The 251441-nt window shown below is 43.9% G+C and overlaps 2 protein-coding genes across 7 annotated transcripts; both read right to left on the reverse strand.

Annotated features, from left to right (window-relative positions):
- Positions 1 to 33184: 33184 nt before the first annotated feature.
- On the reverse strand, positions 33185 to 165883 carry DENND5A (DENN domain containing 5A). 5 transcript variants are annotated; one of them, XM_030828841.1, is made up of 23 exons: positions 165459 to 165883; positions 109842 to 109913; positions 108954 to 109063; positions 105941 to 106598; positions 92700 to 92887; positions 75942 to 76259; positions 74046 to 74261; positions 73302 to 73536; positions 65821 to 65971; positions 65052 to 65145; positions 60785 to 60916; positions 55657 to 55809; positions 47006 to 47090; positions 45016 to 45100; positions 44415 to 44543; positions 41362 to 41483; positions 40019 to 40164; positions 39340 to 39458; positions 38448 to 38629; positions 37754 to 37836; positions 37074 to 37197; positions 36296 to 36464; positions 33185 to 34205 (listed from the first exon to the last, which is right to left on the reverse strand). In XM_030828841.1, the coding sequence occupies exons 1-23, from the start codon at positions 165562 to 165564 to the stop codon at positions 34022 to 34024; spliced, it is 3861 nt and encodes a 1286-aa protein (XP_030684701.1). In that variant the 5' UTR covers positions 165565 to 165883; the 3' UTR covers positions 33185 to 34021. The 5 variants fall into 5 exon arrangements, 3 of the variants coding, with proteins under 3 accessions (XP_030684701.1, XP_030684702.1, XP_030684703.1); XM_030828843.1 differs by having other exon boundaries at positions 33191 to 34205; positions 36330 to 36464; positions 165459 to 165849; XR_004033591.1 differs by lacking the exon at positions 37754 to 37836 and having other exon boundaries at positions 36330 to 36464.
- A 16476-nt stretch (positions 165884 to 182359) lies between these two features.
- On the reverse strand, positions 182360 to 218872 carry TMEM41B (transmembrane protein 41B). 2 transcript variants are annotated; one of them, XM_003254924.4, is made up of 7 exons: positions 218434 to 218872; positions 203483 to 203600; positions 199173 to 199301; positions 190757 to 190850; positions 190021 to 190125; positions 188761 to 188899; positions 182360 to 185267 (listed from the first exon to the last, which is right to left on the reverse strand). In XM_003254924.4, exons 1-7 carry the CDS (start codon positions 218552 to 218554, stop codon positions 185098 to 185100), a joined length of 876 nt encoding a protein of 291 aa, XP_003254972.1. In that variant the 5' UTR covers positions 218555 to 218872; the 3' UTR covers positions 182360 to 185097. The 2 variants fall into 2 exon arrangements, with proteins under 2 accessions (XP_003254972.1, XP_030685245.1); XM_030829385.1 differs by having other exon boundaries at positions 184633 to 185267; positions 190757 to 190857; positions 218434 to 218809.
- Between the last annotated feature and the right edge of the window lie 32569 nt (positions 218873 to 251441).

Genomic DNA, 251441 nt, shown 5'->3' on the forward strand with positions numbered 1-251441 from the left:
AGAAGTTCAACGATACCAAAACGAAAAACTACCTGCATGTTTAAAAAACACTGAAAGTAAAGTTGAAGAATAAATATTAAACAAGGGAAAAGTTTTCATATCAAATCACAAAGAAGTAATCTCCCTAATATATAACAGGAGTCACTAGCAGTCAATAAGACTTCTAAGTAACCCAATAGAAAATGGGCAAAGAACATGGGTAGACAAGAAATACAAATAAATTTTAAACACATGAAAATATTCTTAGCCTCATTCATAATGAATAAAATACAAAATAAAACACTAAGATAGAAATGTTTACTTACTGAGTACATTGACAAAAACCCAAAGTTTGATAACACTCTCACAGAGAGACTGGGAAAACAGGCATTTCAAACATTGGTGGTGAGAGTGTATATTGACATAAGTTGTATAAAGATAAATCTCAAATTATCTATTTAAATTTTAAAAGTATTTATCTTTTCGGCCGGGCACGGTGGCTCACACCTGTAATCCCAGCACTTTGGAAGGCTGAGGCGGGTGGATCACATGAGGTCAGGAGTTCGAGACCAGCCTGACCAATATGGTGAAACCCTGTCTCTACTAAAAATACAAAAATTAGCCAGGTGTGGAGGCGGACACCTGTAGTCCAGCTACTCGGGAGGCTGAGACAGAAGAATTGCTTGAACCTAGGAGATGGATGTTGCAGTGAGCCAAGATTGTGCCGCTGCACTCCAGCCTGGGCAACAGAGTGAGACTCCGTCTCAAAAAAGAAAAAAAAAGGATTTATCTTTTCACCCAACAATTTTACTTTTGGCAATTTATTCTACTGATAGACTCTTATGTGCAAAATGACGTATGTACAATGCTATTCACCACAGCATTGTTTGTAGTAGCAAAATATTAGAAAAATTCAAATGGCCATCAAGTTGACTAGGGAACTAGAAATATAAATTACGTGACATTCATAAAATAGAACATTAAGTATGTTCTATAAAAATGAATGAAGGTGCTGTATATGTTCTAATATGGAAAGATCTCCAAGATACAGTTTTAATGGGAAAGAAGTACAGAACAGTGCATATATTTTGCTACTTTTTGTGTAAAGAAGGAAGAAAAACAAGAATATGTACTTGTATTTGCTTGTATATACATAAAGAATCTCTAGAAAGATACAAAAGAAAAAGAAGATGGTTACCAAAGGCACGGATGGGAATGGATAGATGGGAGTCAAGGATGGGAGGGGGACTTTCTCTTTATACTTTGAGTTGTTGACATTGTGACTATATTATCATGAGAGGAGGAGAAGCAGGAGGAGGAGGAGGAGAACTGGAGTAGAGGTGATTTTTATTGTCATAACTACCAAAGTACTTAAAATTGAATGAAGTCCAGATCACAGTCACTTTTGAGAATCTCAATGCTCATCACGTGGGATTTTTCATTGTGACATTTGCTCATAGTTCATTTTCAGCCACAGAGTACAGCACTGACTTTCAACTGCTGCCTTAGAATTGTTGACATGATTATGGTGAATTACACTCCTGACCAATTTGGGCTAAATAGGCAACAGATAACATCTTTTAAATTTTTGTGGCAACATTGGTAACTATTGCCTACAGCCTGTGAGAAAAGAATAGGCAATCAAAACTCACACACACACACACACACACACACACACAACTTTGGCCAGTGTGATTCTATATGGTTAAAATCATCATATAAGACTGCTGATATTGGCTAGGCATGGTGTCTCAGGCCTGTAATCCCAGCACTTTGCGAGACTGAGGTGGGTGGATCATGAGGTCAGGAGTTCGAGACCAGCCTGACCAACGTGGTGAAACCCCGCCTCTACTAAAAATACAAAAATTAGCCAGGCAAGGCGGCGGGCGCCTGTAGTCCCAGATACTTGCGAGGCTGAGGCAGGAGAATGGCTTGAACCCAGGAGGCGAAGGTTGCAGTGAGCCGAGATTACGCCACTGCACTCCAGCCTAGGTGACAGAGCAAGACTCTGTCTCAAAAAAATAAAAAAGATTACTGATATTAGGAATGCCATAATCCTTTTAAATTAGCTCACAGAGCCTATTAATGAGATAATGAGTTAAGATGTGACCTGTGAGTCCTTATAATTATCTACAATTCAGTTATTGCAGGTAATTGTCTACCCTTTCACTTATTAATAGGTCAACACAAAGTCAGCTTGTTAATTAGCTATTTCTGAAATATTGTTCATACCAGTGATCAAGGGAAAAGACAAGGAAGAGAAAAAGAAAAAGAAAGAAAATAGAGTTTGATATGGTTTGGCTGTGTCCCCCCTCAATCTCATCTTGAATTGTAATCCCCATGATCCCCTCATGGGAGGGACCCAGTGGGAGGTAACTGAATCATGGGAGCAGTTTCCCCCATGTTGTTCTTGTGATAGTGAGTGAGTTCTCACAAAATCTGACAGTTTTATAAGCATCTGGCATTTTCCCTGCTGGTACTCATTCTCTCTCCTGCCGCCCTGTGAAGAGCTACCTTTCACCATGATTGTAAGTTTCCTGAGGTCTCCCTAGCCATGTGGAACTGTGAGTCAATTAAACCTCTTTTCTTTATAAGTTACCCAGTCTCGGGTATTTTTTTCATAGCAGCATGAGAATGGACTAATACAGAGTTCATATATCTTGTATCAAAAACTAGGCATCATATGTGACAAAAGCAGCAAGGACTTTATATAAATATATTTGTAGAAAAAATAGCCCCTGTTTTTATCTTGCTATCATGACTCCAAAGGGGTGAAGCCAAAGTTTCTACAATGAACATGCATTACCTTTATAATTAATAAAAGAGGCCAGGCATGGTGGCTCATGCCTATAATCTCAAAGATTTGGGAAGCCAAGGCAGGAGGATTGCTTTAGCCCAGGAGTTTGAGATTAGCCTGGGCAACATAATGAGATCCTGTCTCAACTAACTAACTAACTAGCTAACTAACTAACTAACTAACTAAATAAATAAATGAAGCTAGGCACAGTGGTGTGCACCTGTAGTCCTAGCTACTCATGAGGCTGAGGCAGGAGTATTGCTTGAGCCCAGGAGTTCAAGAAACAGTAAGCTATGATCATACCACTGCACTCCAGACTGGGTGACAGAGCAAGACAAGAAAAAAAAGAAAGAAAAGAAAAGAGATTTTAAAATGTAAACAAGTATAGGCTGAGCATGCAGACAGGCCTGATGTTAACTCTGATTCTGTCATTTATTTTCTACAGAATCTTGGGCAGGTTGCTTTAACCTCTCTGAGTCTCAGTTTTCCCACATGTAAACTGAGGATAATCACACCTGCTTTCCAAGGCTGTAGTGAGCTGTGGATGGACGATGTTTGTGAAGCACTGAGTGCAGGCTGTGGCACAGACTAGGCACACAGTAAAAAGGACTCCCACCCCCCACCCACCCAGTGGAGGCAAGACCCATGTAAGTCAAGCCCAACCTGGACCACAGTTCCTGAGTTTCTCCATTCAGGCTATTCTGTGGCCGTGTAAAAGAACAGGTACTTGTCCCTGCTTGTTGGAAGAAACCTGGTTATTAATCCGTACCCATCCCATGATTGTAATTAGGACACCTGGAATTTTTGGAAATAAACTAGTTCTGTCCAGATCCCAGAGGGGTGTTTTCCTTATTATGCTAGTGAAAAGGTTTCAGTGCAGGAGATGGAAATGGCTGTAGATATTGTAAGCAGAAAGGTCTACAACAGAGAGAACTAAGAGCTTACAAAATGATTGGAAGAGCTGGAGGGGTGAGCTCTAGACTGACCTTCAGGAAGGATTTTTAGGAGACAACAGAACTGACCCAGCTGGGAAGCCACTACTTCTCAGCAACCACGGGACAAACTTCAAGAACTCACTAAGTAATTCAGACATCTGAGCTTGAACTCTGTCACTTGTTATCCATGTAACCTTGAACACATTGTTTGAATTCTCAAGAATCAAGACAAGGAAGTTGGCATCATAGCCACTGCTTCTCTGTACCTATAATCTGGTTAATAGATTCATCACCACAATCTTTTTTAATCAAAAACAAACAAAGCTAAAACCAATTGGGAAACAGCCTCTACCTCATCTAAACTTTTCAAATCTCACATGAGTACATTTCACTAGTAGAAAGTCATGTCCAGAACCCTAGCTGCAACGGGGCTTAGAAATGCCATTTTTTAGCTTGTCAGGCTCTCAGTGCAGAAAGGCATATGAGAAACAAATTTATCACAGAAAGTCATTTTCTTGGAAATTGGGGCAACCTCAGCTAACACCTATGTGTCTGCATAGGCTCCAAGAGTAGTCATGAGTTTATGCTCATTATGCTCACTGGAAGATGTAGTAGGCATTTGGCTACCTTGTAAGTATACATCACTCCTTCTCTCTAACAATGCCTAGCTTTTAATTTATTAATTTCATTCGGATATCTACCTCTCCTCTAAGCAACACATGCCTTTGGAAAACTGACCCCAATTCCAACTCCAGGGGTGGAACCTAATTAAATTAGCACATTCCATCTTTCTGGCCACAGACATTGGTCTAAAGGCAGGCATGTTAACAAAGCCAGAAGAATCATGATGAGAAGCAAGAATTCAAGAATTTTGCTTGAATTGCTGTCACAAAAGCACTCTCATGTCTGCTTTATGTAATCAAGTAAACAAGTAGTCCTTGCTTCTGTCTTGCTCCCATGGATGAAGCCAACCTGAGAACAAAGCTCATACACAGAAGAGGGAGGAGCCTGGAATCTCAGAGAAATAGAATTGGGCCCTGCTCAAACCTTACCTGAACTCTATATTAGAGTTATATAGAAAGAAATTGATTAATGGGTTTAGCAGCAGCTAAAGTGAATTGGAAAACAGATTGGAAGAAAATATCCACAATGAATAACCAGATTCATGGAGAGGCAAATATGTAAAAAAAATTTATTTACATATTTATTATGTAAATAAATATTTATTTACATTTATCTGTAAATAAAGAAAATACAGATATGAACATAAAAGACATACAGAATACAGTGCTAAGGTCTAACATATGTGTAAATGGAATCCTGGAAGGACAGGAGAGAAAATTTGAAAAAGCAGTATCTAAATTGATAGTGGATGAAAAATTTCTAAAACTGACAAAAGACAAAGCCCCAGATTCCGGACACACTGTGAAACCCACGCTGAATAAATACCACATTCAGACAAATCATAGTAAATTATTTTTTAAAAATGACAAAGAAACAATATCAAAAACAGTAACGAATCGAGAGATTACCTTGACTGGAACAACAATGAGGCTGCCAGGTAACTTCTCAGTGGAAACTGTAGAAGCCAGAGACAATGGAATATCTTCAAAGTTCTGAAAGAAAATAAGCACTAACCCAGAATTTCATACCCAGCTAACATGTCCTTCTAAAGGATGAGATGATTTAACTCCAGCAAACCCCTGTTAAAAGGAAAATACTAAAGGGTGTTCTTCAAGCAGAAGAACAGAGGTATTCTAGACACAGGCATTAATGAAGAACATCAAAAAAGGGGGAAGGCTAGATAACTATTATATTTTTAAAATAATAACAATAATGTAATAACATCAATGGGTTTAAATATATACATTTAATATTCAATATATTTTTATTACATATATTTATTGTTGTACATAATATATAAAAATATATGTGTATATATATATATATAGAGAGAGAGAGAGAGAATTAAAATATATAACAACAGTAACATGTAAGTCCAGACAAGAAATGAAGTTATTCTAAAGGTCCTTACATTGTCTGGAAAGAGAAAGAGTAATAATTTAGATTAGACCTTGATAAGCCAGGGCATATTATAATTTCATGGGTCACTGCTAAAAGAAGAGTAAAGGAATAGAATTACCAAGCTAACAGAAGGGGAAAATAAAATAATTGAAGAATTCAAAGAATTGAAATTATACAGATTGTATAAGTGTGTCTTGGACACAGCTTAAGCTAAAACTAATAAGAAAAAGAACAGCAAATTAAACCCAAGGAAACAACCCAAGTAATTAATCACACTGGTTTATTAAATTATGCTACATAATTATCTCAATAGGGGCACAAAAATCTTCTGATAAAAGTCAACATCCAGCCGGGTGCAGCAGCTCAGGCCTATAATCCCAGCACTTTGGGAGGCCGAGGCGGGCGGATCACGAGGTCAGGAGATTGAGACCAGCCTGACTAACATGGTGAAACCCCATCTCTACTAAAAATACAAAATTAGCCAAGCGTGGTGGTGGGTGCCTGTAATCCCAGCTACTTGGGAGGCTGAAGCAGGAGAATCACTTGAACCTGGAAGGTAGAGGTTGCAGTGAGCCGAGATTATGCCAGCCTGGGTGACAGAGCGAGACTCCTTCTCAAAAAAAAAGTCAACGTCCACTTATGATAATAATGCCTAGCAATCTAAGAGTAGAAGGGAATTCTCTTAATCTGATAAAGAATATCTACCCCAAACCTAGAGCAAACTCACATTTAATGGTGAAAACTTAAAAGCTTCTCTGCAACAGGGAACACAGTAGAATGCCAGCTATCATCACTTCAACATTGTACTAGGAATCCTAGGTAAGTCATTAAGACAAGAAAAAGAAATTGAGTCTAATGGTTGGAAAGGGATAAAAATGAATTATTCACAAACAATATCAATGTGGATTTAGAAACTTTTTAAAGGTACAGGCATACCTCAGAGATATTATGGGTTCAATTCCAGACCACCACAATAAAGCAAATATTACAATAAAGTGAGTCACACAAATTTTTTTGTTTCCCATTGCATATAAAAGTTATGATTGGGCAGGAATGGTGGCTCACACCTGTAATCCCAGCACTTTGGGAGGCCAAGGTAGGTGGATTGCTTGAACTCAGGAGTTCAAGGCTAGCTTGGGCAACATGGCAAAACCGTCTCTACAAAAATTACAAACATTAGCTGGGCATGGTGGCACAAGCCTGTGGTCCCAGCTACTTAGGAGGCTGACAGGTGGAAGGATCACTGGAGCCTAATAAGTCAAGGCTGCAGTGAGCTGAGATCATGCCACTGTACGCCAGCCTGGGTAATAGAATGAGACCCTGTCTCAAAAAAAAAAAAAGGTACGTTTACACTACACTATAGTCTATTGTACAATAGCATCATGTCTAAAAATGTATATTCTTTAATTTAAAAATACTTTATTGCTGAAAATGGTAACAATCATCTGAGTCTTCAGCGAGTTGTAATCCTTTTGCTGGTGGAGGGGTTGCCTCAATATTGATGGCTGCTGACTGTTCAGGGTGGTGGGTGGTTGCTGAAGGCTAGGGTAACTGTGACGATTTCTGAAAACAAGACAACAGTGAAGTCTGCCACATAATTGACTCTTTCTTTCACAAAAGATTTCTCTATAGCATGCAATGCTGTTTGATGGGATTTTTACCCACAGTAAAACTTCTTTCAAAATTGGAGCCAATCCTCTCAAACCCTGCCACTGCTTAATCAGCTAAGTTTACATAATTTTGTAAATCTTCGGTTGTCATTTCAACAGTGTTCACAGCATCTTCACCAGTAGATTCCATTTCAAGAAACCACTTTCTTGTTTATCCATAAGAAGCAACTTCAAGTTTAATCATAAGATTACAGCAATTCAGTCACATCTTGACGCTCCACTTTTAATCCTAGTTCTCTTGCTGTTTCTGTCACATCAGTAATTACTCCCTCCACTGAAGTCTTGAACCTGTCAGAGTCATGCATGAGGGCTGGAATCAACCTCTCCCAAACTCCCATTAATGTTGATATTTTGACTTCCTTCTATTAATCATAAATGTTCTTAATAGCATCTAGAACGGTGAATCCTTTACAGAATATTTTCGTTTTGCCCAGATCCATCAGAGGAATCACTATGTGTGGCAGCTATAGCCTTATGAAATGTATTTCTTAAATAAGACATGGAAGTCACACCTACTCCTTGATCCATGGGCTGCAGAATAAATGCTGTGTTAGCAAGCATGAAAACAACATGAATCTCCCAGTACATCTCCATCAGAGAGCTCTTGAGTGACTAGGTGCATTGTCAATCAGCAGTAATATTTTGAAAGGAGTCTTTTTTTTTTTTTTTTTTTGAGCAGTAGATCTCAACAGTGGGCTTAAGAGATTCAGTAAATCATGCTGTAAACAGATGTGCTGTCATCCCAGATTTGTTGTTCCATTTATAGAGCACAGGCTGAGTAAATGAGCACTGGCTTCAACTTAAAGTCACTAGCTGTATTCGTGCCTAACAAGAGAGTCGGCCTGTCCTTCGAAGCTTCAAAGCCAGGCACTGACTTCCCCTCTCGAGCCATGAAAGTCCTAAATGGCATCTCCTTCCAAGAGAAGGCTGTTTCATCTACATTGAAAGTCTGCCGTTTAGAGTGGCCACGTTCATCAGTGATCTTAGCTAGATCTGGATAACTTGCTGTAGCTTCTCCATCAGCACTTGCTGCTTCACCTTGCCCTTTTACACTGTGAAGATGGCTTCTTTCCTTAAACCTCATGAACCAACCTCTCCTAGCTTCTGACATTTCTTCTGCAGCTTCCTCACCTATCTCAGCCTTCGCAGAGCTGAAGAGAGTTAGGGCCTTGCTCTGGATTAGTCTTTGGTTTAAGGGGATGTTGTGGCTGGTTTGATCTTCCATCCAGACCACTAAAACTTTCTCCATATCAGCAATAAGGCTATTTGACTTTCTTATCATTCATATGTTCACTAAAATAGCACTTTTAATTTCCTTCAAGAACTTTTCCTTTGCTTTCCCAACCTGGCTAACTGTTTGGGGCAAGAGGCCTAGTCTTCAGCCTATCTCAGCTTTTGACATGCCTTCCTCACTAAGCTTAATCATTTCTAGCTTTGAATTTAAAGTGAGAGACTTGCAACTCTTCCTTTCACTTGAACACACAGAGGCTACTGTAGGATTATAATTTCAATATTGTTTTGTCTCAGGGAACAGGGAGGCCTGAGGAGAGGGGGAGAGATGGGAGACGGGCCAGTCAGTGGAGTAGTGAGAATATACACAACATTTATTAAATTTGCAAGCTTACATGGGTATGGTTTGTGGTACCCCAAAACAATGACAATAGTAACATCAAAGATAACTGATTACAGATCACCCTAACTGATATAATAATTAAAAGGCGTGAAATACTGCAAGAATTACCAAAATGTGACACACAGACATGAAGTGAACACAAGCTGTTGGAAAAATGGTACCAACAGACTTGCTCATTGCAAGATTGCCACAAACCTTCAATTTGTAAAAAAAAAAAAAAATGCAGTATCTGTGAAGGACAGCAAGGCAAAGTACAGTAAAACAAGCTATGCTTGTCCAGATGAAGTCATTATAATTAATATGGCTAACTGTACTATTGTTCACAAATATTCTACGTGCCTCCCTGCGTTGCTAAACTTAAACATACCTATGTGATTTACTTTGGCTAAGTGGTATGTGTATCTTCTGGGAAGAAGCTTTAGGAGCCAGCTCATGGTTAACCATGTTCTCTGTTTTCTGTACCCATGAGAATCTTGAAGCATATGCTGAGACAGATCCTCTATCAGTCTGGGTCCATGAGTGACTTCAAAGGGCAGGGCTTCCATGCAGATCTGTAGTGGATTTATAGTGTAAGTGAAAGGCAAATGCTGTTTAAAGAAGTGAAAGTTTTTGTTTTTTACTGTAGCATAACCTAGCTTATCCTGATGGATACACTTGAGGTTTCTGGATGCGAGAAACATCAAATGTATTTCTATAAAGTAACAGCAACAAATAGGAAGTTAAAAAAAAATTTTTTTTTTGAGGGACAGGATCTTGCTTTTTTACCCAGGCTAGAGTGCAGTGGCATGATCACCACTTACTGCAGTCTCAAACTCCTAGGCTCAAGTGATCCTCCTGCCTCAGCCTCTCGAGCAGCTGGGATTATAGGTGCATGCCACCATACTCAGCTAATCAAAAAAAAAAATTTGTAGCGACAGGTTCTTGCTATGTTGCCTAGGCTGGTCTCAAACTCCTGGGCTCAAGTGATCCTCCCACCTTGGCCTCCAAAGGGCTGTAACTACAGGCATGTGCCACTGCACCCAGCTGAAAGTAAAAATTTAAAGGTACTGTTTGTAATAGCATAAAAAATAGTGAGTACCTTTGGGACACATATAATAAAAATATGTGAAAGACCTCTACCCAGGAAACAATAAGACATTAGAGAATTAAAGAAGATCTAAATTAATGAATATAACATATTCATGGATTCAAAGACTTAATATTATGAAGATGCCAACATTTCTCACATTGATCTACAGATTAAATGCAATCTCAATAAAAAATATTAGCAATGTTGTTCATGGAAATTGACAAGCTGATTCTACAATATATGGAAATGCAAAGAATAAAAAATAGTCAAGACATTCTTAAAAAGAAGAACAAGATGGAAACACTATTAAGTATCAAGACTTATTATAAAGCTACAGCAATTAACTTTGATATTGGCACATAGGTAAACAAATAGACCAATCCCCTTTCTGTGGGTCCAGAAAGGGACCCACATATGTAGAACCTTCTTTTTTTGTTGTTGTTTTTTGTTTTTGAGACGAAGTCTCACTCTGTCACCTAGGCTGGAGTGCAGTAGCACGATCTCGGCTCACTGCAAACTCCATCTCCCAGGTTCAAGTGATTCTCCTGCCTCAGCCTCCCGAGTAGCTGGGATTACAGGCACGCACCACCACACCCAGCTAGTTTTTGTATTTTTAGTAGAGATGGGGTTTCACCATGTTGGCCAGGCTGGTCTTGAACTCCTGACCCCAGGTCATCTGCCTGCCTCAGCCTCCCAAAATGCTGGGATTACAGGCATGAGCCACCACATCCAGCCTGGACCCTTCATTTTTGAAAAAGGTAGTGCTTCAGAGTAGTGTAGAAAGGGTAATCCTTTCAATAAACAGTATTGGGTCCTTTTTTCTTTAAGTTTTTCTTCTCTTTACCTACTGTCTATTTCTTCCAATGTTTTAGCCATTGGAAATACATATTTTTTAAAAAAACTTAAAAATAAAACAACAAAACACCATATACATTAAAAAAAAAATCAATCCAGGTGGATCATGGATCAAAATGTGAAGGGTAGAACAACTAATCCTCTAAAGATAATATAGGAAAATATCTTTATGACCTTTTCTATGGTAAGGAAAGATTTCTTAAATAGGATTCAAAAAACACTAAACATAGAAGAAAAGATTGGATTACATCAAAATTTAAAACTTCTATTCATCAAAATTCACCACTAACAGAGTACAGGCAAACCACAGAGTGAAAGATACCGTGATATGTATTACCAACTAATAGTTATATCCAGAATATATAAAAAACTATTATAAGCCAAGAAGAAAAGATCTGAAAAACTAATCGAAAAATGGGCAAGAAACTTGAACGGGGACTTCATCAGAAAGGATATCCAAGTAGCCAATACACATACGAAAAAACATTTGACATCATTAGTCATCATGGAAATGCAAATTAAAACCACAACAAGATACCACTGGATTCCCACCAGAATGGCTAAAAATAAGAAGATTGATGATATCAAGTGTTGTCCAGGATGCAGCACAAGAAGAACACTCATCTCATGCTGGTGGGAGTGAAAATTGATATAACCACTCTGGAAAAGAGTTTGACACATGCTACCTGCCAGCAATTCCTCTCCTATGTATACATGCCCAGCAGAAATGTATGTACACTTGCACAAAAGACTCTCAAAGAATGTTCTTAGCACCATTATTCATAATAACCAAAGACTAGTCATAACCCAAATACCCATCAACAGCAAAAAATAATAATAATAATAACTTCATATTACATGGTATAGTCATACTATTCAGCAATTAAAATTAATGAACTTCAGCCGGGCATGGTGGCACATGCCTGTAATCTCAGCAATTTGGGAGGCTAAGGCAGGAGGATTGCCTGAGCTCAGGAATTTGAGACTAGCCTGGGCAACATGGTGAAACCCCATCTCTACAAATACAAAAATTAGCCAAGCACAATGGTGCATGCCTGTAGTCCCAGCTACTTGGGAAACTGAGGTGGGAGGGTCACTTGAGAGGCTGCAGTGAGCCAAGATCATGGCACTGCACTCCAGCCTGGGCAACAGAGTGAGACCCTGTCTCAAAAATTTTAAAAAATAAAATTAATGAATGTCGGCTACATTTTAATAAATGGACGAATTTGACGAAGTTAATGTTGAGCAAAAGAATACACACCATATGATTCCATTTGTAATAAGTTCAAGAATAGGTCATTAGCTCTCAAAGTGTTGTCCCGGGCCAGCAGCATCAGCATCACCTGGTAACATGTTAGAAATGAACATTCTCAGGCAGGGTACAGTGGCTCACATCTGTAATCCCAGCACTTTGGGAGGCTGAGGCAGGCAGATCATGAGGTCAGGAGTCTGAGACCAGCCTGGCCAACAGTGAAACTCCGTCTCTACTAAAAATACAAAACATTAGCCAGCCATGGTGGCGGGCGCCTATAATCCTAGCTACTTGGGAGGCTGAGGCACGAGAATCACTTGAACTTGGGAGGCAGAGGTTGCAGTGAGCCGAGATCACACCACTGCACACCAGCCCAGGCAACAGCGTGAGACTCCATCTCAAAAAAAAACAAAAGAAAGGAATGAACATTCTTGGGTTCTACCCCAGACCTACTGAACCAGAAACTTTGAGAGTGTGTCCCAGAAATATGTTTTAACAAATCTTCCAGGTGATTCTGTTATACACTTAAATTTGAAAAATCACTGGAAACAACAAAATTAATTTATGGTGTTAGAAGTTGGGATAGTAATGGTCTGGGGTTTAGGAAAATGGGGAAGTAGAGCTCGAGGGCACGAGAGGGTTGTAGGGTCCCAGTGCTGTTCTGTTCCTTGGCCTGGTTGGGAAGTATTCCCAGCCTGTGATGATAGTTCACCAACCTACAAGTACACTTGGGATTTGTGCACTTCGTTGTTTATGTCTTATGTTTCATTTACTTATTTATTTATTTATTATTTTTATTTTTTATTTTAATTTTTATTTTTATTTATTTATTTATTTATTTGGAGACGGAGTTTCGCTCTTTCGCCCAGGCCGGAGTGCAGTGGTGTGACCTCGGCTTACTGCAAGCTCCGCCTCCCGGGTTCACGCCATTCTCCTGCCTCAGCCTCCCGAGTAGCTGGGACTACAGGTGCCCACCACTGCGCCTGGATAATTTTTTGTATTTTTAGTAGAGACGGGGTTTCACCGTGTTAACCAGGATGGCCTCAATCTCCTGACCTTGTGATCTGCCATTTTTAAAAACTAAAACGCTTACTAGAAAGTGCTAGATAATAAGACTGAGGAAATCTTCCAAAAACAAAGCAAAAACAAAAAACAGAGATGGAAAAAATGAGTGAACAAAGAGACGCAGAACATATAATTTCTCAATAATAGATGTTCCAGAAAGAGAAACAGAGAAAAAGAAGGGAAGGAAAACATCCAAGGGATAACTTACGAAAAACTCTTAGAACTAAAGCCCATGAATTTCCAAATAAATTGAAAGGGCCTGTTTCTCCATGGTGGTCAGGCTGGTCTCAAACTCCTGACCTCAGGTGATTCACCTGCCTCGGCCTCCCAAAGTGCTTGGATTATACGCGTGAACCACTGCACCTGGCCCAGGATTGCTATTTTTTGTAGCAAATTTTATAGAACTGACTCTTTATGAGCATTCCAACTTTCATAACAACACAGCTAAAAGCAAAACATGATGCTTTGACTGTGTGATCAGGTGGGTCGATTAAGGTATCTCCACCTCCCCAGAAATGATGCCAAAGATAAGCATTTATTAAAAATGAAGGGATGCTCACAATACCATGTTAAATGGAAAAAGCAGACTAACAAATGATGTGCATATTAATTCTGCTTTAAAAATTAGATGTAGAAGTGTATGTGTGCACAGAAGAAAGTCTGAAGGATACACACCAAAATGTTTGGAGTTACTCTCTCTTCTTGATGGGTGGAGAGGGGGCATTTTCTTCCATTTGTTTATGTTTGTAGCCCATATTTCTGCCACCTCATTATCCCCAAATCTTCCAGATTAACGGGATCACGCTTTAAGATTGAAATAAAAATGGCTGAAATCTTCATCCTATGTCTTGTGCAAAGTCCATGGCCCTCCCCCAACATTACTGCAAATTTCCTGGTGCTTAGCTGTCATGTTCACTCCAGTTTCCTCTTCCTGCTGCTCTCGATTTCCCTGGCATCCTGCTTTCTGCAGCTGTTCCCTTCTCTCTGCCCTAATTAACCCAAATATGGAACACTGCCCCTTTTCTTTGATTTCCCCCAAGGAGTATCTTACATGAGGCACTGCTAAGGGGCTACAGCCCTACATGGTACTATAGACAACTTAAAATCTACAGGAACATCTCTGTTCCGACGTGTCCTGGCTAACCCTTCTCCTGGGAGATTTTCACTGGACACTCACCAGGGGAGAGGGATGGCCTCACTTCTGCCCCCTCCAGGCTCCACTCTGTGCCTTCGGGATACTCACCTGCCACCAAGAGGACACTACCAAATCCTCAGGTTCTTTGTTTTCATATGCAGAGTGTGAGGCCTCCCTCACAAAATCCGCTTCTTCCAGCAATAAGATCTTGTCTTTTGTGTTGGAAATTTCATCAAGAAACCTTTTGAGAGTCATCTCCTCCAACTTGAACAAGCAGCAGGAGTCGGTTCTGGTTGTCTTCCCACTCCGTGCATAATAATTGCGCATTTTCTATCATGACTGTGCATTGCTTTTGTAATTCAACTATTTTCAGCAAGAGAAGTACCAAAAGAAATCAGGAGTGGTTATTGAAGCAGCATCCACCTGTGAGCAGGTGTAAACATCAAGTCCCAAGGGTCCAGCAACTACCCAAAACCTCCTGCTTTGTGCCAGGCTGAGGGAATGTTCACAAAGACAGTGTGGCAGGTGGAGGCCAGGGCAGGCCCAGAGTTCCCTGGGGCTGCTGAGCCCAGTGTGGGCAGATTGGCAACAGGACTCCAAAGAAACATGTAGCCAGTACAAACCACGCCCCGGCTAATCATGATGCCTTCCCCTTTCTTCCACATTGATATCACCTGCCCCAGGCCTGGCACAGGTGCAGCGCCTTCCCCAGAAGCCTTCCCTGACAGCCTCCTTTTTCACCAGCTCTACTATTTATCAGCTGTGTGGCAAGTTAGTTCACCTCCCCCATGCCTTGATTTCCCCACCTATAAAATGAGGATAAGAATGTTTGTAAGAATCAGATGAGTAATACTTGTAAAGTACTTGTAACAGTGCTTGGCTTAGAGTTAGTAGTCTATAATGTTAGTCATCATCACCATCACCATTATGATTTCCACTATGCCCATGGAATCTGCCCTTGACCAAGACATCCACTTGGTCTTGCGTGGGAGGCTGCCTAGGGGAAGGAGGGCCTGATATTATTTATTTCTGTTCACATCCCAGCCAGCAAAGGTGCCAGCACTGAATCTGTGCTCAGTACCTACTTGGCTGATTAAACTTTGGAAAGAAGCGGCAGGCCAGTTAAGAAACCACATGCAAGCATAACTGTCCTGAAACCCTACTTAGTTCTGTGACGTCCCTTCTTAGAAATTCTGAGTTTTCTTGCCCTAGACATGGTCACTATTTCTACCTAGATTCTTTCATAACCCACTCACATCAGAGAAATGTAAGAACCGAAGTGAAAGTAAGACCTCTATAAGGAAAACTATAAAACACTGATGAAAGAAATCCAAGAGGATACAAACAAATGGAAAGCTATCCTATGCTCATAGATTGGAAGAATATTGCTAAAATGACCATACTGCACAAAGCAATCTACAGATTCAATGCAATCCCTATCAAAATATCAATGTCATTTTTCAAAGAAATAGAAAAAAAATCCTAAAATTCATATGGATCCAAAAAAGAGCCAGAATAGCCGAAATGATCCTAAGCAAAAAGAATGAAGTTGGCAAGCCAGGCATGGTGGCTCACGCCTGTAGCCCTGGCACTTTGGAAGGCCAAGGTGGGCAGATTGCTTGAGCTCAGGAGTTCAAGACAAGCCTGGGCAACATGGCAAAACCCCGTCTTTACCAAAATTACAAAAATTAGCCGGGCATGGTGGTGCATACCTGTAGTCCCAGCTACTCAGGAGGCTGAAGCAGGAGGATCACTCGAACCTGGGAGGCAGAGCAGAGGTTGCAGTGAGCCATGATCATGCCACCACACTCCAGCGTGGGCAGCAAAGCCAGACCCTGTCTCAAAAAAAAGAAAAAGAATAAAGCTGGAAGCATCATACTACCTGACTTCAAAATATATTACAAGGCGGGCCGGGCGCGGTGGCTCACGCTTGTAATCCCAGCACTTTGGGAAGCCGAGGCGGGCGAATCACGAGGTCAGGAGATCGAGACCACGGTGAAACCCCGTCTCTAATAAAAATATAAAAAATTAGCCGGGCGTGGTGGCGGGCGCCTGTAGTCCCAGCTACTCAGAGAGGCTGAGGCAGGAGAATGGCGTGAACCCGGGAGGCGGAGCTTGCAGTGAGCCGAGATTGCGCCACTGCACTCCAGCCTGGGCGACAGAGCGAGACTCCGACTCAAAAAAAAAAAAAAAAAAAAAAATATATATATATATATATATATATATATATTACAAGGCTATAAGTAACGGAAACAGCATAGTATTAGTATAAACATAGACGTGGACCAATGGAACAGAATAGAGAGCCCAGAAATAAAGCTACATATTTATAGCCAACTGATTCTCAACAAAGGCACCAAGAACATACACTGGGGAAAGGACACCCTCTTTAATAAGTGGTGCTGGAAAAATTGGATATTTATATGCAAAAGAATGAAACTAGGCCCCTATTTCTCACCATATACAAAATCCATCTTGAGTTCAAGATGGATTAAATACTTAAAAGATCTGAAGCTATAAATTACTAGAACAAAACAGGGAAAACACTTCAGAGCATTGTTCTAGGCAAAGATTTTATGGCTAAGACCTCAAAAGCATAGAGAACTAAAACAAAAATAGACAAATATGACCATATTAAACCAAAAAGCTTCTACAAAGCAAAGGAAGCAATCAACAGAGTGAAGGGGCAGCCAGCTGAACAGGAGAAAGTATTTGCAAACTATTTATCTGACAAGGGACTAATATCCAGAATATGTGAGGAACTCAAACAACTTAACGGAAAAAATAATCACATTAAAAATGGGCAATGGACACAAACACAATTCTCAAGAAAAGACAAACAAAAAAAAGAAAAAAAAACAAATCAAGAAAAGACAAACAAATGGCCAATCCTGTTAAAAAAAAAATACTCAACATCATGTAATAAACCTGCACGTTCTGCACATGTACCCCAGAACTTAAAGTATAATAAAAAAAAATACTCAACATCACTAGTCATCAGGGAAGTGCAAATAAAACCACAATGAGGTATCCTCTTAACACCAGTTAAAATGGTTATTATTAAAAAGACAAAATATACAAATGCAAGTGAGAATGTGGAGAAAAGGGAACTCTTACACACTCTTGGTGGGGAATGTAAATTAGTACAACCACTATGGAAAACAGTATGAAGATTTCTCAAAAAACTAAAAATAGAACTACCATGTGATCCAGCAACCCCACTAATGGTTATCTCTGCAAAGCAGATCCTCACCAGATACCAAATCTGTTGGTGCCTTGATCTTGGACTTCCTAGCCTCCAGAACTGTGAAAATAAATGTTTGTAGTTTATTGTATTTTGTTATAGCAGCCTAAGGTGACTAAGACATCTATTTCTAAACACTTAAATCCTCTTTTGTAGGACAAAGTTTTGCCAGCACAATGAGTGTATTAGGTAATCAGTCGGGAAGTGAAGGCTCAACCAGAGATACAAAAGGGCTTTGAGCAACGGCAGAATTATTGGAATAAGTGTGTGCTCCCAAGCCAACTATCTTGAGAGGAATATTGCATTTGCTACGAAACCAACCTAGTTGTTTCCAGTCAGTTCTCTGCAGAAAAGCTACACGACCATGAAGACTGAGGAGCAGCAGTTGAGCAGTGGGTGCCTTAACTTTGTCTAAAAACAAAAACAAAAGTGAACACAAAGTCTGAGCTACCTAGTAAGTAGGGATTTGAATGAGGTGAAGTGTTAAGTTCCAAATGTGTCCTATGTCAAAGCAGCCTTGGAATCGCATATTTATCTTTATCACCAGGGCTCAGAGTTTGTGTTGGAAATAGAAGAAAACACCCAGATACATGTTTTCCACCTAAGCGCTGTAACTGAGGGAATATAGTGTGGCTCCAGTGGGCTCACAGCTCAGAGGCACCCAGGTCCTTCCCAGGAGAGTCAGTGATTTCTTGCTGTTCTAGTTGCCCTGGCCTTGAGTACAGCCCTCTGATCACAGCCCTGGGGATTCCCTCCATCTGGTCACCCTGAGCCAAAGCTGGAGGAGGTTGGTGAATGGCAGTTCTCAGGCCACATCTCCTGATGCCTGGCAAGAAACACATCACGTGAGGCCAGAGGACAGAGATGACTGCCCCATGCCAGGCAGTGGCCACGTGGCCTTCTGTACCAGTTAGGGTCTAAGCAGGGTAGCAGAAGCACAGTGAGTGATTCAGAAAAGGGGGTTTGTCTAGCCAGGCATGGTGGTGGGCGCCTGTAATCCCAGCTACTCAGGTGGCTGAGGCAGGAGAATTGCTTGAACCCAGGAGGAGGTTGCAGTGAGCTGAGATCGTGCCACTGCACTCCAGCCTGGGTGACAGAGCAAGGCTCCGTCTCAAAAAAAAAAAAAAAAATTCTATAGTTTTTTACAAGATGAGACTTAGCCTTGGGTATTTCCTGCTGAAGCTTTAATGCTTTGTAAATAAAATCGGATGTTTATTAGAAAAGGGGGTTTGTCATAAGGATTATGGGTGCTGGTGAAGAATTCTAGGGGAGACTGTTGCCTTTTACATAGTGCTGGCCCTGGAGTCTCTGCTGATCAGCAGGGCTGGAGGTTGGGAAGAAAGCTGCGTAGAAGTAGGGAAAAGGGAGGACAAACTGGAACCTGTAAGGACAAACCAGAGCCTGTGCCTGTTTCTGCCTGACCAGAAATAGTCACATGGCCCTGCCCAACTATAAGAGCACTGGGAATATTGTGGGGAAATATATGTATATTCAGTAAGCAGAAATGCCTCTCCATCAAATATTAGTTATGTGATAATATAATTGAGGAGGAAATGGAATCCATGCTTGAAAGATTCTCTGAAAGGTATCCTTTCCAGGTTTTTTTTTTTTAATCATATGATATGTTTTATTGCCTGAAGGAGATTTAGAGAGAATGTTTCTTTTCAGTACTCTGGACTTCCCCAAGAACAGTGTTGAGAACAGGAAATTCCCTTCAACTTCCTTCTTCAAGGTCAAGCAAACCTTATGGCCGATCCCTAAGAAATGTCTCCTGGAGGTAGGGTGACCAACTCACCCTGATTTGCTCAGGACTTCCCAGGTTTTAGCACTGAATGTCCTGCATCTTGGAGAATGCATTAGTCTCAGTTGGATACCCTACTGAAAGAACATGAAATAGATCTAAGGACTTTGGAATAACTGCAATAATTTGAATCTATTAATTGCTGACATTTTTATAACAGCTTTATTGAGATATAATTCACATACCATCAGCTGGGGATGGTGGCTCACGCCTGTAATCTCAGTACTTTGGGAGGCTGAGGTGGGCAGATCACTTGAGGTCAGAAGTTCCAGACTAGCCTGGCCAACATGGTGAAACCCTGTCTCTACTAAAAATACAAAAATTAGCTAGGCATGGTGGCGCACGCCTGTAATCCCAGCTACTGGGGAGGCTGAGGTACGAGAATTGCTTGAACTTGGGAGGTGGAGGTTGCAGTGAGCTGAGATCGTGCCACTTCACTCCAGCCTGGGCAATAGGGCGAGACTCTGTCTCAAAATAATAATAGTGATAATAATAATTCACATACCATAGAATTAACCAATTTAAAGCATACAATTCAATGGTTTTTATTATATTTACAGAGTTGTGCAAACCATCACCATGGCTGTCTTTGGAACATTTTTATCAGCCCAAAAAGAAATCCCACATTCACTGCAGTTACTCTTCATTTGTTCCCCAGCCCAACACAACCCCTATTCTCTTTCTGCCTCTACAGATTTGCCTCTTCTGAACATTTTGTATAAGTGGAATCATACCATATATGGTCTTTTCAAGGGTAATCCACGTTGCAGAATGTATTGGTACTTTAATTCTTTATCTGGCCGAATAACATCTCATTTTGTTAATCCATTCATCATTTGATAGACATTTGTGTTGTTCCTACCTTTCGACTATTATGAATAATGCTGCTATGAACTTTCATGTACAAGGGTTTGTGTAAACATGTGTTTTCATTTCCTGTGGGCTGATTCCTAGAACTGCTGAGTTATAAACTAACTTTTATGTTTAACCTTTTGAGGAACTGCCAGACTATTTTCCAAAGTGGCTGCACTCGTTTACATTTCCACTAGCAATGCATGAGAATTCCTGTTTCTCCACATTCTTACCAACACTTATATCTGTCTTTCTGCTTATAGCCATTCTAGTGGGTATAAAGTGGTATCTCATTGTGGCTTTGATTTACATTTCCCTGGTGGCTAACAATGTTGAGCTTCTTTTCACATGCTTATCAGTCATTTGCACATTTTCTTTGAAGAAATGTCTCTTCAGATTCTTTGCCCATTCTTAAATTGTGTTGTCTTCTTATTACTGAGTTCTAAGAGTTCTTTATGTTTTTTGGATACTGGTCCCTTGTCAGATATATGAGTTACACATATTTTGTCTCATTCTATGGGTTCCTTGAAACAAAAAGTTTTTAAATTTATGGAAGTCTAGTTTTGTTTGTTGCTCATGCTTTTTTTTTTTTGTTTTGTAGAGCCAACTGATCTTAGACAAAGCAAACAAAAACAAAAAGTGGGGGAAGGACACCCTTTTCAACTAATGGTGCTGGGATAATTGGCTAGCCACATATAGAAGAATGAAACTGGATCCTCATCTCTCACCTTATACAAAAATCAACTCAAGATGGATTAAGGACTTAAATCTAAGACATGAAACTATAAAAATTCTAGAAGATAACATTGGAAAAACCCTTCTAGACATTGGCTGAGGCAAGGATTTCATGACCAAGAACCCAAAAGCAAATGCAATAAAAACAAAGATGAATAGCTCGGACTTAAACTAAAGAGCTTTTGCATGGCAAAAGGAACAGTCAACAGAGTAAACAACTCACAGAGTAGGAGAAAATCTTCACAATCTATTCATCTAACGAACCACTAATATCCACAATCTACAATGAACTCAAACAAATCACCAAGAAAAAAACAAACAATCCTATCAAAAAGTGGGCTAAGGACATGAATAGACAATTCTCAAAAGAAGATATACAAATGGCCAACAAATGTATGAAAAAAACGCTCAACATCACTAATTATCAGGGAAATGCAAATCCAAACCACAATGTGATACCACCTTACTCCTCCAAGAATGGCCATAATCAAAAACAGTGGATGTTGGCGTGAATGCAGTGATCAAGGAACACTTCTACACAGCTGGTGGGAATGTAAACTAGTGCAACCACTATGGAAAACAGTGTGGAGATTCCTTAAAAAACTTACTACTAGGTTTCTACCCAGAAGAAAAGAAGTCATTGTACGAAAAAGATACTTGCACACGCACATTTATGGCAGTACAATTTGCGATTGCAAAATTGTGGAACCAACTCAAATGCCCATCAATCAACGAGTGGATAAAGAAACTGTAGTATGTATACATGATGGAACACTACTCAGACATATAAAGGAATGAATTAATGGCATTTGCAGTGACCTGGATGAGATTGAAGACTATTATTCTAAGTGAAGTAACTCAGGAATGGAAAACCAAACATCGTATGTTCTCACTGATATGTAGGGATTAAGCTATGAGGATGCAAAGGCGTAGGAATGATACAATGGACTTTGGAGACTTGGGGGGAAGGGGGGGCACCAAAATCTCACAAATCACCACTAAAGAACTTACTCATGTAACCAAACACCACTTGTACACCAATAACCTATGGAAAAATAAAACATAAATAAAAATAAAATAAACATAAATTTATAGAAGTCCAGTTTTGTTTGTTGCTTTTTTTTTTTTTTTTTTTTTTTTTTTTGTAGAGACAAGGTTTCACTATGTTGGCAAGGCTGTTCTCAAACTCCTGGCCTCAAGTGATCCACCCACCTCAGCCTCCCAAAATGCTGGGATTACAGGTGGGAGCCACTGGGCCTGGCCTAATTTGTTATTTTTTTTGTAGAGATTGGGGTCTCACCATATTTCCCAGGCTGGTCTTGAACTCCTGACCTCAAGTAATCCTCCTGCTTTGGCCTCCCAAAGTACTGGGATTACAGGTATGAGCCACTGTGCCCAGCTTGTTGCTTGTGCTTTGAATGTCATAGCTAAGAAACCATTGCCTAATCTAAGGTCATAAAGATGTATGCCTATATATAGCTTTAGCTCTTACATTTAGATCATCAATCCATTTTGAGTTAATTTTTGCATGTAATGTGAAGTACGGTCCACCTTTATTCTTTTGCATGTGGATATCCAGTTGTCCTGGCATCATTTGTTGAAAAGACTATTATTTCTCTCATTGAATTGTCTTGGCATCCTTGCCAAAAGTTCTTTGACCATAAATGTGAGGATTTATTTATGTGCTCAATTCTATTCCATTGATCTATATGTCTATCCTTATGCCAATACTCTACCATCTTGATTACTGTAGTAAGCTTTGAAATAGGTTAAGTACAAATCGTCCAACTTTGTTCTTTTTCAAGCTTGCTGTGGCTATTCTGGGTCCCTTGAATTTCCATATGAATTTTAGGATCAGCTTGTCAATTTCTGCAAATAAGTCAGATGGGATTTTGATAGGGATTACACTGAATCTATTGATCAGTCTAAAGAGTATTACCAGCTTTCCAAAGACCCATGAACAATGATGTCTCTCTGTTTATTTAGGTCTTCTTTCATTTCCTTCAATTATGTTTTGTAGTTTTCAGAGCATACATTCTGCACTTTTTTTGTTAAACATTCCTAAGTATTCTATTTATTTTGATGCTATGATAAATGGAGTTTTCTTAATTTTCAGTTTATTGCTATTGCAGTAAGTTTTATTTTTGTATATTGATACAAAAATACAACTTATTTTTGTGTATTGATCTTGTATCCTGAAATCTTCTAAGTTGTTGTTTTTTGTTTGTTTGTTTTTTGTTTTTTGGTTTTTTTTTGAGATGAGGTCTCACTATGTTGCCCAGGCTGGTTGCAAACTCCTGGGTTCATATAATCTTCCCACCTCAGCCCCCCAACTAGCTAGGATTACAAGCATGTGCCACTGCACCCAGCTCTTCTGAGCTTTTTTATTAATTCTAATAGTTATTTGGTAGATTCCTTCGGATTTTCTATATACAAGATCATGTCATCTGCAAATACAGTTTTACTTCTTCCTTTCCAATCTGGATGACTCTTATTTAATTTTCTTGCCTAATTATTACTGACTTATTTTTGAGAATCATTTATTTGTTAGGTCTTTTGTCTTTAGCACACACCAATAACTTGGTGCTTACTTTATTTATAAAAAAACTGAGGAACAGAAAGGCACACTACCTGGATGTATGGGTCCTACAACATTCTAAGACTAAAACCTAGCTGTCTCAGTGTCCCAGATTAATGTCCTCCTTGAAGTTCCACAGCATTATTCTAAATAAAGAACTCCCCCAAGAGAATCAACTACAATTGTAAATTCAGTAAATTGAAATTTGTTGCAAACAAAACCAAGCACCAATTTTAATTCAACCTTCAGATTGATTTTTGCTACAAAGTTGTACAAATCTACATGGTCTCAATTATGCTAGAGACTGAGCTTAGTAAATTACACCACCAAGTGAGCCTCAGTGGTAGGCTGAGGTCACACATTTCTAGCTCTCACCAGAGGTACCTCCAAACCCCAAAACTGCATAAAGAGGCACAAGTCCAAGGCCAGAAAGAATAGCTTTTACAAAGATTTGCACACGCTTTTGGCTAAAGGTTTATTTATCAGAAGGCCTGTCCCTAATGTGTTCTGTTTTTGGTTCTCAGTTTTTTTTTTTTTTTTTTTTTTTTTTTTTTGAGACGGAGTCTCGCTCTGTCGCCCAGGCTGGAGTGCGGTGGCGCAATCTTGGCTCACTGCAAGCTCCGCCTCCCGGGTTCACGCCATTCTCCTGCCTCAGCCTCTCCGAGTAGCTGGGACTACAGGCGCCCGCCACCACGCCCGGCTAATTTTTTTGTATTTTTAGTAGAGACGGGGTTTCACCGTGGTCTCGATCTCCTGACCTCGTGATCCGCCCGCCTCGGCCTCCCAAAGTGCTGGGATTACAAGAGTGAGCCACCGCGCCCGGCCTGGTTCTCAGTTTTAACATCAGTGAGAGCATCAACATTTTGGGGAAGTGGAGCTTAAGCGTTCAAAGAGCTGCCAGGCCTGTGACAGCCTGTAGGGGTAGGGAAGCTAATACTTGTCCTTAAGGCCAGAGCTTACCAAGGACAAGAAGATCAGGAACCAAGATGGCAAGTAATGTACAGTTTGGTCCAGTGATGCCCTTGGCCCAGCTCTGGAGCAGCCTAGAGCTCTGGCTGAGAAACTCAAGCAATTGAAACCAGACTCTAGGCAATTAATCCCGCAGTTCTGAGGTTGCTATAACTATCCCACCTGTTTAGCTGGAGTTAAAGTTCAGACCCTATAATAAACCTCCTTTCAGAAGTTGAGATCACCACGACCCCAGCCTAAGGGCCAAGGCAGAAGTGTTCAGGTCCTACCCCTCCCTGGAGCCAATAGTAGGCTTTATTTTCAGGGTCAGAGAAAGGCAGGAAGGAACCTTGAGTTCCAGGGCTTCTTTTAAGTGTGCCAGCCAGCCCCAGTTCCCTCAGAATTAGTATGAGAAAAGGAAGTTCAAAATAGCTCGAGAGTATAAACACAGGTGACTGTAAGCCTGTGAGCATGGACGTACACACCACCTCCCAAATCTTAGTTTGACTAACATCACAAGTCTGTGTTGTGAACTAAAGTGTAGACCAAGTATCCCTAAGGCCTATACAACATCCTTAATACCTCTTCTTCCTTACCCCAGAAGCAATGCATCACCAGATCCTCCCAGTCTTTCCTCTGAAGCAATCTAGAATCCATTCCCTTCCCTCCAGCTCTACCACCACTCCTAAGCCAAGCTGTGCTCATCTCCCCTGTGGCTATTCACTAGGATGCTCACATCTCTTCCTCAAAATGCAAATCCGAACATATCACCCACCTCCAGAAAACCCCTCCATGACTTCTCAGGTCTCTAATGGTAAAGATAAAACTCCCCAGGTTATCTCCATGGCCCAGCACAGTTGGTCTCCAGCCACAGAGCAGGTCCCTGAGTTTTCACAGGGTTTATCATCTGCCTTCTGGAGCACACTAGCCACCTCTTGCTTATCCTGCCCAGTTGCTATGATGCAGTTGATTTAATGCATCTGTGTGCTATTCTGTGGGATGTTCAGATTGTCCATCTCTCTCTGCATGATGAATGAAGGCAAGAGAGTTAATATAACTCTGGAGGAAAACTGCAGATGAGTATTTTTGTCTGTTCCACGTGAATGCCAACTGTTCTGATCCTCTTGTTCCCTTGGAATAGAAAAGAACACATGTGAAGTTTTTAGGTATTCAGTGGTCATGGTGTGCCAGGACATTCCCTTCAAAGTAAAATGCAAGTTGATGCCCATTTCATCCTTCCTACCACAAAGAAGGAAGCACAGAATGTGGCAGGGCTCTTTGGATTCTGGAGGCCACACATTCCACACCTAGAAATTCTTCTCTGGTGGTACCAAAAGTTGCCAGCTTTACACGGAGCCTGGAACAGAAAAGGGCTCTACAGGAGGTCGAGGCAGCTAGGCAAATAGCTTATCTTTTGGATCATATGATCCAGCAGACCCTATGGCATTGGAAGTGTCAGTGATGGTAAGATGCAATACAGATCTCTTTGAAAGCCCCAGTGAAATAATCACAAAGCAGGCCCCTGGGTTTCTGGGGCATGACATCTGCATATATCTTTTGAGGAACAGTTCCTGGCATGTGACTAGGCTCCAATTTAGATACAATGCTTGACCATCAAGTGACAATATGTCTAGAACTGCCCATGATGGACTGGGTTCTGTTAAGTCAGCCAAGTCCTAGTTAGGTAGGGCCTGTAGTACTTCACTGCAAGATAGAAATGGTAACCAAGCTTGGTTTACTGGTGGGTCAACTCAGCATGTGGGTGGAAGCCAAAAATGGAAAGTGTCTGCATGACAGCCACAGTCAGGGGTTTTCTTGAAAGACAGAGGCAAGGGAAAATCTCCCCAATAAGCAGAACTGCAGTGCTGCAGCTGCTTGTGGAAGGAGAACTCTACACAGGAGACACGTTCCTGGGCAGCAACCAAGGATCTAGCTGCCTAGTCAGAGGCTGGAAGAAAAAGTCTGGAAGATTGACGACAAGGAAGCATGTGGGTGGACATTTAGAAATAGGCACAAAATGTGAAGATTTTGTATCACACATTAACACCCACCAGAAAGCATACACCACAAAAGAAAACTAACAACTGAGTAGATTAAATGACTCAGCCACTTCATCACTGGCCATCCTGGAACTGGCACAACAGTCTCACGAATGGAATTGGTCACAGTGGCAGAGATGAAGGCTACTATGTATGGGCCTAAAAGCATGGACTCCCACATACCAAAGCTGATCTAGCTATTGCTGCCTCTGAGTGTCCAATCTGCCAGCAACAGAGATCCATGCTGAGTCCCAGATATAGTACTATTCCTCAAGGAGACCAGCCAGCCACCTGGTGGCAAGTCAATTGCATGAGGCCCCTTCCATCCTGGAAAGGCCAGCAGTTTATCCTCACAGGGATAGGGACCTATCCTGGGAATCAGCTTGCCTTTTCTGCCTACAGAACCTTAGCCGGCACCAGTATCCTCAGAAGTTTACAGAGTAACTGATCCACAGGTATGGAATTCCATCCAGCATAGCATCTAACCAGGGACCCACTTCACAATGGAGGTAAGCAAGTGAGCCTATGACAATAGGATCTACTGGTCATATATATATACTGCACCATCCAGAAGCTGCCAACCTGAAAGAGCATCAGAATGGCTTACTGAAGGCACAACTAGGGCACTCACCTGGAGGCAATAATCTGCAAGGACTGGATGCCATCCTTCAGGACCCAGCACATGCATTAAATCAGAGAGCTATAATCACAGCTAAATTACAGCTTCCTGCTATGTCCCCTACAGGAAAAATGCATGGGTCCAGGAACCTAGGGGCAGAAGCAAGAGTGGCTACACTTACCATCACTTCCAAGGACCCACTGGGGAATGTTGTGCTTCCTGTCCCTGAACTCTAGGTTCTGTAGGGTTGGAAACACTAATCCCCAAAGGCGGCATATTCTTGCCTGGGACACAACTACACCCGTTAAGTCCCACTGAACTACAGAACTCTGGCTGCCACCAGGGTACTTTGGACTCCTTGTATCTAAGAATGAGTAGACAAGAAAACTGTCACCATCATGGCAGAGATGACTGAGCTTGAATAGCGCTGTTTTTATACGTCGGTAGGGGGTAAAATAATGTGAAGCCCAAATGATCCATTTGGGTATCTCTTGGTACTCCCTTGTCCAGTTGTAACTGTAAGTGGACATTTGCAGCAACCCTGGTCAAGAAGAGTATGACGACCAAGGGCTTGGACCTCTCAGGAATGAAGGTTGGGGTTATACCACTAAGCAAGCCAAGCCCCACTGAGGTGATAGCTGAAGGTGATGGGAACTTAGGATAGCGCAGAAGGGAGAAGGTAAGTCCCAAGCGTGGCCCCATGACTAACTTCATAAATGGGGATTGTAATTTGTTCCCCAAAGCTCCCTTTTCTAGGTTTCCCCTCGGGAAACCATGGAAAGAAACATGGGTGCATTGTGGAAAAGAGGATCTGTGCAGTATAAGGGGCAGACTGTGCAGGTTGTGGAGCTGCATCACTCAAATCTCCTTCAAGAAAACCTGACAAAGTGCCCAGAGGAGTCATAATTAATGGCAGCCTCCAGCTGCTTCCCCTGTGAATGCAGAAGCCACACTTCCTCTAGGCTCTGCTCCTAGACAACTGAGCACAAAAGGATTACTGGTGTGCCCAGTTCTGCCCAAAGTGGACTCCTCTCGTGAGCAGCTTTTTGCTCAGGGACTTCCCATCAACTTGACTGAGATTATTCTCAGAGCTGGTCTATGGTCTAAGACTTCCTTCTCAGTCCTTCCTCCCTCTGTCCTCTCCCAGGGGTCAGCCTGGCCTCTGAATCTAAAGCCTCTCCCTGCCTACTCTTGCTCCCTTGCTCTTCAGCCCTCACAGGTGTTTCCTTTGTCTTGGCATCTGCTGCTCAAAAAAACCCAAGTTGACAGAAATAATATATGATCTCTCAAAGATAGAGTACATCTACTAAAACATAGGGGCTGGCCGGGCGCAGTGGCTCACGCCTGTAATCTCAACACTTTGGGAGGCCAAGGCGGGTGGATCACGAGGTCAGGAGATTGAGACTGTCCTGGCTAACATGGTGAAACCCTGTCTCTACTAAAAATACAAAAAATTAGCCGGGAGTAGTGGCACACGCCTGTAGTCTCAGCTACTCAAGAGGCTGAGGCAGGAGAATTCTTTGAACCTGGGAGGTGGAGGTTGCAGCGAGCCACAAATAAATAAATAAAAATAAAACATAAGGGCTTGTCCAGGTGCAGTGGCTAACGCCTGTAGTCCCAGCACTTTGGGAGACTGAGGTGGGCAGATTGCTTGAGTCCAAGAGTCAAGACCAGCCTGGGCAACATGGCAAAACCCCGTCTCTACAAAAAATACAAAAATTAGCTGTGCGTGGTGGTGTGCACCTGTAGTCTCAGCTACTCAGAGTGAGGTGGGAGGATTGCTTGAGCCTGGGAAGTTGAGGCTGCAGTGAGCCAAGACTGTGCCACTGCACTCCAGCCTGGGTGACATAGTGAGACCATGTCTCAAATAAAAGGGTGGGGCAGGGGGGTGGGCCCGGCTTGAGGGAGAAGGATGGGAATAACATACCAAAAAAAGTTTAACTGTTTTCCACAATCATAATTGGTAGTAGAAGCATTAGTATTGTTATTCTGAGATGGCTGTGTTTATAACGTGGGATAAAGCAAATGGTTAATTAGGGGATCTTCTTATTCTACCAATTTCTCTGCCCTTCAGACCTAGGGTTCTTATTATGGAAAAAAGAGATACAGATGTAATATATAAGAAGTTAAGCCAGGCATGGTGGCTCATGCCTGTAATCCCAACACTTTGGGAAGCCAGGCAGGAGGACTGCTTGAGCCTAGGAGTTCAAGACCAGCCTGGGCAATGTAGCGAGACTGTCTCTACAAAAAATTTAAAAATTAGTTGGGTGTGGTGGTGCACACCTGTAGTCCCAGCTACTCAGGAGGCTGAGGCAGGATCACTTGGGCCTGGGAAGTTGAGGCTGCAGTGAGCCATGATCGTGCCACTGCGCTTCCGCCTGGCCAACAGAGTGAGACCCTGTTTCCAAAAAAAAAAGTAAAAGTACGTTATAGTTTGGTTTGATCCCTCCAAATCTCATAGTGAAATGTAATCCCTGTTGTTGCAAGTGGGGCCTAATAGGAGGTGTTTGGGTCATGGGCGGACATGTGGGGACACCACTCATGAGTGTTCTGGTGTCATTCTTATACTCATGGTAATGAATGAATTCTTGCTCTATGAGTTATTTTGAGAGCTGGAAGGAGCTTAGCACCTCCTTCCCCTCTTTTTTTTTTTTTTTTTTTGAGAAGGAGTTTTGCCCTTTTCGCCCAGACTGGAGTACAATGGCACAATCTCAGCTCACTGAAGCCTCTGCCTCCTGGGTTCAAGTGATTCTCCTGCCTCAGCCTCTCGAGTAGCTAGAATTACAGGCGCCCACCACCACACCCAGCTAATTTTTGTATTTTTAGTAGAGAAGGGGTTTTACCACGTTGGCCAGGCTGATCTTGAAGTCCTGACCTCAAGTGATCCACCCACCTCATAAAGTGCTGAGAATACAGGTGTAAGCCACTGAGCCCAGCCTCCTTCATCTCTCTCACCCCTCTCTTGCTATGTGATTCTGCACACCCTTCCTCTTCCACCACGTGTGGAAGCAGCTTGAGGCCCTCACTAGATGCAGGTACTGGCATCATGCTTCCTGTAAAGCCTGCAGAACCATGAGCCAACTAAGCCTCTTTTCTTTATGAATTACTCAGCCTCAGGTATTCCTTTGTAGCCGCATTAAACGGACTAAGGCACCCTATAATCCTGAATTGGAATCAGAAATAACACTGTAAAATCATGGGGTATCATAGATGCATGTGTGTATACACACTCATGTATACATACGTATTTATATATGCATTTAATATATATAATTCCAAGACCTTCACTATCTTTAAAAATACATATTTACTATATATCTTTATTTCTAGATGTCTATATTAAATGTATAAAAATGTTATATTTAAATATAATCAAAGCTCTGTCTACTGAATAGGCCTAGAACCAATGATCTACCAGTAACAATGAGAATTTCTAGTGTCCAATTATGGTCTTGCAATACCATTTCCCACTTAAGGAAACCAGGGCTTTTTGGAGAAATGGCTGATTCCAAGTCTAGGACAGAAAATGAATAAAGTGAGCCTAGAACATCTTGCAATACCAGAAAACAAAGCAGATATCAAAGACAACTAGAGTTGTGTCAAAACAACTCAAGAACCAACTTAAAGAGGCTCCCAAAGGCCAAAGGTAGGACAATAAAGATAATAACTGCAATGAGATGAAGCCTATCAAATACATTTAAACTCATGAGTTCATAATATTGTTTAAAAAATAGTCACCTTCTGAGGATAACAAAGAACCAGTTCATATCTTAAAAGTTGGGTAAATAAAAGGAAAGAATTAAGCACTTAACTGCCTTTCCCATACAAACTCCACTGGGAAATCAAACAGTAGATCAGAGACAATGTCTCCTTATAAAATTATTCCATCTAATAAATGAAGACAAAATGATAGATTAGAATATCCCCATGCTGCAATCCCCAGTGAATTACTTGCTGGATGTAGGCATTGAGCATCAGTGGCTGCTAACATAACAAAAGTGAAAAACAGATGTTACGTGCTTCTTGCTAAATGAGCACACCACTACCTAGAATCTTATCAAAGGGATCAACCTGAGGCAAATTGTCTAGATCTAGCTGCTGATCTGCAGGAAATGCTGAGGATAAAGGAGTATATTGAACTGCACCACAGGCATGAAATTAGCAAAAACCCAGACTGTGAAAAACTACAGATCAAACGGCTTAAAATCTTCAACAATTTGTAAGAAAAGAAAAGGGGTGGAGGGGACCCTTTAGATTAAAAGAGACTTAAAAGATGTATCAAGTTTTTTTAAAAGGACAGTAAAACTATAGCATGTAGGGATGCACATTTGGGTGACAAAACAATAAAGAAACTCAACAAAATTATTACTTATAGAAGTCAAGAAGAAGGAAGAAGGGAGGTGCTGGGACTGTGATGGGGAAGGGGGAACATGGAGGACCCTGGGGGGGCTGGCAAAGTTCTATTCTTGACCTGAGTGGTGATTACAAGGGTGCTTGCTTTATAGTAATTCATGCAGTTCCTTTGCTTGCTTGTTTATTTACCAGTCCCTGAAATCTCAGAGTCTGGAAAGCCCTGAAGTAGAGCAGGTGCAGAAGCTGAGGCAGGCAGGGCTGCTTGCTAAGTGAACCAAACACACCTGATTTACCCAGGGCCACTGGAGAGGCCTGGCTGGGCCCTACACAGAAGAATGCAGTTGACTCAAGTGTCCTTGAAATCTTGAGCTACTAAACAGGTCTGTTCTCTTATATCACACATCATTCCAAAACGGATCTGCAGAAGATTACAAAACAAAACAGTAGAAAGTGAGTAGGATCAGCTGTTAGAGCAAGGAAACAGTTGGTCCCAGGCACCTGGCTTAACGTAAGCTCAGGCCTAGGCCCACAATATAAACACATACAGCTGAGTTCCATGCTGCTCTTCATGCCCAGCCAAGAATCCCACTTCCTGCTCCGGAGGTACTGCCTACCTTCCTTCCCCTTTCCTCGGCCATCTCCAAAAGAACTAAAGCTGTGTCCGTGGGCTCCAGGCAGACGGCGGCAGTGCGGCCTCTCACCCCCTCTGCAGGCAGGACGCTGCGCTGCAGCTCTCTAGGCCCTTTTCCTCATCTCTTCAGAAGCATTTACCACCTGCCAGGCCCAGGGGATGGAGACAGACAAGAGATCCCCGTCTTCCCTCTGGGAGCTCACGGTGCAGGGGCTGAGCCTGATGCAAAAGCAATCCAGAGAGGAGACGCCAGCATCTAAGAAAAGGAAGGAGCACAAGGATGGAATGATTAACTGCCTAGGGAGATTGGGGAACACTTCACAGCAGGTGACTGCCAAAGTAAACCCTGAACAACAAACACGAAGTGAGTGAAGGGGAGGCATTCCAGGCAAAGGGAAAGTGCATGCAAACCAGGGAAGCATGAAAGAGGGCACTGATTGGTCTGAGGTACCTGACTTGATCACACTATACTTCTTCTGGAGCTTCCTGCCAAAGCAGCCTGAAGAATAAAAATGAAGGAAGCCGGACCTCTCATAAAGGTCTCTCACCTGCCATCCCCAGGAAAGCAAACCTTTCTTTCAAGAACTTCCCCCGACCCCCAGCTTCCCACACCTGGTCTTCCTTACCCTCTCAAGAAAGGGCCCATCCTGTCTCAGTCAAGTGACAACCTCTGCACCCCTGGCCAGGTCTTTTCCCTCCTGTGTCTCAGTCTCCTCCTCTGTGGAGTGGGGAAAGAACCCTGTCTGCATCCCTGTGAATCAGCCACATAACAGCTAGGAAAGCTCCTAGCACTGCAGGCAGAAGGACCCAGAAGACCCCAGGCCCTCAAAGGCATCCTGGGCAGGCCACAACCCCGAGCCTGCTGGTAGAGAGAGGTGATGCCACAAGACCATCCTCACAGATGGACCCAACTGCACCCACAGCCACCCACTGCTCACAAACCTCCATAAAAATCAGTGATCCATGCAGTTTTGTTTCAGGTGTTTTATTAAGTGGGCCATACTGTAGCTGGTTTCTAAGTTGCAAAACATAAATTTAATAATAATAACATAGCCAGTTAGATTGTGACAAGCTTTTCCTTTCCTTAAAAAAAGAAAATACTTAAAAACACACAATGGCGGGTTAAATAAATAGAACATTTTAAAAAAGAAAAGAAAAACCTGTTAAAACATGCTTATGTTTACTTCTGTGAAACTGTGCCAACAGGAAATGTGATATTTGGCACGATGACACATCCCGGCATGTCTCCTTCCCAAATAATACTGACAAAAAAGAAAAGATGTGGGACTGACTCATCAGTGCTTGCTTAGAGGCACTACTAAAAATCCCTTTGATTGGAGCATGGGGCTTCCCGCTCAGCACACCTGTGTGTGGCCTACGAAAGCCAAATATCCATAATAATGTTAATATAGAAAACATTAGTTTAAAAATGATGTGGAAGGGCCTCATTAATGCGACGGGGCAAGGAAACATAACTGTCCCGCACGCAGTGCCACAGGCTCAGTCCAGGGAGGCCTCAGGCTTCCAGCATGTGGCCACGGCGAGGGAGGGCACCAGCTTCAAAATAAGCGGCACCAGCCTCGCTCCCTCTCCCTATCACTCTTTCACATGAAAGTGTGTAAAAAGCAAATCAGCAAATAAACTCTAAAATAGATTATTTATTCCAAAAATCCTCTAGTTTTCTTTTTACAGTGAGTGTACATTTTGTCTCCTCCTCCTGCACAATCGCTTAAGTCCCTTTGGGAAGAAAGGTCAGAGCTGCAGGGTGAGTCTTTCTCAGTCCTGCAGCTGGCTGGTGCTGGGAGGTCAGATGTCGATGCCCTTGACAAGGGACGTCTCCAGCGTGATGTTGAACTCCTGCAATGTCTGCAGCACACGAATCAAGGAATTGACAAGTGTATGGTCTTTGATCAGTGCCACATCCTCATACATGTGTGCAGTGATGGGGCAGTCAGCCAGCAGGGCAATCCAGTGGTGTAGGAGGTGATCTCTGGCAGAGCGGGAGCAGTCCAGGCAGGTCAGAGGGGCAAAGGAAAAGGAAGAGAGACAGTTAGTGCAAGGCCAAGGGGGAAACCATGAACTAACTCTAAAGCTGGAGAAGCTGACAGCTCCCCACAGCCCCCTTTCCCAAACAGGGACTGGCAAAGAGGTCTTTCAGCTCCAGGACACCAAACAAACCTGACCCAAATCAGCCCTGTCACGAGTCCCCAGGCCTCCTCCTCCCCTGCCTCCCTCACCCTGCCTAGACAGCCCCACCACTGTGTCTCCCAGAGCTTCTCTCCTCCCACAGCTACCACCACCAGGAATAATAATAAGCACTAACCTCACACAGCACTCAGCATGTGCTGGCACTGACATAAGAGATTTAATCTTCATGATAACCCTATGATATGAGGTAGGTACTATTATCATCCCCACTTTATAGGTGAAGAAAGTGGGGTAGATGGAAGTTCAGTAGCTTGTCCAAGATCACATGGCTAGTAAATGGATAACTTGAGCTCTGAACCGAGTGAATGCGGTTCTGGAGTCTGTTTTTAACCACTATGCCAATTCTCTCCCTTTATGCAGCCTGAATAAACTGCCTTAAGTTTGAGCTTCATGCTCTCTCACCTGACCTACAGGAATAGCCCCTAACAATCTTGTCCACTCTAATGCATACCACCCATAATATCAGATTAATATTACTTCAGTCCCCTGATGAAACAACTTTGTACTAATATGAAAAGAATCTTTCTCTGTCCCAGCTCAGGGGCCCTATCCTCCTTTCAACTGTGTTTCCTATTACCGCCCTTGCCACGTTCTGTTATTTCCTTCCATTAAAGGCTCACTTAAATACCAACTCCTCCCTGAAGTCTTCTCTGATCTTTCTCCTCTACCTTTTCAGCACATTGTATGAATGTACACTTCATTTCTGGACCCTCAAAACCTTCTTCCATGCTCTGTATTTAATTAGGACAAGTAAGCTTCTAAATGGTGGCCGGGCATGGTGGCTCACGCCTGTAATTTCAGCACCTTGGGAGGCCGAGGCAGGCAGATCACCTGAGGTCGGGAGTTCAAGACCAGCCTGACCAACATGGAGAAACCCCGTCTCTACTAACAATACAAAATTAGCCAGACGTGATGGCACATGCCTGTAATCCCAGCTACTCGGGAGGCTGAGGCAGGAGACTCACTTGAACCCAGGAGGCAGAGGTTGTGGTGAGCCGAGATCGCACCATTGCACTCCAGCCTGGGCAACAAGAGTGAAACTCCATCTCAAAATAAATAAATAATAAATAAATAAATGGTAAGGGGCCATGTTTTATTCAGCTCTCTTCCTACCAACTTCCATAAGGCCATTTAAATGTCTAATGAAGGAATAACTAGATATACTCTGCTTCAAACTTTCCCAGTGGTGTGATTTTGATCTTTCCTTTCAAAATGGGGCCCCTCCACCCCGAGTTACATACACGCTCTCATCCCTACCCCGACAGATCACCACACACATAAGTCACGTGTTGCTTAATGACAGGGATACAGTCTGAGAAATGTGTCATTAGACAGTTTCATCACCATGTGAACTTTATAGGGTTCTCATACAAACCTAGATGGTAGAGCCTACTATACGTCTAGCCTGTTGCTCCTAAACTACAGATCGGTACAGCCCTGTCACCAGCCCCCAGGCCTGCTCTTCTACACTTCTTCTGGAGCTTCCTGCCAAAGCAGCCTGAAGAATAAAAATGAAGGAATACTGTGCTGAATACTGTAGGCAACTAAAACACAATGGTAAGTATTTGGGTATCTAAACATATCTAAACATATCTCAACCTATAAGAGGTACAGTAAAAATAGAGTATTATAATCTTATAGGACCATCATACCATAAACAGTCCGTCACTGACAAATGTTGTTATGCAGCACATTTTATGCAGTGTGTGACCATACACGATACACAAAGGAAATTCAGGGCTTCTAGGAAACCTAGGCCTCATCTCCCCAAGGGCACCTGATGAGTCATTCCTCACCCCTGCACCACACCAGGCCTCCAACACCACCACCAAGGTTAACCACTGTGCACTCTGGGTCCTAGGTCTGCAGTACCTGGCTCCCAAGCACACCAGCATCTGAAACTTGCCATCCTTGCCGATGTTCCGGGGAGTATTGTTGATTGCAGTGACAAATCGGCAGAAGTTCCGGGCTCTTGTATGCCAGTTTTCCTCAGGGACTACTACATTCTGCTCTAATGTCTCATAATAGGTTTGTGCTTTTTCTGTGAAGAGTAGAAAAGCTTGCCAGTGAAAAGGCTCTCAACACCAACCTGATGGTCCTACAGGCCACTTGCCATGAGCCTCTCCAAGTCCACGCAGGTAACTTAATGAGAATAGCCAAGTGTTCTGATGTCACTGGTCATGTTTCAAAATGATCCTTAGCTTCCCTATCCTTATTTTTTAAATTTATTTATGTGGCCCTTGATATAAAGATGTTCTTTTCCCTAGTCTGAAGACACAAAAAATTCTGAGGATGGTTTCTTGCATGAAAATTCTCCATATGGGTGCAACATAGGGCTTGGGGCTCCGATACGCTCAACTGGACTTTGGGATCTATAAGGAGAAAGTGTGAGGACTCAGGACTAAGTCCATACTAAATAACAGATGTCTAGAAGAATCTTTTCTGTCCAATTCTCAAGAGGTAAGCATTTACCAAGGGGGGAGGAGAGCTCTTGTCATTCCCTTCAAGAAAAACCAGAGCAAACAAATGAGATCTGAGAGTCATCTCATTTGGGTTCTGCCTCTCAGAGTGGTCAGCACCCATGCTATGTTGGTGAGTCCCCTTATATCTCTACATGCTTCTCCCACCCTCATACTCCAGCTCAACTCACCCAGGAAATCCCAAATGAAGACATTTTTGAAGAGCCGGGGCGATTTAAATCCATGCTGGAAAGCCTGTTCCAGGGCCGAGACAAGGCCACACTCTCCACAGAGCAACAGCGTCAGACTGCCTCGCTACGTAAGGAAACGGGAGGGTGCCAGGCTTGTCTCAGCCGAGCTGCCCTCCCACCATCGCATCCCTAAACCCACAGCCCAGAGTTGGGAGGGCTGCAAAAGGCAGGCCAGGACTTTGTCTGTTCCCCGAACACCTGGCACAGTGCCTGGCTCAGAGCAGCTCCCAGTGAAGAGCTGTTGAATAAATGGATGAAAGAAGAGATGATGGATCTGGGTCACACACAAGGAGATTCTCCACTGGAGGACAAAGCCAGTGTGGCCACTATTCAAGGAGACCCAGGCAAATCTAGAAGAGGACAGGAATAGGCACTGTTCACTAGGGGCCCAGGGACTCTACTGGGTCATCAGTATGGAGGGAAAACACGGTAACCTGAGGCAAAGGCCCCCAGAGGAAGGAGTCTGCTCCATCTCCAACTAGCTGAGGCACACACTCTACAAGACTCTAGGGTGTCCACAGCACATGGGCCTGGAAGAGCATAACAAGATAATTGGAAAAACAAAATTGTTCTCTCTTATTCAATGTTAAGGCCCTCAATTGGAGGGCAGGAAGGCTCACCTCTTTCTCAGGCTTATGGAAGTGCTTCACAATGCCATTGACTGCCTCCCCGATGGACTCCTGGATCTGCCCAGTGTTCAGCTCTAATAAAAATCAAGCAGACATCCCTAACCAATCTCAGAGGCTAACAGTGCTTAGCTGCCTGAGCAGGAGACTGAGGACATGGGGAGGGCCCATAGGAGAGGCAGGGCAGCTGGACCCTAGGAAGCAGAGGCTCTTGCCCACCCAGCTTTGCTGATTTAGCTCTTCCGCAAATCTTGGGGGAAAAACACAAAAGCTAACACCTTAGATTTCTATCTCTAAGAAATGCTGGTAAAGTTCATTTTCCATTTTACCTTGGAATTGTGGGCAACCAAAAGAGAGCCATGCCTTGGCTGTGAAGCCCAGGAATCAGGAAGGGGAAGGCCAGAAAGTAGACTCCTCTCCTTTAATGGATCATGCATGAATATATACAGCTCCCAGGTTTGGCGGCATGAATTCTCTCCTCTCCTGCCAGCCCTCTAAGGAGAGTGCCAAATGCTCTCAGTGATTCATAAGAGGAGGGTGCCATATGCATGAGGTGGCTTTGTTAGCAGAAGTGTTTCCTGAGGCAACTGCACAGGCTGGGATCCAGGTTCCCATTATCAGGGCTCACAGAGATCTACCCATTCCCTAGACTGTATGGTATGAGGGCCCAACCCCTCCTCCCACTTACTGGGCTTGTTGTTGGGTGAGATGGTAACAAGCCTCCGGATGACACTGGGGGACTGCTGCAGCGGCGGGGTCCGGCATGGCCTCTCATCCACCTCAGGCTGGGATGTGAGCAGCTCCCCAACTAGGATCCGCTCCAGGCTTCCATCATCCATGCCCTTCCCTAACCACCGGCCACATGGGAACCTGAAGGTCAGACAATGGACTATCAGAGCAGCCAGCTCCTCCCTGCTGCTCATAGCAAGAGCCATCAACAAAGCCAATCCCTGGAAATAGGCTCTGAAACCAGGATAGAGACTCCTTCAACACTCTGCTGGTTCCACCATGTATCATCAGAGAAGCCCCCTGAGTGACATAAGTGGCCTGGGATCTGGGCACAGCAATTCCACACATCTTCACCTAGAAACCCTCCTTCTGGCTGGGCCTGATGGCTCATGCCTGTAATCCCAGCACTTTGGGAGGCCAAGGCGGCCGGATCACCTGAGGTCAGGAGTTCAAGACCAGCCTGGTCAACACGGCGATACCTGTCTCTACTAAAACACAAAATTAGCTGGGCATGGTGGCACATGCCTATAATCCCAGCTACTCAGGGAGCTTAGGCAGGAGAATCGCCTCAGCCCAGGAGGCAGAGGCTGCAGTGAGCCAAGATCACACCACTGCACTCCAGCCTAGGTGACAGAGCAAGACTCTGTGTCAAAAAAAAAAAAAAAAAAAAACAGAAGAAACCCTCCTTCTACTTACTTTCAAGTGTAGTGTATGAGGCAGAGCCAAACAAGAAGTTGCCTCAGGTTATCATAACCTAAAGGGTCTCCTCGGGAACTCCACATACCCAAGCATCAAAGAGCTCCTGTAAACACACCTTGCCCCTCTACCTTACAGCCTGAGGGAACACTTACTTGTAGGTATGTCCTGTGATCTCATTCCTGACCATCACATACTCCACCAGCCATTTGGCATACAGCCCAGAGTTATCATGGCCAATCTGGACAGTAGTAAGCTTCCCCAAGTTCTGGCACTATTAGAGAATAGAGAAGATGAGGTAGGTCAGGAAAATCAGAGAAAAGAACAGCAGTTCTCGGAGACACAGATCTGACTGGCTGCCTGCAACCTGACCCCTCAGCATACGCAGGCTTAGAGGTCATGGCTCTACATACCGCCAGAACTACGGTACAGCACTATCTCATGGGGGTGCCCAAGGCTGAGAAAGAAAACACTCTACCTAGAAGAATAGGGTCTGGGAGCAAGAGGTTCTGGAAGTGGGTTCTGAGGGCTCCGGGAACAGGTGGGCTGAGTAGCTGAAAGAACTCTTGGGGACTTCTCAACACACTATGCATGGAGAGATGTGCAAGTCCAGACAAGTAAGTGCCTTCCAAACAGACATTGTTTAGACAGGGTGGGGTCCCCCTCCTCAGGGTCAGTCTTTGGCTCCAGCCTCAGATCATCTCAGGAAGGTCAGCTATGCTGACACATTACACTGTACATAGCAAGCCCTCTGAAAAACCCTGCAGAAAACTCCCCAAAGCAGCTGTTGCAAACTCAGATCCCCACAGAGCTGTGGCCCCAAATAACACATACCTCGAAGGTCATCTCTAGCACATTCCTGGGAATCTGCAGGATCTGTGTCTCACCCAGTTCTCCTGATATACAGATCCATGGGTTCGCAGTGAACATGGAGCCCCCCAGCTTCTTGCTTGGTACGATCAGAATGTGGTACGGGATCACTGTTTAGGGGAAGCCACAAAAGTATTGAGGAGAATCAGGAATCCTTCCCATATCAGATGAGACTCTGACCTGCTCCAGGCAAGCTGGCACAACTGTGGCTCAAGCAGAGCCCTGGAACAACAGGATCCCAGGACCTAGTCCCTGGCTGATATAGAATATTAGCCAACTACCCACAGCCCCTCCTCAATTTCACTCCTCTCAGGCTTACCACCCAAACATCAAAGATCCAAGCCTACCTGTAGGCTCAGAGCTAAATGAACCTGTTCGTTAAACAATATCCCCAACTCCTAACATGGTACTGAACCGCTTTTTAGAGCACTCTTCAATCTATCATCTCATGAACGCTAATAACAATCATAACAATCTTTGGAGAGGAAGTATTGCAATCCTTTTTCCAAGGCACAGAAAAAGAAATAGTTTGCCTCGGGTCTTCTAAAGTCCAGTACAGGGCTACTTCTATTAAGCCCATAGCCCTAGTCTCTAAAAGGGAAGACGCAGCATCAGATAGAAACAAGAGTCCATGCTGCTGAGTAACTGGCCAAAGAACTAGCCATGTGGCAAACTCAGAGACTACCCTCCACCCAGTACAGAATCCTGGTATCAGGGAAAGAAGAGGCTCAAAGGGAATTAGACCATATTGAACCCTCTTCCCTATTCTGTAGAGACTGGGACTCACAGCAGGATAGACTCTGCTCACAGACACATAATGAGTTAGCCAAAGCTGAGCCCAGACTCAAATCTCCCACTGGCATCTGGAGTTCTTTCTGCTACCTCAGGAAAGAGCTCTTTTTCCCTTCAGCCTGGTCTGAAACATTCTGTGGTGCCAAGTGACCCTCTCAGGCAAAAACAAAAGGGAGATTCTTTGTGGGTATGCAGGGAGGGAGGTAAACTGCATCAGCTCAACTGACCCCACTCCACCTTCATCAGCTTAGGCTCCCAGAGCAGTGCCTAGGACAACAACGACAACACAATGGCAAAAAAGACTGAGCTCTCCAGCTCAGAACAAGAATGAGAAACTTCAGAGAAAACACAACCTCCAAGGAGGGCAAGTGCACCTCTCTCCCCACAGAGGCAAAAGACAAATAGAAAGTACAAGGGATAATCTTCTTTCTTTAAAAAGGGGACAATGAGTGAGTCTCAGGCAGGTTCATAAAGACTGCCTTGAGAAGGCCAGCTGGGAGCACAGGGCTACTCACGGATAGTTGTGAAGACATTGGTGAAGCAAAAGTAGTCGACGGCATTGAAAGACAGGAGGTGATAGAGGAACTGCTCCTTCTCGTCATCACAGCGCAGGAAGGCATAGCGCTTATATAACTTTCTGTTGGAGAGGAGGCAACACATCAGTCTCTGACCAAAAGGAAGGGAAAGAAACTAGAATTTTCAGTTCTGGAAGGAGACAGCTAAGGGAAGCATAAGATGTCGAGCCTCAAGTTCCTTAGGTTCACCTATAAAGGAACAAAGCTAGCTACTCTAACTAAGGGACAGAGGGAGAACGGTTTAAGCTACAGCAGGAACAACAAAAATCAAATACTGCCTGTGTCCAAGGTATGTTGATGTTACTATAATGTCAAGTGTCAGAAGTCATGAAATCTCCTTTTCTAAACTGAGGGCTGGAATGAAATTCCATCAAGGATGACACAGGTCTTCTCAGGCTTCTAGCTAGGCTGTCAGCTAGTGTAGGGTGTGTGAGTGGCAGTGGATGAAGGTCTGCAGTCATCATTCATCACCAGGCCTAGTTTCGAACCCTGAGTAGATCTGAGAGCCACGAGTCAGAACACTGCTCTGAATGGGGGTGTAAGCCCAGGACAGCTTCAGAGGCGATAAAGGGCAGGCTTCTGCTCCTGCCTCTGATCCAGGTCACAGGCAAGGAAGAGCCATACAGATCATATCCTTCCCCTTTTTTCAAACTTTCTCCCTTCATTTTCACTGCCTATTCATCAGAGGTCAACTCCTTTGCCTGGCATTCCAGGCCCTCTGCAGCTTCAAAGCAATGATATCTTCCCCCAAATAGAGGAGACACCCAGAGCCAAATGTGCAGGCCTTCAACACAAAGAACAAAAGAAGACAACTGTCCTGGTTGCCCAAGCTGCAATCACCATGGCCAGAGAGGTATAGAATTCACAACTCTGAGGTTCTACCTAGACAGGTTTCTAAGGCACTTTCAACAGATAATTTATCAACCCAGGCCTGTTATGTCCAGGTGCTGGAGAGGAAAGCACTTATCCTCAAATGCAGTCTAAGTGAATAAATCAGGTAAAGGCCATGGTATAGGACCGCTCACAATGAATAATCAAACAAAAGGCTGTTTCTGGGAATTTAAAGAGCCATATGCTTCAGTGGTCCTGGAAGGCCTTCTAGAACAAGAGGGACCTGAAGGGCAGCAGAAATTTAGACAACTGTTGTACAGACAGGTTTGGAAACCAGTTTGGCTGGAGTTGAGGGTTCAGGGAAGTGGTCAGTTAGCAATGAGACTAAGAAGTTAGGCTATTGTACCAAAGGTGTCAAATGAAAAAAAAAAAAAAAAAAGCCTATTCAAATGAAGGAAGGTCCTAAAATTTTAAACTAAGGAGTTTGCAATCTGCCCAGTAAGTAAGGGGTTTCTGCAATTTGCCCTAGAAAAAGAGACAGCCATGACCAACTTCAGGAAATTTAAATTTAGTGCAGGTGAGAAGTGAAAGGGAAATGAGGATTAAACTAAGTCTGTGCAGTAAAAATGGTAAGGAGACAGGTGGGACAGAGGTGAAGAACCTGAGATCTGTATGTGGGAGATAAAGCAAAGCAAGGAGTCACAACTGACTCCAAATTTTCAGTGTAGGTACAGAGAAGAAGTGGGGGTAAGCTTTTCAGAGAGCACAGCGGTGACATTAACAAAAAATCTGAGAGTAAAGTAGTTATGGTGAAGACTCTGTGAAGCTTGCTTTTGTTCTCTCTGAGCTAAAGGTAGAATATCAGAATGTAAATAAATGCAGGAGTGGAGTTCAAAAGACATGTCAGGGCTAGAACTTCAGATGTGGGCATCTCCTGCTTAGAGGTGAGAGAAGTCATGAGAACGGGTGAGATCACCAAGTAAGAGAGCAAGCGAGAAAGCAACAAAGAAAGTGTGTGCATGCAAAGAACTGAAGATGGTGAAAGCCAACACTGTGCAAAGAGTAAGGGGAGAAAGAGAACAAGATGGTATAAGGTCATGGCAGCCACATAAAGTGAGTTTCAAGGTAAAGGGGGCACTACATGGTATTAGTCACTGCAGACAAGTTAAGGAGAAAGAGTTTAGGCTCCCTATATGGGAGCTAACTCATTTCTTCCTTTGGAATTTAGAATTCAATGGGTCCCATGAATATATAGCCCCCATGAATATGCAACCCTGCCTCCGCCTTATCCCATCTCCAAGCTACAAACAGTATTGGGGGCTAGCTGGAAATCCCAGAGACTGAGGGATATTCTATCAAGATATACTCTTCATAGGCTGTCCACCTCCTGTCTGTGCAGCTATGCACACCTTTTATGTGGGCTGGCTGAATCCCTAGTGGATGCTAAGCAACATGCTCAGCCTTGGGAAAGGGACAGGTTTATGCCTTCAATGAAAGCAAACTTCAGTAAGTAGCAAGCAAATAGACAATGATAATACAACACATCATGGTGAAAAGGGGATGAACAAATATTCTAACAAATGTTATGCATGCCTGGAGGAGGGATGAACCACATTTCTGGGGAGTCCAGGAAAATTCTGGGAAAGAAAACTGGGCCCTGAAGAAGTTTACCAGGTAGAGTGCGGACAGGGACTAGGGTCATGCAGAAGTACAAACAAGAAAAGGCTACAGACATCCTGAGAGGGGTGAGGGGTATGATGTGTTGAACAAGAGAGAGAAGAGGACATCTCAGAAGTTTCCTTTTAATTCTCCAATCCTTTGCTCCCCAGAACAGGAAAGAGATAAAGGAAATGCCTTATGTCCAAGAGGTATACATGTCACCTGAATACAGGAAGGAGAGGAAGACCTCAATCTTCTCACTACCTCTCTAAGAAAGCTAGTTTTGGGCATGCAGGTTGAGAAGACAGGGAGAACCAATATAGCGGAAGTATTCTTCTACTGATAAAAAGGGAGAAGAGGAAATACTGCAAAACCTTCATAAGCAGAGGTTAGCTGAATGCTGTAGCAATGTCACACTGAATACTCCCCTTTCCCACACAAGTTTCCAATCTCTTCCCTCCATTCCTGGGAGCCTGCTTCTACTCCTGGCGGAGCAGCCTTACTTGGTGAGCTCATGGTCTGAGAGGAGCTGCTTCAGGTGTGTGGAAAGTAACTTTTTTTCCATGGACAGTCGCACCCATGCTCTGGCCTTTCCCACATCAGTCTTGATTTCCCCGATGTTCTGGATGTGCCTAGAGGAAGAATGTAAAAAGGAAGTGGAGGGTGGGATGGGAGATGAACTCACTGCCAATGACTTACCTGTAAAGCCAAAGGGGACCTGCTGAGACAGCCCTATCCCACCCTGGGAGAGCCTATCTCTATATTCTCCAAATACTGGGCTTCCATGTAGCTTTACCAGATAGGCTCACCATATTTTGGGAGGAAAAAAGACAGTACAGCCCTTAAAAAGTCAGGCCACCACTCTGAGCTCTTAGGGCCTGAGATACTCTCCTATGCTCCCTCACCTCCAAAAATGCCAGGAAACCCAACTATTTGTACAGCTTTACAAATGTATTATGAAACACAAGGCTTTGTGATTAGGAGGGCTTCCATGTTAGCTGAGATGCTGTAGCAGCCACTGAGACCTTGTTACTTGAAGTGGACACCTAAGCAGCAACTGAAAACAGGATTTTAGTGGCTTATTACATGTGAGCCCATACTGACCTCATATCCTGAATCAGGGAGATCCTCAGGGGAGGCATGAGTGAGCCGGCATCAGACTTCCTACGTTCTGAATCAAGAAGTATTCCTAGAATAAACAAGTTGGTCATGTCCAAAGAGATCTGAATATCCAAATAGCTGACTACTCTTCCCTTATCTTAAATCACAAATTGCTATGGGAAACAGTTGGTTACACTGGTAACACTTTAATTGATCGTTTCATAAATATTTATGAAATTCCTACTAGAGATCAAATTTTACATTTTTATGGATATTATCTCATTTAATTCTCTAACAATTTATAAGGTAGCCAAAAAAGATATCACAATTTCCCCCACTTAACAGAGAAGGAAAATGACATTCAGAGAGGTTAGCTGCTTTGCCTACGTCACCAAGTAGCAAAGTCAGTACTGGAACACAGATCTCCTGGCTCCTAGTCTATCATGCTCTCATCATGATCCATAGAAGCAGTGCTTCCACTTGGAGCCACTACTCACATCCTGTTCTGGCTTCACAGCAGCCTACAAAAGCCCAAGAGAAAGTATAAAGAACAAGAATGTTCTGGTTCTGTTTCAGAATGATAGGACCTCCAGGAGAAGAGAAGATATAATACCTTTATATCCTCGTGTCTGGCCTAATGTTTAAAACTTAGTATTTTCATCATCAAGCTGTTGAGAATTATTGGCTACAGTTTATTCCTCAGCAATGACTTCTATAGCATTCTTAGTAAGAACCTGCTTTTACACATCCAGAAAGCGGGCCAAAAAAATTCCTCATAAGCCTACCTGGAGAACTCTTGTCCCTAGTTTTCAGCCAATTATCTCCCCAGGTTCAGTGCTAGTTAAGGTCAACTAGTTCAAGGGCAATGAGTTCATGCCCATCTTTTTACCCCATTTAACTCGCCTTTACCATTAAGATAAAAACATCCAAGAAAGGTAAACAAATGTTCTGGCAGAGAGTAGAGAACAAAGGATGATGTGAAGGGGAGATGCACCCAAGAAGTAAAAGAAGGAGGGAGACTACCCTGGAAAGGACACTGTAGGATGGTCTAAACATCAGAGCAGGAGATAAGATGACTGGCTCTTGTCTGGCCTCTTCCATGAGCTCACTTTGTGATCTTAAGTAAATTCAATTCCTCTCCAGACTCGTTTCCTCCTCTTGTAAAATAAAGAGCCTGGACTAGATGACCTTTGGAGTTGCCACAAACTCTGACATTTTTATTAGATTAGAAACAGAAAGGAAGTGGCCGCGCACGGTGGCTCACGCCTGTAATCCCAGCACTTTGGGAGGCCGAGGCAGGCAGATCACGAGGTCAGGAGATTGAGACCATACTGGCTAACACAGTGAAACCCCGTCTCTACTAAAAAAAAAATACAAAAAATTGGCCGGGCGAGGTGGCGGGCGCCTGTAGTCCCAGCTACTCGGGAGGCTGAGGCAGGAAAATGGCGTGAACCCTGGGGGGCAGAGCCTGCAGTGAGCCGAGATCGCGCCATTGCACTCCAGCCTGGGCGAGAGAGAGACTCTGTCTCAAAAAAAAGAAACAGAAAGGAAGTATAAGGGATCATTCACACCAGGACTTGACTTTGAGGAGGTCCAAGGAAGGACACTGACCAACAGCCCTCTTGACTGACGGGATAGATAATCATAATGCCCATTTCAGAGAAATAAAACAAAAGACTCTGAAAACAGCCTGCTCCAAACCCAGGACACCAGTACCACAGTAAAACCCATACTCATTCTGAGACTGGCCTCTTGCCCATATAAATTTTCTATCTTGCCAATAAAAAGGGTATAGAAATATAGAATGAAAGCAAATGCCATGGTTTTGGTATGCTCTGTGGTTCAGAGAGTCTGGTGGCTCCATATTTAAAAGAGAAAGCATTCCATAGCAAAGGCTTCTTTGACCTGGAATAGTTTGCTTCAAAGTGATCACTCCAGTGGGTGATGGAAAAGTGGAGAGAGGGCAGACTCTCCAATGCAGAGACTATCTTACCTGAGGTACTGAGGCTTCCTGATGTGAGTTTTCTCTGCCGGTTGTCCTGATAATGTAACAAGTGGGACCATAAGGCTGATTTCCCCTGGAACCAATACAAGGGAGAAACACCTATCAGTTTAGATTTCAGGGGTCAAGGCTTTCAACACACAGAAGCTTTTGCTAAAAAAAAATATGTACTGTTTCTTGTTTCAATGTACATCCAGGATACAGTGTATGCAAATATATCAATTTACTAAAATCCAGAAGAATTATAAACAATGGAAGGTAACAGAAAAAGGAAAGGGTCCCCTACTAGGAATAGGAAGGAGATGCGAAAGAGAGCCTGGGAAGGGACCAGTGGATAAGAAAGAAAAAAGCAGCTGGGCGCGGTGGCTCACACCTGTAATCCCAACACTTCGGGAGGCCAAGGCGGGCAGATCACTTGAGGTCAGGAGTTCGATTCCAGCCTGGCCAACATGGTGAAACCCCGTCTCCACTAAAAATACAAAAATTAGCAGGATGTGGTGGTGCGTGGCTATAATCCCAGCTACTCAGAAGGCAGGAGAATCGCTTGAACCCAGGAGACGGAGGTTGCAGTGAGCCAAGATCGCGCCATTGCACTCCAGCCCGGGTGACAGGGTGAGACACTGTCTCAAAAAAAAAAAAAAAAAAAAAAAAAAAAAAGAAAAAAGCAGGCTAGGCACAGTGTCTCACACCTGTAATCCCAACCCCAACACTGGGAGGCCAAGGCGGGCGGATCACTTGAGGTCAGAAGTTCGAGACCAGCCTAGCCAACATAGCAAAACCCTTATTAGAAATACAAAAATTAGCCGGGAGTGGTGGCACACGCCTGCTGTCCCAGCTACTCGGGAGGCTGAGGCAAGAGGATCACTTGAACCTGGGAGGTGGAGGCAGTTGAACCTGGGAGGCAGAGGTTGCAGTGAGCCAGGATCATGCTGCTGCACTCCAGCCTGGGTGACAGAGTGAGGCTCCCTCTCACAAAAAAAAAAAAAAAAAAAAAAGAAGCAAATGACCTATCATCCTCTAAATGGTCTGTTGGTTTTATGTCAGCTTGATGGCTTTTGCACAGAGGAGTGGATATCCAGCCTGTAAGCTTCCATCTTAGCTCCTGAATTTCCTAAAATATTTAAAGTTATTCCTTTAAATATTGTTCTAGTCCTGATTTTGCTACTTGGTGAACTAGGCAAAGCAGTTTGGTGAACTTCTCTGAATGTCAGTTTTCTTCTCTATTAAGTGGGGGAAACTGTGGTATCTTTGGCTACCTTATAAGTTGTTAGTGCAGGCCGGGGAGAGTAAGTCATCACTATAACAAGGATTTACTATTGAAGGTATAGTTGAAGAAATGTGCAGAAAGGTAGGCTAGTACTTAACTGCATGGCTGAAATAAACTACAGTCAATATAATAGAACCTTGGCGTTTGGAAAGGTAAGAACTGCACTTTAAACCATTTGAGACATGTGGCAATTTGTCATTTTGCCAAGGCACATATCTGAATAGTATTTGCAAGCCTGATGTGAGGGAGCAATTCACCTGGGTAATGAGTGAGGCCAGCTGGTCACTCAGCAACTGCTTTGTCTCTTTCTAATCATCATTCAGTACAGCATAACCCTTGTTAAGTGATAACTTTATTTCAGATTCATGGTAAATGTTCCCATGTAGATAATAAAATAATATAAAGGTGGTATGTTTGTTTTAGTAAGATTACAATAATTTTACAAATGACTTTGGTTCTATAATAATGATAGAAGCTACCAGGTCTTGAGGCTTACTATGAACTAAGCACTATGTCAGATGTTCAAAATACAGTATTTTAATTAATGCTCCCAACAGTCTAACAAGGTAGAGATCTCTATCCCTGTTTTCTGTAGAGAAGAAGAAGTTGAGGATCGGAAAGGTGAAGTAACTTGTAAGAGGTCACACCATTAGTAAGCAGAGTGTTGGGATTCAAGCTAAAGTCTATCTAATGTCAAAACCATTGCTCTTAATAACTATGCTACACGAGATGCTTCTGAAAAGATCATTTAACTTTTTAAGTTATACTTTCTGAGGAAAATTTTGTGCTATGGAATGAATGTGAAGATTTAAGGTCTTAAGATTTATCCCATGAGAATATTGAGGGTCTATTTTGTTTCTATTCACAAACTTGATCTACTCTGGGGAAAAAAAATCAAACATCTGAATGGTCGGAAACCCTCGCTATAGATCAGCAAGCAGTCAAAACAAGCTTGCTGTATGTTTGTATTTCCTACAAAATTCATAAACTTAAAACCCAACAACTTCAAAGACAATTTTTAAAATATATAAAAACTAAAATTAGAAAATACCAGGTTTTATTCATCCAAATAACAAATATTTGAAAAAAAAATGTCTAACAACATTAATGAGACTTACAAATCCTATACACTGCTTCTAAGAAGGTCTATTGTTTCCTGTTGGGAGCCAAAAAGAAAAAAAATTTTTAATTTAAAAAACTTTAAAAAAAAAAAAAAAAAAGGTTGGCTGGGCGCAGTGGCTCACATCTGTAACCCTAGCACTTTGGGAGGCCGAGGTGGGTGGACCACCTGAAGTCAGGAGTTCGAGACCAGCCTGGCCAACAGGAGGAAACCCCATCTCTACTAAAATAAAAAATTAGGCATGCATGGTGACAGGCACCTGTAATCCCAGCTACTCAGGAGGCTGAGGCAGGAGAATTGCTTGAACCCAGGAGGCAGAGATTGCAGTGAGTCAAGATGGCACTACTGCACTCCAGCCTGGGCAACAGGGTGAGACTCCATTTAAAAAAAAAAAAAAAGGTCTATTAATGTATCTAACAGATAATACAAGAGCTTAAAATATTTATGGTCTTTGACTTAGTAATTCAACTTCTAGAAATCCATTCATCCTTCCATCTACCACAACCATTAGAAAGTAGGCTCCCCAGCATCTAGGCAGACTAGGAAAGCAGCCTAAGAGAAATTAATAGAACTGTCTGAATGTGGCACACATTTAAGTACAGCTGGTGACCAGATAGCCTGACATGCAATAACACCAAAGAGCCAAGGACAAGGGCAAAATCAGGCCACTATACCAGAAGAAGGAAGCCCCTGGCTCACAATGACTACAGAGGTGAAGAGAAAGAGCAAGGGCAGGAGTGGAAGAGTACCAACTGGGCTGCTGTTTGGTCTTTCTAGTTCAAGAGACATAGCCTACTCTTTTTCCTCTTTTGCAAAAGGTCTGATTGGGATTGCAAGGTTCAATACAGCCTGACTATCCATTTATGGACATGGACACACAATAAACTGCATCAGATTCTACAAGAATGTCATAAGCAAGAAAGATAAGTAACAACTCCTTTTCATGTGTCAACCCTAAATGGCAGCAGTTACAAAACAAGTATGAAAAACCAAACCTCTATCTGATAGAAAAACATACTATAGGTGGAAGCCCATCTCCTCGGAAGACGTCACTGAAAGCCAAAGAGAGTGGTGAGGATAACAGAGGTTCTTATGAAGACTTGCTGCAGGCAGCCTTACATCCAAGCAGTCAAGGCTAGTAACAAAATTTAAGAGGCCAGCAGCAAAAATGCTGTTGGGGTTCTCTCTACTTTCTAAGCAGATAATAATGGGTGGTTATTCAGGAAGGTACCCCCACAGGGGCATAATAAAATCACCCTCTGAGAGCAAATTTAGTCACAATCAGGCCGGGCGCAGTGGCTCAAGCCTGTAATCCCAGCACTTTGGGAGGCCGAGGCTGGCGGATCACGAGGTCAGGAGATCGAGACCATCCTGGCTAACATGGTGAAACCCTGTCTCTACTAAAAATACAAAAAATTAGCCGGACGTGTTGGCAGGCGTCTGTAGTTCCAGCTACTCGGAGAGGCTGAGGCAGGAGAATGGCGTGAACCCGGGAGGCGGAGCTTGCAGTGAGCTGAGATCGCGCCATTGCACTCCAGCCTGGGGGACAGAGCAAGACTCCGTCTCAAAAAAAAAAAAATTTAGTCACAATCTGGGTGTATGATAAAGGACAGCAGGTAACCAGGGTGTGACCGCTGGATTGGAAGATAACTGAAGAATGTCTCAGCAGGATAAAGAAGCCAGCAAAACGGAGGCCTAGGGAGAACATGGTGTTAGGAACACAACATAGATCATCAGGGTCAATCTCCAGCTGAACATGTATCCCTAAGGGCATTAAAGCCACACCAGCAAGAACAGATCCTCACTCTCCTCTGGTGACATTGTCACTGCTTCACTTCCAGAGCTCCTCAGAACAAAATGGAACCTCAACTAAAAAGCCCCCATTATTTTGCACTGGTTTCTCACCAAACAAGCAGCCTATCTCTCCAAAATAAGAGGGAGCTCAAATGAACTCTAAAAGAAATTCCAGTCTGGCCAACATGGTGAAACCCCACTTCTACTAAAAATACAAAAAAATTAGCCGGACGTGGTGGCCTGAGCCTGTAATCCCAGCTACTCGTGAGGCTGAGGCAGGAGAACTGCTTGAACCAGGGAGGTGGAGGTTGCAGTGAGCCAAGATCGCGCCACTGCACTCCAGCCTGGGCAACAGAGCGAGACTCCATCTCAAAAAAAAAGATAAAAAAATTAGCCAGGCATTGTGGTGCGGAGCTATAGTCCCAGCTACTTGGCAGGCTGAGGTGGAAGAATCACTTGAACCCAGGATGTGGAGATTGCAGTGAGCTGAGATCATACCACTGCACTCCAGGCTGTGTGACAGAGCAAGACTGTCAAAGGAAAGAGGGAAGGGGAGGGGAGGGAAAGGGGAAGGAGGGAAGGAGGGACGGAAGGAAGGAAGGAAGGAAGGAAGGAAGGAAGGAAGGAAGGAAGGAAGGAAGGAAGGAAGGAAGGAAGGTCTTACTGTGAGAATTCCTGCAGAATAATAAATTCCTCCTATGGTGAGAATTACTGCAGAATACAGTAGAACACAGACTTAGAACATATAATGATATGGTACTATTTTTCAAAATGCAGAAAGAAGCTTCATTAACTCCCTAGAAATTTTTGCAGTAAATATTTAAAAGTTTTCGGCATATATGTTTTACCTCAAAGCTAAAAGAGCTCAACTATAGTGCCAGGCTTGCTAAATGTTACAGAAAACGATAAAAGGATTATATGTATTCTACTCACTTGTTACAGAGAAAAAGAAACAAACCATTCCATACAGAACCCAGCATAATAATAGCTGTCATATGTTGGATACTCATCACACGCCAGATATTTCCTTTCATTACCTCTAATGATCACAGCTGAAAGGTATTTATTTAATTCTTTTAACTTATTTTAGGTTCGGGGACACACATGCAAGTTTGTTATATAGGTAAACTGCGTATCACAGGGGTCTGGTGTACAGATTATTTCATTATTCATGTAATAAGCCTTGTACCCCACAGGTAGTTTTTCAATCCTCTCCCTCCTCCCACTCTACACTCTCAAGTAGGCCTTGGTGCCTGTTGTTCCCTTCCTTGTGTCCATGTGTACTCAATGTTTAGCTCCCACTTATAAGTGAGAACAAGCAGTATTTGGTTTTCTGTTCCTATATGAGTTCACTTAGGACTATGGTCTCCAGCTGCATCCATGTTGTTGCAAAGGCCATGATCTAGTTCTTTTTTATGGCTGTGTAGTGTTGCATAGTGTGTATGTATCACCTTTTCTTTATCTGGTCTACCGTTGATGGCCATTTAGGTTGATCATAACTTTGCCATTGTGAATAGTGCTAAAATGAACATACACGTGCATATGTCTTTATGGTATAACAATTAATATTCTGAAAGATAGGTTTTTATTAACTATCTATCTTTCATGGATTTGGATTTCAGAAAGTGCAAGTTGCTTATTTAAAGTCATCCAGTGGAGCCAGGATTCAAACCCAAGTCTTTCTAACTCACAGTTCATAGTGTTGCTACTACACCAGTCTCAAAATTTTAGGGATGCAATACACAATTTTTAACATTTAAAAAACTCTATAAATGCAGTGTTGTTTACAATACTGAAAAATCAGAATTAACCTAAATGATAATAATAAGAGACTAATAATAAGAGATTGATTAAAGTATGGCACATCTATACAACAGATGTAGTCATTAAAACTGAGATTTTACAATAACCACAAACATTCAGAGAGCCAGAAACCAGGCTCTGAGCTTAGTTCTTTACATTAATTATTGAATCCACACAGGGACCCAATGGATGTGGGTACTTTTAAAATTCCATCAGGCAGGGAACAGTGGCTTATGCCTGTGATCCCAGCAGTTTGGGGTGCTGAGGCGGGAGGATCACTTGAGCCCAGGAGTTCAAGACCAGCCAGGACAACATACGGAGGCCTCATCTCTACAAAAAAAAAAAAATTAGCTGGGCATGGTGCCACACGCCTGTAGTCTCAGTCTCCAAGAGTCTCCAAGCTGAGGTGGGAGGCTCAGTTGAGCCCAGGAGGTGAAGGCTGCAGTGAGCAGTGATCATGCTAGTGCACTCCAGTCTGGGCAACAAAGCAAGACTCTGTCTCAAAAATTAAATTAAATTAATATAAAATAAAATAAAATTCCATCATACATATAAGGAAACAGGCTTAGAGAAGCTAGGTAACTTGCTCAGTTTCATAAAGTTATTAAGTGGAAATCATACTTCAAACCCAGATCTGTCTGTTTTACAGTCAAGCTCTTAAACACTTACTATACTATCATCTAAAAATTAGTTAAGGACATAGAAAAGATATGAGATAAAAACAAAGCAAGTTGCAAAGCATTACATACAGTATTAACTCATTTGGATTTTTTAAAAAACCACTTCATTGAGATATAATTCATATTACCATAAAATTCACACTTTTAAAGTATGCAATTTTCTGAACAAAAAAATCTGGTTTTTAGTATAGAGTTGTGCAATCATCACCACTATCTAATTCTAGAACATTTTCATCACCCCCAAAAGACACTCCATATGCATTAGTAGTCACTTCCCATTGCTCCCTTCCTCTAGCCTCTGGCAACCCTTAATCTACTTTCTGTCTATGGATTTGCCTATTTTAGACATTTTGTATAAATGAGATCATACAGTCTGTGGCCTTTTGTGTCTGGCTTCTTTCACTTAGTATGTTTTCAGAGTTCATCCATGTTGTACCACATGTAGGTACTTTATTCCCTTTATTGCTCAATAATATTCCAATGTATGGATATACCAAATATAGGTCACCCACTCATCAGCTGATAAATATGTGAGTCATAATAGCCTCATATGATGACGCTATTATGACTAATGCTGCTATGAACTTTTTCGTTGTTGTTGTTGTTGAGACAGAGTTTCACTCTTTTTGCCTAGGCTGGAGTGCAACGGTGCAGTCTTGGCTCACTGCAACCTCTGCCTCTCGGGTTCAAGCAATTCTCCTGCCTCAGCCTCCCAAGTAGCTGGGATTACAGGCATGCACCACCACCTGGCTAATTTTGTATTTTTGGTAGAGACGGGGTTTCACCATGTTGATCAGGCTGGTCTCAAACTCCTGACCTCAAGTGATCCACCTGTCTTGGCCTCCCAAAATGCTGGGATTACAGGTGTGAGCCACTACGCTAGGCCTGCTATGAACATTTGTATACAAGTTTTTCTGTAGACATATGTTTTCACTTATCTTGAGTATGTATCTAGAAGTGGGCTTGCTAAGGTCATATAAGAACTGTTTAACATTTTGAGGAACTGCCAGACTGTTTTCCAAAGTGGCTGCACCATTTTACATTCCCATCGGCAATGTATGAAAGTTCCCATTTCTCCACATCCTTAACACTTGTTACTTATTTTAACTACTCCAGTGGATGTGAAATAGTATCTCATTGTGTTTCCATTGGGTTTTTAAATATATAGCTATATACGCATGGGCATATGTACACAGAAGAATGCTCTGAAGAACATGTGTGGAAGATTGTTGCTATACCCATTAGAATGACACAGGAAGTCAAGAGATCTTGGTCTTTTTTGTTCACTGAGGTATTTCTAGTGCCTACAACAGTACCTGACATAGTAGGCCCTTGAGAAATACTAATGGATACTAATATGTATTTTCTAAATTTTCCATGATAAAACTTCTTTTCAAAATATTTCAAGTTATTTTCAAATTTAAAAATACATAAAAATAAAAGGTATCTATCTTGACTACCAATTGAAAACAGAGTATTTTGAAATAAGGAAATTCTCTGGGTATTAAGTGGAAAAATCAAACTTATTCAACTTCCTGAGGCCTTCTCTCAAATGTTTAGTTAAACTATCTGCATACAAAAGAAATGTTAATGACAGACTTTTTTCCCACTGTGAATATATGATTAGTGAAGAACCTTTAGTGTATGATTGGTACTTCCTGAGCTCCAACTTCTCTCTTTCTGGTCTATCTCTAGACTAGGGCCAGCTGCCAAACAGGACCTATCAGGTTGGCCTTCAGCTCTACCCCCAGGAAGAAAGATGCCTCTTTTTAAAAGTCTGACAAACACACAGATTTATAAAGCTTATCTTTAAGGAAAATAGTTTGGATCACATTTATTTATTTATTTCAAATCTCACTCCAGAGCACTGTGCACCATTCTTCAAAGCCAGTCAGCTGGACAAAAAGAGTGTGAGAAAGCTAGTAACTGAAAACAGGAAGACAATTTGCTCAGCAATGAGAGGCAAGACATCCATTACCTGTTTCACTTGTAGTCCATGACTCCAGATCCTTTCCAGGAGATCACAAAGGCTGGCAATCAGGGTGTTCTCTTCCACCCCTGTGATGTTCACCTCCCCATGCCCTAGCTCCACAGCTTCTCGGCCCATCTTTTCCACCAGCATCCTCTTGGTCTACAAGGAAGCAGTCAACAGGATTAAATAACCATAGTGAGCAGGATTACATACAACCGGAGAGGGTTCGGACAGCCTGCACAGTACATCTGTTGGGCTGGGAAGGACAGGATGAATTAGCCCCAAGGACACAGAATATATTTATACCCACATAGGTCAGGTTACAAGGGAGTGCATGCTTTAAAAATGTAGTTAAGAAAGGCCGGGTGTGGTAGCTCACACCTGTAATCCCAGCACTCTGGGAGGCCTAGGCAGGCGGATCACGAGGTCAGGAGATCGAGACCATCCTGGCTAACACGGTGAAACCCCGTCTCTACTAAAAATACAAAAAAATTAGCCGGGTGTGGTGGCGGGCGCCTGTAGTCCCAGCTACTCAGGAGGCTGAAACAGGAGAATGGCGTCAACCAAGGAGACGTAGCTTGCAGCAAGGTGAGATCGCGCCACTGCACTCCAGCCTGGGCGACAGAGCGACACTCCGTCTCAAAAAAAAAAAAAAATGTAGTTAAGGACAGGATAAGAACACAGCAATCTTTATGACTCCTGGCCAGTGATTTCATCACTCTGTATTCAGTTTTTGCATTTATGAAAGAAACAAATAAACCCTTCAGTCATGCTCACCTCTGACATTCTCTGATTCCCACCTGCTTAAATGACCCTACTAAACAAACCTTTGAGCATACATACAAATTAGAAACATATCTGAAATAACTGTCAAGGGGACAAAAATTGAGGAGGTAATTTATTTTACATAAAAATTTCCAACTGCTTATTGTAAGATCATAACCAAGAAAACACACACTGCATAATGATAATCACAGTTTTTATTAAGTACTGTGTCAGGCATTCTACTTAGCATTTCATTATCTCATTTAAGCCTCCTAACAATCTATGAGGTAACTATTATTATTGTTCCCAATTTACCAATAAGGAAATTGAGAAATATAGTAATCAATATACTAAATTTAAACGTAGTATAAAACAATATAGTATATTTATAGTCTGTTTAAGTATAGTATAATTCTCTTAAGTAACTTGCCCAAAATCTATACTTAATATAGCACTATATTAAATTTTATATATATATATATACATATATATATATCCCAAAATGTAACAGCAAAGTAGCAATAGATCTGGCCTTTGAATCCATATCTGCCTGAACTTTGAGTCCAAGTTCGAAAGTAAGATTTAACTATGCTATAAATTTGTGATATATAAAAATCTAAGAAAAGGAAAACAAATCACCCCAATCCTACTTTTCAGAAGCAACAACTCTTAATATTTTGGCATATTTCTTTCCACTGTTACTGTTTTTAACCTTTTTATTGTGAAATATATAATATATATATGCTATTACATCATTATGACCAGTGCCAGGCCAGTACCTTTTTTTTTTTTTTTTTTTGAGATGGAGTTTCGCTCTTGTTGCCCAGGCTGGAGTGCAATGGCACGATCTCGGCTCACTGCAACCTCCGCCTCCCCAGTTCAAGCAATTCTCCAGCCTCAGCCTCCCGAGTAGCTGGGATTACAGGCATGCAACACCACGCCTGGCTAATCTTGTATTTTTAGTAGAGACGGGGTTTCTCCATGTTGGTCAGGCTGGTCTCAAACTCCCGACCTCAAGTGATCTGCCCACCTCAGCCTCCCAAAGTGCTGGGATTACAGGCATGAGCCACTGTGCCTGGCCAGTATTTTATTTATAAATACTGTCTGTTTATACCTTTGAAGCACCCTACGCGCCCTCTTCCATTCACTTTCCCACTCTAGAAGCTATCACTTACACAACGAAACTACAGAAAAGCAAGAAAATTATTACCTATATTTTTAACCCTAAAATATATGGTTTGGTTTGCCTGTATGTATTTTTTTTTTTTTTAAGACAGGGTCTCTCTCTATTGCCTAGACTGGAGTGCAGTGGCTCGATCATGGTTCACGTAGCCTCAACCTCCCAGACTCAACTGATCCTCCCACCTCAGCCCCCACAGTAGCTGGGACTATAGGCGTGCATGTTTCTTTTGTGATTTTTTTTTTTTTTTTTCTTTAAGAGACTGGATCTTAGCATGTTGCCCTGGCTGGGCCTGAACTCCCAGGCTCAAGCAATCCGCCCACCTCAGCCTCCCAAGTAGCTGGGATTACAGGTGTGTGCTGATACTCCTGGCTTGTGATTTGCTTTTTCACTCATGTTTATATTTGTGAAATTCATCCACACTGATGTGTATAACTGTTACCCATTTCCATTGTTGTATAGCATTCCACCATATGAATATACCACAATATATTTATTAATTGTCTTACTGATTGGCTTTCTCAACTGATTGGTTGTTTCCAGTTTGGGGCTATTAAAAGAATGCTGCTGTAAACTTCTTGTACATATCTCTTGGGACATGCTCCAAAAGTTTCTCTAGGGAATATACCTAGGAGAAGAATTACTAAACAATGCTGTTTTCCAAAATCACCATACCAATTTATACTTTCAACAGCCTGTTGCCCCATGTGCAAGCCAATACTTTGTGATGTTACACTGATTACTATATTTCTTCAATTCTAGATGTACATTTTCCCACATATTAACATGTCTAAAATTGATATGTATTTCACAGTCATCATTGGCTAGGAATAGGAAGTTGTCACAGCCAGGTCATGCATCTCATGACTTAAGAATTTTGACAGTCCAGGTCGGTTGTGGTGGCTCAAACCTGTAATCCCAGCACTTTGGAGGCCGAGGCAGACAGATCACTTGAGGTCAGAAGTTCACTACCAGCCTGGTCAATATGATGAAACCCTGTCTCTACTAAAAATACAAAAATTAGCCAAGCATGGTGGTGCACTCCTGTAATCCCAGCCACTCGGGAGGCTGAGGCACAAGAATTGCTTGAACCTGGGAGGCAGAGGTTGCAGTGAGCCGAGATTGTGTCACTACACTCCAGCCTGGGTGACACAGTGAGACTCCATCTAAAAAAAAAAAAAAAAAAAAATTAAAGAATGATAGTCCAGCAGCTTAGAAAAAAAAATGCAGAAATGCAGCATCACGCATGTTCTTCATAGTAGAAAGGCAGAAGAGACAAAATTGCATGGAAAAAAAATCACAGATATTAATTACTCAGAGTGAACTGACATAAGTTTTACACACACACACACACACACACACACACATTGGCCACAATGCCTGGCCAGAGTTTTTTTTTAACCTGAATTTAAAATATCAGTACTGATATATTAATCAGCTTTTTTTTTTTTTTTTTTTTTTGAGAAAGGGTCTCATTCTGCAGCCTTGACCTCCAGGGCTCAAATGATCCTCCTACCTCAGCCACCAAAGTAGCTGGGACCAAACGTGTGCACCACTATGCCTTTTTTTTTTTTTTTTTTTTTTTTTTTTTTAGTAGAGATGAGGTTTTGCCATGTTGCTTAGCCTGGCCTCAAACTTCTGGGCTCGAGTGATTCACCCACCTCAATCTCCCAAAGTGCCGGGATTACAGGCATGAGCCACTGTGCCCTGCCAATCTAGCTTTAAACAGTAATAATTTCTTCTGCAAGAGACAGCATATTTTATTTCGTCCTATAAATGAATATCACTTCAAATGGGCACCACTTAGAACTGAAAGCGCAGGAGACTATTTTTATTCCATTGATAAATAAATAGGATGTAGTAGAGACTGAGTTAGTTGAACTGCCCTAAAATTATGGTATGCTGACTTGGTTGAAAGATTCTTTTTATTAGAAAAGACATTTAAATTCATAATTAAAACATTAAAAATTAAGAATGAATGTCTTTGTAGAACAGAGAAAAACATCCAAACAATCTAAGCTTAAACTGAATGACACATTTTAGCCTGGCACATAGTATGTACCCAGTAAATTTCTGTTTCTAGATATATCATTGCTATGAGATTAAAATAAAGGGGCAAAAATATTTGCATATACGTAAGACTAATCTGTTGAAGTAAGTTAGAGTGAAGACTAGTCTGATTTAAAGTACTGTCAAATGTCAAAAATTTAAAACTATGCCTGTAACCCCAGCTACTCAGGAAGCTGAGGTAGAAGGATCACTTAAGCCCAGGAGTTCAAGACGAGCCTGGGCAATATAGTGAGATCCTGTCTTAAAAAAAGTTTTTTATTAAATTAAAAACTACATCTCTCTGTTGTTCTTTTTTTGTTTTGAGATGGAGTCTTGCCCTGTCGCCCAGGCTGGAGTGCAATGGCGCGACCTCGGCTCAATGCAACCTCCGCCTCCCGGGTTCAAGAGATTCTCCTGCCTCAGTCTCCCAAGTAGCTGGGATTACAGGTGCATGCCACCACGCCTGGCTAAATTTTTTGTGTCTTTAGTAGAGACGGGGTTTCACCATGTTGGCCAGGCTGGTCTTGAACTCCTGACCTCATGATCTGCCTGCCTCAGCCTCCCAAAGTGCTGGGATTACAGGCGTGAGCCCCTGCGCCCGGCTTGTTGTTCATTTTTATAGCATATACATTAAGTTTTTATCAAGCAAAGCATGCATACTCTCAATTAATGGTATATTTTATTTAAAACAAATACACCCAATTTCAAATTAACAGGATTTTAAAATTAGTACTGTCTCATTATATTAACGATTTTTTTTTTAAGACAGAGTCTCACTCTGTTGCCCAGGCAGGAGTGCAATGGTGCCATCATAGCTCACTGTAGCCTTGACTTCCCAGGTTCAAGCAATCCTCCCACTTCAACCTCCCAAGTATCTGGGGCTACAGGTGTGTGCCACCATGCCCATCTTAATACTTTTGTAAAGACAGGGGCTCACTACATTCTCCAAGTTGGTCTTGAACTCCTGGGCTCAAGCAATCCTCCTGCCATGGTCTCCCAAGGTGTTGGGATTACAGGCATGAGCCATCACGCCCAGCCAACAGTATTTTTAAAATCCAGAGGGAGTGGTCAGAGCCAATCCTTGGTCTTACCTTGGCTGCTAACAGAAATAGCACACATACAGAGATGTCCACAGCTTACCTTATTGCGGCATTCCTTCAGCAGGCCCTCTACAAACTTCCAATTGGTCTGGGCAATCACTGATGGAGAGAGGTTGGACAGTTTGGGCTGGCGGATAGTGCTGCCCATAGTCCTGGCTTCCTGGATGTACTTCTATATCAAACAGAAAAATAAAGACCCTTTGTGTCCATGTACATAAACCAAAGGTCAGCAGTACTGAAGGGTGCCTGAAGAGGGCATTATTTTCTCACTTTTTTTTTTTTTTTTTTTTTGAGACGAATCTTGCTCTGTCGCCAGGCTGGAGTGCAGTGGCGCGATCTCAGCTCGCTGCAACCTCCACCTCCCAGGCTCAAGCAATCCTCCTGCCTCAGCCTCCTGAGTGGCTGGGACTACAGGCGCGCGCCACCACACCCAGCTAATTTTTTGTATTTTAGTAGAGACAGGGTTTCACCATGTTGGCCAGAATGGTCTTTATCTCCTGACCTGGTGATCCATCTGCCTCAGTCTCCCAAAGTACTGAGATTACAGGCATGAGCCACTGTGCCCAGCTTATTTTCTCACACTTTCGTAGCTGCCTCCTTCTAGGCTCAGATAGTTTAATTTAAATTTTTAATTTAATTCTTGTATTAAAGGGAAAAACTGAGATGATGGTTTCTGTTTTAGCTGATGTAAAGCACTCCCTGAATGGTATAATTACCTTTGATTTAAAGATACAACAATCAGGCAGGGCACAGTGGCTCACGCCTGTAATCCCAGCACTTTGGGAGGCTGAGGTGGGCGGATCACAAGGTCAGGAGTTCAAGACCAGCCTGGCCAACATAGTGAAACTCCATCTTTGCCAAAAATATAAAAATTAGCCAGGTGTGGTGGTGCATGCCCGTAATCCCAGCTACTCGGGAGGCTGAGGCAGGAGAATCGCTTGAACTCGGGAGGTGGAGGTTGTGGTGAGCTGGTGAGCTGAGATCGCACCACTGCACTCCTGAGCAACAGAGCGAGACTCCATCGCAAAAATAAATAAATTAATTAATTAATTAAATTAAATTTAAAAAAGATACAAGAGTCAAAAACACATGACTACAGCAAATCTCAAATCTCTGAGTAACATTGAGAAAATAATTTCCCCCACCAAGCTAAGAGGAATTTAACTCCTCGGCTCATATCAAAGATAGCTACCCTTTCTATCATAAAGTATAAAATTAAGGCCTGGAAAATAAGATTGCACACTCAAAACAACAACTGCAATTATTTTGTATAATGTGCTGTGATTCTTCTTCATATGTTGTTTAACCCAGAACCCACATCAATGCAGTAAAATGCACTCTGATATCCTCTCAGTAGGTTCATAACCAACATTTTTACCTTAAACTTCTCCCTTCCCCCCATATTTATTCCAGTGGCATAACTCTGTCCATTCTATCTTATGGCCCCTTAATCTGTCTCTACTACCAACGCCCCAAGGTTAGGGTCCAGTTACTATTACTTGGACTGCTGTTACTTGTCTCCTAACTTGCTAGCTATCTCCATACCACCCTCCTCCAAAATATTCTGCCCACAGCCTCCTTTACACATTTACACACCAAACTTTAGATCCTGCCATGTCCTCTACTTGAAATGCTCTTCTTATAGCTCCAGGGAGATGAAAAATTAAAAAAAAAGAAAAAGAAAAACAGCCAGGAGCAGTGGCTCACGCCTGTAATCCCAGCACTTTGGGGGGCTGATCACTTGAGCTCAGAAGTTTGAGACCATCCTGGGCAACATGAAGAAACCCTGTCTCTACCAAAAATACAAAAAAACAAAACAAAACAAAAAAATTAGCCGGGAATGGTGGCGTGTGTCTGTGGTCCCAGCTACTAGAGAGGCTGAGGTGGGAGGATCACCTGAGCCTGGGAGGCAGAGGTTGCAGTGAGCCAAGATTACACCATTGCACCCCAACCTGGGTGACAGAGTAAGACCCCATTTCAAAATAAAATAAAAGCTCTTCTAACAATCCCATCATTCTCTAAGGCTTAAAGAGATGCTTGCTCCTCTTCCAAATCATCTTGCTTGATGATGACCCCAAGCAGAAGTAACCTCTGCTTTCTCTAATCAGTAATCAAACATTGGTTTGCTCCTCACATGGTCATTTCAAAAGCTTATTCTCTTGAAGTTATCTTTCTATCTGACTTTGCTCCCTTATATCAACTGGTATTCCCTGAGGACAAGACTAACCTCTTTTGTCACCTTTGTATTTCAAAGTGTTTACCTCAGTGATTTTTCTTTTTTTTTGCTTTAGCAAAGAATTCCTTGATACCTCAGTGATATGGTTTGGCTGTGACCCCATTCAAATCTCATCTTGAATTGTAGCTCCTACAATTCCCACATGTTGTGGGAGGGACCCAGTGGGAGGTAATTGAGTCATGGGGTAGATCTTTCCCGAGCTGTTCTCTTGACAGTGCATGTCTCATGAGATCTGATGGTTTTATAAGGGGGAATTTCCCTGCACAAGCTCTCTCTTTGTCCACTGCCATCCACGTAAGATGTGACTTGCTCCTCCTTGCTGTCCACCATGATTGTGAAGCCTCCCCAGCCATGTGGAACTGTGAGTCCATTAAATCTTTCTTTTGTAAATTGCCCAGTCTTGTGTATGTCTTTATCAGCAACATGAAAACGGACTAATACACTCAGTGATTCTGACCAAGAAAATGTGACCAATAAACACTGCTGAAAATAGTAATGAGGAGGTTAGGTGGAAGACAGACTTTTAAAATAACACAAATAACCAATATTTCTTATGCTACTCTCACAAAAAAAAAATCTCAGTGCAACTGTATCCTATAAATCAGCAGTTGAAAATTCATAACCATATCTTACAATTTTAATTTATTCATTAAAAACATAGCAAAGGGAGAATATGTTATTTATTTTCCAATTCACTGAGCTGCCAGACACATGAAAACAGTATGCCTTCTTGGGTTCTCTCTGTGCAAGATGAAAATTACACGGTCTTTTCTCAAAGATAAGTTACTGAAATAGGTTTCTGAAGTTAACACTCATTTTCACAACTTCTTTGCAACTAAGTAAGGCAGGGTCTACAATCTGAAGTTTATAACTAGAAACTTAAGAAGCAAGTTACAGTAGAGCTGAGAAACTCAGCTTACAAGCAATGAAGATTCAGGAGGCAAATTCAAGAGTCTTGGGTTTCCAGGTACCTAATAATAATGTTCCTCTCCTTTAGTCTTTTGAAGAAGAAGAAAAAAAAAATCAAGATTATCTATTTTAATTTAAGGTAAGAAACAGTAGGAAAAAAACTCTAACAAAATTAACTTCTTTCTGGGCTGGGCACAGTGGCTCACACCTATAATCCCAGCACTTTGGGAGGCTGAGGCAGGCAGATTACCCGAGGTCAGGTGTTTGAGACCAGCCTGGCCAACGTGGTGAAACCCCGTCTCTACTAAAAATACAGAAATTGGCCGAGCGCGGTGGCTCATGCCTGTAATCCCAGCACTTTGGGAGGCCGAGGCAGGCGGATCACAAGGTCAGGAGATCGAGACCATCCTGGCTAACACAGTGAAACCCCATCTCTACTAAAAATACAAAAAATTAGCCGGGCGAGATGGCGGGCACCTGTAGTCCCAGCTACTCGGGAGGCTGAGGCAGGAGAATGGCGTGAACCCCCGGGGGGCGGAGCCTGCAGTGAGCCGAAATCGCGCCACTGCACTCCAGCCTGGGCGACAGCGAGACTCTGTCTCAAAAAAAAAAAAAAAAATACAGACATTAGCTGGGCGTGGTGGTGGTGCCTGTAATTCCAGCTACTCAAGAGGCTGAGGCAGAGGAATCTCTTGAACCCAGGAGGTGGAGGCTGCAGTGAGCTGAGATGGCTCCACTGCACTCCAGCCTGGGCGATAAAAGCGAGACTCTGTCTCAAACAAAAAAAGAATTTAAAAAAATTAACTTTTTTCCTATATACACACGCACACAAAAAAGACTCACACCAATTTTTAAAGGATTTCTCCCAAGTTTCAGACTCTTAACTTCTGAGGTTCCTATCGAACTCCCCAGGGAGCATCATGCATGAGAAATTACAACACGGTTAGTAGCCAGCTGGAATTTGCAAAACATCCTACATTCTGATTTGTGATAACCCAGGCCCAGCATTAGATATCAGGAACTAGACCTATTATTAACCCTTCTTTACGTGGTAAGGTCATTGCTGAGACATTTGAATCAGACCAGAGAACAGGAAATGAGAAAGAGAAGGAGTGCATAGCATGACAGCAAGGTCATCCTTGTCATTCTTAAGGTATCTTACCTCCCTCTGGTCATTATCTAAACGCAGGTGTTCTGTGTGCTGCTTCTGCCGATCTTTCCGCCTCCACTGGGCAGGGGCATTCCTTTTCGTCCACCTAACACAATCAGAACCAAAGTAAGCAATTAATAATGTCTCACTTAAAAAGCAATGTCAACTAACAGGAGAGAACATGAACGACTAAGAGTCAATGCTGGACACAGGAAATGACCAAGAAGTCACCAGAGACAGCTCAGAGACCTCGAGGAAGAGCAGATTAAAGATGAGTGACTGGACATGAGAGAGATACCTCCTCATGGAACATGTCTCTCTTGAAACATCTACAAACACTTGACATAGATCTAAAACTATGTTCACTTAACTCTATCTGGGCTTTGATACAGTCATCTTCAAAAGTAACTAATGAGTAATTCTGCTAACTTAACTACTTTTCAGTTCAGGCTCTGATTATTTCAACTGCCATTTATTAAATACAATGCTAGCTTGCTGTTGAATGGGATCCAGGCATGAGATTATTTTAACCCATCTGCAGCTTTTTGCAGGTCCTAGACATATGGAGCTATCCCAATCTGCATAGTGGAGGCAGAACTGAAAGATATTCTGTCACATACTTTCTTGTTCAAACAAGCAAACAACCTAGATAGTCTGGGTCTTCTCCATATCTGCTTTAGAAAATTACAAGGTCTTCTGGGGGTAACAGCTCTAGCCCAGATACAAGATGACCCTATTACAGCTAGGGAGTTGGATTAGTGAATCCCTGGGGTTGACTCACTTGTTGCTGGCTGGCCCAGTGGAAAGTACATCAGACTGCAGCTTAGGGAAGAAGCCCGGCTCATATTTCCCTTGTCCAATCTTCATGTCAAGTAAATGTGGGTGAAGTGCAGTATGGTCAATTTTTGCCAGACGCAGCTCAATTGCTTTCTCTGGATGAGAACACACACACACACAAATAAATCAAGTCAAACATTCTTTAAGAATCTAGCTACTCTTCCATTTCCAGCCAAGTTAGAGTAAAAGGGACTGATTTTCCTGCCTAATAGGAAAAAACCCATGCAAAATATATAAAATGATAAACTTCAGAATACTGGACATCAGGCAATGAAGGACAGGACCCTGAGAAACAGGTAACAAATGAGGTAACCCCTAGAACTATCCCAGCTAACTGCTTAGAGAAAGCTTCCAGGCTGTGGCTCAGGGAGGGCAGTTCTAGGCAGACTGGTAGACTCCCTGAGTTAAGGAGACCAAGGTGGCTAGAGTTCACATGAATGGTACCAGAGAAGAGAGAGAATCCAGGGGATCTGCAGGGCATTCAGCAGGGTAATGGGTCAGTTCACGCAAGTAAAGAAACTACTCAAGGCTGGAGAAAGAATCACCGGAAAGGATTAGAAGAAACAATACAAAATGCTCACACAGGGCTGGGAATAATGCCTGTCCCCACCTGCCAGACTAGAAAACCTAATCACTCATGGGGCACTGAGTAAAGTACTCAGAGGGTCTTGCCTCAGTAGTGGAGAATTAATCACAGCCTAAAGGATGCTCTGGTCCTGCCAGAGGAAAACACAAAGGAAAATGGAAAACACAAAGAAATCAAATTATTTCTAAGTAACTTAACTACATCCCAGAACAAAGATTGAGAATATTTATAGGAATATAGAAGTGTCCAGGACTCATATAGTAAAATTCACAGTGTCTGGCATCTAATCAAAGATTACCAGGGCCTGGTAGCTTGCGCCTGTAATACCAGCACTTTGGGAGGCCAAAGAGAGGGTATCATTTAAGGCCAGGACTTCAAGACCAGCCTGGGCAACATAGTGAGACCTCGTCTCTTCAAAAAATAAAAAAAAAATGAGCCAGACTTGGTGGCATACACCTTTATTCCTAGCTATTCAGGAGGCCGAGGCCAGAAGATCACTTGAGCCCAGGAGTTTAAGGTTACGGTGAGCTATAATTACACTAACTCCAGCCTGGGCAACAAAGCAGAACCTCTTAAAAACAAACAAACAAATAACAACAACAAAAAAAAAACTAGAAACATGGAACTCAAACTTCTGAAGATGAAAGCTGTAATATCTGAGATGAAAAATACATGGGCTGGGTTAAAAGCACACTCAACAATGCAGGAGAAAAAATGAGTGAGCTTGAAGCCACAGCAACAGAAATGATCCCAAAGAAGTCACAAAGAGAGAGAAAAAACTGTTGCCATTAAAAGAGTATCAGTGGTGCTGGGATAACTTTATGCAATCCCAGATATTACACGTATGTGTAACTGCAGTCCCTAAGGTAGGGATAGGGAGAACAGAAAAATTACTAGAAGAAATACTGGCCAGAATTTTTACAAATTTGATGTAAACAAAAAATCCACAGATCTAAAAAGCACAATGCGCTGCAAGCACAAGAATCATGAAGGAAACTACACCAAAGCCACATCATACTCAAATTGCTCAAAATCAGTGATAAAAAGAAAATCTTAAAATCTGCTAGAGAAAGTAGACATTTTGTATACAGAAAAGATCAAAATTAAGGATGACAGCAGATTTCTTATCAGAAAACAATGGAAGTGTAATATGGTTTGGCTCCATGTCCACACCCAAATCTCACCTTGAACTGTAATAATCCCCATGTGTTGTGGGAGGGACCCGGTGGGAGATAATTGAATCACAGGGGCGGTTTCCCTCATGCTGTTCTCACGATAGTAAGTGAGTTCTCATAGATAATGATGGTTTTATAAGCATCTAGCATTTGCCCTCCTGGCACTCATTCTTTCTCCTGCTGTGCTGTGAAGAGGTGCCTTCCACCATGCTTGGAAGTTTCTTGAGGCATTCCCAGCCATGCGGAACTGAGTCAATTAAACCTCTTTCCTTTATAAATTACCCAGTCTTGGGTATTTCTTCATAGCAGCATGAGAACAAACTAATTACAAAGTGAGAAGACAGAGGAGCGACATCTTTTTTTTATTTTATTTTTTTTGAGACAGGGTCTCATTCTGTCGCCCAGGCAAGAGTGCAGTGGTGCAATCTTGGCTCACTACAACCTCCACCTTCCGGGTTCAAGCGATTCTTGTGCCTCAGCCTCTTGAGTAGCTTGGACTACAAGCACGTACTATCATGCCTGGCTAATGTTTTTTTTTTTTTTGTATGTTTAGTAGCAACGGGGTTTCACCATGTTAACCAGGCTGGTCTCAAACTCCTGACCTCAAGTGTTCTGCCCACCTCAGACTCCCAAAGTGCTGGGATTACAGGCATGAGCCACCGCGCCTGGCCTGGAGCAACAACTTTAGAGTACAGAAAGAAAAAACTATTAACCTATACTCAGGGAAAATACCTTTCAAAGACAAAAGAATTACAAAAGCTGAAAGAATTCATCACCAGCAGATCTACACTACAAGAAATGTTAAAGGAAGTCTTTCTGGCAGTAGGAAAATAATACCAGATGGAAGTATGGATCTACAGAAAAGAAAGAAGAGCACCAAAAATGCTAACTACACAGTTAATGTATTAGATTTTGTACTTATTATTCAAATCTCTTTAAAAGGTAATTGACTGTTTAAACAAAAATGAAACAAAAATGACCATGTAGTGTTAGGTTTACGATATATGTAAAAGTAAAATAAATGACAATAGCACGTAGGCTAGGAAGAGAGAAATGGAAATAGAGTTTTGTGAAGTTCTTTTTTGCTGTTGTTTAGAGACAGGGTCTCATCATGTGATCCAAGTTGGACTCAAACTCCTGGGCTCAGGCAACCCTCCCCCTTCAGCCTCCCAAGCAGCTGGGACTACGGGTGCACATGACTGTGCCTGGCAGTTCTGTACAGTTCTTATACTATGTGGAAAGTCATATTGTACCACCTAAAAGTAGACTGTGATAAGTTAAATGTGTACTATAAATCCTAAAGCAACTGCTAAAATAACACAAGTTATAGCTAGTAAACCAACAAAGTAGATAAAATGAAATCATAAAAAAAATTGAAAGGCCGGGCACGGTGGCTCACGCCTGTAATCCCAACGCTTTGGGAGGCCAAGGCGGGCGGATCACAAGGTCAGGAGATCGAGACCACGGTGAAACCCCGTCTCTACTAAAAATACAAAAAACTAGCTGGGCGCAGCGGCGGGCACCTATAGTCCCAGCTACTCGGGAGGCTGAGGCAAGAGAATGGCATGAACGGAAGGCGGAGGTTGCAGTGAGCCTAGATCCCGCCACTGCACTCCAGCCTGGGCAAAAGGGCAAGACTCCATCTCAAAAAAAAAAAAAAAAAGAAAAAAAATTGAAAATATTCAATTAGTACACAAGAGGGCAGAAAAAGAAGAAAAGGGAACAAAGAACAGATGGGACAAATAGAAAACAAACAGCAAAATGACAGGCTTAAACCCAGCAATATCAATAATCACATTAAATGTACATGGTCTAAAGACCTCAATTAAAAATCTGAAACTGTCAAATTCAATAAAAATGCAAAACCCAATTACATGCTGCCTACAATAAATACCCTTTAAATATAAAGACACAAATAGATTAAAAGTAAAATAATGAAAAAGATATGCCCTGTTAGCACTAGTCAAAAGAAAGCTGGAGTAGTTATTAATAACAGACAAAATAGATTTCACAGTAAAGAATATTACTCTGAATAAAGAAGGTTATTTTTTTTTTTTTTTAGAAAAAAATTAAAAATTAGCCAGGCATGGCGGCACACATCTATTGTCCTAGCTACTCGGGAAGCTAAGACGAGAGGATCCCTTCAGCCCACTAGTTCAAAGTTACAGAAAACCATGGCCACACCACTGCACTCTAGCCTGAGCAACAGAGCGAGACCCCATCACCATTAAAACAACAAAAAAAGAAAAAATCAATATAATTCACCATATTAACAAACTAAAGCTAAAAACCATATAATTACCTCGGTAGATACAGAAAAAGCATTTGACAAAATTCAACATCCACCTCAGATAAAAACTCTGAACAAACTAGTAAGATCCTTAACTGCTAAAGGTTATCTATGAAAAACTTATAGGAATAAGATGCCCACTCTCACCACTTCTATTTGACTTCGTACTAGAGGTTCTAGCCAGTGTAACACAGAAAAAAAAAAAAAATAAGAGGAAGAAAAAGAAAAGGAAAAGAAATAAAAGGCATCCAAGGGTGGTGGAAAGGAAAAGTAAAACTATCATTATTCACAGGTTATGTGACTGTCTATGTGGAAAATCTGATGGATGTACAAAAAAGCTATTAAAAGTTAGTTTAGTATGGTTGCAGGACACAATTTAAACATACAAAATACTATTATAGTTCTATATACTAGCAATGAACAATCAGAAATTAAAATTAAGAAAGCAATACAATAGCACCAAATTTACATAACACAAAACAATTTAAAATAACACCAAAAAATATGAACTACTTAGGGAAAAATCTGATAAGACATATAAAACCTGTACCCTGAAAAGTACATAATGCTATTGAGAAAAATTAAAGATGACCTAAATAAATGGAAAGATATGCCATGTTAATGGATCAGAATACTTGGTACTGTTAGGATGTCAAATATCAATCAAAATCTTAGGTTTCTTTGCAGAAGTTGGCAAGTTGACTCTAAATATGTATGGAAATACAAAGAACCCAAAATAGCCAAAAAAACTTTGAAAAGAAGAACAAAGTTAGAAGATTAACACTACTTGATTTCAAGATTTATATTAAGCTACAGTAATCATTTAATGTAAGCTACAGTAATCAAGACAGTGTGGTATTGGTATAAATGTAGACCAACAGATCAATGAAACAGAACAGAGAATCCGAAGCAGACAAACACATATACAGACTAATAACATTTTGACAAAAACAAAAAGGCAATTCATTAGAGAAAGGATGGTCTTTTCAATAGATGAATATCTATATGAAAAAAAATGGACCCATAACTTATACTACTTACAAAATTAACTTGAAATGGATCAGAGACCTGAACGTAAAACCTAAAACTCTAAAACTTCTACAGTGAAATACAGGAGAAAATCTCTATGTGACCTTGGTAGGGCAAAAATGTCTTAGATACAATAAAAGCATAATCCAACTGATAAATTGGGCCTCATCAAAATAAAAGATTTTGTTCTCAAAAACACACTGTTAAGAGAAATTAGGCACACACAAATCAAAATCACGTCTCCCTTACATTTTCTAGTCTTCTCTCTTTACCTTTCACTCCTGTTCCAGGACCCTCATTAAGATGACAGTCCTTTTGGCAAAGGCTTGAGGACAAGTTCTCCATGCAATTAGACTACTTTAACTCAGTTAGAACATAGGTTCCTGAACTAGAAAATGTAAGACTTTGAACTAGAAAATGCAAGACTTTGTCTAAACTGTCAGCAGTTATATCTTCAAAGCCTAGAAACAAGCCTGGCACATTTATTCAATTGGCAAATATTTCTTGAAGACTTGCCATACGTTCGGCATCTGGTAGGTAGTTATAAAATGCAGCAAATGAATGACCAAAATATACAAAAATGCGTTAACAAGGACACTGAACATCCTGCAGGAAGTGAACACACTACTTAATCTAGTACTTCAAGCTAAAACCATTCTCTAGCTAAACTGATGTAGATGAGTCCTCTAAACAAAAGGACATGTTCAATCATTTGTGTAGATTATAACACCCCTACGTGCTGGGTACAATGCCAGAAGAACGGGGGTAAGAAAATGAGTAAATACAATCTCTGTCCTTAAGCTGTTCCCTAATAATGATAGCTAGAAAAAGTAGAGATTATTGAGTAAAAGCATGCACAAAACACCACAGGAACACAGAGGAAGATCAACTGACTCAGTCTGGGGGCATCAGAGAAGGCTTCATAGAGAAGGAAACATATCTGCTAGGTTTGTGTGGCAAATACCATCAACTGCTTACTCATAATTCATTCACCCCTTCTTTCTTGCTTATAGACCTTCATACTGTTCAGCGTAACATTATACCCAGTTCAATGTTTACTTTCACAGCTTCCCATGCACTTGAGGGTGACCATATAATATGATTTTGGCCTATGAGACAATGAAAGTTGTTAGAAATTTCTGGGAAAGCTTTTGCTTTCTGATAAAAGTGGGAAAAATAGGCTGGGCACAGTGGCTCACGCCTATAATCCTAGCACTTTGGAATGCAGAGGTGGGAGGACTGCTTGAGCCCAAGAGTTTGAGGCCAGCCTGGGCAACATGGTGAGACTCTGTCTCTACGAAATATAAAAAATTAGCCGGGTATGGTGGTATGCGCCTGCAGTCCTAGCTACATGGGAGGCTGAGGTGAGAGCATTGCTTGAGCCTAGGAAGTCAAGGCTGTGATGAGCCATAATCGCACCGCTACCCTCTAGCCTAGGCAACTGAGTGAGACCCTGTCTCAAAAAAAAATAATAATAAAATAAAGAAAAAAAAAGGTGGAATGGCAAATATAGCTGGCATCAACCTTCCCCTCTTCTTGCCTCAAATGTGAATATGAAAAGCTTCTGGGGCTGGGGCTGGGTGTGGTGGTTCATGTGAGTAATGCCAACACTTTGGGAGGCCAAGACAGGAGGATTACTTGAACGCAAAAATTCAAGACCAGATGGAGCATAGCAAAACCCTGTCTCTACAAAAAAAAATTTTTTTTTAATTAGCCAGGCGTGGGAGCACATGCCTGTAGTCCTAGTTGCTTGGGAGGCTGAGGCAAGAGAAACACTTGAGCCCAAGAGTTCAAAGTTGCAGTGAGCTATGTTCACACCACTGCATTTTAGCCTGGGTGACAGAGAGAGACTCTGTCACACACGCAGAAAAAAGGGCAGAAAAGAAAGAGCTTCTGTAACCATGAGGCTTTCATTGACATCCTTTAAAAAAAAAAAAAAAATGAGGCAACAGTATGACCATAAAAGCCAACAACAAGGATTCACTGAATAAAAAGACAGAATCTCAGTTCTTGATTACATCGTTGAGCAGCTGAGCCAACACCAGCAACCACCAATTGTGTACTTCTTGCTAATATAAGAAAAATAACCCCCTATTTGTTTAACCCACTGCTGATTAGGGTCTCTACTACATACAATGAGATCCATTCCTAACTAACAGTGTTAAAGGATGAGAAGAAGATAACCAGGCAAAAAAAGAAAAAAAAAAAACAACGAAGAAGACTGCAGGCAATGGGAACCACATACACAAAGGCAGAAACATAAAGAGGCTGGCATATTTAGGAAAAGGGACATGTTAATGACATAATCCAAGAGGCTAGAATGTACAGTTCCAAGGAGGCCTTACCTGCTTCATCCACAGTGGTACACTTCTGGTACATGGATGTACGGAGAGTAGGTGTCCGGACATTCAACAGCCTGATCTTGTCAACTCGGGAATCAAATACCCGGAGCACAGGGTCTTTATCATCATCATCATGACACATTATTTTGTTGTCAATAAAAGATGCAAACATCTGAGTCTCTAGGAATCTTGAGAGGAAGGGCAGGTAGGGCTCAGGCTGATCTGACAGAAAAGATGCCTGGTGGGACCAAAAAGAAGCAGTAATTGACAAGGAAAAGGGTAATGTCAATGTGCCCAAGGGATCCAGTAGGTTAATTATTCTCTGAAGCTGCCTAGGTCTTTAAGAAAACCAAGCTGCAAAATCTCTACATTTAAAAAAAAAACAAAAACCACTCATGTAAGTTCAGATATCTTGAAACTCTGACACTGGAACAAACTCACTTGGGTAACCTACTGAGTCAACCAATCTTCCCAGAATCCTGATGTTCACTCTACATGTATATCTTTGCCTTAAGAGATCCCTTTGGCTGAAGGTAAATCATCTGATAATAATAATCAACACATCTATTCATAAGCAACAAGACCTATTTTATCAACATCAAATGGACCAACATCAAATGGACCATAAACTTGTTTCCAGCGTATAATAATCTTCCATTACTTCTTCGAGTAATTTTCCATTATTTCTTCAAGACATAACTGACAAGTTCTCATTTCTCACCACCTCCCAAGCAGGATTACACTCACTTTATCAAAGTTTTGCATTTGCTCCCTGTTGGTAAACCAGGATTCCTTATCCTGGCTGGGTTGGATGACAAACACCTCATAATCTGCAAACATCTGAGTGAAACGATTTGCAAAAACTTCCCGGATCTGAATGTTTAGCTGGTAAATCCTGAGTTCTTCTTCATCACACTGAACTTTGAGATCCTTATTGCTGCTGGGGTCTTCACGTACTTCCAACTACAAAAAAAGAAAAAGCAGTTGAGAACACATACACTTTTTCCTTTTAACCCAAGGAATGCAATTCCTGATGTTTTTATCTGATTTTTTTTTACAGTGCTCATTTACTTAGCAGCAAATGATGAGAACAAAAGAGGAAAAACTGGAAAAAATAAACAAATAAAAGGAAAGGGACTCAGACACGGAGGAGAGAAAAGTCAAAGAGTTTCACTTAAAGATATCCAACAATTCAATGAAAGTGGAGATAAGATCTTTATGGGCAGAGAGAGATTCTGCCATGAAAGAAAAGGTGCTAATTATCTCAAAGGTCAGGGAGAAAGGAAGGAATGTGGGAGGTCAATTTAACAAAGCAACAAGGTTAAATTCTGGCTCTCTTGATTTTTTGTTTTCCCTCATATCACTTTCCTTCTTTCTGCAAAAAAAACCTTTCTTTTTTTTTTTGAGACAGAGTTTCACTCTTGTTGCCTAGGCTGGAGTGCAATGGCACCACCTCGGCTCACCGCCTCCCAGGTTCAAGTGATTCTCCTACCTCACCCTCCCCAGTAGCTGGGATTACAGGCATGCGCCACCATGCCCGGCTAATTTTGTATTTTTAGTAGAGATGGGGTTTCACCATGTTGGTCAGACTGGTCTCGAACTCCTAACCTCAGGTGATCCTCCCACCTCAGCCTCCCAAAGTGCTGGGATTACAGGCGTGAGCCACCGCATCCAGCCCAAAAAACCTTTTTAATCTCACCAAATATTTCTGTTCCTCTTTAACTGCCCATGGTTTTTGAAAAATATCTACTCTACTAAGCAAAAAAAAATCTGCTCCACTAAAGCAGAAAAAATGAAATACTTCACTAAAAAACAGCCCAACAAGATTATTACATTGGCCCATTGGTTTATAAGTAACTTATGAAAGTAATTTAACAGTGAGAATTCAAGAGGACTAGATTCTAGACTCAGCTCAGCTACGTATTAGGCATTTAATCCTAGGCAGAACACTTAGGCTCTCTAAACCTTGGTTTCTTTGGCTATAAAACCTGTTCTATCTGCTTTAGGTTGCTGTGAAACTCAAAGGGCAATGGATCTAAAAGAGATCTGGGCCTGGCACGGTGGCTCACACTTATAATCCCACCACTTTGGGAGGCCATGGCTGGAGGACTGCTTGAGCCCAGAAGTTTGAGACTAGCTGAGCAACATAGTGAGACCCTGTCTCTACAAAAAAAAAAAAATTAATTGGCTGTGGTGGCATGCACGTGTGGTCCCAGCTACTTGAGAGGCTGAGGCAGGAGGATCACCTGAGCCCAGGAGATTGAGGCTACAGTGAGCCGTGACCATGCCACCACACTCCAGCCTGAGTGACAGAGTAAGAACCTGTCTCAAAAAAAAAAAGAGGTCTGAACACTAAGATTACTATCATGCTCTCTCCAATCACTGTGCTGTAGTGTTCACATAAAATGATGGCAGACTCTCCCTGATGTTCAAAGGGGAAGCTACCCAGATTTAGATTAAAGTAACATTTACTAGGATAACATCCGCCAGATGGAATTCAGAGTCCCCCATACAGAACATTCTTTCACTGCTCACAAATATGAGTTGTCCAGAACTGGGTGCTTTCTCATCCCATACCTTACTTCACCAGGACAGCACCCTAGCACAGATCACACGTGTCACAGACTCATATACACATCTTACCTTTTCCAGGCTCACCCCAGTCCTCTTGACCAAGGCTTGCAGCCGGGCAATAGTTTCATTCTCCTTAAGAAGCTCGTAGGAATGCAAAGGGGAGCCAGCAATGTTCCCATTTCTCTTGTCTGAGACAAGCTCAGAGGCCCGAAGCCTCTTCAGCTTGGAGGCACTCTCACTGCAATGAAGATTCCCTTCAGGGGGAATTCCAAATGCCATGAGAATCTCAGAGACTTCCTGGACAAACTCCAATTTGTTGGGAAACTGTGGCAAGTCCTCTGGCAACTCAATGAAGTGGTTGTCAATGTCCACAAAGCAGAGGTTAGCCTGGAAGTCAAAACAGGATGAGGAGTATGAATAACTCCAGAGCATTACGGGAAGAAGTTTTAGAAAGGTTAGTGAACAAGAGGGCAAAAACAAAACACCTGAAATGGCTATATTTGAGATATGGTATAAGGAAGATAGGGCTCAGAAATGAGACAGACTTGAGTTCCAATTTTACCCTGCCACATTCTCGTTGTGTGACCTTAGGAAAGTTACTTAACCTTTCTGATTCTATTTCCTTAGCTGTAAAATGGAGATAAAGAGATAAACAATTTATGTTAGATGGTGAAGATTTTATTATATCACAGATGTTTAGCATCAAACACAAAGTCTCATACATGGTAAACACTCATTAAGTGTTTGGTAAAGGCCAGGCGCAGTGGCTCACATCTGCAATGCCAACACTCTGGGAGGCTGAGATGGGCGGATCACTTGAACCCAGACTGTTATCCAGACTGGTCTGGGCAACATGGAGAAACTCAGTCTCTACAAAAAAATTCAAAAATTAGCCAGGGATGGTGGCATGCACCTACAGTCTCAGCTAGTTGAGAGGCTGAGGTAGGAGGGATCACCTGAGCCCAAGAAGCTGAGGCTGCAGTGAGCCATGATCACACCATTGCACTCCAGCCTGGGCAACAGAGTGAGACTCTGTCTCAAAAAAATAAAAAATAAATGCCGGGTGAATTTGTGAATTCTATACTCAGTGAAAAGAACCCTAGGAGTGAGTTCAAAAAGTCTAGGTTCCAGATTTGACTCTGTTATGATCTCCCTCTATGACCCTGGATATACCATTCTCTCTTTCTGAGCCTCAGTCTTAATTTGTAAGGTTTAGTGGCTGATCTTTGTTCTTTCTGTGCTTCCTTCTGGATTTAAAATTGCTTCTGAGAGAATGTAAAGAGATAGTGCTCATACACTGCTGATGAGGTAGATAATCAGGATTAACAAACAATTTAGGGGCCAGGAGCAGTGGTTCATGCCTGTAATCCCAGCACTTTGGGAGGCCGAGGCAGATCACCTGAGGTCAGAGGTTTGAGACCAGACTGGCCAACATGGTGAAACCCCATCTCTGCTAAAAGTACAAAAAGCAACCAGGTGTAGTGATGGGCACTTGTAATCCCAGCTACTCAGGAGGCTGAGGCAGAACAATTGCTTGAACCCGGGAGGCAGAGGTTGCAGTAAGCTGAGATTGTGCCACTGCACTCCAGCCTGGGCAACAGAGTGAGACTCCTTCTCAAAAAACAAACTAACAAAAAAACCCCACAGTAATGCGGCAGTATCTAGCTATCCCTATTTTACAGACAAAAACTGACACAGAGAGGTTAAGTAACATGCCAAAAGTCACACAGCTATTAACTAGTACAGCTGTGACTTGAACTCAGCTACCCTGACTTTAGTCATGTGCTTAAGCTCTTAACCATCTACTCTTCTCCTCTTTAGCGGTCTTGTACATTTAATTTAAATACTTTGTAGTTTAACAATGGTATACTATTCCACCATAAAAATGAATGAAATCCTGTCATTCATGGCAATATGGATGCGCCTGGAGGATATCATGTTAAGTGAAATAAGCTAGGCACAGAAAGATAAATACCACATGTTCTCACTTGTATGTGGGAGCTAAATATGTTGATCTCACTGAAGTAGAGAATAGAAGAGTGGTTACCAGAGACTGGGAAGGGTGGCAAAGAGGAGGAATAGAAAGAGACTGATTATCCAATACAAAATTATAGCTAGATAGGAGGAATGCAGTCTTCTACAGCACTGTACGGTGACTACATTTAACAAAAATTTGTTGTATTTTTTCAAGTAGCTAGAAGAGAGGATTTTGAATGTTACCAATACAAATAAATAAAAAAGGCTTGAGATGATGGATAGCTAATTACCATTTGATCATTACATACACCCCCATTTGATCATTACATACATGTACTGAAATATACATACCCTGTAAATATGTATAATTGTGTGTCAATAAAAATGTGTGTGTACATATATATTTAAATACTTTGTTATTCTTGTCCCTGTTGAAATGTTCTTGCAGGTATAAATTACAAAAGCCTTTCATTTTTGTATATTTATCTTATACTCATGAATCTGTTCTAGCCAAGACAACATTGCCTTCATTGCAGTACATTATTAAATGCTTAAGGGTACTTCTGTTCCATTCATGTAACAGAGATAATAATATTACCAATGTCATAGATTTGAGGATTATATGACAATAAATGTCAAGGATTTAGCACAGTGCCAGGCACATAGTACATAATAAATGTTAATCAACATTGTTATAATCATCATGGAATATACAGTCTGAATGGACATATATACAATATTAATGGATAGAAAAAAATCCATGAGAAAATGCTAATAATCCCAAATTTACTTGTTAATTGAATGTAATATTTCCAAAATCTCAGCAAGATTTTTTTCTGAAGGGTGTTGTCTCCTAACTAATTCTGAATTTTGTCTGGAAGAATAAAAGAAAAAAATAGCCAAGACCATTGAAGGCAGACTTGCCTTACTAGATTCTAAAATAGACAAAAACAATAATCCACTAGAAAAGGTCTTGAATAGACCTGAATATAGCCTGAATATTTGTCCCCGCTCAAATCTCATATTGAATTATGATCTCCAGTGCTGGAGGTGGAGCCGGGTGAGAGGTGTTTTGGTCCTGGGCTGGATCCCTCATGGCTTGGTGCTATCTTTGTGACAGTGAGTTCTCAAAAGATCTGATAATTTAAAAGTGTGTGGCACCTTCCAACCACTCTCTCTCATGCTCCTGCTCTGGCCATGTGACATCCCTGCTCCCCATTCACCTTCAACTATGATTGTAAGCTTCCTGAGGCCTCCCCAGAAGCCAAGTAGATGCCAGCACCATGCTTTCTATAAAGTCTGCAGTACAATAAGCTAATTAAACCTCTTTTCTTTAAAAATTATCCAGTCTTGCTACTGTAGTCCCAGCTACTTGGGAGGCTGAGACAGGGGAATCGCTTGAACCTGGGAGGCGGAGGTTGCAGTGAGCCAAGACTGCGCCACTGCACTCCAGCCTGGCGACAGAGAGAGACCTCATCTCAAAAAAATACATATATATATATATATATATCTATCTCCAGTCTCAGGTATTTCTTTATAGCAATACAAGAATGGCATATATATATATGTATCTCCAGTCTCAGGTATTTCTTTATAGCAATACAAGAATGGCCTAATGCAAGACCCATGCATTGTAGGTGAATTTTTCAACAAATGTTTTGGGGACAAATGCTGTCCATTTAAAAAGGTTAACATAGGCCGGGCGCGGTGGCTCACGCCTGTAATCCCAGCGCTTTGGGAGACCAAGGCAGGTGGATCACCTGAGGTCAGGAGATCAAGACCAGCCTGACCAACATGGAGAAACCCTGTCTCTACTAAAAATACAAAATTAGCCAGGCATGTTGGCACATGCCTGTGATCCCAGCTACTCGGGAGGCTGAGGTAAGAGAATCACTTGAACCCAGGAGGCGAAGGTTGCAGTGAGCCAAGTTGGCGTCATTACACTCCAGCCTGGAAACGAGAGCGAAACTCCATCTCTAAATAAATAAATAAATAGGTTAACATAATACTATACTCAAAAATAAAATTTGAGGCTGGGCACAGCGGTTCACGCCTGCAATCCCAGCACTTTGGGAGGCTGAGGTGGGCGGATCGCTTGAGGCCAGGAGTTCAAGCCCCAGCCTGGTCAACATGCCAAAACCCCGTCTCTACTAAAAACACAAAAATTAGCCAGGCATGATAGCGCACACCTGTAATCTCAGCTACATGGGAGGCTGAGGCACGAGAATCATTTGAACCCAGGAGGCAGAGGTTGCAGTGAGCTGAGATCATGCTACTGTACTCCAGCCTGGGTGACAGACCAAGACTCTGTTTCAAATAAATAAAAATTGAGAGATGTTGAAAATTTAAATTTTTTTAAAAGCCACTTTTATGTCTTTAAAATAGTCCTATGGGCCGAGCACGGTAGCTCACACCTGTAATTTCAGCACTGTGGGAGCCTGAGGTAGGAGAATGGCTTGAGTCCAGGAGCTCAAGACCAGCCTATGCAACATAGCGAGACCTCGTCTCTACTAAAAATTTTAAAAGTAGCTGAGTATGGTGGCACACGCTTGTAATTCTAGCTAATAAATTCAGCCTTGGAAGGCTGAAGAGGACTGCTTAAGCCCAGGAGTTCAAGGTTGCAATGAGCTATAATTGTGCCACTGCACTCCAGTCTGGGCAATAAAGTGAGACCCTGTCTCAAAAAAAAAGCAAACAGGAAAAAATCTTTTAGAGGTACATACTGAATATATCTGGATGGCAAAATAATGCTGTATAGGATTTGCTTTAAAATAATCCACTGGGTGGAGTGGAGAGGAGTATATACACAGAAGAGTAGCCATGAGTTGATGATAGTTGAATAATAATGGATGTGGCCCAGTGTGCTGGCTCACGCCTGTAATGCCAGCACTTTGGGAGGCCGAGGCAGGCAGATCGCTAGAGGTCAGGAGTTCGAGACCAGCCTGGACAACATGGCGAAACCCTGTCTCTACTAAAAATACAAAACTTGGCCAGGTGTGTTGGCACGCACCTGCGGTCCCAGCTACTCAGGAGGCTGAGGCAGGGGAATCACTTGAACCTGGGAGGTGGAGGTTTCAGTGAGCTGAGATCATGCCACTGCACTCCAGCCTGGGCGACACAGCAAGACTCTGTCTCAAAAAAAAAAAAAAAAAGATGCTAATCTCTTTACCCTTACATCCATCTGATATTTTCCATAAAAAAAGTAAAAAAATAAAATCAACCCCCAAAAGTATTAAAAGAAAATATATGCCAAGCATGGTGGCTCACACCTATAATCCCAGCACTTCGGGAGGCAAAGGTAGGCAGATCACTTGAGGTCAGGAGTTTGAGACCAGCCTGTCCCAGCTACTCAGGAGGCTAAGGCAGGAAAATTCCTTGATTCTCCTGCCTCCTGAGAGGCAGAGGTTATAGTGAGCTGACATCGGACCACTGCACTCCAGCCTGGGCGACAGAGCAAGACTCTCTCAAAATAAATAAATAAAATTAAAATATAAAAGATGATTATATTATCTTAGGGTGGAGTTAGGCTTTCTAAACTTTACACAAGGCTAGAACCATAAAGATAAATACTGCCATAAAAAAAAAGTTAAAAGATATTCTAGGTATGTTGGCTTGCACCTGTAATACCAGAGTTTTGGGAAGCTGAGTTGGGAGGATCACTTGAGTTTGAGACCAACCTGGGGAAGACAGCAAGACCCCATTTCTTAAAAAAAAAATTAAAAGATAAAACAATCTAGGAAACAATAATTTTTACACATAACATGTAAAAAGTTCATAACCAAATAAATCATTAAGACAATTAGTCCAACTTAAAAATGAAAATAGGATATGAAAGGCAAACAGAAGATTAACTTCAAATATATGAGATGATGTTCAATTTCAATTGAACCAGGAAATGCAAACAAAATATTTTTCACCTTATTAGACTGGCAAAAATTTTAAAGATTTATAATGTCCAGTGCTGACTTACTAGGAAACAAAAATTCCATATGTTGTTATTGGGAATATAAACTGGTAATTTTCTGGGGAGAAACTTAGGTAGTTTTTTTCCAGCCCAACCCAAGAATCAGAATATTGCCAGTACTTTTACCTAACTATGTGCTCCACCCCAATCTGATCCCCCAACCTACATATTCCTTTTTTTTTTTTTTTTTTGAGATGGAGTCTTACTGAGGTGTCCAGGCTGGAATGCAATGGCTCACCGCAACCTCTGATTCCCAGATTCAGGCAATTTTCCTGCCCCAGCCTCCTGAGTGGCTGGGCCTACAGGTGCACACCACCACGCCTACCTAATTTTTGTATTTTTAGTAGAGACGGGGTTTCACCACATTGGCCAGGCTGCTCTTAAACTCCTAACCTCAAGTGATCCACCGGCCTCAGCCTCCCGAAGTGCTGGGATTACAGGCATGAGCCACCATGCCCAGCCCAACCTACACATCCCTGGTCCCAGGTAATCACTATCCTGAATTCTACGTTTATTATCTTTTTGCCTTTTGATTTTTAATTTATTGTATATGTATATTTAAATTTTTACATATTTTTAAATTTCACATAGGTTTTTAACTTTTTTTTTTTTTTTTGAGACAGAGTTTTGCTCTATTGCCCAGTCTGGAGTGCAGTGGCACAATCACAGCTCACTGCAGCCTTGACTTCCTGGGCTGCCAAGTAGCTTGAACTATAGGCACACACCATCACACCTGGCTAATTGTTGTTGTTAAGACAGAGTGTCGCTGTGTTGCCCAGGCTGGTCTTGAACTCCTGGCCTCAGGCAATCCTCCCACCTCAGCCTCCCAAAATACTGGGTGGGATCAGGTGTGAGCCACCACGCCCAGCCAGGTTTTTAAATTTTATACAAGGATTATCATTCCTTAAGCAGTCTTTTGGTAGTAACTTCAATCAACATTAGGTTGAGATTCAACCATTTTGTTGTGTGTAGCCATACTTCATTCATTTTCACTCTTCTATAATATTCCACCATGTGAATATAACATAATGTATTGATCAGTTTTCCTATTAAAAGACATTTGAGGCTGGGCACCGTGGCTCACGCCTGTAATCCCAGCTACTAAGGAGGCTGAGGCAGGAGAATCACTTGAACCTGGGAGGCAGAGGTTGCAGTGAGCCGAGATCACGCCATTGCACTCCAGCGAAACTCCATCTCAAAAAAAAAAGACATTCGGGCCGGGCACAGTGGCTCACGCCTGTAATCCCAGCACTTTGGGAGGCTGAGGTGGGCGCATCACAAGTTCAGGAGATCGAGACCATCCTAGCCAACATAGTGAAACCCCGTCTCTACTAAAAATGCAAAAAATTAGCCGGGCGTGATGGCAGGTGCCTATAGTCCCAGCTACTTGGAAGGCTGAGGCAGGAGAATGTCGTGAACCTGGGAGGCGGAGCTTGCAGTGAGCCGAGATCGCGCCATTGCACTCCAGCCTGGGCGACAGAGCAAGACTCCGTCTCAAAAAAAAAAAAGGATATTTGAGTTGTTTTTTGTTTACTGTATTTACACTGATTGTTATTACATGTTTTCTTGGACTCCTGCAAGATTTTATATATGGGTACATCCTAGGAGTAGAACCACAGTGTTGTAAGGTATGCAAATATCCCATTTTAGAAAATGACGCCTAGCTGTATTCCAAAGTGGTTGCAACAATTTACATTTTTAACGGGCAAACTAAAGTGATCCTACTTATCCAAATCCCTCCCAAAACTTGGTATTATCACACTTGAAATCTGCCAACAAAATGAGCATAAAATGGCATTGTATCGTGTATTTGATTTCACTTCCCTGATTAAGAAATTAAGAAAAATTAAGAAATGTGCATTTTTTACGAAATGCCTGTTCATATCTTATGCCATGTTTCTATTGAGTTGCTTATCACCTTCTTATCCACTTGCAGTTCTTTATATTCTCTTGATATTAACTCTTTGTAGGTTATATGTTATATATTTCTTCAGTTTTTATCTTTAAGGTGTCTTTTTCTTCATTTAGAAAATCCAATTTATCAGGCTGGGCACAGTGCCTCACGCCTGTAATCCCAGCACTTTGGGAGGCCAGGTGGGTGGATCACCTGAGGTCAGGAGTTCGAGACCAGCCTGACCAACATGGTGAAACCTCATCTCTACTAAAAATACAAAAATTAGCCGGGCATTGTGGCACACACCTGTAATCCCAGCTAATTGGGAGGCTGAGGCAGGAGAATCATTTGAACCCAGCAGTCGGAGTCTGCAGTGAGTCGAGATCGCACCACTGCACTCCAGCCTGGGCGACAGTGTGAGACTCTGGACCAATTAAAAAAAAATCCAATGATCAATCTTTTATTTTCTTTGATGGATAGTGCTTTTTATAACTTGTTTACAAAACTCCCTAGCCAGAAGTCAGAAAGGTATTTATTAATATTTTCTTCCACAAGATTTAAACTTGTGCTTTTGACATTTAACTTCTTAATCCATCTGAAGTTGATTTTGTTATGGTTTACTTTTTTCCCCCATAGATAAGCAATTTTTCCAGCTCAATTATTAAATAGCTCTTCCTTGAGCATGTATCCCTATTATATATCTAAATGTTGTTTCACTGATCTGTTTCTCCCTGTGCCAACAAGTCATATTCTAAAAGAAGACATTGCAGGGGCTAGGGGAGGGATAGCATTAGGACAAATACCTAATGTAGATAACAGGTTGATGGATGCAGCAAACCACCATGGCACGTGTATACCTATGTTATAACCCTGCACGTTCTGCACATGTATCCCAGAACTTAAGATGTATGTGTGTCTGTGTGTGCTTGTATATTTGTGTATCTGTGTGTCTCTGTACATGTCTGTGTCTACATGTGTGTTGTCCCTGTATGTGTGGTCTGCATCTGTGTGTGTGGCTGTGTATGTTGTCTGTGTCTTTGTGCCTCTGTGTGAGTTGTCTATGTATTTGTGTGTGTGTCTGTGTTGTCTGTGTGTGTGTGTTTTCTGGATGTTTATGTGTCTGTGCATGTGTGTCTATTGTATCTCTGTGTGTTGTCTCTGTGTCTGTGATAATAAAAAAGAAAATAGAAAAAAGAAGACACTGAAGGGTAGGCGTAGGTCCAGCTTAGTATAACTATTCCATAAACTCTCAATCTATTAAAACTGCATGTTTAACAAGTCCATGTGTGTATCATTCAATAAACATTTGCTGAGTGCATAAATTACTCTGTCTACCAATCTATAACTAAGAAAGAGAGCTTTCCCATGTCAAAAATTCAAAGACTGTAAGAATCACTTTAAATTTCACTTTCTAGAGCTCCTCCACTGGATAACAACTTTGAACCCCACCTAGTTAAAAGGCCAATAAATGTTTAACTTAACACCTAAAAATAGGCTACATTTTCCTTATTCCTTTAAGATTTTTTTTTTTTTTTTTTTTTTTTTTTTTGAGACGGAGTCTTTCTCTGTCCCCCAGGCTGGAGTGCAGTGGCGCGATCTCGGCTCACTGCAAGCTCCGCCTCCCGGGTTCACGCCATTCTCCTGCCTCAGCCTCCCGAGTAGCTGGGACTACAGGCGCCCACCAACACACCCAGCTAATTTTTTGTATTTTTAGTAGAGACGGGGTTTCACCGTGTTAGCCAGGATGGTCTCGATCTCCTGACCTTGTGATCCGCCCGCCTCGGCCTCCCAAAGTGCTGGGATTACAGGCTTGAGCCACCGCGCCCGGCTCCTTTAAGATTTTAAAATTATGTCATCAGGCTGCGCCACTACAAGAAATAAAGACAGAATTAAATCATCTAGTCATGAAGATCACCTGCCTCATAAGCCCTGTCCATACACCTAACAAAACAAGGCACTGTGACCCACGAAAGGCACACAATGCAATCATTTACCTCCTCAGTTACCCTCTCCTCAGAAGAAAAAAGCAGTTTCTCCAATAGGAAACACAGAAACAGCTAGAAATAACTACATCTACTAAACAATGCTTGGTTGGCTTTTCTCCCACTACTGTGAACCAAATATAGAGTCTGTAAAGAATCTTTAAAACTCCAATGCTGTGTCCACATTTGTGGAAACCTTTGGTCAGAGGTGGGTAGAGAAGAAATATGCCCATGCACATTTCAGAGATGAATTAGATTAAGATAAGATAGGAGCCTCTGAGTAGGCACCACTAGCCATTCTTTGCAAAAATTGGTTGAAGTTAATATACCCCTAGAGACTGAGTTTTAAAAGAGCCAGGTGCGGTGGCTCACGCCTGTAATCCCAGTACTTTGGGAGGCTGAGGCGGGCGGATCACTTGAAGTCAGGAGTTCAAGACCAGTCTGGCCAACATGGTGAAACCCCGTCTCTACTAAAAATACAAAAAAAATTAGCCGGGCTTTGTGGTATGTGCCTGTAATCCCAGCTACTCGGGAGGCTGAGGCAGGAAAATTGCTTGATCCCGTGAGGCAGAGGTTGCAGTGAGCTGAGATGGCACCACTGTACTCCAGCCTAGGCAACAGAGCAAGACTCCATCTCAAACAAAAAAAAAGAAGAAAGAATTGGGCTAAAGGAGGGAGTGGTAAAAAAGCAAATTACTACACTCATACAATAGTAAATTACTAGACTCATACAATAGCCTCATGCTGTTTCCTCCCACCATACAGAGGGGCTCTAGCACACAGAAGCACTTACAAAATACTAGGAACTCCTCATATACCCTCCTTCCTCAGCTGACGAGGGGTTACTTCTTACATAACAGCTTTGGGGAGAGTAGCCTGGAAGAGGTGCTGAATGCCAAGTGATCAGTTTTCCTCCATTAACCTCCTGCCTTGTTGAGAGGGATTATGGGTAGACTTAGCTGCTCTGAGGTAGTGATCACATGGATCCCCCAAATCCCAAGAAGTCTCCCAAATATCTTCCGCTCAAGGTCACAATGATCTTTCCCAATGCTCAATTCCTAATACCAAAAAAACAGCCAGCCTGTTTCTCCAGTCCATCCTCATGTTATTCATTGAAAAGGAGTTCAACACACAGATGACTGGGAAAAAGCTATTGAAGGAGTGTCCTGAGAAAATGGGGGAAAAGTAGGAAAGAGGGGTCCAAGATAGAAAAAAATGGTACCCCTTTCTTTACTCTAATATCCTTTGCTTAATTCTGTAATATAGCTGTGGATGAAATGCCTCCTTCCCGAACTCAGACAACGAAGCTCCAAAGAGAAGCATTAAGACAAAGGATGCCTCACAAAGGCAGCTCAGCACTTTCACTTGCTCAGGGCCAACTGAGCTCATGTGTTGGTGCAAAAAGGAACAAAAAGCTTTTTACAGACTTCTGATGCCCAAAGACAGCAGTAACTGATGAATTCTGATTTGGTGGGGGGTGGGGGGGGTGGCTAGGAAATGTACACTCTCTGTCCCTCTGGAGAAAGTCCTTTTTATAAACCAAGCTTGCCCCACTTCACTACCCTGATGATGCCCCCTCACACAGTCCCAGGTGAATTTCCCCAGCCCTGCCGGATATGGTTTGGCTGTGTCCCCACCCAAATCTCATCTTAAATTCTCACATGTTGTGGGAGAGACCCGGTGGGGGCTAGTTGAATCATGGGGGCAGGTCTTTCCCATACTGTTCTTGTGACAGTGAGTAAGTCCCAAGAGATCTGATGGTTTTATAAGGGGGAGTTTCCCTGCAGAAGCTCTCTCTTTGCCTGTTGCCATCCATGTAAACATGACTTGCTCCTCCTTGCCTTCCACCATGATTGTGAGGCTTCCCCAGCCACGAGGAACTGTTAAGTCCATTAAACCTCTTTTGCTTCCCACTCTCAGGTATGTCTTTATCAGCAGCATGATAAAAGACTAATACAGTTAATTGGTACCAGTAGAGTGGGGCGCTGCTTAAAAGATACCCAAAAATGCATAAGCAACTTTGAAACTGGGTATCAGGCAGAGGTTGGAACAGTTTGGAGGGACCAGGAGAAAACAGGAAAATGTGGGAAAGTTTGGAACTCCCTAGAGACTTGTTGAATGGCTTTGACCAAAATGCTGATAATGATATGGACAATGAAATCCAGGCTGAGGTGGTCTCAGATGAAGATAAGGAACTTGCTGGGAACTGGAGCAAAGGTGACTCTTGTTGTGTTTTACCGAAGGGACTGGCGGCATTTTGCCCCTATTCTAGAGATTTGTGTGACTTTGAACTTAGGAGAGATGATCTAGGGTATCTGGCAGAAGAAATTTCTAAGCAGCAAAGCATTCAAGAGGTCTCTTGGGTGCTGTTAAAGACATTCAGTTTTAAAAGGGAAACAGAGCATAAACGTTTGGAAAATTTGCAGCCTGACAATGCGATAGAAAAGGAAATCCCACTTTCTGAGGAAAAAAGTCAAGCTGGCTACAGAAATTTACATAAGTAACAAGGAGCCAAATGTTAATCCCCAAGACAATGGGGGTAAATGTCTCCAGGGCATATCAGAGGTCTTCACGGCAGCCCCTCCCTTTACAGGCCTGGAGGCCTAGGAGGAAAAAGTGGTTTTGTGGGCCAGACACAGGGTCCCCATGCTGTGTGCAGCCTAGGGACTTGGTGCCCTGCATCCCAGCTGCTCCAGCTGTGGCTGAAAGGGGCTATCATAGAGCTCAGGCTGTGGCTTCAGAGGGTGCAAGCCCCAAGCCTTGGCAGCTTCTATGTGGTGTTGAGCCTGCAAGTACATAGAAGTCAAGAATTGGGGTTTGGGAACCTCTGCCTAGATTTTTGCAGAGGTATGGAAATACCTGGATGCCCAGAGGGAAGTTTGCTGCAGGGACAGGGCCCTCATGGTGAACTTCTGCTAGAGTAGTGTGGAAGGGAAATGTAGGGTCAGAGCCCCTACACAGAGTCCCTACTGAGACACTGCCTAATGGAGCTGTGAGAAGACAGCCACCATCCTTCAGACCCCAGAATGGTAGATCCACTGACAGCTTGCACCGTGTGCCTGGAAAAGCCGCAGACACTCAATGCCAGCCCATAAAAGCAGCCAAGAGGGAGGCTGTACCCTGCAAAGCCACAGGGGTGGGGCAGCCCAAGACTGTGGGAACCCACCTCTTTTTTTGTTGCTGTTGTTTGGATTTTTGGGGGTTTTTTTTGAGACGGAGTTTCGCTACCGTTGCCCAGGCTAGAGTGCAATGGCACAGTCTCGGCTCACTGCAACCTCCACCTCCCAGGTTGAAGCAATTCTCCTGCCTCAGCCTCTCGAGTAGGTGGGATAACAGTCTTGCGCCACCATGCCCAGCCAATTTTGTGTTTTAAGTAGAGATGGGGTATCTCCATGTTGATCAGCCTGGTCTTGAACTCCCGACCTCAGGTGATCCACCTGCCTCAGCCTCCCAAAGTGCTGGGATTACAGGGGTGAGCCACTGCGCCCAGCCAGGGACCTTGCATCAGTGTGACCTGGATGTGAGACACAGAGTCAAAGGAGGTCATTTTGGAACTTTAAGATTTGACTGCACCGCTGGATTTCAGACTTGCATGGGGCCTGCAGCCCTTTGTTTTTGGCCAATTTCTCCCATTTGGAATGGCTGTATTTATCTAATGCCTGTACCCTCATTGTATCTAGGAAGTAACTAACTTGCTTTTGATTTTACAGGCTTATAAGGAAAGGACTTGCCTTGTCTCAGATGAGACTATGGACTTTTGAGTTAATGCTGAAATAAGACTTTGAGGGACTGTTGGGAGGCATGATTGGTTATGAAATGTGAGGGCATAAGATTTGGGAGGGGCCAGGGCAGAGTGATATGGTTTGGCTGTGTCCCCACCCAAATCTCATCTTAAATTCCCATGTGTTGTGGTAGGGCCCCAGTGGGGGGTAGTTGAATCATGGGGGCAGGTCTTTCCCATGCTGTTCTCATGCTAGTAAATAAGTCTCACAAGATCTGATGGTTTTATAAGGGGGAGTTTCCCTGCACAAGCTCTCTCTTTGCCTGCTGACATTCATGTAAGATGTGACTTGCTCCTCCTTGCCTTCCACCATGATTGTGAGGCTTTCCCAGCCACATGGAACTCTAAGTCCATTAAACCTCTTTCTTTTGTAAACTGCCTGGTCTCAGGTATGTCTTTATCAGCAGTGTAAAAATGGACTAATACACTGCCCCAAAGCTTCCTTCTAAGACTGTAGTTAAAAGATACCACATACTTTAAAGATGTGCATCAAAATATCAAAAGTAGTTATCTCTGGGTGGTAAAATTTGAGGTAATTTTAATTTTACTGTTTATGTTTTTGTGCACTGTTAGCATTTTTTACTATGAACATGTCATTTCTGAGATACCCCAAAGTTGTCTTTCAAAGCCAGCTCTTTTCCCCCAGTCTAAGGTTTTCCACGGGAACTACACAGGCTCAGATACCCCAGAGCTTATCTGCTAAAAAATCAAGGTAGAAAATATCCAGCTATATAACTGCTCCCACAGATGTGTGACCTTCAGAAGAAAAGTGTGGATAAACTAGGACTCTGAAACCCAAGAACCACTTATGAAGCACACACAGGTAATTCTACTGTTCCACTGTCACCACTCCTTCCCAAGCAGACTACAGGGGAGGCCAGAAGCTCAGATGCAAAGTTTGCAGCAGGGATGGGGAATACAGCAACATGGGGGCTCCAATAGCCCAGAATACAGAGAACTTTTGGGTTTCTTTTTTGTTTTTTTTTTGAGGTGGAGTCTCACACTGTCACCCAGGCTGGAGTGCAGTGGCACGATCCACCCAGGCTGGAGTGCAGTGGCGTGATCTCAGCTCACTGCAATCTCTGGCTCCGGGGTTCAACAATTCTCCTGCCTCAGCCTCCCAAGTACCTGGGACTACAGGCGTGCACCACCGTGCCTGGCTAATATTTTTGTATTTTCAGTAGAGATGGAGTTTCATTATGTTGACCAGACTGGTCTCGAACTCCTGACCTCAGGTGATCCACCCGCCTCGGCCTCCCAAAGTGATGGGATTACAGGCATGAGCCACCACACCCGGCCAACTTTTGGGTTTCTTAAACAACCCACAGTTTCTTAAACAGTCCCATTAAGAAACCTGTTGATCCCTCAGAGGTCCCTTTGTATAGCCGTATACATGAAGCACATAGGGAACAACGTTGAAAAATCCTAGAAGGATCAGAATTTGCCCAAGTATAAAGAAAGCTGATGCCAAAGAGGAAAATAAAACAGAAATCTGGCTTCTTGCTTAGTGGCCTATTTATTAAATTATGCACATAGCTCACCTCTTTGGCCTTCCACCTTCAACAATTTTTTGTTATTGTTCTTTTTGTGACTTTACAGAATTATAATTAGGTTGACTAAGTTGTATCAATATTAAATAGACATTTGTTTAAAGCAAACAACAAAAAGCTCTTCTTTCTCCAGTCCACTCTTCAGGTATACAGTAAGCAAGTATACAAAAAACCCCAATATTATCTCAACTGAATGATTTTATCCATCATTTAGATCTTTTTTTCCTTAATTAATCTTGTTCCACCCCAAAGAGCACAATGCTCTATAAAGTCAAAGAAGAAAAAGGGCAGAAATGGAAGAAGCTACAAAGAAGACAAGGAAGACATTTTGATTCTAAAACTAAAGAAGAGAGAAAAGAGCAAAGAGATGCATTTGACTATAATTTAAATATCACAGACATGGTCTAATTATCAGGGTATTCATCAAAGATGCTGCCCAGTCATGACCAATGACACAGTGCTGCCCAGATCCAGTTCCATGAGAGTGCTCTCTTCTTGGGGGCCCTCACTTATATTCCTCACTTATATACAAAAATCTCTACTCCCTGCCGGACGCAGTAGCTCACGCCTATAATCCCAGCACCTTGGGAGGCCGAGGTGGGTGGATCATGAGGTCAGGCGTTCGAGACCAGCCTGGCCAACATAGTGAAACCCCGTCTCTACTAAAAATACAAAAAATTAGCCAGGCGTGGTGGTGGGCGCCTGTAATCCCAGCTACTTGGGAGGCTGAAGCAGGAGAATCACTTGAACCTGGAAGGCGGAGGTTGCAGTGAGCCAAGAATGAGCCACTGCACTCCAGCCTGGGTGACAGTGCGAGACTTCGTCCAAAAAAAAAAAAAAAATCTCTACCCTCCAAAAAATGGTGGTGGAGGGAGGAAACAAAGAGTCATGGTGACACCAGTGTATGTATACTCCAAAGTCTTGTTCCCAGGCCTTTCTAATGACTAAGAAATTCAAAGTAGGAAAGCACTTCCCTGTAGGTAGTTTCACAACAGCCACAAAGTAACATACCAGTTCTGCTGGTAATTCTAAAAAAATTAAAAATAAAACAATCTTATTTATAATCATGCTTTAAATCTACTTCAGAATGGAATAGGAAATACATATTTTTAAATCAATTCTTTTCTTAGCCAGGCACAGTGGCTCATGCCTATAATCCCAACACTTTGGGAAGCCAAGGCAGGAGGATTACTTGAGCCCAGGAGTTCGAGACCAACCTGGGCAACATGGTGAGACCCTGCAGCTAAAAAACATAAAAAAACAATTAGTTGGGCGTCATGGCACACTCCTTTAGTCCCAACTACTCAGAAGGCTGAGTCAGGAGGCTCACTTGAGCCCAGGAGTTCAAGGCTACAGTAAGCTACGATCATGCTACTGCACCCAGCCTGGGTAACACAGCAAGACCTTGTCTCTTAAAAAGCAAAATAAAACAAAAACAATAGCATAAATACAGAAATTACAATGTACGTATGTCAGTTGATAAAGATAATAAGTGTCTCTGGGATGATATAAATTGAACTAAATGTTCATTGTTTTTACTTTTTTCCTGAAAAGTTATTCATACTCACCAAAATAAAAGAAAATAAACTTGGTAACATCATGCATGCTGGGTTCATCCCAAAGCCCTTCTCTCTCCAATCCTGGATTGGGGCCAGAGGCACCAACACTCAAGATCTCACCTCTTGAGGCAGCTCCAGCTTTGACCGGTCATCCAGGCCATTGGAATGCAAACCCATCAGGTATGGAACAGGAGCATCTAAGAAATGCAGGAGAGAAGCCGGGAGAATAGGGACATAGACATGCTGCCACTGGAAAGGAAACATGAGAGCTGTAATCGTCTCCGCCACAGTCATCAGTCTCTGGTAATCTGGGTCAACAACAACAAAAAAAGCACACACACAAATCAGTCAAAAACAAGGCACTTGCTTTCCAAACAGTAAGTTAAAACTTTCAATACAATTTCTTATTTAGAAACGATCACGATAAACTTCAGCAAGGGTATGCTCAATGTGATTCCCTTGAGGGTGTCCGAGAGACAACCAAGAGACCCTTGTGGACCACAAATTGAAATAAACCTACACACACAGGTCCTTGCTCATAATAAAATCTAATATGGAAATACAACAAAAATAATTAATGACATCTTGCTCCAAATACTACCACAGAATGTTAAGTAGATCCTCTTAAGAAAGGGGGTAGGAGAACTGAACAAAACGAAAGACAGTGGTTCTGGGTCTCCATTCAGCATGGAAGCAAAAACAGGCTCAGTTCTCACTAAGATACATCTGCAGAACATCCTATAAGGAGCTTATGTGAGCTTTGCCTGCGAAGTCAAGCACAAAGAACCACCAAGCATGCAGAAGCTGGTTTTCCACACTAGCCAAGTCTGCCCTACACCTGGCAACCTTTCCTGAATGAGAACAGCATAAAAATGTTGTTTTAACGTTTCAATAAAAAGCTTCCCTAGAGGCTGGGCATGGTGGCTCACGCCTGTAATCCCAGCACTTTGGGAGGCCGAGGCAGGTGAATCACCTGAGGTCAGGAGTTCGAGACCAGACTGGCCAACCAACATGGTGAAACCCCGTCTCTACTAAAAATACAAAAATTAGCTGGGCGTGGTGGCATGCGCCTGTAATCCCAGCTACTCGGGAGGCTGAGACGTAAGAATTGCTTGAAACTGGGAGGCAGAGGTTGCAGTGAGCCGAGACTGCACAGCTGCACACGCCAGCCTAAGTGACAGAGCTAGAGTCCTTCTTAAAAAAAAAAAAAAAAAAAAAAAAGGCTTCCCTAGAACTTGAAAGACCCAGAGGATTGACTTTAGTGACTCAAAACTCTTGTTATAGGTCAGAGATCATAGCCTAAAGGGAAGGCTCGTGATCAATATTTGGCTTCTCTTCAGAATGTAATTTCTAGGCCTTTTTTTTTTTTCAGATGGGGTCTTGCTCTGTTGCCCAGGCAAGAGTGCAGTGGCGCCATCTCAGCTCACTGCAACCTCCGCCTCCCGGGTTCAAGTGATTCTCCTGCCTCAGCCTCCCGAGTGCCCACCACCGCACCTGGCTAATTTTGTATTTTTGGTACAGACGAGGTTTCACCATCTTGGCCAGGCTGGTCTCGAACTCCTGACCTTGTGATCCACCCGCCTCGGCCTCCCAAAGTGCTGGGATTACAGGTGTGAACCACCGCACCCAGCCAGCCTTTTTTTTTTTTAAATGACTAATAAATACATGGGTACAGACAATAAAATTGATTAGTTAAAACCTTTTTTTTTTTTTTTTTTTGATGGAGTTTCACTGTTGTTGCCCAGGCTGGAGTGCAATGGCGCGATCTCGGCTCCACAACCTCTGCCTCCGGGGTTTAAGCGATTCTCCTGCCTCAGCCTCCTGAGTAGCTGGGATCACAGGCATGCGCCACCACCCCGGCTAATTTTGTATTTTTTAGTAGAGACAGGGTTTCTCCATGTCAGGCTAGTTGCAAACTCCCGACCTCAGGTGATCCGACTGCCTCGGCCTCCCAAAGTGCTGGGATTACAGGCATGAGCCACTGCGCCTGGCCTAAAACTTAAATTTTACAAATTACTATTCACAAATGATATGATGGTTTCAGGCATTTAAGGACAAAGCAGAAATATACGTTTTTAAATCATGAGTAAAATCCTTCTGGAATGGCTGGTTTCAAATGAGCTGTCATAGGAATTAAAATGATGTTATGCACTAAAAACCCATTCCACCATTTAAATCACAGCTTGGTTCATAAAGTAGTTCTAAGTAACAAAAAGCTTTCTAGGAAATGAGGAAGTCTCAGTACAAAGGGAACAGAAGCTGAAAAGTATTAAGGTAGAAGTTTAGCAAAACATCCTACATTTGCTCACTAATAAAGCTTTGAAAGTTGCTATCACCTTGCTCCTAGCTAATCAAAGAAGAGCATAACCTGTAGATAACTTTACTAGTGTAATAAATATATATATATTTGGTCTTTTCCCTGGTTCCTGAAACACACAGCTCCTAAAACCCTTGGAATCTACTGGGCATTAATATCTTTTAAGTGAGATTGTCTCAAAAAACAAAAAAAAAAGGGATGTCTTTTAAACCGGGTGTAATGGCTCAAACCTGTAATCCCAGCACTTTTTTTGTTTTTTGAGACAAAGTCTCGCTCTGTAGCCCAGGTTGGAGTGCAGTGGCACAATCTCGGCTCACTGCAACCTATGCTTCCCAGGTTCAAGCGATTCTCTTGCCTCAGCCTCCCCAGTAGCTGGGATTATAGGCACAAGCCACCACGCCTGGATAATTTTTGTATTTTTAGTAAAGAAGGAGTTTCATTATGTTGGCAAGGGTGGTCTCGAACTCCTGACCTCAAATGATCCACCCACCTTGGCCTCCCAAACTGCTGGGATTACAGGTGTGAGCCACCGTGCCCGGCCCATTTTTATGACTTGTATGTGCAGATAAAGACATCAGATTTGGAATCACTCTATAAATAAGCCCCCTCTAAACAAACTACAGGGCAGCTCCTATGTATTTACGAACAATTATAAACTATCCTGGGAAGTTGCAAAACAATGATTAGTATGCTCCCATTTGTGTTCTTTTTAAAAAGTATATATATAGTATATACACGGCTATATCTACAAGTAAGCAGAAAACAGTGGTAACCTCCCTGAAGGAGAACCAGGGTGCAGAGGTAGAAGTCGCACACTTCGCTGTACACTCTTCTAATGCTGTAAATTTCTACCCTTCATTTTACACTCTTGAAATGCCTTTTTTTCAAGTTTTATTTTATTTATTTATTATTTTATTGGAGACAGGGTCTTGCTCTGTCGCCCAGGCTAGAGTGCAGTGGTGTGATCTCTGCTCACTGCAACCTCTGCCTCCTCGGTTCAAGTGATTCTCTTGCCTCAACCTCTTGAGTAGCTGAGATTACAAGTGTGCACCATCACGCCCAGCTAATTTTTGTATTTTTAGTAGAGATGGGGTTTTATCATGTTGGTCAGGCTGGTCTTAAGCTTCTGATCTCAAGTGATCTCTCCTCCTCGGCCTCCCAAAGTGCTGGGATTACAGGCGTGAGCCACCACACCTGGCCTCAAGTTTTATTTTAATATACCATACAGATTTCACAGTGTATATGTATAATTTAAAGAATATTAAAATTAATACATGTATATTCAACACCTAACATAAAAAATAGTAGATTAGGCCAGGCGTGGTGGCTCATGCCTGTCATCCCAGCACCTTGGCAGGCCAAGGTAGGTGGATCGCTTGAAGTCAGGAGTTCAAGACCAACCTGGCGAGCATAGCAAAACCCCGTCTCTACTAAAAACACAAAAATTAGCTGGGTGTGGTGGCACGAGCCTGTAATCCCAGCTACTAGGGAGGCTGAGGCAGAAGAATCATTTGAACCCGGGAGGCAGAGGTTGCAGTGAGCCAAGATCACGACACTGCACTCCAACTCTGGGCAACAGAGTGAAACTCCATCTCAAAAAAAAATATATATATAGTGTATTATTAAAAATACTGGAAAAGAGGGAATTTTTAAAAATTAAGAGGTTACTTCTCAGGGATAGAATACTAGATCAAAGAAAAAGGGGCTGAGTGCAGCGGCTCACACCTGTAATCCCAACACTTTGGGAGGCCAAGGTGGCCAGTTCACTTGAGGTCAGGAGTTTGAGACCAGGCTGGCCAACATGGCAAATCCCATCTCTGCTAAAAACACAAAAATTAGCCAGGTATGGTGGCACTCACCTGTAGTCCCAGCTACTCGGGAGGCTAAGGCACAAGAACTGCTTGAACCTGGGAGGTGGAGGCTATAGGGGGCTGAGATCGCGCCACTGCACTCCAGCCTGGGCGACAGAGCGAGACCCCATCTTAAAAAAAAGGGAGTTGGAGAGAACTTTGAACTTTCTCTGCATTATTTGTGCACATATTATTTATTTGTTTTTAAAAACTATTATTTTCTTTAAGGATACACAGAAAATTTGATATCCAGCTACTATAGGAAGAGAGGAAAATATTTGATTCCCTTTGGAGTTGTTTTAATTACATGCCTTAAGCAATCATTATTTTTACAGTAAAAGACTACTTTAGATAGTGAAATATCATTGAAGATTTCTTACCAGCCTCCACTTAGCCAACTTACTTTACCGATTGATTTTCCCCACTCTGAGTAAAGCATACATTGCTCCCACTCATTTGTTCCCAAACCTGTGCTAGTTGAACTTACTACTGGATTATATAACGTAACCAAATATTGTGTAAATAAATGGTAAAATCTGAGGGCAAAAAGAAAGAATGCCTGTTTCTCTGGAAACAAAATTAAATGTTTTTAAAAGATTCAGTAACACAAAGTCATTAAAAAAACACTGTAATTGAATTAGGCATACCATGAAGCAATTAAGAATAAAAAACTAGGGAACACTACAAAAATCTAGAAGTAGTCTCTGCTCATGTTCTTTTGCAAGGTTCTTTAAGTTATCACTCCACTTTAAAAAAAAAAAAAAAAGTAACCAGGGCTGGGCGCGGTGGCTCACACCTGTAATCCCAGCACTTTGGGAGGCCGAGGCAGGCGGATCACGAGGTCAAGAAATCGAGACCATCCTGGCCAGCAGGCAGATCACGAGGTCAAGAAATTGAGACCATCCTGGCCAACATGGTGAAACCTCATCTCTACAAAAGATACAAAAATTAGGTGGGCATGGTGGTGCACGCCTGTAGTCCCAGCTACTCAGGAGGCTGAGGCAGAATTGCTTGAACTCGGGAGGCGGCGGTTGCAGTGAGCCGAGATTGCGCCACTGCACTCCAGCCTGGCAACTGAGCAAGACTCCACCTCAAAAAAAAAAAAAAAGTAAAGTAACTAGGAAATCTAGTCAATGTATTATGGGTGTGGTTTATGCAAGAAGTGCAGATATCTGATTTGTGAATTCATAATCATGAGAAATGCCTGGACCCTTCATCAAAGATTAGTGACTATATGGTTATATGTTTTAAGTTAAATAATTTAGGCCGGGTGCGGTGGCTCACTCCTGTAATCCCAGCACTTTGGGAGGCTGAGGCTGGTGGATCACCTGAGATCAGGAGTTCGAGACCAGCCCAGCCAACATGGTGAAACCTCATCTCTACTAAAAATACAAAAATTAGCCAGGCGTGGTGTCCTAGCTACTCGGGAGGCTGAGGCAGGAAAATCACTTGATCCCAGGAGGCGGAGATTGCAATGAGCCGAGATCGTGCCACTGCATTCTAGCCTAGGAGACAAGAGCAAACTCTGTCTCAAAAATAATAAAAAATAATAAATAGTTTAACAATGAAATTAATTGTACATATCATTTTTAGGATTCTGTGACTTAATTGACTTTTTTGGTTTCCAATCAACTACTCTAGCAGGCCACTTCAGATAAAGAGCTTCTGTTCTGCATATAATTTTTAAATAAGGCTGGGTGCAGTGGCTCATGCCTGTAATCCCAGCACTTTGGGAGGCCAAGGAAAGCAGATTGCTTAAGCCCAGAGTTCAAGATCAGCCTGGGCAACATGGCAAAGCCTCATCTCTACAAAAAATACAAAAACTAGCCAGACATGGCAGTACATGCCTGTAGTCCCAGCTACCCAGGAGGCTGAGGTGGGAGGATCATCTAAGTCTGGGGAGGTCAAGGCTGCAGTGAGTCATGACTGTGCCACTGCACTCTAGTGTAGGTGACAGAATGAGACCCTGTTTCAAAAAAAGTAATAATAATTTTTCAACAACCAATTAAAAATTATGCTATTAAAAAAACACTAATTCTATATGGACTAAAGAATAAATATTATCTAGAAGTAATGAAAATGACCTATACCAAAAAGAAAACACTGCTTAAAACTGCCAATTCAGCGTTCCAAAGGGTTACACTTTCAGAATCTTACAATTCAGCCTGCATTCCTTTTCCCTAAGTAACACCTCTTTTCTATTCAGAGGGCAGGACATGCAGCAGGCAAAATCAACTGCAGTGGTGATAGCTTGTTTTTGGCCAGAGTGATTTTTATCCATACAAGGAAGATGTCTTTGGATCATTAATAAAAACTACTTCAAGAAAACCAACCTAAATTGTTGAAAGCACTCTATTAACAACAAAAAGCATAATTTACATCCAGTGAAAAGTAATCCACTCCACTGTGACCTCAGCCAGGCTCAGCAATATCCAGGAATTTTTGAAAAAAGCTTTCTCTTGTCCATGCTGAGCATGACTTTAGGTCCTAAGTTAAATTCAATTCTACATACTAACCATCTCAATTACATTCAAACCTCTTAAAATTCTTATTATGGATACAAGAACCCATATTCTAGGAAACACAGAAGAAACTCAGATGGAAGAATGCTATTTTTCCATTGTGTTCATCATATTTGTTTCAATCCTCCTTTCCTTGCCTCTAAACACCCCCACTGCCTAAAAGCCTACTGCATCTTCTAACACTCTATATAGTTTGGTTTCCTACTCTCTGTTCTGTTCTAAACCAGACAAGTTCCTCCCTATTCAACTAAGTATCCATTTCAAAGTATTTTTATGAAGCTCCAGCTAAGAAACAGCTAGGAAAGCAATATGATTTGTCCAAGTCTATATTTCACACAGAGACAGGAGGCTGTAACTTCGTATCTTAAACTAGAAGTTGCAAAGTGAAGCCTCAGGAACTACATTCAGCCAGCTGATGCTTTTTGTTTGGCCTGCAGTGTTTAAAAAGAACATTATTGCCAATATTTAAAAATCAGAGCCCCTCCTTCCTTCCTTCCTTGCCTCCCTCCCTGCCTGCCTCCCTCCCTCCCTCCCTCCCTTCCTTCCTTCCTCTCTTTCTTTCTTTTCTTCCCTCTGTTGCCCAGCTGGAGTGTACTCTGCTCGCTGCAGACTCCCTGCCTCCGGCTCCCGTGATTCTCCTGCCTCGGCCTGCAGCCTGCCTGGGATTGCAGGCGCGCGCCACCACCCCTCCCTGGTTTTTCTCCTTTGGCTGGAGGCGCGGTTTCGCCATGTTGCCCAGGCTGGTTTCCAGCTCCTGACCTTGAGTGGTCTGCCCGCCATGGCCTCCCGAGGTGCTGGAACTGCAGACGGGGTCTCGCTCACTCCACGCTCGGTGTTGCCCAGGCTGGAGTGCGGTGGCGTGGTCTTGGCTTGCTGCAGTCTCCGCCTCCCAGCCACCTGCCTTGGCCTCCCAGGGTGCTGGGATTGCAGCCTCTGCCCGGCCGGGGCCCGGTCAGGGAGGTGGGGAGGGTCTCTGCCTGGCCGCCCATCGTCTGGGATGTGAGGAGCGCCTCTGCCCGGCCGCCCCGTCCGGGATGTGAGGAGCACCTCTGCCCGGCCGCCCCGTCTGGGATGTGAGGAGCGCCTCTACCCGGCCGCCCCGTCTGGGAGTTGAGGAGCGCCTCTGCCCGGCCGCCCCGTCGGGGAAGTGAGGAGCGCCTCTGCCCAGCCGCCCCATCTGGGAAGAAGTGAGAGGCGCCTCTGCCCAGCCACCCCGTCTGGGAAGAAGTGAGGGGCGCCTCTGCCCGGCCGCCCCGTCGGGGAAGTGAGGAGCGCCTCTGCCCGGCCGCCCCATCTGGGAATAAGTGAGGGGTGCCTCTGCCCGGCCACCCCGTCTGGGAAGTGAGGAGCGCCTCTGCCCGGCCGCCCCGTCTGGGAAGTGAGGGGCACCTCTGCCCGGCCACCCATCGTCTGGGATGTGAGGAGCGCCTCTGCCAGGCCGCCCCGTCTGGGAAGTGAGGAGTGCCTCTGCCCGGCCGCCCCGTCTGGGATGTGAGGAGCGCCTCTGCCCGGCCGCCCCGTCTGGGAAGAAGTGAGGAGCGCCTCTGCCCGGCCGCCCCGTCTGGGAAGAAGTGAGGGGCGCCTCTGCCCGGCCGCCCCGTCTGGGAAGAAGTGAGGGGCGCCTCTGCCCGGCCGCCCATTGTGTGGGAAGTGAGGAGCGCCTCTGCCCGGCCGCCCATCATCTGGGATGTGAGGAGCGCCTCTGCCCGGCCGCCTCCTCTGGGAAGTGAGGAGCGCCTCTGCCCGGCCGCCCCTTCTGGGAAGTGAGGAGAGCCTCTGCCCGGCCGCCCATCATCTGGGATGTGAGGAGCGCCTCTGCCCGGCCGCCTCGTCTGGGAAGTGAGGAGCGCCTCTGCCCGGCCGCCCCTTCTGGGAAGTGAGGAGCACCTCTGCCCGGCCGCCCCGTCTGGGAAGAAGTGAGGGGCGCCTCTGCCCGGCCGCCCCGTCTGGGAAGAAGTGAGGAGCGCCTCTGCCCAGCCACCCCGTCTGGGAAGTGAGAAGCGCCTCTGCCCGGCCGCCCCGTCTGGGAAGTGAGAAGCGCCTCTGCCTGGCCGCCTCATCAGGGAAGAAGTGAGCATCTCTGCCCGGCTGCCCCGTCTGGGAAGTGAGGAGCGCCTCTGCCCGCCCCCGTCAGGAGGAGCCCTCCCCCCCCGTCTGGAGGAGCGCCTCTGCCCGGCCGCCCCGTCTGGGAAGTGAGAGCGCCTCTGCCCGGCCGCCCCGTCTGGGAAGTGAGAGCGCCTCTGCCCGGCCGCCCCGTCTGGGAAGAAGTGAGGAGCGCCTCTGCCCGGCCGCCCCGTCTGGGAAGAAGTGAGGGGCGCCTCTGCCCGGCCGCCCCGTCTGGGAAGAAGTGAGGGCGCCTCTGCCCGGCCGCCCATTGTGTGGGAGTGAGGAGCGCCTCTGCCCGCCGCCCATCATCTGGGAGTGAGGAGCGCCTCTGCCGGCCGCCTCCTCTGGGAAGTGAGGAGCGCCTCTGCCCGGCCGCCCCTTCTGGGAAGTGAGGAGAGCCTCTGCCCGGCCGCCCATCATCTGGGATGTGAGGAGCGCCTCTGCCCGGCTGCCCCGTCCGGGAAGTTAGGAGCGCCTCTGCCTGGCCGGCCCCGTCTGGGAAGTGAGGAGTGCCTCTGCCGGGCCGCCACCCCTTCTAGGAAGTGAGGAGCGTCTCTGCCCCGCCGCCCCATCTGGGATGTGAGGAGCACCTCTGCCCGGCCGCCCCGTCTGGGAGGTCTACCACGGAGGCCAGAAGCAATGTGGGGGGCTGGACGTGGTGGCTAACGCCTGTGGTCCCAGCACTCTGGGAGGCCGAGGCGGGTTGATCACTTGAGGCTAGGAGTTCAACACCAGCCTGGCCAACATGGCGAAACATATGAAAAATACAACAGACAGACCAACCAACCAACCCAGTGACAACAAAACAGGCCTACCCTGGAGTCATACTCTAATTTTTTCTATTTTCCTCCCTTTCTGATCCTTTATCCCACTTTCTTTTTCTTCCTCTTCCTTCTCCTTCTTCCTTGTCAAATAGAGGATTGAGTTATTATCATTGATCCATACAAAGTCCCTCTTTCATTTATTTTCTTTAATTCCCACCCCCCATTTCTATTCCCCATCTTCCCATGTGCAACCTTCCTAATATGTTTGATATGCATCTTTTTGTTTGTATGTATTTTTAGAAAATGTTTGTTTTGTGTGCAAAAAAAATTAATAATAAAAAAATAAAATAAAAAATAAATAAAAAAATAAAAGAGATTTCATGTAAAAAATCTGGGTCCTCATGAATTATTGGAATATTTAGTAACATCAGGCCAGTATACCCACAAGGAATTAACTGGAGCTAATTAGTGGCTATCCACTTTATATGAGGTATGCACTCTTCAGTTCAACATAGTTTCCATTACTTTACCTTCAAACTATATCAAGAACCCAACCATTTCACACCACTTCACTGTTACCTCCTTAGTTCTAACCGACATCACCTCTCACCTGGATTATTACAAATTACCTCTTAACGGAACTCTTTGCTTTCTTCCATTCTCCCTTTGGGGATATACTCTTAATATAATGGCCAGAGTGATCCTGTTAAAAGCCTAAGTTATTCATTCATTTAACAACATTTATTGAGCACCCTTATATACCAGCCACAGTTTTAGTGCTTGGAATCTATCAATGAGCAAAAGGCAAAAGCCCTGCCATTGTGGAGGTCCATTCCTTTGCCCGTGGACCAAATCTGGGAAATTTGAGCATCAAAATAAATAATTATAGTGAATTATAACCTGAGTAAAATAAAAATCTATGAATCCACACAATAATAAACAAAGGAGAAAGAAACATTCTTCATTATGGTATAATGCCAATTAATACAGATAAAGTTTAAAAACCACTATTTTGCCAGCCTGGGCAATAAAGCAAGACCCTAGTTCTAAAAAAAAAAAAAAAAAAATTTTTTTTAATTAGCCAGGCACGGTGGTGGGCACCTGTAGTCCCAGCTACTCAGGCGGCTGAGATGGGAATATCACTTGAGTCCAGGATATCAAGACTGCAGTGAGCCATTATTGTGCCACTACACTCTAGCCTGGCAATAGAATAAGACTCTATTTCTTTAAAAAAAAGAAATTTTAAGGCTGGGCACAGTGGCGCCTATAATCCCAGCACTTTGGGAAACCAGGCAGAAGGTTCAGCCCAGGAGTTTGAGACCAGCCTGGGCAATGCAGCGAGACCCCACGTCTAAAAAAAATAAAAAATTAGCCAGGCATGGTGGTGCGTGCCTGTAGTTCTAGCTACACAGGAAGCTGAGGTGGGAGGATCACTTGAGCATGGGAGGACGAGGCTACAGTGAGCCATGATGGCACCACTTAACTCCAGCCTGGCAGCAGAGTGAGATCCTGTCTCAAAAGGAAAAAGAAAAGAAAAAGAAAATCACCTTTTTGCTACCATCCTTGAAATAACTGATTCAGAACAGAATCATCAATAGATGCTAAACTATTAGGCATCCATAAACTGCAAATACAAAAAATAAAAACTAAAAAAAAAATGAATGGTTATGCAAAACTTTAAAGAAGAACAGAATAATTAGTTTCAAAGTATCTCCCCACGACTTACATGTTAATTACCAAGGGAAAAATTATAACTTTCCAGTTAAGAAATCACAGACACCATCTTAACCAAGTGAACAGATTAGTATCACCAAAAATGAGACAAAATGACATCATATGCCTGCCTCCTGTAATCATGAAAACTGACAGTATGTGCCTCCTAATATAATGCACTGAGAGAAGCATAACATCACTTCTATGGTATTTTAGGCAAAAATTTATAATCTGAATCTAATCATGAAAACATCAGACAAAACCAAATTAAGGGACAGTCTATAAAATAACTTGCTTGTACTCTTCAAAAATGTCTATGTCATGAAAGACAGAGGCTGAGAAACTCACAACTAAAAGCAATGCATGATATGGCACTAGATCCTGAATAAGGAATTTTTTTTAATTATCATAACACATTATCGGGTACTAGAGAAACTTTAATATAGTATTGTCTCAATGTTAGGTTTTCTGAATTTGATCAGTGATATTTAAGAGAATGTTTTTATTCTTAGGAAATAAACACAGGAGAATTTAGGAGTCACAACTCTCAATGGTTCAGTTATGTTCACACACAGAGATCGTAATAAAGTAAATGTGGCAAAATGTTAACAATTGGTGAATTTGGGATAGGGTATACAAGAGTCCTTTGAACACTCCTTGCAACTCTTCCGTAAGCTAGAAATTATTTTAAAATAAAAAGTAAAAAAAAATTGACAACTCTGATGGCTATCTAAGAGCCATCTAAGAGTAAAAGCCAAAGTCCTTACAATGGCCTACAAGATTCTATACAATCTGGCCTCCAGTTAAGTCTCTAACACCATCTCCTACTATACTCCTGCTTATTCACTCCATTTCATCCACCCAGCTTCTGGTTCTTGAATACATGAAGCACATTCTTGTTTTAAACCGTTTATACTTCCTGTGCCCTTTGCCTGGAATACTTTCCCTACAGATATTAACAGGTCATGCAGGGATGCCTACCTAACCACCCTATTATAAACTGGAACTTCTCTTCCCCAAATACTATCCCTTTCCCTGTTTTATTTTTCTTTATAACCCTTATTAAGTACCTTACAAACTACATATTTTATGTATTTATTTAATCACCTCTCTTCTCCCACTAAACTTTAAGTTCCACTATAGCAATAATTTTTCTGTCTTGTCCACCACTACCCTTGAAACAACGCCTGGCATATAGTGCACTCTCAGTAAATATGTACTGAATGAATGAATTTCATGTTACTAGCCTGGCTCATTAAGTAAGCATCTGTTTCTTTCTAATCCACTTTACTATTTTGTCCAAATATGCTGCTTACACTCAACCTTGCATTTATAAAAACAATTCAGTTAAGCAAACAACAAAAAGAAGCAACACATCCACATTTCCTCAATATATAAAGGATTATCCTTTGTGAGTCTTCAATTTTACTAGGCTGAGGGAAAGGCAGAAATAACTCTGCAGAATGACAGAACAGAATTGATGGAAAGTCAGCTTCCTGTGACCATCACCTCCTACCCACCCCTCTTTTCACTTCAATCAGAAGGGACATAGGAAGCAGTGTTCCCCTACAAGACTGGAATGCCCAGCAAAAGGCCATGAAGATAGTTAATCAGAAATACTGGCCCTCTCATGTCTATCAATTTGCCATCCACCACCTACCTGCAAAAGATCTGGGTTTTGCTCAAACTGTAATAGCTCTTTTTTTTTTGAGACGGAGTCTCGCTGTCACCCAGGCTGGAGTGCAATGGCACGATCTCGGCTCACTGCAGGCTCTGCCCCCTGGGGTTCACGCCATTCTCCTGCCTCAGCCTCCCGAGTAGCTGAGACTACAGGCGCCCGCCACCTCGCCCGGCTAATTTTTTGTATTTTTAGTAGAGACGGGGTTTCACCGTGTTAACCAGGATGGTCTCGATCTCCTGACCTCGTGATCCACCCGCTTCAGCCTCCCAAAGTGCTGGGATTACAGGCGTAAGCCACTGCGCTCGGTCTGTAATAGCTCTTAACCTTTACAGTCAGCCCCACTGTATCTGAACATGGAAAGCAAAGAAGCCTGAGGCAGGCAGAAGGCTCTAGTAAGCACTGACTTACGCTGTGAGTAGAGCAGGATTTGAAACTCCAGAAGGGCACAAGTAAAAAGCTGAAACACATTCTCCACCCCGAGCAGTTCAAAAACCTCTTTGACAGGAAAGTCAAATAGGGGAAGCTCATTGGTACTTGGTCTCTGGCAGATTATTGGCCCATAGACCCCAGAAAACTTCAAGGACCGGCCAGGAGGTGGGAGTGGCACCTCGTAGAGTACGTTGTATATGTAGCTCTCAAGGGGCAGTGGAGGGGGCTGAGGTGAAGTGACTGCCTGGTGGAGTTGCTCCAGCACGCTCCGACATGCCTTCATGAAAGACATGGGTGTGATGAGGCAGATGCACTTAGAGACGTAGAGAGTGTCCCGGCTAATGTCATAGGAGTTGAAGCGCTGCAGTTTGGTCACAGGAGTGTCTTCACCATCCTCCATGCTGCTCTGGTCTCTGCCATCAGCAGGGGGAGCATGTAGGACATCATACTCAGCATTGTGCATGTGGTAGAGGGTCTGCATTGCACTGCAGATCTGCTTGCTAGTCACCTCTTCATAAAATGTGAGGGCAAACCCAAATGTCCGAGAGCCATCCTCCCTTGTGATAATAAAGGCATGGAACTGGGGCTCCCTGGGATCAGCCTGGGTCTTGAATGCCAGCCCTTTGGGCATACATAGCTGCAAAAGACAATAAGGCAACAAGCAGTGAGAACACTCACTGGCGATCCTCTTTCAGAACACCATCACTATTTATTTATTTATAGAGCACCTACTAAGCTGAGCGTGTATCTGGCTTAAAGCTCTCTCTTTCTAATGCAAGACATGCAAGTAAATAAAATCATAATGCAGTCATCAGGGATATACAAAAGTAAACGCAAAGTACTATAGGAACACAAAACAGACAACTCAGCCTGGGAATATCAGAAAAAGCTACAAAAATGGGCCAGGTGCAGTGGCTCACACCTGTAATCCCAGCACTTTGGGAGGCCAAGGCAGGTGGATCACTTGAGGCCAGCAGTTCAAGACCAGCCTGGGCAACATGGCGAAACCCTGTCTCTACTAAAAACACAAAAATTAACCAGGTGTGCTGGTGCACGCCTATAATCCCAGCCACTGGGGAGGCCGAGGCATAAGAATCACTTGACCCAGGAGACAGAGGTTGCAGTGAGCCAAGATCATGCACTGCACTCCAGCCTGAGCAACAGAGCAAGACTGTCACCAAAAAAAGGTAATGTTAGAGTTCATCAAGTACACAAGGGATAGAAGGGTATTTTGGGGACAAGAAGAAAATGCACAAACACATGGAGATAAAAGAAAACTTGGAAAATTTAGGAAATGGTAGGTGGTTAAGCATGACAGCATGACAGAGAGTAAGATATGTATATTAGGAGATGATGCTGGAAATATATCTAAAAACCAGATAGATGCAACTTTATACCTAAAAATAAAACAAACTTGTAAATAGTATTGAACTATCACCTCACAAAATTCTGTCATTGGTAAAACTTCTTTTCACATGAAAAAGTATGTTCATTTCATATAAACCAAGGAGATGACATAATCAGGATAAAGATGTACTGTTTTCACTCTAATTCAGACGGGTTATATAAAGAAACTTGGATAGTTAATCGAACTGACCTGAATCAATCAGTTCCCATTTGCCAGTTTTACATGAACCTGGCTATACAAATAAAATATGATATCCTCGGTTAACAAATACAAGGACCTATATTATATTATATCTATCAGCCTTAAACTTGACTTCTCAAAGGCTAGGTATTTCTAAAATATAGCATGTTAAAATGAAATAAATGCCAGACTAGGAGTCAAAAAACTTGAGGCTCTCAAAGACAGCTTCTTCATCTGTGAAATAATAATATAGTTTTCTCTCCCTACTTCACAGGGTTTTGGTGTGCATCAAACAAGACCATTCTCTAAAAACTACAGAATGCTATTAAAAATATAATAGAAGGCCAGGTGCAGTGGCTCACGCCTATAGTCGCAGCATTTTGGGAGGTCAAGGTGGGCGGACTGTTTGAGCCCAGGAATTTGAGAACAGCCTGGACAATATAGCAAAACCCTGTTTCTATAAGAAAATATATACAAAAAAGTAGCCAGGCATAGTGTCATGCACCAGTAGTCCCAGCTACTCAGGTGGCTGAGGTGTGAGGATCACTTGAGCTCAGGAGGATGAGGCTGCAGTGAGGCAAGATCACACCACTGCTCTCCAACAGCCTGGGCGACAGAGTGAGACCCTGTCTCAATAACAAATGCAATAGAGGCAGTACAAAGATAAGGTTAAGAGCAGAGGTCTGGAACCAGACTACAGTGCTCAAACTCCAACTCAACTACTTACTGGCCATGCGAGCTTGAATACATTACCTAACCTCTTTGGATCTTAATTTCTTCATCTGTAAAATATGTACGTGTGTGTTTATTTAATACTACCCATGTAAAGAGTATTGTGAGGATTAAATAAGTTAATTCATATAAAATGCTTATTAGAGTGCCTAGCACAAGGTGAATATTCAATAAAGGTTAGCTTACTCATAGTGGTAATATTCTTCCACATGAGATTTTTAAATGCTGTCCTATCTAAAATTATGATGAAACAAAAAAATGAAAATAAAATTATGATGAAACAAAAATACCCACTTCTGTCATATTACTCAGATATATACAGTGCAGAATGAGAGAAAACCATTTTAAACTAGTGATGTTTAAAATTAACTCATCATATAATCTCAATGCAATAAATAATCAACAGATCAGGACCACAAAATAAGTTCACTGACACAATACTATGTATTTCTCTGACACAACAGAAACACATTATAACTTTTAGCATATTTAATATATTCTGAATATTTGGTATTTTGACCAAAATGCAGAATAATAAACAATATGCATTATAATCCTTTCTTCAAAAGTTATTGGTATTTGGTGGGACCACTGCTACCACAACCTGAACTCACAATCCTATTATAAATTACTCTGTAAATTATCTCATACTTGTGGCTAACAAATACCAACCATTCCTACTGCATCTTGGTCAAAGGGATTCCATTCTACGTTCTCAGGATATCGTGCAAGGACCTTAGATTTGAATGTTCGTCTCAATGGTGTCTGCTCAAAATTTTCTCCTGTAAGAAAAAGAATGAAGCAAATCATCTCTACAAAATCCCTTTAAGTCACAGGGTTATAAATGTCTGAGCTTGGTAGTCCAGCAAGGTACAGAAATGAAGGCAAGGGGGTTAGTATGCCAACCATCTAAGAATAAGAATAGAAAAGGCATCAAAGTTATTAGGTCAGTAAAGAAGCTGAAAAAGTACAGCATGGTTAATGTTAGACATCACTAGCTGTCAGTTCTTCTTCAAAATGAAATTATTACTAAAACCCAGGGGTTAATTTTCTTGGGAGAGGGTGAGAAAGCACAAGGAATGACAAGGATTGTATCTATCTTTTTTTTTTCCCTGAAAGCCACATTTAATTTGCTTAAAGTCAACTAAAAACATCACAGAAGTATATTTTACTTAAAATTCAGAATAAACTACGCATTTCAATGATCTCTGGGAAAAATACAAAGAAATGAAAAGATATAAGAACATTAACAAAGCAGATTTCAGGGTAAATCTAATGAGATATTCTGTCAATTCAGAATTACTTGAAATTTCCGGAATTGTCCTTTGTTTTCCCATTCTCCCTCCTAAAAACACTAAAGTATATTGAAATAAGAACATTAAAGTGAAGAGAGAAAGAACCAAAGAACCCACCACCTGGAGGGATACAAATCTGAAATATCTAGTGGTCACAAAAGGCACAAGAAAGTTAGAAGGTCAAAGGTTACGAAATGCCACTGGAGAGACATATGTAAGAACCATTAGAAAGCTTTGGGTGTTCTCAATTTTGTTTTGTTTTTACCTTCAGTCGTACTTGAAATGAAAGGGCTGGCGCCATCCCTGGCTTTAGAAGCCTGTATGTACTGGCATAATGCTATATGATAAATGAAATAACAGAGTATTACAATAAAGCAGTCTTATTCAAACTTTTCTGACCATTATTCCAGTACAAATTACATTTTACATTATGAAGCAATAAACACATACATGTATGTGTATATATAAATTTACCTAAAGCAAAAATTTCACAAAACAATACTTACCTTTACTGTATATATAATGTCCTCTCATATTTCCTACTCTATATCATTAAAACAAAAAATGCTGACTGCAGGCCTACTAATGATCACAATTCAGTTTGAAAAACATTATAATACGGTATAGTAGAATGAAGAGCTCAACTGATACCAAATTACTGTAAAGTCACTAGTGCTTTATCTAAAAGTATACTATCCCAAATATTGCTTTTCCTAAGGAATTAGGGAGTGTGGGACAAATTAAATGCATATAAACAGTTCAAACAAATAAATTTTAGGTGTCGGGGAAACATAATCAAGGACAATTCAAGTGAATTCTATACCTTTTACTGAGTAATCAAGGGACTTAGATATTGTGAGGAATAGAGATGAACCAGACAAAGCACATACCCTCAATGATCTCAATGTCAAATATACAGGAAAAAGAACATACATATACAATAACCATTTCACAGGAAGGCTATTATCTGGGAGGCTCCAGATCTTTGACCTACGTGGCCTAACCATTCAGAGTACACTTGCACAGGGTCCTGTTTGCGTGTGCTAGTTGATAGAATAAATTCTGTTACAAATATAGTTTTTCTAAGTTGGTCTGGAACCTAAAGGGACTTGTGATTATTAAGGAAAATACATTCTCCACCATCACAGGATGAGATGCACCTAAGTCAGAAAGTCCTTTACCCTAAATCAATCCCAAAGGCACCTCAAAAGTTTCTAAAAGAGACAAGTTTATAATAACTCTAAGGCACCTGTTCCAGAAACTAATAATAATTCCAGTCAGAAAGTTATTGCTTTTATAACTACAATCTCTCCTCTATTTTCTCTGAGGTTTTGTCCATCATCAGAAGCAGCAGCTCACTTACTCACAATTTTCAAATTCTGATAGGACCCAACCTTCTTTCTGTTATTAAAAGCAAGTGCCACAATTTCATTCCTCTTATTTCCTGATCCTTCTTCCAAACAAATTCTTCTGAAACTTTCTTTTTGAGCAAATTTCATCCCTCAAAATACATTTGGTAATCTTCACTAAAGAAGATTGGCAAAAATCAGCAGGCAGCTGGTAATAGCTGCAGCAACAAAGGCCTACAGCTTATGTAGAGCTAGGCTCAGAGCTTTCTGTAACACCTGCAGAACCCACCCATGGTAAGCCTGCACTTACTGTACAAAGTAATTAAGCAGCAAGCAGCTGACATAATGATCTCGTCTACAGTATGAAATTCTTGGAATGTATTTTTAAACTGCATTCATGTCTGAAAGAAGATAACTGTTTCTTCCTCCTAAGCTTCTTCACTTTCAGTTATCAGTTTGCTCGTTTCTTCCTAACTAGCCAGAAAATCCCCTCAGTAAAAACCACGAAATATCACAACAGAGAGAGGAATCAGGACAACTATCACTGTCCTCTGTAAAGGAAAGACGCCTTCCTAAAATGGCTCTAGGCGTCTATGGCCATAACCACCCTAAATGCGCCTGATCTCATCTAAAATGGCTGTAAGGAGCTCCCTAAGACATGACATGCAAGTGTGAGAAGATAGGAAAGCTGAGTGATTAAGGGGAGAACTTTTAAAAAGTGAAATGAAGAATGGAGCCAAAGATGAGCATGACCAGCTGATCTGAAGTGTGGTCAAAAGGGAGACAAGGCCGGGCACAGTGGCTCACGCTTGTAATCCCAGCACTTTGGGAGGCCGAGGCAGGCAGATCACGAGGTCAGCAGATCGAGACCACGGTGAAACCCCATCTCTACTAAAAATACAAAAAATTAGCCGGGCGTGGTGGTGGGCGCCTGTAGTCCCAGCTACTCGGAGAGGCTGAGGCAGGAGAATGGCGTGAACCCAGGAGGCGGAGCTTGCAGTGAGCCGAGATCGCGCCACTGCACTCCAGTCTGGGTGACAGAGCGAGATTCCGTCTCAAAAAAAAAAAGGGGAGAGAAAGGCTATGAATCACTGGAGAAGTGATTGTTAGAGCCTCTGTCCCCACCACCACCTCTCCACATTTGCCCCTTCTTTAAATTAGCTAAGGGAAGAAGTCTTGTTAAAGAGTCCGGTTCTGAATAAAGGACTATACGGGGTGCCAAAGTTAGACAAACGTCTTTCTGTGAATTAGACTGGACCAGTAGCAAGAGCAAAGTATTTTCTCCATAAGGGGAAAGGAGATGTATAAAGAAGTATAAGGGCCCCGAAAACAAATCACATTCATTTCAGCCGCTCTACAAAGAGTGCCAGAAAAGGTAAGAGAAGGGGATTCCCAAACCTAAGATTTTTTTTACTGAAATGATTCACTCATCATTTACTTAGGGCTGAGTTTTAAGAATAAACAGTAAGGGGCTGGGCACGGTGGCTCATACCTGTAATCCCAGCACTTTGGGAGGCTAAGGTGGGCGGATCACTTGAGGTCAGGAGTTACAAACCAGCCTGGCCAACATGGTGAAACCCCATCTCTACTAAAAAACACAAAAATTAGCCGGGCGTAGTGGCAGACACCTGTAATCCCAGCCAATCGGGAGGCTGAGGCAGGAGAATCACTTGAACCCGGGGGATGGAGGTTGAAGTGAGCTGAGATCACACCACGACACTCCAGCTTGGGTGACACAGCAAGACTCCATCTCAAAAAAAAAAAAAAAGAAGACACAGTAGGAAAACTTAATCCTCAGAAACACCTACATAGGCCCACCTCCTGAAACCTGTGTATCACAGGTACCTTAAATTCTCAATTATTTAGACCCTTGGAAATTCAAACAATACTAGGAATATGACATCACCACCATAACTGTCCTATTGTCCTAGAAACAACAACTAATTATTTGTCCAACACATATAGATTATACAAACATCAGCAGATCTGGATATAAGATCTAAAGCCCATTTCCAAGAACAATTTCAAAATTAGTCAACTACGTGTGAGTCTATCTTTGTGAATCTGCTTCCAAGGAAGTACAGTTCAAATCAATCATAACAGATTTTTTTTAAAGCATACATGCCTTACAAGAACTTCTAATAGGTTTTTTATCTGTTCTGCTTTGACCAAGCCAGAAATAAACCGACATTTGTTGTTGTTGTTTTGAGATAAGGTCTCACTCTGTTGCCCAGGCTGGGGTGCAGTGGCGCAATCACGGCTCACTGCAGCCTCAACCTCCTGAGCTCAGGCTATCCTCGCACCTCAGCCTCCAGAGTAGCTGGGACCACCACGCCCAGCTAATTGTTTAAACTTTTTTCGTAGAGTCAGGGTCTAGCTAGGTTGCCCAGGCTGCTCTCAAATTCCTGGGCTCATGCAATCCTCTGACTTCAGCCTCCTTTGCAGGCATGCTCCACCACACCCAGTTTAAAGACATTTTTATATCTGGCCTCTTGAAGGTGATAGGGAGGATAATATAAAGATCTGTGAAACTACAATGGGAAAAAATTGATTTTATCAACAGAATATTTTATGTCTAGTTCATACAGATTCTGCTTCCAGTCATGGCAGAGTAGCTCCCTTCAGACCAACCTTCCTGCAGACAAGTATGAGCTTGTCTGGAGAATTAAAAAGCAAGAAGATTCTCAAGTAGGGAAAAAGGTCAGCATTTCAAAGAAGGTAATGATACTGGGTGAGTTTCCCTTTTTTATGGCTTCCAGTCAGGCAAGTACCTGTCTGTCATAAGAGGTGGGTAAAACTCAAAAACTCATAATCTTACTAGCTTAAGAAACCAGAGGGCAAATTTTAAGGCAAACCACAGCAGCTGGGAAGTGAAAGAGGGAAATTCCAGAGAGAACCACAGAAGGGAAGACCCAAAAATCTGTGTACAAACTCTGCCTACAAACCTGGCTGATCCCTGAACCACACATGCACGGAGCAGACCCCAAGCAGCCAAGTTAGGGTAAAAGAACTGAACTGAAATTTAAGTTGCCACTCACTACAGGGAAACAGTTAACTTAAAAATAAAAACAATAATAATAATAAAATAAAAAAAGAATGCTCTCTGGAGGGAGGTAACAGAATCTAGTTCTTTACAATCCAGAATTGTTCAGCACATAAAGAAACAGGAAAATATGACCCATTCTCAAGAGAAGAGTCAATCAACAGAAACCAACCCTGAGTTTACTCAAATACTGGAATTAGCAAACAGGAATTTTAAAGCAGCTATGATCATAATGAATGAAAAAATAGATCTCAGGCCAGACGTGGTGGCTCACTCCTGTAATCCCAGCACTTTGGGAGGCCGAGGCGGGCGGATCACGAGGTCAGGAGTTCGAGACAAGCCTGGCCAATATGGTGAAACCCCGTCTCTACTAAAAATGTAAAAATCAGGTGGGCATGGTGGCGTGCGCCTGTAGTCCCAGTTACTGGGGAGGCTGAGGCAGAAGAATCTCTTGAGGTTGAGGCGGAGTTTGCAGTGAGCCAAGATCGTGCCACTGCACTCCAGTCTGGGCAACAGAGCAAGACTCTGTCTCAAAAAAAAAAAAAAAAAAAAAATCTGAACAGAGAAACAGACATTACAATGCAGTGGGCTGGCTTAAAAGCAGATTGGAAATGACAGAAGAGTTACTGACCTTGAAAAAAGAACAACAAAAATTATCCAATCAGAAACACAGAGAGAAAAAAGGATTAGAGAAAGAAAGAGCTGGCTGGGCATGGTAGCTCACACTTGTAACCTCAGCACTTTGGGAGGCCAAGGTTGAGAGGACTGCTTGAGGCCAGGCGTTCAAGACCAGCCTAGGTAACACAGCAAGACCCCATCTCTACAAAATAAAATGTATACATTAAAAAAGAAAAGGGCAGTAGGAGAGAGGACCTCAGAGACGTGTAGGGCAACAAGTCTAACATAATATAATTGGAGTTCCAGAAGGAAAATAGGAAGAATGAGGCAGAAAACAATATTTGAAGAAGTAATAATCAAAATTTTCCCAAATTTGGTAAAAGACAAAAATTTACAGATTCAAAAAGCTCAATGTACTCCAAGCAGTATAAATGCCAATAAAATAGTACACAAGTACATCACAGACAAACTTCTGGAAACCAATGATAAGCGAGAACCTTGAAAAGAGCTAGAAAGAAAGGATGCACATTATATTCAAGGGGAAGAAACTGAAATTACTACTGCCTTCTCATCAGAAACAATGAAGGCTAGAAAACATGGAACAACACAAGTACTAAAAAAAAAACAAATAAATAAAAATCTGTCAAACCCAGAATTTTATGAACAGAAAAAATATCCTTCAAAAATGAAGGCAAACTAAAAACATTTTCAGGCAAAACAGAGAGAATTCACCACCAGTAGACCTGTACAGGAATGAGAAAAGCCAATCACAACAGGTTACATATTGTATGATTCCATTTATATAATATTCTTTTTTTTTTTTTTTTTGAGACGGAGTCTCGCTCTGTCACCCAGGCTGGAGTGCAGTGGCGCAGTCTCGGCTCACTGCAAGCTCCGCCTCCCGGGTTCACGCCATTCTCCCGCCTCAGCCTCTCCGAGTAGCTGGGACTACAGGCGCCCGCCACCACGCCCGGCTAATTTTTTTGTATTTTTAGTAGAGACGGGGTTTCACCGTGGTCTCGATCTCCTGACCTCGTGATCCGCCCGCCTCGGCCTCCCAAAGTGCTGGGATTACAAGCGTGAGCCACGGCGTCCGGCCTTATATAATATTCTTGAAACGATAAAATTAGAGAAACAATGATGGGGAAGGGGGAGAGTTGGGTGGTTGTGAGGAGAGGAAGGTAGATGGGTGTGGCTATAAAAGGGCAACCCCAAGAATTCTTATGGTGATGGAATTCTTTGATACCTTGACTATATCAAGTTCCTTGTTCTGATTTTTTTTTTTTTTTGAGACAGAGTTTCACTCTTGTTGCCCAGGCTGAAGTGCAATGGTACAATCTTGACTCACTGCAACATCCACCTCCCAAGTTCAAGCGATTCTCCTTCCTCAGCCTCCCGAGTAGCTGGGACTACAGGTGCCCGCCACCATATCCAGCTAATTCTTTTGTATTTTTAATAGAGATGGGGTTTCACCATGTTGGCCAGGCTGGTCTCGAACTCCTGACCGCAGGCAATCCACCCACCTCAGCCTCCCAAAGTGCTGGGATTACAGGCCTGAGTTTCTGATAATGTCTATATAGTTCTGCAAGATGTCATCAATAAGGGAAGCCGAGTAGAGTGCACAGGAGATCTCTCTGTATTATTTCTTACAATTGCAAATAAATCTATAATTACCTCAAATTTAAAGTTTAACTTAAAAAAAAAAACCTTTTTTTTAATGGTTCTAACAACCTCTCAGGGTTTTTAAAACAGAGGCTGCAGGCAATACATTTCAAGCATTCAAAACTATACTGTGGACAGGGTGCAGTGGCTCACACCTGTAATCCCAGCACTTTGGGAGGCCGAGGCGGGTGCATCAGCTGAGGTCAGGAGTTCAAGACCAGCTGGGCCAACATGGTGAAACCCTGTCTCTACTAAAACACAAAAATTAGCCAGGCATGGTGGCGGGTGCCTGTAATCCCAGCTACCCAGGAGGCTGAGACGGCACAATCTCTTGAACCCTGGAGACTGTGGTTGCAGTGAGCCTAGACTGCACCACTGCACTCCAGCCTGGGTGGCTGAGCGAGACTCCATCTCAAAAAAAAAAAAAAAAAAGAGGAAGAAGCAGCGAGCCAGGGAGAGGACAAGGGAACCTCTCCTGTTTCAGTATCACATGGACTGCCTCAACTTACCATATCAACAGCAATCCTATAAGGTCTATTTCACATTATATGTAGATTATCTGCAGCAAGAGTGATGAAATTCTTTCCTCTGCGAATGCATACATCTAAGTTAATATGCTATCCTTTGCATACTGGCATTCTGGGATATCCTAAAATTGATACTATTGGTGACCATGGTCATCAACTGAGTGTCATCCATGCTATAATCAGTTTATTTCCCACACTGAAAGATGGCACTGTATCTTTCCTGTTATAAACACTTGTGAAATAGACTGCCCAACAGCACAGTACTGCTACGAACTCACACTTCTATTTTTTGTGCATGTTGAAAGCCAGGTTGTTTTGTCTTCAACTCTCTGGCTGCTCCAGCATTTCAATTCTCCCTATCTTCCACATAATTTCTGAACCCCTATACAAATCAGACAGCATCACCTGTCTGATGGTGGGGCACAATGTAGGAAGGGAAGAGATTACACATTTCTAATTAAATGAGAATTAACCTTATGATTACTTTTATTAATAGATGACTTTCATTACTATCAGCACTTTTTAAATAGAGACACCTTAAATACAGGCACACATACACAATAAGGACTGCAGAGTTTTAGAAGCTATCACTCTTCCTTATCTCTTCTTCACATGAAATTAAAGTAATTTTACAACTCCTACACCATAAAGAAGGTAACTGTTCCTTGAAGAGACAGGCTGTACCTTGGCCCACATCACCAGCTGACTGTGGTGCTCAGGAGTCAGACATTCACAAATAACTACACAGAATACAAGCAGTGAACTGTCCACTACCCCCAACCCCCACCCACAGGACTTTTCTGTTTTGTTTTGTTTTGTTTTGTTGTTTTGTTTTGTTTTGTTTTGTTTTGTTTGAGATGGAGTCTCGCTCTGTCACCCAGGCTGGAGTGCAGTGGCACAATCTTGGCTCACTGCAACCTCTGCCTCCCAGGTTCAACTGATTCTCCTGCCTTGGCCTCCCAGGTAGCTGGGATTACAGGCGCCTCCCATCACGCTCAGCTAATCTTTCTATTTTTAGTAGGGACGGGGTTTTGCCACATTAGCCAGACTGGTCTCGAACTCCTGACCTCAAGTGGTCCGTCGCCCACCTTGGCCTCCCAAAGTGCTGGGATTACAGGCATGAGTCACCGCACGGGCCCCGCAGGCCACTTCTAAGTCCTCTTCCAAGGCACTAACCCAGGAAAGCTGCTTACCAGGCTTTTCAATGTAAATTTAAGAGAAACCCTGTTACTCCTGTTTTCTCAAGGCAGATTTGTTCACTCTCTTTCTCAATACATTTACTTTATCAGATAGTTTTAGGTTTGTATATACGGCCATTATTTTTATTGATGTTTTGCCTCCTGCTTAACATCTTCCAGGCACCACATGTGATCCAACTCATCTACCTAGTATTTCTAAAACGGCTGAACTTCTTACGTGACCAGTTTTAGAGAGACTAGGTTTGAGAGCCTATCCAGTCTGGACTGTTCCAAACTGCATCTAGGACAAACTGAAAGCACTTTTGTTCACATTGCCTTCCTTTTAGCCCAGCTGAATGCGCTGCAGAGCACACATCTGTCAGGTAACATCTGGAACTCACATATTTCCTGTTTAGTGGGTGATGCAACCAGCTGTCCAATTCACGGTCTTTTAGACCAGTCTAAGAAACCCAATCCTGTGTTCTTTTCTTTTTTTTTTTTTTTTTTTGAGATGGAGTCTCACTCTGTCGCCCAGACTATAGTACAGTGGCATGATCTCAGCTCACTGCAACCTCCACCTCCCAAGTTCAGGTAATTCTCCTGCCTCAGCCTCCCTAGTAGCTGGGATTACAGGCACACACCACCATGCCCAGCTAATTGTTTTTGTGTTTTTAGTAGAGATAGGGTTTCGCCATGTTGGCCAGGCTGATCTCCAACCCCTGACCTCAGAAGATCTGCCCGCCTCAGCCTCCCAAAGTGCTGGGATTACAAGCGTGAGCCACCACCCCTGGCCGTTCTTTTACATAATTAATAAATTAGTTAGATGTATACGCACACTCTTCCAAATATAGTGAGCTCCCAGAGGCTACACAGGTAGGTACACATGCACCTTTCTCTAAAAGCTAGCACCTCCAGAAAATTGGGCTTAAGCAAATCCATTTCTGTAACTAAAAAGTGGTAGAGGCCAAATCTGAACACGGGTCCCCATGCTCTCCTCAATACCAAATTTTAAACTAATCAGCCTAAATTAGGTCTGAGCAACTAGTCAAGAAGGCAGGACACAGGATTAAGGACCTAACTTGGCTACTTATTAATTGTATGACATTAAACAATTTACTGAGTCTTGTGAGTCTCATTTTCTTGACCTGAAAGATGAAGTACATGACTAGCTGCTCATCTCTAAAGGTTTTTCCAGCTTGGTCATTCCATGACTATTGGGCCTATAGCCTGATACAGCATGGGAATCCCACCTTTCAAACTTTCAGTGAAAGACTGAGGGCTGAAGGTATGCATTAGCTCTTCCTCAGCTACCTCTCTCTTTCCAAAACCTTGCTAAAACAATGGGGGATGGGGAGTGGCATAAACCCACAAAATCAGAGCGAAGGTAATAGTAACAACATTTTAGAAGCTGAAAAGCTGATAGATGAGTGGTTACTAACAGTAGGCTTGAGAAAGGCTGAGATACACAACATAACCTCCAAAAAGCTCAGGAACTTGTAGCATTAGGCATTTTCAAAGTGGGGATAAAGATGGAGCTAAAAACAGGAGGACTAACCGAAAGCCTATTTAAGAACCAGCAGGGCAGGGGACTGTGGCTGGTGCCTCTAATCCCACCTAATCAGGAGGATGGCTTGGGGCCAGGAGCTCAGAACCAACCTGGACAAAGTAACGAGATCCTGTCTCTACAAAAAATTTAATAATTACTAGTCTGGAGGCTGAGGTGGAGGGATTGCTTGAGCCTGGGAGATTGAGCTGCAGTGAGCTGTGATGGTGCTACTGCACTCCAGCCTGGGTGACAGAACAAGAGCCTATCTCAAAATAATAATAAAAATAATAATAATAATAATAAGCCAGGCATGGTGGTATGCATCTGTAGTACCAGCTACTCAGGAGGCTGTGGTGGGAGGATCATTAAGCCCAGGAGTTCGAGGCTGCAGTGAGCTATGATCACACTACTGCACTACAGTCTGGGCAACAGAGCAAGATCCCATCTCAAAAAAATAAATACAAAAGAATCAGCAGGCATCAGCTGATGAACAGATGAATGAAATGTATAATAATACAATGGAACATTATTCAGCCATAAAAAGGAATGGTGTACTGTTACATGCTACAACACAGATGAATCTTGAAAACATGCCAAGTGGCTTAAGATCACATACAGTATCATTCCATTTATATAAAATGTCCTGGCCGGGCGCGATGGCTCATGCCTGTAATTCCAGCACTTTGGGAGGCTGAGGCGGGTGACCACCTGAGGTCAGGAGTTTGAGACCAGCCTGGCCAACATGGTGAAACCCCATCTCTACTAAAAATCCAAAAATTAGCCAGGCATGGTGGGGCACACCTGTAGCTCCAGCTACTCGAGAGGCTGAGGCAGGAGAACAGCTAGAACCCAGGAGGCGGAGGTTGCAGTGAGCCGAGATCTCACCATTGCACTCCAGCCTGGGCAATAAGAGCAAAAATTCCGTCTCAAATAAATTAATTAATTAATTGCCCAGAAAAGGCCTATGTATGGAGACAGAAAGTAGATTAGTGTTTACCTGGGATGAGGGGATACAGAGTGACTGCTAATTAGGACAAAGTTTCTTTTTAAAGTGATTAAAATGTTCTAAAATTAAATTATGGTAATAATTACACAACTCTGCAAATACACTAAAAAACAGAAATTGTATACTGTAAGCAGGTAAACTAGGCTATGTAAATAATATCTTCATAAAGTGATTTAAAAAATAAAAAGACAAACAACAATAGAAATTTGGCATGTTAGTAAAACACAGTCTCCTACTGTCAAAGCATGTGTCATTTCCAACAAAGTATCTTTCCCTACACAAAAAAAATTATTATCACAGATAAAAGATATGCAGAGATAAAAGATGATACTGTATACATAAAACAAGAATAGACTGTTGTTTTAAAAGAATATTCAGAAAATAAAACAAGGCTGGGCAGTGGCTCATGCCTGTAATCTCACCACCAAGGTGGGTGGAGATTGCTTGAGTCCAGGAGTTCAAGACCAACCTGGGCAACATGGCAAGACCCCATCTCTACAAAATAATAATTAAAAGATTAGCCAGGCATGGTGGTACCCACCAGTAGTCTCAGCTACTCGGGAGGCTGAGGCAGGAGGACTGCATGAGCCCAGGAGGCAGAGGCTGCGGTGAGCTGAGATAGCACCACTGCACTCCAGCCTGGGTGACAGAGCAAGACCCTGTCTCAAAAAAATAAACAAAAATAAAAACAAGCTTGTGGAAATTAAAATGGTGTCAGAAAAATTTAAAACTCAAGAGTTAGAAAATAGATTTGAGGAAATATCCTCATAAGTAGGACAAAATAAATAAAATTAGAGAAAAAATAGTAATAAAATTAGGCTGGGTACAGTGGCTCATGCTTAGGCTCAGCTCATGCTTAGGCGGGGTGCAGTGGCTCCCAGCTCTTTGGGAGGCCGAGGCAAGTGGATCACTTAAGCCCAGGAGTTTGAGACCAATCTGTGCAACATGGCGAAATCCTGTCTCTACTAAAAATACAAAAATTAGCTGGGTGTGGTGGAGTGTGCCTGTAGTAGGCTGAGGTGGGAAGATCGCTAGAGCCTGAGAGATGGAGGTTAGAGTGAGATGTCATCATGTCACTGCACTCCAGCTGGGTGACAGAGTGAAACTTTGTCTCAAAAATAAATGTACTGGGCCGGCGCGGTGGCTCACGCCTGTAATCCCAGCACTTTAGGAGGCTGAGACAGATGGATCACCTGAGATCAGGAGTTCAAGACCAACCTAGCCAACATGGTGAAACCCCACCTCTACTAAAAAAATAAAAATTAGCCAGGCGTAGTGGCACATGCCTGTAATCCCAGCTACTTGGGAGGCTGAGGCAGGAAAATCGCTTGAACCCAGGAGGCGGAGGTTGCAGTAAGCTGAGATTGCGCCACTGGACTCCAGCCTGGGCAACAAGAATGAAACTCCATCTCAAAAAAATTAAATAAATAAATAAATAAATAAATAAATAAATAAAATTTATTTAAGAAATAATAAAATTAGAGTCCATCCAAGAGGTCTAAAACCCAAATAAAAGTATACCATAAATAGGGAAGAGAAAAAATAAAGGGGAGGAAATTATCAACAAAATAATAAAGTTTCCCAGAAATGAAAGGCATGAATTTCCAAACTGAAAGTGCTCTTCAAGGATCTAGCACAATGGATGAAAACAGACCCACACCAAGACACGTCATGATGTAATTTCAGAATGCCAGGGACTATGAGAAAATTCTAGATGTTTCCAGGAAGAAACAAATTTACCAAGGAAAGATATCTGAATAGCACTGGATTTCTCAACAGCAACATTGGAATCTAGCAGACAATGAGGCAATGTCCTCAAAATTCTGTGGGAAAATTATTTCCAGTTAGAATTATATACTCAGCCAAATAATAAGAGAGTAAAAGAAAGAAATTTCAAACATGTAATCTCAAAAAAAATGTATTTTCTATGAATCCTTTCTCAGGAAGCATATGCTGTGCCAAAACGAGAATTAACAAAAAGAACGACTTACATATGGGATAGAGGAAACTGGAGCCATCACAAGAGAGTGACAAAGGATAACTCCAAGATAAAGTGAGGGGACATCTCAAGATTTTAGTGCAATAGGCCTGGCAGGCCAACACCTCAAACAATCCAGACTGATGGGGCTCAGGCAAGAATCCACAGCTTGCATCATATTTTCCAAGGGATCTGTGAGCCAAAAAATACTTTAAGCCACTGCTTTAAGGTGTCCATTACAGGTCTTGCACAAGGGACAAACCACAACAGACTTCTATAACAAAAAGAAACTTTTCAGATGTTGCAAATCTCAGAGACAAAGAATGTGGAGTAATGCAGTAGATTAACACATTTTTTCTGATTGGATATCATCATTTAGAAAGAAAGGAAAGGGGCTCAGTAAAAGCACTCTAGAAGCCCAGGGAATTTGATTCAAATTAAGCTTAATACCTTACTCAAAACATTCTGAAGAGAGACTGGTTTTGTTTTGTTTTTTTTCAATTTGTGATTTATGTCCCACCTACATACCTACCTCAAAAAACAAGGTGGTATATAAGAAAAATCATATAAAAAAATTAAAGCAGGACAAAGAACACTAACAACAAAAAAAATAGATGTGCTTAAACGCCTGTGGCATAACTTTCTTATAAATTGCAAAAAATGATAGTTTGCTTGCAATGTATGATATTTAAAAATAATTCGGGCCAGGCACAGCGGCTCACACCTGTAATCCCAACACTTTGGGAGGCCGACGCGGGCAGATCACCTGAGGTCAGGAGTTCAAGACCAGTCTAACCAACATGGAGAAACCGTGTCTCTACTAAAAATACAAAATTAGCCGGGCGTGGTGGCACATGCCTGTAATCCCAGCTACTTGGGAAGCTGAGGCAGGAGAATCACTTGAACCCAGGAGGTGGAGGTTGCAGTGAGCCAAGATCACACCATTGCACTCCAGTATGGGCAACAAGGACAAAACTGTGTCTCAAAAATAATACTTATTATTATTCAACACGGAAAAAAATATGAATGAAAATACCGGCCAGGCACAGGTGGCTCACGCCTATAATCCCAGCACTTTGGGAGGCTGAGGGGGTTAGATTACCTGAGGTCAGGAGTTCCAGACCAGCCTGGCTAACATGGCAAAACCCAGTCTCTTCTAAAAATAAAAAAATTAGCCAGGCATGGCGGCAGGTACCTGTAATCCCAGCTACTCCGGAGGCTGAGGTAAGAGAATTGCTCAAACCTGGGAGGCAGAGGTTGCAGTGAGCTGAGATCGCACCACTGCACTCCAGCCTGGGCGACAGAGCGAGACTCTGTCTCAAAATATATATATATACATAAATTAGCCAGGCATGGTGGCGGGTGCCTGTAGTCCCATCTACTTGGGAGGCTGAGGTGGGAGGACTGCTTGAGCCCAGGATGCAAAGGTTGCCGTGAGCCGAGATGGCGCCATTGAGCTCCAACCTGGATGACGGAGCAAGATGCTGTCTAAAAAAAGAATACAAACCCAAAAAACAAAAAACTTTGGTATCAGAATCAGAGATTAAAACATTGAATCAGCCGGACACAGTGGCTCATGCCTGTAATCCTAGCACTTTGGGAGGCAAAGGCGGCTGGATCACCTGAAGTCAGGAGTTCAAGACCAGCCTGGCCAACATGGTGAAACATTTATTCTAACATTTTATCATAAAAAGTACAATGAACTGCCATGTATCTATCACCTAGCTTTAGCAATTATCAATGCATGGCTAATCTTGCTTTACTTGTATATCCTCATGCCAGATTATTTTAAAGCAAATCCAAACATATCATTTTATTTATAATATTTCAGCATGTCTCTCTAAAAAACAGTATCTCTTTTTTAACATAACCTCAATACTATTATTATACCTAGAAAAATTTGACCAAAAAAATCCTAATGCCAAAAATCCAGTCAGTGTTCAAATTTCTTTAGTTGATTCATAAATGTTTTGAAACCTTTTAGATCACTAAGTAGACTTAAAATACTGTATAATGGCCTATAATAGTAAAAGAAAAACTTAATGTTTCCAGGAACTTTTTTATATGAAGTTGCTTAAGACCATTAGAAGGAAAAAAGGCAATTTTTCCCTATAAATACACTACAGAAAAATTAGAGGAACTTCAGGTCTGACATAAGATCAGAGAATAGGGATGAATAAGATCAGAGAATGCAGATGAATAGAACCAGATATAATTTTCAAAATATTTAGCAATCTCTGCAGTGTGAGCACCAACCAATCAGAACAAACACTAGCCATACACACACATATAGGCTAGATATCAACCCTGGATACAGCCTTGACTGAGGAAAAGCGAAGAGGCCTCAAGAACGTGATTTCCATGCTGAAATTCAACCCTGCCTGCAGTGGAGCAATAAGCTGCAACTACATCAGTTACAAGCAAAGTTGCCACAAGGTCTTGATATAGCATACCTTCTACCAGACATAGCTATTAACTGCTAAATCACTATAGCTGCAACTGATCATCCCTGCATCTATCATTTGAACTAGTCAAAGAAAGAATCCTTTCTGAAGCAATTAGCATGGTAAAGTACAAAGAGTTCTTGATTGTAGCATGATCTAGAATACAAGCTGCTTGTCTCTGAAAGTCAAAACTATAATAGCTGGCTGGGCGCGGTGGCTCATGCCTGTAATCCCAGCACTTTGGGAGCTGAGGCAAGAAGATCGCTTGAGCTGAGGAGCTCAAGACCAGCTGAAGCAACATACCAAGACATCATCTTTACCAAAAGGAAAAAAAAATTAAGGCTGGGTGCGGTGGCTCACACCTGTAATCCCAGCACTTTGGGAGGCTGAGGTGGGTAGAATAGGCCAAGGCAGGTGGAGGTCAGGAGTTTAAGACCAGCCTGGCCAACGTGGTGAAACCCCATCTCTACTAAAAATACAAAAATTAGCTGGGCATGATGGCAGGTGCCTGTAATCCCAGCTACTCAGGAGGCTGAGGCAAGAGAAACACTTGAACCTGGGAGGTGGAGGTTGCATTGAGCCAAGATCTCACCACTGCACTCCAGCCTGGGCAACAGAGCAAGACTCCATCTCAAAAAAATTAATTAATTGGGCCAGGCGCGGTGGCTCACACTTGTAATCCCAGCACTTTGGGAGGCCGAGGCAGGCGGATCACGAGGTCAGAAGATCGAGACCATGGTGAAACCCCGTCTCTACTAAAAATACAAAAAAATTAGCCGGGCATAGTGGCGGGCACCTGTAGTCCCAGCTACTCGGAGAGGCTGAGGCAGGAGAATGGCGTGAACCCGGGAGGCGGAGCTTGCAGTGAGCCAAGATTGCGCCACTGCACTCCAGTCTGGGCGACAGAGCGAGACACCATCTCCAAAAAAAAAAAAAATTAATTAATTAATTAATTAAAAAAATTAAATTAGCAGGGTGTGATGGCACCACACCTGAGGTCCCAGCTACTTGGGAGGCTGAGGTGGGAGGACTGCTCGAGCCGGGGAGATTGAGGCTGTGGTGTGCCATGATCACACCACTGCACTCCAGTCTGGGCAACAGAGCAAGCAAGAGAGAAAAAAAGCGTAACATCTGACACTGGTACCTAGGAATGTTAATATCCTTCAACCTATTGCCTGTAGGTTACAGCTTTTCCAATAAATTTAGCTTGCTAAAGAATATAAAAGATAGTCCTCTGTGATTGTTATTTAGAATCATTTCATAAACAGAGGGCAAGCCCTGACCATTTAAAAATAAACCTAAAACGGTCAGGTGCGGTGGCTCATGCCTATAATCCCAGCACTTTGGGAGGCCGCGGTGGGTGGATCACCTGAGGTCAGGAGTTCAAGACCAGCCTGGCCAACATGGCAAAACCCCGTCTCTACTAAAAAAAATACAAAAGTTAGCCAGGTGTGGTGGCGCATGCCTGCAATCCCAACTACTAGGGAGGCTGAGGCAGGAGAATCGCTTGCACCTGGTAGGCAGAGGTTGCAGTGAGCCGAGATCACGCCATTCACTCCAACCTGGGCAACAGAGCAAGACTCCATCTCAAAAAATAAAATAAAATAAAAGCCTAAAACAACATGCCTAAAGGAAGGGAAGAAGGAGAGAACTCTTGAAGGGAAATGAGAAAGCTTAGGGGTCTAGCATGGTTCAACATATCTCAAGCCTTACACAAATCACTTTATCTTCCTGGGCTCCAGTTTCTCCACCTGCATATAAGGCACCTGCCAACATCCCTAGTCTCACCTCCCACCACCTGCTCTCTCCCTCTAATACACTGATTCAATTGAGTTCCCCAAACAGGGCATGCTTTTTCCTGCTTTCATTCTTTGTTACATGTTATTCTCTGCTTAGAATAATCTTTATACTCTTCTTTGCCTGATTAGCCAATCTACTTTTATTCAAGTGAGTGCTATCAAAATCCATGGTGCCCAGCACGGTGGCTCACACCTATAATCCCAGCACTTTGGGAGGCTGAGGCAGGCAGATCACGAGGTCAGGAGATCGAGACCAGCCTGACTGACATGGTGAAAACCCGTCTCTACTAAAAATACAAAAACAGCCGGGCATGGTGGCACGCGCCTGTAATCCCAGCCACTCAGGAGGCTGAGGCAAGAAAATCGCTTGAACCTGGGAGGTGGAGGTTGCAGTGAGCCAAGATCACGCCACTGCACTCCAGCCTGGGCAACAAGGCGAGACTCCGTCTAAAAAAAAAAAAAAATCCACAGTATCCCAACGATGTTTTCATTTTCCCATCCCCAAGTTCTTCTGGAAATTTTCTGTGACAGCTAGGGTCAGAGCCATTTACTGGTTATAAAACAAATCTGCTCCTTTGAATGTAGTTCATAAGACATGGTTTTCAGTTTCCTCACAATCCTAGTTCCTAGAACTGACATCTAACTCTATGTGTAATCTAACTATTTAATAACACGATTTAAAACAGGACTATCCACTCCTTCTTTTTTGACAATGTATCTCTAGAATTGCAACCAAAAATCACAATTTTTGGCAACTAAATCACACTTTTGCCATAAATCAATCTCGCAGCCAACTAAAAGTCTTACATTTTTTAAAAAAGCGTTGATATTAGGTCACTTCTTCTTTCTATAACCTCTACTTCTGAATCATTTGTTTCATCATATAGCTTAAATTTCTCTCTTATTCCCAAGTATATCCTAGTCATTCCTGTGAAACATTCTTGAATCCAAAAATGGTAGCTGACAGTATTCCCCGTTCTATCCATGTACTCACCTGAATGAACACATGGTTAGTCTGACCTAACATATTCTTAGTGGGCAGATGTTGGCTCTTAATAATAATAGTTTTGGGGCGGGCACGGTGGCTCATGCCTGTAATCCCAATGCTTTGGGAGGCTGAAGCAGGCCGGTCACTTGTGGTCAGGATTTCGAGAACAGCCTAGCCAACGTGGTAAAACCCTGTCTCTACTAAAAATACAAAAAAAATCAGTCGGGCATGGTGGCACATACCTATAATCTGGCTACTCGGGTGGCTGAGGCAGGGAAATCACTTGAACCTGGGAGGTGGAAGTTACAGTGAACTAAGATCACGCCACTCTACTCCAGCCTGAGCAACAGAGCAAGACTCTGTCTCAAAAAATATATATAATTAATAATAATAACAATAATAGTTTTGGCCAGGTACCGTGGTTCATGCCTGTAATCCCAGCACTTTGGGAGGCTAAGGTGAGTCGATCGCTTGAGCCCAGAAGGTCAAGACAGCCTGGACAACATAGCAAGACCCTATCTCTACAAAAATAAATTAGCTGGGTATGTTGGCATGTGCCTAGGCCCCAGCTACCTGGAAGGCTGAGGTGAGAGGACTGATGGAGCCAGGGAGGTCAAGGCTGCAATGAGCTGTGCTCACGCCACTGTACTCCAGCCTGGGCAACAGAGTGAGACCCTGTCTCAAAAATCATCATCATCATCATCATCATCATCATCATCACCATCATCATCAATCAGGTCTTTTTCTAAACCCTCAGATTATATCCTTAATAAGCTATTCTAGATTTTGACTGGAACATGTCATGCTGTTACCTTCTTCCCAGTTTTGAGATTACGTCTTCTTGTGGTAATTCTATGATTCCTCAAAGGTTATTGACATCTACTGAATGATCTTATCCCAGAATTATCTAGAACCCTGCGGTATAATTTGTCTGGGTCAGGAGACTTTCATTCAGAGCAATTAAATGATCCTGTATAAATGAGTAATGATCTCAATTTCAGTCTCCTCTTAATCGATTTGGTTCTATCCTTTCCAATCTATATATAATTTACCTTGACAATGGGAAAAAAAGTTTCTGGGGCTATTTCAATCTTCAAGGTTTTTTGTTTTTGTTTTTGTTTTTCAAATGTGGTTATTTGGGATTTCACATTTAGAGTATCACCCAACATAAAATACTCTTCTTGAAGAAGTATTTAACACAATAAAGTTTTCCTTTTTTTTAAATTCATAAAACTGTAAGAGGAAGCAGAGATGCTAATTATAACAGAGCTCTTCTTACCACAGTAGCAAAAACCAAACTGACCAATCTATTCTAAAGTAAGCTAAACAAGAGTTGTGAAAATTAACATACTTTCTTAAGGTGAAAATTTCCCCATAGTCCATCACCATGTCCTACAAATATTTACTGAATGTGCAAGACTCTGAATCAAAACAATTCACCCAAACCTCATATCATACTCACACCCTCTCAATAAATCCAAGCTATGAAAATAAGCACAAGGACGAGAGCGGTGGCTCACACCTGTAGTCCCAGCACTTTGGGAGGCCAAGGCAGGTGGATCACCTGAGGTCGGGAGTTCGAGACCAGCCTGACCAACATGGAGAAACCTTGTCTCTACTAAAAATACAAAATTAGCCAGGCATGGCAGCGCATGCCTGTAATCCCAGATACTCAGGAGGCTGAGACAGGAGAATCGCTTGAACCCAGGAGGCGGAGGTTACAGTAAGCTGAGATCACGCCATTGCACTCCAGCCTGGGCAACAAGAGTGAAACTCCATCTCAAAAAATAAAAATAAATAAATAAATAAGCAAGCACAGAGTGATATTTTCTCCACTCAATCACCATGGGACTTATAAAGACCTTATCTACCCCACACCGAGCCATTTTGCTACATTATTACATTACTATCACTCAAGCAACTAATCCATCACTTTTCTATTAAGTTCCGACTATCTATACAACTCTATGTTAAGTGCTATGGAAACATACAAATTTATAATTAAAAACCAGTCACTCATGAGCACATTTTAGTAAATGTGTACCTCCTTTTCCAGGCAAAGGAGTCCCCTCAAATCTGAAAGGGCATCTCATCCAGATGAAGCTGGGAAGGTACTGCAGTATATTCTGTGTTACATACACTATAGTGGAAGGCACAGGACTTTAAAGACAGGAAAATTTAGAACTCAAATATTACTTCCATGTTTTGTTTAATTTCTTCTAGGTAACTTGTCCAAGGTCTCTGTGAAAAATGCATATTTGGGCCAGGTGCAGTGGCTCATGCCTGTAATCTAACACTATGGGAGGCCAAGATGGGAGGATCACCTGAGGCCAGGAGTTCAAGACCAGCCTGGGCAACATAGCAAGATACCATCTCTACAAAAATAAAAAATTTAAATTAAAAAAAAATGTGGCCGGGCACTGTGGCTCACGCTTGTAAATCCCAGCACTCTGGGAGGCCGTGGGTGGGGGGAGGGGTGGCGAATCACGAGGTCAGGGGTTTGAGACCAACCTGGCCAACATGGTGAAACCCCGTCTCTACCAAAAATACAAAAAAAAAATTAGCCGGGCGTGGTGGCAGGCGCCTGTAGTTCCAGCTACTCGGAAAGGCTGAGGCAGGAGAATGGCGTGAACCCGGGAGGCGGAGCTTGCAGTGAGCCGAGATTGCGCCACTGCACTCCAGCCTGGGCGACAGAGTGACACTCCGTTTAAAAAAAAAAAAAAAATACAAAAAATTAGCCAGGCATGGTGGTGCATGCCTGTAATCCCAGCTGCTCGGGAGCCTGAAGCAGGAGAATCACTTGAACCCAGGAGGCGGAGGTTGCAGTGAGCAGAGATCATACCATTGCACTCCAGCCTGGGCAATAGCAAGACTCCATCTCAAAAAAAAAAAACAAAAAAAAATACATTTGGTCTTAGTTCCTGGTTACTGGCACGCAGCTCCTAAAACCTTTGGAATCTCCCAGATAAGCAGAGCGTTTGTATGCTAATGACATGACTGGTGACCAGGGCCACTAATTTAGTGGCTTAATACCTACTAAATAGCTTAAGCTAATAGCTTAAGCTAATAGCTTAAGGATGGTGGCTGGTCACCAGAAAGACCAAGGATGATTACAGGATTGAAACTTTCAGCTCCCCACCACCACCTGCAGAGAGGAGAGAGATGCTGAAGTGAGTTAATCACCAGTGAGCAATTATTTCAAAATCATGCCAACACAGTAATGAAAACTCCATTTTAAAAACCTATAAGGCCGGGTGTGGTGGCTCATGCTTGCAATCCCGGCACTTTGGGAGACCAAGGCAGGCAGATCACCTGAGGTCAGGAGTTCGAGACCAGCCTGACCAACATAGTGAAACCCCATTTCTTATAAAAACAAAAATTAGCCGGGTGTGGTGGCATGCGGCAGAAGAATCACTTGAACCCAGGAGACAGAGGTTGCAGTGAGCCGAGATCGCACCACTGCACTCCAGCCCGGGAAACAGAGTGAGACACCGTCTCAAAAAAAAAAAAAAAAAAACCAACAGGGTTCAGGGACCTTCTGGGTTGATGAACACACTGAAGTATTTGCAGAATGGTGCACCCAGAGTGGGCATGAAGGCTCCACACACACATCTTGCCGCAAACTTGCCCTATCCATCTCTTCCACTTGGCTGTTCCTGAGTTATATCCTTTATAATAAATGGGTAATAGTAAGTAAAGTACTTTCCAGAGTTCTATGAGCCATTCTGGCAAATTATGCAAACTTAAGAAAGGGTCATGGGAACCCCTGACTTATAGCAGATTGGTCAAAGTATAGATGGGCAGCAATCTGGGACTTTATTGGCATCTGAAGTGGGGACAGTCTTGTGAGACTGAGCACTTAACCTGTGGAGTCTGCACTAAGCCTAGGCAGTTAGTGTCAGAATTGAACTGAATTGAAAAAAAATAATAATAACAATTGAATTGAATTGCAGGACACCCAGTTGGTAACCAGAGAGTTAGAGAATTGGTTAGTATAGTGTTAGATTACAGGCATGAGCCACTGCACCTGGCCCAAATATGCATTTATCACAGAGACCTTGGCCAAGTTACAAATGTGGGAAAAAAACCCACACATTTGGTGTCAGAGGTGTAAGGCATGGTACTGAGGCTCAAAAAATGATACCCCTAAGTAAGACACCTTGGCATGCTGAGTATTATGAACTAAAGGAGACTGGAAGATCTCAGAAATAGCCTCAGCAGCAAAGTCTCTCCTTGCCCTCCTGTCTCACTCCTCTTACTCCCCCAAAGCAAGTCATAGAAACCAGAATCCCCCTTTCCCCAAGGCGGGTCACAGATACTAGAAAAGCAAGCCATTAATACGTAAAAAGTATTACTTCCTATTACTTCCCACTCAAAAGTAAGCCTCTCCCCCAAAGTAAGCCATAATACCTAAAAATGTCACTCTCTCCCTTCTTCCTTGAAGACCCTCAGCTCCAGCAGGGTCCTGCCTTATACCCAGGAAGAAGTAATGCTGCACAGAGTCCAAGAAGAATCTGAACAGACAGGCCTTGCTGGGTCCCCCTGCCCCACCCAGTCTATTACCATTAGATAACACCCTTTGTCTACTAACATTTCTACGGGCCTCTCCCCTTCTTCATTCTTCATTGAGCCTAAGCATAAAAACAGTTTTCCCTAGGTCTTTGGGTCTTCATTTCTGAAAGCTCCCATTTCTTTTTTTTTTTTTTTTTTTTTTTTTTTTTTTGAGACAGAGTCTCGCTCTGTCACCCAGGCTGGAGTGCAGTGGCGCGATCTCAGCTTATTGCAAGCTCCGCCTCCCGGGTTCACGCCATTCTCCTGCCTCAGCCTCTCAAGTAGCTGGGACTACAGGCGCCTGCCGCCACACCCTGCTAATTTTTTTGTATTTTTAGTAGAGACGGGGTTTCACTGTGTTAGCCAGGATGGTTTCGATCTCCTGACCTCGTGATCCACCCGCGTCGGCCTCCCAAAGTGCTGGGATTACAGGCGTGAGCCACCGCACCCGGCGCCATTTCATGTAAAACTTTAATTAAATAAATTTCTTATGCTTTCTTTTATTTTTTTTTTTTGAGACAACTCTCACTTTTTCACCAAGGCCAAAGTGCAGTGGTGCAAACAGAGCTCACTGCAATCTCACCCTTCTGAGCTCAAGCGATCCACCCACCTTAGCTTCCCAAGTAGCTGCGACTATAGGCATGCTCCACCACGCCAGGCTAATTTTTAAAAATTTTTCGCAGACAGGTTCTCACTGTGTTTCCCAGGCTGGTCTCAAACTCCTGGGCTTAAGCAATCCTCCCAGCTCGGCCTCCCAAAGAGCTGGGATTACAGGTGTGAGCCACATCCAGCCTCTTATGCTTTGTTCTTGTTAATTTGTCTTTTGTTGCAGGAGTGTCAGCCACTGAACCTTATGATGGGTGAGGAAAGGTATCACACCTTTCTGCCCTTACTGTAGAAACACTAAGGGTATCTTTTCCATAAATCTCAATTTCCTCATCTATAACATGAGGATAACAATACCTACGCCAGGCACAGTGGCTCACATCTGTAATCCCAGAATTTTGGGAGGCCAAGGCGGGTAGATCACCTGAGCCTAGGAGTTCAAGACCAGCCCAGACAACATAGGGAGACTGGTCTCTACAAAGAAATACAAAAATTAGGCATAGTGGCACACACTTGTAGGCCCAGCTGCTAGGGAGGCTGAGATGGGAAGATCACTTAAGCCTGGAGGTCTAGGCTGCAGTGAGCAGTTAGCATGCACTCTAGCCTAGGTGACAGAGCAAGACCCTGTGTCAAAAACAACAACAACAACAACAACAACAAAAAACTACCTACCTCATCAGCCTATTGAGAGGAATGAATGAGTTAACATATGTAAAGCATACGGGACATATTTGTATGGAGCATAAGAGGTACTCAACAAATATTAGCTCCTTTCTTTCCAAAAGGCCTGTCATACATGCAAGAGTCATCTCAAAATATTTAGCCATGAAAACAGGACACATAAATGTGCTAGAAGTTATGAAATGTTTCCTAAGAAGCAAACCTCTACTGCAGTAAAGTGGCAACACATATCTGTTTCACAGAATGTATACCACAGCAGAGCCCACAGCAGCAAACGTGGCTATACTAAGAACACTGACATGTCCGCAAATTCAGATTTCAAACCACAACTTATAAGGGACCACCCAGCAGCCTCTTCTTCCCCATAGCACATAAGCAGATTTAAGACTCTGAAAGCCAGGCTGGGCGCGATGGCTCACGCCTGTAATCCCAGCACTTTGGGAGGCAGAGGCAGGCAGATCACCTGAGGTCGGGAGTTCGAGACCAGCCTGACCGACATAGAGAAACCCCATCTCTACTAAAAATACAAAATTAGCAGGGAGTGGTGGCGCATGCCTGTAATCCTAGCTACTCAGGAGACTGAGGCAGGAGAATCACTTGAACCCGGAGGCAGAGGTTGCAGTGAGCCGAGATCGCGCCATTGCATTTCAGCCTGGGCAACAAGAGCAAAACTCCATCTCAAAAAAAAAAAAAAAAAAAAAAAAACAGACTCTGGGAGCTTCCTGTTAGTTTACCCTCAGTAACATAAGAGGAAGTTTCCTTTACCTTTAAGAACTTTTATAGTAATAAATTCTCTCTTTTTTTTTTAACAGAGTTTCCTAACCACTAAAATTTTACCAACTGGTACTATATCAAAGCACAAAGACTAGCATTTGTTTTATCAAATCTGCATTAAAAGCACTGTATTGGTCATATCAAAGCCTTGTTGTACTTCAGGCCCAGCTGTGACAGCAATGGTAATGTTTCTCTTTCACTTGCAGAATGCTGAAAAACGGCCAAGAAAAAAAATGGGGAAGCTTTTTTTCAGGCAGTACAGAGTAGTGTTAACAGCAGAGTGTTTAAGAAAATTAATTAGCCCTAGGACTGTAGATCTAAATATGAAAGGTAAAACAATAAAGCCTTTAGAAGAAAATACAGAACATCTTCATGATCCTGCAATAACAAAGATATAAAATGCACTAAACATTAAGAGAGAAAAACGTATAAATTGTACAACTTAAAACTTTTGTTCCTTGAAAGTCACCATTAAAAGAATGAAAAGAAAACGCACAGATTACAAGAATATATTTGCACCATATATATATGAAATGAACAAAAAAGACTCATATCTAGAACAGATAAAGAATTGCATTAAATCAATAAAGAAAAAAAGATCACTCAAAGAAAAATAGCGAAAGCCCTGAATAAATACTTCAAAAAAGACATATAAATGCCTAATAAACTTTTGAGAGGTGCTCAACTTCATTAGTCATCCGGAAAATTCAAATTTAAATAATACAATACTATTATATAACCACCAGAATAGCTAAAATGAAAGGAAAATGCCAAGAGTTGGTAAGGATAGGGAGTAACCTACACTCTCATGCACTGCAAGTGGGAATGTAAACTGGTACAACCACTATGGAAAACTGTCTGGCAGCACCTACTAAAGCTGAACATACGTATACCTATGACCCAGCAATTCCACTCCTGAGCATATACCCAACAGACCAAAAGCCATGTTCATGAAAAGGCGCATACAGGAATGTTCATAACATGTCACTATTGTAATACTCAAAAACTACAAACTACCCATGTGCCTATCAACTGCACAATTAACAGATAAGGTGTGGTAAAGTCACACAATGGCAAACTCTACAGCAGTGAGAATGACCAACCTAAAACTACACACAATATGAATGAATCTCTCAAACATATTGCACAAAAGAATCCAGACACAAGAGTTCACCACATATAATTACATTTATATAAAGTACAAAGACATGAAAAACTATGCTGTTAGAAGTCAAAATACTGGCTACCTGTGGTGACTAGGAAGGCAAATAGTGACTGAAGTAGACTACTTCTTGCTCACATCCTAAGAAATTCAAGACAGCCGGTCACAGGGGCTCACGCCTATAATCCCAACACTTTGGGAAGCCGAGGCAGGCGGATCACGAGGTCAGGAGTTCGAGACCAGCCTGGCCAACATCATGAAACCTCGTCTCTACTAAAAATACAAAAATTAACTCGGCATGGTGGTGGGTGCCTGTAATCCCAGCTACTCAGGAGGCTGAAGCAGGAGAATCATTTGAACCCAGGAGGCAGAGGTTGGAGTGAGCTGAGATCGTGCCATTGCACTCTAGCCTGGGCGACAGAGCGAGACTCCGTCTCAAGAAAAAAAAAAAAAGAAATTCAAGACCCACCCTTTAGACCCTCTGGAGTGGGTTGAATGGTGGCCCCAAAAAAGGTATGTCCACATCCTCATCTCCAGAAGCTATGAATGTTATCTTACTTGGAAAAAGGATCTTACAGATGTAATCAAAAATATTGAGATGAGATCATCCTGGAATAGTTGAGTGTACCCAAAATACCATGATAGGTATCCCTAAAATAATAGACACAGAGGAAAAGATACACAGGAAGGTGAAGGCAATGAGAAGACAGAAGCAGCGATTAGGGTGGTGTAGTCAGAAACCAAAGCATAATGCCAACAGTCATTATTCTCCCCAAGAGCCTCTGAGGGGGTGTGCCCTGCTGACACCTTGATTTTGGATTTCTGTCCTCCAAAACTGTGAGAAAATAAATTATTGTTGTTTTAAGCCACCCAGTTTGTGGTAATTTGTTGCCACAGCCATAGTAAACTAATATAGGCTGGGCGCAGTGGCTCAGGCCTGTAATCCCAGCACTTTGGGAGGCTGAGGTGGGTGGATCACTTGAGGTCAGGAGTTCGAGACCAGCCTGGCCAATATGGTGAAACCCCATCTCTACTAAAAATACAAAAATTGCCAGGCGCGGTGGCTCACGCTTGTAATCCCAGCACTTTGGGAGGCCGAGGCGGGCGGATCACGAGGTCAGGAGATCGAGACCACCGTGAAACCCCGTCTCTACTAAAAATACAAAAAATTAGCCGGGCGTGGTGGCGGGCGCCTGTAGTCCCAGCTACTGGGAGAGGCTGAGGCAGGAGAATGGCGTGAACCCGGGAGGCGGAGCTTGCAGTGAGCCAAGATTGCGCCACTGCACTCCAGCCTGGGCGACAGAGCGAGACTCCGTCTCAAAAAAAAAAAAAAAAAAAAAATTAGCCGGGCATGGTAGCACATGCCTGTAGTCCCAGCTACTCGGGAGGCTGAGGCAGGAGAATGGCTTGAATCCAGGAGGCAGTGGCTGCAGTGAGCCATGATCGTGCCACTGCACCCCCAGCCTGGGCAACAGAGCAAGACTCCGTCTCAAAAAAAAAAAGGCAACTAATATACCCTCCAAACCACATTCCTTTACTCACCCCAATTCTGTAGCAAACTCACCAGCTTTCCTAAGAGAGATTCAGAAGTACCCAAACCTCAATCTTTCCCACTGATCCCCCCCAAAAAAATGAGCAAAAAGAGAAATTATAAACAGCATACAGACAATTCACAATACCAATACAAAAAATGAGTAATTTTTTTCAATCTACTTGAGTAGTAGTCAACAAAATACAGATTAAAACACAATGACAGCAAAAAATGAAAAACAAGTATTAATGAAGATATGGAGAAAGTGGAAACCTTGTTGGGAACAGGCCCCCCAAAATCTGGCCATAAACTGGCCCCAAAACTGGCCATAAACAAAATCTCTGCAGCACTGTGACATGTTCGTGATGGCCACGATGCCCACGCTGAAGGTTATGGGTTTACCGGAATGAGGGCAAGGAACACCTGGCCCACCCAGGGCAGAAAACCGCTTAAAGGCATTCTTAAACCACAAACAATAGCATGAGTGATCTGTGCCTCAAGGACATACTCCTGCTGTAGATAACTATCCAAACCCATCCCTTTATTTCGGCCCATCCCTTTATTTCCCCCCCATCCCTTTATTTCCCATAAGGGATACTGTTAGTTAATCTATAATCTACAGAAACAACGCTTATCACTGGCTTGCTGTTAATAAATGTGTAGGTAAATCTCTGTTCAAGGTTCTCAGCTCTGAAAGCTGTGAGACCCCTGATTTCTCTCTCCATACCTCCGTATTTCTGTGTGTGTGTCTTTTATTCCTCTAGCGCCACTGGGTTAGGGTCTCCCTGACCGAGCTGGCACCCGCAGACCTGAAACATTGCTATTGAGAATGTAAAATGGTGCACTGCTGTGAAGACATTTTGGCAGTTTCTTAAAGTTACTATAAAGTTCAGAGTTACTATATGACCCATCAATTCCATTCTTGGATATATACATAAACAGGTGTTCAAATAGAAACTTGTACATGAATGTTCATAGCACTATTCACAACAGGCAAAAAGTGGAAACAACCCCAGTGTCCATCAACAGATGAAGGAACAAAATATGGTATGTATTATTCATACCACATGAATATCCCAATAATAGAATATTATTCAGCCATAAAAAGGAATAAGGTACTGATACATGCTACAACATGGATGAACCTTAAAAACATCCTGCTAGGCTGGGCGGGGTGGCTCATGCCTGTAATCCCAGCACTTTGGGAGGCCAAGATGGGCGGATCACCGGAGGTCCGAAGTTCGGGACCAGCCTGGCCAATGTGGTAAAACCCTGTCTCTACTAAAAATATAAAAATTAGCTGGGCACGATGGCAGGCACCTGTAATCCCAGCTACTCAGGAGGCTAAGATAGGAGAATTGCTTGAACCCAGGAGATAGAGGTTGCAGTGAGCCGAGATCGCGCCACTGCACTCCAGCCTGGGCGACAGAGCAAGACTCCGTCGCAAAAAAAAAAAAATCACGCTACCTGAAAGGAGCCAGACACAAAAGCCAAACACAAAAGGCCACATGTTGCATGATTCCACTTACATGAAATATCCAGAATAGGTAAATTCAGAGACAGAAAGCAGACTACTAGTTGCCACAGGCTTGGGAGACAAGGAAATAAGAAGTAACTGTTTAATGAGTGCAGCATTTCCTTTTGAGGAGATGAAAATGTTCTGAAACTACATGATGATGATGGCTACACAAAACCATAAATATACTAAATACCACTGAATTACACATTTTTAAACAGACTGGGTGCAGTGGCTCATACCTGTAATCTCAGCACTTTGGGAGGACAAGACAGGAGGACTGCTTGAGACCAGGAGGTCAAGACCAGCCTAAGCAACAAGGCGAGAATCCATCTCTACAAAAAATTTAAAAATTAGCCAGGTAGTCCCAGCTACTCAGGAGGCTGAGGCAAGAGGATCACATGAGCCCAGGAGGTCGAGGCTGCAGTGAGCCATGTTTGCACCACTGCACTCCAGCCTGGGCAACAGAGGGAGACCCTGTCTCAAAAAAAAAAAAAAAACAAAGTTGGCTGGGTGCAGTGGCACATGCCTGTAATCCCAGCACTTTGGGAGGCCAAGGCAGGCGGATCACCTGAGGTCAGGAGTTCGAGATCACCCTGGCCAATATGGCAAAACCCTGTCTCTACTAAAAATGCAACAATTAGCTGGGCATGGTGACGGGCACCTGTAATCCCAGCTACTCAAGAAGCTGAGGCAGGAAAATTGCTCAAACCTAGGAGGCAGAGGTTGCAGTAAGCCAAAATTGCACCACTGCACTCCAGCCTGGGCGACAAGAGTGAAACATCACCTCAAAAAAAGAAAAAAAAAAAAGAAATATTTAGCATTTTTAAATGTAAATTAAAAATGGAAGATACAAGCTAGGCATTGGGCACACCCCTGTAATCTCAGCTACTCGGGAGGCTAAGGCAAGAAGACTGCTTGAGCCCAGGAGTTTGAGACCAGCCTGGGCAATAAAACAAGACCTCTGCCTCGAAAGAAAGAAAAAGAAAAAGAAGAAAAAGAAAGAGAGAGAGAGAGAGAGAAAAGGAACAACGGAAGGCAGGCAGGCAGGCAAAGGATACAAAATTGTATTTCTCTGATGATCCTAATTTTATAAATATATATTATGTGTATGTATATATTATTTCATTGTGACTATGTTTGAAGTTTTGATATATTTCCTGACAACTTGTTTTTAATACACAGAAATATATTTAGAACACATAAAACAAAATATTCGTAACAGAAAAAGTTTCCACAAATCAATCAGAAAAAAAGATAAACACCACAACAGAAATATGGACAAGAGGCCTGAACAGACAATTCATAGAATAAACAAATGTATATGAACTATATGAAAAGATGTTCAGCCTAATAATTAAATTCAGATTAAAACAAGGTATGTTCAGGCTGGCGCGGTGGCTCACGCCTGTAATCCCAACACTTTGGGAGGCAGAGGTGGGCAGATCACCTCAGGTCAGGAGTACAAGACGAGCCTGACCAACATGGTAAAACCCCGTCTCTACTAAAAATACAAAAAATTAGCCAGGGGTGTGGTGGCACACACCTGTAATCCTAGCTACTTGGGAGGATGAGGGAGGAGAATAGCTCTTGAACCCAGGAAGCAGAGGTTGCAGTGAGGCGAGATTGTACCATTGCACTCCAGCCTGAGCAATAAGAGCGAAACTCCGTCTCCAAAAAAAAAAAAGAAGATATGTTCTTCCTAGCAGAGAGGAAATGTTTCAGAAAAGCGGTAATATTTTATTACAGGTATAAAGAAACTGGAATATTAAACATTACTAGTAGAGATCTAAATTGGCACAATTTTTAAGGAAAGTAATTTAGCAATATCTATTAAAATTTAAAATGCACATTTCTTGGGCCAGGTGCAGTGTGGCACATGCCTGTAATTCCAGCACTTTGGGAGGCAGAGGCAGACAGATCACCTGAGGTCAGGAGTTCGAGACCAGCCTGACCAACTTGTTGAAACCCCGTCTCTACTCAAAATACAAAAATTAGCCGGGCATGGTGGCAGGCAAGCACCTGTAGTCCCAGCTACTAGGGAGGCTTAGGCAGGAGAATTGCTTGAACCCAGGAAGCAGAGGTTGCAGTGAGCCAAGATTACACCACTGCATTTCAGCCTAGGCGACAGAGCAAGGCTCCATTTCAAAAAAAAAAGTACATTTCTTGGATTCAACAAAGTCCAGTTTTAGGCTGGGCGTGGTGGCTCACACTTGTAATCCCAGCACTCTGGGAGGCCAAGGCGGGCGGATCACGAGGTCAGGAGGTCGAGACCACGGTGAAACCCCATCTCTACTGAAAATACAAAAAATTAGCCGGGCGTGGTGGCGGGCGCCTGTAGTCCCAGCTACTCGGAGAGGCTGACGCAGGAGAATGGCCTGAACCCGGGAGGCGGAGCTTGCAGTGAGCTGAGATCGCGCCACTGCACTCCAGCCTGGGTGACAAAGCAAGACTCCATCTCAAAAAAAAAAAAAAAAAGTCCAGTTTTGGCAAGTAATGCTCCAGAAAAACCCCTACAAATGTGTAAAAATAAGTGTACATGGATATTTGAAAAAAGAAAAAATTTAAATACTCCACGGGTCCACCAGAAAGATCTTTTGTTTTAATGTGGGATCATCTTTTAAGATGTCCTCTGTTATTTCATATACAACATGTTAATTTGATATGAATTCAACTTGAGTGGGTTTTTTGAGTGGGTCTCTGCTCCTTATAATTAACTCTTAACTAAGATCAATGGAATTTCAAGAGCATACTCATGATACAGTATCAAGAAATATTCATGATAGAACATCAAGTGAAAAAAGTCAAAACAAAATTTTACATTACACATTATCACTCTGTTAAAATACATACACATACACCTACACATAGTAAAATCTGGAAAGAACTGATCTGGGTGATGATTAAACGCATGTGTGTGTGTGTATATATATATATATTAAGCTATAGACTTATATACTTAGAATTTGTGCACTTTACTGTCTTTAGATTACTTTTTTTTTCTTGAGATGGAGTCTCGCTCTGTCGCCCAGGCTGGAGTGCAGTGGCGCCATCTCGGCTCACTGCAATCTCCGCTTCCCGGGTTCACGCCATTCTCCTGCATCAGCTTCCCGAGTAGCTGGGACCACAGGCGCCTGCCACCAAGCCCAGCTAATTTTTTATATTTTTAGTAGATGGGGTTTCACCATGTTAGCCAGGATGGTCTCGATCTCCTGACCTTGTGATCCGCCCACCTCGGCCTCCCAAAGTGCTGAGATTACAGGCGTGAGCCACTGTGCCCGGCCCAAAAATATTTTTTAACTGAAAGGAACTATATAAAGGCATCAACATGCTTATTAAAGCTTAATTCCAGAAAATGGAATAATGAGTGAATTTTTTCCACATCCTTCTATAATTTCTTTCTTTCTTTTTTTTTTTTTTTTTTTTTTGACACCTAATTTTCACTCTTGTTGCCCAGGATGGAGTGCAGTGGCTTGATTTCGGCTCATTGCAATTTCCACCTCCCGGGTTCAGGCGATCCTCCTGCCTCAGCCTCCTAAGTAGCTAGGATTACAGGTGCATGCCACCACACCCGGCTAATTTTTGTATTTTTAGTAGAGACCAGGTTTCACCATGTTGGCCAGGCTGATCTTGCACTCCTGACCTCAGGTGATCTACCCACCTCGGCCTTCCAAAGTGCTGGGATTACAGGTGTGAGCCACTGGACCCGGCCTACATCCTTCTCCAATTTCTAAGTTTCATATTAGAAACTATATTTTAAAACTCAACATTTATTTATTTATTTATTTATTTAAGAAACAGGAGCCTCACAACGTTGCCCAAGCTGGACTCAAATTCATGGGCTCAAGCAATCTTCCTGCCTCAGCCTCCCAAGTAGCTGGGACTACAAGTGCACACCACCACACCTGGCTCAACTTTTTTTTTTTTTTGAGACAAGGTCTTGCTCAGTTGCCCAGGCTGGAGTACAGTGGTGTCATCATGACTCACTGCAGCCTCAACCCCTCAGACTCAAGCAATCCTCCTGCCTCAGCCTCCCAAGTAGCTGAGACTACAGGCATGCACCACTACACTCAGCTTTTTATTTTTTGTAGAGATGAGGTCTTGCTATGTTGCCCAGGCTGGTCTTGAAATCCTGGGCTCAAGTCATCCTCCTGCCTCTGCCTCCCAAAGTGCTGGGATTACAGGCATGTGCTACCATGCCTGTCCAACGTTTTATTTTTAAAGAGAGAAAAATGCCATTCCTTATATGGATGACCTTCATGTTTCTTTCCTATCCCAAGAGTTCAAATCATGGTTCCCTCACTTTCTAGTTGTGTCCCTCTCTTTCAACCCTCAGATTCTATAATTTATGTATAGTCCCTCAGGTATTTTTACACATATTAAGTGAGTATTAATCAGTGAATAAATCAGAGAGATTATGTTTTTGTTCAGGGTCACACCCAGAGCTACGCCCTCTATAGTAAATTTTCCAAGACACAAACTGCAAAGCTAGATAACAGTACTCTTTCCCTCTCTTGAACCCCAATAACACATCATCATCGGTTCCTTTTAAAGAACTGATCCTAGGCCAGGCGTGGTGGCTCATGTCTGTAATCCCAGCATTTTGGGAGGCCAAGGCTGGTCAGGAGTTTGAGACCAGCCTGGCCAACATGGTGAAACCCCATCTCTACTAAAAATACAAAAATTAACCAGGCGTGGTGGTGAGCGCCTGTAATCCCAGCTACTCGTGAGGCTGAGGCTGGAGAATCACTTGAACCCGGGAGGTGGAGGTTGCCGTGAGCCGAGATTGCGCCATTGCACTCCAGCCTGGGTGACAAGAGTGAAAACTCTGTCTCAAAAACAAACAAACAAACAAAAACTGATCCTGACTGGGCGCAGGGGCACTCGCCTGTAATCCCAACACTTTGGAAGGCCAAAGCAGGCAAATTACTTGAGTCCGGGAGTTCGAGACCAGCCTGGGCAATGTGGCGAAAACCCATCTCTAGAAAAAAGACAAAAATTATCCAGGATTGGTGGCACCTGCCTGTAGTCCCAGCTACTCAGGACGATGAGGTGGGAGGATCACTTGAGCCCTGGAGGCAGAGTTTGCAGTGAGCTGAGATGGTGCCACCGTACTCCAGCCTGGGCAATAGAGTGAGACCCTGTCTCAAAAAAAAAAAAAAAAAGAACTGAAGAACTGATCCTTTCCTACCTTGTTTCAGTGCACCTGCCCTTCTCTTCTCTAGCACTCAACACAGACCCTGATAGGGGTCATAGGTGTTGATTTTATTCCTGACAGGCAACTACCCATGACGGGATCACAAAATCTCAAGTAGAAACAAAAAATGTGGCTGATAGATGTGGTATGAGATATGTTAACAACCAGCTAATAATTCAACTTATAAATTTAAGCAGTCCAAAATTTGGAAGTTCTTTCATGTGAACAGTTGTCTTGACAGAGACTCATATGCCCTAGTAACTCTGTCTGTGTAAGTGCATGTGTGTGTGTGATGTTTATTTTTCCCCTCATATAATCCTCACAAGCTGATCCAAGGCCCCACAACTAGAAAGTGAGGAAGCCATAATTTGAAACCAGAACTGAAAGACTCTAAAGCCAAAGCTCTACAGTTATTTGGGTACTGAACTTAAATGTACATCAGTCCTAAGAATTTGCAGCCATGTAGGTGCGTAACATTAAAGCTCTTACAGTAGCCAAAACTGTGGTTCTCAAATCTTAGTATGCATCAGGACAGTAGCTTGTTAAAATACAGGTTTCTAGGCCCCACCCCCAGAGTTTATGATTTGGCGGGTAAAGGGTGGGGCTAAAATGTACATTTCTAAGAAGTTCTCAGGTGATGTTGATACTACTGGTCCAGAGACCAGACAATGAGAACCACTGGCCTATAAAGCCCTACATCTTTCCCCCACACTCCCCTTCCCTTCCTCTCTAATCTCATCTTCCCACCACTTGTCCCCTCACTTACTACCTCCGACCTCAGTAACATTGTAAACAGTTCTAATATATCAAGTATACTCCTAGCTTAAGGCCCTTACACAGGCTCTTCTCTCTGCCTGAAATACATTTCTCCACATACACATATGGCTTACTCCTTTGACTCCTTAGAATTTTTCCTGAAATTGTCACCCTCTCAGTGAGGTATACCCTGACCATCCTATTAAGAGTACAACATCAGCTGGGCGCAGTGGCTCACGCCTGTAATCCCAGCACTTTGGGAGGCCGAGGTGGGCGGATCACCTGAGGTCGGGAGTTCAAGACCAACCTGATAAATGTGGAGAAACCCCATCTCTACTAAAAATACAAAATTAGCCGGGCATGGTGGTGCATGCCTGTAATCCTAGCTATTCGGGAGGCTGAGGCAGGAGAATCGCTTGAATCTGGGAGGTGGAGGTTGCGGTGAGCCGAGATTGCGCCATTGCACTCCAGCCTGGGCAACAAGAGCGAAACTCCGTCTCAAAAAAAAAAAAAAAAAAAAGTACAACATCTGTCTCCACCCTGCCCTAACATTCCTGATCCCATTAACCCTGTTTACTGTTTCCATAGCACTTTTTACTTCCTAACATACTATGTAAATTACTGATTCATTATGTTTATTTTTCAATGTCTCCCTCCACTAAAACCAAAGCTTCACAAAGCCAGTTTCACTCATTGATGTGTCTTAAGAACCTAAAATAGTGACTAGCAAATAACGGGAACTCAGTAAATAAGAGCTGAAGGAGGGAATGAAAAACAAATAGAGAAAACTAACTTTGAGATCTTCTAGACAATCACTGATTGCAAGACACTCACTCTCAATTATAAACATACCTTCATTATATCATTTATCACAGTGCATTGTCGTTATTGGCTTACATACCTAACCCCTCAGAAGACTATGAGCCCCTCAAGGACAGTGACTGTCTCACCTACACATCTTTGCAAACAAGTGCCCCATCACTAAGTTGGTCTTTCAATAACACAAAGGTAGAAGACTTCAGAGACAGGGAGAACAGGCTTCCAATTCTTGCTTTATGGTCTCGGGCATGTTATTTAAATTCTCTGCACTTTAGTTTCCTAATCTGCAACATGGGGATAATGCCATCTAATACCTGGCATTGAAATGTATTCAATAAAAAAACAGCCATTAACTTAAATATCATCTACGAATAATAGGGATGGAATGTTACCAGCCTCATGTTTTTGGCTCCCTATGACCCACAATGTACTAGTGAGCAGGATGGTCAGCTGAGGCTAGCATAAAAGGGGGTCGAGGCCGAGCGTGGTGGCTCACACCTGTAATCCCAGCACTTTCGGAGGCTGAGGTGGGTGGATAACGAGGTCAGGAGTTCGAGACCAGCCTGGCCAACATGGTGAAACCCTGTCTCTACTAAAAATACAAAAATTAGCCAGGTGTGATGGCACTCACCTGTAATCCCAGCTACTCGGGAGGCTGAGGCAGGAAGATCACTTGAGCCCAGGAGGCAGAAGTTGCAGTGAGCTGAGATCACACCACTGCACTCCAGCCTGGGCGACACAGCAAGACTCTGTCTCAAAAAAAAAAAAAAAACTGAGTCTAATAAGGCTAACTGGAATAACTGCTCTTCTGGCGACTAACTCAATGACTTTGGCCTCATTAAATGCACCACACTCATAACTAACTGAGCAAAGCAGTCAACAGAGCTAGATGGGCAGACTGACAATCCTCCGCAAAACACTAAACATTCTTCTAGTAGATAAAATTCAAAATGTACTACATTTCATACACAGGGGAAAGAATGTACTTCACAGAGATGTTGTGAGAAAATGGGGTGGGGGGATATTAAATATTTAACAAAGAAAGGGATTAAACACTACGGTTGACCCTTGAACAACATGGGTTTCAACTGTGTGGGTCCACTTATACATAGATTTTCTTCCACCTCTGCCACTCCAAGACAGTAAGACCAACTCCTCCTCTTCCTCTTCAGCCTACTCAGTGTGAAGATGATGAGCATAAAGACCTTTTAAATGATCCACTTCCACTTCCTGAAGGATAAATATATTTTATTTCCCGACCAGGCACAGTGGCTCACACCTGCAATCCCGGCACGTTGGGAGGCCAAGGTAGGCGGATTACAAGGTCAGGAGTTCGACACCAGCCTGGCCAATATGGTGAAACCCTGTCTCTACTAAAAATACAAAAATTAGCTGGGCATGGTGGTGGGCGCCTGTAGTCCCAGCTACTTAGGAGGCTCAGGCAGGAGAATCACTTGAACCCGGGAGGCAGAGGTTGCAGTGAGCCAAGATCGCACTACTGCACTCCAGCCTGGGCGACAGAACGAGACTCCATCTCACACACAAAAATAATAATAATATTTTATTTCCCTTATGATTATGTTTTCTCTAACTTACTTTATTGTGAGACTATAGTATATAATACGTTTAACATAGAAAATATGTGTTAATTAACTATTTATGTTATTGGTAAGGCTTCCGGTCAGCAGTAGGCTGTTAGTAAAGTTTTCAGGGAGTCAAAAGTTATTTGTGGATTTTCTGCTACACAGAGAATTAGTGCCCCTAACTCCCAACTTGGTTCAAGAGTCAAGTGTATTTGGACATACAGAACCTCAGAGTTCAGCAAAACTGGATGTTGGTTTAGCAGATGATACTCCTAAATTTCTGCTGTATTTCTGCTGTGGTTTAAATGTGTCCTTTCCAAAATGCAGCTGTTGCCAATGTGATAGTATGAGGAGGTGAGGCCTTTAACAGGTGATTAGGCCATGAGAGCTGCTCCCTTGTTAATGGGAGTAAGGCCTTTTTATTTTTTATTTATTTATTTTTATTTGTTTATTTTTTTGAGACGGAGTTTCGCTCTTGTTGCCCAAGCTGGAGTGCAATGGTGCGATCTCAGCTCACCGCAACCTCCGCCTCCCAGGTTCAAGTGATTCTCCTGCCTCAGTCTCCGAAGTAGCTGGGATTACAGACATGTGCCACCACGCCCAGCTAATTTTGTATTTTTAGTAGAGACGGGGTTTCTCCCTGTCGGTCAGGCTGGTCTCGAACTCCTGACCTCAGGTGATCCGCCCGCCTCGGCCTCCCAAAGTGCTGGGATTATAGCCATTAGCCACCGCGCTCAGCCTATTTTATTTATTTATTTATTTTTATTTGTTTATTTTTGGAGATGGGGTCTCGCTCTGTCACCCAGGCTAGAGTGCAGTGTCGCTATCTCAGCTCACTGCAACCCCACTTCCTGGGCTCAAGCAATCCTCCCACCTCAGCCTCCTGAGGATCTGGGACTACAGGCACACACAACCCAGAGAGCTAATTTTTGTATCTTTATTCGTAGAGACAGGGTTTCGCCATTTTGCCCAGGCTGGTCTTGAACTCCTGGGCTCAAGCGATCCACCCTCCTTGGCCTCCGAAAGTGCTCGGATTACAGGCGTGAGCCACCATGCTTGGCCCCAAGGCCCTTTTAAAAGAGGCTTCAGGCCAGGTGCAGTGGCTCATGCCTGTAATCCCAGCACTTTGGGAGTCTGAGGCGGATGAATCACGAGGTCAGGAGACCAAGACCATCTTGGCCAACATGGTGAAACCCCGTCTCTACTAAAAATACAAAAAAATTAGCTGGGCATGGTGGCGTGCGCCTATAGTCCCAGCTACTCAGGAGGCTGAGGCAGGAGAATCGCTTGAACCCAGGAGGCGGAGGTTGCAGTGAGTTGAGATAGTGCCACTGCACCTGAGCCTGGCGACAGAGCAAGACTCTGTCACACACACACACACACACACAAAAAATGCAGTGGCTCAACACCTGTAATCCCAGCACTTTGGGAGGCCAAGGCGGGAGGATAACCCGAAGTCAGCAGTCCGAGACCAGACTGGCCAACATGGTGAAACCCCATTTCTACTAAAAATACAAAAAATAGCTTCTTTCCTTCTTTCCTTCCTTCCTTCCTTCCTTCCTTCCTTCCTTCCTTCCTTCCTTCCTTCCCTCCCTCCCTCCCTCCTTCCTTCCTTCCTTCCTTCCTCCATGCTTTCTTTTCTTCCCTCTGTGACCCAGGCTGGAGTATAGTCGGCATGCTGCAGACTCCCTGCCTGGGCCTCCCAAAGTGTTGGGATTATAGACGTGAGCCACTGTGCCTGGCAGGAAATAAATTTCTGTTCTTTTTAAATTACCCATTCTGTGGTACTCTGTTGGGGCAGCACTAAGATAATTTCCAAAGGATATTTTTCCCAACAACAGATTGTGATCCTGAGCCAACAAAACTGGTTGAATAAATTAAAACTAAATTCATTTTTAAATATACAGAATAGCCAGGCGCGGTGGCTCACGCCTATAATCCCAGCACTTTGTGAGGGTGAGGCGGGCAAATCATTTTAGGTCAGGAATCCGAGACCAGCCTGACCAACATGGTCAAACCCTGTCTCTACAAGGAGAGAGACACCTAGTGAAGAAAAAAAAAAAAACAAGCTCTAAAATATTTAAAGAGATTTATTTTGAATCAATATGAATGACCATGGCCCAGGGAACAGTCTCAACACGTTCCGAGAAAATGTGCCTGAGATGCTCACGTTACAGGTTGGTTTTGGTTTACAAGTTTTGGATGAAGCCTCCAGGTAACCAAGAGTATAGATGGTAAATGTCTCTTTTCAGACCTTAAAAGATATCTAACTCTTAGATAATCTCCTAGATCTGGGAAAGCCCTGTCTGTACTAATGGAGATTCTCTACAGACGCAAATTTCCCCCACAAAAGACAGCTTTGCAGGGCCATTTTAAAACATTTCAAAGAAATACATTTTGGGGTAAAATATTTTTATTTCCTTCAGGGTCTGCTGTGTGTCATGTGATGCTAGATGAGAGTCAGGTTGGAATTTCGTATCTTTGGGTTTTTTTGGTTTGTTTTGTTTTGTTTTGTTTTTGAGACAGGATCTTGCTCTGTTGCCCAGGCTAGAGTGCAGTGGCTTGATCTCACTGCAACCTCCGCCTCCCAAGCTTAAGCAATCCTCCCACATCAGGCCTCTCGAGTACCTGGTTCTAAAGGTGGGTGACACCTCGCTTGGCTAATTTTTGTCTTTTTTGTAAAGACGGGGTTTCACCATGTTGCCCAGGCTGGTCTGGAACTTCTGGGTTCAAGTGATCCACCTTCCTCAGTCTCCCAAAATGCTGGGATTTCAGGAATGAGCCACAGCGCCCAGCTGCAATTTCGTATCTTATTGCCAAAGAGTCTCTTTTGTCAGTCTTATGATCTCCATTTTAACATTAATGGTGGTCGTGACTTAAAGGGAGGTTGGCCATGCCTCATTATACCCCTCTCCAAGAGAGAGGGAAGCTGAGGTAGGAGGATCCCTTGAGCCCAGGAGTTCAAGACCAGCCTGGGCAACATAGTGACACACTCACTATCTCTACAAAAAATTTAAAAATGAGACGGGTGTGGTGGCATGTGTCTGTGGTCACAGCTACTCCAGAGGCTGAGTAGGAGGACGGCTTGAACCTGGGAGGTCTAGGCTGCACTGAGCTGTGATTGAGCCACTGCATTCCAGCCTGGGCAAAAGAGAGGGGTAAAATGAGGGATGGCCAACCTCCCTTTAAGTCATGACCTGGAATTTAGTTTTTCAGGTTTCTCTAGGGTCCCCTTGGGTGGGCATTCAATTGGCTGAGGGGCTTAGGATTTTACTTTTGGTTTACACACCTAACTTACCCAAAATAAAATATTTAGTTTTCTTCAACAATATAACAATATATCCCAAAATTAGTAGCTATCTTCGTAACTAGGCTAAAACATTATTAGAGGGCCATTGTTCTAAAACTACAAAAAGAAAGAATGAAAAAGGCATCAGAGATGATACACCTGAAAAAAGAACCAAGTCCTGGCTGGGCGCGGTGGCTCACACCTATAATCCCAGCACTTAGGTGGGCGGATCGCGAGGTCAGGAGATCGAGACCATCCTGGCTAACGTGGTGAAATCCCGTCTCTACTAAAAATACAAAAAAATTAGCCGGGTGTGGTGGTGGGCACCTGTAGTCCCAGCTACTCGGGAGGCTGAGGCAGGAGAATGGCGTGAACCTGGGAGGTGGAGCTTGCAGTGAGCTGAGATAGCGCCGCTGCACTCCAGCCTGGGCAACAGAGCGAAATACCGACTCAAAAAAAAAAAGAAAAAGAAAAAGAACCAAGTCCTCTGACATTCCTGGAAAGTAATTCTAACGTGTTGTAACGAAAAAGCATGTAATTTGTTATAAATCGGGTTTATTCATTTACTGTCTTATAATTGTGATTATTTCTTTGTTTCTTTTTGAGACAGGGTCTAGCAATGCTGCCCAGGCTGGAATGCAGTGGCTCAATCATAGCTCATTGCAGCCTGGACCTCTCAGGCTCAAATGATCCTCCTACTCATCCTCTGGAGCTGAGGCACATGCTGTCATACTGGGCTCATTTTTATATTTTTTTATTTTATTATATTGTATTGTATTTTTTTGAGACAGAGTTTCACTCTCGTTGCCCAAGCAGGAGTGCAATGGCGCAATCTCGGCTCACTGCAACCTCTGCCTCCAGGTTCAAGCAATTCTCCTGCCTCAGCCTCCCAAGTAGCTGGGATTACAGGCGCCCACCACCACACCCGGCTAATTTTTTTGTATTTTTAGTAGAAATGGGGTTTCACCATGTTAGCCAGGCTGTTCTCAAACTCCTGACCTCAACTGATCCACCCACCTCGGCTTCCCAAAGTGCTGGGATTACAGGCATGAGCCATCATGCCCAGCCTCATTTTTAAATTTTTTTTAGAGACAGTGTTGCACTATGTTGCCCAGGCTAGCCTCGAACTCCTGAGCTCCAGGGATCCTCCTACCTCAGCTTCCCAAAGTGGTGAGATTACAGGATCGAGCCATCACACCCAGCCCAATTATTCTTTCTAAACCATTTCCTCTTCTGTGTTCGTGCCTTTAAAAAAAAAACAAACAAACAAAACAAACAAACAAAAAAAAAAAATCCTTAAAATTTCTCAGGTGTTTTCCATATCATTTTATTATCAAGAATATGGCTAATCAGAAGTCACAGCCAGCCCCCAAACTACAACTACAAAACATGCATATTATAGGCTACACTGAGGGATTTCCGAGGTTAGCAGATGCAAATCTTTTTTTTCTTCAAAGAAGACAGACCTAGGCAAAAAGCATAAAACATCCTAAACTGTCACCAAAAAAAAAAAAGTTTCTTAGAAGCAAACCCCTAGTAACTACCTAGTCTAAGAAAAACATTTCCAGAACTGATAAAGAGTGGGGAAAGAGGAAAGAACAATGGTTGTTGTTAACCACAATTCTGAAAACAAGCAACCTGTCTCCTCTCCTGACACAGCTCCTCTACTGTAATGTGGGCTGGAGACTCAACCACAAAGAGGCCGCACTACAGCTCTGCATTTCCACGATTACGCCACTGCTTCAGTTTTCCCACATCTATAATTTTAAAAAAACAAACAAACCTCAATAATAGTAAGACAGCAAACAGAAGACCTGGATTCCAACAGATCTTTCTAACTTGGTGGGTAACAATGGACAAAACAATTTTATTTCAAGTGGGGCTAAAAAAATTAAAAATCATTTAAAAGTACACTGTAAAACTACAAAGTCATTTATAAATATTAATCATTACCATCTGTCAAAAGTGATAGCTGAACTAGCTCTGATTTCTAGCTCTGACATTTTTTGATTCTGTGACCAATATAAACAAATGCACATACATTGTTTGGCCAACTGGAATAGTTTAGAAATCAAGGACTCCCGGCCGGGTGTGGTGGCTCACGCCTGTAATCCCAGCACTTTGGGAGGCTGAGGCGGGTGGATCACCTAAGGTCAGGAGTTCGAGGCCAGCCTGACCAACATGGTGAAACCCTGTCTCTACTAAAAATACAAAAATTAGCTGCGCATGGTAGCACACGCCTGTAGTCCCAGCTACTCGGGAGGCCAAGGCAGGAGAATCGCTTGAACCCGGGAGGCAGAGGTTGCAGTGCCGAGATCACACCACTGCACTCCAGCCTGGGTGACAGAGTGAGACTCCATCTCAAAAAAAAAAAAAAAAAAAAAAAAAAAGAACTAAATCTAAAAATCTGGCCGTAATAGCCTGTGTTTAATTACTGAATTCGGCCAGGTGCAGTGGCTCATGCCTGTAATCCCAGCACTTTAGGAGGCAGAGGTGGGTGGATCACCTGAGGTCAGGAGTTCAAGACCAGCCTGGCCAACATGGTGAAATTGTCTTTACCAAAAATACAAAAATTAGCCGGGTGTGGTGGCGCTTGCATGTAGTCCCTGGTGAAATTGTCTTTACCAAAAATACAAAAATTAGCCGGGTGTGGTGGCGCTTGCATGTAGTCCCAGCTACTCAGGAGGCTGAGGCAGAAGAATCGCTTGAACCTCGGAGGCGGAGGTTGCAGTAGCCGAGATCGCACCATTGCATTCCAGCCTGGGTGACAGAGCGAGACTCCGTCTCAAAAAAAAAAAACAAAAAAAAAACTGAATTCCACAAGGAAGTCACCAGCTTCTGAATGGCAAGCCTCTTTCTCACTGGACATTAGGCTATTAAGCTATCTCCAGCAGGAACCTAAAACGTATCAACATATCAAGTATAGGTTCCTTCATGTGTACCCAGGTTCCTAAGAGACCTCTAAGACTATCTGACAGTAATTCAAATCCAGGGATAGCAACAGGACATTTTCTTTTTTTTTTTTTGAGTCAGGTTCTCACCCTATTGCCCAGGCTGGAGTGCAGTGGCACAATCATGGCTCACCATAGTCTGGACCTCCCTGGACTCAGCTGATCTGCCAACCTCAGCATCCCAAGGAGCTGGAACCACAGACATACACCACTACACCAGGCTAATTTTTCTATTTTCTGTAGAGACCGAGTCTCACCATGTTGCCCAGGATTGTCTCAAACTCCTGGCCTAAAGCCATCCTCCCCAACTCGGCCTCTCAAAGTGCTGGGATTACAGGCATGAGCTACCACACCTGGCCACAACAGGAATTTAGAAGCTGAGCGAAGCCCAAGTACACCTTCCAACAAAGATAGCCAAAAAACAAGCTTATAAAAGGATGTAGGACTGGAAAGGAGTGTTACCAAAGAAGGCTTTAGGCAAAGAAAACTTTATTTTTAACCTAGGAAGGAAGGAAGGGCTGAGCAGACTCTAAGACAATTTGGTTTAAGCACCAAACACTGTGACTCAGGATTTCCTTCTAAGAAGAGAATTGCAGGGCCCCAATATCATTAAAGTAAAATCCACTAATTTCAATATGATCCTCCCTGTCTGATGGAGTCAATAGCGTTCTCTTTAGAATATACAGTCTCAGCCGGGCGCAGTGGTTCACGTCTATAATCTCAGCACTTTGGGAGGCTAAGTCAGGAGTATCACTGTTCAAGCTGTTCAAGACCAGCCCGGGCAAGATGGTGAGAACCCATCTCTACAAAAAAAATAGTAATTAGTTGGGCAGCCAGGTGCGGTGGCTCATACCAATAATCCCAGCACTTTGGGAGGCCGAGATGGGCGATCACTTGAGCCCAGAAGTTCAAGACCAGCCTGGGCCCATTAGCAGGTGTAGTGATGCACACCTGTAGTTCCAGCTACCTGGAGGCTGAGGTGGGAGGCTCACTTGAGCCCAGGAGGTCGAGGTTGTAGTAAACCACGATCACACCACTGCACTTTGGCCTGGGCAACAGGGTGAGACCCTGTCTCAAAAAAACAACAATGGGCGCAGTGGCTCACACCTGTAATCCCAGCACTTTGGGAGGCCGAGATGGGCGGATCATCTGAGGCCAGGAGTTCAAGACCAGCCTGACTAACATGGAGAAACCCCATCCCTACTAAGAATACAAAATTAGCCAGGCATGGTGGCGCATGCCTGTAATCCCAGCTACTCAGGAGGCCGAGGCAGGAGAATCTCTTGAACCCGGGAGGCGGAGGTTGCAGTGAGCCAAGATCGTGCCATTGCATTCCAGCCTGGCCAACAAGAGCAAAACTCTGTCTCAAAAAAAAAAAAAAAAAAAAAAAGCCAGGTGTGTTGGCACATGCCTGTAGTCCCAAGTACTCAAGAGGCTAAGGTAGGAGGACCCCTTGAGCTCAGAAATTCGAGGCTCAGAAACGCCGAGGAAGTGAGGTATGATTGTCCACTGTACCCTAGCCTGGGTCTGGCTTTGTTAAGCCAGCCCACATCTCAAAATATGTATATATACAGAAATTTAGCTTGTATTTTAACTGCCTTGGGCTACTCTGTAATTGTTTTCTGTGTGGGGTCTCATCTCTCCTAACTTCTTACTTGTTCTATCTAAAAAAAGAAAACACATAACATAACTTAAGAACTCTTTCTTCAGTAGCCTTGACTTCTGGAAGCATCCACAGATGTCTGAGATAAGCCATAAGATTTTGAGTTTTGCTGCAGCTAGTAATCTGAGCTTCAGAGCAAAGGTGCCTTTTTAAAATGACCACAAGAACCTGCCCAGAATCAACCAGCCCGGTAGACGAAGATGAAAATTAAGTGTAGTCCATATTGACTCCCAGTTTGAAACTGGCTCATCAAACTTTTTATAGCTACTTCATCTGGGTGAAAGAGCGAGACTCTGTCTCAAAAAAATAAATAAATAAATAAATAAATAAATAAATAAGAAGTCTTATTTAAAAGTCTTAGTCGGCAAGGCGCGGTGGTTCACGCCTGTAATCCCAGCCCTTTGGAGGCCAAGGACGGTGGATCATGAGGTCAAGAGTTCGAGACCAGCCTGGGCAATGTGGTGAAACCCCGTCTCTACTAAAAATACAAAAATTAGCTGGGCGTGATGGCAGGTGCATGTAATCCCAGCTACTCGGGAGGCTGAGGCATAAGAATTGCTTGAACCCGGGAGGCAGAGGTTGCAGTGAGCCAAGATCATGCTACTGCACTCCAGCCTGGGCCACAAAACAAGACTCTGTCTCAAAAAATAATAAATAAAATAAAATAATAAAATAAAAATAAAAGTCTTTGTCTTCTAGGATATGGAAATTAAAACCATGAGATACCACTTAACATCCACTAAGATGGCTATAAACAAATAGATAAGTATTGGTAAGGATATGAACAAAGTGGAATTCTCATACACTGCTATTGGCAATGTACACTAGTGCAGCTGTTTTGGAAAACAGACTGGCAGGCAGTCTCTCAAAAGGTTAAACACAGGCCGGGCGCAGTGGCTCACGCCTGTAATCCCAGCACTTTGAAAGGCCAAGGCAGGTGGATCACGAGGTCAGGAGTTTGAGACCAGCCTGTCTAATATGGTGAAACTCTGTCTCTAGTACAAAAATACAAAAATTAGCTGGGCATAGTAGCGCGCACCTGTAGTCCCAGCTACTTGGGAGGCCAAGGCAGGATAACTGCTTGAACCCGGGAGGCAGAGGTTGCAGTGAGCCAAGATTGCGCCACTGCACTCCAGCCTGGGCAACAGAGTGAGACTCCGTCTCAAAAAAAAAAAAAAAAAAATTATCCAGGCATGGTGACGGGTACCTGTAATCCCAGCTACTCGAGAGGCTGAGGAAGGAGAATGGCCTGAACCCGGGAGGCAGTGGTTGCAGTAAGCCGAGATCGTGCCACTGCACTCCAGCGTGAGCAACACGGCAAAACTCCATCTCAAAAAAAAAAAAAAAAAAAGGTTAAACACAGAGTTACCATATGACCCAGTAATTTCATTCCTAAGTATTCAGCAAAGAGAAATGAAAACATAGGCCTACACACAAAAAAAGAAGCGTACACAAATGTTCATAGCATTATTCATAACAATCAAAAACTGAAGGCTGGGCACAGTGGCTCATGCCTGTAATCCCAGCACTTTAGGAGGCCAAGGCGGGTGGATCATGAGGTCAGGAGTTCAAGACCAGCCTGGCCAACATGGTGAAACCCCGTCTCTACTAAAAATACAAAAATTAGGCCGGGCGCAGTGGCTCACGCCTGTAATCCTAGCACTTTGGGAGGCCAAGGCGGGCAGATCACGAGGTCAGGAGATTGAGACCATCCTGGCTAACATGGTGAAACCCCGTCTCTACCAAAAATACAAAAAATTAGCCGGGCGTGGTGGCAGGTGCCTGTAGTCCCAGCTACTTGGGAGGCTGAGACAGGAGAATGGCGTGAACCTGGGAGGCAGGGCTTGCAGTGAGCCGAGATCGTGCCACTACACTCCGGCCTGGGCAACAGAGCAAGACTCCGTCTCAAAAAAAATAATAAAATAAAAATAAAAAAATAAAAATACAAAAATTAGCTAGGCATGGTGGTACATGCCTGTAATCCCAGCTACTCAGGAGGCTGAGGCAGGAGAATCACTTGAACCCAGGAGGCGGAGGTTGCAGTGAGCCGAGATTGCGCCATTGCAGTCCAGCCTGAGCAACAAGAATGAAATTGTCTCAGAAAAAAAAAAAAAACAATCCAATGTCCTTCCACTAATGGATAAATAAAATGTTGTATATTCATACCATGGCATATTATTCTTTTTTTTTTTTTTTTTTTTTTTTTTTTTTTTTTTTTTTTTGAGACGGAGTCTCGCTCTGTCACCCAGGCTGGAGTGCAGTGGCGTGATCTCGGCTCACTGCAAGCTCCGCCTCCCGGGTTCACGCCATTCTCCTGCCTCAGCCTCTCCGAGTAGCTGGGACTACAGGCGCCCGCCACCACGCCCGGCTAATTTTTTGTATTTTTTAGTAGAGACGGGGTTTCACTGTGTTAGCCAGGATGGCCTCGATCTCCTGACCTCGTGATCCGCCCGCCTCGGCCTCCCAAAGTGCTGGGATTACAAGCGTGAGCCATCGCGCCCGGCCCATGGCATATTATTCTGGCATAAAGAGGAATGACATACTGATACATGCTACAACATGAGTGAACCTTGAAAACATTATGCTAAGTGAAAGAAGCCAGTAACAAGAGACCACACATATTACTCCATTTATATGAAACATCAAAAACAGGCAAATCTATAGAGATAGAAAGTAGATGAGTCGTTGCCTAGGGTTCAGGGTTAGAGGGTTGGAAGATAATGAGGAGTAACTGCTAATGGGTACAGGTTTTCAGGGGAGAGTGATTAACACATTTCAAAATTGATTGTAGTGTGATTGTAAAACTGTGAATAAATTAAAAATTACTGAAATAAGTGAACCGTATGGTATGTGAATTATATCTCAATAAAATTGTTTATATATGGACACATATAAATGATAAAGCAAATGGGGCAAAATGTTAACAATCAGTGAATCTGGTTAAGACATATACTGGAGTTCTTTGTTCTATTCATGTCAATGCTTCTTTTTCTTTTCTTTTTTTTTTTCTGAGACCAAGTCACTCAGGCTGGAGTGCAGTGGCGCCATCTCGGCTCACTGCAACCTCTGCCTCCCAGTTCAAGCGATTCTCCTGTGTCAGCCTCCTGAGTAGCTGGGATTATAGGCACCCACCACCACGCCTGGCTAATTTTTGTATTTTTAGTAGAGACGGGGTTTCACCGTGTTGGCCAGGCTGGTCTCAAGTGATCCACCCACCTCAGCCTCCCAAAGTGCTGGGATTACAGGCGTGAGCCACCACGTCTGGCCCTCAATGGTTCTTTAAATGTGAAATTATAACAAAAGATACAGCAATAAAGCTACAGGGCTGGGAGGTCGAGGCTGCAGTGAGTCATGATTGTGCCACTGCACTCCAGCCTGGGCAACAGAGACAGACTCTGTCTCTTAAAAAAAAAAAAAAAGATATCCTTAATGATAATCAATCACACACAGTATTCTTTTTTTTTTTTTTTTTTTTTTTTGAGAGGGAGTCTCACACTGCTGCCCAGGCTGGAGTGCAGTGGCGCAATCTCGGCTCACTGCAAGCTCCGCCTCCCGGGTTCACACCATCCTCCTGCCTCAGCCTCCCAAGTAGCTGGGACTACAGGCGCCCACCACCACACCTGGCTAATTTTTTTGAATTTTTAGTAGAGACGGGGTTTCACCATGTTAGCCAGGATGGTCTCAATCTCCCGACCTTGTGATCCGCCCGCCCCGGCCTCCCAAAGTGCTGGGATTACAGGCATGAGCCACCGCGCCCAGCCAACACACACAGCATTCTTTCTTTTTTTTTTTTTTTTGAGACAAAGTCTCGCTTTGTTGCCCAGGCCAGAGTGCAGTGGTGCCATCTTGGCTCACTGCAGCCTGCGCCTCCCAGATTCAAGCAATTCTCTCACCTCAACCTCCCAAGTAGCTGGGATTATAGGTGTGTGCCACCAGGCTGGGCTAATTTTTGTATCTTTAGTACAGACGGGGTTTCACCATGTTGGCCAGGCTGGTCTCAAACTCCTGACCTCAAGTGATCCACCCACCTCAGCCTCCCAAAGTGCTGGGATTACAAGCATGAGCCACCGTACCCGGTCTACACACAGTATTCTTTCTTTTTCCTTTTTAAATTATACTTTAAGTTCTGGGGTACATGGGCAGAACACACAGTTTTGTTACATAGGTATACACATGGCATGGCATGGTGGTTTGCTGCACCTATCAACCCATCACCTACATTGGGTATTTCTCCTAATGTTATCCCTCCCCTAGTCCCCCACCCCCCGACAGGCCCCAGTGTGTGATGTTCCCCTCCCTATGTCCATGTGTTCTCATTGTTCAGCTCTCACTTATCAGTGAGAACATGCAGTGTTCGGTTTTCTGTTCTTGTGATAGTTTGCTGAGAATGACGGTTTCCACCTTCATCCATGTCCCTGCAAAGGACATGAACTCATCCTTTTTTATAGCTGCATAGTATTCCATGGTGTGTATGTGCCATTTTCTTTATCCAGTCTATTAGTGATGGACATTTGAGTTGGTTCCAAGTCTTGCTATTGCACACACAGTATTCTTTCTTAACATGAAACAGAAACCTGGACTAGAAAAAAACTACCATAACGTCTGTTCCTGCCCGGCCAGACACATTTTTTGCTTGTTCCCCCCGCATCCACCACTCATCAAAGGTCTGCAAAGCATGCAAAATATCACTCAAGTAGCAGAAAAGAATGAAATGTGGCAAGGGAGACAAATATTCTCCCACTTTCTCAGGGCCTCAGTTTCCTCATCTGTAAAATCAGAAGGTTATATAATTGCTAAGGATGCTTTCATGCTTAACATTCAATAATTCTGAAGTTCGAATTTCACTGCTCAATACAGTTAAGGAGGAGTACAATCTGACTAGTCCACTAGCTTTCCTAGACAGTCACCTTTTTCTCTTTCTTAATTATTTTTATTTTTTATAAAAACATGGTATTAGGCTGGGCGCAGTGGCTCACGCCTGTAATCCCAGGACTTTGGGAGGCCGAGGCGGGCAGATCAACTAAGGTCAGGAGTTCAAGACCAGCCTGACCAACATGGTGAAACCCCATCTCTACTAAAAATACAAAATTAGCCGGGCATGGTGGCACATGCCTGTAATCCCAGCTACTTGAGAGGCTGAGGCAGGAGAATCGCTTGAGCCCGGGAGGCAGAGGTTGCAGTGAGCTGAGGTCGTGCCATTGCACTCCAGCCTGGGCAACAAGAGCAAAACTCCATCTCAAAAAAATAAACAACAGGCCGGGCGTAGTGACTCAAGCCTGAAATCTCAGCACTTTGGAAGGCCGAGGAGGGCGGATCATGAGGTCAGGAGATCGAGACCATCCTGGCTAACATGGTGACACCCCGTCTCTACTAAAAAAAAAAAAACAAAAACACACACACACACAAAAATTAGCCAGGCGTGGTGGTGGGCGCCTGTAGTCCCAGCTACTCTGGAAGCTGTGGCAGGAGAATGGCGTGAACCCGGGAGGTGGAGTTTGCAGTGAGCCGAGATCGTGCCAATGCACTCTAGCCTGGGCGACAGAGTGAGACTCCATCTCAAAACAAACAAACAAACAAAAAAAAAAAAACAGGGTCTTGCTACGGTGGCCAAGGTGATCTCAAACTCCTGGACCCAAGCATCCTCCTGCCTCAGCCTCCCAGAGTGCTGGAATTACACGTGTGAGCCACTGTACCAGGACCCTCTCTCTTCTAAAGGTGACATTAAGAGACTATTTCAGGCCAGGCGAAGTGGCTCACACCTGTAATCCCAATACTTTGGGAGGCCAGTGCGGGTGGGTCACCTGAGGTGAGGAGTTCAAGACCAGCCTGACCAACATGGCGAAACCCTGTCTCTACTAAAAATACAAGAATTAGGCAGGTGTGCTGGTGCACACCCGTGGTCCCAGCTACTTGGGAGGCTGAGGCTCAGAATCACTTGAACCGGAGAGGCGGAGGTTGCAGTGCGCTAAGATCACGCCATTGCACTCCAGCCTGGGCAAAAGAGCAGAACTCCGTCTCAGAAAAAAAAAAAAAAGAGACTATTTCAGTGTAGTCTCAATTTTCTAAGTAAGCTCATATAGGACACTGGCCAGTTTCCCATCTATCCTTGTCCCTAGCCACTTCTCTTCAATTCCTGGCAAGAGTTTCTGCACAGACCCTGGGAAAATTGGAGTACGAGATGAAAGAACCTAGGATACTTATATCTCAATGCTAGGTGCAGATCAGTTCAGAGGAACTTACAGACTCCAAGGTAAGAAATAGGTCACAAGCATTCGGGAACCTTAATTCTCAAGCAGAGACAAGGAAAATAAACTCATGAACCCCATTTCACAGTAAAACCTTCTCCTGGGGTCACCTAGTGGTGACCATCAGAAACAAAGAAAAAGAAGATTCACCAGGACATTCGCCCATCAGAGGTAGAAAAAGAAACTGAACTCCACTACCATCTGCCTCCCCACTTAGGATGTGCCAAAAATAATGGAAAACATAAATCAGAAGCAATTCTTCCAGATTTGCTTACCTAACTGACAAGTTCAAAAAGCCAACAAGCAGGCACCATATCCTCAAGGTGGCTAAATTTGTGCTTTGCTCACAGATTACCTTCTTCTCCTTCCAGCCCAAACAGCTTCCTCAACCAGAAAACAAAATTAATTTTCACACATTCCTCAATTCCTTGCACAAAAAACAACTACATTACTTGCCTAAATGCTGAGTCTGCAAGAAAAGGAAAGAGGTGACAGGAAGAGATTCCTATAAAATCCAATTATCTCAGTCTATATTAAACACAGCAAGCTCTATGCTTATTTGGGTTTTATTTTTATTTTTTTAGTTGTATTTATTTATCTGAGACAGGGTCTCACTCTGTTGCTCAGGCTGGAGTGCAGTGTCACAATCTCAGTTCACTGCAACCTCTGCCTCTTAGACTCAAGTGACCTTCTCACCTCAGCTTCCTGAGCAGCTGGGACCACAGGTGCATGCCACCACACCCAGCTAATTTTTTGTACTTTCTGTAGAGACAGAGTCTTGCCGTGCTGCCCAGGCTGGTCTCAAACTCCTGGGCTCAAGCAATTCACCCACCTCAGTCTCCCAAAGTACTGGGATTACAGGTGTGAGCTACTGCGCGCAGCCTCCATGTTTATTTGTTGCAGAGAGGAATGAATCTTAACCTTTCTCCATAAAACAAGAAGGAACACTGAGCATCTTTGATTTGCTTATTCCGGGTTCACTTTTTAAGAATGTAGATGCTACCTGAGCTATGTAAGTTAATTGTGTGGAGTGTACCTTCTTAGAGACTCCTTAATACCTTCCTGGAGAACCTGGATGCAAATTACAATTTCCTGTAGTTTCACTGAGTATGATATCATCAGTTTGGGAGCAACAAGGCAGGCTGAGGAGAGAAAATGCACCCTGGAGAGTCTCAGGAAGAACCTATTTGTATTCTGTTTTGTTTTATTCAAAGATTCCCTCTGGGAGTGGTGGCTCACAGCTGTAATCCTAGAATTTGGGAGGCCGAGGTGGGCAGATCACTTGAGGTCAAGAATTCAAGACCAGCCTGGCCAACATGGTGAAACCTCATCTCTACTAAAGATACAAAAATTAGCCTGATGTGGTGGCGCGCGCAGCTCGTAATCCCAGCTACTCGGGAGGCTGAGGCAGAAGAATTGCTTGAACCTGGGAGATGGAGGTTTCAATGAGCCACTATTGCAGCACTGCACTCCAGCTGGGGCAACAGAGTGAGACTGTGTCTCAAAAAAAAAAAAAAAAAAAGATTCCCTCTGGATAGTTCAGATTCTCCTACCAACCCACCAGAAATGAAATGAAGAGGGAAAAAAAATCCTTCCAACATCGCATACTCTGACAAAGGCCACCTATTGGAAATGTGGTCTCAGCATTCCACTACTGCAACCACATTTAAAAAAAAAACAGAAAATACCCTTCTTTACACATTTTATACAACCTATCCCCCTTTCTTTATTATCCCAATAAACTTTCACAGGGATATAATTTTAGCTTGCCAAAAAGCCAGATAATTAACACATATTCATCAAAAGAGAGCAACATTTCTCTTTTTTTATTATTAAAAAGAGAGTAACATTTCTCTTTTAATGAAATGTTGAAAGACAATTTTTAAACATTTTTGAAGGTCTACTTGATGAGAGTATTTTTATTTACATTCTTTTTTTTACAGATGAGGACCCTGACAGGGTTATCTCTAACTTGCTCCCAATCACAGAGATAGTCAATAGGAGAGCAGGACTATTACCCCAAACTAATGCTCTCGCTAACAGTTAACTTCCCAGCTTCATTCTTATGCTCTATCATTCGCAAAACATTCTATCTTCTCAAACCAAGTGTTCAGACAATTTGACACTCAAAAACACAGCATAAAAAAAAAAAGTTTATTCCACCACCTTAAAGTTTCTTTTATTGAGAAGAATTAATGTTGTTTTTAATATTTCTCAACATGTTAGTGTTTTCTAAAGACCTCCAGCCAGGCCAATGAGATGCAGTTTAATATCATGAGAAGAGCACTGGACCAAGCAACTAACTAGTGTATACAGGCCCCACTGTCCTTCCTGGGCCTCATTTTCCTCTCTGAGGTCCCTTCCAACACCAATACCTTGAACCGAATTCCAAAAATTACATCAAAGTCACAAACTTACTACATATGAAAAAGATGAAAAACATCTGTACTATAAGAATTTGAAGACCTTAAAAGATGAACAATTATTATGTACCCATCAAAATAATTTTTTTTTTTTTTTTTGGACGGAGTCTCGCTCTGTCGCCCAGGCTGGAGTGCTGGAGTGCAGTGGCGCAATCTCGGCTCACTGCAAGATCCGCCTCCCGGGTTCACGCCATTCTCCTGCCTCAGCCTCCTGAGTAGCTGGGACTACAGGCGCCCGCCACCATGCCCGGCTAATTTTTTGTATTTTTAGTAGAGACGGGGTTTCACCGTGTTAGCCAGGATGGTCTCGATCTCCTGACCTCATGATCCGCCCGACTCGGCCTCCCAAAGTGCTGGGATTACAGGCGTGAGCCACCGCGCCTGGCCTAAAATTAAAATTTTTTTTAAAGTAAATTAGAAACAATAAAACTACCCCGACAAAAAGCCTAATATTAATTATATTACTGCTTCATATTTTCTCCACCTGCTATTGAGGAAATAGCTTATTTTTTTCTAACCTTGTTAAAGCATGAATTTACCACGCTTTTTTCTTCTTTTTCTTTTTTCCCAGACAGAGTCTCGCTTTATCACCCATTCTGGAGGGTAGTGGCGCAGTCACCCAGACTGGAGTGTAGTGGTGCAATCTCAGCTCACTGCAACCTCCGCCTCCTGGGTTAAAGCGATCCTCCTACCTCAGCCTCCCGAGTAGCTGGGATTACAGGCACGCACCACGACGCCCGGCTAATTTTTGTATTTTTAGTAGAGACGGGAGTTTCACCATGTTGGCCAAATTGGTCTTGAACTCCTGACCTCAGGTGACCCGCCCGCCTCGGCCTGCCAAAGTGCTGGGATTACCCGTGAGCCGCCGGGTGGTGAGCCACCGCGCCCCGCCTAATTTTTTTTCATAAGAAACACTGGCCTTTTTCTGGTGTCCAAAAACAAAACTGTCTTGTCATCGTTGAAGCAAGTTAAGATTAGTCAACAGGATAATCACTTTCGAGAGAGAAACTTTACAGTGACAGAAAAGTGAAAAGGAGTCCCCCTCATCAGGATGACACAACCTTAAAGTACAACCCGACAAACCTTCACCCACTTGAAACCCACTAACTGGAAACTCCAGACAAAAACTTATTTTCAAAACTGTTACAATTCAAAGACTCCAATCACAGTGCAGTGGAAAATTCACGGGGACTGTGTAATTTTCACGCCCTTCTGCAATGAGTGCCAAATCTGGTCAGGGCCTCATCTTTGACTCCCCTCATCACTTTCCCTTTCAAATATGACTTGAGACGCATCACAACACACCAAGCCTCTCCAACTACAATGCTGCTACCCTTTTATTCACAAACGCCTCTGTCCTCATAAAGGACATAAATTACTTTTCAAAAAAGGCATGGCCCCGGGATACAAGCCCTTTCCAGGGCTAAGGGAGTTCCCACTCTTCTTGGTGCCGCCCAAGTTCACTTTATTATTTCATGTCCCATCCAGACGCGCAGACCTGCAATCTGACTCAGGGGGCCCAGCCCAGGGCTGGGGTATAACGGTTTTGAGGAACTGGTATCACAAGCTTCTTGGGAGTGGCCAGATAAACTCACCAAGTTTTTGTCTTCCTTTTTTTTAAGTCTGGGTGGAACTTACTTTCACTAGGACGTGGGACGCCTTCCCTCCCTAATGGGTGCCAGAGGACAAGCTTTCCTTTATTTTAAACGAAGTCACTCAACCTACACCAAACTGAGAACACACAACCCTCCCTCTTTCTGGTCGCCGAAGACGTGGCCACTGCGCAGCGGGCCGCAGGTTTGGACCCCTCATGGCTCAGAGCCCCTCATCCGTTTCCCCTCTCCAGTCCAACGCCCCCTTCGCCTGCGCCCGCTCTGGTCCTCCCGGCCGACACTCGCCCGGCTCCCGGGACAAAGCGGGGCTGAAGGAAGGTTTCTTCTGGGGTCCCCGACCACAGCGGGCGCGGGAAAGCGGCCCCGGGCTCGGCGCGCACTCACCCGACAGCTCGTCCGGCTCCAGCCCGGTCTCGGTGTCCAGTCCGCAGATGACAAAGTAGTCGGCGAAGCGAGTGGGCGCCGAGCCCCCTCCGCCGCCGCCGCTCATGGCGCCGGGGCCGAGACGGGCCGGGCCGTGCGGAGCGGCACTGAGCCCCCGCAACCCGGGCGCCCGCCCGCCCGCCCGCCCTCAGGCCGCCCCTCCCGCCGCCGCCGCTACCGCGGCTCGGGCCGCCGCCCCCGGCCCTGGCCCGGTCCCCTCGGCCGCCGCGGCTGCCGTGACGGAGCGGGGGGGCACCGGGCCGCCCCGCGCCGCATCCTGGACGCCTTCCCCTCCGCGCCGCCGCAGCTGCAGCTAGCCGAGAGCGCCGCGGCCCGAGCGAGCCTGGAGAAGGGCGTTAAGCGCCCGGACAGCCCCCACGGTGACCCTCCTCCCGCCGCGCCTGCGCAGGCGCCGTCTGGGAGGGGGCGGGCTCCTGCCGGAAAGGATGACGTGATGCTCTTCGGACCCCGCGGGCCGCAGCTTACCCGGCGGTCGCCGCAGCGCAGCCGGCGACTGCTTGGTCGCCCGCAACTGCCACCCCCCCGGGATTGAGACTCCTTTAGGGAGGGCTGAGGAGGTGCGAGAAGAGTGGGCGCAGCCTGCAGAGCCGGGCATTTGGCCCATGCTCTGCCCCCAACCACCCACCCAGCAACCAGAGGTCCAGAGATCTTAGCGCGGCCTTGCCATGAGGATGGGGTCTCACGGCTGAGCTCGGCAGCTCACCTAATCCTAGCTGCAGCGTGTCAGCCTAGACCCCAGACAGGGCCTTCTCCCTGTCCTCTCTTTTGGCAGGGGCGGATCAGCCGGTTTTATATTTACCCTTATTTTACAGACGGGGAAACTGAGTCTCAGAAAGAAGCAAGGACTTATCCAAGGTTACACTGAGTCTAAGAGACAAAGCCTGGTCTGGAATCCTGGGCTTGTGGTCAGCTCCCCGTTCCTCGCCCCTCCCACCTCCCAGCCTGCCCTTTTCCCACGCTCTCTCGTTTTTTCTCTGGAAGCCTCCAGAGGCGCCTGCCATTTGGGAGCTCCCCTTCCTCTTCACTCTGTGAAAACTCTCAGATCCACCCCTAAACCTGTTTTCCTGTAAGAGGATGAGGAGGAGGCGGAGGGAAACTTACCTATTGGTCCTTGTCCTAGGACCCTCCGATTTCCTTTCCCATAGAAGCTAGGCAGATGTGTCTTTGTTGGAAACTGGAGATCAGAGGCCAGAAAGGCAACACAAGTATAGTGGTTACTAGCATGGGCTCTAGAAAAAAATGCTCGGATTTCAGTCCTGACGATCATTTACTTTTGACCTTGAGCAAGTTAATCTCTAAGTGCCAGGCGTCATGGTTTTTGAGACAATTACATAAGATAAATGCAAGTACAGGTAAAACAATGAAAATACTGCCTGGAACATGGAAATCACTCAGTGAATATTACAGATTTTTTTTTTTTAGACGGAGTTCTCTCTTGTTGCCCAGGCTGGAGTGCAATGGTGTGATCTCGGCTCACTGCACCTCTGCCTCCCAGGTTCAAGCGATTCTCCTGCCTCAGCCACCCAAGTAGCTAGGATTACAGGTGCGCACCACCACGCCCGGCTAATTTTTTGTATTCAGTAGAGACACGGTTTCACTGTGTTGGTCAGGCTGGTCTCGAACTCCTGACCTCAGGTGATCTGCCCTCCTCCACCTCCCAAAGTGCTGGGATTACAGGCGTGAGCCAATGAGCCCAGCCTGGATTATTATTATTGTTCCAGAAAGAAGTACTCTTAAGGTTTGTTCTGGCAGGCTGCCACTAAGAGCTGTAGAAGGCAGCTGGCTTCCCCAAAGGCTGAGCCTAGGCTCTCTCCCAGGTTCTCCTGGGTATTTCTCTCGAATACTGTTTCCCTTGGGGAGGTTTACCTGGAGGTTATAGCCATCGTCTCTCGGAGCCATAGCACCTGTTCCTCCCTGTATCTAACCTGCCTGAACTAGGGGGAGAAAAGTGGAGAGGAGAAGGTTGCTTCAAAACGACCATTCATGGTGATGCTCCACCGTATCCTGCATGCTGGGGACACAGAGACAGTAGAGGGGGATTAGTGAGTTAAATAGTCACAGAGGCTGGGTGTGGTGGCTCACACCTGTAATCCCAGAACTTGGGGAGGCCAAGGCTGGCAGATCGATTAAGGTCAGGAGTTCAAGACCAGTCTGACCAACATGGTGAAACCCCATCTCTACCAAAAATATAAAAATAGCCGGGCGTGTTGGCGGGCACCTTTATTCCCAGCTCCTCAGGAGGCTGAGGCAGGAGAATGGCTTCAACTCAAGAGGCAGAGGTTGCAGTAAGCCGAGATCGTGCCACTGCACTCTAGACTGGGCAACAGAACGAGGCTCTACCTCGAAATAAATAAATAAATAAAATGCCGGCGCGGTGGCTCACGCCTGTAATCCCAGCACTTTAGGTGGCCAAGGCAGGCAGATCACGAACTCAGGAGATCGAGACCATCCTGGCCAACATGGTGAAACCCCATCTCTACTAAAATTATAAAAATTAGCTGGGTATGGTGGTGCCTGTAATCCCAGCTACTCAGGAGGATAAGGCAGGAGAATCACTTAAACTCGGGAGGCGGAGGTTGCAGTGAGCCAAGATGGCGCCACTGCACTCCAGCCTGGCAACAGAGTGAGACTCAGTAAAAAAAAAAAAAAAAAAGTTACAGAGCACAGAAGGAGGACATCTTTCCAGATTGAGGAATGGTCAGGGAAGGTTTCCAGAAGGAGGTATATACTCTGACCTGAGTTCCAGAGGATCAACAGGAAGTTTCTCAGGTAAAAAGGGGCAGGGAAAGATGTTTAACTCAGTATGTGCAACAACAGGGAGCAACAGATAAAAGGGTATGTTCAGGCACCAACAAGTAATTCATTAAGATGGGAGATGGAGAGTTTAAAGGGAATGAAACCAGGGAGGAAGAAGGAGAACAGAGGAAGGAGGCATGGATTCAAATACCATGCTAAAGAATTTATCCTCCGCCAGACGTAGTGGCTCACACTCACGCTGGTAATCCCAACACTTTGGGCAGCCGAGGCAGGAGGACTGCTTGAACCCAGGAGTTTGAGACCACAGTGGAGAACATAATGTGACCCCTGTCATAAATAAATAAATAAATAGTATTTTTAAAAAATAATTTATCCTATAAGAGTTGAGGATGAGTGAGGTAAAGTAAAGGAATTCAAGCCAAGGAGTGACATCTGACCCAAATCTGAGAATGATCACTCTAGGGGTGATGTGGAAAAAGAAATTTGAGAAAGGAATAAACATCCTCAACTGAAAAGTCCAGAAACTTTTTATCAAAGATGTCCAGGGTGATCTGGTGCTAGACGACCTCTCATATTAACTCAACTCATAAAACACAAGTTAAAAACAAATGCATAACTGTATTAATTTGCCCTGGGAAATGTAACTGCTCAGAAGCCCAAAATACTCAACTGTAAAGTGATCTCCTTCCCAGTAGGAAATAAGTTTGGCAGAGTGATTGCTTCTTAGAGAGTCAGAAAATATAGAAAGTGATGCTCTTAAGATTTTTTCTTTTTTTTTTTTCCGAGACAGAGTCTCGCTCTGTCGCCCAGGCTAGAGTGCAGTGGTGCCATCTCGGCTCACTGCAACCTCCGCCTCCCAGGTTCAAACGATTCTCCTGCCTCAGCCTCCCAAGTAACTGGGACTACAGGTGTGTGCACCATGCCTGGCTAATTTTTTTTTTTTTGTATTTTTGTTTGTTTGTTTTTTGAGATGGAGTCTCGCTCTGTCGCCCAGGCTGGAATGCAGTGGTGATATATGCTCACTGCAAGGTCCACCTCCCAGGTTCACACCATTCTCAGCCTCAGCCTCCTGAGTATCAGGGACTACAGGTGCCCGCCACCACGCCTGGCTAATTTTGTTGTATTTTTAATAGAGACGGGGTTTCACCGTGTTAGCCAGGATGGTCTCGATATCTTGATCTCGTGATCTGCCCGCCTCGGCCTCCCAAAGTGCTGAGATTACAGGCTTGAACCACTGCGCCAGGCCAAGATTTAATTTTTTTTGTTTGTTTGAGACAGAGTCTCGCTCTGTCACCCAGGCTGGAGAGCAGTGGCACAACCTCGGCTCACTACAACCTCTGCCTCCCGAGTTCAAGCTATTTTCCTGCCTCGGCCTCCTGAGTAGCTGGAACTATAGGCCTGCACCACCATGCCGGGCTAATTTTTTTTATTTTTAGTAGAGACGGGGTTTCGCCATGTTGCCCAGGCTGGTCTTGAACTCCTGACCTCAGGTGATCTGCCCACCTTGACTTCCCAAAGTGCTGGGATTACAGGCATGAAAATTTAATGTTTAAATCCCCACTCCCACTCTTACTAGCTGTGTAAGCTGAGGCACATCAGTTAAACACTCTGAAATGAGAAGAGTCATTCTGACCCCTCACAGAATTGTATTGAAGATTCATAAATTAATGGAAACAGGGAATTTTTAAAATCTGGGACATAATATACTTTTAATACGTGGCAATCTGGGACACCCATTTTAGCATGAGGAACATGAGAGAGCAAGTGGACATCTGAGGGAATATAACTCCAGGAGAGGGTGTGCGGCATAGTGTGCCTGGAGTGTTCATGGAGCAATAAGGAAGCCAGGGTGGCTGGAGAGGGTTAGGGTGGGGAGGATTGGTGGAAGATGGTAGAAGGTGTGGTGGAGTTGGCTTGCAATTCAAAAACATCAATTTTCCCCTCCATAGTGTGTGGACCCACCTCCTCAGGGACACTGCCCAGCCCCACTTGCATCCAGATGTGGCCATGTGACTAGTTCTCAACAATGGAATGTGTGTAGGACTTTATGTATGTCACTGCTAGGTCAGGGCACTTAAGAAGCAGATTAGACTTCTCCCTTCTTTCTATTTCTGCCTTCCACCAGCTAGAATTAGAAGATTCTGAGACTCTAAGCAATGGCAAAACAAATGGAGGAAAGGCTCCAGCTGACCAAGAATACCCACACCGGACTGTTCTGTGAACAAAAAATAAACTTCAGTTGTGTGAAGCCACTGGTACTGTGGGGTTTATTTGTTACAACAGCTAGTATTAACCATCACCAAAGCAGATGTTGGGGTAGGAGGATAAATCATGGAGAGCCTTGTAGGCACACTGTAAAGATTTTGCCATTGTCTGAATAAAATGAGAAATCACTGGAGAGTTTTGAGCAAAGGAGTGACACAATCTGACAGCTTAAAAAGAAACACATAGCACTGTTTTAAGAACTTTACATATATTAACTCTAACTGGAATTTAGCCCTGGACTCTAGCTTTATACACCCAACTGACTTGTCATCTTTTTTTAATTACAATTTTTTTTTTGAGATGGAGTCTCACTCTGTCGCCCAGGCTAGAGTCCAGTGGCGCAATCTTGGCTCACTGCAAGTTCCGCCTCCCAGGTTCATGCGATTCTCCTGCCACAGCCTCCCGAGTAGCTAGGACTACATGCATCTGCCACCAAGCCTAGCTAATTTTGTTTTGTATTTTTAGTAGAGACGGGGTTTCACCCTGTTAGCCAGGATGGTCTCGATCTCCTGACTTCGTGATCTGCCTGCCTTGGCCTCCCAAAATGCTGGGATTACAGGCGTGAGCCACCGCACCCGGCCATTTAATTATAATTTTTTTTTTAATTAAGATGGGGTTTCACCATGTTGCCCAGGCTGGTCTGGAACCCCTAGGCTAAAGGGATCCTCCCACCTCAGCCTCCTAAAGTGCTGGGATTACAGGTGTGAGCCACTGAACGCTGCCTCAACAAGTGTTTTGAAAACATCAATTTGAAGAGACAGGAGATTACTTGCCTTTTTATTACTCCCTCCAGTCTTGCTTCTGCCTTTCTGCCTTGGAGGAATGCACGAACAGCAGGGCTGTTATCTTGCAAGTCTATACCTTGCAAAAGCAACACCAAACTAGAGAGAAGGGAGGAAATGATCACAACAGATCAGTCTAAGAGTGGAGGGAATGAATCCTTAGGAAAGGTCCACACAGATCCACTCACAGAGCCAAACCCCGTTTTGAAAACCAGAATGAGGTATTGACATATATCTTGGATCAAATATATGTAATTGCAAATATACATAATTTGCTATTTGTAACAGCAAAAACTGTTATAATTGCTGTTTGTAACAGCAAAAACTGAAAACAGAGCCGGGCGTCGTGGCTCACACCTGTAATCCCAGCACTTTGGGAGGCCGAGGTGGGGGGATCACCAGGTCAGGAGTTTGAGACCAGCCTGGCCAACATGGTGAAACCCCATCTCTACTAAAAATACAAAAATTAGCTGGGCATGGTGGCTCGCACCTGTAATATCAGCTACTCAGGAGGCTGAGGCAGGAAAATCACTTAAACCTGGTGGCAGAGGTTGCAGTGAGCCGAGATCGTGCCACTGCACTCCAGCCTGGGAGACAGAGCAAGACTCCGTCTTGGGGGAAAAACAAAACAAAACAAAACAAAAAAACTGAAAACAATCCAAATACCTAGCTATAGGAGACAGATTAAAGAAACTATAGTTTCTGCCAACACTGGAGTACTATGCAGCTATAAAACAAAACAAGAAAAAAAAATAAGGAAAAACTGTAATATGTTATCAAATGTATAAAAAAGAGAAAATAAAAGAATTACGTATTTTTTTGTATATGCATAGCCGATTTTTGGAAGCATAAACAAAACATTGTTAAAATTGATTGCTTCGGGTGTGGTGGTTCACGCCTGTAATCCCAGCACTTGGGAGGCCAAGGAGGGCAGATCACTTGAGACCAGCCTGGCCAACATGGTGAAACCACATCTCTACTAAAACAAAAAGTAGCCAGGCGTGGTGGTGGGCACCTGTAATTCCAGCTACTCAGGAAGCTGAGGCAGGAGAATGGCTTGAACCCAGGAGGCGGAGGTTGCAGTGAGCTGAGATTGCACCATTGCACTCCAGCCTGGGTGACAGCAAGACTCTGTCTCAAAATAAAAAATAAAATAAAATAAAAATCTGAAAAAAAATTTGATTGCTTCTAGGGAAGGAAACTGAATGGCTGGGATCAGGAATAGAATGGAAATGTTTCACTGTACATTGTTTCATACTTTTTGAGGTTTGAACCATAAGAATGTATCACCTATTTGCATTAATCAGGGTTCTCCAGAGAAACAGAACCAACAGGATATATATAGATATAGAGAAAGAGATTTATTTTGAGAGATTGGCTCATATGGTTATGAAGACTGAGAAAGAAATTCCACAATCTGCTATCTGTAAGCTGGAGGCTCAGGAAAGCCAGTGGTGTAATTCAGTCTGAGTCTGGAGGCCCAAGAATCAGATGTCCAAGGGCAGGAGATGAAGAATGTCCCAGCTCAAGAAGAGAGAGCAGGCCAGGCATGGTAGCTCACGCCTGTAATCCCAGCACTTTGGGAGGCCGAGAGGGGTGGATCACTTGAAGTCAGGATTTCCAGACCAGCGTGGCCAACATGGTGAAACCCCCCATCTCTACTAAAAATACAAAAATTAGCCAGGAGTGGCGGCATGCACCTGTAATTCCAGCTACTTGGGAGGCTGAGGCATGAGAATTGCTGGAACCTGGGAGGTGGAGGTTGCAGTGAGCCCAGATCACACCACTGCACTCCAGCCTGGATGACTGAGTGAGACTGTCTCAAAAAAAAAAAAAAGAAGAGAGACAGAAAGAACAAATTCTCCCTTCCTCTGTCTTTTTGATGAATTCAGGACCTCAGTGGACTAGATGATGCCCACCCACATTGGTGAGGGTGATCTCAGTCTACCAATTCAGATGCTTACCTCTTCTGGAAATGCTTTACAGACACACCCAGAAATAATGTTTTACTAGCTACCTGGGCATCCATTAGCCCAGTCACGTTGACACATAAAATTAACCATCACACTATTAAAAAATATGTAATAGTCCAGGTGCGGTGGCTCATGCCTGTAATTCTGGCACTTTGGGTGGCTGAGGTGGGCAGATCACCTGAGGTCAGGAGTTCGAGACCAGCCTGACCAACAAGGTGAAACTCCGTCTCTACTAAAAATACAAAAATTAGCAGGGTATGGTGGCATGTGCCTGCAGTCCCAGCTACTCAGGAGGCTGAGGCATGAGAATTGCTTGAACCCAGGAGGCAGAGGTTGCAGTGAGCTGAGATTGAGCCATTGCACTCCAGCCTGGGTGACAGAGCAAGACTCCATCTGGAAACAAAAAACAAAAACATAAAACAACTAAGAAATACCTTTTACTGTGAATGTAAGCAATGCCTTGTGAATCCTTCCAGAGATAGCCTATACCTATGCTAGCATGGGTCAGCTCAACTCCACCCAGGCATAACCTGTCTACTTTCCAGCTCAGTATAGCATTCAAGAACACATCAGCTGATGAACTCACGGGTGCTCAAACACTTTTTCTCCAACACTCAATGAGCAGTTCACCATGTACAATTGAAACAAATTCCACATATCGTATAGAAAAACGTAAGCTTCACAAATATGGGCTTTCTTAAGACTAGAAACACCAATACATCTAGGGAAGTAGTGATGCACTCAGCTACTTCTGACGCATCTTTACAAAAGAAGTCACGTATGCCTCACTTCCCCATACTGTGTCCCACTAGCCTCCAACACCTTGCCTGGAACCAGCATCAGGATCCTCATGTCTCTCAAACACAAGCTTACTAAATCAGTTGAAAATTAGACATTACCCTTCATCTATCATAACCCACAGAAACAAAGAAGCCACAAAGAATAGTCAGCCTCAGGCTAACTCTGATACCCCATGGTGAGGAAGTATGAAGTTGAAGCAACAGGAGGTGCAAATTACTGATGATGTCTCCAAGTGATGCAAGATGCAAATTTCCCAGATGTGTGAGCTTGTGTATTTCTGTTTGAGCTTTTTTTTTTTTTGAGATATAGTCTCTCTTTGTCGCCCAGGTTGAATTGCAGTGGCGCTATCTCGGCTCACTGCAACCTCCGCCTCCTGGGTTCAAGCGGTTCTCTTACCTCAGCCTCCAGAGTAGCTAGGATTACAGGCGTGCGCCACCAAACCCGGGTAATTTTTGTATTTTATTAGAGACAAGGGTCTCACTATGTTGCCCAAGCTGGTCTGGAACTCCTTAGCTCAGGCAGTCCACCTACTCGGCCTCCCAAACTGCTGGGATTACAGGCATGAGCCACCACACCCAGCCTGTTTGAGCTTATTTCTATGTGAGTAAGCATTTGTGCATAGTGGTAATCATGTATGTATATTATGTGCTTATATATATTAGATGTATGTGTGTTTGTATGTGTAAATAATTGTATGTGTGTACTTTATATGAGTGTGTGGGCCATGCATGGTGGCTCATGCCTGTAATTCCAGCACTTGGGGAGGCTGAGGCAGGTGGATCACCAGAGGTTAGGAGTTCGAGACCAGCCTGGGCAATATGGTGAAACTCCGTCTCTACTAAAAATACCAAAATTAGCCGGGTGTGGTGGCACGTGCCTGTAGTTCCACCTACTCAGGAGGCTGAGGCAGGAGAATCGCTCAAACCCGGGAGACGGAGGTTGCAGTGAGCCAAGATCATGTCACTGCACTCCAGCCTGGGAGACAAGAGTAAAGGTCTGTCAAAAAAAAAAAAAAAAAAAAGAGGCCGGGCGTGGTGGCTCACGCTTGTAATCCTAGCACTTTGGGAGGCCGAGGTGGGCGGATCACGAGGTCAGGAGATCGAGACCACGGTGAAACCCCGTCTCTACTAAAAATACAAAAAAATTAGCCGGGCGTGGTGGCGGGCGCCTGTAGTCCCAGCTACTCGGAGAGGCTGAGGCAGGAGAATGGCGTGAACCGGGGAGGCAGAGCTTGCAGTGAGCCGAGATCGCGCCACTGCACTCCAGCCTGGGCGACAGAGCGAGACTGCGTCTCAAAACAAAAAAAAAAAAAGAAAAAGAAAGAAAGAGAGAATGGAAAGAGAGAAAGAGAGAAAGAAGGCCGGGCGCAGTGGCTCACACCTGTAATCCCAGCACTTTGGGAGGCTGAGGCGGGTGGATCACAAGGTCAGGAGATCGAGACCATCCTGGCTAACACGGTGAAACTCCGTCTCTACTAAAAATACAAAAACAATTAGCAGGGCGCGGTGGCGGGCGCCTGTAGTCCCGGCTGCTCAGGAGGCTGAGGCAGGAGAATGGTGTGAGCCGAGATAGCGCCTCTGCACTCCGGCCTGGGCGAAAGAGCGAGACCCCGTCTCAAAAAAAAAAAAAAAAAAAAAAAAGAGAGAGAAAGGAAGGGAGGAAGGGAGGGAAAGAAAGGAGAGAAAGAGAGAGAGAGAGAGAAGAAAGGGAGAAAGAGGGCCAGGCGTGGTGGCTCACGCCTGTAATCCCAGCACTTTGGGAGGCTGAGGCGGGCGGATCATGAGGTCAGGAGATCGAGACCATCCTGGCTAACACGGTGAAACCCCGTCTCTACTAAAAATACAAACAATTAGCCGGGCATGGTGGCGGGCGCCTGTAGTCCCAGCTACTCAGGAGGCTGAGGCAGGAGAATGGCGTGAACCTGGGAGGTGGAGCTTGCAGTGAGCCGAGATCACACCACTGCACTCCAGCCTGGGCGACAGAGCAAGACTGCGTCTCAAAACAAAAAAAAAAAAAAGGGAGAAAAAAGTGAGAGAGAAAGAAAGAGTGTGTGTGTGGAGGCTGAGACAGGGTAGGGCAGCTGGACCAAGGGAGCAAAAGAGTCCCTTTGGCTCTCCTACAAGCCCAGGAGTGACTTCAGTGCTCCCCTCAGCCTCTTCCCGCTTCTCCCTGGGTCCCCCTAGGTTGAGTGTATTTTGAGAGTATGGGTGGATGACTTTATCTGTGCTGCACCCACCCTTCTCCCTTACACTGTGAACACAGTGGCCTCCTTATTCCCATCAGTTTGAGAGCCAAGAGCTTCCTAGGAAAGGCTGGATGATATAATCAAGGGAAGTGAACAGCACTTGGACCAGATCCCAAAAGGAAGATATATTTAGCTATCTAAATAGCTGAGCTGAGCTCTTAAAAGCTTTGGGGAATAAAATAATTGTTCTATATTTTGATTGCATGGTGATTACACGATTGTTTGCCAAAAACTGTAGAACTGTATATTATAGGAAGTAAACCACCTTCCAGTTGCCTCCTTAGCGCAGTAGGCAGTGCGTCAGTCTCATAATCTGAATGGTCCTGAGTTCAAGCCTCAGAGGGGGAAAGGTCACCTTATTAAGCTGGCGAGAAAGAACAAGAGCTTGTCTGTGTTCCGTCTATATTTGAGACAGAGTCATTTATTTATTTATTTATTTATTTATTTATTTATTTATTTAGACAGAGTTTCGCTCTTGTTGCCCAGGCTGGAGTGCAATGGTACGATCTCGGCTCACTGCAACCTCCGCCTCCCAGGTTCAAGTAACTCTCGTGCCTCAGCCTACTGGGTAGCTGGGATTACAGGCGCCCGCCACCATGCCCAGCTAATTTTTTTTTTTTTTTGAAATGGAGTCTCGCTCTGTCGTCCAGGCTGGAGTGCAGTGGCATGATCTCGGTTCACTGTAACCTCCGTCTCCTGGGTTCAAGTGATTCCCCTGCCTCAGCCTCCTGAATAACTGGGATTACAGGTGCTCACCACCACAACCGGCTAATTTTTGTATTTTTAGTAGAGACAGGAGTTTCACCATGTTGGTCAGGCTGGTCTCGAACTCCTGACCTTGTTATCCACCCACCTAGGCCTCCCAAAGTGCTGGGATTACAGGAGTGAGCCACCATGCCCGGCCTTTTTTTTTTTTTTGAGAAGGAATCTCGCTCTGTCTCCCAGGCTGGAGTGCAGTGGCGGGATCTTTGCTCACTACAACCTTTGCTTCCGGGGTTTGAGCAATTCTCCTGCCTCAGCCTCCTGAGTAGCTGGGATTACATGTGCATGCCACCACACCCAGCTAATTTTTGTATTTTTAGTAGACACAGGGTTTTGCCATGTTGGCCAGGCTGGTCTCAAACTCTTGACCTCAGGTGATCCGCCCACCTTGGCCTCCCAAGGTGCTGGGATTACAGGCATGAGCCACCACACCTGGACTAATTTTTAAATTTTTAGTGGGGATGGGGTTTCGCTATGTTGGTCAGGCTGGTCTGTAACTTTGGGCCTCTAGCAATCTGCTTGCCTTGACCTCCCAAAGCGCTGGAATTACAGGTGTGAGCCACTGCTCCTGGTCCCAGATCTTGTAATTAATACAGATAAGTGGACCACAAAAGGTAATATAATTCCCATGAAATGTAAAATACATCGATTTTTTTTTTGGTAAGCCTATACAAACTTCACCTAGAAAAAACACCACTCCCATGTAGTAGGTTTTGACAAACGTTGGAACTGACCAAAAGCCCCCACCAAAACAATCTACCTGGGCTGCCAGGGGCAAGACAGTAAAGTGAGAACCAACTCAACTGACCACCTTTGAGGCTGGGACCCTGGGGTGATATAGCTGGGCCACTCCTTGGCCTGCTCCCTCAACTCCTGCCTGCCACCCTCAAGGTTTGCTAAACTCAAGTTGTGAGTTATCAGCATATGTAACCTGGCCCCAGGGGCCCTGCAGGTGACAGACAGGGCTGCTGCTCATATTTGTGTACATCGTACCATGAGACACCATCATTGTACTCATTAATTTATATGGTTATGATGACAGTTTTCCAACAGATGGCAGTAAAGTATCTTAAGAAAGAGGCACCTGACCAGGCACAGTGGTGCATGCCTGTAGTCCCAGCACTTTGGAAGGCCTAGCTGTGAGGATTGCTTCAGCCCAGAATTTCAAGACCAGCATTGGCAATGTAGTGAGACCCAGCACCCCCACCCCCATCTCTACAAAGAAAAAAGAAAGGGGCATCTTCTTTTTCTTTTTTTGAGATGGAGTCTTGTTCTGTCGCCCAGGCCAGAGTACAGTGGTGCGATCTTGGCTCACTGCAACCTCGGCCTGTTGGGCTCAAGTGATTCTCTCACCTCAGCCTCCCAAGTAGCTGGGATTACAGGAGCGCTCCACGATGCCCTGGTATTATTATTGCTATTATTATTATTATTATTATTATTTGTATTTGTATTTTTAGTAGAAATAGGGTTTCACCATGTTGCCCAGGGTGGTTTTGAACTCCTGAGCTCAGGCAATCCGCCTTGGCCTCCCAAAGTGCTGAGATTACAGGCATGAGCCACCGTGCCCGGTGACATCCTTTTCTACTTCATCCAAAATCACCATATGAGCTAACAGTAGGGCTATGTTGCCCAGCGTGGTGCTAGCAAATAGCAGAACACAAGACTCTCAGAACCAGAAAGTCAACATTCATTGTGCTGTCTCATCACATGGCTTCCTCCTGTGCCTCTACTTCATTCTTTTCTTGTCTTCCATCCTAATTTATCAAATCCAACATTTCTCTACTAAATAGAAAAGCTGCTGGGCGCCATGGCTCATGCCTGTAATGCCAGAACTTTAGGAGGCTGAGGTGGGTGGATCACTTGAGGTCAGGAGTTCCAGACCAGCCTGACCAACATAGTGAAACCCTGTCTTTACTAAAATCACAAAATTAGCTAGGCGTGGTGGCTCATGCCTGTAATCCCAGCACTTTGGGAGGCCGAGGGGGGGGGGTGGATCACGAGGTCAGGAGTTCAAGACCAGCCTGGCCAACATGGGGAAACCCCGTCTCTACCAAAAATACAAAATTAGCTGGGCGTGATGGCGGGCACCTGTAATCCCAGCTACTCAGGAGGCTGAGGCAGGAGAATTGGTTGAACCTGGGAGGCGGAGGTTGCAGTGAGCCGAGATCACACCACTGCACTCCAGACTAGGTGACAAAGCAAGACTGTCTCAAAAAAAAAAAAAAAGTTAATTTACTTAAATGTGTGTGAAAGTATATTGTAAGCTGTAAAACAAGCCATACAAAGCAAGGTATGCTTAATTTAATATTCTGAACTGGGGGCAGCTTATTAATCTTTCATTAATTTCAGAGAATCCTATCATGTCTGAGCTGTAAGGATCCTGGACCTTAGACATCTTTATTCTAGATGAGAAAAATGAGGACAAGAGCTTAAGCAATATCCTGCCTCAAGTCACCCAGACTAAGTTTGTCCCAGATAAAGAAAAATAATAATCAGAATACTGAAAACTGCAATGAGATGTCTCTTCTAAACATCTTAACTATGACCACCGAATGATTATCAGGAAAGCTTCAGCCCTTTTGATTATACCCATTTTCAAAAAAGCCAGATAACTTTAAAAAGATTCCTTTATAAATAACTCACTGTATGTACTAGAAATATTTACTTGGCCAGGCACGGTGGCTCATGCCTGTAATCCCAGCACTTTGGGAGGCCAAGGCGGGCAGATCACCTGAGATCAGGAGTTCGTGATCAGCCTCAACATGGAGAAACCCCGTCTCTAGTATGAAAATACAAAATTAGCCGGGCATGGTGGTGCATGCCTGTAATCCCTGCTATTCGGAAGGCTGAGGCAGGAGAATTGCTTGAACCTTGGAGGCGGAGGTTGCGGTGAGCCGAGATCGCACCATTGCACTCCAGCCTGGGCAACCACAGAGAAACTCCATCTCAAAAAAAAAAAAAAAAAAAAAAAAAAATTACCTCAGAAAGAAAAAAAGAAATCTCACCTCAACTATTTATTTAGCGACAAGGTCTCACTCTGTTGCCCATGCTGGAGTGTGGTGGTGCTCACTGCAACCTCTGCCTCCTGGTTTCAAGCAATTCTCCTGCCTCAGCCTCCTGAGTAGTTGGGACTACAGACATACACCACCACGTCCAGCTAATTTTTATTTTTAGTAGAGACAGGGTTTCACCATGTTGGCCAGGCTGGTCTCAAACTCCTGACCTCAGGTAATCTGCCCACCTTGGCCTCCAAAACTGCTGGGATTACAGTCGTGAGGCACTGTGCCCCACCTTACCTAAACAATGTAAATAATTGCTTTAGAATCTTCAAAAGCCGGCTGGGCGTGGTAGCTCACGCCTGTAATCCCAGGACTTTGGGAGGTCCAGGAGGGTGAATCACCTGAGGTCGGGAGTTCAGTCCGACCAACATGGAGAAACCCCATCTCTACTAAAAATACAAAATCAGCAGAGTGTAGTGGTGCATGCCTGTAATCCCAACTACTCAGGAGGCTGAGGCAGGAGAATCGCTTGAACCCGGGAGGCAGAGGTTGCAGTGAGCCGAGATCGCACCATTACACTCCAACCTGGGCAACGAAAGCGAAACTCCGTCTCCAAAAAAAAAAAAACAAGACAGGGCGTGGTGGCTCACACCTGTAATTCCAGCACTTTGGGAGGCCGAGGCGGGCAGATCACGAGGTCAGGAGATCGAGACCACCCTGGCTAACACGGTGAAACCCTGTCTCTACTAAAAACACAAAAAATTAGCCGGGCGAGGTGGCGGGCGCCTGTAGGCCCAGCTACTCCGGAGGCTGAGGCAGGAGAATGGCGTGAACCCCAGGGGGCAGAGCCTGCAGTGAGCCGAGATCGCGCCATGCACTCCAGCCTGGGCGATAGCAAGACTCCATCTCAAAACAAAAACAAAAACTTCCAAAACCAACAATTACAAGTTTTAAATATTTTAGCCGGGCGCCGTGGCTCACGCCTGTAATCCCAGGACTTTAGGAGGCCGAGGCGGACGGATCACGAAATCAGGAGATCGAGACCATCCTGGCTAACACGATGAAACACCGTCTCTACTAAAAGTACGAAAAACTAGCCTGGCAAGGTGGCGGGCGCGAGTCCCAGCTCCTTGGGAGGCTGAGGCAGGAGAATGGCGTGAACCCGGGAGGCGGACTTTGCAGTGAGCAGAGATCGCGCCACCGCACTCCAGCCTGGGTGACAGAGCAAGACTCCATCTCAAGTTTTAAATATTCTTTTTTTTTTTTTTTTTTTTTTGAGACAAGAGTCTCGTACTGTCGCCCAGGCTGGAGTGCAGTGGCGCCATCTCGGCTCACTACAAGCTCTGCCTCCCGGGTTCATGCCATTCTCCTGCCTCAGCCTCCCGAGTAGCTGGGACTATAGGCGCCCGCCACCACGCCTGGCTAATTTTTTGTATTTTTAGTAGAGACGGGGTTTCACCATGTTAGCCAGGATGGTCTCAATCTCCTGACCTTGTCTCCACCCGCCTCAGCCTCCCATATGCTGGGATTACAGGTGTGAGCCACCGTGCCTCGCGTTTTTTTTTTTTTTTGAGATGGAGTCTCACTTTGTCACCCAGGCTGTAGTGCACTGGTGTGATCTTGGCTCACTATAACCTCTCCTCCCGGGTTCAAGCGACTCTCCTGCCTCAGCCTCCCAAGTAGTTGGGATTACAGGCACACACCACACCACCACGCCCCACTAATTTTTTATTTTTAGTAGAGACGGGGTTTCTCCATGTTGGCCAGGCTGGTCTCGAACTCCTGACCTCAGGTGATCCACCCACCTTGGCCTCCGGAAGTGCTAGGATTACAGGTGTGAGCCACCGTGTCCGGCCATTTCATCGTTCTTAGTGGTGAAAATGTACATCAAAATTTAAGAATATACTTTTATTCAACGAAGAGTTTGTTTTTAGTTTTTTGAGACAGAGTCTCAAACTGGAATGCAGTGGCGCAATTTCATCTCATGGCAACCTCCACCTCTGGGTTCAAGCGATTCTCATGCCTCAGCCTCCCAAGTAGCTAGGACTATAGGCGTGTGCCACCACACCTGGCTAATTTTTCATGTTTAGTAGAGACGGGGTTTCACTATGATGGCCAGGCTGGTCTTGAACTCCTGACTGCAGGTGATTCACCCGCTTCGACGTTCCAAAGTGCTGGGGTTACAGGCGTGAGCCACCTTGCCCGGCCAGAGTTTTTTAACGTAAGTACTTCCATGAAATAAATCCCAAATGTGACATTTAGGTTTCTCCAATACAATTTATTATTACATTTTAGCTTGCATTTACTAAGTGTCATGGAAATATTATATTCAAAGTAACAGAGCTCCAGAGAAAGACCATTAACTAAGAAAGAACAGTTTCACTTTCTTAGCATGTCAACTTCTAGTAAGCCTGCTTGCCTCCGCACCACAGATGCTTGTTTTCTTGTGGTTGTAGTTGTCAAGCCAAAGCTTGAATTTACATGTGGCATCAGGCCAAGTCTGTGAATCCATGAAGACAGGCCATCAACTGCATTGAGGGTACAGCCTGCTGAAGGGTCCTTTCTTGACAGTCAATGATGATGAATCTGGAAAAACTGTCTATTCTCTTAGGAGAAGAAAATATACCCCACCTAAAGTCGCAGCTACCATTAACAACAACAACAAAAAATAGCAAAGGGAAAGAATCAATGGTAAGGACAGTAAATATACTCTGAGAATAGAGTAAGTACAATTCACACACGCTGAGTAAATAGTGAAGCTTCTACTGAGTTCTACTGAGTCTAAGCTCTTTTATTTTTAAAATTCTGATAAAAATTTACTCAATTACATTTTATACATTAATATTTAGTGAATTTGTCCAAAAAGGCTATGTTTAATTTATGTGTAAAAATAACAAAAGATTTATCACTCAGTCTCTGGGCAATAAGAAAGGAAGAAAGCCTTGCTAGAAATAATAAATAATCTCACACAAAAGGCCAGGTGACATAAGAATACTACAATAATCAATATATTTTCTTTGTATTTACAATAAAATCCATCTGTTAATACTGTGATAGAAAAAATAATCAGTCCACATCATGTAATAAAAACAGGCTTTGAGGATGACTATACCTCTCATAATAAAAACATACAAGGATTTCTCACAGCTAAAGTACTTTTCAACATAATGACAGTCATGGGTGAAGGTAAAACTGACAGAGTACTTTAGATCAGCTATGTCCTACAATCAAGGAATCAGGGGCATTACCCATTAACCAAGCAGGAAAAAGCACTTTCATTTTTCCAGAACTATTTAAATATAGTATTTGCCATGTGATCAGTTAATTTTACTTTGTGAGTTAGATAAAGACTAAATTGGGAAACTGCAATAAGTAATCAAAAGCAGCTCCAAACAAAAAAGCCATCAATAGAAACAAAAGGCATTTTTCTAGGTGTATCATGCATAAAAAGAATAATTACATATTATTACATATATTCCTTAATGACCAGATTAATAAATGAGATAAAATTTAGTCACTGGAACAAATAAACTATATTTAATCACTTGTGTTTTGCTGTCACTGTTTAAAATAATTAACTTAATGTCTAAAAACTACATACTCTTGAGTGTTTGCTTTTTAGAGCCCCTTGTGGGATATTAAAGAGCCGTAACAAATTATCTGAATATAAATTATCAATACCAGGCCAGGCACGGTGGCTCACACCTGTAATCCCAGCACTTTGGGAGGTGGAAGTGGGCATATAGCCTGAGGTCAGGAGTTCAAGACCAGCCCGGCCAACATGGTGAAACCCCGTCTCTACTAAAAACACAAAAATTAGCTGGGTGTAGTGGCACACACCTGTAATCCCAGCTACTCAGGAGTCTGGGCCAGGAGAATCACTTGTACCCAGGAGGCGGAGTTTGTAGTGAGCCGAGATCATGCCACGCACTCCAGCCTGGGCAACAGCAAGACTCCATCTTTAAAAAAAAAAAAAAAAAAAAAAAATTATCAATACCAAATATGATACAGTTATGTAATACCCATTTTGTATATGCACAGTGGAAATACTGTAAAAACTACAAGATAAAAGAAAACAGACTGGCCAGAACCTTAAATTTCAGACTAATCCATAAAAATCTAGACGATAAAAAACAAAAATAAAATTAACAAAATAGATAATTTGATATCCTTTCCATATTCAATCATCTACTAACATGCAATCTCCAAACAAATCCATTATCTCCGAAGAGGAAGAAAATGGGCCGGGCGCGGTGGCTCACGCCTGTAATCCCAGCACTTTGGGAGGCTGAGGCAGGTGGATCACGAGGTCAGGTGATTGAGACCATCCTGGCTAACACGGTGAAATCCCGTCTCTACTAAAAACACAAAAAAATTAGCTGGGCGTGGTGGCAGAAGCCTGTAGTCTCAGCAACTCGGAAGGCTGAGAGAGGAGAATGGCGTGAACCCGGGAAGTGGAGCTTGCAGTCAGCAGAGATCGTGCCACTGCACTCCAGCCTGGGCAGCAGAGCTAGACTCCGTCTCAAAAAAAAAAAAGGAGAAAAAAATGTAAATCTCTTAAGTTTTCCAGTTTATGCTCTGAAAAAAGCCTAACATTAACAAAACCTGCAACACTACTTTAAAAAATATAGAATTTAAAAATATCTATTTTAGTTATTAAAGATAAAAAATATTCAATTAAATTGAATGAATTAGCTGGATCAACAATTTCCTACCACACTACTATTATCTACAGCTACCCTTGGTATAATAATTTATAAGATGTCTAAGATGTCTACCTTAACTATTGATAGCACTTTTCACAGTATACCAATTTCCATTTTTACCTTCTTCTCCACTTGTCACTTAAATGTATTACTTTAACTATCTGATAGGAAATTTTATTTTACAAATTCCTTGTTTAATTACTGAAGAGGTGATTTTAAAACATAAATGGATGCACCTGTTAATCCTGAGATGGTAATGACAGCAAAACTAAAAATCAGATGATTATTTTTACTCAAATTTCTGCTTTAGTTTTTTTTGGAAGATGGCTGGCAGAATAGAAAGAACAGCCAAGATCATCAGAATAAATATTGAGTTCCAGGAAACAGCTTCTCCTGCTGTTGTAAGTTGATACAGTGTTGTTCCTGCCTTAATGGCTACAAAAGAAGGAGGTGCGACACCTGAAATAAAATATAAAAAGATACAGTAAAAACCACCAATTGTTTTTTAAAAATTAAAATGTTCTGTGTGCATAAAGTTTCTTAAAAGAACACAGCTATTTCCATTTTGAAAAAAAAAATTAAGAATTTAAAGCTCAAGTTTATTTCCATATAAAGAATTCAATCTTTCCTAATCACCTCTTAAGAATAATGATTTTTTTTTTTTTTTTTTTTTTAAAGATGGAGTTTCGCTCTTGTTGCCCAGGCCGGAGTACAATGGTGCCATCTTGGCTCACTGCAACCTCTGCCTCCCGGGTTCAAATGATTCTTCTGCCTCAGCCTCCCCAGTAGCTGGGATTACAGGCATGTGCCACCACACCCCGCTAATTTTGTATTTTCAGTAGAGATGGGGTTTCTCCATGTTGGTCAGACTGGTCTCAAACTCCCGACCTCAGATGATCCGCCCACCTCGGCCTCCCAAAGTGCTGGGATTACAGGCATGAGCCCCCGCACCTGGCCAGGATAATGAATTTTAAAAACCCACGAAAAGTGCCCAGAGAATAATTTTACATTTATCAAAAATGCTTTTGTTTTCTCCCCGAGAGTTTGACTCTATCGCACAGGCTTGAGTGCAGTGGTGCAATCATCACTCACTGCAGCCTCAGTCTCCCGAGGCTCAGGTGATCGTCCCACCTCAGCTTTCTGAGCAGCTGGGACTACAAGCGTGTACCACCACACCCAGCCAAAATTTTTGTATTTTTTGTCAAGAGAGGGGGTTTTGCCATATTGCCCAGGCTGGTCTCTGTAACTCCCAGGCTCAGGCAATTCACACGCCTCAGCCTCCCAAAGTGCTGGGATTACAAGCCTAAGCCACCACACCGAGACTGCCAAAAACCTTAAAAGAAAAAAAAAAAAAAAAAAGGCCCGGCACAGTGGCTCATGCGTGTAATCCCAGCACCTTAGGAGGCCAAGGCAGGCAGATCACCTGAGGTCAGGAGTTTGAGACCAGCCTGGCCAACATGGTGAAACTCCATCTCTACTAAAAATACAAAAATTAGCTGGGTGTGTTGGCACACACCTGTAATCCCAGCTACTTGGGAGGCTGAGGCAGGAGAATCACTTGAACCCAGGAGGCGGAGGTTGCAATGAGCCGAGATCATGCCACTGCACTCCAGCCTGGGCGACAGAGAGAGAATGTGTCTCAAAAAGAAAAAAAAAGAAGAAACGTGCTCTGTTCTAGCAATTTCAAGGTCAAGATACTCAGTGTGAGTAAAGAGAGCAGTGTATACAAAAGTACATAGAGAATGATGGCATTTCACTAAAAATCAAAACAAAGGGAAATAAGGCCGGCGCGGTGGCTCACGCTTGTAATCCCAGCACTTTGGGAGGCCAAGGCGGGCGGATCACGAGGTCAGGAGATCGAGACCACAGTGAAACCGTCTCTACTAAAAATACAAAAAAATTAGCCGGGCGTGGTGGTGGGCGCCTGTAGTCCCAGCTACTCGGAGAGGCTGAGGCAGGAGAATGGCGTGAACCCGGGAGGCGGAGCTTGCCGTGAGCCGAGATTGCGCCACTGCATTCCAGCCTGGGCGACAGAGGGAGACTCCGTTTTAAAAAAAAAAAACCAAAGGGAAATAAATTACTTTGGCCAAAGCTGAAATTAACTAAATCTCTGGCTTTCACCTATAAAACGGAGATAGAAACAAAAATTCTCTCTTTAGATTCCATGGATATGACATTTAACAAAATTAAAAATTCCCCATGCTGATGTAAGTTTGTCCATTTTTTTCTTTTCTTTTCATTCTTTCCTTCTTTTTTTTTTTGAGACAGTGTCTTGCTGTCACCCAGGCTGGAGTGCAGTGGCACGATCTCGGTTCACTGCAACCTCTGCCTCCTAGGTTCAAGTGATTCTCCTGCCTCCGCCTCCTGAGTAGCTGGGACTACAGGCACCTGCCACCACATTCAGCTAATTTTTGTATTTTTAGTAGAGACAGGGTTTTACCATACTGGCCAGGCTGGTCTCGAACTCCTGACCTTGTGATCCACCCGCCTTGGCCTCCCAAAGTGCTGGGATTACAGGTGTGAACCACTGCGCCTGGCTAATTTTTTTTTTTAAAGTAGCAATAAATAATTGATTTTAGTTATTCTTTTCAAAAAGACATATTCTCACAAGTATTAACTTAAGCTTTAATAGGTATTCAATATGTAAGAAATCTGCTCATATTTTTGACATCTCAACAATTCAACTCAAACTGGAAAGAGCAAAACACTCCTACAGGCCGGGCGCGGTGGCTCAAGCCTGTAATCCTAGCACTTTGGGAGGCCGAGGTAGGCGGATCACGAGGTTAGGAGTTCGAGACCATCCTGGACAACATAGTGAAACCCTGTCTCTACTAAAAATACAAAAAAATTAGCAAGGCGTGGTGGCAGGCGCCTGTAGACCCAGCTACTCGGGAGGCTGACGCAGGAGAATGGCGTGAACCCTGGAGGCGGAGCTTGCAGTGAGCCGAGATGGTGCCACTGCACTCCAGCCTGGGGGACAGAGCCAGACTGTCTGAAAAAAAAAAAACAAAAAAAACAAAAAAAACACTCCTACAAAGAATCATGAGAATTCACAAAATATGTAAGTAATTTTCATGTCCACTGATTAATTTCAAAATCAAGTATTACTTCCTTAAAAGCACGAATGTTTGCTGATCCTTGCTTTTTCCATACTTTTGATAACATCCACAATAAATGCTGGTTTCAATAAAAGGAAAAATAGGATCAATTCTCTACTGAAAATTCAAGTTCAACATTTTAATACTTGATTAGAAAACAAAGGAGCTATTTTGCCAAAGCAACATTTACAAAAAAAAAAAAAAAAAAAGAAAGAAAGGGCTGGGCGTAGTGGCTCACGCCTGTAATCCCAGCACTTTGGGAGGCCAAGGTAGGCGGACCATGAGGTAAGACCATGAGGTAAGAATTCGAGACCAGCCTGGCCAACATGGTGAAACCCCATTTCTACTAATAATACAAAAATTAGCCAGATGTGGTGGCGTGTGCCTATAGTACCAGCTCCTTGGGAGGCTGAGGCAGGAGAATCGCTTGAACACGGGAGGCGGAGGTTGCAGTGAGCCGAGACTGCGCCACTGTACTCCAGCCTGGGCGACAGATCGAGATCAGGGAAGAGGAAGGGGAAGGGACATAGGAGAAAATTGCTCAAAAAAGGCAATTTGATTTTTTTTCCTCTCCACTTAGAGGGACTGGAGGTTATAGGTCCTGGTTAACCCTGTATCATTAAAACGATACACACTAGAAAGTGCTCTTCTTTCAAGAGGCGACACAAAAATAACCTAAATCAACACAATGCAACAAACACTACTGAGCATCTATTATCAGCCAGGCTTTGTGCCCAAGAATTCTAGATGGTGCTGGCATAATCTGCAGAGAGCATGCATGTAATCTAGCCCAGCTGGACACTGTTAGATATGTACACAGTGAGCTCACACACACCAAGAACCAGAGGCCTTACCTAGAAAAGTACCAATAAAAAAAACTTTCAATGGCACATTTATCACAGGAGATGTGATATTAATAAACCAATTAGGCAGAAATGGTGTTATTCTCAAAAATATAATGTAGTTAATGAGATGTTCTCTATGACGTTCAACCTGTCATAAGAAAGAAAAGAATTAGCATCAGATGAGGACAACTTCAAAATAAGTTGCTTAATATAAATACCTTATTTCAAATTCTCATTCCTGATACTTCAGAGTATACCCAATAGAAATGATCAGGCTGGCACAGTGGTTCATGCCTATAATCCCAGCACTTTGGGAGGCCGAGGCGGGTGGATCACCTGAGGTCAGGAGTTCGAGAACAGCCTGGCTAACATGGTGAAACCCATTTCTACTAAAAATACAAAAAATTAGCCGGGTGTGGTGGCATGTGCCTGAAATCCCAGCTACTTGGGAGGCTGAGGCAGGAGAATCACTTGAACCCGGGAGGCAGAGGTTGCAGTGAGCCAAGATCACGCCATTGCACTTCAGCTTGGGCAACAAGAGCAAAACACTGACTCAAAAAAGAAAAGAAAGGAAAAGAAATGATCAAAAAAGGCCAGTGGTGACTCATGCCTGTAATCCCAGCACTTTGGGAGGCTAAGGCAGGTGGGTCACCTGAGGTCTGGAGTTCGAGACCAGCCTGGCCAACATGGTAAAACTCTGTCTCTACTAAAAATACAAAAAATTAGCCAGGCGTGGTGGCAAGTACCTATAATCCCAGCTACTCGGGAGGCTGAGGCAGGCAGGCAGAATTGCTTGAACCCAGGAGGTAGAGGTTGCAGTGAGCCGAGGTCATGCCACTGCACTCCATCCTGGGTGACAGACCAAGACTCTGTCTCAAAAAAAGAAAAGAAAAAAATGCACTGGGAGTTGACTGATAACAAATGTTTCGATAACACATGCACACAAAACTGCATTAACATAAAAGGGATAGGTATCTAATTATGTGGATGCCTTTATATTGACACTCTGACTTCTCTGCTGATTAAATTTACTAAGATAAAGAATTAAAATTACCATCACAGGTCTGAAACATTTGCATTTGAAATTATTAACATCATATTTGCCTACCACCTATTTTTATTTGGTCAGAAGATAATTCTTATTACTTGAGTTAACTTAGGAATTAATTTACGTTGGGTTAAAACATGTAGTTAATTCATGTGGGGACTAAACACAGACCTTCCAATTAACAAAGAGTTACATCGAATAATTTAAAAATACATGTTTACCTGCTGTGACCATTTTACTGCTTTCTCTGTTAGGTATTTGTATACAACTGGTCTCCCAACTAAATAGGAAAGCATATAACAGAAAGAGGCACCAAGTCCAGAACACTGGAAAACAAAAGAAGCCATAAGCATTTTGTATTTTTCCATCTTACTCACATTGATTTATTCACCTGAGTAAAAGCTCAATTAATTTACTTCTTTTGGAGGTGGGGAGGGTACTCTGCATGACATCTCTTGTGCAGAGATGATCTAGTACTTTCTCAGACCAAATTGTACCTCAAATGAGATCAGCTAAAACAAACTGGCACTTGTAATTACACCTAGTGACTACATCCAAATAATTAATGCTAAGCTTTAGCCTAATAATAAAATTTCAGGAGCCAATTTCCACGGCCCCCCACCCCCCCAAACCCCCAATTCCTAAGCTTGAAAACACCACCTCTAGCCCAGGGACTTAACTCATTGTGCTTACCAACACTCCTTGGACTGTTGCAGTTACAAAGTCCAATAGGAAAGAAAAGCTAAAACATAGCTTATAAATGCAACTAAGTCTATAATTGGTCTGTTGTGGGGGAAAAACAAATTATAACACCTCCTTGTGGAGGGACTTTAACATTAACTCCTCTTCAACTAATGAGTTTATGCTTACCTAAACTAGTGGGATTAAAGTTTCATCATCATCCTCATTATTCTATTTTTTTTTTTCAGTCTCCCAATTTTATTTTTTCATACTTACCAAACAAACAAGAAATAAGGCTAGTGGAAAGGGATAAAGAAACCCTGAGAGTATACTGAGAAATATAGAGCCTGGAATAGCGAATGTTTGCAAGCTGGTAACTTTTAAGTTAAGGATTAGAACATAATTAAGTAGAATTTTAAAAGCCAAATGTAACATTCCAGGAAAAAAGTATAAATACAGAAATTATCATATAATGAGATTATATTCAAAGGTTTAGCCTCTAAGTTGACCATTTACTAAACAGTATCATAAATACTAGTAAGTGTGTGCTACTAAAAGATTTCCAAGACAAAAATCCATATGTTCTAGATAGAGAGGAACGGGGCACTTTGGGGGAGGAACAAAAGAAAAAAAGAAAAGGTCTTCCGTAATCTTTTAGTGCTTCTCTAATACATTTTATTTTACTCCCAAATGTTTTCAGGGAAATCATGTACATACAATTATTTCTAATTTAACTATGAAGGTTTACCTAAATTCACTACTCATTTTAAAGGAAAAGGAACAACGAGAGAATAAAAGAAAATAAGAAAAATAAGAATAGAAATTACAAAACATAGTAAAAGTCACAAATCTTATTTGAGAAGGGGTCTTGCTTTGTCACCTAGGCTGGAACGCAGTGGTGTACTCATGGCTCACTGCAGCCTCAACTGCCCAAGCTCAAGCAATTCTCCCACTCCAGCCTCGCAAGTAGCTGGGATCACAGAGGTGTGTCACCACACCAATTTTTATTATTTGTAGAGATGAGGTCTGGCTGTGTTGCCCAGGCTAGTCTGGAACTCCTGGGCTCAAACGATCCTCCCACATTGGACTACCAAAGTGTTGAGGTTACAGATATAAGCGACTACACCCGGGCCACAAATCTTGTTTTTAAAATAGAATTTTTTTTTACTTTCCTGTCGTTCCCAGTTTGGATCTGAACCTTTTTCCCCTCTAATACGATTTACTCACAAGTCAAAGTGAATTCCCTCAACATCTCTCCATCTTCACTCATTAACTACTCCTTTTTCTCTAGTTCCCATTTTACTCATGTTCTCATCTCAATCTCCTCTTCCTTCCTCCTGGGGTTTTTTCACCTTCAACTCTGTTCTCTCTCACAGGATGCCTCCTCTACAAAACTACTCAGTTGTCTATAACTTAAAAAACCACCTCAACCAGGGTATCCTATCCAGCTACTGCTCATCTTTACTTCCTCAGAGGAGATTCTTTCCTTGTTCTCTGTGACCTGCTTTACTATTCCACTATGCTACTGAAACTTCCTCATAGCCAATAATAACTTTTTCTCAATAGTCAACTTTCAGTGATCCCTGCATAGGATTAGACTTCATCCTGCATGAAACATGGCTTCAGTGAACTGTACTTTTTCTTCTACATTACAGGTAATTTCTTCTCTAGATTTTTCTCTTTGCCCTCAAATCTGAAATTTCTCTAACATTTTGTTAGCCACACAATCCCTTTTCTTTGATAAATCTGGCAATTTCCATGGCTTCAAGTATCAACCACATACAGTATTAAAAACTCGAAATTCTCTTTGGTTCGTCAGCCTCAGATTTTCCACCTGTCTCCTATGTGTCTCCATCAAAAACAAAACACACACACACACACACACACACACACACACACACACACACACACACTTTTTGGGTTAAGATTGTACTATATGGGCCAGGTGGGGTGGCTCATGCCTGTAATCCCAGCACTTACGGAGTCCAAGGAGGGCGGATCACAAAGTCAGGACATCGAGACCATCCTGGCCAATATGGTGAAACCCTGTCTCTACTAAAATACAAAAAATTAGCCGGGTGTGGTGGTGGGCGCCTGTAGTCCCAGCTACTCGGGAGGCCGAGGCAGGGGAATCGCTTGAACCTGGGAGGCAGGAGATTGCAGTGAGCCGAGATCTCACCACTGCACACCAGCCTGGCAACAGAGCGAGACTCCATCTCAAAAACAAAACAAAACAAAACATTATGGATAGTTTCACACATATATAAATGTAGAAATACTCAATGTAAATGATGAGTTGATGGGTGCAGCAAACCAACATGGCACACGTATACCTATGTAACAAACCTGCACGCTGTGCACATGTACCCCAGAACTTAAATAAAAAAAAAAAAAGAAAAGAAAGCAAGACTCCAAAGGATGAAAGGAGATAAATGGAATTTTCCCTTGAGCAAATTGAGAGAAGCAGAAATAAATGAGGACAAGTTCCCAGGAAGTGTTTTGTTGTTTTTGTTGTTATTGTTTAATGCAACTGTATTTTTTCTTTTCCCAAAATTTGGTGCAATTCCTACTTCTCTGAAAAGGAAACCTAAAATTACAGCTGAAATTGGGGAAAAAAAAACAAAGTAGAGAAACTAGTGTTATGATGCCCTATATTAACATATTTCAGGCTGGGCACAGTGGCTCCCGCCTGTAATCCCAATACTTTAGGAAGCTGAGGGTGGATCACTTGAGACTAGGAATTGAAGAACAGCCTGGCCAACATGATGAAACCCTGTCTTTAATAAAAATACAAAAATTGGCCAGGCACAGTGGCTCATGCCTGTAATGCCAGGTACTCAGGAGGCTGGGATACAAGAATCACTTGAACCCAGAGGGCAGAAGTTGTAGTGAGCCGAGGTCATGCCACTGACCTCTGGCCTGGGAAATAGAGTGAGACTCTGTCTCAAAAAAAAATAAAAATAAGGCGGGGTGCGGTGGCTCACACCTGTAATCCCAACACTTTGGGAGGCCAAGGCAGGTGGATCATGAGGTCAGGAGTTTGAGACCAGCCTGCCCAACATAGTGAAACCACGTCTCTACTAAAAATACAAAAATTAGCTGGGCATGGTGGTGTGTGCCTGTAGTCCCAGCTACTTGGGAGGTTGAGGCAGGAGAATCGCTTGAACCCGGGAGAGGGTGGTTGTGGTAAGCTGAGATTATGCCATTGCACTCCAGCCTGGGTAACAGAGTGAGACTCCATCTCAAAAATAAATAAATAAATAAACAAAATAAATAAAAATAAGCCAGGTGCAGTGGCTTATGCCTGTAATCCTAGCACTTTGGGAGGCCGAGGCGGGTGGATCACCTGAGGTCAGGAGTTCGAGACCAGCCTGACCAACATGGTGAAACGCCATCTCTCCTAAAAATACAAAAATTAGGCCGGGCACAGTGGCTCACGCCTGTAATCCCAGCACTTCAGGAGGCCAAGGCAGGTGGATCACGAGGTCAGGAGATCAAGACCATCCTGGCTAACACGGTGAAACCCCATCTCCACTAAAAAAATACAAAAAAATTAGCCAGGCATGGTGGCAGGCATCTGTAGTCCCAGCTACTCGGGAGGCTGAGGCAGGGGAATGGCGTGAACCCGGGAGGCGGTGCTTGCAGTGAGCCGAGATCGCGCCACTACACTCCAGCCTGGGCAACAGAGCGAGACTCCGTCTCAAAAAAAAAAAAAAAAAAAAAAAAATTAGCCGGGCATGGTGGCACATGCCTGTAGTCCCAGCTACTCGGGAGGCTGAGACAGGAAAATCACTTAACCACAGGAGGCAGAGGTTGCAGGGAGCCCAGATCGCACCACTGCACTCCAGCCTGGGCAACAAGAGCGAGACTCTGTCTCAAAAAATACTAAAATAATAAAAATTAAAAACCCACATTTTCCAATGTCAGAATATTTTAATATCATTAAAATAATTCCTTTTCTACCAGGCGCGGTGGCTTACACCTGTAATCCCAGCCCTTTGGGAGGCTGAGGCAGGTGGATCACAAGGTCAGGAGTTCACAGAATACAAAAAATTAGCTGGGCACAGTGGCAGGTGCCTGTAATCTCAGCTACTCAGGAAGCTGAAGCAGGAGAATTGCTTGAACTCAGGCAGCGGAGGTTGCAGGGGGCCAAGATCGCGTCACTGCACTCCAGCCTGGGAAAGAGTGAGACTCCATCTCAAAAAAAAATAGTAGTAATAAAAATAATTTTTTTTTTTTTGAGACTGAGTCTCGCTCTGTCACCAGGCTGGAGTGCAGTGGCATGATCTCGGCTCACTGCAACCCCTGCCTCCCAGGTTCAAGCAATTCTCCTGCCTCAGCCTCCCGAGTAGCTCGGATTACAAGTGTGCGCCATCGCGCCCAGCTAATTTTTTTAATTTTTAGTACAGACAGGTTTCACTATGTTGGCCAGGATAGTCTCCATCTCCTGACCTTGTGATCCACCTGCCTTGGCCTCCCAAAGTGCTGGGATTACAAGTGTGGCCACCATGCCCGGCCAATTCCTTTTTTTTTTCTTTCATTTTTGAGGTAGGAGTCTCACTCTGTCGCCCAGGCTGGAGGGCAGTGGTGTGATCTCAGCTCACTGCAATCTCCGCATCCCGGGTTCAAGCAATTTTCTGCCTCAGCCTCCCGAGTAGTTGGGATTACAGGCGCCTGCCACCACTACTGGCTAATTTTTGTATTTTTAGTAGAGACAGGGTTTCACCATCTTGGTCAGGTTAGTCTTGAACTCCTGACCTCGTGATCCGCCTGCTTTGGCCTCCCAAAGTACCGAGATTATAGGTGTGAGCCACCGTGCCTGGCCTCCTTTTCTTTTTAACATAAATATGATACCATTGTCAGACTTCAAGAAATTAACTATAATTCCTTATTGTCCTAAAGACTAATCTGATCAGAATCTAAAAGTCCACACCAAGTATTTGCTCAAAGGATCACTTAAGCGTAGGGTCTTTATTTTTTCTTTTTTTCAATTTACTGAAGAAACCAGATCATTTGTAGAATTTACCATTTATTGAATTTTGCCTATTGGATACTTAGGGTAGTTTATGTTCTATCCTTTATCTTATGCTAGTAGTCAAAACTATGCTTCCTTTTCCATGGGAATGTGACTAGAGCTTAACCTTCTGTTTAGACGTCTCTTCTCTTACACTGAAAAATCTCGGTTCTCGATAACACCAACATAGTTGCCTATTTGTGCTTTATATACTATGAAACATAAAGTAAATGTACAAAATATGTACTATGCATTAGTATTAATAATCTAAAACGTTTCCACATATTTAAATATTTTACAACATTATTATTACTAACAATATGATTACTAAAAACAGTTTTAAAATTTTTGGCTAGGCCTGGTGACTCACACCTGTAATCCCAGCACCTTGGGAGGCTGAAGTGGGAGGATCGCTTGAGTCCAGGAGTTCCAGTTCAAGACCAGCCTGGGCAACATGATGAAATCCCATCGCTACAAAAAAATACATGAAGAGACGGGATTTCTTCATGTTGGTCAGGCTGGTCTTGAACTCCCAACCTCCGGTGATCAGCCTGCCTCGGTCTCCCAAAGTGCTGGGATTACAGGCGTGAGCCACCACACCCAGCCCTGATAATACTATTCTTAATTTTTGAGAAACTGCCATACTATTTTCCATAGTAGCTGCATCATTTTGCATTCCCACCAACAGTGCTCAAAGGTTCCAATTTCTCCACATCCTTGCCAACACTTGTTATTTTATTTCATAGTAGCCATCCTAATAAGTGTGAGGTTGCTTTTGATTCTTAAGATTCGTGCTATTCTTTTTTTCATTTTGATTTTGTAATTATGCAAAACATTTACTTGGTTCTAAAGTCAAACCTACGTTAAGAAAAGTTTCAGTCCTACCATTTTATCTCTCTCCCTACAGGTAAACATTTTTACTGGCTTATTTATTTGAGATACAGTCTCACTCTCTCACCTAGAGTGGAGTGTAGTGGTGTAATGCTTCGCTGTGGCCTCAACCTCCCTGGGCTCAGGTGATCTTCCCACCTCAGCCTCCCAAGTAGCTAGGATTACAGGCATGTACCAAGACACCCGGCTAATTTTTGTATTTCTCGTAGAAACAGGGTCTAGCTACGTTGCCCAAGCCAGTCTTGAACCACTGGCCTCAAGCAATCCTCCTGCTTAAGCCTCCCAAAGTGCTGGGATTACAGGAATGAGCCACTACACCCGGCCAATTAGTTTTTTTAGAAAAATATAACAAGATACTTATGTATATGAGTGTACTCATATTATCCCCTTCTTCGATAAAACATAGCATATTTGTGTACTATTTTGCCCTTTGTTCTTTCACTTATCTGTATATTGTGAGTTAATACCTCAACAACATATGGATACTTCTGATTCTTATTTATTTTTTATTTTTATTTATTTATTTATTTTTGAGACAGAGTCTCACTGTCGCCCAGGCTGGAGTGCAATGGCACGATCTCGGCTCACTGCAGGCTCTGCCCCCCAGGGTTCACACCATTCTCCTGCCTCAGCCTCCCGAGTAGCTGGGACTACAGGCGCCCGCCACCTCGCCCAGCTAATTTTTTGTATTTTTAGTAGAGACGGGGTTTCACTGTGTTAGCCAGGATGGTCTCGATCTCCTGACCTCATGATCCACCCGCCTCGGCCTCCCAAAGTGCTGGGATTACAGGCGTGAGCCACCGCGCCCGGCCTATTTTTGTTATTTTTTTTGGGGGGGAGATGGAATCTTGCTCTGTCACCAAGGCTGGAGTGCAGTGGCACGATCTCGGCTCACTGCAACCTCCACCTCCTGGGCTCAGGTGATCCTCCTGCCTCAGCCTCCCGAGTAGTTGGGATTATAGGCGCGCATCACCAGGCCCAGCTAATTTTTGTATTTTTAGTAGAGACGGCGTTTCACTATGTTGGCCAGGCTGGTCTGAACTCCTGACCTCATGTGACTCGCCTGCCTCAGCCTCCCAAAGTGCTGGTGTTACAGGCATGAGCCACCATACCTGGCTACTTCTGATTCTTTTTAAATAGCTATATAATATCCCAGTGTTGTCAGGCGTGGCGGCTCATGACTGAAATCCCAGCACTTTGGGAGGCTGAGGAGCTCAGGAGTTCAACACCAGCCAGACAACATAGCAAAACCTGGCTTCTACAAAAAAATCGAAAAATTAACTGGGTGTGCCTGTGGTTCCAGCTACTTGGGAGGCTGAGGTGGGAGGACCACTTGAGGCCAGGAGGCTGAGGCTGCAGTGAGCCATGAGCATGCCACTGCACTCCAGCCTGGGTGACAGGGCGAGAACCTGTCTCAAAAAAAAAAAAAAAAAAAAAAAGCCAGGCACAGTGGCTCTCACCTGTAATCCCAGCACTTTGGGAGGCCAAGGTGAGCAGATCACCTGAGGTCAGGGGTTCGAGATCACCCTGGCCAATATGGTGAAACCCCATCTCCACTGAAAATACAAAAATTAGCCAAGCATGGTGGCAGGCGCCTGTAATCCCAGCTACCTGGGATGCTGAGACTGGAGAATTGCTTGAACCTAGGAGGTGGAGGTTGCAGTGACTGGAGACTGTGCCTCCAGCCTGTGTGACAAGAGGAAAACTCCATCTCAAAAAAAAAAAAAAAAAGTTGGCTTAAAAAGGATGATTACACAGGCCAGGCGCGGTGGCTCATGCCTATAATCCCAGCACTTTGGGAGGCCGAGGCAGGCAGATCACAAGGTCAGGAGATCGAGACCATCCTGGCTAACACAGTGAAACCCCGTCTCTACTAAAAATACAAAAAATTAGCCGGGCAAGGTGGCGGGCACCTGTAGTCCCAGCTACTCGGGAGGCTGAGGCAGGAGAATGGCGTGAACCCCCAGGGGGTGGAGCCTGCAGTGAGCCGAGATCGCGCCATTGCACTCCAGCCTGGGCGACAGCGAGACTCTGTCTCAAAAAAAAAAAAAAAAAAGGATGATTACTTTTATAACATCAAGAGGTAAATTACGTCTTTCATTAACTGAGAAGATCTGGAAAACAGTTTGGATAAGAATAAATGATATTAACAAATCAGAAATGAAAATTAAACTCCACAATTTGCAAAATTAAGCACCCATAGCATAAGCAGTTTGAAATGAAGCTATTTTCCCGACTAGTTAAAATGTAATATATTTCTATACAATATATATTAAAAATTGTAACAAACATTCATTCCTTTGAATAAGTATCTTAAGAATTTACAAAAGAAACAAGGCAAGAAAAAAACATGAACATAGGAGATTCATAATACATATCTATAAAAATTAACAACAAATTATACCTCCAAACCTAAGAGAACAATTATAAAAATACTATGGTGACTAGTAATTCAAAATAATTATATAAACTAATGTCAGTTAATGAATACAATTATTAATCAAACCCATAAAATAAACATCTTAATAATATGCAGTAAAGGAAAATGATAAGTTAAAAAAGCAGAATACAAAAGAACTTGTAATAAATATTCAGACATAAAAACAATTAGTTCAGGAAATAGGATTAAAGTGATAATTTTTTCCATTTTAATTTTTCAATTATTTAATATTGTTACACTGCAATAACAAATTTTAAAAGGAAAATGCTTATGTATAAATGAAGAGCAGACCTTTTACACTTTTTCTTGAACAAAATTAGAAAACATTTTTTCAGTTAAAAGGATACAAAATATATGTAGCAAAATAAGCTACAAGTACTTGAACATAAAAGGTGTCCTTGTATTTGGATAAAACTTTTCCTAGAGCCTTGGCATCATCCATATCTCTGGGAACCTTCATATTCACTCTTTCTTCTCTAAAGAAATAAAGTGAAAAATTTTAGAACAGAATTTTGCCAATATCAAAGTCAAGTTCACAACATGAAGTTTTATCCAAAATGATTTGATGCCTTGATCTGTTAAGTCTAAATCAGCAATTTTTAAGTTTAAAAGTTTATAATTTTTTCTTTTGTTTTGAGACAGAGTCTTGCTCTGTTGCCCAGGCTGCAGTGCAGTGGTGGAATCTCAGTTCACTGCAATCTATGCCTCCCAGGTACAAACGATTCTCCTGCGTCAGCCTTCTGAGAAGCCGGGATCACAGGCGTGCACCACCATGCCCAGCTAACTTTTGTATTTTTAGTAGAGAGGGAGTTTCACCATGTTGCCAGGCTGGTCTCAAACTCCTGTGCTCAAGTGATCCTCCTGCCTCGGCCTCCCAAAGTGCTGGTATTACAGGAGTGAGCCACCGCACCTGGCCTATAAATTATTATTAATTTCGTTTTATTTTCATTATTTTTTTTGACACAGAGTCTCACTCTGTTGCCCAGGCAAGAGTGCATTGGCGCCATCTCGGCTCAGTGCAACCTCCACCTCCTGGGTTCAGGTGAGTTTCCTGCCTCAGCCTCCCAAGTAGCTGGGATTACAGGCACTTCCCACCATGCCTGGCTAATTTTTGTATTTTTAGTAGAGACGGGGTTTCACCATGTTGGCCAGGCTGGTCTCAAACTCCTGACCTCAGGTAATCCGCCCGCCTTGGCCTCCCAACGTGCTGGGATTACAGGAGTGAGCCACCGTGCCCGGCTATAAATTATTTTTTAATACTTTAATATACTTTCATGAGACAGGTAATTTTTTCTTTTTAATGTCTCAGCAGAATCAGAGAGGTAATTTATATATGAAGGTTCTGGATGACGCAAACCAAAGGTTAAAGGCATTTGTTCCAACACTGAAACAAATTTTAACTTGAATACAAGAAATGAACCACTGGCCAGGAACATGGTGGCTCACGCCTGTAATCCCAGCACTTTGGGAAGCCGAGGCGGGTGGATCGCCTGACGTGAGGAGTTCGAGACCAGCCTGGCAAACATGTTGAAACCCCGTCTCTACTAAAAATATAAAAATTAGCTAGGCGTGGTGGTGCACACCTGTAATCCCAGCTACTCGGGAGGCTGGGGCAGGAGAATCACTTGAACCCGGGAGGCGGAGGTTGCAGCCAGCCTCCCGCCTGGGCAACAGAGTGAGACTCTGTCTCAAAAAAAAAAAAAAAAAAAAAAAAAAAAGAGAAAAAGAACCACTGATGTTAGTATATTAAAAACATTTAACATCATTTTGGGTAATCCTGATGATAAACTAAATAATAATTTACAATGAAAATTAAGTAAAAATGTAACAAATGCGCAGTTCAAAATTTTCTTGAATATCACAGATCAAAGTCCACAAAATACTGCAAGTTTTCCATTACTTTTACTCTATATTTGGCACTTTGTTTGGAACTGAATGATTTCTTGCTTAGGAAAGCCTCGAATAATCACCTTTGTGTTTCATGCATATCATGATCATTTCTGTTTTTTGTTTGTTCTATAGGCAGGATCCCATGCTCTGTCACCCAGGCTGGATAGAGTGCAAAGGCACTATCATAGCTCAATATTACCTCCATCTCCTAGGTTCAAGTGATCCTCCCACCTCAGCCTACTGAGTAGCTGGGACTGCAGGCACATGCCACTATGCTCTGCTAGTTTTTTGTTTGTTTGTTTGTTTGTTTTTTTTTTAGACAGAGTCCCGCTCTGTTGCCCAGGTTGGAGTGCAGTGGCACGATCTCGGCTCACTGCAAGCTCCGCCTCCCGGGTTCACGCCATTCTCCTGCCTTGGCCTCCCAAGTAGCTGGGACTACAGGTGCCCACCACCACGCCTAGCTAATTTTTTTTAATTAATTTTAATTTTAATTTAATTAATTTTAATTTTCAGTAGAGATGGGGTTTCACCATGTTAGTCAGTCTGGTCTCGAACTCCTGACCTAAGATGATCCACCCACCTCGGCCTCCCAAAGTACTGGGATTACAGGCATGAGCCACCTTGCCAGGCCGCTCTGCTAATTTTAAAATTTTTTATAGGCCGGGCGCAGTGGCTCAGGCCTGTAATCCCAGCACTTTGGGAGGCTGAGGTGGGTGGATCACGAGGTCAGAAGTTCAAGACCAGCCTGGGCAGTACGGTGAAACCCCATCTCTACTAAAAACACAAAAATTAGCTGGGCATGGTGGCAAACACCTACAGTCCCAGCTACTTGGGAGGCTGAGGCAGGAGAATCGCTTGAACTGGGAGGTGGGGGCTGCAGTGAGTCGAGATTGCACCACGGCACTCCAGCCTGGGCGACAGAGTGAGACTCTGTCTCAAAAAAAAATAAATAAATAGAAGTTTTTTATACAGATGGGGTCTCGCTATGTGACCCAGGCTGTTCTCAAACTCCTAGATTCAAGTGATCCTCTCAAAGTGCTGGGACTAAAGGCATGAGTCCTCATTTGTTTACATGATAAAAAAAATTTAACTGACCTATGGCTGGGAACAGTGGCTCACACCTGTAATCCCAGCACCCACCGTCTCTACAAAAAACTAAAAAACTAGCAGAGCATGGTGGTGCATGCCTGTACTCCTACCTACTCGGGAAACTGAGGCAGGGGATTGTTTCAGCCCAGGAGGTTGAGGCTGCAGTGAGCCATAATTGTGCCACTACACTTCAGCCTGGGTAACAGAGCAACATCCTGCCTCAAAAGAGGTGTGAGCCCCTCTTTCTCAAGTCCAGTAAGATACCCAGTAAACTAAAGGTTCCTACTTATGAAATTCATAAAACTAAAAAGACTCTAGGCTGGACACGGTGGCTCATGCCTGTAATCCCAGCACTTTGGGAGGTCAAGGTAGGCAGATCATATGAGGCCAGGAGTTCAAGACCAGCCTGGCCAACATGGCAAAACCGCATCTCTACTAAAAATACAAAAATTAGCTGGGTGTGGTGGCACACACCTGTAATTCCAGCTACTCGGGAGACTGAGGCAGGAGAATCACTTGAACCTGGGAGGTGGAGGTTGCAGTGAGCTGAGATGGCACCACTGCACTCCAGCCTGGGCAACAATCTCAAAACTCAGTCTCAAAAAAAAAAAAAAAAAAGGGGGGGGGGGGGCTGGGCACAGTGGCTCACGCCTGTAATCCTAGTACTTTGGGAGGCCAAGGTGGGCAGATCACTTGAGGCCAGGAGTTTGGGATACAAAAATTAGCCAGCCGTGGTGGCACACACCTATAATCCCAACTACTCAGGGGACTGAGGCACAAAAATCCTTCAACTCAGGAGAGAAGGCAGAGATCGCAGTAAGCCAAAATCAATACCACTTACTCCGGCCTGGGCGATAGAGTGAAACTATCTCAAATGAAGAAAAAAAAAAAAAAGAAAAAGAATTGTGAATGAAGGCAATTTGGAGAAAACATGACCTTCCTGACACTTTGAAATCACATTTCATAGTTCTCCATTACCACATCAGGCTGGCCCTGGTTGAAAGTCTAACTACATCTTAGTAGTCCTTCATATAATCTATGATTATACCAGGGTGGTATTACTAGGGTTAATAGCTCTGGGATATTTTGCCCTTCTAAAATATATTTCCAGGCTGGGCACAGTGGCTCAAGCCTATAATCCCAGCACTTTGGGAGGCCGAGGCAGGTGGATCACCTGAGGTCAGGAGTTCGAGACCAGCCTGGCCAACATGGTGAAACCCCATCTCTACTAAAAATTAAAAAATTAGCTGGATGTGGTGGCCCACCCCTATAATCCCAGCTACGAGAGTCTGAGGCAGGAGAACTGCTTGAACCTGGGGGGCAGGGCTTACAGTGAGCTGAGATCATGCCACTGCATTCCAGCCTGGGTGACAGGGCGAGACTCTGTCTCAAAAAAAACTGTGTGTGTATATATATATATATATATGTATGTATGTGTGTGTGTGTATATAAATATATTAAATATATATATACACACACACACATATATATGTATGTATTTCCACATGGGTTTTGCCGTGTTGCCCAGGCTGGTCTCGCACTCCTGGACTCAACTAATCCACCCACCTCGGCCTCCCAAAGTGTTGAGATTACAGGGGTCAGCTACTGCACTTGGCCTTGATCCACTTTCATCTTATAAATATCTATACATTTTCAGTTTATCTCTCAGTATACTTACTCACTAAGCTGAGGAAAATTTTTATATACCAAAAACATAACAAAAGCTGCAGATAAGAAAATGGACACCAATATAAGGAGTGACATTCTTGCTGATCCAGCTTCTGCCCAGGACTTTTCTGGAAGAAAAAAGAAGGTATCATTAAGATAAATATAAAGGAAGACATGCCAGCAAGTAATTTTTGTAAATGCTTTCTTTCCAGAAAATGGTGCACGCTTTTGCCTAAAACGATGTGACATCAAATTTAAGCACTGGGCCAGGCACGGTGGCTCACGCCTGTAATCCCAGCACTTTGGGAAGCCGAGGCAGGTAGATCACTTGAGGTTGGGAGTTCGAGACCAACCTGACCAACATGGAGAAACTCCGTCTCTACTAAAAATACAAAATTAGCTGGGCATGGTGGTGCATGCCTGTAATCCCAGCTATTCCGGAGGCTGAGGCAGGAGAATTGCTTAAATTTGGGAGGTGGAGGTTGCGGTGAGTGGAGATAGAGCCATTGCACTCCAGCCTGGGCAACAAGAGCAAAACTTCGTCTAAAAAAATAATAACAATAATTAATTAAATTTAACCACTGTACAGTACTTGAAGTTTATTAACTGGATATATTACTTTGGGGGGATATATCCATTTTAGAAGTATGAAAAAGCAGAACACTTGGCCGGGCACGGTGGCTCACGCTTGTAATCCCAGCACTTTGGGAGGCCAAGGCGAGCGGATCACGAGGTCAGGAGATCGAGACCACGGTGAAACCCCGTCTCTACTAAAAATACAAAAAAATTAGCCGGGCGTGGTGGCGGGTGCCTGTAGTCCCAGCTACTCGGAGAGGCTGAGGCAGGAGAATGGCGTGAACCCGGGAGGCGGAGCTTGCAGTGAGCCGAGACTGCGCCGCTGCACTCCAGCCTGGGCGACAGAGCGAGACTCCGTCTCAAAAAAAAAAAAAAAAAAAAAAAAAAAAGAAAAAGCAGAACACCAGACTCTGTAACACTGGCTTATTGATAAGCCAAAGGGGAAAAAAGAACATTGTTCTAAATGCTCTAAATTTTATCACATACCGCCAATTTCATATTTCTATACTGGGAGCCAACAGCATAGACAAAATGGCCCCTTTGGAAAAATGAGGTAATTTGGCAATTACTTCAACTGTTTTAAGAACATAAATATTCACAAATGCAACTGGAGAAAAGTTGTACTTTCTCTTTGTACCAAATGCATCGGAATATAAACTTGAATCTCAAATGTTTTGGGTACCTCTGCAACTCCAACAATGGGAGAGTATTTGTAGTCCCTCAAAAGGTAATCTCAGTATTAGCTTAAAAAATTACATGAACAAGGCCAGGCGTGGTGGATCACGCCTGTAATCCCAGCACTTTCGGAGGCCGAGGCGGGCAGATCACCTGAGGTCAGGAGTTCAAGACCAGCCTGGCTAACATGGTGAAACCCCCATCTCTACTAAATCCCAAAGTGCTGGGATTATAGGCGTAAGCGAACGTGCCCAGTCTCCAAAGCATTTTAATATCTACTTATAATTAACCTGTAATTTCTGTTGAAATAAGAACTGCTTAGGTTAGTGCTTTGATAACACTAAATATAAATTATTCTTAACTATTCATTAAATTTAACAAGTTTTCTATAAAGTTTTAGTTATGTGAAAAACTAAATAATCTTTTCCTACTTTCAGTAATCTAAACAATCTAACTTCCCAACTAGTCCCTATTATTCTTTTTCTTTTTTTTTTTTTTTTTTTTTTTTTTTTTGAGACAGAGTCTCGCTCTGTCGCCCAGGCTGGAGTGCAGTGGCACAATCTTGGCTCACTACGAGCTCCGCCTCCCAGGTTCACGCCATTCTCCTGCCTCAGCCTCTCCGAGTAGCTGGGACTACAGGCGCCCGCCACCACGCCCAGCTAATTTTTTGTATTTTTTAGTAGAGACGGGGTTTCACCGTGGTCTCGATCTCCTGACCTCATGATCCGCCCACCTCGGCCTCCCAAAGTGCTGGGATTACAAGCGTGAGCCACCGCACCCGGCCTTTTTTTTTTTTTTTTTTGAGATGGAGTCTTGCTCTGTGGCCCAGCTTCTGTCACCCAGCCTGGAGTGCAGTGACACGATCTCAGCTCACTGCAACCTCTGCCTCCCAGGTTGAAGCCATCCTCCCATCTCAGCCTCTGGAGTAGCTGGGATTACAGGCACGTGCCACGAGGACCAACTAATTTTTGTATTTTTAGTAGAAACGGAGTTTCTCCATGTTGGTCAGGCTGGTCTCGAACTCCTGACCTCAGGTGATCTGCTCACCTTGGCCTCCCAAAGTGTTAGGATTACAGGCGTGAGCCACCGCGCCCGGCCTCCAACCAGTCCCTATTATTCTAACTTTGTTATGTTTCATCTTAATCTCAAAAAGGAGATTTGCTCAACTCTTACTTCTAAAATTTATTGCAGGAAGGAAGAGGGTCATAATATGGTACAAAAGGTACCTTCTCATGGAACAATAAACCAAGCATGCCTGTCTCTTAGTACTCTAGTTCATTAACCCACAGACATATTGATATGTATGCTTTTTTGGAGCACAGAGAATTAAAAACACACTTTAAACATATCAGGTAGGTCAAACATGAAAAGGTCTCTTCAGAATCTTGTAATAACAAATGCCTAACTGTCCATCACATTTATGCTCTGATTATTATCTAATTCAATACATATCTTGAGGCCTCCTGTTATATTGACTCAAATTCTCTAAAAAAAGAAAGCATAATCAGCAAAAAGTAGCAAAAGCATCAGGGTGTACTAAATCCAATTGAATAAAAAATGTTGTTTTGGTTTATAAATATAAACCCTATTTATTTATTTATTTATTATTTATTTACTTTTATGAGATGGTGTCTCATTCTGTTGCCCAGGCTGGAGTGCAGTGGTGAAATCATAGCTCACTGCAGCCTTCAACTCTTGGGAGTTGAACGCCTTCAGCTTCAATCCTCCTGCCTCAGCCTCCTGACTGCTGGGACCACAGGTGTTTGTGACCATGTCTGGTTAATTAATTTTTTTTTTTTTTTTTTTGAGATGGAGTCTCACTCTGTCACCAGGCTGGAGTGCAGTGGCGTGATCTTGGCTCACTACAACCTCCGCTTCCTGGGTTCAAGCAATTTTCCTGCCTCAGCCTCCCAAGTAGCTGGGACTACAGGCACACGCCACCATGCCCAGATAATTTTTGTATTTTTAGTAGAGATGGGGTTTCACCATGTTGGCCAGGATGGTCTTGATCTCTTAACCTCGTGATCTGTCCCCCTTGGCCTCCCAAAGTGCTGGAATTACAGGCGTGAGCCACCACGCCCAGCAATTTTTTGGTTTTGGATTTAGAGACCAGGTCTCACTATTTTGCCCAGGCTGGTCTTGAACTCCTGGCTTCAAGCAATCCTCCTGCCTCAGCCTCCCAAAGTGCTGGGATTACTGGTATGAGCCATTGAACCGGGCTAGAAAACCTATTTAAACACAAACCGTTTTCACAAGGCTAAAATAGTTATTTTTCTATTTTATTGAATAAAAAGCTATTCAATAAAGTAGGTAAAGAATGAGGGTAATATATACATATATATATATGTATTGAGTTTTCTATAGGTTGACATCAAAACAAAGACACATTATACACGAAAGTAGTGTATTTTTTTCAGGATGTCCATTATGATAATTTATAATTATAGGCCAGGTGTCGTGGCTCACTCCTGTAATCACAGCACTTTGGAAGGCCAAGGTGGGCAGGTTGCCTGAGGTCAAGAGTTCGAGACCAGCCTAGCCAACTTGGTGAAACCCTGTCTCTACTAAAAATATAAAAAATTAGTCGGGCATGGTGGCACGCCCCTGTAGTCCCAGCTACTGGGGAGGCTAAGGCACAAGAATTGCTGGAACCCAGGAGGTGGAGGTTGTGGTGAGCCAAAGTTGCGCCATTGCACTCCAGCCTGGGCGACAGATATTAATTATGGATGAATTATAGATATTTAACTGTTTTGGAGATACACTTCACATTATACACTTCTTAAAGGTATGCTACTTTTAAATCCAACTAACTTGCCCCAGCCCAGTTTTAACTTACTTTCCTACTAGAATCAGGTCCAGAGTATAAGAAAAACTAACAAAAATAATTTAATATTATGAGCATCTTTTAAAACCTTCAAAACCACTAATAATTTTTTTTTCTTTTTAGTAGACGGAGTCTTGCTCCGTTGCCCAGCCTAGAGGGCAGTGGCATGATCTCGGGTCACTGCAACCTCCGCCTCCTGGGTTCAAGCAATTCTCTTGTCTCAGCCTCCGGAGTAGCTGGGATTACAGGCGCCTGCCACCACACCCAGCTAACTTTTTTGTATTTTTAGTAGAGACGGGTTTTCACCATGTTGTTCAGCCTGGTCTCGAACTCCTGACCTCAGATGATCCACCCGCCTCGGCCTCCCAAAGTGCTGGGATTACAGGCATGAGCCACCGCACCAGGGCATTAATAAATTTTTTATCCTGAAGATACCTGCATACATAAGAATGACTTTTAAGAAAAAATGACAGATCTTTCCCCCTTTCTTAGAAATTATCTTTAGAACTTCTATCCAAGCTATGTACTTAAATATAGTTGTGCTTAGGACTGTCCGCTAAACATCTATTCGGCACTAAATGTTTTGTTCACTCTGTGCTCCTAAGAAGCTGATGCTACCATTAGCTAGCTAGACATTCCCCTTCTCCCGACAAGGAAGAGTAGAGTTAAAAGGGGCATAGAGTTTATAGGAAAGCAAGATCGCTGGGCTGAGTGAAGGCAAGATTCATGGACTTTGTGGAAATTTTGTTGAAGATTAAAAGATGGAAAAAGGGGCCAGGTGCAGTGGCTCACGCCTGTAATCCCAGCAGTTTGGGAGGCTAAGACAGGTGGATCACCTGAGGTTGGGAGATTGAGACCAGCCTGGCTGACATGGTGGTCAGCACCTGTAATCTCAGCTACTTGGGAGGCTGAGACAGGAGAATCGCTTGAACCCGTGAGGCAGAGGTTACAGTAAGCAGGAATCGCACCATTGCACTCCAGCCTGGGCAACAAGAGTGAAACTCGCTCTCAAAAAGGAAAAAAAAGATGGGAAAAGAGTCAGCTTTTTGTTTGTTTGTTTTGAGATGGAGTCTCACTCTGTTGCCCAGGCTGGAGTGCAGTGACGCAATCTTGGCTCACTGCAACCTCCACCTCCCAGGTTCAGGCAATTCTCCTGCCTCAGCCTCCCGAGTAACTGGGACTATAGGCTCCCGCCATCATGCCTGGCTAATTTTTGTATGTTTAGTATAGACAGGGTTTCACCATATTGGCCAGGCTAGTCTCGAACTCCTGACCTCAGGCAATCCTTCCGCCTCAGCCTCCCAAAGAGCTGGGACTACAGGCATGAGCCACTGTGCCCGGCCTAGAGTCAGCCTTCTATCCTGTACTGTATGCAGCTAAATATTTTAAAAGACTTAGGTAGGTAATATTTAGTCTTTTTTTCTTTTTTTTTGAAACAGGGTCTCACTCCGTCAACCAGGCTAGAGTGCAATGGTGCAATCACAGCCCCCTGCAGCCTGGATCTCCAAGGCTCAAGATATCGTCTTACCTCAGCCTCCCAAGTAGCTGAGATTACAGGCGTGCATCACGCCCAGCTAATTTTTGTATTTTATAGAGACAGGGTCCCACTATGCTATGTTGCCCAGGCTGATCTCAAATTCCTGGGCTCAAGCAATCCTCCTGCCTCACCCTCCCAAAGTGCTGGGATTACATGTGTGGGCCATCACACCCAGCCTAATGTACTCCTCTTAGGTTAAAAATTAAATCAGGCTTTTAGTATGCTAACTCTAAAACTACAATATTTTTCTTTCTTTACATAATGAATTCGCCAGTCCTAAAGTAAGGAATAAGATGAATGAAAGGAGTCAAGTGTTTAACTGGACTAAAGAACATTAACTACCCTGAGTTTTCCTTGAGTAGACATGTCTCTAATCACTACCTGTCTTATAACAATTGAATGATGAAATATATAGACATTTGAACAAAATTAACATCTAGGTTTAACTTGATAGATATTTTCTGGCCAGGCGCGGTGGCTCACGCCTATGATCCCAACACTTTGGAAGGCCGAGGTGGGCGGATCACAAGGTCAGGAGATCGAGACCAATCTGGCTAACAGTGAAACCCCGTCTCTACCAAAAATACAAAAAATTAGCCAGGCATGGTGGCGGATGCCTGTAGTCCCAGCTATTCGGGAGACTTAGGCAGGAGAATGGCATGAACCCAGGAGGCCGAGCTTGCAGTGAGTGGAGATCACGCCACTGCACTCCAGCCTGGGCAACAGAGCAAGACTCTGTCTCAAAAAAACAAACAAAAAAAATCCTTGATATTTTCCTCACTCTCTAAAATTAGGCAAACTTTCTCAAGCATTGTATTCTTTAGTAACACAAGAAAACAACTGATGAGGATGCAATAAAGCCTAGTGACATTCCACTTTGAGGTTCTCCTTTCACACAAACTGGTAAACAGAGAATGCTGGCAATTATAATTCAACAATCCTTGGGTATAATTACAAACCCAGAGTTTAGTTTAGAGTTCTAAACATAGATTAAAAAGTCATAAATCTTGTTTTTATAGGTCTACGTCTAAATTTATAGTATACACATTTATAATGTGCCTTCTTATGGCCACATTACACGCATGGGCCTTTTAGCATTTACAGCTACTCACACCAGCACTTTCCTTTTTTTTTTTTTTTTTTTTTGAGACGCAGTCCCGTTTTATCACCCAGGCTGGAGTGCAGTGGTGTGATCGCGGCTCACTGCAACCTCCACCACCTGGGTTCAAGCCATTCTCCTGCCTCAGCCTCCCAAGCAACTGGGATTACAGGCATGGGCCACCACCCCCAGCTAATTTTTGTATTTTTAGTAGACAGGGGGTTTCACCATGTTGGCCAGGCTGGTCTTGAACCCCTGACCTCAGGTGATCCACCCACCTCGATCTCCCAAAGTGCTAGGATTACAGGCGGGAGCCACCACGCCCAGCCAGTACTCTGTATTTAGTAACCTCCAAAGCTTCCACCATACTAATTCCCAGTCTGAATTACCCCATTATACGCTTTGCCAACCTCCTCCCAGGCCAAAGGTACTGTTAAAGAAAGCCAGAATTGGCCGGGCACGGTGGCTCACGCCTGTAATCCCAGCACTTTGAGAGGTCGAGGCGGGCGGATCACGAGGTCAGGAGATCGAGACCATCCTGGCTAACACGGTGAAACCCCGTCTTTACTAAAAAAATACAAAAAAATTAGCCGGGCACAGTGGCGGGCGCCTGTAGTCCCAGCTACTCAGCATGCTGAGGCAGGAGATCGGCATGAACCCAGGAGGCAGAGCTTGCAGTGAGCCGAGATGGCGCCACTGAACTCTGGCCTGGGCAACAGAGCGAGACTCCATCTCAAAAAAAAAAAAAAAAGAAAGCCAGAATCACACTCTTGGCCTACAAGACGTTCGACATGTTTTTCTAACTTCAATTACGGATATCACTGGCAAACAGTAATTCTTTTATAGCACTCCCCAAAAGAGCTATTTCAAGTCACTTTAAGCCTTTGATTTTACCTTCCTTTACAAATTGCAACCAATGATACTGCCTCCTACTTTAATGAGCACCCCAATCTCTCCCTCAAGATTTGCTCACAAAATTATCTTCCCTTGCCCCTTTCCCTTCATCTTATCATTAAATATCAACACACTTCCTTCTATATCTTGCTCTCTGAATTCTGTCTTCTCCATATACCCAACATCTTCAATTTTTCCCTCTTACAAGTACCTTTAACTTCTAATATGCATAAATCCATCCTGAAAAATAATTTAATGTCCCTCTAGTAGCTCCTTAATTCTCTTACTACTTTTATAACAAAACTTTTGAAAAGCAAAATATTCCTATGTCTACGAGATCTTAGGAATGACTCATACTGGTCATCTAGTCCATTAGTTTTCAGTATTCAGCGTTTTCTAGATATACTTGATCCCACCACGAACAAAGGAAAAAAAATCCATTTATCCTAAGGACATAAGCTTACAGGCCAACAAGTCTCTTAAGGTCACAAGAATCCACTTTAATACTATCAGAAATAAACTTTATTTCAAAGGTCTTAAACCATTAAAAAAATTAATTGAAAATGGTATTAATATCAAGTATAAATTTAAACAGCTGAAGTATCATAAAATAAAATCTTTTTTTTTTTTTTGAGATGGAGTTTCACTCTTGTTGCCCAAGCTGGAGTGCAATGGCATGATCTCAGCTTACCACAACCTCCGCCTCCCAGGTTCAAGCAATTCTCCTGCCTTAGCCTCCGAAGTAGCTGGGATTACAGGCATGCGCCACCACACCCAGCTAATTTTGTATTTTTAGCAAAGATGGGGTTTCCCCATGTTGGTCAGGCTGGTCTCAGACTCCTGACCTCAGGTGATCCGCCTGCCTCAGCCTCCCAAAGTGCTAGGATTACAGGTATGAGCCACTGTGCCCAGCCAATAAAATATTTTTTTTTTTTTTGAGTCTCGCTCTGTCACCCAGGCTGGAGTGCAGTGGCGCAATCTCAGCTCACTGCAAGCTCTGCCTCCCAGGTTCACGCCATTCTCCTGCCTCAGCCTCCCAAGTAGCTGGGACTACAGGCACCCGCCACCTCTCCTGGCTAATTTTTTGTATTTTTAGAGAGACGGGGTTTCACCGTGGTCTCGGATCTCCTCACCTCGTGATCCGCCCACCTCGGCCTCCCAAAGTGCTGGGATTACAGGCGTGAGCCACCACGCACGGCCTTAAAATCATTTTTTAAACACACACAGAGGCCAGACACAGTGGCTCATGCGTGTAATCCCAGCACTTTGGGAGGCCGAGGTGGATGGATCACTTGAAGTCAGGAGTTCCAGACCACCCTGGCCAACATGGCAAAACCCTCTACTAAAAATACAAAAATTAGTTGGGCGTGGTGGTATGCACCTGTAATCCCAGCTACTTGGGAGGCTGAGGCATGAGAATCACTTGAACCTGGGAGACGGGGGTTGCAGTGAGCTAAGATCAAGCCACTGCGCTACAGCCTGGGCAACAGAGCAAGACACCGCACCCGGCCAACCTTGGACATTTTAAATCAACAAATCATTAAGATGGAGAACTTGCTAAATAGAATATTCCATTCCTTGCGTTTTTCTTCCGTGAGCTTACTTCTTCCATTTTCTCCCTTCTGTTGGACTCTTCATTCTCTTCCTTCCATGCCAGCCTGGACTCCAAGTATCATCTGAACTAGCACCTTTGACTGAAATCCTTATTCTTTCCTTACAGCCATGTAACCAAAAATCAGTAATACAAATTCACTTTCTTCATTCCTACATCACAATGGTTTAGCACAAATACAGAAAAATCACTAAGTGATCCATCACAGAAATCCATGTCATTGGGAAAACTGATTTAGCTCTATTCCTACTCTTTCTTCTACATGTAGAATATGAATCAGGCTGAGCCAATCAGGTTACTCTGATGACCTACTGACAATAATGATAGGTTCAGGGAAAAGCATCTGATCTGAGGCAATCTAATCAGTGAATAGCAAGACTTCATCTGTAATACTAGGACAAAGATTCTCAAAATTAACATGCAAGCATTTAGCTTACCTGAAGCTTCAAGGGGAACCAAACTTAAGGTTAAGCTGACATCCAATAAGCAAATCAAGATATGAAAAATCTGATCCTGGCCGGGCATGGTGGCTAACACCTATAATCCCAGCACTTTGGGAGGCCGAGGCGGGTGAATTACTGGAGGTCAGGAGTTCAAGACCAGCCTGGCCAACACGGAGATACCCCATCTCTACTAAAAATACAAAATTAGCTGGGCGTGGTGGCGTGTGCCTGTAATCCCGGCTACTCGGGAGGCTGAGGCAGGAGAATTGCTTGAATCTGGGAGGTGGAGGTTGTGGTGAGCCAAGATTGCACCATTGCACTCCAGCCTGGGCAAAAAGAGTGAAACTCCACCTCAAAAACACAAAAAAAAGAAAGAAAAATCTGATCCTGAAGATGCTGAGCAACTGGCTCCAGCCTGATGCCACCAAATCCTACTCATCACTTGATTTATTTACATGGACCAATAAACTCCCTTTCAGCAAGGGTTCCAGTGGGTTTTCTGTCGACCAAAAAAATTCTGATACATAATACCTGGGTTGAGACTGACATCAACAAATCATACTAATGCTTTGGTTGATATTCAGCTGCCAAGTCTAGTCTTAGATTTCATCTACAGTAATCAGAGCTTCCTTCTTTCTGTAAGCCAGTACTTTGCTCATAGTAGACCCTGAGGAGTATTTGTTGAACAAATAGCAAGGCAAGATCTAGACCAGGGATCTGGATTATCCAAGTTAGAACAATATTGTCAGCCGGGCGTGGTGGCTTACGCCTGTAATCCCAGCACTTTTGGGAGGCTGAGGCAGGTGGATCATGAGGTCGGGAGATCGAGACCATCCTGGCTAACATGGTGAAACCCCATCTCCACTAAAAATACAAAAAATTAGCCGGGCGTGGTGGCAGGCGCCTGTAGTCCCAGCTACTTGGGAGGCTGAGGCAGGAGAATGGCATGAACCCCGGAGGGGGAGCTTGCAGTGAGCTGAGATCGCACCACTGCACTCCAGCCTGGGTAACAGAGCAAGACTCCGTCTCCAAAAAAAAAAAAGAACAATATTGTCCTCTAGAAGCAATAAAACCAACTTTGAGACAGTGTTTTTCAATCTTTTTTTGATTGTGTTCCAAGTAATGTATTATTATTATTTTTTTTTTGAGATGGAGTCTCGCTCTATCACCCAGGCTGGAGTGCAGTGGCGCTATCTCAGCTCACTGCAACCTCCACCTCCCAGGTTCAAGTGATTCTCCTACTTGTAATCCCAAGTAGCTGGGATTACAGGTGTGCGCCACCATGCCCAGCTAATTTTTGTATTTGTAGTAGAGACAGGGCTTCTTCATGTTAGTCAGGCTGGTCTTGAACTCCTGACCTGATGTTCCACCCGCCTCGGCCTCCCAAAGTGCTGGGATTATAGGCATGAGCCACCATGTCAGCCTAAGTACACAAAATCTATATAACTCAAGAAAAGATTTAAAAAAAACAACAACAGCATTTAATCCCAAAGCACTGATATTTTCTCTTCTATTCCATTTTTTAAAAATGCTTATTTTTTATTAGGCATCAAATTGATTTCACACCCCTCACAAGGGTCATGACTTATATATTGAAAAACATGGCCGGGCGTGGTGGCTCATGAGGTCAGGAGATCAAGACCACGGTGAAACCTCGTCTCTACTAAAAATACAACAAAATTAGCCGGGCGTGGTGGTGGGCGCCTGTAGTCCCAGCTACTCGGAGAGGCTGAGGCAGGAGAATGGCGTGAACCCGGGAGGCGGAGCTTGCAGTGAGCCGAGATCGCACCACTGCACTCCAGCCTGGGTGACAAAGCGAGACTCCGTCTCAAAAAAAAAAAAAAAAGAAAAACATAGTCCAGCTCTCTTAAGTTAAAATGGAGAACTTGCTAGTAAATACATAGGTACATAGGTCGGGGCAAACACCACCAAAAAAGAGTTATATACTCTGGTCCAGCCATCTTCAAACCGATTAGGTTAAAAGCCTTTTTTTTTTTTTTTTTAAACCAGGAGAAATAACTTTATTTGGACTGAGAGCTGGAGAATGAGAATAGGACCTGACATAGCATACTGGGCTAAGGAGGAGAGGTAAGGTTCCAAAACAGCAGTCAAAGCTCATCGACCAAACAGACTCTACTCCCAGCAACCTTGCAGTTAGTGCAACCAACAAAAGGCCTGCTGGGGAATGTATTTTCCACTAAATTCCCCAAGTATGCCAACATTACAAAAAAGATAGAGGTTTTTCGTCATAATTAAATTTCCACAATCCTCCCCAATCACGAGGATTATAAGCAGAAGTAAAAAATCACATTTTACAGATCTCAAACTTGTCTTCAACATTAGTTCATCATCTTCAAAAAACAGCTCCCCTGCTAAACTCATTAGCTATATGATCTATCCAAGCTATATCCTCTTCCCATTTTCCCTATCCACTCAGGGATCAACAGCAGGGTGAAGCTCAGGCGGGGGTAGGGGGTGGGGAGCAAAAGGGCTACTTTCCCCCAGTACAACATGGCATCTGAAGCTTGATAGGAGAGCAGAACTGGTGAGACTTGAGGGAAGGATCCAGGACGTGTATTCAGTCAGAATCACTGCTAAAAGAGGAGGAGGAATGCTTGCTATGCTTGTGCATCTTTTTATGAGCTTTCTTCATTTTCTTCTGTATCTTCTTGTCCACTATCACTGCTGGTCCGACCATGCTAGGAGTCAAGGGATTCACAGGAGGCATTCCAGGAGCAGACGGTGGGTATGGAGGAGGGTAGGGACCCGAGGATTGGCATCCTGTATACCCTGGCTGTGGCACAGGATGAGGGGGCCAACCTGGGGGGAAAGCTGAGTTGCCCTGCGGAGCTCCTGGGGGAGGAGGACAGGGGCCTGGGGGAAAGGGTGGGTTGATAGGTGGTGAGTGGGCAGGATTGGAACCTCCAGGGCACCCAATGTTGGGTGGATATGGATTTGGCCCTGGCTGCCTGGCACTGGGATTCCACATGTTTAGGTGTGTCCTCCAGCCTTTCCACCGCTGCCTGGGCTTGATGCATTCTCAAGAGCTTCTTAACTAGTTTCACCTCCTGTCTGCTCTCTCATCTTCATCATGCAAAAATTAGACTTTCCGTGTTACCTCTGCCTTACTCAAGTAGTCAAAGTGGTCCACAGTCTACTAGGCTTAGCTCTGAGACTAGAGGCCAGAGTAATGGCAAGGAATCCACTAAATGTACCAAACATTGCAGATAGCGTGTAAAACAGTTCAAACATACATATGATGACAACTACTTATTTGTCAAAGTTACATGTGTGTCACTTAATAGAATACAAATTCATTCCCAAGTATCATGGAATTTACAGGAACATTCTGACACATCCTGAACAGGCCAACCTCATCGCCTACTACCACCCAACAGAAACCCTCTGCTCCTGACAAGTTAATCTCCTTACCTACACACATAAAAGTTTCACACTAACCTTCAACCCTACTAGTCTCTTTCTCCTAGCCTGGAATACCCTTCCCTTCTCTCTACTTATCCAAACCTTACTTATCTGGCAAAGCACAATGGCTCATGCCTGTAATTCCAGCACTTGGGGAGGCCAAGGCAGGAAGACGCTTGAGCCCAGGACTTCAAGACACCCTGGCCCCTTCTCTACAAAAAAAAAAAAATAATTAGCTGGGCATGGTGGCAGACACCTGTAGTCCCAGCTACTTGACGGGGCTGAGGTGGGAAGATCGCATGAGCCCAGGTAGCTGAGGCTGCAGCAAGCTATGATCATGCCACTGCACTCCAGCATAGATGACACAGCAAGGCCCTGTCTCAAGCCACTAAAAACAGGCCTTACTTCACCATGAAGTGAAGGCACGCCTTCACATCTCTTCCCTGTCTTCCTATAGATTTGTGATCTATAGATGTTACGGGACAGCATCATAAGAATAACTGTGTTGAATGTTTTGTTGTAATAAGATAAAAAAGAGCACTTTGGAAGTTTCAAGGTTTTATTTTTTGAATAGCTTTAGGTAAAAGTCATGAATAATACAACTGGCTGCTACCTCAAATGAGATGTCAATTTTTAGGGATGCCCTATCTGGAAAACACTTTTTCAGGAAACCCAGACCTTGGAATATTGTCACCCTCAGTAGTAGAGTCTTCAAAACAATCTTTCTTTTATTCAGAGCTGATTTATACATTAACAACGATTCATTTCTGAGTTTTTGAAGTTATATGAAGTTACCTGGCTCCAGCGTATGTAAGCTGGAAAAATACCCAAATACATAAGGCTGACAGAGCCAAATTAGACTGTTGGAGACATTTTAAATTATTCGAAAATACATTAACATTTTCTACTACACACTCTTAGAAGTTCTCCTTAGCCATCACTGGTGGTGGAACACACCTGTGTGAGCTACAGACAAACTTGTTAGGATCACTTCAGGTTTATCAGCTTTAAAATCATTTAAAGAACAATTCCAGGCCAACACGGAATCAAAGTATTTAGTTTCTACGTACAGTTTTTTCCTTAAAACAATATTTAAAGCCGTGAGATTCTGCAATTATAGAGGCAGTAGGAATAAAGAGAATACAAAAACCAAAAAAAAGCCGTGAGAAATGTCAGGATGATGTAGTGGGGAAATAAACTTTAGAATGAGTGACCTTAGCTGTAACTAAGTAACTGCTAATATTTATTTAGCCCCCACTTCATATCCAAGCATTACTCTAAATCTTTTAAGTGAATTATTTCGTTTAACCCACGCACCATCTATTAAGTAGATATTATTATCCCCATTTCACAGTTCAGACACTGAGCTTTTTTTGAAAGTTACCAAGTCCAAGGGTTACAAGTAAACAGGGCAGGGACTCAAACCCAGGTGTACTGCCACCTGGAAGTATTAAGTCCCTGCTCCTAACTACTATTTCATTGATCTGAATTTATGACTTTATAAGTCATATACCCACCCTGGGCCTCAGTTTCTTCATCTGTAAAAACAACGCAACGAATGCTACAGTACAGCTCCTTCCAGCTCTGCCTAGCGTCGTTATCATCAACCTTACAATCTACCTGAGCGTCAACAAGCCAGTGTCATCCCTTCTTTTAAGTGAATTCTACTCAAACAGCATTTACAACGCACCTACTAGGCGTCTGGCCTTGTGCTGCGCGAGCGCCCAAGCCCAACTCCCCCACGGTCTCGGCTCCCGCCGCGGCGCCAGCAGGCCCCCTCTTTCCCCCCAACTCTCCGAGACCAGCGGTGGTCCTTTTCCCCTCCCGATACACAGAAGCCTCAGGCCACCCCCGGCTCTGCTCCCCGGGCCCACTCACCCTTCTGGTGGTCTCCGCTGCCAGGCACCGCGGGACCCCGCGTCCCCGCTGCCCCGTCCCCCACGGGGGTCGTGTGGTGAGCACCCATCTGCGATCGTTCGGGGACTCTGCCTTTCGCCATGGCTGCTGCAAGGTGAAGGGAGCGGTGCGGTGCCGCGCCCCCTAAACAACAAAACTCTGTCGCAGGCTCCTTACTACGCCGAAGTGCCACAGCCAGAGCCACTTCCGGCGCGACCTCCTCACCCGAGACGACCTTAGCCCAGCGAGCACAGCAACGCCCTGCAAACACCGGCAGCGCCCACCACAGGCTAAACCCCGCCCCGTGCCGCCCCCGAGTCTCGCGCGCTCGCGCCGGCCCAGTAACCGCGAGACAAGTCAGGGTCCTGGACCGCCCCCTTCAGTGCCCCGCCCCGCCCGCGAGAAAGAGGGCGCCGGGGCGGGAGCATGCGGAGTCGCGGCACCCGAGTCACGCGGCTCCGACTCGCTGGCCCTGGCGTCTAAAGCGTAGCCTTAATTACCCGGAAGTGCGGTCCCAGGGACTTCAAACCTTTTGTCCAGGCCACCGGAAGTGCCTGTGATTAGTCGGCATTTCGCGGCTGAGGCTGATTCAACCCATTACGTCAGTTCCGTAGCTGCTGTCTTCAATTTGGAGGCGCCAGAGTGCTTGGTCTAAAGATGGTGGGAAATACAAAGGTTGAGCAAAACCTACCTGAATTTCAGGAAACTAAGGCTCAGAGAGGGCTAAGTACAACCTGTGAAGATCACAGGATGGCAAAAATGGGCTTAGAATCCAGGTTGTCCTGTTCCCGAAGCTAACGGTTTTGCATTAGCTGCTGCCCCTTACTACTAAACCCAAGTCAGCTCTACATTTAGCTTATCCGTAGGCTAAGCGGAAACATGCCTTTTCCACAGGTACTTTTTCTGCTTCTACCCCTCAGAGCACATTCCGCTTACTCACCGTGGTTACCTCTTGAAAGCAACTTGGAGGCCGGTCGCGGTGGCTCACGCCTGTAATCCCAGCACTTTGGGAGGCCAAGGCGGGCGGATCGTTTGAGGCCAGGAGTGTGAGGCCAGACTGGCCAAAATGGTGAGATGAGACCCCGTCTCTGCTAAAAATACAAAAATTAGCTGGACATGGTGGCTTGTAATCCCAACTACTCGAGAGCCTGAGTCAGGAGAATCGCTTGAACCCCGGAGGCTGAGGTTGCGGTGAGAAATTGCACCGCTGCACTCCAGCATAGACGACAAAGCAAGACTCCGTTCCCCCCCCCAAAAAAAAAATCATGATTGTTTCTATTCAGTAATTACATTTCTAGGAAATTATTCCATGAAAATAAACATAAATAATTCCTCTGTATTAGTATAACAGTGAAAAACTAAAAGCAATATAAAAATCCAACACTAAATAAAAATGGTTAAGTAAATTATGGGAAACCCATTCAATTGAACTGTTATGTACACATCGTTTGCCTACTTCTGGCTCCCATTTTATTTCCTTCATAGTCATTAAAAGCAATTCTGTGAACTATTTGTTTACTTGTTTATTGTCTGCCTCCACGTTTAGAATATAAGCTTTAAGGCAGGGGCCTTGTCTTTTTGTTTTTTGTTTTTTTAAGTGATGGGAATCTCACTATATTGTCCAAGCTGGATTTGAACTTCTGGACTCAAGGGATCCTCAAGCATCAGCCCTCTGAGTAGCTGGGACTACAGGCTCCATGCCATGGCTCCCAGCTGGGCTGTGTCTTTTTGATCACCATTGTATCCCCAGTAGCTGACAGAGTGCCAATACATAAGTGGCCATTCAATGAATTTGTTGAATAATTTTTTTTTTTGAGATGGTGCCCAGCGGAATAAATTTTCAATCTTAGAAAATTGTATTTATGGGCCAGGTGCCATGGCTCACGCCTGTAATTTCAGCACTTTGGGAGACCAAGGTGGGCGGATCACCTGAGGTCAGGAGTTCGAGTCAAAAAAAAAAAAACCTTTCATATATTTTACTATGCAAACATTAAAAATTGAAGTACAACAAAAACTAAAACACTGAGAAAAAGTATTTGACACATAAGAATTACTACAAATCAGTAAGAAAAGCACAACTCAACAGAAAAATGGGCAAAGAATATGAATTATCAATACACAGAAGAAAAAATTAAATGTGCTTAAGACACCTGAGTGCGCAGTGGGAAAGCCAACTCCAAAACTTAGGGAATTCCAAGAAATTCCAAAAAATTAGGAAAAGATTAACAACCTCAGTACAGTGTGATAAGAGTGACTGAGGGGTGCACAGATTGCAACAGCAGAAGACAGGAATATGTAAATTACACTGGGGCTGTAAAGACTCCTAGGAAGCAGGATTAAAACTGATTTTTAGAGGATGAATAGGAATTAACAAAGTTGAAAGCGGAGAAAATAGCTTTTGCAAAGGCTAGAAGCTACTGCTTGTATTAGAAAAAGAGCTTCAAGCAAAGCATGGGAGAATGGAAAGAAATGATATGAAAGATACAAGACCAGGACCTTATCACAAACTGCTAAAAGTTTGAACTTAATCCTCAAAGATATTTAACCAGAGAGGGACTTAGTAAGATTTGTATTTTTGGCCGGGCACAGTGGCTCACCCCTGTAATCCCAGCACTTTGGGAGGCCGAGGTGGTTGGATCACCTGAGGTCAGGAGTTCAAGACCAGTTTGAAACCCCGTCTCTACTAAAAGTACAAAAAATTAGCTAGGTGTGGCCGGGCGCAGTGACTCACGCCTGTAATCCCAGCACTTTGGGAGGCCGAGGCGGGCAGATCACGAGGTCGGGAGGTCAAGACCATCCTGGCTAACACGGTGAAACCCCGTCTCTACTAAAAATACAAAAAATTAGCCGGGCGTGGTGGGGGGGGGGGGGGGGGGGGGGGGGGGGGGGGGGGGGGGGGGGATGCAAAAAAAAAAAAAGCGGGCGTGGTGGCGGGCGCCTGTAATCCCAGCTACCCGGAAGGCTGAGGTAGGAGAATCGCTTGAACCAGGGAGGCAGAGGTTCCACTGAGCCGAGATCATGCCATTGCACTCTAGCCAGGGCAACAAGTGTGAAACTCCGTCTCAAAGAAAAGATTTGAATTTTCTTTTTTTTTTTTTTTTGAGACGGAGTCTCGCTCAAAAAATAGATTCGAATTTTCTTTCTTTTTTTTTTTTTTTTTTTGAGACGGAGTCTCGCTCTGTCGCCCAGGCTGAAGTGCAGTGGCGCAATCTCGGCTCACTGCAAGCTCCGCCTCCCGGGTTCACGCCATTCTCCTGCCTCAGCCTCTCCGAGTAGCTGGGACTACAGGCGCCCGCCACCACGCCCCGCTAATTTTTTTTGTATTTTTAGTAGAGACGGGGTTTCACCGTGGTCTTGATCTCCTGACCTCGTGATCTGCCCGCCTCGGCCTCCCAAAGTGCTGGGATTGCAAGCGTGAGCCACCGCGCCCGGCAAGATTTGAATTTTCAAAGCTTATTCTGACTGCCTTATGGAAGTGTGCCAAATCAACAGCAGAAAGAAAAGTTAGGAGATTACTGTAATAATCCTGGCCCGACTTAGCATAGTGTACTGGAGACAAAAAGAAGATATCGGATATAAGATTATATATGAGAAGAACTATCTCTAAACTTTTATTACTTTAATTACATGAATATATATGTAGTCATTCCAGACAATTTTTTTTTTTTTTTTTGAGATGGCGTTTCACTCTTGTTGCCACACTGGAGTGCAATGGCGTGATCTTGGCTCGCGGCAACCTCTACCTCCTGGTTCAAGCGATTTTCCTGCCTCAGCCTCCCAAGTAGCTGGGATTACAGGCATGTGCTACCACGCCCAGCCAATTTTGTATTTTTAGTAGGGATGGGGTTTCTCCATGTTGATCATGCTGGTCTTGAACTCCCGACCTCAGGTGATCTGCCCGCCTCGGCCTCCCAGTGCTGGGATTACAGGCGTGAGCCACCACGCCCAGCCTCCAGACAAATATTGAAAAAGCAAATTATCAGACAGAAAAACATTAAGGCCAGGCAGGGTGGGTCATGCCTGTAATCCTAGCACTTTTGGAGGCTGAGGAGGGTGGATTGATTGGGCTCAGGAGTTTGAGACCAGCCTAAGCAACATGGTGAAACCCTGTCTCTACAAACAATACAAAAAAGCCGTCCATGGTGGGAGGTGCCTGTAATCCCAGCTACTCAGGAGGCTGAGGTGGGAGAATGGCTTGAGCACAGGAGGTGGAGGTTGCAGTGAGCCAAGATCATGCCATCGCACTGTAGCCTGGGTGACAGAGCCAGACCCCGCCTCAAAAAACAAAAACATTAAAATCATGTCTAATACGTTAGCAGCAGCAAATCCGTACGGGTCTGTAGCAACCTCAATTTTTGCTTCCTCAGAAGAATTTGACCGAAGGGCATAAGGCAGAGAAACCAAGGCAAGTCTTAGAGGAGTGAAAGTTTCTTAAAAAGCTTTAGAGAAGGAATGAAAAGAAGTAAAGTACACTTGGAAGAGGACCAACAGGTGACTTAAGAGATCAAGTGCACGGTTTGACCTTTACTTGGGGTCTTATACATTGGCCCAGGGTTATTTCTCCCCAGATTCTTCCCTTGGGATGGGCTGTCCACATGTGCAGTGGCCTGCCAGCACTTGGGAGGGGCTACATGCACAATGTCTTTACTGAAGTTGCACATGAAGGGGTGGATTGCCCCTCCACACCTGTGGGCGTTTCTCATTAGGTGGAATGAAAGACTTGGAAAAGAAAGAGACACAGAGACAAAGTATAGAGAAAGAAAAAGGGGCCCAGGGGACCGGCATTCAGCATACGGAGGATCCACGCGGGCACCAGCCTCTGAGTTCCCTTAGTATTTATTGATCATTATCGGGCGTGGCAGGATAATAGGATAATAGTGGAGAGAAGGTCAGAAGGTAAACACGTGAACAAATGTCTCTGCATCACAAACAAGGTAAAGAAAAAAGTGCTGTGCTTTTGATGTGCATATACATAAACATCTCAATTCCTTAAGGAGCAGTATTACTGCCAGCATGTCCCACCACCAGCCCTAAGGTGGTTTTCCCCTATCTCAGTAGATGGAATATACAATCGGCTTTACACCGAGACATTCCATTGCCCAGGGACAAGCAGGAGACAGAAGCCTTCTTCTTATCTCAACTGCAAAGAGGCGTTCCTTCCTCTTTTACTAATCCTCCTCAGCACAGACCCTTTACGAGTGTCGGGCTGGGGGACGGTCAGGTCTTTCCCTTCCCATGAGGCCATATTTCAGACTATCACATGGGGAGAAACCTTGGACAATACCTGGCTTTCCTAGGCAGAGGTCCCTGTAAGCCTTCCGCAGTGTATTGTGTCTCTGGGTACTTGAGATTAGGGAGTGTTGATGACTCTTAACAAGCATGCTGCCTTCAAACATTTGTTTAACAAAGCACACCCTGCACAGCCCTTAATCCACTTAACCCTGAGTTGACACAGCACATGCCTTAGGGAGCATAGGGTTGGGGGTAGGGTTACAGATTAACAGCATCTCAAAGCAGAAGAATTTTTCTTAGTACAGAACAAAATGGAGTCTCTTATGTCTACTTCTTTCTACGCAGACACAATAACAATCTGATCTCTCTTTCTTTTCCCCATAGCGCACATGCTCACATGAGGCAGTTTTTCCTTTACCAGTCCAGTGTTCCTAGAGGAAGGTCATACACAAGTTAAATTCTGCCATTTTGCTTCTTAGTGCGCATACTTGAGCCGCAGATGTTACCTAGAAGCTGCCGATCATCAGTTTCAGGGTTTTTTCTATCTATTGGGAGACTGCCTTTCCCTGGTGCCAGCTGCAACCAATTATTGTTTTAGAAAGGCAGTTTAATGGCCATCTGACCATCACCTGATGGTCGCCTGACATTCCTGGTGAAGAGGAGAGGCCCTCTCCTGCCCTGCTCGTGTCTGATTAGCTACCTTCTGTAACAATACCACCATCCATAGATAATTATAATATTGGGATTTATCCTTCTGGGATATTAAAAAATGTTAAAGAAGTAGAATCTAGAGGATTTAGTGTCACTTAATATCCTTAGACAAAGATGTTAGTGAGAGGGGAGGCACTAGGTGTTTGGAAAGTTTCTAGTTTAGGAAGTTGAATGTGATACCAGTGGGACCACAACCCCGGCCAGTGTGTAGACTCTAGATATCATTGCAGGAAGGAATTGAAGGATGAGTCAGAAAATAGTGAAAGTACGGAGACTTATTGCGAGGTGAAAAGTACATACTGAAGAAAGGGGAGTGCAGGTGTACTCAAGGAGTAGTCGCCCAATAGAGTTTGGGATTTCTACCTTTCAGGGTTTCTTTAACCAAAGAGTGGTATATTCATGAAGATTCCTGGAAAAATTCCTGGATTTTTCAGAAATGTGGTGCCACCCATTTTTTTATTAATTATTTTTTGCACACAAAACAATAAACATTTTCTAAAAATACATACAAACAAAAAGATGCATATCAAACATATTAGGAAGGTTGCACATGGGAAGACGGGGAATAGAAATGGGGAGTGGGAATTAAAGAAAATAAATGAGAGAGGGACTTTGTATGGATCAATGATAATAACTCAATCCTCTATTTGACAAAGAAGAAGGAGAAGGAAGAGGAAGAAAAAGAAAGTGGGATAAAGGATCAGAAAGGGAGGAAAATAGAAAAAATTAGAGTATGACTCCAGGGTAGACCTGTTTTGTTGTCGCTGGGTTGGTTGGTTGGTTGGTTTGTCTGTTGTATTTTTCATATGTTTTGCCATGTTGGCCAGGCTGGTCTCGAACTCCTAGCCCCAAGCGATCAACCCACCTCGGCCTCCCAGAGTACTGGGACTACAGGCGTGAGCCACCACGTCCAGCCCCCACATTGCTTCTGGCCTCCGTGGTAGACCTCTCAGACGGGGTAGCTGGGCAGAGGCACTCCCCACATCCCAGACGGGGCGGCGGGGCAGAGGCGCTCCTCACTTCCTAGACGGGGTGGTGGCTGGGCAGAGGCACTCCTCACTTCCCGGAGGGGGCGGCCGGGCAGAGGCGCTCCTCACATCCCAGAAAACCGGCGGCCGGGCAGAGGCGCTCCTCACTTCCCAGACGGGGCGGCCAGGCAGAGGTGCTCCCCACTTCTTCCCAGACGGGGCGGCCAGGCAGAGGCGCTCCTCACTTCTTCCCAGACGGGGCGGCCGGGCAGAGGCGCTCCTCACTTCCCAGACGGGGTGGCCGGGCAGAGGCGCTTCTCACTTCCCAGACGATGGGCGGCCGGGCAGAGGCGCTCCTCCTATCCCAGAAGGGGCGGCCGGGCAGTGGTGCTCCTCACTTCCCAGACAATGGGCGGCCGGGCAGAGGCGCTCCTCACTTCCCAGATTGGGTGGCCGGGCAGAGGCGCTCCTCACTTCCCAGACGGGGCGGTGCCACCCATTTTTATACCAAATTTGTTCCTGGAACCATCAGGGGGTTGGTGGGTGTGTGATTATGTTTTGTTGTTTTTGTTGTGGGTTTTTTTTTTTCTTGACTGAGTCTTGCTTTGTTGCCCAGGCTGGAGTACAGTGGTGCGATCTCAGCTCACTGCACCCTCTGCTTCCTGGGCTCAAGCGATTCTCCTGCCTCAACCTCCCAAATAGCTGGGACAATAGGTGAATGCCACCACACCTGGCTAATTTTTGTGTTTTTAGTAGAGATGAGGTTTCACCATGTTGGTCTCGAACTCCTGACCTCAAGTGATCTGCCCACCTTGGCCTCCCAAAGTGCTGGGATTACAGGCGTGAGCCACTGCGCCCAGCCAACATTTTCTATTCTCCTGCCACCACCCTGTATTATTCCTGTCTCACTGGGAATAATGGTGGTAAGAGACCACAGGAAGAGGAGTTGGATTAAAGGAAAAGTTGTTAAATTTTGTTGTGATGGTCTTGAACTCCTGGACTCAGCAATTTTTCGGCCTCAGCCTCCCTAGTAGCTGGGATTACAGGGATGAGCCAATACCACATCTGGCCTCTTGGATACTTTCTATTCTTACTTCCTGACTCCTGCCACCTTTTCTCAGCTAAAACTTCTCTTATTATGATAACCAGTAAGCCTATTTTTGTTGCCTTCAGTTAGTTTCTAGTTATTTCTCCTCTGCATTGCTTAATCCATTAACTGTTCCATCCTTCATGGTTTCCATGATAGTTCTCTAAACACTTGAAGGAAACTCTTCTTTTCCCCACTGCTTAAAGGCCAGTATTTCCCCCAGGGTATCCATTCTGCCATGTGATAAGAGTCGATGACTCTCATGGCAAGGCTCAGTGGCTCACGCCTGTAATCCCAGCGCTTTGGGAGGCCAAGGCGGGTGGATCGCTTGAGGTCAGCAGTTCCAGACCAGCCTGGCCAACATGGTGAAGCCCTGTCTCTACTAAAAATACAAAAATTAGCTGGGTGTGGTGGTGCACGACTGTAATCCCAGCTACTCGGGAGGCTGAGGCAGGAGAATCGCTTGAACCTGGGAGGCGGAGATTGTGGTGAGCCCAGATCGCACCATTGCACTCCAGCCTGGGAAATAATAGCTAAACTCTGTCTCAAAAAAAAAAGAAAAAGAAAGAAAAGAAAAGAGCCTATGACTCTTTCTTTCGAGACAGTCTCACTGTCGCCAAGGCTGGAGTGCAGTGGCATGATCTCAGCTCACTTGAGCTTCTGGGTTCAAGCGATTCCCCCGCCTCAGCCTCCCAGAGTAGCTGGGACTACAGGCTTGCACCACCATGTCCACTGCTTTTGGTTATTTTATTATTATTATTATTTTTTTTTTTTTTTTTGAGGCAGAGTCTCACTCTGTTGCCCAGGCTGGAGTATGTTGGCGCCATCTCGGCTCACTGCAACCTCTGCTTCCTGGTTTCAAGCAATTCTCTTGTCTCAGCCTCCCAAGTAGCTGGGACTACAGACCCGCACCACCATGCTCGGCTAATTTTTGTATTTTTAGTAGAGATGGGGTTTCACTATGTTGGCCAGGCTGGTCTCGAACTCCTGACCTCATGATCTGCCCACCTCAGCCTCCCAAAGCACTGGGATTACAGGCATGAGCCACTGCACCTGACCTGTTTTCATTAAATATTCTAAGACACTGGGAAATCAACAATACTGATTTAGCACCTCTAAAAGGAACTAAAAATTCTCCCCACTTTGGTACTCACCTGCACTGTGGTGTTTTATTTCAGGGACCCCAGTAACTTGTCAGAAGTAGTGGCACCAGCAGCTCTAGAAACACATTCTGTCCCCATACATTGTTGTTATCATGGTGAACACCAGCAAGTGATGCACTTAGGTGGCTTTACAGGCAGCAGCAGGCTTTACAGTAGGCTGAAAAATCCCACTAAACAGGGCTGAGTAGGAGGGAGCATCCTAGTGGGTGCACACAATAAAGAAGAGGGCTCATAAGACGTTTCCAAGATATGCTCAGAAATAACTGGAAGGATGTGTGTGCCACCGCACCGAGCCTCACCTATGACTCTTTCTAGGCAACATCTAGGTCATGACTTCAACAGCCACTTATTATACTCAGATGACAAATGTTTATCTTAAATGCTGGAATGATATACATAGAACTTAATACACATTTACACCAGGGTGTACCACGAACATCTCAAATTCAGAATGTCCAAATCTAAAATGAATATCTTACCTCTCAAACTTTATCCACTCCCTGTATTCACAGATGTTGCAGATGACACCACGAGCTCCCCTTTTGCTCAGGCAAACCTAAGAATTCTCATTTAACATTTGTTAAATTCAACTTGTGAAATGAATGAATGAATTCTTTCTTGTCCTTTGAGAAAAGAAAAACTTTCATCTGAGAAATGCAAGTCCTTTAAACTATCAGGCCCAGAAAGACATTCAAATGAGACCCCAATCATGTCCTACTCCTCCCTTGTGAGCTATGTATTCTTCTCTTGAAACTGCCTGCAATTGCCACAAGTAGCTATAAAGTAACCTAAAAATGATGCACTGGACACAAATAATCCGCACACTATAGCTTAACAATGTATAGCCAATCACTAATCAATGTTATGTGTGTAAACCAATGAGAATTCCTGACAAACAATTTTGCATCAGGCTGCTTCCTGTCCCCCTCTTTTACCATAAACAAAACCCTACTTGTAACAAAGCCTGGATGGAGCTCATCTCCAACGTTACTTGCGTCTGAGTCTTCTGGGCAGCTGTCCTCACTTGGGCTCAAGTAAACTCTATATTTTGTGCCTCAGCCTCTTCCTTTTAGGTCGACATATTCACACCCCCATCCATTCAAATGCCAGGTCCAGGCAGGTCTCCAACTCCTTACTTTTTGTTTGTTTGTTTATTTACAGAGTCTCACTCTGTCGCCCAGGCTGGAGTACAGTGGTATGACCTCGGCTCACTGCAACCTCTACTTCCTGGGTTCAAGCAATTCTCCTGCCTGCCTCAGCCTCCTAAGTAGCTGGGATTACAGGCACCCGCCACGATGCCCGGCTAATTTTTTGTATTTTCGGTAGAGAGAGGGTTTCACCAGTTGGCCAGGCTGATCTCAAACTCCTGACCTCAGGTGATCCACCTGCCTCAGCCTCCCAAAGTGCTGGAATTACAGGTGTGAGCCACAGTGCCCAGCCTCCTTACTCTTTCTTTATTTAGATATCATGATTTCTCTTCTTATTCACCTCTAATCAGTTTTCCATATTGTTGCTAGAGCGGTCTCTAAGAAATAATCTTGGGCCGGGTGCGGCGCCTCACACCCGTAGTCCCAGCACTTTGGGAGGCCAAGGCGGGTGGATTGACTGAGGTCAGGACTTCAAGACCAGACTGGCCAACATGGTGAAACCCCATCTCTACAAAAATACAAAAATCAGCTGGGTGTGATGGCACACACCTGTAATCCCAGCTACTCAGGAGGCTGAGGCGGGAGAATTGCTTGAGCCCAGGAGGAGAAGGTTGCAGTGAGCCGAGATCATGCCACTGCACTCCAGCCTAGGCAACAGCAAGACTCTGTCTCAAAAAAGAAAATAATAATAATAATAATCTTGAAGCCTTTCATGATCTGACATAACCTCTAATGATCTAGCTGACTTTGAATCCAACATGAATGAACAAATCAATGAATGAATGAAACAATTTTGAACCACATGTAGTAAGTACCCTAAACATGTCATACTCATTTGTGCTTCTGTGTCCTTGCAGGAGTTAACTCTTTGCCTTTAATGTCTTTTTTTTTTTTTTTTTTTTGAGATGGAGTCTTGCACTGGCGCCCAGGCTGGAGTACAGTGGTGCAATCTCAGTGCACTGCAAGCTCTGCCTCCCAGGTTCACACCATTCTCCTGCCTCAGCCTCCTGAGTAGCTGGGACTACAGGTGCCTGCCACCACGCCCAGCTACTTTTTTGTACTTTTAGCAGAGATGGGCTTTCACCGTGTTAGCCAGGATGGTCTCAATCTCCTGACCTCGTGATCTGCCCACCTCAGGCTCCCAAAGTGCTGCGATTACAGGTGTGAGCCACTGCGCCCAGCCTGCCTGTAATGTTTTCTGCTTAGTGTTTCCCTAAGATCAACTACTGCTTATCTATGAAGAGTTGACTTAAGGTAACAGTCCTGACAGGTACATTCTCTCCTGGATTGCCACTATTTTTGTAATTATCTAATTATATTTTAATGACTTCTTATCTGCCACCAAACTATAAGCACCCTTTGGTGATTCAGGATAGTGCCTTTCTCAACATGCTTTTGTACAATGAAGGCCTTTGAAATACATGAAAGCTTTCCAAATGCCTATAAACACTACATTAAATATATGAGTTTGTTGCTCAGCAGAGATTAAAAAAAAGTCTGATGTTGAAAACACTGACATGGCCAGGCCTGGTGGCTCATGCCTGTAATCCCAGCACTTTGGGAGGCCAAGGCGGGTGGATCATCTGAGGTCAGGAGTTCAAGACCAGCCTGGCCAACATGGTGAAACCCTGTCTCTACTAATAACAAAAAATTAGGCCGGGCGCGGTGGCTCACACCTGTAATCCCAGCATTTTAGGAGGCTGAGGCAGGCAGATCACGAGGTCAAGAGATCAAGACCATCCTGGCCAACATGGTGAAACCATGTCTCTACTAAAAATACAAAAATTGGCCGGGCGTGGTGGGTCATGCCTGTAATCCCAGCCCTTTGGGAGCCTGAGGCAGGCAGATCACCTGAGGTCAGGAGTTCGAGACCAGCTTTGCCAACATGGTGAGCCCACATCTCTACTAAAAATACAAAAATTGGCTGGGTGCAGTGGCTCACGCCTGTAATCCCAGCACTTTGGGAGGCTGAGGCGGATGGATCACCTGAGGTAAGGAGTTCAGGACCAGCCTGGCGAACGTGGAGAAACCCCGTCTCTACTGAAAATACAAAAAAATTAGCTAGGTGTGGTGGTGGGCGCCTGTAATCCCAGCTACTTGGGAGGCTGAGGTAGGAGAATTGCTTGAACCGGGAGGTGGAGGTTGCAGTGAGCCGAGATCGCGCCACTGCACTCCAGCCTGGGCGACAGAGCGAGACTCTGTCTCAAAAAAAAAAAAATACAAAAATTAGCCGGGCATGGTGGTGCACACTACTCTGGAGGCTGAGGCAGAAGAATTGCTTAAACTCGGGAGGCAGAGGTTGCAGTGGGCCAAGATCTTGACACTGCACTCCAGCCTGGCGACAGAGTGAGACTCTATCTCAAAAAAAAAAAAAAAAGAATAAAATACCTAGGAATACAGCTAACCAGGGAGGGAGGTGAAAGATCTCTACAATGAGAATTACAAAACACTGCTGAAAGAAATTAGAAACAATACAAACAAATGGAAAAATCTTCCATGCTCATGATCATGGATAGGAAGAATCAATATTGTTAAAATGGCCAAACTGTCCAAGCAATTTACAGATTCAATACAGATTTAATGCTATCTCTATCAAACTGCTAATGACATTTTTCTTTTTCTTTCTTTTTTTTTTTTTTTTTCCGTGGCGAGGGACATAATCTCACTCTGAAGTCCAGGCTGGAGTGCAGTGGCACAATCTTGGCTCACTGCAACCTCTGCCTCTCAGGCTCAAGAGATTCTCCTGCCTCAGCCTCCCGAGTAGCTAGAATTACAGGCACCTGCCACCGTGCCCAGCTAATTTTTGTATTTGTAGTAGAGACAAGGTTTCGCCAGGTTGGCCAGACGTTTTTTTTTTTTTTTTTTTTTTTTTTTTCTTGTCACTGTGAGTCAGTCTCCCCCCCCCCCCCCCCCCCCCCCCCCCCCCCCCCCCCCCCCCATTTTTTTGTATAAGACGGGTTCCCTCCCCCCCCCCCCCCCCCAGTCTGGCCAGCCACCGCGCCCGGCCTGAACTCCTGATCTTAAGTGATCCACCTGCTGAAAGGAGGCTGAAGCCAGTGGATCACTTAAGGTCAAGAGTTCAAAAATTCTAATTTTCACAGAATTAGAAAAATATGGCCAGGCACAGTGGCTCACGCCTGTAATCCTAGCAATTTGGGAGGCCGAGGTGGGCAGATCACTTGAGGTCAACAGTTCGAAACCAGCCTGGCCAACATGGTGAAACCCCATCTCTACTAAAAATACAAAACAATTAGCCAGGCGTGGTAGTGGGTGCCTATAATCCCAGCTACTGGAGAGGCTGAGGCAGGAGAACTGCTTGAACCCAGGAGGTGCAGGTTGCAGTGAGCCGAGATTGCGCCACTGCACTCCAGCCTGGGGCAACATAGCGAGACTCCATCTCAAAAAAAAAAAAAAAAAAAGACATTCTAAAATTCATTTGCAACCAAAAAAGAGCCCAAATAGCCAAAACAATCCAAAGCCAAAACAACTTCAAACCAAACTACAAGGTTACAGTAACCAAAACAGCATGGTACTAGTACCATAGACCAATGGAATAGATTAGACACATAGACCAATGGAATAGATTAGAAAACCCAAAAATAAAGCCACACACGTACAACCATCTGATCTTCAACAAAGCTAACAGTAACAAGCAATGGGGAAAGGACTCCCTATTCCATAAATGGCACTGGTATAACTAGCTAGACACAGACAGAAGATTGAAACTATACCCCCTCCTTACACCATATACAAAAATAAACTCAAGATAGATTAAAGACTGAAATGTAAAACCCCAAAACTATAAAAACTCAGAAGAAAACCTAGGAAATACCATTCTGGATGTGGGCCCAGGCAAAGACTCCATGATGTCGACTCCAAAAGCAATTGCAACAAAAACAAAAATTGACAAGCAGGACCTAATTAAACTAAAGAGCTGCACAGAAAAATCAATTATCAACAGAGTAAACAGAGAAGCTACAAAATGGGAGAAAATATTTGCAAACTATGCTTCTGACAAAAGTGTAATATTCAGAATCTATAAGAAACTTAAATCAACAAGCAAAACCCAAGGAAACCCATTAAATAATGGACAAGGGTTAATTTGTGCAGTAGCAATGGAAGAAAAAAAGGAAAAAGATGGGCAAAGGAATTGAATAGACACTTCTCAGAGGAAGACATACATGCATGGCTAGGCACCGTGGCTCACACCTGTAATCCCAGCACTTTGAGAGACTGAGGCAGGCAGATCTCACCTGAAGTCAGGAGTTCCAGACCAGCCTGGTCAACATGGCTAATCCCCAACTCTACTAAAAATGCAAATATTAGCCAGATGTGGTGGCGCACATCTGTAATCCCAGCTACTCAGGAGTCTGAGGCAAGAGAATCACTTGCACCTGGCAGTTGGAGGTTACAGTGAGCCAAGATCGTGCCACTGCACTCCAGACTGGGTGACAGAGGAAGACTTCATCTCAAAACAAAAACAAAAACAAAACAAATCCCAGGCCAGGTGCAGTGACTCACGCCTGTAATCTCAGCACTTTGGGAGGCCGAGGTGGGCGGATCATCTGAGGTCGGGAGTTTAAGACCAGGCTGGCCAATATGGTGAAACCCTGTCTCTACTAAAACTACAAAAAAAAGGCCGGGCCCTGTGGCTCACGCCTGTAATCCCAGCACTTTGGGAGGCAGAGGCAGGTGGATCATGAGGTCGGGAGATCGAGACCATCCTGGCTAACACGGTGAAACCCCGTCTCTACTAAAAATACAAAACAAAATTAGCTGGTCATGGTGGTGGGCGCCTGTAGTCCCAGCTACCCGGGAGGCTGAGGTAGGAGAATGGCGTGAACCCACGAGGCGGAACTTGCAGTGAGCTGAGATCGCGCCACTGCACTCCAGCCTGGGCGACAGTGCAAGACTCTGTCTCAAAAAAAAAAAAAAAAAAAAATTAGCCGGGCATCATGGTGCATGCCTATAATCCCAGCTACTTGGTAGGCTGAGGCGGGTGAATCACTTGAACCCAGGAAGCAGAGATTGTGGTGAGACAAGATCGGTCCACTGCACTCCAGCCTGGGCAACAGGGTGAGACTCCGTCTCAAAAAAAAAAAAAAAATTCCCAGCTAGAATGTTTGCAGAATTTGACAAGCTGATCCTAAAATTCATGTAAAATCCAGAGGACCCCAAATAGCCAAACCAATCTTTTTTTTTTTTTTTTTTTTTTTTTGAGATGGAGTTTCGCTCTTGTCACCCAGGCTGGAGTGCAATGGCGTGATCTTGGTTCACTGTAACCTCTGCCTCCTGGGTTCATACAATTCTCCTGCCTCAGCCTCCTGAGTAGCTGGGATTACAAGCACCTGCCATCACGCCCAACTAATTTTTGCATTTTTAGTAGAGATGGGTTTCACCAGGTTGGCCAGGCTGATCTCGAACCCCTGACCTCAGGTGATCCGCCCACCTCTGCCTCCTAAAGTGCTGAGATTACAGGCGTGAGCCGCCACACTCCGCCTATATTGTATTTTCTAAAGTTTTTGCAATAGGTTTGTGTTACCTTAATAATTAGAATAAAGCAATTGAAGCAAAAAAGATTTTAAATGCTTGTAATGTTAGTGGGCATACAATTTTTGCTATGCTTCTTTAATTTAATATCATGTGGGACTGTGCGCATTGGCTCACGCCTGTAATCCCAGCACTTTGGGAGGCCAAGCTGAGTGGATCACGAGGTCAGGAGTTTGAGACCAGCCTGACAAATATGGTGAAACCCCATCTCTAATAAAAATACAAAAAAATTAGTCGGATGTAGTGACGTGCGCCTGTAATCCCAGCAACTCGGGAGGCTGAGAGAGGAGAATTGCTTGAAACTGGGAGGCGGAGGTTCCAGTGAGCCGAGTTCGTGCCACCGCACTCCAGCCTGGGCGACAGAGCAGACTCCATCTCAAAAATATATATATATAATAATAATTTAATATAATGTGAAGTCTTCTTACCTCTTCCTTGACTAGAGGAATTTAGTGAAAACAGCATCTTCTCCCTGGGCTGTGGGCAGGAAATGGAACCCCTAAGCTTTGCTTTGTCAGATGAGGAGACCTCAGGCTAAGGTGGGAATGGAAATAGTTTAGAAACAGAAAAAGAAGAGCAGTTTCTCAGAGAGCCAAAGAAGGAGGATGTTGTCCTAAAAATAGATTAGAATGTGGTGGCTGGAGTCAGGCATTCTGAACTAATTTTCAAGACTTAGTACTCAGGAAGCTGTCAGACAAGGCAGACCAAAAGCCAATGGGATCAGGTCCCTGGAAAACAGCTGGTGAAGCTGGAAAGAAGAAGCCAACTATAGTTGCAGGGTAGCCAGGGTCTATACCTTCCAATACTGGGGCAGCAGTGAGTTCTGTCCCCAGACTGTTTGGGGAAAGGCCTGGACTCCTGTCAAGGGCAATCATCCAGGCCAATCTCCCTGGATTGACATCACTCGAGTGCCAAAAGAATGTAGGACACTCAGCTGGACTTTTGTTTATTTATTTTGAGACAAGGTCTCACTCACTCAGGCTGGAGTGCAGTGGCACGATCTCGGCTCACTGCAATCTCCGCCTCCTGGGCTCTAACGATTCTCCCACATCAGCCTCCCAAGTAGCTGGGACTACAGGCATGCAACACCATGCCCAGCTAAACCTTTTTGTATTTTTTTATAGAGACAGGGTTTTGCCATGTTGCCTAGGCTGGTCTCAAACTCTTGAGCTCAAGTGGGATCCTCCCATCTTGGCCTCCCAAAGTGCTGGGATTACAGGCATGAGCCACCGCACCTGGCCTCAGTTGGCCTTTCATTTTTACTGGGTAGAGAGAGTGCTGGACAGGAGTCCAGGTGGTTCAGGCTTTGAGGCTTGGCCCTCTGGCCCATTTCACTCGATGCTATCTGCCCAGGCCAGTAAACAATTCTAGTATCTAAATAGTCTAAATTATCTGAACAAATCGGAATACTATTACCTTTTAAAAAGAACAGCTTCATTTTCTATTTATTTTTTTCATAGAACATATCATCAATCATCATTATATTACATGGTATATTTGCAGGGATTTATTTGTTTTATGGTCCCTCCTTAGTTGGAATCCAAGCTCCATGAGGGCAGGGGACTTTTTCTGCTTCCTTCACTGCTGTCTTTTCAAAGCTTAGGAGAATCCCTGGCACATTATTGCTCAGAAGATCTTTGATGAGTTTGTTGACAAAAAAAAAAAATTGTTAACAAAAGGTCAAATAGTAAAGTTCAAAAAGTAAAAGTTGGCTGGGCACAGTGCCTCACACCTGTAAGCCCAGCACTTTGGGAGGCCAAGGCGGGAGGATCATGAGGTCAGGAGTTCAAGACCAGCCTAGCCAACACGGTGAAACCCCGTCTCTCCTAAAAATACAAAAATTAGCCGGGCATGGTGGCAGGCGCCTATAATCCCAGCTATTTGGGAGGCTGAGACAGGAGAATTGCTTGAACCTGGGAGGCGGAGGTTGCAGTGAGCCAAGATTGCACCACTGTACACCAGCCTGAATGACAGAGCAAGATTCTGTCTCAAAAAAAAAAAAAGTAAAAATTAAGAGTCCCTATCCATATCTTTATCTAATTCTACTTTCCTAAGATAGCCACTATAACATTTCCGTGTGCAATATTAATCCTAGAACAATCTGTCTTTTTTACTTCTGTATATCCTAAGCAGAGAACAGTGCCTGGCATACATCAAAGTACTTAATAAAAACTATTTGAAAATTCACCGAATGAGTTGTAAGCAGTTTTGAGGTTGGGGTGGCATGGTTAGCAAGAAGGGTTGGCAGCTGTAGGCTATCTCCCCAAACAAGTTGCAGTGAGCTCCTTGAGTTAGCCATTCATTTATGCACCCCAAGTACCCGGAAGTATGCCGGAACACTCTACCATTTATTTATTGAGCACTTACACAATTACCCAATCATATACTGTCGAGAGGAATTTGATACTGCAGCCTGCTACACTACTTCTGACTTCTTTGAGTAAGGCTCCCTGCCCTATTAAACTGGCCCAATGCCTTCCTACCAAAGCATATGGCCTCAGGGCAGAACTCCTACCCCAAGGGGATCTCCCTGCCTCTTGGCTACTGACCAGGCCAGCAGGCACAGACACTCATACTCATGTCCAGCATGTCTGGATGGGACATTGCCCAGTTAGAACCTCTAAGAGACAGTGATCTGTCAACATCTCTTTGTGAGGGTGTTGATCTGCTCCTCTTTGGGGATTTCGTCTGAGAGCTAGCTTCTCTATGGAAAAGGCAGTCAAAGCCAGAAGAAGTGAGCAACTCAGTCACACTGAAAATACAACGTTGAAGCACAACCTGGAATGTAGCAATTTACAGCTGTCACACCACAATCACTAAGTGAAATCACATTTTGCACCAGACTTCCAAAGACATAATCATATGAAAACTATTTTTATTGCTCTGAAAGGTTGGTAAAAGCTGTCTGCCTCAAATGTAGGAAAGTCTACCATAGGATTTCTGTTGAGAAGCACGAATATACAAGGCAAAGTGGTTCTTTTCTTTCTTTCTTTCTTTTTTTCTTCCTTCCTTCCCTCCCTCCCTCCCTCCCTCCCTCCCTTCTTTCTTTCTTTCTTTCTTTTCTTTCTTTTTTTTTTTTTTTTCTTTCTTTCTTTCTTTCTTTCTTTCTTTCTTTCTTTCTTTCCTTCTTTCTTTCTTTCTTTCTTTCTTTCTTTCTTTCTTTCTTCTTTCTTTCTTTTTTTCTTTTCTTCTTTCGAGATGGAGTTTCATCCTTGTTGCCCAGGCTGGAGTGCAATTGCACAGTCTTGGCTCACCACAACCTCTGCCTCCCAGGTTCAAGGGATTCTCCTGCCTCAGCCTCCCAAGTAGCTGGGATTACAGGCATGTGCCACCACGCCCGGCTGATTTTGTATTTTTAGTACAGACGGGGTTTCTCCATGTTGGTTGGGCTGGTCTCAAACTCCTGACCTCAGGTGATCCGCCCGCCTCGGACTCCAAAAGTACAGAGATTACAGGCTTGAGCCACTGTGCCCAGCCCAAAGTGGTTATTTTCTATTTTACATCAGAATATATTTAATTATCAATAAAGTGATATACTAAGCATAGAAGAGTGACTTAGGTGGACTCCTTGATAGTTAATAACTTTATTAAATCAACAAAACAAAATCAAATTTCCTAGAATTTACCTTCATGAGAGTAAAACTTCTTAGCAGGACTGGTACACTTTTTTTTTTTCGAGACGGAGTCTCGCTCTGTCACCCAGGCTGGGGTACAGTGGCACAATCTCAGCTCACTGCAACCTCCACCTCCCTGGTTCAAGTGATTCTCCTGCCTCAGCTTCCTGAGTAGCTGGGACTACAGGCGCGTGCCACCACGCCCGGCTAATTTTTTGTATTTTTAGTAGAGATGGGGTTTCACCACGTTAGCCAGGATGGTCTTGATCTCCTGACCTCCTGATCCACCCTCTCCAGCCTCCCAAAGTGCTAGGATTACAGGCGTGAGCCACTGCACCTGGCCAGGACTGGTACAGTTTTAGGCTCTGATTCAGCTTTCTTTTCTTCTTCAAGAAGACAAGAGAAACGTGACAACCATTTGCCATACAGTATTCAATCTTGTATTAGAAATAAACAAAGACCGAGTGTGGTGGCTCATGCCAGTAATCCCAGCATTTTGGGAAGCTGAGGCTGGTGGATCACCTGAGGTCGGGAGTTTGAGACCAGCCTGACCAACATGGAGAAACACCCCCTCTACTAAAAATACAAAATTAGCTGGGCATGGTGGTGTGTGCCTGTGGTCACAGCTACTTGGGAGGCTGAGGTGGGAGGATTGCTTGAGCCAGGGAGACCGAGGCTGCAATGAGTTGTGATCATGCCCCTGGACAACAGAGCAAGACTGTCTCACACACACACAAAAAAAAGCATTGATTCAATATTGAGTTTCCTTATTATGATAATTATTCTGTAGTTATATATGAGAACATCTTTGTTCTGAAGAGCTACATCTTGACGAGTTTGGGGGTAAAATGTTAATGATGACTGCAACTTACTCTCAACTGGTTCGGCCAAAAAAAGTGAGAGTGTGAGCAAGTGGGTGTGTGTGTGTATGTGTGTGCAGGGAGAGAGAGAGAGAGAAAGCAAATATGGGAAAAATGTTAGCAGTTAGGCAATCTAGACGAAGAGCATATGGGTGGTCATTATACCATTCTTGCAACTTTTCTTCAGGTTTGAAAATTTTTTAAATAAAAAGTTGGGAAATTTTATATATATTTACACCTACATATATATCTATTTGCATACTATGCTTAAGGCCTACAGTTTTTATATACTTAGTATCCTTTTCCTCCTCCCTATGATCACAGTCCTATCACATTGCCTCCTCCCAATCATGGGACCTCTTTACCTGGCCACAGTGAGTGGTCCAAGGCAATGGTGATAACTCAAAGTATTTAATAGTCGACAGGTCAAAGGTTGTTACCAATCAGAGTAGACACTAGATAGATGGTGGTACCTGGGCACACTGGTTGAATATAAGTGCTGGTCCAAATGTGGGCATGTGACACAGGATGAGCCAATCCAAGTCCTTCCCATGGATTTTTGAAATAAGTCTGAAAAAATAGTGAGAGATTCCATAAGCTGTGAAGTCCTAGGGTAAGCTTCACTTCTCCCTTTCTCAGGGTTTGTTTATATGAACCAACAAATTACCCCTCTGGAGCTTACACTAGTTTGATCTGGGCTTCTGCCGCTTATAACCAAAGACTTTTTACTTTATTTTCCCAGAATTTTTTTTTGTTTGTTTGTTTGTTTTTTTGAGATGGAGTTTCCCTCTTGTCCCCTAGGCTGGAGTGCAATGGTGCGACCTGGGCTCACTGCAACCTCCGCCTCCCAGGTTCAAGGAATTCTCTTGCCTCAGCCTCCTGAGTAGCTGGGATTACCCGCACATACCACCATGCCCAGCTAATTTTTGTATTTTTAATAGAGACAGGGTTTCACCATGTTAGCCAACCTGGTCTCATACTCCTGACCTCAAGTGATCCACCCACCTTGGCCTCCCAAAGTGCTAGAATTACAGGCATGAGCCACCATGTCCGGCTATTTTTCCAGAATTTAATTAAGGATATAAAACATTATTATTATTATTATTACTATAGAATTAGATTTGTGGCCAAGCATGGTGGCTCAGGCCTGTAATCCCAGCACATTGGGGGGCTGAGGCAGGCAGATCATGAGGTCGGGAGTTCGAGACCAGCCTGGCTAATATGGTGAAACCCCGTCTCTACTAAAAATTCAAAAATTAGCCAAGTGTGGTGGCACGCGCCTGTAATCCCAGCTACTCGGGAGGCTGAGGCAGAAGATTCACTTGAACCCGGGACGTGGAGGTTGCAGTGAGCCAACATCGTGCTACTGCACTCCAGCCTGGGCAACAGAGTGAGGCCTATCAAAAACAAAACAAAATAAGCTCGGCGCGGTGGCTCAGGCCTGTAATCCCAGCACTTTGGGAGGCTGAGGTGGGCAGATCACAAGGTCAGGAGATAGAGACCATCCTGGCTAACATGGTGAAACCCCGTCTCTACTAAAAATACAAAAAATTAGCCAGGCTTGGTGGCAGGCGCCTGTAGTCCTAGCTACTCAGGAGGCTGAGGTGGAAGAATCGCCTGAACCTGGGAGGCAGAGGTTGCAGTTAGCTGAGATCTCACCATTGCATTCCAGCCTGGGGGACAAGAGCAAAACTCCGTCTCCAAATAAATAAATAAAATTGAAATAAAAATAAAAATAATTTTTTTTTTTTTTAGACAGTCTCACTCTGTCGCCCAGGCTGTAGTGCAGTGGCGCGATCTCAGCTCACTGTAAGCTCCGCCTCCCGGGTTCAAGCCATTCTCCTGCCTCAGCTTCCCGAGTAGCTGGGACTGCAGGCGCCCACCACCACGCCTGGCTAATTTTTTTTTTTTTTTTTTTTGTATTTTTAGTAGAGACGGGATTTCACCGTGTTAGCCAGGGTGGTCTCGATCTCCTGACCCTGTGAGCCGCCCACCTCGGCCTCCCAAAGTGCTGGGATTACAGGTGTGAGCCACCGCGCCCAGCTAAAAATAAAAATTAATAGAAAAGTTGGCCAGATGTGGCCGGGCGCGGTGGGTCACGCCTGTAATCCCAGCACTTTGGGAGGCTGAGGCGGGCAGATCACAGGGTCAGGAGATGGAGACCATCCTGGCTAACACGGTGAAACCCCGTCTCTACTAAAAATACAAAAAATTAGCCGGGCGTGTTGGCGGGCGCCTGTAGTCCCAGCTACTCGGGAGGCTGAGGCAGGAGAATGGCGTGAACCCGGGAGGCGGGGCTTGTTTGCAGTGAGCCGAGATCGCGCCACTGCACTCCAGCCTGGGCGACAGAGCGAGACTCCGTCTCAAAAAAAATAAATAAATAAAAGTTGGCTGGATGTGGTGGCTCATGCCTGTAATCCCCACGCTTTGGGAGGCTGAGATGGGTGGATCACTTGAGGCCAGGAGTTCAAGACTAGCCTGGCCAACAGAGTGAAACTCTATCTCTACTAAAAATAGAAAAAATCAGCCAGGTGTGGTGGTGCACATCTGTAATCCCAGCTAGTCAGGAGGCTGAGGCATGAGAATCCCTTGAACCCAGGAGGCGGAGGTTGCAATGAGATGAGATTGCACCACTGCACTCCAGCCTGGGTGACAGAGTGAGACTGTCTCAAAAATAAAAATATTTTAATAGAAAACTTGATTTCCCAGCTCATGCCTGTAACCCCAGCACTGTGAGAGGCCGAGGGGGGCAGATCACGAGGTAAGGAGATTGAGACCATCCTGGCCAATATGGTGAAACCCTGGCTCTACTAAAAATACAAAAAAATTAGCTGGGCATGGTGGCATGCGCCTGTAATCCCAGCTCCTCGGGAGGCTGAGGCAGGAGAATCGCTTGAACCCAGGAGGTGGAGGTTGCGGTGAGCCGAGATCGCGCCACTGCACTCCACCCTGGCGATAGAGGCGAGAAAAAAACTGAACCAGAGTGGTAGACACCAGGCATGCCTCCCAAACAATAGGTGACTAGCCATGGGGGAAGAACCCTGACTGCCTCATCTCTCTCCCTGACCTCTTGCCCAGAACAGGGAAGGGGACAAGGTATGCCAGGGCATGGCCTGGCCTCCACCTGCCTTCCAGGGCACCAGAGTGGGAGGATGATTGAAAATGTCAACCCATCTCCTCTTGCCATAAGTGTAGCTTGGGTTAGAGAGACAGAGAGCTTTAAACCAATGATGAGATTGATGTTTTGAACAGACAGAGCTGAAATTTGGTAATCAAGTCATAGGGTGTGCCCCAGGTTTCATAAGGTACAAGAGAGGCGGATTTACCACAACATTGTTGAAAGCGGTAATTAAAAATGATAACATTTAATAATTACTGACCAGGCACAGTGGCTCACGCGTGTAATCCCAGCACTTTGGGAGACCGAGGCAGGCAGATCATTTGAGGCCAGGAGTTTGAGACCAACCTGACTATGCCTGTCCTGAGATTTCTTAGTAAGCCAGTTACCCATATGTTTGGGGCCCCATGACATGTCAAGACCATATAATGTGTCAGTTGAGAGCTCTCTCTTCTGCTTGCTTAAAGAATAAAATCTCGGCCAGATGTGGTGGGTCACACCTGTAATCCCAGTACTTTGGGAGGCCCAGGTGGGCAGATCACTTGAGGCCGTGAGTTTGAGACCAGTATGGCCAAAATGGTGAAATCTCGTCTCTACTAAAAATACAAAAATTAGACAGGCGTTGTGGCTCATGTCTGTAATCCTAGCTACTTAGGAGATTGAGGCAGAAGAATCACTTGAATCTGGGAGGTAGAGGTTGCAGTGATCGGAGATTGTGCCACTCCCAAATATTTTGGGAGACTGCTTTCTGATGTAAATTATTTGCTGCTAAAAAATGGGGTTAGAGAGACAGCAATAGCAACCAGACAGAGCTGATGCCCTCTTAACTCTTCTTGGTAGGTGAGTGAATTTGGCCTTTATTCTACAACACAAGCGGGCCTTACCTTTAAAATGTCTGCTTTGAATAAGCTAAGATTTATTGGAATTCATATCCTGAGAGATTTTATTTTACTTCATTTCATTTTTTCTGAGACAGGGTCAAGTGGCTCTCTTGCCCAGGCTGGAGTGCAGTGGCAATATCTCGGCTCACTGCAACCTCTGCCTCCCTGGTTCAACTGATTCTCTGTCTCAGCCTCCTGGCTAGCTGGGATTATAGGTGAGTACCACGAGGCCCAGCTAATTTTTTGTATTTTTAGTACACACAGGGTTTCACCATGTTGGCCAGGCTGGTCTCGAACTCCTAACCTCAAGTGATCTGCCCACCTCAGCCTCCCAAAGTGCTGGGATTACAGGAGTGAGCCACTGTGCCTGGCCCTAACGGTGTTATTCTTAAACTACATTGTCTCTTGCCAGAGATTTCTGCAGTTTTTTCAGTTCCTTTTATGATTCAGTTTGACAAATATTATTGATTACCTGAATTGTTGCAATGAACTGTGTTGAAAGGTCCTTCCCTCAAGAAAAATCACAGTCTACCAGGACAGAAAGAAAAATACATAACTAGCAGTAACTCAAGTCAGATTATAATACTTCTTCTAGTGGTGCTATGGGAGCCCAAAGAAGTGAATGTGCGGGCTGGGCGCAGTGGCTCACGCCTGTAATCCCAGCACTTTGGAAGGCTGAAGTGGGAAGGTCACTTGAGGGCAGGAGTTTAAGACTAGCCTGGGCAACATATCTAGACCCCATCTTGGCAAAACATTTTAAAAATTAGCCAGGTGTGATGTCTTACACCTGTAGTTCCAGCTACTGAGGAGGCAGAGCCAGGAGGATCTATTGAGCCAAGGAGTTCCAGGCTGCAGGGCGCTAAGATTGCACCACTGCACTCCAGCCTGAGCAGCAGAACAAGACCCTGTCTCTTAAAATATGAATAATAATAATACTGAATTTCCTCAGTAAAGAAAATATAATGTTGAATTTTAGAGTTCTATGTCAAAATGCATATTCATGTGTTAATTTCATGTAAGTTCTGTTTAATCATGAGATTTATTAATCTGAGACTTTGTGGGCCACATATGTTTCTTTCTTTTTTTTTTTTTTTTTTTTTTTGAGACAGAAGAGTCTCTCTCTGTCGCCTAGGCTGGAGTGTAGTGGCGTGATCTTGGCTCAATGCAACCTACACCTCCCGGGTTCAAGCAATTCTTCTGCCTCAGCCTCCTTAGTAGCTGGGACTATAGACGTGTGCCACCATGCTCGGCTAATTCTTGTATTTTTTGTAGAGACAGGGTTTCACCATGTTGGCCAGGCTGGTCTCAAACTCCTGATCTTGTGATCCACCCGTCTTGGCCTCCCAACGCGCTGGGATTACAGGCATGAGCCAGCGCGCCCAGCTATGCCATGTATGTTTCTATGCTTCAACAGGTAGTAACACAATGCTTTTGGCCTTTTTTTTTTTTTTTTTTTTGAGATGCAGTCTCACTCTGTTGTCCAGGCTGGAGTGCAGTGGCTCAGTCTCGGCTCACTGCAACCTCCACCTCCCGGGTTCAAGCCTCCCAAGTAGCTGGGATTACAGGTGCATGCCACCACTCCCAGCTAATTTTTGTACTTTTAGTAGAAATAGGATTTCACAATGTTGGCCAGTCTGGTCTCGAACTCCTGAACTCGTGATCCGCCTGCCTCAGCCTCCCAAGGTGCTGGGATTACAGGCGTAAGCCACTGCGCCTGGCAACTCTTATCCTTCTTTTGGATTTAATTTTATTAATTCTGGCAGACAGAGCAAATATAATTAAAGATATTTAATTAAAACAGGTAGCTCACAGCCGGGCGCGGTGGCTCAAGCCTGTAATCCCAGCACTTTGGGAGGCCGAGGCGGGCGGATCACGAGGTCAGGAGATCGAGACCATCCTGGCTAACAGGGTGAAACCCCGTCTCTACTAAAAATACAAAAAATTAGCCGGGCGTGTTGGCGGGCGCCTGTAGTCCCAGCTACTCGGGAGGCTGAGGCAGGAGAATGGCGTGAACCCCGGGAGGCGGAGCTTGCAGTGAGCCGAGATCGCGCCACTGCACTCCAGCCTGGGGGACAGAGCAAGACTCCGTCTCAAAAAAAAAAAAAAAAAAAAAAAAAAAAAACAGGTAGCTCACTTATGGGTTCTGCTAAATCAATTAAAAACAAACAGCAGCCAGGCACAGTTGATCACGTCTGTAATCCCAGCACTAAAACACAAAAAATTAGCCGGGCGTAGTGGCAGACGCCTGTAATCCCAGCTACTTGGGAAGCTGAGGCAGGAGAATTGCTTGAACCTGGAAGATGGAGGGTTGTAGTGAGCCAAGATCGCGCCACTACACTGTAGCCTGGTTGACAGAGCGAGACTCTGTCTCAGAAAAATAAATAAATAAATAAAAATAAACAGTGGGCCAGGTGCGGTGGCTCATGCCTGTAATCCCAACAGTTTGGGAGGCCAAGGTGGGAGGATGGCTTGAGCCCAGGAGTTTGAGACTAGCCTGGCTAACATAGTAAGAACTTGTCTCCACAGATAATAATAATTTTTAGGGCCGGGCTTGGTGGCTCACATCTGTAATCCTAGCACTTTGGGAGGCCGAGGTGGGCAAATCACCTGAGGTCGGGAGTTTAAGACTAGCCTGACCAACATGGAGAGACCCCATCTCTAATAAAAATACAAAATTAGCTGGGTGTGGTGGCGCATGCCTGTAATCTCAGCTGCTTTGGAGGCTGAGACAGGAGAATTGCTTGAATCCTGCAGGCGGAGGTTGCAGTGAGCCCAGATTGCACCATTGCACTCCAACCTGGGCAACAAGAACGAAACTGTCTCAAAAAATATATATTAATAATAATTTTTTTTTTTTTTTTTTTTTGAGAAGGAGTCTCGCTCTGTCGCCCAGGCTGGAGTGCAGTGGCGCAATCTCGGCTCACTGCAAGCTCCGCCTCCCGGGTTCACGCCATTCTCCTGCCTCAGCCTCTCCGACTAGGTGGGACTACAGGAGCCCGCCAACATGCCCGGCTAATTTTTTTGTAGTTTTAGTAAAGACGGGGTTTCACCGTGGTCTCGATCTCCTGACCTCGTGATCCGCCCGCCTCGGCCTCCCAAAGTGCTGGGATTACAAGCGTGAGCCACCGCGCCCGGCCAATAATATTTTTTTTTAAGTAGCTAGGCGTGATGGCACAAGCCTGTAGTCCCAGTTACTTGGGAGGCTGAGGCTTGAGCCCGGGAAGTTAAGGCTGCAGTGAGCTGTAATTGAGCCACAGCACTCCAGCCAGGGCAGAATCTCATGAGACCCAATCTCATTTTAAAAATTAATAAAAAACTGGCTGGGTGCAGTGGCTTATACCTGTAATCCCAGCAATCTGGGAGGCCAAGGCAGGCAGATCACTTGAGGTTAGGAGTTCAAGACCAGCCTGGCTAACACAGTGAAATCTGGTCTCTACTAAAAAGTGCAAAAATTAGTCAGGCGTGGTGGTGGGCACTGCTCCTAGCTACTTGGGAGGCTGAGGCAGGAGAATCGCTTGAACCTGGGAGGCAGAGGTTGCGGTGAGCCAAAATCGCACCATTGCACTCCAGCCTGGGCAACAGAGTAAGACTTCATCTAAAACAAAAAACAAACCAAAAAAACTAATAAAAAATAATAAAATAATAAAACCATAAATAAAAATAAACAGCCAAAAAAAAAATAAAATCTTTCTGAAGTAAAATGGATTGAACAGCATTATGATGGATGATCCCAGAATGAAGCGTCTATTTTTTGAGTACAACCTTTTACTTTTGGCAACAGACTCAGACCACTGACCAATCTTCACCACGTTGGCCAAGCTGGTCTCAAACTCCTGAACTCAAGTGATCTGCCCACCTCAGCTTCCCAAAGTCCTGGGATTACAGGCCTGGGCCACTGGGCCTGGCCAAAATTTTTTTTTTTTTTTTTTTTTTTTTTTTTTGAACAGCCCCCCCCCCCCCCCCCCCCCCCCCCCCCCCCCCCCCCCCCCCCCCCCCCCCCCCCCCCCCCCCCCCCCCCCCCCCCCCCCCCCCCCCCCCCCCGCTCCAAAATTTTTTTCTATGTTTTCAAAGCAAATGACCAAGAAGAACTCTTTCAATTACCTTATCACCACCCTGGGAAGGCAGACAGGTATTATTATCCCAATCTCATATGTACAAATGGGCATACAAATACTGAATTATTTTCTGTCATTCTCCATTGTGTTCAGAGGTCTGCTAGGAATAAAAAACCCTTTCCAGTCTCCCAACAACACTTTTCCTTTATTTATTTATTTTTTTTGAGACGGAGTCTCGCTCTGTCGCCCAGGCTGGAGTGCAGTGGCTCAATCTCGGCTCACTGCAAGCTCCGCCTCCCGGGTTCACGCCATTCTCCTGCCTCAGCCTCTCCGAGTAGCTGGGACTACAGGCGCCCGCCACCACGCCCGGCTAATTTTTTTTGTATTTTTAGTAGAGAAGGGGTTTCACCGTGGTCTCGATCTCCTGACCTCGTGATCCACCCGCCTCGGCCTCCCAAAGTGCTGGGATTACAAGCGTGAGCCACCGTGCCCAGCCAACACTTTTCCTTTATTATTATTATTTTTTTTTTTTCGAGACAGAGTCTTACTCTGTCACCCAGGCTGGAGTGCAGTAGTGCGATCTCGGCTCACTGCAACCTTTGCCTCCCGGGTTCAAGCAATTCTCCTGCCTCAGCCTCCCAAGTAGCTGGGACTATAGGTGTGCACCACCATGTCCAGCTAATTTTTGTATTTTTAGTAGAGAAAGGGTTTCACCATGTTGGCCAGGCTGGTCTCAAACTCCTGACCTCACGTGATCCTCCCACCTCAGCCTCCCAAAGTGCTGGGATTACAGGCATGAGACACCATGCCCGGCCCTTTATTAGTTTTTTTTTTTTTTTTTTGAGATGGAGTCTCACTCTGTTGCCCAGGCTGGAGTGCAGTGGCTCAATCTCAGCTCACTGCAACCTCTGCCTCCCGGGTTCAAGCGATTCTCCTGCCTCAGCCTCCCAAGTAGCTGGGATTACAGGTGCCTGACACCTCGCCCGGCTAATTTTTGTTGTTGTCATTGAGATGGAGTCTTGCACCGTCACCTTGGCTGGAGTGCAGTGGCGCGATCTCAGCTCACTGCAACCTCCACCTCCCGGTTCAAGCGATTCTCCTGCCTTAGCCTCCTGAGTAGCTGGGATTACAGGCACCCACCACCACGCCCAGCTAATTTTTTGTATTTTTAGTAGAGACGGGTTTTCATTATGTTGGCCAGGCTGATCCTGAACTCCTGACCTCATGATTTGCCCGCCTCGGCCTCCCAACGTGCTGGGATTATAGGTGTTAGCCACCGTGCCCTGCCACACCCAGCTAATTTTTGTATCAACACTCTTCAAAAGAAAACCGGAACATATGAACAGTTCACCAATAATAAACTTCTAGAGCTTATTTATTTTGCAAAACTAACCACTAGACACCCACTTAGTCAAGCACCCTAGATAGCTTCTGGCAAATAAACACCTCAGCAGAAAATATAATTGAGAATTAGTCAGCTCTTTTAGCACTTGATCTTTTTCATCCAGTTATTCTGTGCCTTTTTCCTCCTCTGAATAATCTTTCATCATTTACTCGTTAGGGAACCTAAGCATTGCATTGCTTTTTGAGAATGAGGCATTTCAAGTCCTTTGTTTGGTAAGAGCAGAATTTGCCACTGTGAGAAAGGTATTCTGCTTCTTGTAGGTAGGATTGTGCAGGACTTTTACTTCCTAAGTTAAAGAATTCTGAATTGTTTGAAGTTTTTATGAGTATAAATGCTTTTGTAATCGAAAAATAGATATAAACATTTACAACTTTAAAATGATCAACGCCAAAAAAAAAAAAGGCAACACCACAAAAAAAGTTATGTTACCCATGGGGCTCTCCAAGGGGATAAGATTTCCTCTTCTCGTGCATTTTGTCCTTTTTCCTCTTTTAATGGTGAAATTCCATGCTTTCCTAGAAATTTTAATGTCTTAAACTGAACTACAGCTGGGTATGGTGGCTCATGCCTGTAATGCCAGCACTTTGGGAGGCCGAGGAGGAAGGACTGCTTGAGGCCATGAGTTCAAGTCCAGCCTGATCAGTATAACAAGACCCTGTCTCTACAAAACATACAAAATAGGGCTGAGTTCGGTGGCTCATTCCTATAATCCCAGTATTTTCGGAGGCTGCGGCAGGCAGATCACCTGAGGTCAGCAGCCTGGCCAACATGGTGATACACTGCCTCCACCAAAAATACAAAAATTAGCCGGGCGTGGTGGTGCATGCCTGTAGTCCCAGTTACTTGGGAGGCTGAGGAGAAGGACTGCTTGAACCTGGGAGGCGGAGGTTGCAGTGAGCTGAGATTGCACTACTTCACTCCAGCCTGGGTGTCAGCGTTAGACTCCATATCAATAAAATAAATAAATAAATAAATATAAATTAGCCAGGTGTGGTGGTGCATGCCTGTGGTCTCAGCTACTCGGGAGGCTGAGGCAGCAGGATGGCTTGAGCCTATGAGTTCCAGGCTGCAGTGAGCTATGATCATTCCACTGATTCCACTGCACCCCAGCTTGGACAACAGAACAAGAGCAAGACCCTATCTCAAAACAAAACAAAAACAAAAAAAAAACAGGCCGGGCACGGTGGCTCATGCCTGTAATCCCAGCACTTTGGGAGGCTGAGGTGGGTAGATCACGAGGTCAGGAGTTCAAGACTAGCCTGGCCAAAATGGTGAAACCCCGTCTCTACTAAACATACAAAAATTAGCCAGGCGTGGTGGCGGGTGCCTGTAATCCCAGCTACTCGGGAGGCTGAGGCAGTAGAATCGCTTGAACCCGGGAGACGGAGGTTTTGGTGAGCCAAGATCGTGCCACTGCACTCCAGCCTGGGTGACAGAGTGAGACTCCGTCTCAAAAAAAAAAAAAAAAAAAAAAACAAGAACAAACCCTAACTTTTTTTTTTTTTTGAAACAGAGTTTCCCTTGTTACCCAGACTGGAGTGCAATGGCGCAATCTCAGCTCCCTGCAACCTCTGCCTCCTGGGTTCAAGCAATTCTCTTGCCTCAGCCTCCCAAGTAGCTGGGATTACAGGCGCCTGCCACCATGCCCGGGTAATTTTTTTGTATTTTTAGTAGAGATGGGGTTTCACCATGTTGGTCAGGCTGGTTGCAAACTCCTGACCTTAGGTGATCCACCCGCCTCCGCCTCCCAAAGTGCTGGGATTACAGGCATGAACCATCGCGCCCAGCCAACCCTATTATAATAACCTCTGGTCTCTGCCTCCAGTCTTGCCCTATTCAAATCATTCCTCACACTGTTACCAGAGTGATCTTTCTAAAACATAGATCTGAGTGTGTCACATCCTTACTGCAAATTATCTGAGGCTTTTTATCCCCTGTAATCTTCAAGGACTCCATGTTCCAATCCCTACCTACCCACTTCTCTAACCCATTGCTCTCTACCTCTCACCTGCTCTTTAAACTTCCACAATATTAGACTAAGCTTTAAGGGATTGCTCCTCAAAGCCCAGTCTAAACCATTTCTGTCTATGTCTAGATGAAGGTGTACAAAGACTTCCGAAAAGCTTGACTTTGCTGGGGCTGGATTCAGGTGTGTTCCTGTCAGTAGGATTGAGGTCATAGGAATTGAGACACATGAGTTGGAAGTAAGGTGGGTGAGTGTCATCACCTTGCTGATTGTCTGTCAACATCTCTTGAAACCTGCCTTAACAATAGCAGAATAAGCAGTGCATATCCACATCCCTTTGATATGTATTTTCTCTGTGTGCTGCAATGTCTGCTAAATAGATTACCTGGCATTTCTAAACCAGAAGCCGCCTCAGAGTGAGTGTCACGTAGGTCAGAGGCTGCTGCGGCTTAGATTTACTGGGCCTCTTAAGTTGCTGCTGTTGCTGAAGGGATCAGGAAGTGAGGGTGGGGAGGGGGAAGGGACTTAAGGAGTAAGAGAGGCCACAGCAGAGTAGTTCTGTGCCCCTAAAGACCGTTTTATTAAAGGCAAAGTTCTTCCTTGCCTATGTTTATTGTGCAATGATTGGAAGCACCTCAAACTTCACTCCCATTGGTTATGCACAGTTTACTGAACTAGTGTGCTGTAAGAACACAAAAAGTGTGTGCTAGTGATTGCAACTGGAGCAACTACAAGGAGAGATGGTCAAGGTCTAGAAAAGCACCCACTGAAATATAATTAGTAATGTGTCAGGTAGTGGTATTATGGATAACTTTTTTTGGAAATTTTAAAATTAATTCATCTTTTATATAATGTTAAGAGAACAGCGGTTAGAGAGGGGAGAATGCTGTCCCCTTGAGACCTGAATGTATAGGGCCTAATATTATGGAATGTATTTATAGATGCTCCTCAACTTATGATGGGGTTATGTCCTGATAAACCCATTGTAAATTGAAAATCTAGTAAGTCAAAAGTGCATTTAGGCCGAGGCAGGTGGATCACCTAAGGTCAGGAGTTCAAGACCAGCCTGGCCAACATGGTGAAACCCTGTCTTTACTAAAAAAAAAAAAAAAATAGAAAAATTAGCCAGGTATGGTGGCAGGCGCCTGTCATCCCAGCTACTCAGGAGGCTGAGGCAGGAGAATTGCTTGAACCCGGGAGGTAGAGGTTGCAGTGAGCCAAGACTGTGCCAC

Source organism: Nomascus leucogenys, chromosome 15 (assembly GCF_006542625.1).
Source record: "Nomascus leucogenys isolate Asia chromosome 15, Asia_NLE_v1, whole genome shotgun sequence".
In the NCBI taxonomy this organism is placed as follows: Eukaryota; Metazoa; Chordata; class Mammalia; order Primates; family Hylobatidae; genus Nomascus; species Nomascus leucogenys.

What these genes read in the sequence shown, in the direction of transcription:
- TMEM41B (XM_003254924.4), bottom strand. Translation starts at nt 218,554, where the DNA reads ATGGCGAAAGGCAGAGTCCCCGAACGATCGCAGATGGGTGCTCACCAC. An exon ending in AATTTTCCTCAGCTTAGTGA is followed by an intron (nt 199,302 to 203,482) that starts GTAAGTATACTG and finishes TTATTTCTTTAG; the next exon opens with AGAAGAAAGAGTGAATATGA. An exon ending in CAGTAAAATGGTCACAGCAG is followed by an intron (nt 188,900 to 190,020) that starts GTAAACATGTAT and finishes TTCTTATGACAG; the next exon opens with GTTGAACGTCATAGAGAACA.
- DENND5A (XM_030828841.1), bottom strand. Translation starts at nt 165,564, where the DNA reads ATGAGCGGCGGCGGCGGAGGGGGCTCGGCGCCCACTCGCTTCGCCGAC. An exon ending in ATGGACTACAAGTGAAACAG is followed by an intron (nt 47,091 to 55,656) that starts GTAATGGATGTC and finishes TATTGGTTCCAG; the next exon opens with GGGAAATCAGCCTTATGGTC. An exon ending in TCCCTGATTCAGGATATGAG is followed by an intron (nt 44,544 to 45,015) that starts GTCAGTATGGGC and finishes TTCTTCCTCTAG; the next exon opens with GCACATCCAGAACATCGGGG.